Raw genomic sequence first — 288,358 nt, 5'->3', positions numbered from 1 at the left:
TCCAGAGGAGATTAAGTAGAAGGCATCAGTAAAAACCATCTGTAATCAAATTCTCTGCACAGTTTTTCTTTTAGTGCTTTTGATCTGAGATGAAGTCAGTGAGTGATGTGAAAGTTGCCTTAGCAGAGCATGAAACTTCCGAACTTCATGCATTTGGCACATGTTCAAATGGCTCTGTGTGGGGTCAGTTGTACTTTAACCTTGAGCTTTAGGCATGCTGCTAGAGAGTCCAAGCACTTTTATTTGTCCTCTTCTTTCCTTAGTTAATATATTCTGTCTTAAAAGTGAAAATACTTAACAGAATTGCTTCTTTTTTTCATTTTTTACACAAGTCAGATGTTAAATGTCATGATCCATATTACTTTTTTTTTTAGCCACTTCCAAATTCAAGCTTATATGTTAAACCATTTCATTTTGGGAGCTGGCCAAAATTAGCTGAGGAGTTTCTTATCTAGCCTAGTCATTCTGCAAGCATTCCCTTAAACCTCTCCTTTAGTCCAGAGAAATGAACTGGTAAAGTCTTGCTGTGTCTCAACTCTGCCTGCCCAGCATCTTGGCAAACTATGAATTTAATAGAAATGTGCTCTTGCATTAAATATTTTGGCAGTGATCCTATGTTGGTGTTGCTCAATGCAACAGAGAGCAAGCAAATATATCACAGTATTACTTTCATGTCAGTTAAAGCAATAAGTATGTATTATTTGTGGTTATTCCATGCTATGGGGCATAGCTGAATATGATTTTCTGTAGCTGTGTTGTTTATCTGTACTGTGCAATCTGTGCAACTTCCAAAAATAAAAAAAAGGTTTTATGATTGGTATCGTGTGGCAGTTTCCCTGAGTCTAAAAGAAAACTTACTAAATGTCAACATGTTTAGATGTTGCCCTAAAGTAACTCCTTAGTGCTCTCAAATGTTGCCAGTGTGTCCATTTGACAGAATGGAGTTCTGTCTCTTTAGCCACAAAATAACTGCTGAGGAGGAGACCTCACTTGACTTGGTTATTTTGCTTTCTTTCGTTGCCCCCAGTTGATTAAATGATTTGGATTTTTTTCTGCTTGGCACACTATTTAAGTCAGATCGGTGTACAGTTGGATTCATACTTTGCTACATGTTTTCTCGTGCCATGCTAAAAAAAGTTAGCTTTTTTTTTTTCATCCACCTGCAAAAGCTCTTTAAAATGCAGGCAGGCAGATTGTGAAGGCTGGATTCTGTATTTCGTCTCTTCCATCCATCAGTTTGTTTAGCCTCTGCGATGTGATCATTGGCAAACAATGCACAGCCTAGTACAAACCATAAATTTGTCAACGCCACACCAACAGAGAATTCCTTGCTCAAATTTTATACAATGTAATTTTTCCCCCAAGACAAGCTGCATATTTGATAAGCTTAGGCAAATGTGTATTTCAACAGTATTGGCATTGCAGTGCTGTAAATATTTCAATGCAATTTATACTTGGGATGCTTAGATAAAGGTAATATTCAGTACACTGCAGAGTAAAGCTCCAGTATAAAAACGTTATGCTTGAAAGAAAAAGGAAGGACCTTTATTTTAGGGTGAAAGGGCAAAACTGTTACATGTTCATTAGTTTTCTATGCTGTAATTTGCTAATATTGGAGCCCGAGTGTTTCACAACGGGAATAGCTGGGGTGGGACGGTTGTGAGAGCCTTCAGGGAGGCATGAGACCATGTTTGGGACCTCTTCAGCACCATGTTTGCACAAGTAGGAGCACAGCTTCTGAGGGCACCCACATGCCCATGGAACCTTAGGGCCACTGGGAGCTGTCTCTCCTGCTGGCTCCCTAGGGCTGGTGGGCAGGAGCTCTGGGAGGGCAGGTGGTTTGTGGCAAGGCCAGCAATCCTCAATAGGGCCAGTTTGACTTTGTTTTCTGGACTGGTGCCAGGAGATTGCTTTGAGTGGTTGTGCACTGAGTGATGGAATTACCCTTTGGTTTTCTGCCCTCGGCAATAGGGCAACATAAAAGCAGCTGCATCACAAATTAATTTCTATAGGGGAATATTTTTATTTAGCATTGTGTTCTTTGTCTCATTTTCTTTTCTTTTCTTTTTTTTTTAAATTGAAAAAAATAACTGTTACTTTTGGAATGTGCAATGTTGTAGGTTAAGAAGGATGCTGCTCTGGGAAAGGAAGTTGACTGTTGCAGTTTTGTAGTTAAAGTAACTTGTTCCACTGTGTTCTTAGAAAATTATGACATGTTGCAAAATGGAGTTGCCTTAAAGATGCTTTTTAAATGTATCATTTACTGTGTTGAAAATATCTGTGATGTTGAAATTGATTAAAAAGTGACTTTTAATATTAGTTTTCTTTTGCATGGGATTTGAGTATATGCTGATAAATCTCGTGTAAGATTTTTATCAGTAAATGAGCTGCACTTTTTTTACTTGTCATCTTATAGTAGAAGACTCAGTTTTCTAAATGAATGGGGATTTTTCCTAGCCCTGTGCTGCTTACATTTTTAAATCCTCTTGACAAGCAGAGCAACTGTTGTGCTCCTTGTGCATATGTATAATTAAGAGGCTGATTATATTGCCTCCTAATCTAGATTATCATCCTGAAGAAAAAATATTCCTTTTGCAAAGGGAATAGTGAAAGGCAGAGGTGGAACATAATACCAGCATGGAGGAATAGCATTACCAATTAATAACACTATCAGGAGAAGGCGTCTTGTGTTACTTATCAAAAGACCCTTTTTTAAGTTGCACGATTTGTAAAACTCAGCCAATTTTTCCTTGCTTGCACTTGACAGGCACTGTGAGAATCCTGAAAATACATATTTGCTTAAGTGTGAAGTAGGCAACATTTTTACTGAGTTTTGAACTCTGTTTCCCGTTTGTAGGAAACTTTTTTAAATTATGTTTTTACAGCTTTAAGCCATTTTAGTGAGTAAATCATAGCATTATTAAATACACTAACTTACCAGTTTGTTCACTGTTTTTTACTAAGCTTTTGGAAAATTGATACTGAGATAACCAGCTATAGTTGTGATGTCAGATGATATTGCTGGCTCTGTGGCAGACTGTCTGGTTCTGTATCATTTAGAAGATCACTGTAGAGAACTTTGCATGTGTAATAGAGTTTATGCTCTCTGTATTCCTGTGGAGATTTGCTTACAGTTAAGTAATGAATGGGGAAAAACTAGTAGTCTTTAATGCAATCCATACTGTAGTGGCTATGCTGGGTAGGACTGAGAACATGAACTTCTAAAGCAGAACGAATATTCTTTGTAGTCTTCCTGTTATATTTCTAGTAAATTGCTGAACAACATAGCTTAATATTGGACCCCAAAATGCTTCGTTCACTTTTGTTGATAACAAAACTCTCCGACTACAAGATATGTTCTTTGCATTTTGGGCCTCACTGATAAATAGGAAATATGACAGTTCCAATATGAAATGTAGTACAACAGTATTCCAGAAACTTTCTGTACCAAAAAAGTTCTAAAATAGGAATTCAAAAGGGTATGTACTAAAAAGATAGTACTTTCAGAAAGTTAATTCACATTTTGAAATAGTCTTGAAATATAAATAATAGCTATAGTAGATAACTGATAAAGGAGGGAGGAGAAAGGGATTTCTATTTGTAATGAGAAAACTATGAATAGAAGGCAAAAACTTGTGGTTTGGATAACCACATGGAAAATGCAGTGAAGTTTTATCTGTAAACTTAAACTGGATGATACCCAGACAAGGAAAAACCTCTATGACTGATAACAGTTATGGATCTGTTGTAGCTCTAAAATCCTGTATGCAGCCAACCAGTCTCTCCAAGTAACTAACAAATATTTTAAAGTAAGAAAATTCCTGCATATTCTGTACAGAAACATAAGCCAGTGGCTTAGAAAATGAAGGAAGAGGTACTGTCTAGTAAATAACCATGCTTGCTTTAACTGGTAATGTTGAGAGATCTTCATGAAATTGTTTTACTTAGAGTTATTTCACATAGCTCAGAAAATATGTGAATGCAGCAGGAGTCCCTGCAGCTTTCCCCAAATAATGAAATGGGAATTTTAGGTCTTTTATTGCAGAGTTATCTAACTTCCTGCACTTCAGTTTTACTCAAGCTCTGGAAACTCCCTAATGTAAAATGCTGTGGCTCTTCCCTCTCTTGAGTGGCTCAGGAGTATCAACCTCAGCCCACATTGGCTCAATACCATGGCTGTCAATATCTTGTTGTGTGGTACAGACCCAGACCAACTTAAATAGACTATTGCTAACCCATCTCTGCCTTTCTGTATCTCAGAGAGGACGTATGTGTTGTTCTCCACAGTTCACTAAATTAAGAGTGTTGTTCAGCTTAGTGGGAGGAAGGTGAAGGGTTTGGAATGTACTCCCAAAAGGCACATCTGCACCTCTACTGGAAAGAAAAATCCAAGAACACCAGTGCAACTTTCCTCCAAATTTATGTAGCTACATGTCTTTCTGGTGTACCTGTGTAGTGCTTTTCTCTCACCAAGGTGTATGTGAAGGTACGGACCCTTATTTCTGAGAGACTAGATAAACATAAACAGGAGGAACTAAGCCATCTGAACTCAGTCTTCTCATTGTCCTTATCTGTTCTTGAGGTAGAGAAACAAAGAACAACACAGGAAGTATAGGAATAGCTGTCTAATAAAAAAAACCCAGTGGATTTGTACTGACTTGCTTAGGAAAAGGCTTGCAATGCGTTCTCAATTTCAGCAGTCCTTAACTTTGATATTTAGTAATAATACAGTCTTTTAATATTAAAAACAAACAAACAAAAGCAAAATCTGCAAGTCCACATTTAAGTGTACCATTTCTTTTAAAGGAGTTATACTTATCAGTAAAAATAGCAAGGTTTCTCTTCAAGAGCTAAGATCAGGCACATACTTCAAAAAATCATTAACTGGTCTTCAGGTCCATAGCTAAACAAAACTCTAGAGGTTTACAAATTGGTCATTGCAGTGTCTGATGTTTAGCTCCTAGAAGTCCATATGCAGTTTATGGTAATTAAGTGCTTGAAATAGGTAATCCAGAAACTTCCCTGTTAAGAAAGGAGCTACTTAAAGGAGTATCCCAACATGAACATCTGTGCAGAGAAACAGTCCAAATTCTCCCAGATTCATTCAAAGAGGAGAGGCAGGACTGCAGTAGCAAAGCAAATTTACAAACCACAAGCTTAGGGTAAACTGCTATTTCTTCCCTCCTCACCCCTTTCATTTTTTCTTCTTTTTTCTGAGTTGAGAGATTGCTAATTATTCTCCTCTAAAGTGAGACCAAACTAGGCAGCACCAGAAGTGGTGCTTGCTCATTTTTGTGTTCTATCCAAATGTTGGAGTGCATGTCCAGTAAACAAGAGATGTTTCTTGCTCTGCTTGGGGGTGGTTTGACCTCCTGTCTATGGCTGGAATACTGCTCTAACCACCAGGCTGTATGCTGGGACATGCAGTGCTCCTTAACCACTGTGTGGAAGCAATCCCAGACTGGTAGGGCTGGGGTGAGAGTACAAAGGGAATGTGACTTTTTTAACACACACACGTGCACACACTGGGTTTTTTCCTTTCTCTTTTGCAGATGATGATTAGAGTGCTTCTTGGAGAACAGGTGAATGGGCAGTCTTAGGTACAGATTTCAACTTCCCAGCATTTATGTTTATAATGAAGAGCGTAAAGTGTGCTAATACTTGTGGAAGCAGAGAGAGAAACCCGCAATTACTCTGCTCTATGAATATGCTGCATCTGTCAGATGTTTGGCTCAAAAATATGTTTTCCAAAACCCCTTCCTGATAAGTTGAGATTAATATGTTGTTCTGTGCCATTACCATTTAAAGGATGGAAGATACTCCCATCACCAGGTGCAACCCAGTCCTCAGCCATAACTACTGAGACACAGAACCACTCAGCAAGGTACCACTCTCCTCAGTTATTTTTTTCCGCATCTCAAAGTATACCCACTTATTCTTTGAGCAAGTATGATTGAGGAATCCCAGGAAGGATTTATTGGTGGGCAAAAATGCATTAATGCTGCCAAACTCTGAGGCTGTTTTGAGAAACAACCTATTACTTCTATACTAAAAGAAGGCAGCAAACTTCTTTGGAAAGATTGCACAACCTGAAATAAGCTTGAGCTATTGATTTTTAGCTTCAGCAGGGAAACATTAGAAGACTAACTGGATGATGGATTTATGTGAAAATGCAAGACATTCCCTAAGTTTCTGCAAGAGGCATGGTTCTGCCCTCCAGTCGGCTGTGTACCAGTGAAGTGTAAGCCTGCATGGTTGGTGATCCAGAATAAAGGCAGGTATGAGGCAAAGGTGCAGGCATCTTCAGGAACCAAAGTACTGTTAGAATTACATGTCTCCAGATGTAGTTTTTATTTAAAAAAAAATTTTCATCTTAATGCGATGCTGATCATAGTCTGAGATGCATAACAGAATCTTCACCAGATACTAGTTTCCTAAATCACAAAATGTTGAATTATCCTATTGAAGGCTGGTCAACCTCTGTCCCCAAAACAAATGATGCAGAAACATGTCACCTATTTAATTTGGAAAGCAGAAGGCTTTCCAGTTGCTGCTTTAGTCAAACTTTCAACTTTCTTTTACTATGATAAATAAAATGTTTATAAAAGGTTTTCCTACAATTTAGAGTATAAAAATTACTGAATTTGGAGTAATTTGAATGCAGTGTGAACAAAATTTTTTTAGTGTGCAACTGTTGTTGCATGCTATGTAATATAATATGTGATTTAAATATTTGATTATTATTCAGAAGAGTAGATTCTTTCTCTGCTGTTTTTAGTGATGCTTTTCTTGAACTCAGCATGTAGCTAAGTAGTATAATACTTTGTGACCTAATGATATTTGCAGGATGAGTTTAATATTTGCTTTGAAATTTCAACTCCTAAGTCAGTGCGTACAAAAATAATCCTCCTTTGTGATTCAGTCTCAGCCTATGTGCATAGCTCTTGTCTAGGGAACCCTTTATTTTTCACCATATGAAGAATCAGGGCTCTGCTCAGAATATGCTTTTGGGGGAAAGGCAGGTTGTGGTGACAGGCTTGAGAAGGAAAGGCAAGTTTTGAATGCAAATACTGCTGACACTGGGCAGGCTCTCCAAAAGGCCATGTTGCTTTTCTCTGAAGATGGTCATAAGACTGTGCCTGCGGGAAATTGCCAGGACTATCAAACAGTGGGTTAAAATACTGCTTTACTCCCAACTCTTGCATGCTTCAGTGTTATGCTTTAAAGATGTATCTTCTCTCAAAGGAAAACAGCTGTTTCATGGCATTCATAAATAATACAGACAGTATCTTGTGGGTTCCACAAAATATTCAGTTTCCTGAACTGTGTTACAGACTAATTTCAGGACGTCAGTCTTTAATGGTCTGTCAGTTATCAAGATGTGCAAGTTCAGAATCTCCTGTGCAATGTGGTATTTGGAACAACCTCCTGCCAACACTGACATCCTAAACTGGTGTGCTCAGACATGAATTTTTCATTAGTGTGGTTGCATGCTGCTGGAATCCATGCTCCTGAGAAGCGTCTGTGTGTGCCGGCATAGGCAGCAGTGGGAGACAATAAGCCGTGTGTATGATGACATGCACATGTGCACATACAGTGGTACCACCACCGGTGTCGGAAAATAGAAGTGTAATTATGAATTTTCTCCTGTGTTGCAAGAATTATTGTACAAACATTCTTACCCAAGATTCCACTCATACTTGAGCGGGTGCTACACAGGGAAGTTATGAATTGTGCTGCGTGAACAGGATGTGTCTTTTAATAAGATCATCTGCACAGATGACAGATACTTTTGCCAAACAGAAATACAGATGTTTGTCAAACTGAGTAGTTTTGTCATAATTAAATGCACCTTTTTAATCAGGAAATGCAGATAATTGTGTGTGTAATGTTTTGATATGTCTTTAAAACTATCTTTTTTAAGTCATTGGAGTAATCTGCCTGCTCCTAGAGCTAATTAGGTCAGCAACAAGTGTAATACAATAAAGCTTTGGAAAAAGAGCTGCAAATGAAAGCCAATTTGGGAAGTGTCCATTTAGAGTAGTAAGTGTACTCTCTTGTGACACAACACAATTTACTGCTAAATCCATGCAGCTTTTTGAAGCTTCTACTTGTGTGAATTTACATTATTTTAATCCATGGTGATTTTAGTGCATTATTATTTGCTAACTCACAGCACAATCCTATAATTTCTTAAGAAAAAAAAAAACTTTTGTCATTGACCCAGTATAATTATCTTATTAGTTCATTATCTCTCATTAATTCTAGGACAACTTATACCTCTAAAATAGAGAAAAAGTGGCAAGATACTCACAGAGGCACTGAAAATCCTTGCATATCTAATTCCCGAGGTAAATTTTTCACGAGGAAGGAATTTCTTCTAATGTTCTGTGATATCAAGCGATGGAGTTGTAAGGAATGGTATATAGAATAAGCTACACAAAATGAAGAACCTGAAATTATGAACAGCTAGGTCTGTTTAGAAAAAAAGGAAAATGTCTCTTTTTAAGAAAGTTTTGGGTTTGTGGGGGTTTTTGCAATGTTTGAGTTTTTGTTAGGTTGGTTTTTTTCCCTTGTGTTGGTTTTCTGGTTTGTTTTTGTGGGTTTTTTTGTTAGATCTGAAATATATGTCAACTGAGTACTGATGGTTAGGGAAAAAATGGCAGGGATACCATAATGTGATTGATGCCTGGAGTGTAAATTGCTGTACATTAATCTCACTCCACAGAACTGAATTTTACTTTTTTCAAGTTCCTGACTCATAACAGGCTTAAGATTTTGGTGCTCAACTCGAGCTTCATGAATGTTTCATGTCCTGCTCAGCTGAGTATGTGCCCTAGGAAGGCAGATGGGTACTATTTCATCTTGTCAATAAAAACACTGGTAGTTTCTTTATTGACATGCTTTTTTATTACTGGAGCATCATGAGAGATTTATGTTAATTGTATTAGTAGTCTACCTCTGATGTCTGACTGTACCAGGCAGCTTAGGGTACTGCAAGCTGACAAAGTGGACCAGATTGGGTAGAAACTGCCATGGAGTCCTTTGCAACTTGCTTTTTGAACTTTGTTTGATAATTTTAGAAGCAATTGCATTGTAGTTCCTGCCTTAGAAAAAATAGATTCAATGCTTTATTTAGTGTTTGCTTCTTCATATTTTAATGTTTGAGTTATGGGTGAAAGTGGAGCGGGGAAAACCTTCTTCCTTTACAGAGAGTAATAAACAAGAACAGAGGAGAAACTAAGGGCAAGGTTACCCAGACCTTTTTTGTTTCTGTAATAATGTGCCTTTTTGTTTTCTTGAGGATCATCCCACTTGTTTCCGAGTTTTTATTGCTTTAAGAATGAAGAATTGAAATCGCATACAGAGTGCACAGCAGAAACATGGGTTTCCTGGAGTGGGAACAGATATTTGTCTATTCAGTTTGAAGTACTACATAATTATAGTAAATGTGGTTGTATAGATTATATAAAGCTGAATTAAGACAGCTTTAGGTTTTGTTGCCTATTTTACCACTGGGGTGGGGGAGGAAGGAATAAATGTGTCTTCTTGTTTGAATTTGGCTTTAAATTATTGAATTGTTGAGAATGGTTGCAAAGGAAGACTTCAGTCTGTAATTTGGGTGCTGTGTGAACCTTAATATCAATTTTGAACAGAGAGCAAAAGTTAATGTAAAGAACAAACTCTGTCGTTAAGGTTTAAAACCCTCAAATTTTAGGATGAGCCTGACCCTTCTTCTGAAAGGTTTTATTTATTTTCTTTGCAGAGGAGTGGGTGAGGGAATCAACAAATAAGACATGTTTTAAAATTCAGCACCTTGGTGAAACTTTTTTTCTTTAAAGTTGAATAATACTGCAAGGGGTGGGAAATCTTGCTGAAAAAATTACTATCATTTATGAGAGCAGGTCGTTCTCTTCTTATTAATGTTTGTCTGCTACATATTTGTTTAGCTGTGTAATATTACATTCTCTTCAATCCACTGTGTAGCAGTGGGTTCCTAAGTACTTCTGCAGTAACTATTAAAAATTACTTTTATTTTTGTTATAAAATCAAGTTTCAGGAGTTGGTAAGAGTATTCTTACAAGAATTGTTGGGGAATATTATACTTTCTCACTGTCTGAAAAATGAACATTTATGCTATGACAAAAATGGAAGGCTCCAAACAGCAGGCGTGACTATAACTAAATAATGGTATGAGTTAGTCAAGATAAGCATTCTGTGAAAAATGGGCTGTTCAAGAGGAAATATTTAAAATGAAAACATAACACTCTTTGTAAAATTCCTGTGGCTTTTTGCAGACCCATCACGGTGCTTTTTGAAACTAATAGGCAATGAAGCAGTTTTTTCTGTTGCTGGATCTTAATCAGTGCTACCTGTGTCTAAGAGTATTGCTCTTTTTTTTTTTTTTTTTTGAAACCTCAGCAATTTGTAGACATAGGCATAGGTTCAACTTAAATTTCATGTAGAAGGTCACATTTAGACTGAATATATGATAGACTGAATGAAATAGGTGAAATCTATTTTCAGTGAGTGTTCTGTTTCCACCTACCAGGTCTTTCAATGTCTTTCTTTGCAGCATGTCGAAGTTCTTCACAAACAAACTGTAAGTTGATGAAACCAGTCTTTTCCTTTGTCATTAATGTGCGACCCTACCCACGTGACCATACGGGCACATTCAGTTTTTTTTCTTTGATTTGTCAGAAACTCCTACCCTTTCCCTAATTATGCAGTGGTTTTACAGGCTGTTGGATTGCATTCAGTATGTTATTGTCAAGGGCACATTGGCAAGCTGTGACATTATTTTCCTGAGATGGACAGGAAGGCAGAAAGATAAACCAGCATTGTTGAAAGCGTATGATAGTTGCAAAGTAAAAACCTTGAACCTTACGATCGTAAAGATTACTTTGTCAGGTTGTATTTTTCCTCTTGAAAGTCTGTTCACGTTATCAGTTGGAATAGATAAAATACAAGTTGTTTCTAGGCATAACCTCTATTTAACCATTCTTATCATTGTTCATAATAGCTGAAAGTACAAAAATGTAGACCTATAAAAATGCTTAATGGTAACTGCACAGATTGCATACTCAAACAGCCTGTATATATAATCATCCATAAGTAAACTTGGACAAGTAAATATGTATAATCCAACCCTTTCAAACTTCTCTGGTGGGAGGCTTGTTAGAATAAGTAAACTGCATATAGAGAAAAAATTCTCTTTTGGCCTTCTGGCCATTTCTTTTCATAGCACTATTATGTGCTCCATTCTTGTACAGATTATTTTGTCATTTTGAAAAAAAAAAAAAAGGAAGATATGTTTAAGAACAGTGTAAGATATCTGTGACCTGAAATGGGTTCCTCTGGGTTGGATGCCTTTAGTTTCTGTAAAATGCAAACCCAAACTCATGACTGAAAGTAAACAGGAATTATTTCTTGGTAATTTTTGAATAAGTAGTATACAGCTTGTCTGAATTCTAAACAGCAGAAGGGAGGTGTCTAAATGTTGATCAAATACTAGGGAAAAAAAGCTATGCTTTGCAAGTGTTATGTTGGTGTGAGGGAGGAGTAGGACTGGAGTTCTTCAGGTTCAGGATCAGCACCACCAACAGGCTTCTGCCACTGCCCCTGCTTCCAGTATCTCTATCTTTTCCACCCTTGTCTTAGCCTTATTCTTAATCCTAGTAAGCTGGGTCTGTTTGGCTTTGCTCTGGCCTTGCCAGCTTAGGGTTGTCAGGACTGTAACAGCTAGGCAGCTTCCCTGGTGAACTTGTGCTTTCCTGCAGGGGCTCTTGTATAGAAAGATCTCCAAAGATTGTACATGTTTAGTTGCTTTGTGGAGATGTAATATATGTAGGTGTGCTGCTGTGGGTTATGTGCAAATATTATTTAGAAGCTGTAAAATGTATCTAGCAAAGCTTAGGCACTAATGGCAAAAAACCCAGCCAAGTTCTTGACACTCAGCAGCCGCATCTTTTTTATTTTTTGATACATTATTTTACATACTCTATTATTTTACATACTCTATGCTTTCAAAGCATCAAGGGTTTTTTGGGTTTTGGAGGGTTTTTTAAGGATTTTTAAAATTTATTTATCTCTAGTAGAAGTGTTCACCAGTGATGAAAAGTTTCCAACTTCTGTTGCTGAAACAATGGAGTCACTTTGAAAAAAACCTTTAAAAATAAACATCTGTTGTTCAGTTTTTAAAACCTACAAATCTACATGAGGTCTCTCTTCCTGATACTTTTCATCTGGAAATTGTTATCATTAGTTTCTTGGGGAAAAGCTTCATTAAATTTTTAACTTTCGAATACTTTAATTGGTCTTCAATGTGCAGAGCTCATAACAACCCTGTGATTTAAAGAATCAGATATAATAACAGTATCCTCTTTAGAAATAGTAACTGATGATTTATAATTGGAAAGATTTTCTCACAGGCTTATAGTAGGTATTGTTTTGAATGTAGGTTGAAATAAAGTATTCATCAGTTTGTGTGAATTTTTAAAAAGGGAAATGGTGGATGTTTTACCATAACTTCTTAAACACTTCTGGTTTGAGGACCTCTGAAGTTGTGTTTCAGCCTGGAGTCAATTTTTACAGCTGTAATAAATCCCTCTCAAAAATTGCCTGTTCCAAGGGAAGTGACAGCACACCCTTAATCAAAACAGTGGTGTGGACATCATTACAAAAATTGAATAAATACTTAAAGAACTGTACCAACGGTTATCTTTTCAAAATATGAAGCTTTCTTTAAAACAAAGAAACAATAAAGAAAGAAAAGGATTTCTGGGCAAATATGCAAATGTTTAAATGCACCAAATAAAGAGCAATTAGAAAGGGCTGTGATAACCTGTGTCCTGTTACTGAACTCTACCCTTTAAAAAAATGTTTCCATTTTGATTTTTAAGAATCACTCGTTGACAGAAGGCAGGGCTCCTGCCAGCTCGAGATCTGTGCAACACAATGGTGGACACTTCAAAAGAACAGCCAGACCAGGGAGATTTCTCAGCCTGTTCAGTGGTTCTGTGACAGTGACCATGAGCCATTGCCCTTGGGTAGGGAAGAAAGAAACTACCCTTAGGGAAATACATTGCTCTGGACTAAACATTCCTAAAATTTGATGCTGTTTGCTGTAATGTTTAAGGATAATTTTGGGAATAACAAGTATGGGCAATGGCTGGTGGGGTGTGAAATTATGATATAAATGCAAAAGGGAAGTTCTGACTTCCATGCTAACTTAGAGTGTCACCAAATGCAGCAGACACCTATCTGCATGATCAAAGTGCAGCAACTGCCAAGTTAATAGTATTGGATAGTATTGCACAGGCCCAGATTTTGCAAGTTGGTAGCACATCATTAAGCTTTCTTTGCTTTATACGGTGTTCCTTAAAGCTCATGTTGGGTGGTTAATGCTGGTTATCTAACCTGCAGTCTATGGAGAGATGTGGTTTGGGTTTACAGGTACCCTCCAGTAATGTGAAGGTTTTTGTGGAATTCCTTGCTTTGCTGCAGACATTCTGCATTTGTTTGGGCCTTGTTCCCACATATGCTTCTGAGCCCATCTATAAAAGGGGGCCGGAGTTTGTTCCCTGCCAGGTGTCCTTCCAACAATCTCTTTCAATGTCCAAGTATTAAATCAGAGTGGGAGAGAAAAGATGTGTCGGAACATAAAATCAAGTGCATTAGCCTTGCCCAGCTTCTAGTGTATGCATGCCTGTGAGTGATGCCTTACATACACACATCCATTGTCTTTGGACCAGTTTGGTCCTGTTGGAGTTTGTACCCCTGTTTTATTCTGCCTCAGTTTGAGCCATGAGTCTTGCTGGTGAATGCAGCCCTCACCACTGCAGCCCTCCAGAATGTATAGCTGGAGTTAAGTCAGTTCTGTTACTTTTCTATTGATTGCTCAAAGTTACACAAATGCCAGGCTTGAACTACAGAGGTTTTTCTGCTTTATTTAACTCTGTGCAAATCAAAATAATTAACATTTCCTACATTTTATTTGTTCTGAACATCTCATACAAAGATTGTTAGGTTTTTGGAAAAAAGTCTGTATTAGATGCTCATAAGACAAACAACCACAGAATAATTTCTTGGCTGTACAAGAAGTGAATTATGATAAAATAGTTTATCACAGCTGATAGCAGAGTGCTGATAAATGGCACTGTTTTTTTCTGTGTTTGTCTCTGGGTTTGGGTTTCCATCCCGTCTCCCACCCTGTCGAAAGAGAGCATGGACAAGAAACTGTCCTCTTTGTAAACAAAACTAGATCACTCGTGTGACACAGCATTTCCCCAACCTGTCTCCTGCTTGTTTATACAGGTGTCTATAGAGGAATGTGGGTATTTTAAGTAAAGCGTCAGACCTGATAAACACAGAAGTGAAGGGGTCATGTTCTAGAATTGGTGCTCCCCATCAACACCACAGCAATGCAAAGCTGCAGATATAGGCCGTTATTTTCCCCTTTTTGTTTATTACCAACAGTGGGAATACAGACTTGTGTCCTTTGAATGTGTTTGTGTGTTTAGCTGTTAGGCTTTTTCTCCATGGCTCGGCTCTTCTCCCATTTCAAGGCTCTCTCCTTTTTACAGGAAGAATTTCACATACCAGATTTACATGTGTGTTGTTTTTTCCATTTTTTTTTTTTTAAATCCTATTACCTACATCTTGAATCAGTGTTTCTTCCTGTTTTGTGGATATATTTTATAAGCAAAAATAAATTTGGGAAGATGTGACAATTAATACAGTTGTGATGGCAAAGTCTGCAGTCACTATCCTCCCTGAAGCACAGATCCCAAAGTTTGCTTTTGTCCTTGGCTATAGAGAGGTCAACAGGGACAGCAGGGTGAGAGTTGGAGACTCTAAGCAGATGCTTTTCGTCAACAAACATCCTTTTCATCTCCTTTTGAAAACACTTTTTTTGGTAGCATACCAACATCACTGCTAAGGATAGGAAGTCATCATGTTTACTCTTGTTAATTTAGCATAGTAAGAGCGGTATGATTTTTTAGTACATAACAAAAACATGGTTCGAGGGCGTTTCCAGAACTCTTACTCATCCAAGATAGGCAATGTAACATGTCTTTTGAAGGCTTCTGTCTGTGATTTATAAGAAAATCAGGTGTTGATTTTTTTTTTTTCTTCTATGTGTCTTTTTTTTCCTACTATTGCTATAAAAATCTTGAGATGTGTGTGCTACAGGCATTCAGTTCCTGCAAGTACTCCAGACTGAGCAGAAGGGTTGTTGAGGATTACGTCCTGTCGTATCTGCCAGCTGACAGTGACTGAGGTAGATCTCTTGGTGTTGACCGTTCTTGAAAGATTTTATTTTAAAACCTCCCTTTGCATTTTCAAGGCTTTATTTTCAGCTATTGACTTGGTTTTTCTGGACAACTGAAATTCGAAAAGAAATGGATGCTAGATAGATAAGAAATACAGACTTCAGTCTTAAAAGTTGGGCTTAAATCCTGAACACAGCATAGCATAGCTGACTGAAGATGGTAAGTAAAATACATTCGAGGTTGAGATGTGAAAAATAGTGACATTGTCAAGTATAGTCACTAGTTCTAAAATATTTTATGTTTTTTGGTTGGTATTTACACTTCTAGTTAAGGACTGATGAGATAGAAAGCTACTAAATGGGTAAATAAATAAAGACAAATATTAAAACTAGTAAACAGAAGGAGAGAGAACCTGGAGAATTGCACTGTCCAAGTTTACACAAAGAGTTAGTATGGCAATATTTTTTTTAAGAGGTCTTTTCCTCATGGTTTTTTCTGGCTGTGTTTCTTTGTATGTGTGCAAAGCCTAATGCTTTTAGTTGTTATGACTAAAGGAAGGACTCCTAGTGTAACAGAAGAAATCGTATTTTTCCTGCCTAACTTTCCCATTTCCACTTTAAAGTGCACTGTCAAGTGGAATCATATTTGGGGATCTAAGTATGAAAGGTTCATGTTTAAATTATTCAGCTTGGGAAGACTTCTACTGTGTAGTTTTTATTCTCCCTAGCTGCAGGTGATCTGAAGACCAGGCATTAAAACCACTTCTAGTTTTCATGAGGATGGCTTCAGCTTTGTGTTTGGGTTTTGATTTTTTAAAATACTTTTTTGAGAATTTTTTGATCAATGTTGTTTTGGACAGCTGGAGTCTCTTTGGAAAGCTTGCACTTTGTGGAATGTGTAGTTTCCCTGCTGAAATTAAAACTCAGAGGGGGTAACTGAATACTCCCTGCCATCAGTGGATTGCCAGCCTGAAGAAAAAACAAACATACTCACTGAGAACAATGAACATTCCTTGAAACTCTAGGAGACAGATTTTTACCCCCCCCCTCCTTTTTTTTTTTTTTATACAGACAAGAAAAAGACCCTGTTGTGGTGTTTTGGGCCCAGGTGGCAGAGCCCAGGAGCTTCTCACCCTTGTCGTTATGTTTGGGTGCCTTCCTTGCTTGGGGCATAAAGGCTGCAAGTGGTTGACATTTATATTTGGAGTTTAAAGTGTGTCCTCCTACAAGATCCTTTCCCTCTCTGCCCCCCACCTCCCCCACGACCTTCTCCCTACAATTTAACTGATTTAACTCTGACTTTCATTAATGTTTTTTGCACTGCTTTGCTAGCCTACTGGGCTTCAGACATGTGAGTCCCAGGCTGTTCTCTGGTTTTGCTCTTCTTGACTCCAGGGTCCCTTCATATGGCAGACACTCTGTACTTGACATGTCTGAACTGAAATCTTTCCTTACATATAAGCAATTTCCACTGCTACTCCCTTGTTTTTAACTTTACTGAAGATTTGCAGAGATAACTTGGTATTCTGGTAAATTCTTGGTGTTCAGAGGATACGTGAACAGGTCAGAGGACAGGTCATAGCTTGAAAACTAGATGTATGGGGATGTAGAAACTTGCTCTGTCTTTAATTATCTGTGGGTTTTTTAAGATAAGTTCTGAAAGTAAAGTTGCTTGATTAGTATTAATAATGAGTGTTTTAGAATGGGATATAAGACTAAGCATTTTTCATGGCATTCTTTTTGGCTTAGATTTACAGGCCTGAAGATTTTTAAGAACATCTATCATAAAATTACATGAAGAGAGCTTTTATGTGCCTGCACTGAGATTGAGTGCTGTATGAGATCATCCTAAAGTACTTTCATCAAGAGATATTGCTTTTTTTATTAGCTTATTTAAATTATATTTTTGTGGCTGGACTGTTCCTAAAACCTGTACTGTGAGCTTCAGAATTCATGAAGTTAGGGTTCCTGTGGATTTATCTCATTGCTGATTAACTTTGGTGCCTCAGAAGATGGCAGTTCTTTATGAAGCTTTCTGCAGTTGGGGTGATTACCAGGAATTACCCTTTGTAGGTTTGCTGGCATTTAATAATGGGAGACTTGGAGATACTGTAGTCAATGCAAAATATAATGGAGACACAAATGAAAGTCTTTGCTTTGAAGACAAAGTGTCAAATGTACAAGAAGATGTACATATGGATTATGAGCAAGTGAGGGAGGAATAAAATTAAATGCATAGATCATGAGGCCAAGCAACTCAGAAACCAGAGACTGCATTGACAGCAGAGGAGATGGGAAGAAACTGAGAAAGCCAAGGGACTGAATTGCAAGTGTTCGACACTTACAGTCCACCACTAAACCATGTCCATAAGTGCCACTTCTTTTAAAGGGATGGTCCCCCCCACATCCAATGAAGGATAGAGATTCTCCTTAGCCCGCCTTTGGTTGCTAATGTATTTATGGAAATATTTCTTTATTGCCTTTTGCAGCAGTAGCCAGATTAATTTCTAGTTGGACTTTGGGCCTTCTAATTTGCTCCCTGCAAAACCTCACAACATTCTTGTAATCCTGGTTTTAAATCTACTCAAACTGTTGGTACTTGTTAATCTGTCTGTTCAAGCTTTTGAGATTTGATTTAAATTTTGAAAATGGATAACTTCTTGCAATGTGGGGGTTTTTAACTTCATTGGGGTGGGAATTGCAAAAGCCTAAATCTTTAATTTATCTTGTATGTGTTTTATCCCATGTTATGAACGGTTGTGTAAAAATTCAGTGCATGCAAGAGATGCCTGTGGCAGCAAAATAATCTTGCAGTGAATTTCCCTTACTATCGCTGTTTTTCAGCAGTGTGACATCGTGTCTTTCTTGGATCTCAGACCATCATCTCTTCTTCTAGTCAGGCCTGTTAAATAGCTTTATGGATTTTAAATTCTCAGATGTTTTCCTAAATGCTTATGTTCCTGATGAAAATACCTTTGTTTTCCTGACCAGCTTGTTAAGCAGTATTTTGAGGTTTCATTGCATTGCCAGATTTTTGGAGTTGGCTGTGTGGTAAATGTTATTGACTATGTGGTTAATATTATTGACTGTCTTCTCTAGAGAACCAGATTTTAAAATGCCTGCCCAAAACTCTATTTGCACGTATGATTACATGTTCAGTATTGAACAGAGGTCAAGATCACAGATACTTTTCACAGGATGGGTGAGGTTGGAAGGGACCACAGTGGGTCATCTGGTCCAACGTCTCTGGTCAAGCAGGGTCATCCCAGAGCACATTGCACAGGATTGTGTCCAGACAGTTCTTGAATATCTCCAATGAATGGATACTCCACAACCTCTCTGGGCAATCTGTTCAGTGCTCAGTTGCACACACAGCAAAGTTCTTTGTTGTATTCCCAAATTTCCCTCAAGCTTTCTAGTTTTCTCAGAAGGTTTTCGCTCTTTTATTTCTTTCCTATCCTAATTGTCTCTGTATCATTACTATTTCTTTGCAGTGTTTTTTAATGTACCTTCTTAATTACACTAAGCACTTTAAACTGTATTAATTTTTGTTGAAGCCAGTATTGACAACTCATTATCTTAAAGGTGGCACTGTGCAACCTCAATAATTCTACCATTTGATACACTCTTTTTTTTCCAGATAGAAGATGGGAGCAAGGCTGCAGCTGTGGACAAGTTACTAGCTGGGGATGAAATTGTTGGCATCAATGATGTGAGCCTCTCTGGCTTCCGACAAGAAGCAATCTGTCTGGTGAAAGGTTCACACAAGACGCTGAAGCTTGTAGTAAAAAGGTAAGTTTGTGTCCTTCAGCTGGAAAACCAAATGTGCTTCAGGCTATAAGCTACTCGGCAACTACATTTGCCAAGATTTGGCAAGTTAATGGCTTTCATCCAGTGTTAATAATGTACATACTATGTGGTGTTACCTCCTGCTTAAACACAGACCCTTTATAGAAGAAGAGGCAGCCTACTGATCAGAGCAAAAACCGAGACAATGTGTTCTGTGAATACTGTTGTGATGTGATGAGTCAGGACACTGTTCCTTTCTGTCCTCCTGAAGTGCAGTGCTCAGAGCAGGCTGTCAGCCTTGCTTCCCTGCCTTTGGTGTGTGGACATGGGCAATGCTCTTCAGTGCATGTGCTGTGCAGGCCAGTTGTGCTGTGAGGAGCAGGTTACATGGGGAGCTTTTGGAAAAGCATTTTCCCACTCTGTGAGAATATTTGAGGTCTCAAGCACTTCTTGAGTGGTTTGCGTAAAGAGTACTTTCAGTTAGTTCTTAGTGAAGGGGAAAAAGTGAAACAGTTTATCAAAACAGAACACATTTTTGGTATGGAAATTTTTTGTTTTGTAATTTTGACTTGTGATTTTTAAGTTCACGCTATTTTTACTGAGTTAAAAATAATTTTCATAAAAATATTTTTGACAGAAATGAGCTGATATTAAAGTAAGTCTTGTAATTCCTGAAAAGAATTCAAACTAGGAAATCTGAAGAACAAGATATTTCTCAATAATTTCCTACTCTGATGAATCAGAGTAATTTTCTAATTAATTACTTTTATCAAATTATACCAGCCAGTCTTTTGTGTAAGAATTTTGGGTGTCTGTTAGAATAAAAAAAAAATTTGACACAGCACAGAAAATGCTGAGAGTTTGGATTTGGTAGGTATGATGATCCAGTCCATGAAGATAATGACTGTTTGAGGCTGTCTTAAATTTCATTTCTTTTGAAATGGAATGATAGGTAAGAGAGGTACAAAAGCATGCTTTTCACCTTTGGTTTTAGAAGGTGTTTTTGATAGAAGGAATTATGGGAACCTGAATCTCTTTCACAGCTGATAGTTTATATCCTCAACAATAGGTAATTCCGGAAGCTCCCACCAAATTTTCATAGCGCTGAAGTTAAAAAATGCAAAATAAAATATATTCACAACTAGCATAAATCATTCAGCAGTTCCAACTTGCACTGGCTATTCCAGTAAAAGCACTTTTGTTAGCAGAGGTTACATCAGCTGTTTCTGTCACAGAAAGGGAGAAATTCAGGGTTTAGAAGTTTTATAGACATTGAAGAATCTACCAAGACAGCAACTCTTAATTACTAGGAAAAGCTAGTAATAGAAAGATTCCTCCAGAATAGAAAGATTCCCTCTCTCTTGGTGCTTTTCAGTTTTATGATAGTAATCTGCTGAGAATCTGTGAATTCTGATCTATCTTTGCAAATGGCAGAAAGTTTGTTGCAGAAATACCCTCATACGAGACTATGTCATTCTCATTCACTTGTACTTCACTTCATGTATATGATTTTGGAGAACTTTTATACAGATAATCAAGCACTGATTTGTTCCTGGGGATTTGTAGCCATTCTCTGCAGGCAGCAGAGCCCCATTGCTATGCGTGCCTGTGTGCAGTTTGGTGCAAAACTGATGGGTTTTCATCAGTCCTTTATTACCCCTCCCCTTTTTCCTTCCCTAGCACATGTGCAATGGGCAAAAGCAACCTAGCTGTTGTAGCCAAGAGTCTGAAACAGTGCTGTTGTTAGGGAAAACATTTTTGTCTTAAATTCATGAAGGCTTCCATAGCTCCCAAAAGAGGCAAGAGCCTTTTAGGTCATTGACAAGCCTGCATAATATTAGATAAAATTTCATAAAACTTACTGAATGAAATTAGCTAGGGCTTTTGTCTGTGGTTTTTCAACTTTACTCTTTCTCTTGGAAAGTTGCCTTAGGACATCAGTCCTTTGACGGTCAGAAACCTTTTAACATCCAGTCTCGTTTTGTTCTCGGCCAGCTTGTTCTCAGGCACTGCTGTTGCCGTGCTGAAATAGTGTTTCTTTTCCTGTTGGAAGTTCAAATGATGCAAGTTTTTATAAAAACCTTGTTGCATGCTTTCTTTCAGAAGTTATGGTTTGAACAACAGTATTAGTTTTGTTTTGTTTGCCCTAAATGTTAGGCTGAATTTTTATGAGTGCTTTAAACAGTCCTGTCTTTAAGTAAACCAGTTGTTTAGTCTTTGTGTGAGCACTCCTGCAGGTCTGAATTGAATTGGATCAGGGAACTGATCTGACTACAAAATTACTTGAGTAAGTAGGTTTTCAGCTGGATAGGACCACCACTTTTCAGAGGCAGTCTGCCCTTAAATCAATTGCAGCATCTTGAAATAGCTGCCTTGGCATTTTTAGACTATTTCAATCTTCTTCAGATCCACCCTTCCTGTTCCCTGGGGAGACTGGGGATAGTCCCAGAATTCCCTTTCATTGAGTTACATGTAAGATGAAGTATTGATCTACAAGTCATCTCTTTGTCTTCTTGCCCTGCGTCCTTTGTTTAGCACTGTGATGCTTCTCTGTAGCATTGATTTAACATTCCCTGTGGGTGTCAGTGCCTCAGTGTCTGAGGCACAAAATAGGCAGAAGGTTTGAAGTTCAACCCAATTCTTATGGCTATGGCAATCTTTGTTTTAATCATGTTTGTTCTTGCTATCTGTGAGAGTTAGCTTGGGTAGCCAAGATCTAGATTCTATGTTTTTCCCCAGAGTTGCTTGTAATATCTATTTCTAGACTGATCCAGAAGTGAAAAGCAAACTTTTAAAATGCTATCATGATATGAAAAAAATCACTTGTTAACAAAATTCTTTTGAAAAATAGAGAATTTCCTTGCAGTTAATGCCAGTATAATTAATCCAGAAAAATCATGTTTTACTCATTACTGCTGAGAAGCATGTCCATGTGACATTTCTCCATACGCATCACTTCCTCAGTGCAGTAGTGCCACAGCCTGATCATGTATTGATCTAATTATTTCTGTACCTGGAAAGCAGTAGGGCATGCTATTGCCACTTTAGAGGTCTAATGTACCTACAGTAAAGACCAAGGGAAAAAGTTTTAGTGAGAGTAATGTGTTTCATTCACAATTAACTTGTGTATGTGACAGAAGTTTCTCAAGGGGCTTGTGTTGTTCTGCAGTGGTAGCTGCCTTCCACAACATTATTTTTACCTGCTATTTTTAAAGAATCCGATGCTTAACTTGCATAGGGAAAATAATACTGTTTCTAAATAAAAGCACCTGCAGTACCAAATACTCAGCATGAATGTGTTGGCTATCAGCATACATACTTGGTCATATTTTTTGGAAACATTGCACAGTTGTGGTCTAAACCAAAGCAGGACTGTGCAAGTGGTTCAACAACAAACATGATGTTTGAGTAGCTTATGTATATTGAACAAGTGCAGTGTACTTTTAGTTTTGGACTAAAAGGGGACTCAGGAGGCTTCATTTTGTTTTCTCAAATGGGTATGTGGAAATAACACATCTTAATTGCATGCTAGTTCTTCTGTGTAATACTGAGTAATTTCTTGAGTAGATTCCTTTACTAGACAAATGGAAAGGAAACTGTGCTTAGGGCATTTCTTACAGGACTTGCATGTGATTTCTTTTGTTTGCAAAACATATGTGCATATCTATATGTATGTAAAATTGCTCTGAGTGTTGATACTGAATGTTGATATTGAGGTGGTTGCCATATTCTGTGTAATTTAATTATTTTGCATGTACTTCTAACTTAAATTCCCTTGTACTTATTAAATACCATCCTCATTCCTTTGCACATGCTAGACATAAGTGTATACCACAAATCCATAATGAGAATAATTTTTCACTATGCATTCATGAGACATATTAAACTGTTAAAAATTGGCACATAGGTGATGCTTTTGTGTGTGGTTTATTAATGTTACAGGGAGACTGGGATTATATGACCTTCAGGAGCCCACTAAGTTCTGTGGGTTGTCCTGTTGGCTGCTTGAGTTGATTGTTAACAACAGTGGAAACAGGTGAGCAAGGGAGGGAGTAGCCATGGACTTCTTTTCCTTAGAGTCTGCTAGTGATGGGAACCTGGACTTTCAGTTTAGCTTGAGCGACTCTGCAGGTACTGCCAATGCCTGAGAACCAGCTTTGGAGTTCTGGAGTTTGGTCACATTGTCCATACTGTCAGCACATGAGGAGGCTTGTTGTCTTTTTTCTTTTCTATGGTAACATAAGGGCACAAAAACCAAATGCTAAAGTGCAAGCTCTTTTTGCAATGCTGAGGAAGTCCCTTGTTAAAGGAGAGGAAAAGAGAGCAAGAGCAAACACTTTTGCCATCGGAAACGTAGTCTGAATACGGACATTACTGTGCAAAATCCTAACAAGGGAGGTGACTATCATGATACATGAACTATGAACACCTAGACATGGCAAGTTAGGGTTATCTTTATTTGCATGGCACTCCATGAAAGCATCAACTGTTTAACCGAAGCACAGCAGAAGGAATTTTTAATGAATGTCCCGGGGGCTCCGAGGTTGTACAGTACTGTCTCAGACACCTGAGACCTGAGCAGAAATCCAGGAATAAAAATCTTGACAGTCATTTACAACATTCAGATAGGAGATCACTGAAATTTTGTTACATTCTGAGCAGAAACATGCTGAACACCACCAGTGACCTTTCTGTAAGGGGTTTTATGTAACTTAGCGAGGAGATCTAGTCTTACGTATTTATGACCTGTGGAGCAACTAGCTGTGTACTTTGTGGCTGCCTGTGGGAATACTCTGTGAAACTTGACAATATCATTTTGTGAGGTTGCTTGGGAAGTTGAGGAATTTTTTTTTTTCTGTACAACTACAAGATACAGATGGGGGAGTGTGAATTCTGTCTCTTACCTGTGTTTGGCCATGATACTTCTTAGAAGTTTCATGCTTCTAGTATCAAAATGATACACGAAACAAGTATACATGTAGTTTTGAAGATTTTAAACAAGTATTATTTTTGTCCATGGTTATGGTTAAGTATTACTCAATAAACCAAATGCATATGTGGAAAACCACTGTTGAGTAGGAGTAAAATCTATTTTGTCATTCAATTTGATTTCCTTGCTTCTGGAACCAGGGTTTGTTATGGCAAAACAAATAGCAGTAGTTTCTGTCTTGTTGCTCAGTAGCCATAATTTTTGTTTTTTGAAGATTGACCTTGGCCTTAACTGACCAAGAACAGATTTATTTTTCTTTTTAATGCCTATATTTTCAGCCAGACTTTGGAAATATGTAGGAAATTGCAGCAGGGTTTTCCAGAGCTGTATCTGCATACATGTACCATTGCTGTAAGAAGTGGGCAGGTGTGATAGCCCCTCGCTACCCACATGTCTTGGAACTGACATGGATGTGGAACGGCATGTGCCATTGCAGATCTTTGGGAGTGGGTATTTGTAACAAATGCACTCAGCTTTCAAGTTCAAGCCATGAACATTTCTGTGTGACTGCAGTTGGTGGAAGGGCTGGGCCGTTTTAAATTCCTGGTTTGCAAATTCCCTTGAAAAGGGGGGTAGTCCATTGCTGTGGGCCCACTCTTTTGCTCTAAGCAGGATGGCCAGTTTTAAGCATGTACCAGGAAGGATGTCCTACCAGCCCCTGCTCCCAGCAGATCTGGTGTTGGAGACACGAGCAGGTCATGTGTCAGGATATGTGACAGGGCATGACCAGGGTAGGGCATCTTTTGTTTTCCTTTGCTGCTGCCAGTGAGCTACCATGGCTCACAGTGGGGTGGTAGGAACCGTGTAAGCACAAACATGACATGTCACGCAAACTACACGGCACCTACAGGCCCAGCTCAGGAGAACCTTGGGGTGGTGGTCTTGTGTTTTTAGGAGTGCCTAGCAATCCTAGCAGGATCTTTCTGTGAAGGAGTGCTTAATGGAGCATCTGCCAAATAAGCCACTATGTACATATATGCTCAATGGGTATCCATAGAAAAGGCCAGCTAGTGTGGAGGTTCACTTGTGCTTGGGATGCCCCCCACCTTCTGCACGAGAAAATCCAGGGCTGGCCGGGCCTCTACTGTGCTCCTCAGCTGTGTGATCCTCTCTACTGATGGAAGGAATGGACATGACAAAAGGGGGATCACACACTTTTACCTTATATTTTCAGCAAATTATACCTTAGAAAAGCCCTGATGGGGGACCATTTTCCCTGGTTGCCTTACTGTTGCCACAGTCACTTAATCCAACGTGTTACCAGAGTGAATCCACATTCCCTTTGCTGTAATCCTAGCATACCACCCAGGTGTTTGGATGTTTCCTATGCCAGCTGTTTTTTGGTAGGATATACATCTAAAAGGAACTTCTATTTCTTAATTTGCTACCCATCTCGCCTGTTTCTTAGTTGCATTAACATGATTTGATTGATGCTATTGGTGCCATACTAATGGACGCTTGAGGTGAACATAAGCTTTATTTCCTGCAGTTGGTGGTGTATTGTCCCTGGTTTCAAGGAGTAAACTGTTGCATAGTTTTGAATGTTTGTCTTATACAGCTGTCAGGACTCTCAAATACGTATGTTGTGGCTAACATGTTTTCATCTTGTGGCAATTTTTGTAATTTATTTTTTTTACAAATCTAAAAAATCTGCCCTGTAAAACTTGAATGACAGAAAGCCAAAATACAGCAGATGTCACAATATTTTACCAAGTCAACTCTGTTAGGGCAATGTTTGGGCTACTAGAAAGGACATAGATGTTTCCTTGTAAGTAAAAGGAATCCTCTATAATTTGAATATGCTTATTCAGAAGGTTACTTGTGGCAGTGCTATTCAATTTTGTAATGTAATTACCAAAATTGGGCAATGTTGCTTTTTTGGGGAATGGAATATCCATCAGACGGTAACAACCTGTGAGTCATGACCGGGTTTTAAATTGTTTTGGTTTTTTTTCAATCCTGCATGCACTTGTCAAAATGGTTAATTTGAGCATGAGTAGTCTCATCCAACTTAGTAAGAGCTCTCACATGACTGAAGATAAAAAAGTATACAAGTGCTTGCAGGATTTAACCATAGCTTTTTACCTGGTGGTACATTGGATTTATTCTTAAGACTGCTTTCCACTTGTGAATTTCATTGTAGATGTTAGAAAATGTAATTTGTAGTGCCTTGGGTGAGAGGGGGAAACAAGTAAACCTTCTAAAATTTGGGGATCTGCAGACTTATTTCACATAGTACTTTCACATGCGTTTTTTAATGTGTGATAATACTGTAGATTGCAGATTCCTGACTGAAACAGAATTGTAAACCCATCCATCAACTACCAAATTAATAATCGTTTTATGTCAGAAATCTTCTTTGCATTTGGAAGGAATGCTTCTGTATATGTTGTATACATTTTTAAGTAATTGTTTGAGATTGCTTTTAAGCACTTAACAGTGTTGGTTTTTTAAACACTAGTCACGAAGTTTGACATGCACATTTCAGGAGAGAAGTAATAATAGTCCTGTTTCAATGTGTTACAGTTTTCTCCTTGTGTTACTTTTATTTTACGTTACATATTTCACCTCCTGAAGATTAAATGATGAGATTGAGAACTTGGCACTTCTTAGATGTTTCAGTATCAACTATCTATCATATTGAGTGTTGAGATTTTATGCTCAACATGCTGAAGTAACTGCATGTAACTCCTTCCAATTTGAAAAGATTATAAAAGTTTTTTAAAAAACTTCTGAATCCAACCCTTAACTCCAGAAATATGACCACTTCAAAGAAGGGCAGGAATGCAAGTGTGTTGCAGCTTTAGTTACTGAATAACTGAAGAAATTTGCATCTTATCTGTTACACAAGAAACCCATGGTATTTTATGGTCATTGCTACTGAATCTGCATAATACTGGATCACCTGGCAAAACAAAGTCTGGCACAGAGACACAGCTACCACACTGCTGAGTTATACAGCCCTTATGCTTTTAGTCCAGCTTCATGCTGAGCACAGAGGAAGGACAAAATGACAAAAGCCGAAGTTTGGGGAAATTTCTGCTGGGTTGCAATTGAAACCAGAGTCAGTTCTTTGATCTGCCTCACAGAGCAGCCTTGCCAGCAGGTGGGCAGCTGAACCAGGGGTGGCATCTGAAGAAAGCACTCTGGGGGGTGGCAGTGTCTTCAAAATCTGGCCTGGCATAGGACATGTCAGAACAAAATAGCTTTCTCAAATAAAACTTCAGTTGTCTCAGCTCATGGCATAGTTTTTTGTGGAGGCTCAGTAATTTGCATCCTGTGGCTATGGTGTTTTAACCAGGAATGAGATGAACTAAGGCTGGGCTGTCTCCTGAAATGCCCTGGGACTGGAGGAGTTCTCTTTCTCCACTCCTGTTTTTGGGTCACCTTGGACGTGGTTAGGTAAATCACAGCTGAAATCAGTGTGGGAAAACACCACACCTGTGTAGAAAGACTGGTATTTGGAATGTGGTTTCTGAGGGAGCTCAGCTCCTCTGGGAGTGCTATTGAACGGTAAGCTCGGTGCTCATTACGGTAAGTGGCTGGGAGGCAAAACATACCCATTGTTTCTGGCCACAGGCAACAGAAGGGTTTCCATGGCCTTGTGCCCCGAGGACATGGCAGGTTCCTTCTTGCTGAAGGCAGTGTGTTGGGCTAGCATAGGCAGCTCCGTGCTACTCTGCTTGCTAATTCCATCCCTGGCAAAGGAGGTGGTGGGGAGCATGTCTGAAGGCTGCCCTGCTTCCTGTTCCTCACTCCTGGTCCTTTGCCTCAGTTATGGTAAGACAGCCTAAAATCCCCTGTGTATTTTGACTCCAGCTGCTGCTGTGAGCATTAGCACTATCAGAGGCTGTATTCTTCTTCAGTGTTACTGGTGAATAAAGCCTTTTTTTTTTTTCGTATTTACCTTAAACGTTAATTTCTTTAGTGCTTTAGATGGCATGATAATTTCAAAGGTATTTGAAAGTAAACCCTCCTAGAACCACAATTTATAGCTGTTTTTCAATGTGTGAAGCATTTTAGATGTTTCCTAACGATAAGTACTCATTAAAAAGGGGGTTATTATCCTTTAGAGGAATTCTGATAAATTGTGGCAAAAGCTGAGGTAAGAGGATGACATCAGGAGTTTAATGTTATCTGGCCATCGAACGGTATCAGAATGTGCACAAAATAAGGATGAGGGAAAAGTATTTATGTAGCTTATATAATATACCATAAATCCCAAGAGCAGCACTTTTATCTCAGACATCCAGATGTGCCTATCTAGTTCCCCAAGGCAGAGCAAGGAAAAATGGTTCCAGAATATGAAAGCTTTATCATGGTAGTCTATTGTGAATTTAGCAGACAGGAAGATTGATGTTATACCTCATACGACTTAATACCTCTTTGTTGACAGTGCATATCTTATTTATAAATGAAATTGCTGTTCCCTCCTGCTCAAGCCTGTACAGTTGGCCTGAGGTACAAGGAAAACCAGAGCAAACTGTGATGGTGAAATCCTGATTTGTTCAAGTTAATGACTGAACTCTTTAAGGGCACTAAGGCTTGATAATTTATTTACATTTATTTGTTTTCATGGGCAGAACCAGAGCATTTGGCAGATCTCTTCAGTTTCTTTTCATGTGAAATGCAACTTACTATGGCATAGTATAGGAAAGGAGCTACCCTGCTGTGCTGTGACAAGTTAATACTCCTTCCAGCATGACTTCTTTTAAAAGAGGTGCTGTTGACTGTAGTGTGACATTGCTGTTTGCTCCATTTTTCAGACACAGGTGTGGCTGGCAAATGGGAGGTCAGGCCAGCTGGTTACCCAAGGCATGGGAGGAGAAAGCAAAAAGCAATACTATAGGCTTTATAGGTCTTACCATGGTTGACAGCAAGGCAAAAGGGGATTGTGTAGACCTTTGTGTGAATTTTGGCGCATAAAAATAGTCATTTAAGGTAGGATATGCTGCTTTCCTAAAATTTTAGGGATTTGTACAGATACCTGTATCACAGAATTCTGTCAGTAACTTGTCCGTCAAAATACTGGTTCAATTTGCCATTCTAGGAATATCTGAATATTAATAGGTTGCTTTTATTACTTCCTTTCTATCTTTTAGAGCCTGTCTGTCCCCTTAGAAGTACATGAGTTAAGCACATGTTCGTATTTTTATTTTATTGTTTTCAAGTTCTAGGTCATTTCTTTTCTAGGAATACTTTTTGGAAACCATTTCCTTTTATGATAAGGTACTAGAAGCTGAAAATGCAAAAACAGGAACTCCTTCTGTTTTGTATGGAAAATGCTGCAGTTCCATTTGCTACTTCCAGAAAAATAGGCTGACTTGGTTGTTACTATTTGTTGGCACTTTTCTTGACAAGATAAGTAGGAAGGGAGTACAAGGTATTGAGATACTTGGTGCATGGAGATCATAAACAGCAAAGCCACAAACACAGTTTTGTTGTTTTAGCTCATTGCCTTGAGTTTTAGTCAGTTATAAACATTCAGAAAAATATGGTGGTATCAGAAAACTTGTTAACTTCAAGTGTCTCAGTTGAAGTGAATCATTTTAAAGGTGCATAAAATCCAAAAACTGCTGAGTAACCTCCCCTTGAAAACAAAGAGAAAGAGCAATAAATGTATCTCAAATTCCACCTTCAAAAATGGAGACACCCATAATATATCCTGACTTGTGAAGATCACAGCTGTAGCAATTAAATGCCTGAGGACTCCTTTTAAATGTGCAAATAAGACCACCTGACCACAACATGGGTTTTTTTATTATTCTGTATAGTTTCAGGTCTGAATTTTCCCTGTGACTGTATCCTTTGCTGGTAGCGCTCTCTTGTGGCTGTTATTTTCATTAAACTACTTAAGGGATTTCAAAATTATGTGTATCATTTCAAGAGTTCTACCTTAGGACACACACAGTCTCTTTTGCATAAGCATTACTAAATTAAATGTGGTAATACATATTTTAATAATGCAGGAAGGTCAATCTAGGCAAAAACATGCCAAGTGTGCTTCCCAGAAGATCTCAAAGGGGCAGGTGTATTGAGAGTTCAGGTTTCTTAATGCTTTTCTTGGTGTATTTTTGTCTAAAAGCCATATGCCTGTGGACAGACAGGTGAGAGGATTAGAGGGGAATGAAGTCTTCTTTGGCAGCAGAGTCAGGTGGAGGAGAGACAGGGATGGGCATCTTCATTAACAGGCTTGATCACAGATGCTGCTCCTCCTGTGGCGCCACTGTCAGTGATGGGCAAGTTACCTCCCACAACTTTGGTTATTAAAATTAATGAAAAAAAAGGATCTGGGAAACCTTTCTGTGTGAAAGTGACACGTGTGTTCCTGCTGAAAGCTTGAAAGCTTTTCATCCTGAATTGATGTTTTCTCATTTTAGAGATGGGAGAGGTGAAAGGGTTAATTCTTGACCTATTCTGTTTTTTAATTACAAAGATCTTAACTGATGTTTTATTTTTCAGTAAGGAGGTAAAGCCTAGAAGCTCAGATTATGATGTGCAGAGGTTTCCTTTGAACTAGGGACATAGGAGTTTCATCTTTTAAGAGCAGAACAGTTATTAATGAGCAGTGGTTTGGTACTACATAGGCTTAATACCAGTGGGATTATGTATCCAGTGCCATAGCTTTATAAGCATGTCTGCATTAATACCAAGTGACATTGGATGTAGGCTCCTTTTCCTTCTATACTGTAATCCAACAGCAACTAGAGTAATGATTCCAGGTTGTTTACTTAGTTGTACTGTCTTGGATAGAGGTGCATTTACACCTGAGATAAGGCCTTGAGTGAAAGGGGTTTTCACCCTCAAGACACTTGACTGATAATCTCTATTCTTCTATAAGCTGAAATCTTGTGTATGGCATTTGTCTGATCACCCACCTTCACTCATATGTAACACAGGCACTGTAATAATCCTAGTTCTTTCAGGGATATTTTTGAAATTGTAACTGGTCTTTTAGAAAAGCTTTCATAGCAATTATGTAACTGTTTATAGCCATTTTCTAGCAAATGTAGTGCTGTGCCCAGCAGTCCCTGTTGAAGGTAAGATGAGCTGGCTTTGTCTGTTTCCTGTTCTGGCTGCAGTCTAGCAGGATAGTTCATCAGTATATGATTGCAGATTAACAAAGAAAAAAAGCTTTTTGAAAGCTAATTAAAAATCCTGTCAGTCAACTATATTTTGAGGTTCAGGTCTTCCCTTTCTTTAAAATTAAGGAGATACTTAGTTTTCCTTCTCTTTTACCACTGTATCAATGTAATTCTAGTAGTTTTTTAGACTGTAGATTCAATAGTATTCACTGTATGCAATTTAGTCTTCTGTTATGTAGAGCGAAGATGGACTTGCTACTGGAATTCAGGGAAAAAGTTATTTTTTCCCCATTTGAATTTTACTTCTCTGTTTTGCCAATAAGTCACCAAGTGTAGAATAATATTTGTCAGCTTGACTTTGAATCCTCATTCACACAGCAATAACTCCGTGGCTTTTAGATGCTTTCAGAAACAATGTTAGAATAGTGAGCCAGCAGATCAAAGTCTGCCTTTCTCTGGACAGAGTGTCCACTTTATCATTCGTGCATATGCGTTAATGTTAATAAGCAAGGAATCATGCTAGCTTACCTTATTCTAGACTACTTCCAAAAAACCCTCATTACATTAACTTTGACATCTGTAAGTAATCAATACTTGCCTTTATATGAAGTGCACTTGTTTTTTAATAGAATGTTGTGGTCTGGCTAATAAAGATTAAGCCAGACACGAACAAGTTCACACAGTTGAGCTATTGGACTTTTTTGTAATTTTGTAATTCTGTCCTATGCTGTTTTAACTAGGTTTCTTATTAAAATCCAAATGTGCCCGTATGAAATAAGACCACTACTTGCCCTTTTGCCAACCTCCTCCTCCTTCCCAAAGTTTGAAGATTTCTGTAAATCCATGGCACTTCCAGATTTTCCTTTACTATAAGCGTATCCTTCTTTGACCTGTGAAAAGCTGTTCATTTTACGTATGCAGGATGTGGGTCAGTCACTTGGTGAGGGTGCTGCAGTGCAGTCAGTGTGATGTCTTATAGAAGAGAACCAATAAAAACATATAGTCATTGTGTGTTTAGTGTGATGGGTCAGTGAACCTGAGGATCTTGGCACATAGGCCAGTACGTAAGAAGGTTTATTTCTATCCTGCTGGGCCAATCCTTAAGGGTTACAGCATAACTAATCTTTTTTTGTTTTCTCCCAGAGAAACTCTGTACAGCCTGTTACTTTATCCTTTACATCCTCAGGTATGATGGTGGTCAGCAACCATGGCAAGCTTACATGTGTAAATCTGGCCAGTGTGGCTATGGAATAAAGCTTATTTTTTCAGGAGAGTTTTAAAATAAATTGTCCTTTGAAAGAATTTCCCAGAATTTGTTAACATCAGTCTCCCTGAAGGTTGTACTTGCCCCTTTTTCTATAGGTGATGATTTCCAATGCCTCTCTGAGAACTGAGCTTGCTTATTTCTAGGGATATTGCAGACTGCCTCTCTTTTAGGGGAAGTGCTGCTCCCTGAGAAGACTAGCTGGTTAGTTTTCTTATACAGGAAAAACGTCTCCAATACTATTGATGGCCCATCAGCTCTTAAGAGGCTTGGATTATTCTGGAGATTTTCTTTTAGCTTTGTCATCTCATATGTGGCATTAACTTCTTCACAATGCGTTTCCCCGGGCCCATCTATTCACCCACGTATTTGGCTAGAAGATTGGAAAAGGAAAGGATAGAACAGATTAAAAAAAAAAAAGCCAAAACACACACACACAAAACAAACAAAACCAAACAACCTAAACCAAAAACCAAATAAAACAAAAAAAGAGGAAAAAAAGCCACCAAAAAATCAGCTTCAGTGGCACAATTTCAATGCATTTTCCATGTGCCATGTCAAACACCACTTCAAATGAAAAGTAAAAATCCCTCTCCCTCCTCCTCCTTCAGGGACTGTCCTCTGTTTCAGTTTTTGGGCTTTGCTCAGCTTTTCCGCACCGAGCACCCAGGCAGTGTTCACTGGAGCGGGTCGGCGGAGTCGCTGGTATGACTAATCTAAACTGCTATGGCCTCGCAGTGGGCAGCGGTAACAAGGCTCCTTTGTGAGTCTAATTATATCCCCTAAGCTGGCGACTGCAGATTAGCACAGGAGGACAGTCGGTCGCCGAGAGCTGTCGAATCCCATGTTCTGTTCTGCCGGCATCACCTGCTTTTGCCGGGAGCAGAGCCCAGGACAGTGCCACCCACACCCCACGCGTGCTGGAGCCCTATCGCCTCTCTCTTGGACCTGTCCCGCTCCATGACATGGGACTTGCCCGCCGGCTGGGAGCCATGCCAGGTCCCTGAGGAAGGGGTCCGGGGAGGAGGCACTGCCCAGCACGGTGCCTGGGTAGGTACCTTGCGCTGTGCCAGAGTGGGGAGGCTCCTACCAGGCTGGCCGGGACGTAGGACGCTGGCACCTCCTGAGCTCTGGCAGCAGCTCACCCCTTCGTTCCATTGTCGGAATAAGCAAGTGTTCATGGTGCCTTTCTCTTGGCTTTTTTGTCTTTTTTAACTTCTTGGAGTAGGGGGATAAAGAAAAAGCTGTGCATTTTTGTCTCAAATGCATCTGATTAAAATTTCATTATAAGATTGTTGAAGTGGAGTCAGCAGGTGTGGATGAGGGGAGGCAACTGAAACGTTGCTTTTTTTGTTGTTTGCTTTCAAATTTGCCTCCCATTTCTCACGCAGACCTGGCTTTGTATTGCTGAGCAAAACCCCTCATCTCCCAGCCAGGCTGTGTGCTGGGGTGGTTTGCTACTTTCTAAAAGGTCTGCAACTATTCTTCTCAGGCCAGTCTCTTCATCCCAGAGTGTATCCTCAGGACAGATGGAGTAGCAGAGTCACTGTTAGTGAAATTTAGTGTCAAGGCCTAAGGGTTTTTAAGTCTTGAGCTTTTATTGGTGTGAAAAGAAAAATTCAGTGGAAAAAGTTTCCCAGGCTGTGAGTTGTTTGCTGACATGCGCAGAACTTACTCAAGGGTGAAAGGGGATTTTTACGGAATAGTGATAGAGGAAATGAGTATGCTGATAAATGTGTGAGACCAAGATTGTTTGTTCCTCCCAGTAAATCTAAAGAAGGGATCGTGGGATTTCTCCTTGGGAAGGAGAGGAATATGAAGTATTGAGCAAAACTTGGGGGGGGAAATAATAATCTTTTAAATACACTTGTCCTACGCAGTTTGGGGAAGGGGGAGAGGGTGTTAAATGATAAATTTGGCAGAGTAGGATTTTTTTTCCTCATTGCCAGGCAGTCGCAGCTTCCTGCTTTTCAAGAACATATGCTGTGAAGGTGGGGTGCTTGAGCAGCGTGGGCTCAGGATGTGTTTCTGTCTCAGTCTTCTTAGTGGTGACCAGACAGGCCAGCCAACTCCATTAGAGAAATCCTTAATCTAGTAAGGTTAGTGGAGCTTCTCACACTGAAGGGCTGCTCAGATAGAATCTACCCATTGTGTTTGTTGGGAAGGATCCAAGATCAACTTCTGCAGGTTACTATTAGTTTATAATAATGTATAATAATACATAGCAGAGCACTGGCACATAAAACTCATCACTGAACTTTGAGTAAAGATATAAAATATTACACTTCCATTAATTACTTGGAATTCATAAGAGGTATTCAGTATGTCTCTTTCAGTGACTTTTTTTTTAATATATGAAGATAACTTTTCTATTTTTTAAGGCTGTTTAAACTTCCCTGTTGGGAACTCGGTACCACCCTAAAGGGAGTGTTGCAACCCAGTTTTGTTTTCCATCTGAAGACAACTAAATGTAGTACATATAATCCAAACAGCCTGTTAGAGCCATATTCACTGCTCCAAGTTTAATAATAGTGATGTAGGCACAACTTGCATGTGAATGTAGTAGTAGTATTTGGCTTATGCGGGAAGAATGCATGAATTAATTCAGTTATTAAACTACTTCATCATTTCAGAGGGGTGCTGATAGTTCCTGCAGCTTTTTACCACACAAGCTTTAGCAGCAGGAATAACTATTTATGAATATTAGCTAAAGCATTTTTTCCTGTATTTTCTCATTCTGATCTGGGCTCAGAAAATCATTTAGGTTTTTTTTTTTTCTTAATTTTGTTTTTGCCAGACTGACTCTCTTGTAAAACTTATTCTTGGAGATAATTGAGGTGACTAAAGATTGAGATCTGAAGGGATGGTGTGAGCTAGACTGGAAGAGGAATGGTCTATTGAAGATTTGTGGTGTTGTTGCTGCGAAGTAATTCTGTTGTCAGTCTTGTTTGGAAAATAGCTTTTATTTTGCTGTGAAATGACTGAACCCAGCTTTCAAGTCTAGTGATGCTAAATTGGGTGCATATCTTGGCACATTCAGTTTCTGTAAAATAAGCCTAAAAACCTGAAAGAACATTATTCCTAAACAAAATCAGCACTGCTCCGGGAAAACCAGAAATCAGAGTTGTCTGGTCATTTTTAAACTTTCAGCTCTAAGTGGTTTTAAGTGTTTTAAAACCACTGCCATATATCTGCTCATAATAAGGATTTGTACTTGTTCCCAGGGAATCCAAATCAAGGAAAACAGCACCATTGGAGTTAATGGGTTAAGTAGGGTTGGGTTTTTTTGATCATCATAAATTTACTGAAGACATGAGTGTGTTTGCGTGGTGGCAGGTCTGGAGTGAGTTCTTCACATGGACCAGGAGCTCAGACTGGCAACTGTGTGAGTTACTGCCTCAGGGCCTAAACCTCCGGGAGTGGCACAGGGGACAGCCACTTGTCTGCATCCACCACTGGTTTCTCTGAGGCAGAGGATAAAGTGGCTGTCAGTGTGAATCTTTTGCAGAGGTATCTCTGGTTTGATATCCTCGTGTTCATTGCATTTCCTTTGTGTGAACTCTCAGTCATAGTTTGTGTCTGCAGTTCTGGAAGGGTCTCACATTTTTGAGAGGAGTGGAGAAATTAAGCCCCCCATTTTCAGGACTCTGACATACCCCTCTGTTTCTGTGTGTGTGATGGAGGAAGGGAGGTTTGGGCAGGAGTGGAGATGGGGGCAGATCTCTGTGTCCGGTAGGTACAGTACTGTGTGCAGAGTAAAGGGACACGGCACAGCTTGTCCCTTTGCAGTGAGAACAGTGTCATTGTTTCTGGATCCCAGATACCTCTAAAACAGACAATGCAGGGGAAGAAAGGTTGTTTTTACCCAGTCGTGCTTCTGTGACATTGGCTGGATCTTAGTCTTGCTTAATCAGTGTGTAGCACTGTCTTGTAGCAAGGAGGATTGAAGTTGTGGTCCAGCTCTGTTTCTCACAGAAGATGAAGCAGGACATAGAACCAGCCTCAAGAGAGGAGCCAGCTTCTTTCTTTAGTCTCACTGCAGCCCCCATCTCCCTTCTAGGAATGGAGAGCAGTGTTCTTGCTTTTCTCAGGGTCAGGCTCCTACCCACAGGCTGGTAGGAGCTCTCAGTGACAGCATTATACCTGCCCATGCAGATTGCCTCTACTTCAGTTAAGAGTCACCAAAATGTTAGAGAGATTGGGCCTGAATTAATACAGGCATAGGAGGAGAGGAGCTCATGCTCTAAGTTATTTCAGGAAAATATCTGCCCTTTGCCAACGGAGAAATTGTAGATGGATACATAATTGTTTCAAATTGTACTACTGCTTGTTGTAATGCTGTTATAGCTGCAGTCATCAGTTGGAGATTAAGAGGGGAATATAACTTGGAACTGAACAATTAACTTCACCTGAAGCTTGAGCTGCCTCTGGGAGGTAAGGAGGGAGAGGTTACCACAGATGATTGTGCAACTCTAACCACTTTACGCCTTGGGCTTCCAACACGTTAAGGCAGCTGAGATTTCCTGCCCAGATTATGAGCTCTGTAATGTGCCAAACTCTAATGTCTGTTTTAATCTGAAAATAGCTGTTATGACAATAAAAATCCTTTTTAAAAACAGTGCCATACATCACAGAGTGATTTACAGTTGCATAGCTATCTCCAATCTGGTAGAAGCAGTATAAATTTTTACGTGCACTTGTATATACAATCCAGACGGGGCTCCTTGGAAGAGGAGGTTTTCTTTTTTTTCTTTTTTTTTTTTTTTTTAATGGAGTAGTTTTTCCTTTCAAATCTGTTGTCCTTCTGAGACCAAGATGCCTCAAGAGAAAGTTTCTAAATAAAAAGCTTATTCAGTTCTTTATTAATGTGGAAAATATTGTAATTTTTTTACAGTATTGCACTCATCTTTTGTCTCGGTTATAGCTAAGCTGGAATACAAGGCTCCTGGATGCTATGTGATGTGACCAGTATTTGGAAGATGACTTGAGAATTCCAAATGTTGAGAGAATAGGCTGAAAAGCAGTATTTGAGTACTTAACAAGTGCAAGCTCTTAAATAGATGAGGAAAAAGACTTCATGTGGGCCTGTTGAGTTGGTTCTGCTTCTTACTCTGGTATTTTTTTCTGACTAAAAAGGACCATATTTTTCATAATGGAAACCTGCAGTATTGATCTAAATACTTTATTTTATTATATTTCTGCATTGCATCTGATTTAGCCATTCCTTTTTGTGCACCATTTTACCACATAATGTATCACCAAGGTTGTACTGTCCTCTGTGTTTCTATGCCACCACTACAAGCATGGTCTCAACAGAGGTTTAGAAAAGGCCTTTGGGTAGGGAAGTCTGAATTGGGTCACAAGTTTGTCATTCTGTATGAATTCCCTTACTGGTCCTGTTGGTATTTTCAGTATTCCTTCTCTTAGGTCTTGTGAACCCAAGTAATTTCTGCTGCTGTATTGGGGGGAGAGTTGTGATATGACACTTGAAAAGGTTTCAGAAAGTGGGAAAGTCAGGATTCAGTGTTCCTCTGACGTAGAACTACTTGGAGGGCTGAGTTAGAATTCTGATGCATAAATTCAAGAAACAGGAAACTGAGTTGTCCCTGGTAGGGGACTGTTGGTCTTGTAATGTCAGGACATCCATAAGTCCTTTTTAGTGTGGTGGTGATCTCAATATTGCAGCTTCAGAGTGGACAAGGGGGGATAATAATCATTCCCTGAAAAAAAAAAACAGAAGCTGAGTCCAGTTTGCACAGTTTTAGATTGAGAATAAGATGTTTTATTATTAGGATTTGGTTGTAATGCATAGTGTTTAACACAGTTTCTGTGTTTCAGAACTTGGATAAGTAATTCCCATCTTAAGGAAAGACAGGGTTTAATTGTTATGCATGGAAATTTATGGTTATGGTATTGTGAACTCAGATGCTGAGAGCAAGATTTTTACAGAGCTCAAGATACTGCTTTTATGGTCTACAGGCTGGGGAAAGCTCAGTTGTTAGCATAGGATGCATCAGGAATAAATTGGTGTTGGGTGGGCTGGAGCAGATGGAGCTGAGAGAATTGGAGATTTCTTTTTGAGATGAGTATTTTATTTGGTGATCTTGTCTATATACTTCTGAAATGTCCTGTGGACTGTAATGGAACAAGAGGTAAATCTTTGTCTTCCTCTGTTTTCTTCATTCATGTTGAAGATCAGTTAACAAATTCACGCTTAGTGTGGGGTTATATTTTTTTAGGCATGATTATTCTTAGCTTGTAGATACTGTGGGCAGTTTGCATGTAGACTGTGTAGGTTTTAGAAGTGATCTAAACCATTAAATAATCCTTACCAGCCATTGATAGAGCTCTTGAATTTAGTATAATTAACCAGCCCCAAACACATATTCAGTGTTTTTCTAGAGGTTTTATCTTGATTATTAAGTGACTGCAGCACTATCTTCTGTCACTGCAGCTTTCCTTTCAACACTGCAGCTGATCCTCAAAAAGCCTGTCTGCCTGCCAGCGTAAAGACACAGGTGGGGAAAGACAGTATAGGAAGGAACCAGCCCACAAATGGAATGTGAGCTTGCCATGTTCTTGGAGAGGGGAAGGTGGGAATAGCCAAGCTCAAACAAATACGGAAAGGGGGCCAAAGGGAGGAAAGGATGCAAAGATGGGGGCAGTGATGGTGCTCCAGTGGGAATCGTGCTGGTGACTCTGTGCAGGGAGGTGGTTGAGCTGAGCAAAAAACTGCTAAGGATTCCTTAATTAAGACACAATACTCTTCAGGTATAATGTATTTTCAATACATTTGAACCTGAAAGGATAATAGTTTACTGTTTGATAAGTTAGGGGGATTCACAAAGTTGATAAGGAACCCAATTTTCTTTTTTTTTTTTTCTGCTCCTCAAAATGATTTTAAATCAGTGTCATCAAAATCTAAAACTTTGAAGAGTTGAGCATGTTGGACTGGTCATAGATTTGTCTTAGGACAACAAGGCCAGTAATAACTTTTTTCCTTTACCTGCAAAGTTTATTCTTTAATTTCTATATGTGGGGTTTTGTGTTCCTTGAGACTACTGACTGTTCTCTCTCTCAGCTTTTCAAGTTCTGCAGTTTGTGTGTCTGTGCATGTTATATGCACAATATTGAATGTCTCCATTTTTTACCTGTGGCTGATCCAGCTGTCTCTGGACAAGGGGATGTATGCAGTGGAGCTCAGCTATCTGAGGTCAGAGAAGAGTTTATTCATATATCAGGCTAATTAGTTTTCATCATTGGTTCATCCCATGTGACATACAGTGAAGTATGTCACAGGGGATTTTTCCAAAAGAACATTCACTAAAGTGCAAGGAGATGTGGTTCTGACAAAGAGATGGGCTGCGTGCTGATGTTAGTGGTGAGAAGTGGAGCCTTCCAACAAAAACTCTGGTATGACTCAATTATTGCCAGTAGTAATTTGAATTAGTATATGTCAGCCCTTCTGTACTTCTTTTGGAAAACAGTGCACAGTTGGCAAACTAACAGTAATGTTGCTGTTGATTTCTGCTGTTAAATGCTTCACCTTTAAATTCACTTTTCCAGGCTTTTAGCTGGCGTACTAGTTTTTTTTTTTTAAATCTCATATAAGCCACATTTGATCAGTTGCAATGTGAAAGCATTTCCATTTAATCTTCAGCAGATACCAAATATAAAAACCTTGAACAAATTTTCTTCTGAAAGAAAGTTTCATTCAGGCATTTTTTGTATTCATAGAGCGATCCTGAAAGAAAGAAGGAGATGGTGTGTGTTGTTTTTATAAAGCTCACCATAGAGCTGCAAAGTTAAAAGGTATTGCCTTAAAGTACTTGTTATGTTTACCAGTAGTTTTTTGGGTTTATTGCTCACCATGTACAGGCATTTTACGCATCTTAAGTTTAATTTGTAAAATATAAAATGAGGATGTGATATCTCTACACAGTTAACTTAAAATTTCAAGTCCTATTGTTTCTGCCTCAGCCAGGAAGGCCCTGGGTTTTGGCTTTTGAGAGGGGTTTAGGCTGTCACTGTATGTACTGTCCTTCTCTGAAAGGATGTTTAAGGCTCTCCTGGATAAACAGTCTGAATGGTGGCACAGAGTGTACTTTAGAAAAAGCATTTAAATTGCTGCTGTCTAGCCAGAGAACAGTAGGAAGTTGGGGCATCTAAGGCTGAATCTGAGCGAAAGGCAGTAGGACAATCTTACAGAAAGGGAACCAAGTGGCTCAGGCTGTGATGTTCTAAAAAGCAGCAGGGAGGTGAACTGTAAAGTGGACTATGGGTCAGGTTTTAGCAGGGCTTTGGTATATTGGAAGACTAAAAAAACAGTAGTTGGAGTGCAAAACCTGGACAGAGAAATTGTGGGAGTATTTTGAATTTAAAAAAAACCTAAAAAGTCACTTTGCATGTATGTATATATCTATGCATATATCTATAGAGGGATATGTGTGTGTGTGTGCACATGCATGTGTGTGTATATATATAAAACTTCTGTGAATCATTTCTATTGGATATGAGTGACAGTGAAGGTTTACTTCAGAATATATTGTGGGAGTTTTTTTAATTTGGGTGAATCCTTTAATAGACAATTGTTGCATGAAAATTTTCAGGGGGACTTTCTGTGTTTTTGTTCCTTCTTATATTCTTTTACACATATATACCACCCTCCTTCCTTTATTTTTAAATAAACAAAGAAGAAATAAAGTAGGAGATTGACCGTGTTCAGAAAAAGTATTCAACCTCAAGTTTTGGGTGGTTTGTCCTCTCTTGGTTTGCTGTTACATCCAGAGATATAGATATACCTGTATGTCAGGAGGCAGGACAACACTGAAAATGGCAAGGGGAAAGGAGCAGGGAATTGTATTGCCCTTAACCTCAAGCTTTTTTATGGAATTGATAACAACTCTTTAGCCTAAATTAGGATAATTCTTGTATTACTGAGAATGACACAAGAAACTGTTCACATTTCTTATGTAGTTTTGCTCCTGGACCTTAATCTTTTGCCAGATTTCAGATGCTTCGTTCCTGTATTACCCTGACAGGTAGATCTACCAGTGGTGACTAACATAGCATGGAGTAATTTGAATTCTATGAATGTAGTTGTCTGAGAGAACACCTAATGTCTTTATGTAGGGTGATGACTCCTTTAGTACTCTATAGATGACTCTATAGAAAGGAATGTTGTTTGTCTGTTTAAAGGGAGGATAAGAAGCAAGAGGGAAGACATTCCGACCAAATGACAATTTTTTCTTCTTTCTAGAGAAATCATGAGCTCCCAAGTTAGGCAGCTGGGTGAGATTTTCACAATCTGCAGTGAAAAATACATAGAACAATTTTTGGAAGGAAAAACAGTGACATCGTCAACTTCTTATTATTTGAGACCCCTGTAGGTAACTGCAGCTTCATGGTGGTTTTCAGCCTCCTTTTTTTTCCCTGTCAACGATTCAGAAGACTAAAAAAATCCAAATAATGTTTTTAATAAATCAAATAAGTCATTTAGTAGTTTATTCATAGTGGCCTTTTGTATATGCAGTTAATTGCATTCTATGTTGGTATTCTAGTGTATTTTGTTCCATAGAGCACAAGATTGGTGAACTGCGAAATAAAAAAAAAAACACCAAAAAACCCAAAAACCAACAAAAAAATATATGGATTGGAAGGGCTTTTTTTCCCACAGCACATACAGATTTATTGAAAAAAATTGTTAATGAGGTGTTGGTATGTCTGGCCTAGTGTTACTGTAAAGGAGGGGAGGTGAGAAAGCTGAGAACTATGAAGCTGTTTGGGATTTATAAGCAGACAAACAAGGGCATCTGTGCTGTCACTACAAATTCTTGGCATTTTCTCTATGTGGACTAAGAAACTATATGAGTGGCTTGCTGAGTTCATCCCAAGGACTGAAACCCTCCTTACTGACTTGCTTGACTGGCATGGGGTCACACTGTTTGTAACTGGTCATATGTTTCTGTAGGACAAACAAATGGTTTGGTTTATTTGGCTGTGAAACAATCTAAGGGCACCTTGTGAGCTGTACCTCTCAGTATGTGCAGTGCCTGAGAGTGTTTCTTACTTGAGAATGCCAACTGAATTGTGCATTTGACCTTTAAGCTTGTGCAGGTTTCCATTTTATCTCAGGGCTGCAGCCCTTCAGTGCATTTCCTTAGCCTTGCATCCTTGGCATGTCTTGTAGCCAGTTACACGGGGACTGGGACAAATTTCTAGTTATGGACAAGGTTTGAAATGACTGTCAGTAGTTTGGACATCCTGCTGCAACTGTGAAAAAGTGAACTTGGGCTACTTTAAAAACAAAGTGCTGGAGAGAGGCTTTGCTGCGCTGCTGAAAAGTCTTGAGTTGCATTGTGGTGAATGAAAGGAGAATAGTTTTATTTTGAAAGCTGCTGTTCAGTGTCAATGCGTTGACTGGTTCCCAAATTCTGGTGTTTGCCGGGTGTTCTTTGAAACACGTGGACTATACTGTGAAACAGCAGTCTGCAGCTTTCTGTAGAAATTAAAGTGACTGAAAACTGAATGTATTTTTTTAAAAGAATCTTTAATATAAATAATTGCTACAAGAGTTTTAACTCAGATAATTAGGGCTGACAGTGTGTAACAGGAAGAGTAAAAAAGAATAGATGCTTCTACAGACTCAGCTCAATTGTAGACTCAGCTCATTTCTGATTGAAACCACTGACTGATTTTTTTTTAATTAGAAAATTGGGATGTTTTGCCTAAACCCAGGTTTTATTATGGTGAGACCACGCCTTGACTACTGCATTCAGCTCTGGCATCTCTAGTACAGGAAGACAGTAATCACAGTAGTGACAGCAGTAAGCGGCAGTTCGGGAGCAGGGGCAGACCCCGAGCGGCGGTGCCGGCCGGCAGGGGGAGCGGGGGGGCTGCGGGGCCGCTCCCGCCGCCTGCCCGGGCAGCGCCGCGCGGGATTTGGGATGGGGCACCCCCGGAGGGCAGCGCCGCAAGAGCGTTGGGATGCGACACCCTCGGAGGGCAGCGCGTGAAGAGTGAGGGGCTTTGGGCGAAGGCGAAACGGATTTCCTTTTCCCCCGCCTCTCCCTCCCCGGACGAACTCAGCCATTTTGAAGAATTGTACAGATTTAATGTGAAAAGTGATCATAGGGATCGGTAAATTTGGGGCAGCATAAGGACAAGAAATAACAGAAGATAGCCTTTAGAAAGGAATGACAAGCCAGTTTTTTGATTCAGAACTGCGACACATGCAGCCCCTGTCGTGTGAGGCTGCCCCTGCTTGCAGTGAAAGGTGCAGCCTCAGGCTTGTGTGTGAGCCAGCAGTCAGCCCTTTGCTGATTCAGCAGGGGACTGGAATGAAACGTTAACAGACAAATTACATATTAGGAAGAAATTCTTTACCGTAAGGGTAGTGAGGCACTGCAACAGGTTGCACGGTTGTGCATGCCTCATCCTTGGGAGTGTTCAAAGCCAGGGTGGATGGGGTTTTGAGAAACCTGACTAATGGAAGGTGCCCCTTCCCGTGGCAGGGGGTTTGGAACTGAGTGATCTTTAAGTTCCCTTCCAACCCAAACCATTGTATGTTTCTATGAAATAAATTCTAGCAATTGCTTTCCACCTGGATGCAGGTCCCTGGAAATGCCTGTCACCTTTTTGCTTTGGTTATTCCCAGTGCAAAAGCCTGTATGACAGGGTTACAACGGAGGAGCTGTTTGGTAGATAACAATGAAACAAATTCTGTTGTTGGAGGTGGTGCTGGGGAAATAAATGCCTATGTTGCTGTATCTGCTAGCCTTTTATCTTTTTTCCTTTGTAATGTATCTTCTTCAATACTTATCAACATTTTCCTTCCAGCAGCTTCTGTAAAAGCACTAGTAGAAAGACACTTTCAGTGAAATGCTTTTAATAATGCTTCCATTAATGCCAGAGGTTTTCTGGGTTGTAGGTTCAGATGATCTCATTCTGTCACTCAGAATTAGTACAGAGGTATTACATTAGAATATAAATGCTCAGCTTCCAGCTTCTTTAGTTGCCTGCAAAATATTCCTGTTTTGAATCTTTTAATCTTTTCTTTCTAGTCCTTCTACCCATTTTGCTAAGTTTTAGAATCAATATTTGTGCTGCACTTCACTTTTTTTTTACGAAAAAAATTGTTTCTTGCAGTGCAGGACATAGTAATTGTAGTTAAATGTTGAGAATCTATCAGAAAGCATTTTTGAGTATACACAGTAAATTGATTTTTATTCATGTGAACTTCACAACAAAAGCCGGTGTCTGCGTGATTCCACCTTCTAGGTATCCCACTGTTCAGACTATTATGTCAAAAAAACCCCAAACCTCTCAAAAATATCTGTGTGTGCACAAATACAAAACATTAAACAGAACTTGTAAATTTATGTCCACTTGACTTGTCTTATGTCACAACTCAGTCCAGTCTGTTCCTCCCCTTGCTTGGCTGTTCAGGAAAATGAAAGTGGTGGTGGATATTGTGGCACAGAAAATGCCATCTGAAAATGATATTCATGTAGCAAGGAACTATCTTATGAAGATCTTGAGAAGTTCCATGAGGTACAGTACAGACTTTACATGTGCATCCCTTCTCTTTCTTCCCAGTGATTGGATTCCTCCTACCATTTGCCAAGCCCAAACTGTTGCAGAAGCCCTCTTCCCAACCCTGTTTTCCTTATGCTCCAAATGCTGCTTATATTGTGCTAGTTTTCCAGTCTTGTGTTTCCTTGGTAGTGCATCATAAAGAGTAATTGTCTCATAATAGATAAACCTTTTTAGCTGAATTGATGCCTAAGATGTCTGTTGAATTTGCTCAATAGGTATTTGTAGTTTGCTGAGTTGGTGTCAGCACCTTAGAAATTAGCGGTGTGGGGGGAAAAACATTCAATGTTCTGTGCAGCTGAACAGTGGAATGATTTGTTTTCCATACCTGCACACAGGCTCGTAGAACACAAGGACCTTCTGGAGCCCATCATCGCATGGCTGAGCATAATCTCTTGCATTTGTTTGCACTAAGAGTACTGGGGCTTCTCTCCTCTCTGAATAACATGTCCTATCAAGAATGGACAACGTGGTGATGCTCTGCTTCACTGTTTTCTCTTTTGTCATGCTGTGAAGAGTAGGCTTTTGTTTATGGAAACAATTACTTCTTTTTTTAGTGACAGTGAAATTACAGTTTCCCTGTAGAATTATTATTCTCCTTTTGTAATGCTGCATGCAAAGCTTGGAAAGGCAATTCATCATTAATTTCTTCAGATCTTCATGAATGTACTGTGAAAAGCCATGTTCTCAAATTTGACCTGTTTTGAAGATATTGGGTTTACAAGGAGCTTTAGTTTTGGTCTCTAAATCCAGTGGCTGTCTGATAACCCAAATTTATAAAAAGGGGGAATGAGTTAAAAAAAATAGAACTATGTTTAAAGTTCAAATCGAAAATAGGGAACACTTTCTCAGTGTAGCAAATTACTTCTGTGACTCAGACAAATGACTTAACCTTGAAGTAATAAATTTTGTGAATACATAAGTGCATTAAAAAAATCTCAAGAACTAAGGTCCTATAAGCCTTTATTTCAGACTCTGACTTGGAAGGATGGGATTTGTCAAACCTTATACCTCATCTAAATTTTAAATTACACTTCCTCCAGGATGAGCCAAGGAGAAGAGCAGGATGAATTACCTTCAAAGAAGTTCCTGCTTCATTCCCAGGTGAATGACAGGGTCCAGACAAATGGCCTGTACTTGGCATCTGCTCACTAAAACAGAAGTAGCTGGATTCCACCAGGAGGCCTATTTAACCTTGGGGGGGGAAAGAATGCACTTATTTCATGAGTACTGAGAGGTGTTACAAAGAGCAAGTCCTTGGAAGGAAGTGCAAGCTGTTGTTACTAATTCCTGAGTAGAAGGAAGGGGTAGAGGAGTATGGAGCATGGAACAGTTTTGCAGAACAGTTTTTAAGGTGCAAAGCTCTAACAACTTACTGTTGTACTTCTTAGAAGGGATCTCTTCAGTTAAGTGACCGTGTATGCTTGGAGATGATATCCAAGTAAATGTTTGTGGAACTTACATGATTTGCTGAACTGTTTTTGAGATGTATTCTTTAAAAAAACAAATCCAGAAAACCCCAAACCAAACAAAACCCCCCTGCATATCTGGGGTACGAAACATTTCAAGAGCTGAAGCAGAACTTGGCTGGAGTTAAAATGATTAGTTATATCACTATTACTAACTTGTATGAAACAATGTAGATGGCTTTAATCCTTCCTGTCATTAACTCTTTTCTTCCCAGCTTTTCCCATATACACCTACCTACAGTAAAACCTTACCAAAACCCTACTGTTGTCAAGTTGTAAACAAGTCCTAAGTCTCAGTATTAGCTTTAACTATTAAAGCTCTGGATATGTGTCAAGTACTTTAAAATTTATTTATCTGTCTCTGTACTTTGTGAAAAACACCCGCCCACCCCACCCCTAATAAAAAAAAAAAAATTAAAAGCAAACAAACCAAAAAAAAGGGAATAAAAAAAGCTCACCAAAGAAATTACCTAAGCACAGTCCTTGGAGAGTATTGGCATTTCAGTGCATCTCAAGCATTTTAAATAAATGGCGATGTCTTTTCAAACTGGCATGCATGCAGAAAGTTTTGCTGTTGTTTAAAGTCATTATGCTTCTGTCCTATCTGTGAAATCTTTTACTACCAGCCTGGTAGATTTTTTGCTGCATATCACCTTATTGAACTGTTTGCATTAGACTAGTACACTCTACCTCTCTTGTTTTCAGGAGAAATGACCTAGCCTGCAGGCCACACTCCTGGCACGCAACCAAATTTACGGAAAGTCAGCCTGAGACAGCCACGTCACACCTTTCCTCGTCTAATGCCTGCGCCACCTGGCACTCCCACTATCATGCAAGGTGAGTCTCTGCCTAAAGTAACACACATTAAGCTCTAACAATGACACAGTAGTAATGTTTGTCATGTCGTTGAGTGGGTTTTTTTTTAAAAACAACAAATGCAGAATTGTTGTATTGTAGTTCTTTAGTATTGCCTGTGCTTTTAGTGCTTAAAGGGGGAGTTGGGAAGTTTGATGTATGGATGAGTGGATTTCAGAATCAGTATGTGTTACGTGCATATGATTGAAAGGTAAGAAATTATCTTTAAGGGCAATCAAAACGTTCTGTTTCTTGTTCTGCATTTCCTTTCAGTGTCTACTGGTAAAATCCTAAGGCAAAGAAACTATCAAAATAACATTCATAAAGTGAAAGAGGAAAGGGAGAAGAAATTGATAAATACTGTTTCAGACAATTAAAAGGGCTTTTTCTAAAGGGATGGTGTGGAATCTTTTATTGTTGGACTTTAAGATATTATTGGTTTTATTAGTTAAACTGTCTTTCTGTAATCTGATCTTCCCTACACCTGCGATCTTGCTTGTGTAGACAGGTAATAAGACCAATGATTTTCAGTCCCTGTTTAAAGCACCTTAATATTTGTTAGGTCTCATTCAACACTAAGGGAGAAAGGCTAGCACCCATGCAGTTTGAGCTGTGAAACTGTAAACCTTTAGGTCATGTCTGTTTGTTCCTGGTTACAGGTTCTTGTTTATTTCCTGCTCATAGATGACATTCTTTAGCATTTCACAAGGATTTTTTTGGTTGTTGGTTGTGGGGGGGGGGGGGGGGGGGGGGGGGGGTTTTTGGGGGGGGGGGGGGGAGGTGTTGTGGGGTTTTTATTTGGTTGGTTTTTTGTTGGGGTTTTTTTTGTTACTTTTTCCTTCTCGGTTACCACTGCGGCATAGTTACATCGAGCATTACAGAAAATGAGTCTGGTTTACAATCCCAGTTTGGGAAGTAGACTTCTGTTTTCTGTGTTGACTGCTGTACATTCTCCATCATTACTTCTTGATGCTAATTTATTGTGGTGGTCAAAATAAAAGAACATTATTTACATTTTTAGGGTTGTTTTTACATTGTTTCCTTTGGAAGCTTCTTACTATTTTTAAAATCACTTACTGTCTGCCCCTGAAAAAAGTATCAATGTTAACATTAGGCAGAAATGTTTTTAAATGTTTTTTCTAATACTTTATTAGCAGAAGTTTTAGCAAATCCTCGATTATAGTTGCTGCTGGCTTACACTGATTTAAAGTTTGTATTTAAATATCATGTAGATGGGTTGATTTAGATTTATAGATTTGAAGACAGTAGAAGTCCTTTTACATAGAAACAAAATTCAGAAACTTCTAAAAACTTCTGTTGTGTTCCTCATTGCAATGCTATAGCTATAGCTACTATTAATGAGTCTTCTAACTGAGCTGTAAATCAGTATATTCTTCCTGCTCTTCCTGGTGGTTGTCCTTGTGAAAGTAAAATACTACAAGACACGTGTCTCAAGGTGTGATTTGATAGGAGCCAGGTGTGCCCCAGTACTTGGAAAAGAAAAAAAAGATTGGTTCAAGGCCAGTTTGAAATAAGGTTTGGTCAGGAAATTGTGTGTGTAAAAGAAGAGAGGGGGGTAGGAATAGAGCAATCCTCTCCCCTCACATATCAGAAATAGCAGCAATTGCTGGTAGATATGAATATTAATAAAAAGGGCAAATTCTTTCTCATTTTTTCTCAGATGCTGACCAAAGATTTAGTGGCTTTAGCACAGTATAATAGCAGGGTTCCCAGGTCACTGCTATCCTGAACCCCTTGGCTGCCTGTGCTGCCCACTTGAAAGGCGATGTATTTGGGAGATTTGTCAGCCCTGGTGTCTGTTGTCCAAGAAAATTTCAGTGGCAGAGCTGGTTTCAGACTGCGGCTGCTTGAGGGGGGCCCAGCATTCCTAGAGTGGCAGCCCAAGGAATTGGGTATTTTGAGGATCAGACTTGCAGAGGCGGGGTGGTTTGGGCTTGCTGATCTGCAGAAAGAGGTGAGCAGCATCAGGGATTCCCCATTTTCAAAGTACAATTCACAAAACAGAGAAGCACAGAGCTGATCAGGAGGCACAGCAATCAGTAGCTGAAAGCATCAGTATGCAAGGAGATAATGGAAATAGCCTGAGGAGGGAATATTTCTAAGCAAGCATCCCACCCCTGGGCTGTTTCTGGAAGTTCGTGTCCTTCCTTGAGCTAAGCATCTGAGACTGGTATTCACAGCCTAAAATCTCCTCTGAATGTACCTGCCTGCATTTTCTCAGTGAGTGTGAAAATTCACTAAATCACTTGTAAAACATGGAGAGTTCATTTAGGGGGAGAGATGCTTTCGCTCTCTTCCAAGCTGGATATACCTGGATTTTTTGTGTTGATGGAGTGGGGCACAGCTGGCCAAAACAGCCCCCTGAAGTTTGTCCTCACTATCTAGCTAGATGTGAGGTTTAAGTAGGCAATTTGATTTGGTTTGGGTTTGAGGTTTTTTTTGTTGTTGATTGGTTGGTTTTGGTGGTTTGGATTTTTTTGGCAGCCTGATGAATTTGAACCTTGGAGAAGGTGTGTGAAGTTAGAGGAAGACAGACAAACCAGAGGAGCCTGTATATAGGAGAGAGGGTAGTTCTGGAGCCCAGCTCTCCACATCCAGCATTATATGTGGGGGGTTTTTATCATGTGACTTTAATTCAAAAACTGTAAGCTATCTTGGGAGCACTAGGCTAGGTCTAAGTGCCTCTCATGCAAGGCTAGAGAGATAAAACTTGTAACGCTTTTGGTGTCTTCATTTCCCTCTGTGAAGGTCATACCTTAATGACAGGGACACAGACTAAACTAAGACTAAACAGGCCTATCCTAAACTAAGGCCAAGTGCATTTTTCTGGAAGGTGTGTCTATGAACTCTCATAAGTTGTTGAAAGTTTAAACCCTGCATTTTCTTCCAGTAGGATATACTATAATAGAGGACCCTACAGGCTTTGTTTTTTCGGTGCCCTTGGCTGTGCAGTTGCAGCCAACAACCTATTTTACTTCGTTCTTGCCTTACTGGTGTGGCTGTGAGGCAAGTATGCTTTGAGAAGGTTTTGGGGCAGTTGGGGTCAGGTACATCTGATTTGTTAATCCCATGCAGTTGAATGTGGTCTAATTTACTGAGATGTTGTTATTGCTGTAAGGACCCAGAAGCAGAAACTCATGCCCTGGGTTGGGAGGGATGCTTATTGGCCAAAGTGGCCAAGGATGGTGTTTGTAGATTATTTCTGGATTTCACTTGCCAAACTTCGACCAGCAGTGTGAATCCACAATGCTCTTGTGAATCCACTCTAAAAAAGCTGTTGAGAGAAGGGTATCCTGGGATACCAGGCTCAGGCAGAGAATTGGCTTTTTGACTTCCATGTCAGGATTCATAGGAGGATTGCCCTGCAGGAGGACATGCTTTGCAGTAACATGCCATCAGAAATCCGCCTGTCCTTCCTTTAAAGTATTTGTTGCATCTGCTGGATTTCCATTAGGCATTTTCTAGCAGGGCTTTGACCTATTATGCTGATGATCTCTGCTGCACATGTGATACCAGCAGATTTACATGAGACCCGTAATTTGTAAATTGAGTCTTTCCTGCACAAGTGTTATCTTTATTTTAATCAATGCCAAGTACCTGGTTGTATTTTATGATCCTAAGGGTCTTTTTCAACTTTAACAGTTCTATAATCTCCTTAGTGCTGAAGAAGGTGGAAAAATATCAACAATTCTTAGTAATATCTGGCTTGCATTATTCATTGGCAAAGGAAATCCTAGTAATGACCAAGATACTTTTTGCATGAAATACTGTATCAACCTAAGATGACATTTAAGACCTTTTCAGGGATTCAGCTAGATGTTTTAAATGCTGAAAATAAATTAAGGAAAAAACAAAAAACCCTGCAAGAGGAGGCCAATGCTAGTGTATTTTGTTAATAAAATGCTTTTAGAATATAAGCATAAAGTATATCTTCTCTTATTTCATATATATTGGGTTTGACCACATTATATTAAAAAAAAATTTAAAAGGCTGTAGTAATAGAGGGGGAAAGCAATTCTCCTGTTAGTACTGAATTCCAAAGAACTGTTGAGTTGACCTTTGCAATATTTTTGACAGAAGAAAATATCTATATAACTCTGTATTTTTTATGTGGACTAATCTAATTTCATTGCTAGCTTTCACAGACTTCTTTACTGCACAGAATTTGATGGATGCTTCATGTAATTATAGCTGTAGGGAAGTAGAATAATTCTGGGAATTTTGACCAAGGGGCTTTGCATGCAAGGGCGAGAATTTGAATTTGGTACATAAAAGCAGGAGGAGCTGCCACTGAAGTTCAAACAGGGAGATGTGATGAGAATAATTGGGAAGACGGTTGTCTCAGCATCAATGTGTTGGGTTGATGGGAGATGGATGCTGTGAGAGAGAAAAGAAATGAAAGAAAATGGAAAACTTGTTGGGTAGGAAAGTATGAGAAGCAGCAAGATTTTGGAATAGTGTCCTTGGTAAAAGACCCAGAGAAAATACAGTGTCAAAGATGATGTTTCTATAGATGAAAGAGTAGCAGGGAGAAACTGGTGGCAGTAAGGGTTCTTGAAGGAAGGTCAGAAGTATAAGGTTGGCCATGCAGAGTTTATGTTGCTCTAGCATCTTCTCCTGAAGTTTTCCTGTCGGTGTTGTGGAACTGGGTGGAATTGAATGACATTGTTGTAAGGGTGTCCACCTGAGACTGGTTTGAAACCACACTGATAAGGTGCATGTGCAGGCTCACAACTGGAGTGGTGCTGGTTGAGACAAATGTATTTAGTGAACCTCTGCTTAAAAGTTAGAATGTCAAATGAACAGGCAGATTTGGATTTAACTTTATGGGAATAACTTTTTAACAAGGGAATAACTTTATGGGCTGAAGACATTTAGAGTGACATTTACAGAGATGAAGAGGGAAGTACATTAATAGCTGGAAGAATTGGGGTGACTGGAAAATAAGCTGGAAAATAAGTTGGTGTTTGTCCTGGGAAAGAGGGAGCTAATGGAGCTCAAACTATACTTTTTAAAAGCAAAGTCAGCAAAATCAACATGTTGCAGAGGGAGAGGGAAACCTTCAAGAAGATAAATGCATATTACTTACTAGTGAACTTACATAGGGAAGTTGAGTTAGTTACTAAGGTTTCAAGCACTGAATCAGTGACAGAGTATAAAGTTGAAGCCCTGACTTTTTGTTCAAACTTTCAGTTTTATTAGATTGTTTATCCTTAACTCCTGTGCAGATGGATCGTAACCAATGTTATTAAAATAGGTGACTATATATTTGTGACATTTTTTGACTGGTTTATTTACTTTGATGCTTTTTTTCATTTCCTACAGTAGTTGTTCTTCTCATGACCTGTCAAACTCGTGGGATCAGTCAAGTCTATATCGCACTTCTGACCAATTCAGCTCTTTGGGAAGTATGGACAGCTGGGACCACACTCCACAAGTAGCCCAGTATGGAAGACTTTCTTCTGCAAGGTCTAATAGTAGCATTGATCATCTAGGGAGCCAGAGTAAGCGGGATTCAGCCTATGGGTCTTTCTCCACGAGTTCTAGCACCCCTGACCACACTCTGTCCAATGCAGACACTTCTTCGACAGAGAACATGCTATACAAAGTGGGCCACTGGGAGACTGCTAAGCATGGAAGCAAGTCTGGCCAGTTTTTGAATGACAGCAGTGGAATAGAGGACAAACCTGGGTATTTGCCAGCTCCCATTCAATATGAGAACAACAAAAGTCCTAGAATAGAGGAACACCCAGATAGCAAGCTCACTAGCTCTGGAAGATCCAGTTTTGGACCTGTCTGGTATGTTCCTGATAAGAAGAAGTCTTCATCTCCTCCTCCCCCACCCCCACCTCTTCGTAGTGACAGCTTTGCTGCTATCAAAGGCCATGAGAAAGCCCATGGCCCTATGTACTCAGAGGGTGCCAGCACGCAGCACTTTACAGCCCTGAACCGATCTCAGCCCAGGAATGACTGGAGCTTGGAAACTGTGGAGCAGCAGCGGCGGCTCTCCAGAGCATGTGACAGGAGGATCAGCAGCTCAAATTATAAGTCTGATCTTAGTTCAGAACATACTTTTTCTTCAACTGGTGAAAGGTACAGTAGTAATGCAGGACCTGTGAACAGACTGCAGTCATCCTTGTCCAGCACCGACGTTCGGTTTGCACAGCCTGCTTACACTTACCACCACCAGCACCAGTACAGCGATGAGAGCACTTTTTATCACAGTGCGAGAATCTTAGCTGCACCTAAAGATCAGCAACATTATCTGTCCTACAGTGGCATTCAGGAGTTATCTACAGATCATTTTCATGGCTACAGTCCAAACCAAGCCAGCCTGCTCAACACTGCCTCTTTGAACAGTGCTGCTGAACAGAAGGTGGACAACACTGGACAGAGTCGATATTATTGTGTGACGGCAAAACATCCTGCTCAGGGAAGCTCAAAGCCAGTACAACTCAAGGATGACAGTTGGAAACCTGCAGTGGGAACTGATGTATCGCTTGGACCTCATGAAAATCCTGCAGTTATCACAATGGCCCAAACCCCAAAATACTATCTACCTCAACAATCTATTGAATCTTCACTGAAAAGGTGTGAGAACAGTAGTCATTACCCAATGGACAGAGAGCGGGATGTAATAGAAGAAGCTAAAAAACCCAATCATACTGAAAAGTCTGGACAAAAGAAAAACTGTGAGAGCAGCTTTGAGGAAAGTGAAACTAGGCCTGGTCAGCAGGAGTATGTAAAGAGTTGTGTCCTTACCACTGAAAACAGATCTGCTCAGAAAGATTTTAGGTGGGGTAAAGATGAGAGTAGCAAGATTTCTCCTCAGAAGACCCCAATGTTGCACTCTTTAGCTCAGGAAGGGAAAAAGCAGGCTGACAACAACCCAGAAGTGGTAACAGAACGACAGGCTCCATTTGACACTCACTTGTCTAAACAGGCACGAAGGAGTGATCGTTTTGCGACAACCCTGAGAAATGAGATCCAAATGAGAAGAGCAAAGCTGCAGAAAAGTAGAAGTACTGCCACGTTAGTAGGGTCATCTGAAGCGGAGGAGTGCAATGAGACCTGGAAACCAGATTCAGCAGGGAATGTCACCACCTCCCCAGACACAAACTTTACCAGCACCTACAAAGATCACCTTAAGGAAGCTCAGGCCAGGGTTCTGAGGGCGACATCCTTCAAACGTCGGGACTTGGAGCCCAGCCCTGCTGAATATCTCCCCCGGTCACCTGAGCGGAAAACTGGTAGTCACAACTCTTCGTTATTGGCTTTGGTTTCTGAAGATGTGTCTGGATTCTTTGAGGCTACACAAGCTAAACCGAACCCTTCAGGGAGTGGCACTCATCATGTTTCTCGCATTGGAGCCAGGAAGAGGTTCACAACAGAGCAAAAGCTGAAGTCTTACTCTGAACCAGAGAAGATGAATGAGGTGGGGATGTCAGAGGATGAGTGCCATGCTCATTGTCGTCCAGATATACCAGAAGAAGCCCTGGGCTCATTTGCAGACAGGTGGAAATTTTTTGAAGAAACAAGTAAACCTGCATTTAGAAAATCATCACAGAAACTTGTTCCCCATGGTCTAGCAGAGGGACAGCCTGAGAGGAAAACTCGTGGTGGACAAGAGGGAGAGGAGTTGTGGTATGAGAGAAGGGGTTGGGTGGCCTCTGCTGGACTTGAAACTGCTCATGCTTCAAAAGATAGTATTCACCACAGCAGCAGCAATAAGGCTGCTGATAGGATTGTGAAATCTGCACAGCCACAGCGCCTGGGAACCTTTGCCGAGTATGAGGCATCATGGAAGGAGCAGCGGAAGCCAATAGAACCAAGGAACTCAGGAAGGTACCATTCAGCTGATAACATCCTTGATGCAGGCCATGAGCAACATGGGAAATCCCAATACACCCATGAGAGGTCTAGATCATCCCCTTCCACTGATTTCTACAAACAGGTACAAGTGTCTTTTGCATTATCCTTTAAATTGCCTAAGGCGGTGGGGGACAGGAGAGGAGTAGAGGGGGGAAGAGAATTTTTATGAAAATTTCCAGTTTAGGAATACAATGTAATAAGGGGTTTGCCTTTGGTCAGTAAAGGAATAAATTTTATGGGTAGCTCTCATAAGTAAAATGAGGAAGATCAAATATTTTACTGCACAAGAGCAATTGGATCAAGTAATTTCTTGTATGTTGTAGCCAGAAGGAAGAAAACAATGTGGTTGATTCGATAATATCCTTTTTTTTACAGTAGAGATGTAGGAGGATCAAAGCAATCTTCACCCATAGTTATTTTTTCGTTGGTGTAGTTGACTTCCCCATTTTAAGGTTTTCAGTTCTCTGAAACTATGAAGAAAAATGTTGCAAAGGGAAATAATATGTACTTTTGTCCAATTTTGTTAATGGTCTAATAGTTTCCATGGATTTCCTCTTCTAAATTTGCTTGCTGCAAAAGCTACATAGGATAAAACGTCTGTCTAATAAAGTTTAGAGATTATAAATATGCCTGTTAATGGTAAAGCTACACTACAGCAACAAATGAAACTTCTTAGTGTTTTGTTTTATGTCAGTTTGCTTGATTTAAGATGTATACATTTATTCCTTAGAGAGTTGCCAAATGTCTGTTCAACTTGCAAGTAAATATTAAGTTAATTTTTAACTGAGCAGGCCAGGGAATGGTTGGCAGGTGGCACTGCAAGTAAACAGAGAAACCAAGTTTCTTTAGTTCTCTGTTAAAAGATGTTGTTCAAGCTGCTACAAGATTGTCTGATACCTCTAAGGAGTCAGAGTGTGTTCGACTTGTGTTGAACTTTGCCTTATGCAAGAAAAGACTAGAAGCAATGCAGTCATGTATATTATTTTTTCCTCATTTTTTTCCCTGTTGCTAAAAACATTTCATGCATACACACATCACCTGTGTGTGCGTGTAGACATGGAGTAGAATGAGAATATCTTAAGAAGAAACAAAAATGTTGATCTCTAAAAGTTGTGAGCTGTCTTTCTGTAAGTTTTTTGTGTCTTTAAGTTTTGCAAAAGTTATTTTTGAACTCTATGTGCAGACTTAATTATGCAGATAATTTATTAGGGTAGAGATTCCAACCACTGAAAATATTCACCTGGAAGTTATTTTGAAAATTAAATTCACTAAATTATTAAATAATTGCCTACCCAGCAGAAAAATCATATCATCTATTCCTTGTATGCATTTCTGGTTTATTAGTCAGTGCCTTTAAGTTCAGTATAGGCCTCCTGGGGCAAAAAGCAGACACCTGTTTAGGCACCTGGAAAATATGGTGGTAAGTGCATTGAAGATACTTACAACAGACTGAAGTAAATAAAGATGTTGTTTTGCATATATGATTCAGATTATTCCATTGCTAATGCGCAGTTAAATTTCCTGTAGGTTCAGTGTTTGTAATGCAAAGCTATGCTTTGGGTGGGGTTGTTTGAAGATAGTGAGATAATAACATTCTGGAACAGCAATGTTGTGTGTTTTACTGAGAAACTAAAGTACATGCGCGGGGATCCAAAAGCTGGTGCGTACTTGCATCTTCTAAAATGTGAGCAGCTCTTCTGTAACTTCTTTCCCTCTTTGTTTTTATTTTTTTGTCTTTGCCAAATGGAAGTTGCAAAAATTTATATAAATGTTCAGCTCTTCTGTAGATCAGCAGAGCAGTAACCTGAGCACAGCCAGGTTGGGAGTGCTGTGCAAGAGGTCACAGAGCATACTGAACTGCTTAAAACCAAACAAGCTTCAAACATGCTGTGCTGTTGACTTCATGTATATTCAAACAGAGCAAACCCACAAATAAGAGGTTCCATAATCATAGATTTTTCAAGAGTCTGAAACACGATGACTTGGTCTCTTACTTGTACTATAAACCACTTCTAGGAAGTTTCAGTTGAACTAAGGAGGCAAGCAGAGGATTTAAAGGAAGATGGGGAGTGTATTTTCTCTAAAGTCAACAAACTGGATGAAAGGAACTGCACTGTAAGGTGAGTATTTCTTAATTTCTGTCTTTAAAATATGTATTTTTGACAACTCTGATCTGATCTTTTCCTGGCCCAAACTGGAAGTTTTGCTGTGATGATTTCAGAGTTTCTGCAATGCCTTTTCCCCTTGTTTCACTCCTTCTCCCCACATACTTCAATGTGCATGATAGAATTAATGTTGGGACCAAATTTCTGGGGACTGTAGTGTGAGCTTGAAGAAATTGTCGAGTGCTGAGCATATTACAGTTTGTTCAGAGGTAGATGATTCTTGTGTGCATGAAAGAATAGTTGCAGGTTTTGTGGGGAATGGCTTGAGGTTTCCTAAAAGAATTTTCCTGTATTATCCTTGGCAAAGACAGCATGGTACTGTAACACAGTAGTGCTGTAAGCTGGACTTTTCTTGTGCCTTTACAAAATACAGTACATGAATAGAAGCCGCTAAAATTTGTTTTCCCATTTGATCGGCTCCAATTTTCTCTGTTACTTTGTCTTTAATTAAAACTGTACAGTGTTTTCAGACCCTTTTCAAATGTGGGAGCTGTATGTACAATGTAGTTAAAATCCTTTAAATGACTACCATATAGGGGGTTGCCCCCCTCCTGGCCCTTTGTGGTGTAAGCAGTGATTTCAGCAATCGCTGATGCTGCGGCTGCTGGAGTGGCGTGTGGCAGCTGAGCTGAGGTTGTGCACACACTGCTGTCACCAGCTCTGACAGCTCCGAGTTTTGTAACAGAAAGAACACAAGTATAGGAAAAAGAACTTCTGTGGGCTTTCCTTGGTTCTGGAAGTGGCATTAATCTCTCAAGGGGAGAGGAAATTATGAACTGTAGCAAACACAAACTGTAATCGTGACTGTAAAATCTTGTAAAAAAATTAGTATTTATTTGTGGGTTTATACGATTGAATTTTGCATTGCTTGTGGCTCAGACGAAGAGACCATCTGCTAGTTTTTCTAATTTTTTTGTAGCCCTTTGTACTTCCCATAGTGATTTCAAAATGAATAGCCCAGGAGGGTGTGAATGTGTGCGCACGCGTGTGGAGGGCGATGGGCTGGAGGGAGGGGGAGGTGGCAGCACAACCAGCCGGGAGCAGACAAGCTGCTGTAGGCAGGCAGCATCTCTTGACAAGTAAAATGATTTCCCTCCGCCGGTGCTGAAGCCGAGTCACAAAAGCATGCGAATAATACTCCTACGCCAGCATTTTAGCAGTGTTTGTGCAGCACAATTTTTGCTTTATGATCACAGAATCCATGAAAATCACATGACTGGGCACCAGGTGCAACAACTTTTTTTTTTTTAAATTGTATTTTGACATACAGTTTCAGATGTAGTATTTGGCCATTTTACCGCAGTAGAGGAGGTTTTGTAAAATGGTCTCTCTCACAGTCTTTCCCTCAACACTGATATGCAGAGGGTTGTTATGCCTTCTGTCTTCAAAAAGCCAAGAAAATAGAATCCCTCATTTGGGCATTTAATTCCCGTGTTGTGAACTACCACCGTGTGATGATAAATGGCTACCCTATAGGAAAGAATATACATTTCCATGTGTTCCTTTTTTAACAAGGCATTCTTGTGCTCAGAAGGAACCAGACTCAGGATGACGTGAATTGATTTTATGATTTTTGAGCTGCCCTAAAGGCATTTAGTTTTCTATTTTTAGAAGCTAGCAATCTGCAAATGGCTAGAAAATCTATCTAATTCATGGTATATTCTAGAACTTGAATAGTAACCAAGCCTAAGGTCTTCTCTGTAGTCATATTTAATATTTTCCTTTAAAGTCTGGGTTTGGAATAAATTGCTGGCAGCTGTTACTTTGTACTACTGAGGCCTGTGTGCTATGGTTGCCCTTGTACTACCAAAACCAGTGTGACCACGCTGGACATGGGAGCGACCCTTCAGCATTTGTGGGGGTTAGATGTGCAGGGGTTGAGTTGATGAAGATTATTTATGAACCTCCCTCATCTTTGAGCTCTGTTTTTCCTCTCTGAGGTTATTGAGTGCTTTCCAATGGATTCAGGTTGTTTCATCTCCCTTTTTAGAAGAGCTGCAACATGTTCTTCTGAACTACAGTATTTAATAGTTTAGGGTATTATTTTTATAGGAAGAAGAAGTACTGGTCCATTGCAGCCATTATCATCTCCCATGCAAAAACCAAAACACTCTTGTTATGAACTTGCAGGGATACCACCAGTCATCTAACATGAGATGAGTATTTTTATACTGAGGTTTGATGTGACTCTCTGTATGTTCTTAACTTTAGGATGGCTTAAAAGCATTATACTATTCTGCTGATCTGTAAAACAAAAATTAGTGCTTTTTTACTTTTAATGATGCTACTCTTTCTATTTCAAATTAGTTAGAAAAGCTTACCTTTTTACAGATGTAAAGTCTGTGCTTCTTTAAACATGTCTCTCTTTCTGCATTTGTAAAATGACTTTTACTGGTTACAGAAGTCTTCACAATTTCTTAACTGACACAGACATTCAAAAGGAAAAGACGAAAATGTGTGCTCTGACCAGTAGCCTCTGGCTTCCAGCAGTATGACATGCACATGTAAAAGTCATTCTGCATCAAAAGAATCGTGCTTTATGATCTAATTCTTAAGATTGCCATCTATGAGTAGAGATGTTTACAGTAGTTGATTTTGTTTAGCTTCTAAGAACATTTGACTTCTACCTCTATTAATTTGTCCCTGTGATGTCTGTTAAAGTTACATAATTTCAAAAAGTGAAAAAGGATATATAAGATCACAGGTCACAGAAAGTATTTCAGCATTTAATAGGTGTCAAGTCCAAGAGCGTGTGCATGTCAAATGTAGGACCATGGCATGACTCAACTCTAATTAAACACTGCAAAATGTTTCTTTCAGTTCTTTCATACCTTAGTAGTTACTCCTTTTCGAGTTGAGTTCTTGAAGGCAGAGGAACAGCCTTTACCCTACAAAACCAAAACAAAATAAATTCTTAATGCCTAAGTTGACCTAAATGCCCAAGTGTAATATTCTAGGAAAATGACAAGCCAGAAACAGGAGCCTATGGAGAGATTCCCAAGTTCTTTATTAGGCTCTTCATAAGGAAACTGAATTTTCAAGACCTGGTGAATATCTAGGCTTCCTGCTTACCAGGTGGTGCAGCAGCAAATTATTGTGAAAGGAAGAAAGAGGACCTTCAGCAACGCAGCAGCATGAATGATCTTATGTCTTCTGAATCGAGCCAAATGGAAAAGAATTTACAAATGGCTAATAGTCCATTTATGTTGTATTTATATATATCATGCATATATGGATGTTTGTGTGTATGTATATACACCCACATAAAATATACATGCATGTTTTGATAGTTATTTCTCTTAGTTTTTTCTCGTTTGTTACCATTGTAGGGGTCAGGGCTACATATCTATGAGGACTAATTAGCAGTGGGGAAAAACTGCCCAACAATCCACAATACACACTTGGACAAATTAGTTTCTCATGTTTACAATGATAGATGGTGTAAAATAGACATTTGAAAATAAATTAGAGATTGGAAATATTCTTAGGAACTACACAGTTTTTCATAACTCCAGTAGCTTTAAATTCTGTATTTTGGTTGTTTTTTTTTGTTTTTTCCACTGTAGTGTCAAATTAATATAGTACCAATGTACAGTGTTAGTATCAGCTTAACTGGGAACTTAGCTACTGAAATGCAAGACTTGAAGGGTTGGGGGTTTTATATGTAGCAAAAAGGCCATTTGCTTAAATAGTTAATCAGAACTCTGCTTGCAGGCATTCTGTTACACAGCTATTTTAAACTTGTCTTCTTTATTTAGAATTATAGAATCCTAGAATGGTTCAGGTTGAAAGGGACCTTAGAGATTATCTAGTTCCAACCCTCCTGACATGGGCAGGGGACCTTCCACTAGTCCAGGGTACTCAGAGCCCCATCCAACCTGGTCTTTGACACCTGCAACCTCTCTGGATAACCTGTTCCAGTGTCTCACTACTCTCACAGTACAGAATTTCTTTCTAATTTCTAATCTAAACCTGCCCTCCTTCAGCTTAAGGCCATACCCCCTTGTCCTATCTCTACATAGCCTTGTGAAAAGTCTCTCTCCAGTGTTCTTGTAGCCCCCTTTACGTAGCAAAAGGCTACTGTAAGGTCCTCCTGAGCCTTCTCTTTTCCAGGCTGAACAGTCCCAGCTCTCTGAGCCTGTCCTCAATGGAAAGGTGTTCCAGCCCTCTGATGAACTTAGTGGCCCTCCTCTGGACTCATTCCAACGGGTCCATGTCTTTCTTCTGTTGAGGACCCTGGAGCCGGATGCAGAAATCAAGATAGATTTTCACAAAAGCAGAGTAGATGGGAAGAATCCCCTCCCTTACCCTGCTGGCCACGCTGCTGGTGATGCAGCCCAGGGCACGTTTGGCTTCCTGGGCTGGGAGTGCACATTGCAGAACCATTATTGAGCTTTTCATCCACAAACACCCCCAAGTCTTTCTCTCCAGGGCTAGTCTTGATCCATTCTCAACTTGTACTTGTGCTTGGGATTGCCCTGACTCAGGTGCATGACCTGGCACTTGGCCTTGTTGAACTTCATGAGGTTACTTTACTCATTTATGTCATTTACTTTATATACATTGTTACAGTCAAATTGAGAAGTTCTTCTGGAATGAACATTGCTAGGCAAGTATGTCTCAGTCATTGCAGGACTTAACAAAGACATTGCCAGAACTATGTAAGGAAAATGTTTTCACCCTCTTCCCTTTTCCTCATGAGGAAGAAATAGTATGATCTTGTGCAACTGCTTCTTTAGAAATCAGTGAAAAAATTACTTTGGCAAACATTTCATGCATTTGTTAACGACCTTCAATATTTTATGTTGCAAAAAAAGTCTAAATTCTCTACACTTCACCTACAACTGATGTAATTTTTCACATTAATTCTTCTAGAGCAAATAAATATCAGCTTGTTAAGTATGAAATGACCTAACAAGTACTATTTTGTAGAAAATAAATTATAAAAATGCATAATTTTTTTTAGCTAATGTGCAGTGTACTGTCACTTTCTATGTTCATTTTATTCAAGAGCTTTTAAAGTGATGTGTTCTCTTTTAAATCAGTTTTAGTAAAATAAGGACTATTTAAATGTTTAAGTGCTCTTGTTTGAGGAAGGTTAGTTATTGAGTTAAAGGGAGAAGAAAACATGCTTTTTGTGTAGCCAGAACATACCAGTTTGATTGAAGTAATGCTTCAGATATCTGAATTGCTAACAGTAATGAATTTGCATGTGAAAATGTCTTCTTGCATAAAGTTGGAAATAAAAAAAAAATTAAAAATCATAGTTTTCCCTTTCCAGTAAGTTGTGTGCAGCTATTTGTTGTCATCTGAAGGAAGTGCAGAAGAGCCAATGTCGATGCTCACAGACTCTTAGCTATTAATAAAGGCTTCAAGTATGTGAGCTCCTGAAGCCCTTTTTGTTTACATTAGAATCAGAGAGTGGCTTGGGTCAGAAGGGACCTTAAAGACCAATGTAGTTCCAACTCCCCTGCCATGGACAAGAATATCTTCCACTAGATCTTCCACTTCCAAAGGCCTATCCAACCTGATCTTGACACTTCTGGGGATGGGGCATCAACAGCTTCTCTGGGCAATCTGTACCTGTACCTCACCACCCTCACAGTAAAAAATTTCTTCCTAAAATCTATTCTAAATCTCTCCTTTCTCAGTTTAAAGCCATTACTCCTTGTCCTATGACTACACACCCTTGTAAAAAGTCCCTCTCCACGTTTGTTGTAGGCCCCCTTTAGGTACTGGAAGGCTGCAATAAGGTCTCCATGAGCCTTCTCTTCTCCAGGCTGAACAATCCCAACTCTCTCATCCTGTCTTCATAGGAGAGGTGTTCCTGGCCCTCCTCTGGATGTGTTCCAGCAGGTCCAACATTTCTTTATTATGAGATAAGGATTATTAAGGCATCTTTCAGACCAGTTTTTTTTCCAGTTATGTCATTGTATGTGTCATCTGGCAATGATGCAATACAATCTGGGCTATTACAAAGTTTCTATTCTGAAAATGGGAAAATACTACTGTGGCCCTTCCTATGCATACAGAGGAGAGAGAGTCTAACAGCATCTGTTCATATATGAGAAGTACCCTGTCAGCTTTCATCTTCCTTAGATTTCTGTGAGTACTTGTAAATAGTTCAAGTTTCATTACCATGAACCACTATGTCTTTCCAGTTTTAGCTCAATGTGACTGACTAATAACAGATAGTTAAATAAATATCATGCTTTGAGACAGTGTAACATTGAATCACTGGTACATGATGGAAGTTGGTGGATGTTGATGCTTAAGAACACAGGCCAAAGGTCTGCCTAGGCAGGTTTTCTTTTTGTGACTGAACCAGAAGGAGATGCTTGGGGAACATAAAACCATAAAACCAGGGCAAAGGAGGAGCCATACTGCTGGGTGTCTTGTCCAGCCTCTGTTAGTCTGTCCATCTTTCAGCTTTAGGGGCGTTGGTTGCTTTTGGTTTTTTTTACTGCTGTGAAGTACAGGGATATGTTCATAGAACAGTTGGTGAAATTCAGCTTTTCCTTCCTGCATAGCAGTAATTTCACTTATACAGCATTGTATCTGTGGGTGAAGTACAGGAAAAGCTGTCCTATGTGTTACTTTGCATTTATTAAATCTGAATTTCATCTGTTGTTTTATGGCCTATTTGTTCAATGATAGGAACTCTTAGTTTTGTGTCTTTTATTACTCAGAATAATTTTCTCATAGCAGCAACTCTTTCCACCTTGTTTTTCACCCCTTTTGTAAATTGTCTGGATCTAACCAGTTCTGTGAATGATGTGATGAGGCATATGAGGACTTTATCTCACGACAGTGAAATTTTTAAAAATCTCTGATGAGGAAAAATTTTAATTTTCTTTTATAGAATCATCTAAAAATCTGAAGTCTCTGTCATCTAGATCACTGTTATCCATATGTGTAGTGACTCTAAGATTATTAATGCATCCAAGACACAACTTTTCTGCCCAAATTATTCTTTGTCATTTTTATGCGCTAGTTAGTGCAGCTGCTGAATCTCTTTATAAAATTTCTACTTCTTTCCTTAATTTAGATGTTAAGCTTATGGTTCTGAAGTTCTGCAGATTCATAATGAATATTTTTATTCTTGCTTTCTTTCATTCTGTCTCTTCAGCACCCTCACACCTTCCCTCCCCAAACATTGCAGGTGTCACTTTACTCAAGCAGTTGCCCAAGTATCAGTTGTGCATCACAGCTACTATTTCAGCAATTTCATATGGAAGTTTCGGGTAATTATCATATAGTCCAGGTAACTCATGGCTACCCACTTTCAGTGGTGTGCAGCATCTGAGAATGATTCCTGCATAGGCCATTCTTTGCTCATGGAGGTGTGAAGGGGAGTCCATGTCCATTTTTTGCTGTGGCCTTATTTGCTTTGTATTGTTACAACTGTACTTTTGTCCCTATAGTCTGTTTGAAACAGATACCTGTGTTTGAAACACTGGGTTTTTTCTTTTTCTTTTTTTTTGTTCTAACACCCTTGAGAATTTGTACATCAGCTTTTTCTTTCTTTTTTTTTTCTTAAGCTTTTTTTATCTTATTTTGTTTATATATCTGGTTTGCTAGATTAGTTTGATTAGGTGTGGATTTTCCTCATTTGGGTAGGACTTTAGTTCATTGGTGGATGTCCTTTTAATTGCTATTTAATTCAACCTTTGGAGGGAACAGCGAGTGGGAAAGAAAAGAGTGGTCGGGTGTTTTGGTAAGTGTTACACATTTTCTCTGAATTTCATATATTGTATCTTCCGTTGCATGTTATCTCTTAACATTATACCATCTGGCTTGTTCTTTTTAAAAATATTCATCTCATGTATGTAAATGCCCTTTTCAAAATTAAATACCACAGTGTGGATGCTTGATCTTTCAAGAACGATTTATCTAAATACATATAGCCACTGGCACAGGGTAGTTCTCCAAGTAGCAAAGTTTTGGACCAGATTCTTCTCATGCCTCAGGGTCAAGGCAGAAGTCACATGATATATTGTCGCACTTGAAGTCTTTTTCTTCCTCTTGTTGTCCATTTTAAAACTTTCAGGCTGCTTGAGCTGAGAGATGTGTGGTTCTTCAAAGCATCACAAATGCATTATTTCAGGATTTGGGGTTGGTTGCGGCTAAATGAGAGTGTTAAAACTTGCAGGCTCCTGCCATTGCCTCCCCATTCCTCAGTCTCCTGGCAGCACTCATCCCAGAGGCTGTCAGGTGTTCGTCCTGCAGGTTGGTGTGATGCTCCACTCTGGCTCACCAGCAGCTGCTGGATCTCATTAAATGGGTGCTGGACTGCCTCCAAAGCCTGTGCTTGGTTTACAGTAGCTGCAGTAATGCAGCCCTGTTTCTCCCCCATCCAATTTGTTCATTCTCTGCACCCTTGAAAATATGGATTCTCCGTCTACTTTTGTTAGCTGAGTTTTGAATACCCATTTCTAAACTTGAAGGTGGCCACCCCACCTCATAGATCCCCTTTTTTCTACTTCCAGCTTCCTATTACGGAGTAAAGTTACTTTTGCTTAATTGCTTCTGGCACATCTGTTCTCCACTGTGCATGCAGTGACAGCTGGGGGTATATGAGGCCATCATGGGCTGATAAAAGGAAGTGTTGGAGAGTAGTTTCTTCTTATAGAAAGTTTCTTCCCCTGCCCCTAAATGTGTTTCCAAGAATGAGAAGCTGGAAGAAGTCCTAAACATGATTCTGAAGCTACTGAAATTGGGAGTGAGTGAAAGGAACAGCACACAAAAAAGTTTGTGGAGAGAGAAACAGAGTAGTTCATTTTTGTGTTCTGGTTTGATTTTACTGCTTTTCCTGTAAAGAAGATTAGAATGAAAACCATCTAAAGACGTACATTTTTGTTGCATTGCTTGAAAGCCAGCTATATTCTTATGGCCCTGTTAATGATTACAGTTGAGTAGGGAGATAAGACATAATGTAAGATATAGTCTCCTGTAGTTAGTCATACAAGCATCATGTGCTGATGTATTGTAGATTTTATTTTCCCTTATTTGATGAAAGGCATCACTGGAAATAGGTGACTGATTTGTCTCCTCAGTGGAGCAGTCTGTATGTTTCTGACATATGGAGTGGCTTTATGGTGTTCTGGTACTAAAAGCTAGCCTGTGAAATGTTCACTTTCTGCTGTAAGCCCTTAGGCAGCATGGTTATGATTTGCTGTCACGCAGGAGGCTGTTTATGCCAGTAAATTTGAGTGAAGTTTTGTGCTAAAAAGTAATGTGACAGCTATAACTTCCATTTCTCTTCATAGGCCAACCAGACTTGCTACAGTCTCTTAACCAGTTGTGTTGTATTGTGTAAACGGGTGTGTTTTCTTTAAGTCATTCTCTCTCTCTCTTGAAATCAAATAGGCAGCTTTGGGAGGCAGAAAAATTTTAAAGGAGATTATTAACTGCTCTGTTATTTTGCATGCAGTTTAAATAACATTTTCCTCTTAAAGTGGTCATCTTTAAAATGATCTTTTAATACATATTAAAGCCTCATCCACAGCTTCTCTGTTAAGTCTTTAGTGTGTTCTTGCAGAAAAAATGAGAGGATCTTGAGCTTTGCTCTGATGAAGGCCACGATGCTTTTGGTTTCTAAAGATGGAGTGTGGGGGTGGCAATTTGCTCATGGAGCATGAAAGCATTTAGTTCTTTCCCTGCAGAATCTCCTGCAAGAGAGAACGCCTGTACACACAACACATGCAAAAAAATTGAAGCTGGAGGGCTGTTGATGAAGACTCTTCTAAAATTAAAGACTTGGTTATTTGAACATTGTTCAGAAAAGAGCCTAGTAACACACTGAGCTTTTAAAATCATTGTAAATATTTAAAACTTGCAGAGCTATAACTGCGGAAATGCGGATCATGATTTTCACAAATGAGAAGAAAAACACTTAAAAATAAAAGACTTTTAAATTTTATGGTGGGTTTTTTTTTTTTAATAACCAAATCCAGGAGTGGGGGTGGGGGAAAGGAAAAGCTTTGAAGTCTCTGAGATCTTTTCCCTGAGGTCAGAAGTTTCTGGTGATGTAACATACAATACAGACTAAGCCTTCACTTATCAAGGTTAAAGTTGACGGAGCTTGTATGAACTTGTCAATCATAGGAAGCAGGCAAAAACAAGCCAGCTGTTGTGAGGCATGGCTTTGAAAATCCTCTGTGTTACAGTAAATGAGACGCAGAGGTTGAGACAGATTCAGTTCTGCGAGGCTTTCAGACTGGCTGGCACGTTTGCAAGGATGCAAAGCTCACAAATCCAGTGAATATGGGTAAAAAGCTGTAAATCCTGGTAAGATTGTCTTGTCTTTAGTGTTAAAGCGTGAGAGAAGTGTGTGTCTTATTTACCTTTTTTGGTCAGCTCTGAACAGAAATTAGCAATATTAATTCATACAGTATTTCTTTTGTTCTTCAGGTCTTTGAGCACAGGCTGCATCTTCTGTCCCTATCAGCAGAAGCTACAGTAGCAAATTAGAAACGATGCAATGCGTGGTACAAGATTTTATTTTGCCTAGTGTAATCGACTGCTCTGTTTGCTGATGGGTTGGGAGAATAGGGGGAAAAAACGTGAGTTAAAACCAGCTAAGATGCTCTGTGTGCATATGCTCGCACACACGCGCTGTTTTTAGCAGCTTTTGTTTTCACAGTTGGCATCATGCACACTGGAATTAGAAGGCAGTGCCTTTCGAAAATACTTGTTTTCTGGACTGAGGGCTGCAGTGCTGTTGTTGTGGCTCAGGGTGCCAGGCTCGGGGTTCCTCTCGGCTAGGGGTGGTGCGAGAGCTTTTCATCTTGTTATTTTCCTGGCAAGCCTGTTACTGTGAGTGCAGGCTTGCACGAAGACCTTTTCCACAGCAGCAGGAGCTATTAGCTGGGAGTGTAAGAGAATTGGATGTGACTATTGGAAGCAAGCGGTGAGTGTGGCTCTGAGTGAAAAGATGTCTACTGAAATGTGTGCATATGCATGCTAATTAATTTAAATAACTGGTTTAGGATTTTTTTTCCTTTAGAGATGAGCTGTGTTCATTTTGTGCTTGCCTGAGAAACCCAGGTGACCTAGCTGTTATTCACAGTGTTTCATTTTATAGCTTTTCTTCTGTTACCTAATTTTTGTTCAGCTGCAAGCAGCTGTTTTCAGTAGCAATAGCAACAAGAAATAGCAACAACATATGAGGAAAAAAAATAGATGAAAAAGAATCAAAGGAATGACGACTGGAATGTAGGGGGTTTTTTAGTAAATTGATAAAACAATCATTCTTCTTTAACCTTTTTTTAATGTGACTGTGATTTCCTTGTTAGCAGTGTTGGAAAGTATTGTCTTTTGTCTCTGCAATGGTTGCCATTTGTGTAATATGATGGCTCTCGTTATACTGTTGGGATATTCTGATGATTGAATTCAGTGTGTAAGTACAGAACACATTAACTGGTTGACTCAAGTGAGTAGAAGTCATTTTAATTCCATGCAGGTAATCCCCTGTGTGCTAGGACAGGCATGCAATAGATAATTTTTATGGCTGTATTCCTACTTGCTTTATCTTTTATCATTTATTTTTGATGTGCAACAGAATGGAGGAGGAGCTTTTGTGTTCTGAACTAAGGAAAGGAAAACATCCCTCCCTCTGCCCTTTCCCGCAAGATTCTTTCCTTCTGCATAAAGGCCCCTGTGCTGGTCTAAGAAATTTAATTTTAATTGGATTTGATTTTTATTGTAGGTCCATGCCTTTTGCTGTTACCCATGACTGACTGGCCTACATCTATCCATCAACATAACTTTGTTTAGGTAGTGCAGAATTAGAGTGGGTCTGTTGAATTTATTTCTGATTTTCATGGGGAGAGGGGTAACATTTTTAGAGTGAAAGAATGAGAGATGAAAACATTGCCATGTGTATGTTGCCATGCAGGCAGGAGAGGAGAGAAATTCTGGTGGGATTGAGGGACTGGCAAGCAGCGTCTGTTATCATATTTCACTCTGTGATAAAGCCAGGTGATAATGCAGGGGTTGTTAAGCTAGAGTGACACTTTGCTTTATCACATTGGGTGCAACAACTAAGCTGTATTTAGTGTAACTGACTAAACAGATAGCTGCCATTGAGGCAGATAATGTTAACAGGCATTCACAGACAGAACTGAAAAACCAAGACTCGCATCATGATAAACGTGTTGTGGTGTAACAGTGATGTGCCATGGCATATACTTTGTGAAATATCTTGCTGGTTTTGTACCTTCAGTTGTCTTCTGAAGTATATCAGGCCTTCTTTCTTTCTTTCTTTCTTTCTTTCTTTCTTTCTTTCTTGAGAGAGAGAGAGAGAGAGAGAGAGAGAGAGAAAGCATTCTCTCATCATTCAGCATTCATTATTGGTTTCATCTTAGCACATGCTTTGGGTTTAGGACCATTTGCTTCAGTAGTGCGTCTCAAATGGTAGTTGCCATCATCTGTCTCTTCAGACCAAGGCAGTGAACAGCTCTACTTCTTTGTAGTGGCTTATGTGCTGTGCATGACTGTTAGGGTACAGCCATCATGGTCATTAAATTACCTGGTTTATAGAGGGTCCTTTATTCTTTGCATTTGTCTTTGAAGATTTCTAACTAGTTTCATAGCCCAAGTTATCATTTAGAATCTTTGGAATATGCTTCATGTGTCACTACCTGATGAGTAGTGTGTGCTGTACTGGCTCAGTAGTGATAGTAGATAGAGTGTTCATCAGAAAAATGAACCACTGGTAATATAATTACCCCAGTATTGGGTTTCTTCATTGTGGTGGTGTGCTGTCAGTGTCTCCTTGGCATTGCAACTTTGAAGCCAATTTAAGGGCTTCAAAACCTTTGGGGTCCTGGAGCCTCTAAAAGAAAAAGACATGTGGGACTCAGATGAGGATTGAGATACCTAATAAAAGTGAGATGTCTACATGCAAGTGAAGTGCTGACTCAAGTTATAATCCGTAGAGAACTTGAGTGTGATTCTAAGTTGGCTAAACAGTTGGCTAAACACAGGTGTCTAGTGAGACCTCAGATAGCCCAGCATATCCATCCCACTTGGCTTCCAGCTGCCACCTCTTAGGGGAACTGATGCCTTTGAATCTTTAAAGTTTCTGAAATCATAGGAAAACCTATGTTGTTGTTTCAAGCAGACCTATACTGTTTAGAAGAAACTACCCATTTTTGCAGACCATTGCAGAAGTGCTTTTGGATCCCACTGTGCCAAGTGCCAGGCAAATACACAATGAAAACATAGTTTAAGCACATAAAGTTTATAGCTGAAAAAGTAACATATTGGCAAGGGTTGTGCTTATGAACAGGATTTTGTCATATGCAAAGACAGTATTTCACAATTGCTTTAAACCATATAATTATCTGTTTCAAGCCAGGTCAGGTCCTTGATCCAGTTTTATATGGGGCTGTACAGTTGTACTGCTAGTACAATGGAGAGAGTGGGAAGACAAAACTCAAAATGGCCTAACAAGGAGACAGCCTCTTCTGGCAAAATACCTGCATGAGGTCACTCTAAAGGGACTGCAAAACTTTGGCCTTGATTTTGAGGGCGTTTTTGTTATTGTATGGTGAGGACTTTTATGGAGGAGTCATACTCAGGTATGAAGATGAAGGCCTTTTTCCAATGTAGCTTGTAGTTCTTGAGAAGGAATTTAAGTTAAATGAGAAACAGCCACTCCATTTACTCTCTTTTGCCAGTGAGTTAGTGCAGGACACATTGTTGCTTACATAACTGTACTTATGTTTTATGGTGAAACTTTTGCACAGGGGTCAGGTCTTTAACAAATGATACATTTTTCAAATGTTGGCTAATGCATTTTTGCAAAGCTTATCTAGTCTACTATTTTGAAGTTGGAGTGTCTTGTGGCACTGTTTGGATTGGCCTGAAGCATTGTCAAGAAATTGTAAATCAGACAGATAAGAATCAGACACATATAGTTGATTGAAGTCACTTTCATTTATTGAGGTATGACATTCAATCAAATCATTCTACCGCTGTCTAGATTTAGTCAAATCCTGAGTATGGGGCAAATGAAGGAAGTGGTTTGGGGTTGTTTTTTATGGCAACCAAAAATGTTATTCTTCTGATAGGCATCTATACATAATGATTCATTTTTGTAATTGCTCATTGACTCCACTCGCAGGCTCCTCTTAACGTGTGTGTGTATATGTACATATATATAGTTTAACTTTCATGTAAAAGCTTACATTACTGTTACCTGTCTCTGGTTTGTTAGAATAACCTGTTGTGTTATTGCTTGGGAGCCTGGGGGTGTACAGACTGGGGATGAGACTTTGGAGGGTTTTTTCCCCAGCTTAGTGTTTTTTTGGCCTTTACATTGCGATCTTGAGCGTGTATGCCCCAGGCTAATGGAGCCAGAAGGAAACAGAGAGATGTACTTGTCCGTTTAGATAGGAGATACTTAGTGCCAGTATGGAGATGCACATTCCCACCCCCATGGCAGTAAGTGGTGTTGTGCTGGGTGACTGTGGCCATTGTGTGAAACGTGTGAGCTACAGAGCAGAGCTCTTCCCATGCTTACCTGGCCCATGAGTGCAGAACCTCTTGTCTCTCCACACAGACCCCCTCTAAGAATGCTGAGCCCTTTTCTAAATGAGAGATTCTCAAAAATGTGGAGGACTGGTTTGTGTAATGAAGCAATGCCTTCTTTTCAGTTAAAAGCATACGTTGGTTTTCTGCCCTCCACCATTTAGATATGGAGGCTCCTATAGCTAAATACCAAAAGCAGATGCAGTAAAAAAGGTTCATGTTAGACTCCTGTACTAGACTCACCCTTAGTGAATATCACTTTGTATCAACAAAGACTCTTGATTACACTTCCTTTGCAGTCCAGGCTGAGCGGTGTAAGTTGTTTGACTGTCAAAGCTGTAATGTCGTGGTGTGCCAGGGCTGGAGAATGTGGTGTGAGCTTTCCCAGTTCTGTTGCTTCACAAAGGCTCTTGCATTTGGGAAATTGTGGCATTGTGTTATGGGGATGGGGGAGATTTGGGTTTGAAGATGACTAAGAGTTTAATGTTTTTGATGTTGACTGGTTTGTTATCTAGAATGAAAATAGTAATTAAGTCAATTGTCATATTTTCAGATTACTTAAAACTGTTCTGTCTCTCTCACTTTGTGATGCTTGGTTACAAATGATAAATTCCTTTCAGTGGTATGTTATCCTTGCATAATCCTTTGAGCCTCATTTCCAAACCAGCTGTATTCTGGGCACATTATTACATGATGCACCAACAGATGTAAAGCAGCTTAGTGGACTTCTTGATATTGATAATAATGTAACACCTTTACAGGTTCTTGCCACTGTGTTCTCCTGGGGCTTGAAGCTTGTTTTCTTTTCCTCCTTTCTGGACAGTAAGCTTGAATCTCTCCAAAATAATGTGATAAGCATGTTTTGCATGAGGACCCACTCACAGTGTTGAATGTAGCTACCACTTTTCCTCAGACCTGTTATCTGTGGCACTGCAAAACTTTTGATTAATTTTGTGGAAGCTATATGAAGACACGTGTGTAATCTCTGAATTGTATCTCCATGTTTGCAAATGCGGCATCTCTGAATTTCTCTCTGCTGTAATTCTTTATTTCCTTTTGCTCAGTTTTGGAAGGTGACAGGACTACTGAAGCATTCATTGCTTCTGAGCCAGGGTAATATTATATATATATTTATGTATATATATATGTATGTACCAATATATTGGTTACATGTTTTGGATATGCAGATGTGTCAGATCAGTGATGTACTCTGTTCTGTTTGCTTCCACCAGCACTCCCACTCCCAATCTGCATGCAAAATTCATAGTATACTTTGCAAATTGGCTGAGGTAATGCATGTGATTGATGTCTTTGAGACATTTCATGCCATGCCCTTGATTCTTCTGTGCACCTGAGTGCATCTGTTACCCTGTCTTATGTTATGGCTTATGGATGTGAAGATGAATAGGGAGACCTGAAGAATTTTTGCATGGGTTAACTAGAAGAAGATTGTGCTCTTCGTGGGTTATGTTGACAATGAAAAATGCTGGTTATAACACAATATTTCATACTTTAGGTCTGCAATCTTCATCTAGTAAATATTTCCATTAAAATTAGTGGAGCTATTTACAGGCCTGGTTCTGTTTACATTGAACTCACTAGGGGAGACCAGCTGAGTCTTTTAATGCCACACAACCAAATCTGAATAGCATTGTCTTTATGGTCATTTATATAATTTTTTACTGCACAAAACTGTCCTTCATCTAGTGTTAAAATAGGATTCAGTAAATACTGTTTTGTAAAACAGAATTGACTCTGAATTTGTGAGATGACTTGAAATTGTCTGAACCAACTTCTATTTCTTTCCCAATTTGTCTTTATCTGGTGAGCACAAATGTATTACCTGTTTTGTGGCAGAGTACAAGCTTGGAGCTGCAAAAGCCTATTTCCTGACTAGAGAAGTAGAGTGTAAAATTAGAATAAACCCAAAAGTATTTTTAAGATAAGGCCTTTTTGGCTATTGTTTGTCATTTGTGCTGACAGGGTAAAAGAGGTTCAAGTTTAAAATAAGGAAAATACTCTCTTTTCTAAATTTCCTTTTCTGCCTTAGTTTCAGGAGATACTCATTTTCCATTTTCCAGTTTTTTAGCTTTAGCAAACATTTTGTTTGCACTTGTTTCATTTTTCAGCAGTTATAAAAAAATTCAACCTCCATATTCATAATTAAAGTTCATGATATTCAATTCACATTTAAAAATTACACTGGAGTAATTAATTTTGCACTTAGGTAAGAAACTTGTTTTCCACGCTTTGTTACTGACTCCGGAGCAAAAAGAGAATTAAATTTTAGTATTAGGATTTCTCTTCTGGAGACAGCTTTATTTTCTACCAGCATTTGGAGATTTGACTGTGCCACAGGAGGTGTGCTGTGCATTTGGCTAAGCCATGCACACTGCAGCACCTCAGTTTACCTGGAGGTTGTGTCGCGTCCTGTGGTGCTCCATACCCTAATTTAGCCTGACATTATGTTTAGACTCATCACATTAGATTAGGTACACTGTGTGTTCCCATACATGAGAGGATGTTTTTGTGCTGTACAATTACCATAGATTGGAGGAATTGGTGTTAAATGTTGGATGTGATCTCGATGTTCGAGCTTCCTGGGTTGGAGTGGTGGCCTTGCTCCGAAGGAAGTAAATCAGCAGCATACTAACAATGTGTTCTTTTCTCTAGGCAAGCTGACACTGGGGCCCTAAGGGAAAACTCACAAGAGAAGAGGGATCAGCTGGACCAGAATTTAGGCCACAAGTGGAAGGCATCTGTCAGACCTTTGCATGTGCAAGAACCTGCAGTTCTGCCTCATGAGAGTCGGGGCAGGTCTGGGACATTGCCCAGTGATTACCGATACTCTCAGGAAAACGTGAGCGAGAAGAGCAAAGATCATAGCCTGCCTCATCTCACCTGCTCTGAGCCACAGACCTTGAACGAGAACCACTCCTATCTGTCCCGGGGCAAAGGAGAGGAAAACCATAGGATAGAGCCGTTGCTGCTGAGCAAGAAGCGTGGACCTGCTCCTCAGAGGCCACCACCACCTAAAATAGATAAATACAGGCGACCAGATAATTCTGCACCATCGCTTGGCACCTCTTCTGAATCTCTGCTGGCAGCAGTCAGTCAGCCCTTTCTGTCCTCATCCCCCAGCTCTGCTGAAGTCTTTGCCAGTCACTCCTCTCTCTCTCAGAGTCCTGCAGCTTTCAATGGAAAACTGAAAAGTGCTAACCCACAGCAACTCCAGCAAGTGTCATCCACAGAGAATGTTTGTCAGCACTTAGAAGAAAAAACTAACCTTAGGTCTGAGTCTTCCAAGTATCGATATCTTCAAAATCCTGGCATGGAGTCATCAAGGTCCCCTTCTCCCCAGTTTGCACCACAGAAGCTCACTGATAAACCTCCTGTGTCTGTACAGGATGACAACCCAACCAGGTACTAGATGTAACTCCTTTATTGTTTTATTAACACTTTTTGGCCAGTTAGACCTCATTAATGGTTGTCTGTTCATTTTCTGTACACATCCTTCAAGTTCATTGTGTGAGCCATTGCAGCATGTCCTAAAGAGACCAAAGACTTGTGTGAAATTGCATTTGATGCCATTTATGTCCTTCAGCTGGTTCATGGTTTCTTTGGTTGACTGCTGCTGCTCAGTTGTTACAGCTGATAGAAAATGCAAGGGGGGGTGGATTCTAAAGGATTTTCCACTGTAAGTCCAGGCAAAATCAGAAGATTACCTGTTATCATTTCCCCTACCCGAGTCTGTATATAAATATGAATCCGTGTAGGGACAAAGCAGATGTGGGAAGGGAAGCTGGATCCTTTGGGTGAACATCTGTTTTGAAAACACACACAGTAACATACACTGCCAAATCATGACTGTTTTTATGTTACTTTTACAATGAAATGTGGTACTCTGGGTAGTCTGTGAAGGAGTCTGCAGCATTTTGTGTTGACATGGACTGAAGACTCAGCGCAAGATAAACTCAGAATTAGACAAACCAACTGAAATTAATTGGTTGCTGTGTCTGTCATATGCTGCTAACATCATGAAAGGTTATTCTCCCGCAAGATAACAAACTCTTCCAGGAAGCTAAGGAATCTTGGTTTTAAATTTTTCAGCACTATAATTCATGGTTAAAGAATGAAAACAAAGCCTCTGAGCTGAATTCATGCAGAGGTTGCTTCTCTGAGAAAAAGTAGTTGGTGTAGCTTTTCTCTAATCTATTGTAAATGGTTGAACAGAGTCAATCATACTGTTTTCCAACGTGCCTTATGACATAGAAGACATGAATCACTTTTTTTTTTTCCTAAGCAGGCCTTGATGTTTTTCCTTTTATGATTAGAGGAAAAAATGAGGTTTCATCCTGTTGCATTTTTAACATGAAGTAATACTATAATTTATAATGAAAAGTGCAACATGTCATGTGAACCCTAGCATTCATGTGCTAAGGTAGCTAACAGTAATAACTTCCTTAAGGTATTGCTTTGACTTCCTTAATGTATTGCTTTATGAATAGCTACTAAGGATGCATAGAAAGCTAATTGTATTTATCCTTCCTTTTTGCTAAGCTTTAATGTTGAAATGAGCACTGAGGTATACCTAATTGTATGCCCATATCTAAATGATAATATACTTACCCTGCAAATCTTCTGGTAACATTTAAAATTCTTAAGCCCAGACAGCTCTTGTCTCCATACAGTGTATTGTCCTCAGTTCATAATTACATTACTCACTAAAACAGGTTTGGCCAAAAAGGACAGGCATGGGAGCCAAACCTGTGAACTTTCTATAAGGTATTTATTTCATATGTTTAAAATATGTTAAGTAGATTTACCTTAATGTGCAGTTAATCTGATTGGGCTTATTATTTCTGTTGTCTCCTTGCATATGAGCTTTTGGACATGCTAGTTTGCATGCTGTGGACAGCTAATGTTTGATGTCATCAGCATGGAGCTGGGTACTCTTCTTTAAGAAAGGTGTCTTGTTTATCAGTGGGCCTAAGTGGGTGAGTGTGCAGGGTTTCCTGCAGCATTTTAGGTAGAACAGTGTGGTGCAGGGAAATAGTGGCAGTGTGCAGAACCCAGCTATTGCCAAAGACAACTGTTTAGCAATAACAAAGATGAAAAGAGTGCATCAGGATGTGTGTTTCAATAGATTTCCAGTAAACCTACGCTCAGGTCAAGGAGTGACTGTGTTTGTGGTTGGGTTGAAGCTTTGGAATCTCCACAAGTGGAGTTGCTGCAAGTCAGAATTTCGTGCTACCTTTTCACAAATGGAAAACCTTCAGAAATCAGGAGGATAGTGGTTGCAGAAACAGAATTTTTGAAGCACCTGGTGTTGAACTGTCTTTGCTCTTACTGAAATCAGTAAGAGCAAACTGAAATCAGTTGATTTGATGATGACTTAAGTATCTGGAAAATCCTTTGACTAGGCTGAGAGGAATGCACTCAGAGTCTCAGAACAGATGCCGGGCATTTTAGGTGAAGAATTGCAGTCAGCTCACTTCTCTTCCAGTTGCCCCGCACACATTTATGCACTCATCTTGTATTTCCCCCAAATTCCAAAGTGTGTTCCTCTTCACAGTCTGGTGGAGTTGAAAAGGTGTGGGCTTTATTTAAAAACAAGAAAAAGAAAGGGCTGGGGTGGTGTCAGGCCACTGCCTGGCTCTGCTGCAGTCAGGAGAGCCCACGTCTGCAGCCAGGGAGCTGGGACTGATCAGTGGTCACGGGTGCAAGCTCTTTAAAATGACAGTCACCTTGAATGAAAACAACTTAACTGAAATGGAAATGGAGAGGTTCAGCATGAGCTGAACAACCTGCCCCAAATTTGGATTAGTATGCCAAAGCATGTCTGCAAAGCACTTGTGAAAAGTAAATACCTACTGGGAGGCTGCACGTTCATTCAGAGGCAAATATACCTTTAAAATACAAGATACAACTTCTTAAAAATATGAAGTCTAACAGATTCTGCTGTTACCAACAATCAAAAAGTATAAGCTTACTTTTAAGGAAAGTGACACACCCACACTTAGAGGAAAAGAGCTGTAGTATGTCTTGGTCACTTATCTGAAAGGCAGCAAACTACTCAACCAGATGAAACCAGATATTTTAGCTAGTAGGCAATGTTCCTTTACTTGCTGTAAAGCTTCCAAACCCACATTATGACAATAATTTTAAACTTTCTGCAAACTCAGAACCACTAAACTAGACTTCAGTTTCGTATATGATTTACGTACAGTACAGATGCTTCTGTAATGTTATTTAACATGTTACTGTCCAATTTAAAAATTTGAGTTATCCTCCTCTTTAAATAATTTTCCTTAGTGAATGGCTAAGATGGCCCTTTGTGCTACGCTCTACAGAATTTTTGCTATAAGCTTCCCTTAAAAGGAGTATCCAGAATTGTGTGTTATCCTCTTCAGTGACTGGTTTTTCTTCTTTAAGTGGAAAACCAGGACACTACAGTGGGTTCTATTTATTCAACTTCTATATCATGTGTAATGTTATAAATACAGATTTTTTTTTTAATCACATAATTAAGTTTTGAATGATTTCCAGGTTTTCCATGTGTGATTATTTGTTATTCTTGTAGCTCAGCAAAGGCCTAGCCTGCGGGATGCTTCCATCTGGTCTGTTGTCTCTTCCCTTGGAAGCACTGAGAATTGATGTGAGGGCACAAACTCCCCAGGAAGCTAAGCTTCCTGTCAGGCCAAAAGCCGAGGCCGCTGTTGGATGTGTGTGAGTCAGTGAGGTTGAACTCGAGGTGTGTTTTCCTCTATACGTGTGGCAGCAAAGGGGAAAAGGCAGCAGCACAGTCTGAAATCTGGGGCCTGGATGCTGAGATTGGACCCTCACATTCATGGAAACAAACATAAGTCCCAAGCAGTCTTGCACAATACTCATGATACAGGACTTAAGTCTTAGGACTGCTTACAAATGAACTTATAATACTATTTAAATGCGTGAACAGAAAACATGTAGACTTAGAGTTAGACACAGGGCAAGGCATATTCCATTACCTTGGTCTCTTAGCTATCTTTTTTTTTGTATTTGGGCTTCCCCTCTGATTTGGAGATATGAATTGAGATGTAAGGTTCTTCCATTTCTAAAGATGAATTTTATTTATTTTCCAGAATTGAAAGGGTTATAGACAACAATACTACGGTGAAAATGGTTCCCATCAAAATAGTTCATTCTGAGAGCAGCGCAGAGAAGGAGAGTCGGCAGAGTCTTGTCAGTACTATGGAGCCTCCTGCTTTACCCAGTGGTTTGGAAAAGGACCAGATTAAAACACTCAGCACTTCTGAGCAGTCCTATTCACGATTCTGTGCTTACACCAGGCAAGGTGTAGAACCAGAGCCAGAAGCCAGAACCAAACCAGCTGACCCTCAACCAGCTGAAGAACCTGGGAGCAACTTGAAGGACAGCAATGCTGCCACACAAGCAGCCAGCTATGTAAAGGCCAAAGAAAAGAGCTTCGAAGACTGGAAGTCGGAAGAACTTGCCAGAGAGATTGTGGGAAGAGATAAATCTCTAGCAGACATATTAGATCCTAACATGAAAATCAAAACAACAATGGATCTGATGGTTGGTATATTCCCTAAAGATGAACATCTCCTAGAAGAAGCTCAGCAACGCAGGAAGCTCCTGCCAAAAGTTCCTTCTCCAAAAATTTCAGAAGAGAAGTGAGTATTACTTTATGTAAGCCAGTGTGTCCTTGTAAGCTTCTGTCCAAAGTGTACCAGTATTCCTGTGGGACTGAAGGTGAGGGTCTTCCTACTGTTGAGGTTTGGGTCTTTTATAAGGCTTTTTTGTCAGAATGTTAGTTAAGCATTATCTACTAACAATACCATTAATGACGGAAACAGAACAGTGTTGTACAATATGAAAAATTTCCCAAGACCTGGTTGAAAACCGTTTTTTGACAACTTAAGGAATAATTAACTTTTCCCGTTTCATAGTGATTAGATATTGTACCAAGGTCATCCAGTCTAGTGTCTAGATAGAGAATATTCAAGCCTTTTTTATGTGATGGAAATTTACAAAGACAGGTTGAAGCAGGCATGAGGCATTTCCTGGAATTGAATGAGGTCAAAGTAAGAAAAGAATTAAATTCTGTTCATGTTGATGTTCTGTGGTTTTCGTTTTCTTGATACAAGTTTTCTGATAAGTTATAGCCTTCTAGAGAAGTCAGTGTGTGATTCCGTAATCAAAAAGTTAAATACTTAACACTGTAGTGTCCCACATTTGGCTGTCTTGAAAGGATACTCTCTATGACACTGGAGGTCTTCACAGGACTTTGTAAAATGTAACTTTACGTTTTGTTTCCAGATGAGATATCAATCCATTTCACCTCTTGTAGTGGTGAAAGGTCTTCTGTACAACTTCAGTTTTAGCTTTTACTGGTCACATACTGAGTTAATACAAATTTTCTTTACAGACAGCATTTATTTATCCTGTTTGCATAGGTAATGGCTTTCTGTTGAGCCCCCTGCTTCCTCGGTGAAATGATTGCTCTAAAAGATTGTCCTTTCTTTTCATTGATTAGTGTGTCAAGGCAGTTAATGAAAGTTTTGACTTTTTCCCAGGAAAGAGGAGCAGAGCGCACCGTCTGCTATCTCCCTGACAACCAATTCTACTTACTACAGCACATCTGCACCAAAGGCAGAACTGCTGATTAAAATGAAGGACATGCAGGAGCAGCAGCAACAGCAGCAGAGTGAGGATGATTCTGAAGATGAGCTGGATCATGACTTGTCAGAGAAGAAGGTAAAAAACATTTCTAAAAGCGTAATGAGAGGCTCTGAGTTTTGTGCATTTCATTAGCTGTGAATTTGTTAGGTTAAGCACCCCTCAATAAAAGGCCTTTTAGATGTACAGGATGACTTAAAAAAATCAGCCTTTTTTTTTTTTTAAGTTTTTGGAGGTGAATTAAATGTCCAGCTGTGAATTCAGGAACTGGAGATTAGGTACTTCTTGCAATTGCATGCAGGTTTTGGAAAGTCTCAAGGGAAGATGTTTTGGGGAGGTTATTTTCAAATATCATTTTCCATTTGAGGTGGTTCTGCATTTCTTACACTTACTAGGTACAAAGAAACACCAGTATGTATTCCACTGTAGCTGATGGTGGTTTTAATTGTTCCATACTTTTGAAATTTAAGTCAAGATTAGGCTTGTCTCAAGAGAGAAGGAACATACACACACACCTTCTTCCCCCCCCCCATTTATTTCCATGAGCAGCAAACCACTTGGCCCTCCATTTCTCCTACTTCCCAAATTAATAACCATTGTGGGAGATAGCTAATCAGCTTGGTGGATTCAGTGGAACTTACTCGTCACAAAGGAGGCAGCCTTCTCCACTCTTGTTCTTCCCCATCCTTTGGTGTTTTATTTCTGATAGAAGGTCATCATAATCCCCATGATATTAAAATGATGATCTGACATTTCTGTGGTTTGAGGAAGTGGTGTCCTATGTTAAAATCATTGCACTCATCTCAATAGCGATTTTACACAAAATATTTTAGTCATACATCCCAGTACGGATAAGCTGGAGGAAATGGTCTGTTTGATCAAGTAAAGTAGTGTAGTTTAACTCTGTTTACCTAAGCCGGTAATGCAGTGGTGTGCAGACCTTTTCTGTTGAAGTCAGCTCTCTGCTGAATAATCAGCTGCCAGGGTGTACTTGATAATCCAGTCCCAAAGACACATCTTTTAATTATTACGAATATACTTAGTTGCTAAGAATGAGAGATTTTGTAGAAGATTCACATCTCTGGTTCAGTGCAGGAGTGGCTGCCACCATATTCGAGGGGGCTGTTGTGTTTTCTGTTAGCTCTCTGTTTTATTTTAACCTCCCTCTGCCGCCTCTGCATCGCACAGTTCAATACACCATGTACTGCCAGGGGCATGGTATGTCTGCAGCAGCAGACCTTCCCTTACCCTCCTGCCCCACAGCAATTGAATCCAACAGCTGTACTATTTAGACAAATTAAGGATTTCTCTTCATTTTAAGTATAATTTGGTTTTATCTGGTGCCACACATGATGGTCACATTCATCATTTTTGCTAGAATTAGTTTCATTCTCATTAATTGTAGGAGAGAGGGAAAACTGAACCTTTCTTGTTTGCCCAACAAACTAAATACTAAAACTTTTATAAGCAAAGGTACCATTTATTGGTTTTGGTTTCTTAACAGGAAAATCACGTTCACCCTTTTCATACTCCTCCATCCATCCCCTCAGCTTCAGTTACACAACACTAACCATAAGAGAGAAAAATTTTCTTGAAGAGCTTTTAGCAGAACTCTCCCATCTTCTCTGAGTACACATGTTGTTGTAGCCACACACACTGCTGCTTACTTCTCTCCCTGCTCCTCCACATGCGGTAGGATGGAGCACTCAGTTCAGTGGGCTTTCATCATGGATCTTGTCAGAAAACATATAAAACTCAGAGTAAGTGGGTCAAGGCATTTTTATAAAACAGAATATATAGCTTGGCCCAGCTTCGTGTATTTGGCAACAGTTTAACAAGGGATCGTTAAGGACTTGAACACTTTTATGACTTTAGTTATTTTAGAGGGGGCGTACACCCAGAACCTGTTATTTGATTCCTAGAAACTGGGCGGTTCTGTTATGAGATATCTTAATTGCAGTCCACTGTGGAATGATTGCAGTATTTGTCATTTTCTGCTTTGCAAACCAGAAATGTGTGGTACTTCTTTTTTTACTTTTGAAAGAAGTATAGGAGTTTCATATAGAGTTGTTAATTCTTTTAGTTTTATTTTGGGGTCGATCCCTGTATTCCCAGCTAGCAGGAATGGAATGTGTGTGTCTCATGTATTGAGTTTAATATAGTTTTGCCACAATTATAAAATACTGATCAGATGTTGAAGATGCTGCAAGAGTGGTTTTTGTAGCAAGGAAAATCCATGTGTGACTGAGTAGGAAGTTTCCCCTTTGCCTTTAGGAAAGTTTTGACAGTTTCTGAAGAGTATAAAAATAATTGAAGAGTATCAAGTTTTTCCTGGTTTTAGGCCTGAATTCCTTAGGAATGGGGTGGTGACCTGAGAGCAGAGGATAATTTACATAAAGCATGCCAAGCAGTGAACCACCTGAGCAACACCGCTGAGCTACTTTCTGTGTTGCTAGTCAGATCAGCAAGAATTACTGGGGAAAAAATAGGTTTTATTATTTTCTCGTGTACTGGTACAGAAGTCACAGCTATAAATTATTCATCTGCCAGTTTCAAGATGCAGATTGAAGCTCTTCTGGCTCAATAGATGTTAAACACAATACAGGTTTTCTGCTGGCTAGCGAAAGCAGAATGAGCACACAGTTGCTGCATGCAGGGGGTGTTTCATCTGGGTAGGAAGCAATCAGTGATCATAAGCCAATTCTTAATAGATATGACAGTCTTAGTATTTATGGCCTTCTCACCTGCAAAATCAGTCCCTTAGAGGCTGGCTTCAGCTGCTTGGGGACATCTAAACAGGATGTTACTGGGAAAATGGCTTCTTTCTGTTTTTTGAAAGATAGAAGCTGAGAGAGCTGATCTGGACTGTCAGACCAGATCAGTAAACATGGAGCAGCACACATACGGCCTTTTTTCATTAGAGAAAGTTGCAGCACAGCTGCAGAAGTGAAAAACTTGAGATAATAACATAGGGTACAATGGTATCCTGTTGTGTTTCAAATGGTGAAACAGCAGCACAGTGCATGTCATCGGAGGGAAATGAGAGCATAGCACTGTGACCTACATAATCCAAATCAAACTGCATTTGCATTGAGGGAAGGGGGGGGAAAATCAAATCCTGCAGATTAATCAGTCAGTAAAGCAGGCATCTGTAGAACTGCTTACTACCTTAATCTTTTGGGCACCCGGACTAACAGATAGCCCAAATCCCGATTAACCTGGACTGAGTACATTAAATCAAAAAGGAGAAAACCAATGTGGATAATCCATGGGTTGAATTTCTACTTTTAAAAAGGCTGCTGAATTTTCAGGGTGTAGTTGCTTTCTGTTAAGATGGCAGACTGTTTTGGTTTGGTTTTTTTGTTCCCAAAATAAATTGGCAATGACTGTTCAGTGGCAGCTGCTATCAGTATGTTTCTCAGTAATCACGAAGGCTTGTAATCAGATTTGCATATAGAAAGCAGAGTTCCTAAAGAATGCCATGAGTAATTTAAAAAGAAAAAAAAAAAGGCAATGGGTACTGTGAAATAATGACCATTTTAAAGGATGTAATTTCCATTCAGAAATTGCACTGAGGTGTATTTTTAGAGAATGCTTTGGGAATTTTTCTTACCTGAAATTAGCTGAATACCAAATAAGCATCTACATTTAAATGAACGAGGCATTTTTAGGATATGATTCATCTCATGTTAGGGTAGACAACTAGCTGAACTGACTTCCACCCCTTGTGCACAAGTGAGAGCTAGTGGGTGACTCAGGAACAGGACCTCTTGCCCAAATGCAGGGAAGTAACTGGGCAGCACAGGCTGACCACAGATTCACCTGAGGGAGAAGATTTGCATTCTTTGTCTGATTCTGCCTGTGATGCACCTGACATGTTTTTTCTAAGGCAGTGCATGTGCTTCTCAGGCAGTGGGGGATTATAGTACAGAAGCCCCCCAGACTGCAAGTGAGGTGGTATATCCACTTGGCATGGGACAGTGGCAGCCAGAGACTCTTGTTTGGTCCTTTGGAAGAGTGACTTTGCACAGGGCTGCTTTGTACAATACAATGGCTTTTGTTCCTGTTCTGTGCCATAGGGATTATGATCTTCCCGCAGAAATGTTGTACGGCACTGTTATCACTAAGATTTTCTTGGAGTGGAAGGGTTGCTATTGGAGGAACACTAATATTATGCAAAAAGGAAGAAAAAGCTAGACAGTGCCCTAGTTTTAACTGTATCATGTGGAAAATACAGGATTGTTTTTCTGGTGCTGTGTATGTTCCTAAGTGCAGTTCTTCAGCAAGGTGTTATGGACCTGATATTTAGAGAGAAAAGGATGTGCTGTACTTTATGCTGTTCCATAGCAGGCTTTGAAGCTGTTCAAAGAAGCAGGAATGCTTGTTGATGAGGTGGAATTCCTTCATCTTTTACCACCAAGGTAATTTGCTTTAATACAGGTCTCAAGCTAAGCATTGTACAGCTATGTCCTGAACCTTTGAATCCAGATGTATAGACCTTAGACATATACTTAGATATGTATTTATTTGTAACACACTCATTGTCAAAGCCTCATGGGAATTTAAAATGTATTGAAGTGCTAGCTGACATGACTTTCAGAAGTAGGGAAAAATGCAGTAGTGCTAATAAGTTCTTATCTGCTTTATTTTCCACAGCAAGAACTTATTGACAGCATTAGTAGGAAGCTGCAGGTGCTGAGAGAAGCACGGGAGACGCTTCTGGAAGACATCCAAGCAAATAATATCCTGGGGGAGGAGGTAGAGGCCATTGTGAAAGAGGTTTGCAAACCAAATGAGTTTGACAAATTCAAGATGTTTATTGGCGACCTTGACAAAGTGGTCAACCTCCTGCTGTCACTGTCCGGTCGTCTGGCCCGGGTGGAAAATGCCCTTAATAACCTGGATGACAACACTGCTCCGGAAGAACGGGTGAGAAAGGCCAACAATAACATCACTGCATTTACTGAAGCTGGAGTGGGGGCTTTTGTTTGGTTTTGTTTATCTGCATTACAGAGCTCAAGAGGAGGGATAACGAGTGGGTAAATCTCATCAGGCCATTTGTTTTAGATTTCTTAAAACTTTTCTCTTTGCCTTGGTTTTCTTGGAATACTAAAACTACAAGCGGCTTGCTAAGAAAAAGTGGGTTAGGGGTGCACCATACTGGAAAATAGACTTCTTGGCAGAAGTTTAAAGAAAGAGGGGGTCTAATGATAAGAGCTTAGAAAGGAGGAAAACAAAAATATTCTAACAATTCAAGATGGGAAAAGGAGTGTTGCAGAAAGCTTACAGGCTTCTTTATACTCAACGATCGTGATACAAATCTATAAGGTAGTTACAAAGAATATGTTTCTCAGCTACTACAGCTTCCTCCACAATGCTGCCTAGCAAGGAACAAGAGCAAGGGACAAGTCTTTAAAAAAATGGTGGGAGGGCTGCAGAGGGGAGGCATTGCAAAAAGAATTTTTTACTAGAAAACATGTTTTACACAAGCAGAATGGCCTGGTAGTGATGTGGAGGAATCCCAGAGATGTAAAAATTTCAGGAGAAGGAACATTCAAGGTGCTCTTACCTCCTGGATCTCACCTCTGCTTGCAGCAATTTATCTTCAAATCCCATCAGGCTTTAGCTGGGAAGGAGATAGCTGACAACGGGCAGATACCCACCAAAGGAGAGATGTAGATATGTGTGAAACTTAGGCTAAAATAAATAGAGAGGGTGGAGGGTGTTTGTGTGTCAAGTGATTTTAACTTCTACGGTTTAATGAATGTGAAGTAGGATTTTTGGCTTGTAGCTGTGGACTGAAATGCCAACAGTCCACCTAAGTGTTGTAACAGAATTTTTTCCACGGGCTGTGGCTTCACGGTGTGTTTGTTCAGCCTGCTCCACTGTTTCACCCATAAGAACCAGTAAGGGCTGGGACTAATCTGAAGCTGTACTTTTGCTGTTTGGCCCTAACATACTTGTTTAGTGGCGGTTCAGCCCCCTCTCTGACTGAGGCAAAGGGAAGGTATTTGACAGCTTATTAAAGGGCAGATCAAAGTTTCTGGCACTTAAAGAAATTTAATCCCTCATTAGATGTTTTTTTTAAATGTGGTTGCAGTTGCCTAATGGGGAAAGAGCTACCAGATGATATGTGCATATAGGAAACACACTTTGAGAGCTGTGATAAAAATAGCTTACTGGCTAGGTCTGGAAAAGGAAGATGGTGAGGAGGTGGTGTAGTAAGGACAGTCAGAAATCGTTTGCGTGCTCTGCTGTCTAATTTATACTGGCAGAAGTCCAAATCCCTAACGTATTTTAATCCCCATTCATCTTCTCATCCACTGACAGCGAAGTCTTGCCATAGTAGCATCAGAAACCCATCAGAAATCATCAGGAGAGGTCCATCCAGAGATTGATTGAGACTAGCCCTGGAAAGAAAGACTTGGGGTGTTTGTGGATGACTCAGCAATGTGCACTTGCAGCTCAGAGAGCCAAATATGCCCTGGGCTGCATCACTGGCAGGGTGAGGGAAGGGATTCTGCTCTTGTGAGACCCCACCTGGAGTGCTGCATCCAGCTCTGGGGCCCACAGCACAAGAAAGACATGAACCATGTCTATGGAACATGTCCAGAGGAGGCCATTAAGTTGATCAGAGGGCTGGAGCACCTCTCCTATGAAGACAGACAGAGAACTGGGGCTGTTCAGTCCAAAGAAGAAAATACCAGGGAAATCTTAGAGCAGCCTTCCAGTACCTAAGGGAAGCTTACAAGAGGGCTGGAGAGGGACTTTTTGCAAGGTCATGTAGTGATAGGACAAGGGGGGATGGCCTTAAGTTGAAGGAGGGCAGGTTTAGATTAGATATTAGGAAGAAATTCTTTACTGAGGGTGGTGAGACACTGGAACAGGTTGCCCGGAAAGGTTGTAGACTCCCTATCCCTGGAAATGTTCAAGAGCAGGTTGGATGAGGCTTTGAGCCAACCTGGTTTAGTGAAAGGTATTCCTGCCTATGGCAGGGAGGTTGGAACTAGATGATCTTTAAGGTCACTTCCAACCCATACCATTCTATGGTTCTGTGAAATATATCTAGAAGAGTTGGTCAGAGATGCTTCTCAGATGGATCAAGTCCTGGGGTATTTTGACTATAAATCCACTGCTTGTAGAGTTACATGTGCATTTCCTTGAATTTAGACTGGTGCTTGTGGCTTTTTTGGTTGTCCTTTAGTATCTTGTAGGTCAAATGATAATATTTGGTGAACCACTAATGTTCAGAATGAATGAATGAACCACCATACAAACAAAACAGCACTGATTTTTTTTTTTAAGGCTGATGTTGTCTAATAAACATTGCTCTGATAGCTTTCCACTTTCTAGAAATCAGCAGCAGCTTAGCAGATTTTCTGAACAGAACCAGTCAAATAATCACTGCTGAATTAATTTCTGACCACTAGATGCTCTGTCATAGGTTTTTTTTGCCACAGGAAACAGCATCAGGTACTTCAAGTTTAGCTCCTGGAAGGGACTTCATCTGAAAGAGTTACCAGCCCCCTCCCTTCCACACAGTGAGGCCAGTGTCTTCTCATTACTTGTCCTGTGTGTTGAGAACACTGAAGCACTGAACCAGCAGTGAATCCACAGAAGTGATCGGGTGCTTAGACCCCCAAGACTTGCAGGACCAGGGACAAGTACCAAGGATAGTAGTTTAGGAACTGGATGCTGGGAAGTCAGATACATGGAGGGAGTTCACCTTTGTATGGCTGTGGTTCAAAACAGCAAACGGCTCTTGAGAAAGATTCTCAATAGAAAGAGTGAAAGATTGTTCTATCAGAGGAGCTTCAGATAGCCTGTGTTGGCTGGGGCTTCAGAGCAGCGCTAACTGCTTCTGCACTCCGCTTGGCTTTAGTTGGTTGAAGATGATCAGATAAAACCATCTGACATCATTTGCTCCATTAGCCTGGGTGAGCCATTTACCCATTGCTCAGAGAACCTCCTCAAGAATGGTGACTTGAGCCTGTTACAGTGTGTTTCACTTTACCCTTCAAAACAGATTTTCTGGTGTCAGTCGTCTTTGACGGAGGTAAAAACAAATTCAAGAGGTATCTCATCTGCTTTCTTCCTTTCTGCATCCCACTTTTTCCTTAGGTTTTTCCTAAACCTCCACAAGGGCAGAGGTACTAAGATGTTATGAAAAGTTCATAACATAAGTAGTGTTTGCTTTTCTTAAACTTATCAGGTTATTTGTGTTCATCTGAAAGTCACATCATAGACTTGGTAGAAGAAACCATGCAACTTAAATCTCAGGAACTGTTATGAAGGACTAAACATCTGACTGTTCTTGTGTACATTGACAATGATAACAAGTGACTTGAAAAACAGAGCTGTTTCATCACAGGGTTATGTAGGTAACTGTACAACTGAGGTACCAGCTGGTTGATATGAGCCCTCTTGTGTTCATCAAACTCTGTCTAGTTTTCTCGCTGCTGCTCAGTGTACACACAAGCAAGGCTGCCCGGAGAGCAGTGTAGCCACACTCCCTGGGCCTGTCTGCTAGTTGCACTGGTGAATTTAGGAGAACTGTAGTTCCATGTCTTTCCAGCAGATAGTTCTGATTGCAACTTGCAGTGGGATTTTTTTTCCCTGGCATAAGCTCAAAGGGAGATTAAACTTTGTTTTTTCTAATAGTGTGTGATTTCTGTGACTTGTCTTCCTTAGCTGTCTTGAATCCTGAGTTAATCTAAGTTATGTATTTTATGTACATTGAGAGCACAAATCTGAAAACATTTCACTCTTGAGCTTTGGACTATCTATAGAAAAAGAGGCAGCACAGGATATGTGTGCAGCTCTGGCAGGTGGGTTTATTAGAGCTCAGTGGTCTGTATCCCCCTTTGTCTTGTAATTGCATCTTAAAAGACTCTGTATAGTCTGCAAAACCACTTCTCAGTAAATCCTTCAGGCTTATTAAGCTGCATATGTGATTTAACAGAAAGTGCAAATGAATAAAATGGACGCGTTTGTTTGAACAGACTGAGGTTTATTTGAAGACAGCTTCTCAAAGAAAATTCATCTCTGGAGCAAAGCTAACAGTTATGGATTGGTGCCTCTTAGGGGCACTTTTTAATTAAGTTCACAAGTCTGCACAGGAATTCTTGTAGGCCAGCCATGCTCTGTCACTGGAAAAAGGCAATCACTTCTAGGCAGACATCTGAAATAGGTCGGATTAATGATGCTCCTGTTTCTTTCCATACACTGCTAAAGGAGTGTAGCCGAATGATTCAAATGGGACTCAGACAGGTCGATGGTGTAAACAGGGCGAGAGGAACCTCAGCCTCCTTGCTCATATTTGTGAATGGAATGGACAGCACAGCTGCTGTCCTCTGCTGTCCTCTTTCCTTGTGTGTTTCTCCATTCAATCTCCCTTTTTCCTATTTTGTCTCTTGTGAAGCCACAAAGCAGAAAGTTTGCAGCCCTTTTCGGAGAATGCCTTTTTTTTTTCTTTCTTTTTTACTTCCTTTCTGTTCTCTTGCCTCAGCTTGCTTTCTTGCTCATGTCTGAAGACCACACGACTTCACGTCTCATAGGGACGGCGTGTGGATGCAGCAGAATGGCTAAATACAGTGTCAGAAGCTGTGGAAGAACAAATTGCTCCATTAATTGGTCTGTTTCTGGGTTCTGTAACTGCAGCTGTCAGTGCTGTGTATTGAAGATGTAAGATGTTGCTGAGTGAAGTCTTAATTTGAAGAACTGTTTTTCAAAGGCAACTATTTTATACAGCTATTTTGAACTATTAAATAGTAAAGCAGTCTTTGAAGTAATTGCTGTTGAGGCCAATAGAAATTAATGGTGCATCTTTCATTGATTTACTACATTTTTTTCTGTTTGTTAATGCGTTTTATTAGAATAAACTTTAAGGATCACTCCTTTTCTACCTTTCTAAATATTCAGGAAAGTCTTTGTCTTTGCAGATAAAACAGACTTGAGACTTAAATACTGAAGCTGTTGTCTCAGCCTAGTGAACCCAGTGAATTTCTAACTGTTTTTCTTTTCTCCTAAGCGGACATTGGTAGATAAGCAAAAGCTGCTGACCCAGCAACATGAAGATGCAAAGGAGCTGAAGGAAAACCTGGATCGTCGAGAGCGCATTGTCTTTGACATTTTGGCAAACTACTTGAGTGAGGAGAACTTAGCAGACTATGAGCACTTTGTGAAAATGAAGTCGGCCCTGATCATTGAGCAGCGGGAGCTTGAGGACAAGATCAAGCTGGGGGAAGAACAGCTGAAGTGTCTGACCGACAGCCTCCAACCCGAGCGGCTCAAATAAGGGGACTGGTTTGACCAACCATGTGAAAAATGGGAAAGAAGGAAGGAAGGGGATGGGTTCCAAGTATACAAATGAGTATCTTGGCTTGCCTGAGTGTCTGGTAGAGAAACAAGTGCACAAGAGAAAAATAGCTCTCACAACAGCAATAATGCTCTTTCATTTTTTTTGGAATGATATATTTAATTTTTTAAGACACATTTTTATTGCTGGACTCTACAGCTGTTTCTCATTGCTTAACTTGCAGAAAGCTCCACCGAAAAGGACAGACTCTTAACCTTTCTGCTCAGTACATTTGAAGTCTGTGGCAGCTGTGCATGCAAACAGTGATTTTTAGAATAGGCTGTATACTTTATGTTCAGATGCTGCACAGACTGCTGGGAAACCCAACAACAATTCATGAATGCACACAAATTTAGAAGCTCTACATTTAGTGAGTTTTTATTTTTTTTTAAGACACATTAAATAGGGGAAGCGTGTATCTTATAGCTAATATATTCAGATTGCTGAAATCCAGTGTCACTCTGATCCTGTGGCATCAGACACTTTTTTGTAATGTTGTATATAGGATGGCACTTTCCCCTTGCAGAAAATAACTTTAAGATCAGTTTCAGTTAAACGCTTTTTAAACCAGCTTGCAAATCACCTAATGACTACCTTGCTGAAGATTTTTTTTTTAATTATTTTGCAAGACATATTTGTACACCCTTTTAATGCAGTGCAAGTGATTTTCTTTACCAAGTTGTACTTGATTTAAGAAACAGGCTGGAAGTACTGTGCTGATTTTGTTCAAAACATTTTTCATCTAAATTATTTAGAAGGCTTGTTTGCTCTTTTTTGTGCTTTTTATGCATGTTTTTATTATTCTTCCCCCAAACCCATAACCCTTCATGAAAATAAATGTGGGTTAAGGACACTGCTTCTATTTTTCTTCTGATTGCTCAACATTGTGATGGTTTTATACAGACAGTTAAGTTATATTGAAGTTAACCTACATAATGCTGATCATTCCTCTTTCTCAGACTACCGAATGCAATATAAACACTTCTGCCTTGTAAATACAGTGGGTTACTTGGAGCAACTCTGCTTTGTAACTGTGAACAGAAGTGGGGCTGTTTGTTTGCTTTTTCCATTGCACAGCGATAAAGGAGAGGATGCTAGTTCACAGTATCAGATTACTGCTTGTGTTCTCATAATACTGCCATTGACTTATAACAGATGATTTCCAGTGGCTCCAAAAAGAGGTGCTAACTCATGATTTAGTGCAGTAATAGGTTATGCTGACTTGCTTAGATGCCTACAGAGAAATTCTGTAGTGTCTAAATGTCACATTCTGTGTTAAGATAAAGTTTTGCAGACAAAGTCTTGGGTGACTTTGTGTATATGCCATTTACTTTGTAGTAAGGAAAACATTTATCTCTCCTCAGACAAATGGGTTCCCCAACAAGCCATTTTCAAGGCTGATGTGAATGCCAGTCTGTAGCTAAGCTGGTTGAAAATACAAGTAGTCAGCTGTTGAAAAGAGAGAAGAGACTTCTTTAGCATTCACAAGAGTTTTTCTGTCCTTCTTACCTAAATTCTCTCTTCTGTGGGGAGAGAACTGGAGCGGTGCTGATCAATGACTTCCTGGGGAACTGGGGAGCAAAAAATCCCCTGGAACCAGTTCCTTTACAGAGAGGTGCAAACATTGAAAGGACTGTTGCCCCCTGCCCTCACCTTATAGTGCACTACTTTGTATAACCTGGACCAAATCTTTAATTAAATGATGTTGATGTGTATCAGTTGGGGTCAAATGGAGCTACCATTTTACAAGACCTACAGCTGACCTTAGTTTCTCCCTCTTGTTCAGAAATGTAGTCTTCTGACATCTCACAGTTATATGCTGCTATGTTCCTAGGACAAGTGATCCCTTTGTCCTTAAACTTGTCCCTTAACCATAACAGACCCAAAACTAAACATAAATTATGCTTGTCTTTTAGCTTGGAGAAAAGTGTGCATTGTTTTATCTGTGGCATTTTAAAAATTTTACATATTGTGGTTACTCTGAAATGTGTATGTGAAATGTGAATAATAATATAATTGCAATGTGTTTGTATACAGTACTTTGAGTTAGATCTCTGATAAAAGGTAGCAATATTGTGAAAGCTATATCTATTATCCTTTTCACAGAACAGTTGTGTAGACACCATTTCCTTTCCTTTTTTAAAACTCTTGAAAATCTCACCCTGGGAAACCTGAAGGTGGTTGCCTCCCAATGTTATATGTAAATCTGTAAATAGCTATACTGTTGCTTTTTGGAAAAATCTGGTGCTAATGTTTTGCCTTTGGCATCCTGGGGATGGCCGTTTCTTCATCCTTTGTTCTTCTCAATTCTAGATCTCTTTGTATAGTGAAAAATTTCCACAATGCTTCTTCAACTGTTTGGATCCTGCAGCCCAGAGTGAAAATGTACAGTTTTCCTGCCTGACACTTAACACGTATCTACTGACAAATGGTATTGCTTGACTTTGAGAAAATAAACTGTATATTTCAATGTAGAGTTAGTCTTTGTGTACAGTTTTAATGTCAAAAGCTACTGCTTTGCTTGGCAGTGTTGGCCATCTCATAGTGCCTGTCAACAGTGCTTTGAGCTTTTAAATGCCAGGCCAGTTATCTCCTGGTCTGAAGCAGCTTGCTGTCTTTTCACAGCCTTTTTCACATGCTGAGTAATCGATCATTCTCAAGGTCCCTGTGTAAGTACCAGAAATGTGTTCATGTCTATTTAGTATTTTAGGTGTGTGAATAGGAGATGGCAGAAAGGAAAATGTGTTATGAAGTAGATAAATCAATCTTTCACCACTTATAGAGTATATACCAGGGAAGCAGCTTAGACTTTTCCACTTCGGCAGTTACACTGTTTCAGCTTTATCCCGTATTTAGAATTATCTCAGTGGTGCTCAAGATTTTTTGCAAGAACAGATCACTGTGAAGTGTCCAACTCTTAACAGACTTCCACAGAAACTGTTTAATTTCAATTTAATGGGGATTCTCAGATTACCTGCATAATCTTCTGCCTTATTGGAAAACACTGCCAAGTGTGCCCAGATTCTTAGTGGAGGTGACCACAGGTCACAGGATCATAGCTTATAAATCATCCTGGAAATTGTCCTTTTTTTTTTTTTTTGTAATTGTAATTTTCTGTGAAGGTCTTTATCAAAGAAACTATCTGAGAAAAGGAACTTAGGGAAGGAAAAATTCTTTATATCTGTAGGATTTTTCTAAACTTCCTTTTCACCCCTTTCTTTTCCCTTTCTCTTTGTACACAGACCCACCTGTTAGTGCCTGTTGTCATGAGCAATAGGTATAATCCAGGATGGCAGCTCTAGGGGAATATCAGTCTAGTTTTTGTGTACTATTTCAATTTAAAAAAATTGCTTGTCTTTTAACTGAAATTAGGCTCTTTATTTTCTGTTGTGGGGTGTTTGAGACCCTCAGATTTCAAGAGTCACCATTTAATGGTGTTCTTTCCTAATCAAGCTCTAATGATTAATTTTTGTGTACTTAATTGTCTCAGTTTTTACAGCTGAAGTAACCTATTGACAATTCAGTAGCTCTAGCAAGGCCTTATGATACACAGTAGAATAGCAACTCCTATGTTAGCGTCCAGTCATTTATTGCAGAAGTTCAGAGGTTTATTCTAATTAAGGGCTTTGTCGTTTTCGAGAAATTTTTGGACTATAAATTGGTTTTTCTACATACTGGGGTGGAACATGCTCACAGAGTAAATGTTATAAAAATTAATAATTACATCTTTGAATTACTGCATTATATATTGTTAGTTGTCAGCAGTGGTAAATTGGCCATCACATTTTCTTACCACAGTTCCAGTCTGCAGCTTAACTAATTACAATGATCCACAAACTGTAAGATGGGTCACCCATGTGGATTAACAATTCACCCCTGAAATCTTTGGATTCATTCTTCCTACCTGTTGTTTTGATAATGTTTCTATGAATAAAGTCTTCAATTTGAAGTAGGTTAATTTAATACTTTTCAGAGGAAAAATTGAATTTAAATAAATTCAGTGCAGTTCAATAGCAGAAGGTAATTCTCACTCAGACTACATAGCACACCTGCAAGTGTCTTTTCAAGATGGGCTACGTTAAAGACCTTTTTCTTGGTTGTAACCACGTCATCCAATGGGCAGTTGTCTATCTTAGGCTGAGTTTTATTTTAGTCACAGCAGTTGACCCTTTCCTGAGAACAAGGCTAGTGAAATGCCTTTTTTTTTTTTCTCCTATGTTAAAAATCCTCACAATGGCTTCATTTTTAGATGCTTTGATATCTCTGTCTTGGAGGCAGTCTACTAAATTTGCCAGAGGGAGATGGCCTTGTGACTAGGCTGTGCCTTTTGCTACTGCCAGCCATGTCAGTTTTAATTGAGTCTGTTGATATAAGTCAAATTCTCCCTTCCTCTTAATTCTCCTTGATTCAACAAACTGCTCACTGGAGAAGTTAACAAGAGACTTACACACTGTCAGTACCTGTTGCTCGCTGCTGCTTTTGACTGCCTTGTGTGGTGCTGGCCAATGCCATGGATGGAATACCAAGAGTATCTGGACTCCTAATGCAGTAGTTGCTGGCACCTTTTCTGGGGTGAAGCAGAATGAGGAATTACGTGTATCTTCTGCTCACTAGGTGTTATTTCTTAACCTAAAATAAAATAGTACCAGTGGAGAACATCCAGATTCCCACTGCATGTCCTCTTTTATTGGAACACTTTAATTTGCTGTTTGTGGTTGCCTGTCTAAACACAGGAGAGATTTTAATTAAAGCAAATGGATTTGTGACTGTGAAGCTGAAGATGTACAAGGTGATGAAAGATAAAGAAACAATAATCATACTTACTTTCAGTAACATAAAATCTCCAGGAAAATGGCATCTCAATGAAGCCTGCATGCTACATGCACCAGATGAGAACAGTCAGGAATTTTAGATCTGTATTCATACATTTTAATGGGATTAGTGAAAGAAAGGCTTTTCTTCTGTGCATACCAAGTTGCAACTGCGTTAACTAAACTCTATTCATTCCAAGCAATTTCTGTAAGAGGAGCCAGTATTGGCTCTGGGAAAGGTGTGGTCTCAGACATTACCAAGAGTTGTTAGTTTGCTGATGTCCTTGTGAAAGCATCATTTGCTGGGCACCTGATGGAGAGGATGTTCTGTAAACTGGGTAATGAGCGTCTAGTCACAAGAATTATACTGAAATGCTGTTTCGGCAGAGCTGTAAAGTCCAAAAGCCTGAGAGGAATTAACAAAATCTTCCAATGAAGATTGTTTCAAGCCTTTAGTTTCAACATCTGTTTCAATTCCCAGCTGTCTGCTCTTCATAGTGTTGTTACTGATAAATTAGGCTTGTGTCTTTTCTAACGGCCTCAGAGAAATGTAAATACAATGAGCAGTAGCAGGCTAAATAATAAGCAATGGAAAATAAGATTGTTTATCTCAGTATCTAAATATGAAAAGCATGAGTCCTGTGAGTGCTATTCATAGCCGCTCCCAGGAGTTACAGTTTCAGCAGCTTTTTCACGCAGGTATGGTTCCTCCAGAGATAAAAAGGGAAATCAAGCTGTGATGATGGAAGTGGCCAACACTGACTGGAAAGGGGTGGAGGAGTCATTCTTTTTATTAATGAGGTGATACAGATCGAAGGGAAGTGAAAACTGAGAAAACCTGGAAGGATTAGTGCCCTGAAGGAAGTAAAACTATACCAGTGGTAAAGTGCTTTAGAACTGTGAATTTCCTGTTTTTCTTTCTCCCTGTACGTGATACAGCAGAGCCATACTGTCTCCATATGCTAGGGCAGGCTTTTTTAATTACTGTAGTGTGAAAAAACCTTAAAGCATCTTTGAAAATCAAAGTTACAGGGAACAACTTGGAATTTTGGAATCTCAGATCTCACTATGTGCAGAGTCTATTATACTGTTCTGTGCATTCAGTTCTGTGCCTCTTTCTTGGCTCAGGAGACACTGGCACAGCTCTCTGGCACTGACAGCATTAAGGAAGTTATCCTTTGAGGAAGTCATCCTTTCTCTATGGTCCACCTAAATTCACTAAATAGCCCAGCTAGCTAGGCATGCCGAGATGCTTTAGTCACACAGGCTGGGAGATGAGGGTGTTTTCCATCTTGTAGAGCACACTGCACATTTACTGAGTGAGTGACCAGGCCTATTCTCTGGGATTTTGCTTCCCTAATTGCCACCTCTTCAGAGCTCAGTTCAATACCAGGCGTCAGGTTGAGGGCAGAGCAATACCCAATTCCTCTTTAAGCTGGATCATCATGTGCTGCCAGGAAAGCATGATTTAGACAGCAAGAAGCAAAGCAGATCTAAATATTCAGCCTTGCCATCTGGGTATCAATAGTGAGTGAAGGATCTTGGGTTTCTGTTCCCAGGACCTTCTTGCATAGTTCATGGTAGGCAATCAGTGAATTAGAAAACAGAAATAGTCCATGGAGAAGGGTGACCAGAATGTGCCCCAGTGCCTTACCAGATCATAGAAAGGCATAGGTTGGAAGGGACCTTAAAGATCATCTAGTTCCAACTCCCTGCCATGGGTAGGGACACCTTTCACTACACCAGTTTGCTCAGAGCCCCATCCAACCTGGCCTTGAATATTTCCAGGGATGGAGGCATTGACAGCTTGTCTGGGCAACCTGTGCCAGTACCTCACCACCCTCATGGTAGAGAATTTCTTATTAATACCTAATCTAAACCCACACCCTTTCAGTTTAAAGCCATTCCCCTTTGTTCTGTCACTGTATGACCTTGTTAAGAATTCCCTCTCCAACTCTCTTGTAGGCCCCCTTTAGATACTGGAAGGCTGCGATAAGGTCTCCCTGGAGCCTTCTCTTCTCCAGGCTGAACATTCCCACCTCTCAATCTTTCATAATAGGAGAGCAGCTCCAACTCTCTGATCATCTTTCTGACCCTCCTCTGGACCCACTTTAACAGGTCCACATCCTTCCTGTGCTGGGGACCCCAGAGCTGGACACAGCACTCCAGGCAAAATCACCTCCCTGCCCTGCTGGCCACGCTGCTTTTCATACAGCCCAGAGATTCATTTGGTTTTCTGAGCTGCAAGCCCACACTTTTGGCTCATGTCCAGCTTTTCAACCATCTCCAGATGCAGGATATAATATCAAGCTCTGAATTCAAGCCTAAAGTGCTGTATAATTGCAGCATAAGTGCCAAAGGTTGTTGATACCACTGCAGATGCCCCTTTGTCCTGTTTTGTTTTGCAGTCTGAGGTGCCTGGGTTCAGACACATATCAGTTTTGAAGTCCAACTCCTCAGCATGCGTGGGCTGCTAGATCTGGATTGCAGTTTAGGGATATAGCTAATGGCCTAAATTAGGAGCCTAATTGGCCTTGATTCTCTTGATAACCAAGCTAGGGAGGGTTGCTGAAAGAACTTGATTCAACCCAAATATCTCTCCTCTTCTTGGCAGATAAAGCTAATTTAGGCATTGAAATCAGAAGTGGGATTAATCTGTGCCTTGGGGCGCTAATTTAGCATAAAAACCAAGGTGGTGTGGTGTGCAGCATTAATTGCAGGTTTATTTGTCAACTGCTTGCACGTACTGAATCTTTTTGGTTTTAATACAGAAGATATGTCTCTGGGATTTAAGACATAGGGATTTTTACAAGACTGTTCAGCTACCCTGTTCTCCAAACCCTGTGTGTTTGTATACAATTATAGTTTGAGAATTAAAAAAAAAAAGCTTTTCTTCCTATTTTTACTGCAATATGGAAAAAAGAACTATGTGAGTAAACTTTGTTATCTCACTAGTTTTGCAAAGGTGGAGTTACATAGACCAGTGTTTCTGTGCGATGGGCAGTTCCAACACACCAACAAGAGATGATTACAAGAGAAACCCAGTGATAATGGTCACTGTTTGCCACATATATGGCAAACAATGAAGAGGAAAGTTGTATAGAGCAAAATTGGTAGTCTGGGTGTGTTCAAACAAATAATCATTTCATATGGTGACATGCAAAGCAATTAATCAAAAGCAAGTGGTAGAGATCACATGGCCAGGGGGGTGACATATAGACCAGAAAAGAGTGATTCTCAAAAACTGTGTGGGGTCACAGTGAATGAACAGCTCACATGAGCTCTAAGCTCTAGAAAAAAGGCTGAAACAGTGGAATATGGGGAAAGTAGTAATTTGTGATGCAGTATTACTGAAAACTTCATAAACTTTCTAAAATATTGTGTCTAATCCCACTATCCGTGTCCAATGCAAAGGTGTTGAAAAACTGGAAAATGAGAGAAGAGACTCATGTAAATTATTAGAGAGTAGAGAGAGTATCTCATACCAACACAACCCAAGAGTACTCACTGATCAAAACTGGGATTTAAAAGTTGCTGTGTTTGTGCTACTGAGCATCATATACGACATGAGACTTGGTTAAAGCAGAGAAAACCCTCTCAAGAACCAGCGAGTACAAGACAGATACATGAAAACAGAAATTAGGTGAAAATGTTTAAGGGTGTGGGGAGTGCAGTGCTGTTGTCATGAACAGCAGGGAAAGTGCAGTGTGAAGGTTGGCCATAAAGTCTCTGGAAATCAGGAAGCTGGGAATGAAAATTTTATGGTCACCATAAATCCACCTTTTGTGTTTGCTGTTCTTACATTACACAGTCAGATACCAAGGTGTGACTACTTCAGTAAATATTTAGATTGCCTACAGTTTTATAACTGGGGTCTTAAAAGAGCAGAAGTAGTTATAACATGTGGCTGACAGGTCAGGAAAATAGATGGGAATTTGCAAGCCCTTGGCTTGCAAATGGGGCTTGAGCACTTCAGGCAGCATGTCTCAAACTATTTTTTTTCTTCCATTACAGACCCTCTCCACACATGTACCTATAGGAATTACCATAAACTCTTCCCCTTATACCAGTTTGATTAGTTACCAAGTTTGCTTTTGTTTTTTCTCATGTGTTCTGAGATTGTATACGAGCGAGTCTCCTACCAGTGCTCCTGTACTGACCAATTTAGCTGTCCTTAAAAACATTCCTCTGTTCATCAGCTCTTCCAGGTGCTTGTCCTGACTTTTTGAAACTGTCCCCTGCATGTACTGGAGCCAGCATCATTGGAGAACTGATGGCCTTTCATCTCCTTTGCCTTGTAATTTGTAAGCTGGCTATGGAGGGCTTTGAGGGAAAGTTTGACACTCCTTTCCCCCGATGCCCAGGTAAATGACAGACCAGCACAAGGATGAAAAGTAGAGCTGTCTTCCTTTTGAGTTGGAGTTGCTGCAATAAAACACTTTTGAAAAGCAGCTGTTCTTTACATATTTAAGGCATTTGCCCTGTCTGGAGCTCTTTATGAAACTACATCCTGCTCTCCACTGGCACCCAACTTGTGCCAGTAAGGTTGTTCATAAGAAATCTGTTTTACTTTCTGCGGTATCCTATTTTATCTGTGTTCTGGGTCACCAGAACATTTCTATTTATTTCCTTCTGCAATAATCTAAATAGAGTACTGGTCAGATGAAAGATCACAGTGGCTGTTCAGGTAAGACGATAGCCAGAAATTGGGGCAAAGGTACAGAAACCCTTTTAGGATGTCAGTAAAGATCCTGAAGGTTTTCTAGCTGAGATCCTGGCCATGGTCAGCTAGTGAGCAACTGGTGATTCACATGTTTCTCCTAAAGTAGTACTTGAATAGTGTCCCATCATTTGTGCAGGGAGTTAATTTGTAAAGCTGTTAAACCTTCATGGTATGTTACCAGCTAAAGGTTTCTATTGATCTCTTACTTTCGTTTCCTTTAATGGAAATTCATAGCTATTTGATTTTCTTGTTACTTCTAACAGCTGATAAGAACAAGCTGCTAAAGCAGCTCTAATGAAGTGAAAAAAGGCCTGGTGGTGTAGCACTGCAGCTCCTTCACAGCGCAGAAGCACTGCCAAGGCAGAGTGAAACCCGAGTGTGACAAGTTGATAACATCCTCCCATCAGGTGGTCTTTTCCATTGGCTCTGAAATGTCAAGTCTGAGGGAAATGTCTTTGTTAAGCTTTGAATGACCTACTTTTGGGTATCTGGGAATAACCAGGAGCCTACCCAAACCACAAGAGTGCATCTAATTTTAGCAGCCCTTCATTTCATGCATGCAAGCTTTTGTTCTGCATCTCCAGGAAAAAAACATTGGTTTCTTGCTGAGCCAGAGACAAATCTTATTGGTTTTAAATCAGCCCCTTGTCGAGTCGCGATCACAGTAAAATCGCCCCTCTTAAAATTCTTGAGTCTGTAATAGTCATCTCAATTTTGCTTCAAAAACTAATAATGAGCCCATTCTAAAGGATCTACAGTTGCTGGTCTCTGATGAAAATGTCTAAACAACCTATGCTGGAGATAGTCTGGGCAGCTGTGTTTTGTATGTTCCCACTTCTCCCTTGTTTTTAATTGACCAACAGTAAAAGGGTCAGCTTCTTTGTCGGAAGTTTCTGAGAGTCTTCTAGATCAGTTATAAGGCAATCCAGGGAAAGTTAAGGACAAAAAAAAGAGATATTACTGTGTCAGCAAGGTCTCTGAGGACACTACTAGTGGTGTAGATGGTGGACAAAAGCTCTCTGACATAGTTTGGACAGAAGAAGCACTAAAAAATATTTGGCCATTGATAGGGATATTAGTGCTGCACAAGATTGTTTGAAAGGAAGCAAGTCCAGATGCAGGTGAAGCACAGGCTCCCTAGCTCACAATTCCTAAATTGGACATTGAACAATCTGTCTTACTAGGATCTCTCTTACTAGGAGGGACAACATATAATCTCCCTCTTATAATGTCAGAGTCCACTGTAGTGTTAGGCTAAAACACGTTTAGATCTCACCCACACTGGACAGAAAAAAATACAAGTGGAACTAAGACAGAGGATAGTAGAGACAGAGCATTGTGAATGTTTATTTGGGACTTCACAAAACAGAAGAGAAATCAAAGCCACCAAAATACAATGACATAATCACAACAAAACTGTTACCATGTTCTCTGGAGCCAGAGAACTTCCCAGTCAATGGGATTAACCATAAAAACAAGCAGTACCTGCTGGCAGCTATAAACAGGGTCAGTGTAGTTTGGGATTGAGTTAAGTATCTGATAATGTGTAGTGTTTCCCTGTGGAGCCCCTTGTGGTTTGCAGTAGGTGCCTCTCTTCAGGGGCAAGCCTTGGACAGCCTGGCTACTGCACATCCCAGCCTTAGCCAGACTTGACAGGATAGACAGTGGTAATCACTCTAAAAGCAAAAGTCAAGCTGTCAAACAATTGAGCCCTTTGCCATGCCGTGACAAGAGCACCACTGCCTCGGGGTCATGTTTAGGAACACAGGAAGGAACCTCCAGTTGCTCATTCATCTCATCACCTCTGGCCACCTCCATCTGCAAAGCAACATAGAGCCAATCCATGTGGAGGGCTCCCAACCCCCTCTCCTGGAGGCTTTCTTCCCCCTTCCTCAGGCACTTGCTGTGAAGTGCAGGGGGGTTTAACCCTTTCAAAAGCCCATCTTGCTTTTGGGGGGTTGTTATTGCAACAGCTATGGAGTTTGTCTATTCAGCTGTCCCCTGGGCTATTTATGGGATTTGCCTCAACAGTGGGGCAACAATTGGCATGAGGTTATTGTGCAATCTCTGAAAACACACCCTCATTGTTTAAGTTTTGCTTTTTGATGTCATTTAACATACTGTTTGCAATGTATTTGTGATCCATGTTTGAAGAGGCATGGGCAAAACAGGAAGAAGGTCTACTGCTGCTGGGCCATGAAGCACTTAATGATGTCAGTTGTGTTGAGTTGGTAGAGTTGTCTCATCTCTGAATTTCACAGGTTTTAAAGGACAACTTGGTTTGGCTGTAAAGGTATACAGTTAGGAAAGGTGTTTACGTAAATATTTTTCTGAGGCTCAAGCTGTGGTTTTAGAGGCCCACACTTAGGTTCAATGTTGGATTTGGACAGATATTGGTCTGATAATCCACTGAGGTCAAGCAGTGAGTGACCAAGAGTGAGGAGGCAACAATTCTAATCCCCAGTTCACAGATCACAGACTGGCAAGCTGCATGCAGCGAGGCTGCTGTGCTTTCTGGAAGAAGTAACCTTTGTCTTGAAAAAAAAAAGCGAGAAAATACTTGTACCTGAGCCTCTGAGCTATTTACAGGCTCTGTCTGCTGCTACTCGTTGGGCAATGCATCTTCCACAACCTCTTGATTTCAGGTTGTTTTTTTCAGCATGGCAAATAAAAGGAAAAATAACTTGAAACAAATATTTCCTGTTCTGTGGTATTGAACAATGAAATTGTAAACCACAGAAGGGACCATGCTTGATCTAAACGCCTTTGAAGTCAGCAGAGCTCTTTCCACTGATTTCAATGCACTTTGGGCCAAGGCCACAGGAGGAAGAAAGCAAATGTTTTCTGCTTGAAAAAAAGTTTTAACCACTGGCATTCAAAGAGCAATAAAGTCTGATGTGTAAAATGTGCTCCTTTGAATAAAGTAGTCAGAAACTTAGTTAATTTCCATCTACTTCCTAATTTGTCACTTACAGTAAAAATGAATGTGTTTATCATAATCATACACTGAGAAGAAAAAGCACTTAATGCTGTCATTCACTTCCTATCTTGCTTCCATTCCATTCTGTGCATATCGTATTTCTCACTAATGTGATTGTGCTTATGCTGCTGGTTATGTTATCACAGATTAAGCACTGTAGATTTCCAATTCAATTAAACTTCACTGCACTGAGGGTGGTTGACAAATATATTGAAGTCATTATTTTCCTGTACAGTTTAATCTCTAAAACATCACAGTGGGTTTGGTTTTGTTGTGTCGGTTTTTGCAGGTTTTTTCGCGACTGAGGAGGAATACATCAGAGATAGAGAAAGAACTGTTGTTCTGGGAGTAGTGTAGGGGATGCCACTCCTATCACAGAGTTAGCAAAGTAGGCTGCATGCAGCAGCTTCACGTGTAAAATCAGCAGTAGTTTTGCCTGCGTATTTTGTTTCACATAGTTATTAAATGCAAGGAAAGGAGTCTATCTGCTAGCTGCCTACTGCCCAAGGATGCTGTCCTTCTGAATCAGCAGGCTCATCAGCATGTCAAAAGGCCATACTCAGTCTAGCAGCTGACAGCAGCCCATCGGGTGGATGGCCCATGGGTGTGTCGCATCTCAGGCTTTTTGTCATGCAACAGCAAAGCCTGAGCAGCTGAGTTTGCCTGTGCAACAAACCAACCCCATCCAGCTGTGACCAGCCAGAGGGAAGATCCCAGACTGGAGAGCTGCATTAGATGACAAGATTCTGTTGCCGTGGCCAGGCTGCATTACCCGCACATGAAACCAGTGAGTCAGTATTGGCTGGAAGACAGAGCAGGAGAGGATTAAAGGTGATGCAGAAAAGCGAAGGACATGAACTAATGACATTTTTCAGCCTTCTTTAGTGGTGGCAATGACCAGCCATGTCACATGTTACAGGTGAGAAGAATTTTTCGATGAGGCTTCCCATTTCAGGATATTTCTATGAAATAAACTTACCTATCTTTTAACACCAGGCTTTGAAATGTCCTCCTGCTGTAGGACCAGTGCATCGTTTGGACTTTAGCAGAGTTTAGAATAGGGTTCAAAGAGGAGAAATCAGAATGGAGTTAAGAACATTCTTCCAATTTGCAAGAACCATTGTTTACATTCATGGGAAAACCATGAAGCAAGGCAAACATAATTTTTAAAAATGTGTGTTGTTAAGCATCTGAGATAGCAAACACAGTACTGTTTGTACTAAAGTATGGGTGCTGCCAACCACAGTCCATCAAGAGACCAGTTCAGCTTGAATTTACTCCTTGAAAGCCCTCCTCCTTCGCCCCTATATTTCTTCCCACTGCAGAGCTGCATAAATACAAGAAGAAAAATCTAACAAAGAAGAAAGGATTATGAAATCACTTCGTTCTCTTTCAGATGAGAATTACGCGTCCTTCGGGCTGTCAGGCAGGGGCATCGTGGTCTCAAGCTGGAAAATCATGTAATCAAAAAGGCAGATTTTCTGAATGGGCATCTTACAGGAAACTGAATTTTCCATGGGAGTTATCTATATGTTTTGGTAAGTGTTTTAAAGCAATTAGAATAAATGGCACACGGTAAAGCTTTCATATTTTTATAATATGTTAATGATTAACTTACTTCCTACATCTTTGTTGACTTAGTGGGAGAGTGACAAGGAACTGTGAGGTACCTATTTGGTAGCGTAACAAGTCGGACAATTTGCACGGGCATTTTTTTCCACTTCCCTTCTGGAACTTGCTTCATCCAGCTGATACTGCTTCACAGCCTTAGGCAACTCAGACTCACAGAAGTAAGTCCTCTTTTTTGTTTTAATATGACTTATTTTATGAAGTGCTGATAGAGAACAGATGGGGAGAGATTTAAATATTTGTTTGTTTCCTATAAAGAATGCTTTCCCAACTGGGAATTGAAGGATTAAGTTTTCAAGCATTAAATCATAGGGATATTGCTAAGAAGAGACCTTTGAAATTACTATGCTGTTGGGGCTTTTTTAAAACTCCCTTTCTGCTGCAAGACTTACATTGAACAAAGGATTTGGTTAGTAAACCATGTACAGTATAGTCCAATAAAGCTACATCTAGGCTATAAAACTTTACAAAAGTAGGATTTGAATGTTAATTTCAAAATGCACGCGGTGCCTAAGAATATCTAAAGCAAGAATATTTGCTTAAAACATGAAATAAGTGGAAATTAATGAATTCCTGCTTACATTGGCTGAGAAAAACAATTTTGTGCATATTTTATATAGGAAGAGTTTGTCGTGAACTTTCTCTTTAAGGTGGTTACAAGTTGCAGTGGAATTCCTAAAGCAAAACTTTCTTTCAACAGGCAGATGGGTTGCAGAGAGGGAGACTCAGACTTCCCTCGTCTATTGGAACATTTCTTAGTGTATTTTATCTTAGCTTTGCTATCATTTACTAAGAAACAAGGATTACCTCCTATCCTTTTGGAAAGCCCTCCTTTCAACCACCCACCCACTGTCTGTGGAGGAAATCTCATGAACAGGTTGCTGTGTGCAGGTTGTGTGCTCTCCCGTTCCCGCCTGGGCAGTAGCTCCTTCCACGCATTCGGCTCTGGCGATGCTTGTTTCCCCTGACCTGGTGCCAGTGCAGCATGTCCAGGCTAACCCTCCAGGTGCCCAGAAATTCTTAATTTCTCCTGCAGGCTCCAAGAAGCATTAGTTCCCGTTCTTTTAGGTAGAAGGTGTCGCCTTTGGTGACATCTTCCCAAGCCCCGAGGCTGTATTCAGTGCCCTCATCTTCCCTGTCGTGTGTGAGCTCTCTGGGACCTGGGTATGGTTGCCTTAGTTACACTACCTACCCCTCAGAGCTCTTTTCTCTGTGCCAGACACACAAAGTAAGCAAGCTTTTGGGAGCTCTCTGCTTTCTGAAGCCTACTGAAAGGGTGCCATCTCAACACAGCCAGGGTATCAGCCTTGGTTTTCAGGGGCTGTCATTTTTGGAATATCCCTAAACTGTTCTACTTCAGTTCTAAATGGAGCTTCCTTCAAAACAGAGGCAAAACAACCTGTAGAAATTCTGATAATATGGGGTGATCTGGGTCCTTGGTCAAACCCACTGCCATCTCACTGCCTACAAACCTGCAACGTTTCCTTGGGTAACGAGAGCTTAATGTGGGCTCAAGCACAGAAAAGTGAATTAGGGCTTGAAAAAACAGTGAAGAATATATAGAAATTATTGATTTCTCTTCATCCTACCATCAAAGCAGATCAAATTATTTTCCTGAAGTAAGCAAAGAACTTTTACACAGCTAATTTCAGTGTATTTATACTTGGTGGAACAGAAATAAAGATTGCTTTGGTTTGCTTGTTTTGAAACATGATGATGAGTAAGTGGAAGGAGCAGAGTTCATAACACTGGATAGTGACATTTGGAGGAAGGGGGTACATAAGGCATGTTATATCTGGAAATTACTTTTCCAGTAATTGCTAGCCCTATTAGTTTATCTTTTCTAATTGAAAATAAGTGTGTTAGAGACAGCTGGAACCTAAACATGAGATATCAGGGAGACTGTGTTCAAGGAATGGGCCATAAATGCAGCTAACTTTATTTCTAGGAAACTAGGAACAAAACAATTGCCACACTGAGTATTTGTTCAAATGTCTTTTGAAGAAACTAGAAATAGACAGTTTTAGCAGCCAATGCTGGCAACTCTTGTGGCCAGGACCACAGCAAGTAAACAGCCTTAGACATAAAGCCACATTTCAACCAGAGCTGTGCTGCAACAGGGATGTTAGAAGACTAAAAAATATTTATGATGTTCTCTTCTAGACACATCCAAACGTAAGGGTCTAGGGCATTAGTACAGGCTCTTTGAGTATCATGTCAAGGATCATGCAATTTGTGTAAGACTTCCACAAATCCATACGACAAGCCCTGGCTCCATCTCACACTTCCCTGCAGCCTCTTTCAATATCTGAGATCTTATGCTCAAGGTGTTAATGACTGACCCATCCAGCTCTGCCTGGTGCCTCAGGTTCCAGATGGGGGCAGATACTGCAGAGGAGATACTGCTGCTGAGGAATGTTATTACCCAGCACATACCAACCTCTAAAGGACCTCTGCTAAACAGCAAACTCCCTCCATGCCGCTGAAAGCTGGAGCCATCTGGCTCTTAAAGTATCATAGGAACTGATTCATTTAAAGACAAGTCTTGTGGGTGATTGCATGGTTGGGAGCACTCTCTTATGCTATCCTATAAGTTGGACATCTGTCCCTGGCACAGGCCCTCATTCCCCTCTGAGGGAGTCTGAGACCCAGCAATGTCATAGGCCAAATAATATTTAAATGCACAAATTAAGAGAATATGCTAGGGTTTTTCCCCCCTGCATTTGCCTGCAGGGAACAGGTTGCCCAGAGAAATTGTGGACTCCCCATCCCTGGAAATGTTCGAGGCCATGTTGGATGGGTCTTTGAGCAAGAGGTTTCCCTGCCCATAGCAGGGTGTTGGACCAAGATGATCTTTAAGGTCCCTTCCAACCCAAACCATACTATGATTCTATCTGGCTTTTATTCAAGTCCCTACCTGAAATACATCTGTGAAGGAAAGCCCTTCCAAATGAAGGAAATGAAAGATGTACTAAGAGAGAAAATGACTATCAGATGAAAAGCCTGTAGAAGCAGCTCTCTTTTTTTTAGCTCTTGTCTCTAGACTTTCGTAAGACTGACCCCAGAAGCTGCTGGAATGTTTATTGGATTGGACTGAGTTGATTTTAAGTGAAAATGTGGATGAAATCATGGGACACTGAGAGATGGCACTATAGCCACCTCTCAAAACATTTTTTATTTCTTTGGGTGAAAAGGGTTTTCAGTCATGCTTTTCTTTCACTGACAGAGACACCACGCAGACCTAGCTTGTTCCTCTTGGCGAGATTGCCTTTGTAGGCTGACTCCATCCCATGAAGTGGCTTGTGTGCAGACTTGGAATGCTGAAATCTACAGCTTTGAGTGAGCTGCTGAATCAAGAACCACATGGCAGTGACACCAACCGATTACTCAGAGGACCTCCTGTAGCTGATTGAATGAGTTCATTTGCCTTACAACTTTTCGTATAGTGATACTGTTGCATCATGGTATTATTCAGACCACATAGGTAATCTTACCACACAAATTAAATTAATTCAGAATATTTATAGAATTACTAAAGCATGAAACCAGACAACAGATTATGCTGTCTGGGTTAACACAGCCCTGCCATATGATTTTTATTTTTTTTTTGGTGGGTGACAAGTTGGTGGCAGATCAAATTCTTCCCTTCCAAAGGGGATGCCTCTGTCTTTGCAATTTACAGGAATGGCACTGCTGGTGTTTTAGCCAAGTTCAACACCTGCATCACCCACCTCCTGTGGATGAAAATTTGCACAGTGTCACCCCCAAGGTGTGACCTTTTTCAGGGTCCAGCTGAGACAAAAAGCTTGTCCATGTCTTCGAAGGGACCTTACAAAGCCCTGACTCAGGTGCTGCTGTTCACCCCAGCCTTGCCAAGGGCCCTCTTGCTCTTCTTGCTCCCACCTCCCTTTCTCCCTTCTTCTCACCCTCCCTTCCTTCCTCCTTCCCTCCCTTCCTCCTTCCCTCCCTTCTTGAGGTCTCAGCAAGGGAGCCTCTGGGATGGGTGAAATCCTGGAGGGAGACGCCCTCTGCAGGTCGCTCACGGTTTTCCTTGGCATCTGCAAGCAAAATGTCTTTTTTTGGAAATACTTGACACAGTAGTCCTGAAAAATCAACGTATCTTGCTACACCTGGGGGAAAATGAGTTTCCCTGATCCTCGTTGCTAAAGGTTTTCTTTAAAAACAATGCTTCTGGCACTGTTCTCTTTTGATGATATCAGCAAAACCTATGGTGTGTTTATTAATATTCATAGTGATAGACACTGTAATCAGGAACTGATTTGCTTTAATTTTGACATGTTTTCATATGGCAAGAAAAATCCTGTAACTATTTTACCTTGATATTTTGTTCCTTATTTTCTTGCTGAATCTTAATATCAGGAGGTAGTAAATATAGGCTTCTGTTTCATATTCTAAAACAGGCAAATGTGAGAACTATAACTCAATTTCATCATCGATCTCAAAAGTATTTCTTTTGAACCTTGTTCTTTCTCTAAGTCAGTGATACCAGGTTAGATCAAATAAGCTCCGGTGGGCAGGGTGTGGAGAAATGAGCCAAAATGAATCATACAATTTTTTGTGTGTCTAGACATTTGATAATTCACCTAAAGCCCATCTTTGTCAGCTGGTTGTTCTCCAATGTTTTCAGAACTTTTGTATAAACCTTGAATTCTTTCATCTTGTGTGTTTGCTTGTTCTGTGGGGGTTTTTCGTGAATCTCAAAAGAAAAAGTACTTTTCCTATTTTTTAATTTTATAGTTCAACTCTGAAGACAATTCTAAGTGTCTTAGCATGTGAAGATTTGATAGGGGGCTCAGAATCACAGATACAATCTCAATTCTGTGAGCAGGCAGGTGGGTACATTCAATCAATGAAGTTACACACTAATAACATACTCTGAAAAGCTTTCAATGACAGGGATTCACCTGCTGACCTATATTTTATGACCTTGATACCAGCAAGTTGTTTAAATGAATATTTATGATGTACACGAGAAGTATTACAGACATATAGGCTCTGCACAAAGTGGTGTTTTCATATGGTTCAGGTTTAGCTACTGTGGGCTCAGCTGATTCCAACAGAAGCAGAAGGGAGTCAGCGTGGGACTCCCTTGCTCGTACTCATTTCTGTCTCCTACCTTCCCATCACTGGACATGAACAGAAAAGATGCTGTTTTGATGTAGAACTGGGACAGAAAGAAAACCATTCACAATATCCTGTGGGGTTACTGTGCTCTGTGTCTGGTAACAACAGTTAATTAGAAAGGGGGGTTTATAATCACTTTGTAAATAACACAGCAAATATAGAAAGTATTTATAAACTGGTTTTGGTTTAAGTAGATAAAAGTACAGAAGACTCTTCCAGAGCAATTTCCTCCATGCCAGAGAGGATTAAATGTACACTTGCAATAATGGAAATTAATATGTCCCACAGGAAATCAGTCCTATTGGAGATACACAGGTGAGCTGGGAGGCCAAAGCGATAACATTGCAGATGTTGCTGTGTTTGGCTGGCATCAAAAATCACTCTGTCCCATCCTCTTATTGCTGGCATCAGCTTCAGGACTGAAGTAAGTATGTAATGAGCACTGGTGTAAGAAGATGGACAGTGTTTGCCTAAGGCCATATTGTTATGAAGATATTTTTTATTTAAGATTTCCACAGATGGATTTTTGCAACTAGATTGTATCATCTAATGAATCTGTTTAGTTTAAGATCAGTAAATAGAAAAGTTGCTGCTTTAGTAACAAAACATTGTTGCAGATTGTGATGGGGGGAAACAGTTTTTCCCCCGAAGTTATAAAATGGTAAAACCCCAGGGGGTGGTGACCCTTGCAGTTTTACCCAATGAGCACTTCTGCAAAATATAAACATATCACAAGTAGACCGGAAGAGAAGGTAGATGTAGGGGTTGTTGAAGAGGTAGCCATGTTGTAGAGCCACGAGGAAGGGGCTCGGAGCCCCTTGGGGCCTCTGGCCCCCCCTGCCAGCCCCGACTGGGGTCTGCAGGGACTTGGAACAGTGTTAGACAGGGCTAAGTACCTATAGCTAGAAAGCTGAAGGAGTTTTCTCCACCTTGAGTGGGCAGCAGGAGCAGCAGCAGAGACAGCAGTGAACAGAGACTATGGCTGAAAGCCAACAGATAAGAACTGAACTGGAAGAGCAGCAAACAGCATGCAGCCAAGGAAGACACAGAGTTGTCGGAAGAGAAAGAGAGCCAGCAGGAGAGAGAGCAGACCTAAGCTCTACAGACAGAGTTTTTGGGGTAAGAACTGAACCAAAAGACCCCAAACTCCTTGGAGACCCCTCCTAGAAAAGAGGAGGATGATGGACTCTTACTTGAAAGAGTCGTGGAGTGCTACAGCACTGCAGAGAGGAGCTGAAAAGCTCAGGCGTCCTGGAAAGCTGGGCCGGGATGGAGAAAGAATGCCGACCTTGGCCCCCCGTCGCCGCTGCTGCTGAGCTAAGCTAGCAGCCTGAGATCAGAGCCCAAGAGCTCTGTAGGGAACTTGAATCCCCTGAAGATAAGGACCGTCACGAAGACCCCTGCACTTCATGATATGACCATGGTGAAGTGAGTTTTGTCCCTGTTACGCAGCCCACGGAAGAGAAGACCCTCTCTTGGAGATGATGGGCTGAGGGGCTTGGATACCCCCTCGTGTGTATTGGCAGAGATCCAGCTACAGCTGCTGCATGAGAGAACCTGCTACCCTAGAGAATGCTGCTCTGAGAGTAGAAAGGATCTTTCCTTCTTCCCTCCTGGACTTTTATTTGGAGGGGAAAAGAGATTTGATTCATTGTAAATACTTACGTCATGGTAGAGATAATTAAGATTGTATATAATCTATTGTAGTATTTATTTTGTACAGTCATTGTAATGTATTCCCTTTCCCCCATTCTGAGTCTCATGTGATGTCTGGAAAATCCATCTCACATTGGGTTGAAATATGGGAGGGGGTTTGGACTAAGGAATTGGATTTTGGGACTCTCAAACCATGACACAGATCTATCTTATTATTAGACTTGAGTTGGTACAATATTTCTTCAGTCTTGAATGAAATAGCAGCAGAAAAGGTATTTTAAATATAGAGATTCCTAGAACCTTTCAGATCTACATTATAAGTTCAAGGTCACATCTTCTCTGATCACAGATCATTCATATAATTATCCAGACGTTTGTGCAAAAGATGCAGGGAATTAACAGGTTTGGGTTTTTTTAAATAGAATAAAAGCCTAATTCACATTCGGAATGTACAGTCAGCAAACAAAGCTTAAATCCTTTGCCAGACTAAATAAATAAAATATTTTCCACCACAGTCTTTGGATGATTCGAGCTGGGAAAGCTGGGCAGATTATGAACTAGTGGGATTTGCAAAGGTGAAACACTAAAGAAATCTTGGCCAAAATTTGAGGGTGGGAAAGCAATGGCGGCACATCCAGGCTCCAGCCCCTGCACAGAGCATTATATTTCTGTTTAATTCAAGTGTTTCTGCTAATTCATGGTTAAATAATCTAAAAATGGTCAAAGTTCAATGCTCATTATTAGACTTTGTGGTCTAGATTTGCTCATGCCTCTGAACTGTGGTGTTTTCTGTCTAACACCAGTCCCAGCAACTCTTGGCAAGGGCAACACAAAAGCTGAAGTCTGTTCAGTTTGGGCTGCTGCACCAAAACCACAGCTGCCAGGAGAGAAGAGCATAGATTCTGCAGCTGTTTTGTAGGATCTCTTGCAACAACCAGGGACCTGAGGATTTTGTCTGATTTAGTTTAACTCTAGGGCTCCTGATTATATGTAACATGTATAAGGATCTTTGAGCATAATGGTTAATTAACAAAGAAGAAAATAACTTGGAAAAAGACATGAGTTTTCTTTTTGTGAATCTAAAAAGGAGATTATAAGGGGAGCTAATCAGAGACTCTTTCTGCTCCATGGGATATGATGACATATACAGAATTAAAACAAATATGTTATTTGTCCATGGAAATTAAATTTCAACAGTTCATTACAGTTGGGGAAAGATGACTACCATCCTCCCTCCACACACACATTGTCTCCTGATCGTTCTTTTTCACTGACAGGTTCACCTATTCACCCAAATAATAATCGCCTTTGTAATTTTATTTTTTTCTTTTCAGTGCCTCTCTCTCTTCACATGGCAACAGAGCAGTGTCTGCAACAGAGCAGAAGACCTCCAGAGGATGAGCTCCCTGGTCAATGCCTCACACCTCCAGCTCACTGCCTTCGTTCTGGGTACGGTAGGCTGGATCTTGTGCACCATTTCAATGGGAATGGTGGAATGGAGAGTGTGGCACGTGGACAACACCAGCATCATCTCCTCTGGCATTGCCTGGGTGGGGATTTGGAAAGTCTGCTTCATCAGTTACCTTCACGTCTCACCTGGCTATAGAGAACAGTTCTGCCATAAATTCAGTGGCTATGAGTCCTTCGTCCCCCATGAAATTTATGCTGCTCAGGGTCTCCTGTTGATTGCCATGTTCGTGGGCTTGCTGGGACTGGCTGCTACAATATTTGCTCTGAGAAATGTGTATATGGGAATCACTCACAAGACTCTTATTACCCCTTTCTTCCTGGTGGGTGGCTTCTTCTACATATTTGCTGGTCTGTGTGTCCTGATTCCTGTGAGCTGGAATTTCTATTCTGTAACGCACAACAGGAGCATTGCTTTTCCTCCTTCTTATTACATGCCCTCCAGTCCAGTGGCTCAGGAAGCTGGTCCTGCAATTCCTGTTGGGATTGTGGCTGTCATTCTCCTGCTGCTAAGTGGGACTTTTTCTCTCTCATACAGATTTCCAGGGACCACAAATACTATAACAAAATCCTGACAGGACAAATCCCCCGTGCTATTTCAGAACAAGAACATAGTCAAGAGATAAGGACAGCAGGATGAGTGGTTGTATAGTTAAGGAACTGCAGAATTTAATTTTATTCTATAGTAGCTATTTTCTTATATGAACCAATTGAGTTACCATCTTAATGGTCACATATGACCAGAGGTTCGTTTTGAGATAACTGCTGTTGAGCAGCAACTGTGATTAAATTTTGCCAGTTCACCCCTTTTGTATGTACAAACACTACTGATTAATTTATTTTTTTGTTTGTGTAAACTATTAACCATGCTTAAGGAGCTGGCTCTGAATGAAATGTCTTGTTAGAAAAATGTGAAATAACATATATTAAATGTGAATTTGTTTGTACTAAGGTCTTTTTGTCCATTATTTAATTACAGCTGTAGTAAAGTATGTTTTGTGACAAGTCAAGACTTTTAAAACCAATAATATGAGTGTCATCATGGTTATGTCAAATGACTCTTCCCTGAATTGTCTAACAAATGTCTTGCCAGTTTCTCCTCTTCCTCTAGGGCACATAAAGGGCTGTGTCTTTATTGCTTCTGTTTTTCTTTCAAGCTGTTTGCATTTTATGTTGCAACATGTTTGCCTGTGGGGAAGGTGCGCTCTTAGTTCCTAACTTAGGCAGAGCCAAAAAGTCTGCAAGTGTTTGCTTCTTCATCAGACACTTCACTGAATCCAAAGGTATTGCAAAAGACAGAAACAACTTGTACAAGTTATTACAAAACTGATGTCAAAACCAGGAATATTCAGTGCAACTTTCAGGGTATGATTCATCTGATGTAGACATCTATATCTGAACCGGTCACTTCAGGCTCCGTTTCTAATCAATGTAGAGACAAAGCCTTTTTTCAAGATGTAGATGCCTCGACTGGTTGGGAGATGACACGCTCCCTAAAAACCTGTTTCTCTTAGCCCACTATAATGGTTGTAATAACCAGGGTTGCTAACTCTGGCACATACAACGAAACTTCACCTAAGCAAAAAAAAACAAAAAACAAAAAAAAGAGAAATGTCCCAAATGCTGCAATAAGAACAAATTAAAAAAAAAAAATTCAGAGATTGGGATGAATGAGCAAACAGGGTTGACAAACTGATGATCTCTTGAAAGAGGTCCTCAAAAAGTTATTACACTTTTAAAGAAATGTAAGAGGGATCTAAGTAATTTAGTTTTACTCTTTTAATTGTCCTGCATTTTTTAAAATACTCATGGATTCAGAGAAAGAAAATTTAACAAAAATATGTTCTTGTACATTGCAAGACAAGGTAAAATGCCAGCAACCTGGATCGTCTTGCTGGTGGTTGTTGCTACCCCAACTTGTCCTAGCAGTTTAATTTTTCCTACACATCTTCCACGTGGTCTTGACTTTTCTGAACTGTCTGACTATGTGGAAACTCCACAGCACCTTCATTTTCTCTCCAGTCTCTTCTGAAACAGCAGCTTATCTCATCATTGGTAATTTTTTCATTGCTGCAAGAATTTATCTTTTGGCTGTTTACAATGCTGTAGAGCACTTTCAAGTGGTGTTTCAATGAATGCAGTTTAATAGCTTGTTTATTATATATTGTTTCCAGTTTGATTTCTAATGTACAGCCTTTATGATGTTGGTAGGTTTTGGTTTTAAAGGTGCAAATCAATAGAACTGTTATCTCTTCCCCCAGGGCCTATGATAATATTAGATTATATCATATTGTGGTTGTAAGAAAAAAAGAGACCTATCTATGTGTTTGTGCCAGCATTTCCCCACACTGGTAAACTACCAATATTCCCTGTCAAGGAATTAGAACTTTAACAGAAAATTACCAATTCTTCAACTCTGGTTGAGTTAATGTATGCACAGAAATATCCACAACCCCAACTGTATTTCTTAGCTCTATTCACTAAACTATTGGATTCAATTTACATATATTCTTCTTGACTAAGAAAAAAAAAGGAAGGAACATCATCATATAGATGCCAAGTTTCTGTGTTACTGCCACTGCTATTTCCACTGGAGATTATGTTCACCTCTCCTGATGTGTGGATATGGAACACTGGTAGTATGTCAAACACAGGCTAGATAGTGAGGAAATTCCTCAGCTAAACACTGGAATACATTACCTAAGGAGACATGTGGGTTTTAAAATAAAGTTTTGTCAAAAAACATTTAGGCAAATAGTACATGAAGACTGTAGGTGTGAGAGAGTCCATCTCAGGACAGAGCGGTGATCTAGATGGGACCCTTGGCATCCTTTCCCAGTCTATTGATAGTCACATGGTTCTTATATGATAAAACATAACCTATGGTCAAATACTACTGTGTATTAAGGCTCCCAGTCCTTCCCTAAAGAAAAGATAGGAAAAAAAAATCTTACAGAATCACAGAACATTTATGTTGGAAAAGACTTCTAAGATCATCAAGTCCAGTCTGACTGATGATCACTTTGTCAATTAGACCATGGCACTAAGTGCTACATCCAGTTGTTTCTTGAACGCCTCCAAGGATGGTGACTCCCTGGGCAGTCCATTCCAATGCCTGACAACCCTTTCAGTGAAGAAATTCCTCCTGATGTCCAGCCTGAACCTCCCCTGGTGCAGTTTGAGGCCATTTCCTCTTGTCCTATCACTAGTTGCCTGGGAGAGGAGACTGGACCCCCACCTGGCTACAACCTCCTTTCAAGTAGTTGTAGAGAGAGAGTAAGGTCATACATGAGCCTCCTTTTCTCCAGGCTAATCTTAGATTAGAACAAGGGAGAGGTGAAACTTCCACTGGTTGAAAGGGATCGAGCCTGTCTGACCTTGATCCCTCAGGGCTGTGTGATTCATTAAAATTTACTGAATGTTTGTGTTCATTATGATTCTGATATTGGAGGAGTAAAGCCCATGTGATTTTACTTCACCAGCAAGGAGATAGGTTCTCTGTGCATATTTTCATGACATTTATTTTAGAATTTGAGAAGCTAAATTACCTTTCAGTAGTTCAATTTGTTACCATGTCAGTTGTGCTTGTATAGGTAATTTTAGGGTTATCTGTAAAATCAGGCAGCTGAAGTGATCTTGGTTTAAAACTCAAAAATGCAAAACTATTTTGGAAGGCTATTTTTAACCTAGATTGCTTTAGGGAACTACCTTAAAACCTGGCCCCACAATCATTTGTAGCAGCACAGTTGAGGACAGGCAGCAAGCTGTAATGCAGACAGGAGTGAGTGGTCAGGGCTTTGAGGTACAGAGATAAGGGGCAAAAACCTCTTAAGCAAATTTCACCACTGAAGAGATCATATCGCGAAGCTCGTCTCCAGCTTCCGTGCAGACTGGGACCTGCTGCCTCCCCAGTGACAGCACCGCTTGCCTTGTGGGCTCCACCCTGTCTAGGAATGTCTCCACGCTGGCCTCAGTCTACACATAAGCCAGTCTCACTTTATTTTTTCTGAGTTGACAATAAACAAGTACCTTGTGATTCACTACATGTCTGAATTCACTGCTGGGCAAACGATGGGAATACCAAGACTCTTTGAGTTCTGCTGGGTACCTAGGTGTAATGATAAGGCCTCATCTTTGACCTCCATGACATACTCCTCGGCATTAATCTACCACAGGATGCATTTTGTTAACCTTATTTTCATGTACCCTCTACCTCACCTGTCCATTCATGGCCACAGACCAAAAAAATGTATGAATACGTGTTCAGTATTCCTTTAGGATGGATGTGCAAATAGAAAATGGAGCTGAACAGTGCCTAACAATAAAACAGCCCCACAACACAAAGCCTGCTGAGACTTTCCCCAGAGGAATATGCAATTCGGACCAATGTAATTTGTGTTCAGGCAAAGGAAGAGGGATGAACTGGAGACAAAGTACTGCAGAACAGGTCATCAAATTAGTCAGGTTAAGTCAGTAATCAAAATCTTTATTTGAGTCAGCAGTTTAACATGAAGACAGTCTTAATTGCCGATTTAGCTGATTAAAAGCAATGCTAGGCTCAGAAAGAAATGTCTTTCTTGTCACGTGGCTTATGGTATATTACAGTGATGAGAAGGAGGGTGTTTTTCAGGGATATTTTTAGACCTTGGACCATTTTCCCCTTAGAATGGAAAAAGCGAAATGTCACAGCCAATTTCCTGCACTTTAGGCCATTAAATACTTTAGGACAAAGAGTTTTTGCTTAAAAAAATGTTAGTCTGGCTGGCATAGTGTTTAATGGCAAATTGTTTTCTTAAAATAGGAAACCAATGTACATGAAATTAAAGATTCCCAGAAGAAACATGTTCTCTGTGAAAAGTATACCTTTTTCAAAACTGAAGAGGGATTCCTTTCTTTCTTGCCAACTTCATATTGTCAAATCCAGTATCGGCTCACAAAAACGTATTTTTCAACCAACTTATTTCCCTTTCTACTGCTCAAATAATTTACTCTGTTTCCCTTGCTTGAGAGAGTTAAATAATTAGCATGGTGCTTTGGAGTATGCTGGCTTTCAATTATTGTGTCAAACCCAACTGTATGCCAAACAAGAAAATGTAAGTGAATTTCATCTCAGAATTATAAAGCAAATAAATACTGACTCAAGGAATGGAGTACAGCACACACTGTTAACATCCAGTTCACAGTGTGTCACATCAACTCCTTTTTCTTGGGTTATGTGTGGGAAAGACTGTGAGGTTAATTCCCAGAATACTATTTTGAAGAAGCATATACATTCTGAATGTCTGACATTCTGATACAGAAGGCAACACTGCAAAACAGCAGGGAGGGGGCCCACCATGCCCACATCTAACCACACCAACTTTGTCAGAGTCCTCCTTGATGACAACGACTCAGGTGGGAACTACATTCTTTTGCAGCACCGCAGACATCAGGGACCCCACTGACTGAGAGCCGGCAGCAGCCGTGTGTGCTGAACCCCACCCTGCTGCCCAGGCCAATAAAATAATTTGTTGTACTTTCTTCCACCCCAGACTATCCATCCTGGCTGCATTTGCCTATGGCATGGCTGTGGCAGTTCTCAGAAGTGTCTGGACTGTGGCCTGTTTGGTACCATCTTCAGCTGTTCAGTATCAGGTATGCTGGGCTGGGTGTCACCTCCTGTGCAGCACCGAGCACAGCTTACCAAGGACACCTCCATCATCTCCTCTAGCACTGCTCAGGTGGGAACTGGGAAACTTGAGTGGTCACTGAATAAAGGTCTGTCACGGAATCAGGCTCAGTGAAGATATTACTCCTGAAAACCTTGGTTGTTCAGAAGCTTTCACTGGCTGCTATGATCCTGGGTGCACTAGAAGAAACCTACCAGCTTTCCTCCAAGAAATAGTTATAAGGGCTGTACTCAAAATCCGCATATCAGCTTTTTCCTAGCTGGGGGCATGTGGAAAATGATCACTGGCCCATGTGTGTTAATCCCTGTGAGCTGCAGTTTCTGTTCTGCAGTGTGAGCCACAGTGTCTCATTTCCCCCTCTCCCCACGCCAGCCTGGGGCACAGGAAGCTACTGCTGCCACTCCTACCGGCATCCCTCATCCTGCCCCTCGTGAGTGGGACCCTTTCTTTTTAACATAAACATGTCATTGTGCTGGATGCCAAAGCTCCTTCTGATAAAACGGGCTTCAGATGCCTGTGAGAAATGTGAGGCAGGGCTACAGCATAAACATAGCAAACCAGTGACCTCATCTGCTCAAGGAGCTCTCTGGGTTCAACTGTGACTCTTCGATGACATTCATCCTTTGCTGTCTCAATTCAGGAGAATAGCAATAAACTATGTGACAAATTATTTTCTCCGAAATAATTATTTTTTATTTGCTAACTTTGAAACGCTGCTATGTCTCATCCAGGTATCTGAGTTCACTGCAGTGCTGCTTATGAGTATTATTTCTAAAGTGATCTTCCGCATAGGTTGGATTTTTGTTTTTCAGAGCTTTTTTAATAACATTGCTTTCGAACTGACCTGCCTTAGTTTGCACAGAGATCATGGCCTGCATTACACACAATATTTGCTGCAGTTAAGTGTAGCTTTAAATGTTTTCACCTATGCTAGGAATAAAATGGGATCGTTGAAGTAACTATACTTTTTAATGTAAGGGTTTCAAACTAACTAGTATGATATCCCTCTGGCAGGAAGGCACTCAGACATGCCAGTTCATCCTATCTTTCTATGAGCACAGACCATGAAAGCATACCCCATGAACCTATCAATGTGATTAGTTGCAAGAGCGTTAATACCTTATCTTGTTTCTGCTGTTTCTCAGAAATGTTTGTATCCACCAGGACATCTCTCTATAAATAGCTTCATTTCCAGTGATAACGCAGGAATTCTGAGACTTACATTTTGCAGCTGTACATAGTAAATGTTGCTTGGTGTGCTAATTGTCCAGAATTCCCAAATGGTCCTGGTGATGTTCAAAGAGGATACTGACATTCACCAAAGTTGGTGGCACCTTCACTGCTTCCAGGGTCCTTCCAGCTGCCATGCTCAGTCCAGACCTCAGAAGCTGCTGTCAGGTGCTGCTCTTCGTTTTGGAAAGCTGGTCGTCAATCCATTCGAAGAAAGAATTGGCACCACCCGTACTCTGTGCCAGGAGGAGTTTGGGCCACAAATTTCACAAGCTTTGACACAAACATTTAAACAGCAGCCACATAAAGATTGTTATTAAAAGCTTGCTTCTGAAAAAAAAGCATTTCTTACTTTTCAGAGGCCCAGTAATGCTTCAGAAAATCTGTTCCATTACTGAAACTTCACATGTGTTGCAGCAAATATAAAGTACTCTGGAGTAGATATAACCAAAACTAACCTGAGAGTGAAAAGATAATTCAGGCTTTTAGACTGAAAAGTAAGTCTTACAGGAGTCTGATTGTGGAAGTCAAAAGGAATTTATGAAAGTACTCAGCAACTTACAGGATTGCTCTTTAACTTTATTCTGAAAAGGCTAAGCTTTGATGTGCAATGTAACTAACTGCCTGTTGACATGCTGTCAAAACTTCTTAGTTTGCACTACAGAAAAACTAGGCAGTTTGAAGAAAACTATCAGAAGTCCACAGAAACTGAATTACCTTTATTTGCAAATCATGTTGTTTCTGAAAAATCTGTCAAGGAGCTCCAATTCTTTTTAAATGATCCTTCTTGTAATGTCCACTACGATGTCTTAAGAAATATAAGGTTTTTTCTTGTCTAAACAACCAGTGCACACTGGAGATCAAGAGTGAGACAGAAGAACACACAAGTAGATGAGCAATGAAGGACAAACCACAGGAGGTATAGTAGAAAAGCAGCACTGAACGGAAGAACCATAAAAAAAAAATTCATGAGGGGTAAAGAAGAAGAAACCTGAATGAGTCACTGAGGACAAAACTGTGAGAGAGGCAGGAAAATGCAAATGAAGAAGAGAAAAGCAGAAAGGGAAATTGAGAAGAAGGTGATTCAATAAAGACAGGGAAGATTAGAGGTTAAAATCTGTTTGGAGTTGCAGAAAATACAGTTTTTGCCTGTGCAGAATTCAACCTAAAATGATCTTCTACTTATAAAATGAGAATGGATATTTTTATTTTTGAGATTCAGATTCAGAGGGAAGACTTTTAAAAAGAGTAAGTTACACAGAGAGAGGATTTAGCTGGCCTATGATTTCATGGTTGACAGAGTGCCTAGTACCCAAATCTGGAGAGCTTGGGGCAGGTACATCTGACAGTGAAGAATGCAAACAACTGCAGAGTTATATAACACATATAAAATACATTTTGTAGTACACATAAGACTTGGCAGTTCCTGTCTTCATACCAATATATATCTGCCTAAGCCTTTCTCAGGAATTAACATTGGGAGTTATAGGGATTTGTAAGTTAATGGCAAACATTTTATTTTAGATTACCAGCACCATCACCCTGAGAAAGTGTATCCATGTATTCCCAACTAATAGCTTTCTCTGGCCATTCACTGCAGTCTGATGAATTATGCTGCAATAGGAAAATTTAACCCCAAAGCCAGTTTAATCTTTTGTTTACATAAAATCTTAAAAATCTTGTTCAGTTACTGGAAAGCCAGCAGAGGAAGTCCACATGAACACAGCCTTTTACAAATGCTCTCTCTGATGAATTCAGTGCTGGTGAGTAAACAAAAAAAGCAAAAATTCCCAATGAAAAAGAGCACTGTTTCTGCTTCATTTTGTCTTTTAAAGCAGGAACAGTGTAGAACAGAGTGAATAGACCGGATAGGAGGAGCTTCTGCTTTCAAGCTTTCACAAATCACAAACTTTTTTATATCAATCCACTTTGGCAGATTGGTGTTTGTGACCAAAGTCTGGACTAGGAACCGCAAAAATGCTGTTACCCAGCTGCTGTGGTAAGTGATTTAATCTCTGTGCAATGCTAGACACACAACTGTTGGGAGATCCATTCATGTCTGTGTAACACTCAGAGGATTGTTCGCATTGCTCAGACAACACCTGGATGGCTGAGCCAAGGGTCGGTGATTTAATATCATTAAAAGTGAGTAGTAAGCAAGCAGCTACAGAGACCAGCTTGGTGTTAGGGCAGTCTGCCTTTTTGCCAAATCATCACTGGGAAAAAAATTGTCATCTGACATCATGAAATGAAACCAATTAACATTAGTTGGGAAATTGGGTCTTGTCCTAAAATAGATAAACATAAAGATTAAATATGCTTAAAAACTCTACTAACCTTACTTCAGCCTGCTTGGAGTAACCACCTGACAAAGGAATTATGGAAAACCCCCCCAACCTGTAACTTATGATGTCTGGCTAGTTATTTGAATCCTCTTTTCCAATCACTTGTGAAATAATATTGTGAAATAATATTCTTATATTGCATGAATTTTTTTCCTGGTTTTTTTTATAGTATAGGTCTTTCTGATGGGCTAAATTGTACTTCTTCAGCCTGAAAGGCTGGAAGGTTGCTATTGAGAGAAATAACTGGGGACTTTGGCAGAAGGAAATTGTAAAATCTAAAAAGGACATGATCTTGACTGAGAAACATTCTATTCTCATGGAAGGCATGAAAGAAAATTTCCTTTGTAAGAAGGACTTTAGCAAAATTGTTAAAAAAAAAGAAGATTCCTCTCCAAATAATTTGGTCAAGTGTTTTAGACCACAGATGCAATTGCAGGACTGTTGACTTGCAATGGACATCCACGACATGTTTCCTCAAGGGAAATCATCATAAAATAGTTTGTGTTGGAAGGGACCTTTAAAGGTTGTCTAGTCAACCCCCGTGCAGTGAGCAGGGACATCTTCAACTAGATCAGGTCCAACCTGCCCTTGAATGCTCCCAGGGATGTGGCATCTGCCACTTGTCTGGGCAACCTGTTCCGGTGTTTCATCATCCTCATTGTAAAAATCTTCTTCCTTATCTGTAATCTAAATTGATCCTCTTTTAGTTTAAAGCCATTACCTATTGCAACAGGCCTATTGCAACAGGCCCTGATAAATCTACCTCTTTTAACAATTTCCATGTTGATCAAGTCAGTTTAAAATTTTCCAATTAAATATATCAATTTAAATCTTAGGGCAATATTTTGAGGATTTTTTTATAGATGCAACCCACTAGAGTAAAATGAGCAATAATTTGTCATTGCTAAGAGGTCCTGAAATTAATCCTTTGGCTCATCTGCTGGAGGCCGGGGCTGGGATGAGGAATGAGTTGGTGTTAATTTCAGGCAAAAGTCTGGATGGTCACATGGTGGACTCAGTGATCTTACAGGTCTTTTTCAACCTTAGTATTTGTATGATTTTATGTTAACATGCTCATGTGAAATTTAGAACCCCAGAAACCTTTTACAGCTTTTTTTACCCCAGCACGGTGTGGTAGTTTGGTCTAGGCCTTCCTTGGTGACCAGTTTGTAACCAAGGAAGGGCCCAGATTTACCCAGTATTCCCTACAATTTTTACGTAAGCCAGGCTATAAGAAGAAAGGAGGAGAGGCCTTCACTCTCTTTCCTTCCGGCGGCTTGGAGGTGCAGGTTCCCTGCTGTTGAGTCTGCTGTGTTGGGGAGCGAGGCCTGGTTGGGCCTTGCCGACCTTGGGAGACAGAGTTTGCCGGCGATCGTTCCAGAGCGACTCTCGGTTGTCCCAAGGAGAGTAGTAAGATATTTTTTTGCTAACTCTTAGTTGTTAGATATTGGGCTACTAATCGGGATATATATATATATTTTTTTTATTTTGGTTTTGTTCCTTTTCCCTTCCCCCTTCCCGTTCCCTTGTGAAATTGTATATATATTTCAATTGTATATACCTGTAACAAAAGTGTAAATATATATATATATATATTGCTTTAGCTCTCTCTCGCGTTTCGGGTTTTCTTGGTTGTTTTTCTCCCTCTTCTCCCTGAGGTTTGGGGGCGGGGGGGACTTCTTGTGGTAAGGTTTGGAGACTTGGCAGGGAGCCAGCTTCAAACCATATCACACGGTGATGAGAATAAAATGCAGTATTTTTTTTTCAATCAGATTTTAAAAGAAAACCTACCTTCAAACCCCATGCACAGAGCAATATACCACAGGGGACACCCTATTTCTCTGATCCTTCTGCTTCTGTATGATTTTGATCATACAGAAAAGAGCTTGGCTGCACAGTTGGGGGCCACAGAACCTGACTTGTTGCTCAAGATAAGGAGCAGGTCACTCTCTTTTAAAAGAAATGTGCTCCTATGATAGAAAATGGTGATTGACAGCCTTGTAGGCATTTTGTAATGGCTCTCATTGCACATTCTGAGAGACTGAATCCACTTGATGAGAGTCAAATGTGCTCTGCCTGCAGCTGCTGGGTTTTAGGGTATTCCAGGGGTGTGGATGGATCATGTTTCTAGAGCCTAATGGGGCTGTAGCTATTGTAGTTACTTACCTGTTCAGGAAAGTCTTGGCCTCTTGATGCAGAATTTCAAGAATCATTAAACCTTAGCAGGATACAACATAGACTTCAGATCTCCCCAGAACTCAAGCCTTTCCTTCTGTAAATTCATACTGATCCCAAGCACTGGGTTTTTCAGTGAATGCTTAGTTTTCTGCATGGCCAATATTGCACCCAACAGAGATGTGACAACAGCTGATCACCTTCAGGTTAACAATTTCTTGTCCATAATTTTAATATTGCTTAATTGGAACTACTTTCCAGATATTAGGGTGGGGTTTGTATATAGCATTATGCTTCCTATAGCAGGGAAATTGTGGTATACTAGATCACTACTTTCAGCTCATCTGTGGGCATTTTATGGTTCAGACTCTGGAAATCCTACATTATTTCGAAGAAATTGTCTAAAAGCTTTTGTCATTTGTGATATAATCCTCCTGTCTCCACAGGAATTACTGTCCACCAAGACTGCCTTATGCTAGCTGCTGCCAGAGAGATAGCAACCATATGGTTGGCCCACTTTACTCTGTGGGGTATCTCCAACGAAAAGTTCCAAAAATATCTCATTTTATCTAGTGGGAGGAATCTTAACCACCTTTCCTATCAACACTTATTTAATGCCAGAAATCTCAAGTTCAATTTGTAATTAAAAACCAAGGCATTTCTTTTTCTCCTGAATTCAAATGCTCCTCCAGCCCAGAAGGGGGGTTCCTTCTCAGGAAGCTGGGGATGCTGTTTCTGTTGATTTCACTTTTGCTGTTATGCCATTCTGAAATGGGGCTTAATAATCCTTGGCAAATATTGCTTTAGGGTATATCCTACCAATAAAAATAAAATAGTCTAAATTTGGGCTTTTGTAAACAACAACAATAAAAAAGTTCTTTTTGTTAACTCAGAACAAACTTGTCCTCCCTGTGTTATCTGTTGGTTCATGGGGCTCTAAGAAATAGTTGCTCTGGGATTTTTTGTGTGAAATATCTTGCATTTTTAAAAAAAGTTTGCAAAAAAACTGAGACCAACCTCTCACATATTGCTGATGTATGTCTTGCATGGCAAAATTGTATGTATGTAAGGGCTGTCGTGGACCTTGCAGCAATTCATACAGAAAATCTTTATCTTTAGTTTGGCTAGCCAGTTTCAAACTGCATCTTTGAAACAGAAGTTTCATAATATCTCTAGAAATAGAATCATAAAATGAAGGGTATCTGTGGCTGGTAGAAGATGGAATGGCACCTCATGTTTTGTCATTTTAGCCTCTTATCTATTTCTTTCTTTAAAGTTCTTTACATTACATTCTAAGTATATCGACAGTGTGGGTAAGCAAATTCTGTCACGTGTAACACAGGTGTTGCACCTGTTTAATTGGGAAGAGAAACCAGCTTTGGGTGTCCTCTAGTGAATTCCAATCTGATAACTGCGGGCATGTACCAACACTAAAATATGGAATGCTTTTACATCATTAAAGTTAATGGACGTGGATATTTTACATTTTAGACTCAGCATCCCATTAAAATGTCTTTGAAAATACTATATTATTCTTGACTGACGAAACTATAAGCTATAGCGATGTGATGAATTCTTTAGTTCTACAGCTGATATTTGCTTTCAGCTGTTGCCTTCTCTGTCAAGTTGTTCCTTCATTAAATTTATAAGGGTCTTAAAAAGTGAAAGAAAGGTAGGTGTTTGTTTTCCTGATGGTATTTGGTTCATGTGCAGACTCTCTACCTCCTAATGCCCCCCACTTTGGGAAGCAAAACTTGATGCATAGATTTGTTGTGGCCATGTCAAATATTTGCAGGTTTTTAGGTTAATTGTGATTTCCATGGTTTAACTAATGTACATGTCCACAGCCACAACTTTGTGTTTATATTCACCTTTTAGACTGTATGAGGATTAGAAAAAAAATAAATATCTTTGTCTGTCTGGAAAGGGGGATGTCCTAGACTGGTTTTGTGCATTGCCACTAAGACTCTGTGGTTTCTTTGGGGCTGCCCCAATGGCATGGGCAAGGGAGCTGCAGAAGAGGGTACAAGGAACCTTAGGTAGTATAGTTGTGAGCCCATTGTACCTGCCCTATTTCTTTTTGCAGCTAAGTCACGATCTTGGTGTTCACCTAAAGGAAAGAGGTAGGTTTAATATGCAATTTTTTTGCCTTTAACTGAACTTGGAAGTGGCAGGAGAGGTATGCACCTGCCAACAATTCACTAAGAAAAGCAGGTGGGAGTTCAGCAGGTGGGCACCAGGATTTGTGAGAAATTACCCTGACATATCCAGAACAAGGTAAACTTCATTGTCAATGTGAAGGTCAGTGTAAAGTTACATATGTCACATATGACTAGCACCATTGTTTTGTATTGCAGAAAGTTTTGGTAAGTGTGAACTTGCTTAATTTTTTGAGTAAGCTAAATCAGAAGGGTCACTCTAAATATGCACCAGATGATACACCCAGTGTTTTCAGAGAGCCAGCAGGTATCACAAAGTGTTTAGGGCTGTTAGGTCTTTAAAAGGTATTCCTCCTCATGGACAGCCATGGAAAGTGTCATGATCTCATAATCATCTCTCACTCACATTACCTGAATACAGGGCACTTGGAGTTTGGCTTTGTAACCACAGCTTTGCCTGCACTGACCAGCCATGCTGGTAGACATGGAGGGTTGCAGTTCTCCACAGGGCAGAGCACACTTCAGTGCTCCTGTGTGGCCCATCAGCACCTCATTCATGAACTGTGTTGCTGTGACTCCAACTGATGGCCAGTGGTCTCAGCTGTGCACTTCTGCATCTTAAAGTTTTGCACCTACTCCTAGTTATCTCACTTCCCAGGGATAATGTGGTCCCTACATACTCTGTTAGGAAGCAGTCACGGTGACAAAGCTTTCCCAAAAGCCATTGTGTGGGCCTTCCTCCTCAGGTGAAAGGACTCCCAGGAGGGTCAGTTCATGCAGGATGCCCCTGTAGGGCTTGCTGGGAGCTGATGGTGGCAATAAACTCACAGTCCTTTCCGTACGGCACTTCTGTTTTGAGCAACAACCAGACTCGGGTCGCAAACAGGTATGAACAAGCCAAAGTAGAACAGGGCAGGAGAATCAGCAGGACCAGAATTCCCGGTGCAAAGGCCATACGCCAGCCGCGCTGGCAGGAGCAGTGGTCCAGCCACATCACTGAGGGGAGACAGGGGCTGCAGGGGCATCTGCAGTGGGAAAGCAAATCTTTAAATAGCTTCAAACCATATGTAACGTTAGTAATCGGGATGTTCAGTCCGGGAAAAACAGATATGTCTGGGAGAAAAGCCTACGGAAAGGGTGCACTGTGAAAGTCGGGGCTCTGGGGGTCCGCAGCACCCTCCGCTTCAACCGAGCCTCCAACCGAGCGCTGTGGCTCGCTAAGGCGGGCTTGGCGCTCCATCGCCGCAGAGCGCTCCGGCGGAGGCACAGGGCTTCTCGGCGCCTCCCTCCCCCCAGAATAAACGGGACACTGGAAGCTGGGGGCCCGGCGGGAGAGCCGATCCCGCCCGTCCCACACGCCCGATGGGGCGGCCGGCAGGGGGCGCCGGGGAAGGCCGGGCCCGTCCCGCGCCCGCCCGCCGCGTTCCCGGCGGATCGTCCTCCCTGGGGAGAGGGACGGGCCCTGGGCCGCCCCTGCCCGTATCCGCCGCAGGCGTTCGACGGAAGCACCAGGGAGGACAAAGCAATGCCTCCATGGGGATATTTCCCCCTGCTTAGGCCCGACAGACCAGTACGGCCCGTATGGGATGGAAAAAAAGCTCTTTCCTCGGGGCCGGCTGGGGATGACAGGAGGAGGTTGGCCGAGGTGGGTTTACGGATCTGTGCCCCCGGGCAGAGCTGTCTCCTGCAGAGGGTCAGAGCTTCAGCTGTTCTCCTCGGGAGGCTGCCGCTCCCACTGCCCACAGACACTCGGGAAGACCAGAGCACTTGTCTGGACAGAGGACTCTTTAAAGTATTTATTGTCCCACCACCACCACACACCCATGAGGAGACATGGATGTGCAGCATGTGAGCGTGTGTCACTGGGGGTGTCCAGGAGAGACTTTCCGAAATCATAGAATGGTTTGGGTTGGAAGGGACCTTGAAGATCATCTAGTTCCAAGCCCCATGCCATGGGCAGGGACATCTTTCATTATACTAGGTTACTCAGAGCTCCATCTAAACTTACCTTGAACACTTCCAGGAATGGGGAATCCTCAGTTTCTCTGGACAACCTGTTCAGTGCCTCACCACCCTCACAGTAAAGAATTTCTTCCTAATATTTAATCTAAACCTACTGTCTTTCAGTTTGAAACCATTGCCCGTTGTCCTGTCACTACATGCCCTTGTAAATAGACTCCCTCTTTCTCATAGGCTCCCTTCAGGTACTGGAAGACCCCAAAGCCTTCTCTTCGACAGACTTAACACTCCCAATTCTCTCAGCCTTTCTTCATAGGAGAGGTGTTGCATCCCTCTAATCAACTTGGTGACCCTCCTCTGAACTCGTTCCAACAGGCTGTTGTCCTTCCTGCGCTGCATATCTCAGAAGATGAGTGACCAAGGTACTGGAAAACTGGTTTTACCCCTACATCCCTTCAGCCCTTTTTCTCAAAGTTCCAGTACTTTAAATAATACTCTACTTTTTTTTTTTTTCATTCTTTGTGTTGTTTCATTGCATTTTTACAGCTCATTGTGCAAGGCATATTAGTTGTATTCATTTGATAAAATTTTTTACCCCAAAATAATACATAGTTTAACAAACTTCAGCTGTATTTTTTTTTTCTTTGAATACAATGACATTGTTTACTATGAATATTCACAAAGTGTTTCTTTGTGAAGTTAGAATTTGCAGGAAGCAGTATAAAGATGCCCCTGTTTCCTTAATATTTTTTTTCTGACATATCAATACATTTTGTCCTATTCCACTGACTGTTAAGTTCTAGCATTTCTAGAAAATCGATTTCAGAAATTCATCTGACTCCATTTTTATAGGACTGAGGCCATGTAGCTGTTGAACCACGCAGTACTGGCAGGCTACATGAGCTGGGGCCTTCTGAGGTGCTTGCTCTGCTCCCACACTGCTACTCTGTGTGATAAAAAGATGTTTGTGTCACTTGAAAAAGCTGTGTTCCCATACTGCAAGAGATGGTACTGCTGTGTGTGTATCACAGGGCAGAATTAAACTTACATATAACCTTTCCAAGGTTTTACTTTATTACACTGAGAATGAAGCTTAGTGGCATGGTTCTAACACAGGAACAGCACTGTACCCTAATGCTGTTTTAGTTCTTCTGAAAACTGCATTTGAATATGGCAACATGATAGACCACTTTGTTTACTGCAGCCTGGGCTGGGACAGCCACTTGCATGATAATTTATTGATGTAGCTACAATGGATATGCTTATTTTACAGCAATTCTCTTTTTTTTAAAGACTAAACTATAATATTGGCAAAAACAATCATGATTATTGTGAAGGACTTTTTTCTTTTTCAGTTTTTATGTCAGAAAGACACTCTTTGTCTTCTGAAGACCTCAGTTCCCTACTGCCAGAGAGGTTTTTCTCCTTTCTCTCTTTAATTTTCCTAGTGCTTGACATTGTTTAGTAATCTCCCTTCCATGGCACTGTCACATCTCTGACAGTTCAGGAGAGCAACATTACAAAAACAGTGTCCTGAGAAACCCTCTGTGTATCACATGCCAGACTTTTATGAATGTTTCGGGTTGTTCACATTTTAATCTGGCTGATGAAGTTAATCTGGAGGAAGGCCTGGACAGAGATGGTTGGAATCAGTTTCAAGGCAAACCATCAAATGACATCTCTTATGCCACTAAAAAGAAACCAATTTGAGGAGCCTTCTGGTAAAGACTTCCTTTCTCTGGAGAATTTATAGAAAGAAAAAAAATAAACTGATCTTTTTATTTAAAAATAACTCTCATAGACACAACTAAAAGCAGCCTTGACTAGGTAGGAAACACCTGATTTTTAATATCCTCTCTAATTTTAAATCTATCATTAAGGTATGTGGCTAGCAGAGTATGAAATCCACTTTAAACTGTATGATAAACATTCAGAAGGATTTATATAATTAGATATTACAGAACTAAGATAACATGATGGAGCAGAAATCTTACAGCTCTCGCAGACAGCTGATAAGTTGCCCTTTGCTCTACCATTTAAACACATGCTACCTGAGCTGGTGTCATTCCACATCAATTTAAGGAAGCTGGGAATGGAGGTTAGCTGTACAGTACACTGTACTCAAACACTTTGGGCTGGGATTTTTCAGAGAATTCATGGGTGATTGACCCTCAACAGCTTTTGACCAAAAGCTTTCCTTTTTCTTGGACTGCAAGTCAGTATTGGACACTTAAATATGTAAGTCCTTTTCCACTCCAGCTTTCAGGTTTTTATCTAAATGAAGAAACCAAAATTCAACTGGAGTGGAAAAGAGAAACTCCTCAGCAGGTAACATTGATAGGTAATACTTAAGACAGAAGGTGAAAACTAGCTATGCAAGACTTATTCTGCCCCCAAAACAAATGGCACTACACCTAATTTAACTGCCATGACTGCTCTCATTTGGATCAGCATTACCCATAAATCAACTTTCTAATAAAGATCTACAAAGCTGTAAAAAATTGCAGCCCTGTGCAGCAAGAGGGAGTGTTTGCATACACATAGGTACATGTTGTGCCCTGACTTGTAGCATAAACATTTTTTCTGGCTGAAAATTTTCATGCTTGGTCTGGGTTCCAAAATAGATGGAGGTGGAAAGAAGAAACTTAAAGTAACATAAATTCTGGGAAAAGATTTTAGATCTATACATAGGCAGCTTTCAGTAAATATAATTATATGAAAGATGACAAAACATGTAATATGAAAGACAGAATTAAAACAACAAACATAACTATGAAAGAGGTAGAACTTATATTCTTTGCTCATAGTTTTCAAATCGGTTGGTTACCAAAATGCATATGCTCTGTGAATAGGCAAGTAAAGTTCCTATTGAACAATTTGTAGGACTGTGACTGGTACTGGAAACACATTCAAAATATTTTCTTGCACTCTCACAATAAATATTAGTAATTAAATTGGTTTACTTTTAAGTGGCATGTAGATGCCAATTAATGATAATAATTAAGTATCTGTTTGGCTATTTAGCTTTTATAAAGATTTTAGAATGTTTCCTTGTAATTCAAGCTTTGGAATCCAATCCAATTTCCAATACTTTGGAAAGATAGCTAGTTCCTCTTTTGGTTACTATGCTGGCTTTTAAGCTGCAGTACCAGGAGCAGCCAAACTGGAGGCTGTGGTTTGTGAATCATACCTCTATCTCTGCCTCCAGCATCGCTTGAATAGGAATATGGAAAATCTGTTTCCCTCCAAACTGGAGGTGCCTGTTGAATATAATGTGGTGTGCTGCCTCGATTTTCATGTCAATGAAATATTCTTCCCTCTAGAAATGCGTTCATGTTCTGTGCATGTTTTGTGGAAAGATTAGGAATACTTTTCACCTTCTCCTCATGGAAGGTATTTATGGAAATGTTTCTCAAAACCAGTTGGAGGTGAACACGTGAGGCAGGAGGAATTTCATTATGTCTTTTCAGGCCTCTGCTTCGGGTCTCTCAGAGCTGGAATCTCTATTCTTTTGTAAACAATGGAAGTATCTCCTTTCCTCCTCCTTTCCGCCTGCCCTCCATCCCAGTCAGGCAGGAAATCAGGTTTGCTCCTCCTCTAAGGACCCTGTATGGATCTGTGTGGCCTTCACATGGGATCTCTCTCCGATAATCAGCCAAGTCTTCTGTTGAGATAAATCCCGTGGTTGCAGCACCTGAGCTATTGATCAGTGGGGCACACTCAGTGCCAGCAGCTAATTGCAGGAAGTACGTTGGGCTGTGATCCTGTGTGGATAAGTAATATTTGAGTTAGCTGAGAACAAATAAAACTGATGGTTGGAAGTCACAAAAAGAAAACTTGTTTTTGCTAACTGGCTAACATTTGCAGGGATTTGGCAGTGTGATTGCCAGCTGCTACAGCTTGTGATTGAGGTCACCTTCTCTTTGTATATAAACATTAGTCATTTACTAAAGAATGTAAAAAACAGGTGTTCAGTGTTCACTGGTAATCTGTTCTTTTAAAGGGATGCTGTAAGATAGCACCTGACATAGAACAATTCCTTGTATGCCTGTTGCTATTAACATAGACACACTTGTACTGTTACTTAAGCAGTGCCATTGGTATGCATGGTACATAAAAGATAAACAAAATGACAGATGCTTAAGCCAGATGAAATTACAATTAAACTAATGACAGACAAAAATAAAGGAAGTGTGGCAGGAAAATGTGAAAGAACATAGAAATCACTGCAAGCTATGCTCCCTAAAGTGTTTTTTTTTAGTTTTAAAGAGGCAGTTCTGCATTTTATGGCCAGTATAGAAACTGAAGATTGAAGCTGCAAACGGTTATCTCTATGGATTTTGCAATGCAGGAATGCTTTTCACATATGATGAGAGACGATATTAAAGATGAAGAAATCTGCATGAAAAAACCCACAGTGATTTGTGGAAAAAGGAAATTAAGCTGTCTCCTGAAAGTATGCCCTCCAGAGCAATTTTAAACTTAACCTTCCTATCAGCTTTCAAACTTCACCTTCTTATCATCTGTATAATGTAGCAAGACTTCTATGCTGTGGCCCTGTCTACACTCAAATCTGCATGTTTAGGTTGACCTGCCAGCAACAGATTTCGTTAGATCATTTCAACTTATGGATACACAAGTCCATAATTAAATTAGGAAAGCATTTAAATAAAATACATCTAAATGAGAATGTATTAATAAAAGGTATCCATTCATTTACAGTAGGCTTTAAATTTCTCTCAATGGCTTACACAAGGACATTTACATTCAGCTGCTTTGGCAGAGCAGACTTACTGGATGAAAGTCAGGCCTCCCTGCTTTCAATGCACAGACCCACGTACCCACTGAGAATGAGATTCACCATCCAGCGCTGTCCCACAGCTTGCTGCTCCTGCTCTCACACCCCCAAAGGTGCTGCCCAGTTCTTGGTTCTCCACCTCAGCAGCGGGGCCCAGGGCAAAGGGAAGTTCGGGGGGGCAGCAGAGAGTGTTGCCTTTCTGCACGGTGTGGGTAGTGGGCTCTAGCTGGAGGGTGCTTCCTTCAGTGTGGCATCTCTGGAGCTGGAGCTGAGCCTGTTGGTCGGGATATAACAGCTGTGTCAAGGAGTGATTAGTTCAAGTCACATATTCACATGATGTGAAACACAGACGTTTCAAGTATGTTGACTATACCCTAACAACAGACTGTCCTTTGTCATGTTAATTGCCGTGGGATGTGATTTATGTTGCCATTGAAAAACACACTACAGCTCTAAACTGAAGACACTGGATTTTTATTCTCCCAGGTATAAGGGGAATGATAAAAAGCAGAATGAAGAAACTGTGGCTGCTAATTATGCTAATTAAGGGCTAGTATTTAAGAATGGCGGGATCCTGTTCTGCTGAAGAAGGAGCTTGAAAAGTCAAGAAAGACATGTATAAGGAAAGTGTGATACAGTATTAGCCAGTGTTAGACACAGCCAGCACACTATCAATCCAACTGCAGTCTGACTTTGTGCAGATATCATCAAATTGTGTTTCGAGGATTAGTGGGATAGCTTTGAAGGTATTCCTGCAGAACTCCTCCTCTTCAAGACAAATTACACTGGGATGATAGACATTCAGAAAATATTGATCCAAATAAAAAGTAATCTCAATATTCATTCAGGTATTGTGGTATTCACAACTATATCTTTTTAAACATAGGAGACAGACAACTACTTAAAAGTGGCAAACTTTTAAGAAGGTTGATTTCTTCCAAAAGAGTGTGAAAGACTCAGCTGTGGGTGAGGAATCAAGCAGCACCCTAGCAGAGCTAAAACATTTTTCTGCGCTTCTGACAGCATCATTTTCTTTTTGTCACAAATTGTCGTAGCCTTCCAGCCAAAATTACTGAAATTTTTTCCATTGTGCATGAAGCATTTTTACACATTAATTTCATCTATTCTTAGCAAGATGTTCTTTGGTGTGAATTCTATCTATTGTTAGAAAGTGTTTTTGAGAAAATATGATTCTAATCTTGTGACTTTTTGCCTTGATATCAAGAGAGTTACTGCCAAATATGCAGTCATATCTTTTGTTAATAAAACCAAGTTACAGGATCTATTAATAGAGTGGTAATAAATAATGGTGTTGTTAGGGGGCAGGATTATATGTCATTTTATTTCTAGTAAAATGATACTCCCAAAGGGTAACGATATTAGGAAAATTAGCTGCTAGTTCGTATACAGACTGTCTTGCAGAAAAAAAAATGCATTGGAATAACCACTGTGGAAAGGAAAATGTCACAGTCAAAAGAAAAATTCTACTATTTCAGCCCTAAAGCATACCACTGACATATGCTTCAAGGGAAATATTTGGTAAAGTGTGGTCCTATGACTTTGTCATAATGTTGACAGCCACAGCAAAGAACGGAACCACAGTCAGGAATCTCTCAATGAAAAAGAGAACAACAACTGAAGTGGTCACTGCTCATTTTCTACATTTTCCTTATTCTCACAGCAGAACAGAGGACATCCTAAACACGCTGACCAAAACTTCAGCAGAGTTAGTGGTTACAGAAAAGTGCATACTAATAATGTATGTCAGCTGGATGGCACCAGGAAGGTCCAATGGACCATCACAGCATTCATGCACACGATTATCACATTCTGAATAGCATTGTAAATTAATGCTTTATTTTTTTGCTTTCTGTTTCCTTTTTCCCCTCTTGTGCGACCTCTCTATTGTTCTATCTGATCTGATAATGAAATTAAACTAGTATAATCTATAATTTTCAATTCAAGCATAGGTTAAAATTACGTTTCACCAGACTTGGGGCACATCCCACATACTGTTTCTTTTGGGTTTTTTATGGTTTGGTTTGGTTTGGGTTTTGTGTTGATTTAATTCCATGAAACATTTAATGGTCTACAGATTCTTTTTCTCCCAATCATGTCAGTTATTGGCAAAAGTGGCTTCTGAGGCTTACAAACCAAGGAATCATTTAATAGGCAGGTCACCTCTTTAGGACAGCCAGGCCTGCAAGCTGGGCATGACAGCCTTCCTTCCATCTTTCAGTTGGATGTCTGCAGGATATTGGCAACTGCTAAAAGGATAAAACAGCAGTCCCTCAACTTTCCCCCATGGAAATTTCCCTCTGGCAATCCCAGTGTCAGAGCTTCTGAAGGAAATACAGCCCTTAGACCTGCAGAGTCTTTTGGCAGTGGCACTGGTCAGTGCCATGCTGGTCATCCAGGGAGGTCTCTTAAGCTGCACGCTCAGTGTCATTTTAAATCTTTCAACTTTGGTTTTAATTGCATTTTTCACTTCTGTGTCCCAAAAGCTGGAAGTGTTCAGTGAACGAGGCAACACACTGCTCAAAGAGAAAGTCTGGTGATTAAATCAGCTGCCTCCCGTCCTTGAGAACTGGGTTGCAGCCTTGCCTTTGCCACAAAATTCTTCATTCTTTGTGATGATAGACAGTCATTTATAACAGATAAAACCAAAAGCTAGTATCTTCATTATCTGCTTAGGCAATTCACAGTGTGTAACTCAGATATAAAAATCCAGAGCTTCCAAAGAAAGAGTAGAATCGATAGAGAGGAAAATACATTGGCTTTGCTGGAGGAGCACAGAAAAGTTCTTTCTGCTTGGAGCCAGACCAGATCTGTAGAGTTATATTTGCTTGACACAAGGAGTAACTCAGCATGGATCTCTGCAGCATCAAACTGTTCTGAGGGTACTGATCTTGACATAAGGATTTTCCTGTGCTAATGAGGCATTGGATCAAGTAATGAATAAAAAAATAGATTTTTAACCTTGTGCCAGATTGTTGTGTTTAGTGACAGAAGCTCACTGCTGGATACTGATCTTAATTCAATATCGTGAGGTCAGCAGATGCTTTTCCTTAGGCTGTATTATTGCTATACCAAGTATAGCAACATGGTTCTTACAATACTAGACATTACAGAAACTTGTGGATTTTCCTATAGTAAAGGTAAAATAAATGAAAAGAGCCTTTATTTTACAAGTTTGCTTTCAAATGGCTGAGAAATCTTAGATTTTAAAGCTAATTACAGGTTTTTAAACACTGTAAAAAAATTAAGCAGATCATTTAAACTTTCTTTAATATTATATGTGATACAATGAGAATATTAATCCACCTATATTTAAAATGTAATCTCTGGGGGTCAGTTTAAATATAAACATTACTGTAAATTTGACAAGAACTTGAGGATATCTGAACTTTAAAGGCTCTCACATTACAGTGAAGTCTTCTGCCTAGGTAATTTGTCTAGGTAATTTTGGTGAGACAATGTTCACCAGGGGATGATGTAGGGCAAAAATTACAAAGCACAATCATCCAACTAATTTTGTTTATTTTTATTTTGCTGTTTTTAACCTTTGGGTGAAGATTGGACTTGATGATCTTGGAGGTCTTTTCCAACTATAATGATTCTATGAAATTAAAAAGATTAGAAGTTCTTTGCAAATATGCTACATCTAGCAATGATCTGTTACACCGCTATAAAATATTTACTTGATTTCTGCAAGTGCCGTTGGCTTAAAAGAACAGTATCCTTCCAAATGGGTTGGCAGTGCTGTCCAGAATAAATTAAGGACAAAACAAAAATCCCCCAAAACTATAAAAAAAAAAAAAGAGAGAAAAAAGATAAAAGGGGGAAACTAATCCCTGAACAAAATATTGACGACTGCTATAAAAGAGGAACTATTCTAGTTATGAATGTAATACTTGCATAACATTAATACAGTAGTAATATGGTTCTGTTTCTCTGATCTGGGCATACCGAGGAATTCTGTAAGAAATTCTGCTTTTTGAAACTAGTAGCATTTGTAGATTCTGATATTGAGCACTTCTATGCACATCCACTGCACATGAAAAATGGACTGAAGGCCAAAAGAAACCATTACATTGCATTTTTGCCTTAATTTCAGAAAGAACAATGGGGACTATTATCCAATCCTGTTTTCTGATTTGTTGGTCAGCCATCATGGGGGGCAGTGGTCACTTCAGTCCAATTTGCGTGAAATAAAGTTGAGATTTCTTCCTCCATAAGGCTGGGAATATCACAAAACCTACATCACAGCAAAGATGGATGGAGGATATGATGCATCTGCATGGAGAAGACAGAAAATAATGACAATTTCCTCTAGCACAACAGATAGGAGGCATCAACTGCTAATAGCACAAAGGTTCAAAAGATAATACTTCTCCAAGGGTATAGATAAAGATCTTTGCCATTTATATTGGGGATGCTAAAACAGTTTGATGAATTCAATAAATAAAATCCCTTGGGAGATGTTGCATACAGGAATAATGCCTCTGAGCAAGAACATCCTGAGCTGGAATGCACTGAAGATTGGAAGACGGTTCTTGAAAAATGTCACTATATGTCTGATTTGTCCTTACACTCCTCGGGGCAGCAGGTAGCGGTCACTGCTAGAAATACAGTTCTGATCTGGAAGGACTTTGGTTTGACTCGTGTTTCAGAGGTATTATATAGGTATATAAGTGTTTCCAGTATCCAAATCACAACATGCATTGTGCCAGTGTTACTCTCGTCTTACTGAACTGCAATGTATACTTACTGAATCACATGAGAATTGGTGTTTTTCTTTTAGATGGGAAAGAAAAAAAAAGGGTGTTGAGAGGGTTGTTTTGTGTTGTTTCTCTCCCTAAGAGTATGCAATACCACTGACAATACATCTTTGGATGAAAATGAAAAATGAACTGTAATAATGTGCTTATGTAAAACCAAATTGGACATATTCTGCATGGCAAACATGTTGTGTTGGAATAAATATCTCTCTGGTGATGTCAGTGTGAGAACAAGCACTACAGTGTTGTTGAAATAATTGGGAGTCACTGAGCGAATGTGCTGGGGAATCCTGCAGAGAGCCTATATATGGTAATTTATCTAGAACATTCTCTATTTCTGTTTTATAAAAGCTTTATGCAGAACAGTGAATACGTTTACCATCTTTCAAACTGGCACAAGACACAAACCAGTCTTAGGCCTTCCCCTGAGCACCGTGCCCAAGTGAGAGGCAGCACCAGCAACAGGGAAGGGGCCTTCTCACCATGGGGTGGCACAGCACAACACTGGCTCTAAGGTCAGGAGGCAAAAATCCATCTCCTGTTGGGGCTGAAATGCAGTGGGCTGTGGTCACTGTGTATATAAAAACATGCTGGTATGAGAGGTCTCTTTGTAAAATCTAACAGGACGAATAACCTTCCTGTACTTTAAGTAGAAAGTGAAATGAAATTCTGGAAGATAATTTTTTTCCTCTTAATTTAATCTAACTAACAGTTGAAAAAAAATCATGCTAACTTCAACAAATTTTTGTAGAGAAGTTGCCTTTCAGCAACTTATTATGGTCATAAAAGTAAGACAAAATTGTTATTGCAGTCACTGAAGTTAGTATAATATGGGGTAAATACAGTACAATAAGCCTAAAACTATAATCTCAGTCAGTTGAAATATATTTTTGTATGCTGGAGTTCACAGTTGTCTCTAACATCTCCACAGGTTCTCCCTAGCACCCAAAAGCCTTTGGGTCCTTTAGGGCAGCTCTTCCACTATCCCATTTTATTTTCGGCACATGACAAGTCTGAGCTCAGACTTAATCTGTTTCTTCATATTATTTTTCAAATAAAAATTAATAGCAGCATGAATAACGAAGCAAAATGAATAATAATGTGCCAGTATACAATCAAATTGGAAAAGGTTTGAACTGTAAAGTGTTCCAGGTCCTCTGTGGCCAATTGCAAAGACCTGGATGGAGGAGGAAAAAACAATTGCATTCTGTCAGGAGAAGCTGTTAAATTCCTGTGAGTGAATGTAGTCCTGACTTAATTACCACTTCCAAGAGCCTATTTATAGTTGTCTGGGAAAGCACTTAAGTGAAATAGGCTTAAATTTGCAAATAGAATAAGTGGGTGAGTATTTACTGTGAAGACAAAGATGAGAGAGAGGTGACTGTGGAGTAACTACTCCCTAGCCTCTCAAGCCCTGCCATGGGATGTTAGAGCAGGAGTTTTATATTGACTGAACTAGCTTGCCAACTCATCAGATCTCTACAGAGAATTTAAAAAATCTAAAATTTTAAATGTTGTGCAATTTATGCACAGTACATCATGATGAGCTTCCGACTTGAAAGTTGGCTGGGACAGAATGTACCACAGGAAGGTACATGAAAAATTTCTTGTGTCTCTGTGAGAAAAAAAAACAAACAACTTTTCATAGCTATAAGCATCTGAAATGTTTTAATAGATAAAATGCTGAATCTGGGCATTTAAATGGTTGGCAAGATGAGGTGTAGCATGAAGAATGGGATTTGTCCAGGGGAACATGGTCAGTGGGATTTCCTGAGTAAGTGCACTTATGCTGTTTGAAGCAAATACTACTCACAGCTGATAAATAAGTCAAGTGAAATGTTACGTTAGGAATGACAAAAAGAAATTCACATTGCCTTTATCCCAGGCCTTTCAGAGACAAATGAATAGGTGCCATGAAATAGAGGATTAGAAGGGGATATGCAAGCTGAACGCTAGCAGGCTGCATGCTTAGGGAATTGATCTATATTTAAATCTATTGCTATAGTTATTTAATATCTGTACATTTCATATTTTTTCTGTTTGCAGCTAACACAGTATTATTAAGCTGTGAAGCCTAGATGAGTATCATATCTTTCTGTTTCTACATAATTAGGTTTATTTAAAATTTTCTGTTCAGTAATTCCTCCTATATATGGTGTATTAAATCAATGTCATAAATGAAGAATTTTGGCACACCACAGAATTTCAAATATGCATTATAAGAGCATATTATATACATATTTCAGTGGTTTATGGGCATAATGATAGGAGAAAAAATAGCCATGTATACATTTCATTGCGGTGAGTATCTAAGCATTTGAATTGCATTCATTCAAAGGCAAACCACAGCCTCAATGCTTGAACTAAAAATACTGTAAGAGACTATTTTCTTAATGTGCTCAAATGTACTGTCCTCTTTGTCATCTACCTCATGTGTCATCTATGCATACTATGCACTATCGCAGTGCAACTCTTTGTTATTTCCCTACCAGGAAGTGAAGCACCAGACAATAGCTTGTTATTATTTATTTCCTCAGCTGGATGTGAACTACTGACCCAAAGACTGTAACTACAGACCTTCCATGCTCCATTTAATTAGAAGTACTATTAAGAGAAAAAGCGGGGGGAAAAATATTAATGATTACAAAGGGCTTGTAGGATTACTTCTTTTCTCAGATGACTTGTTGATGCAGACTAAATGCCTCCTGATAAAACACTCTTGTTTGTGAAATCCTTCCATTATACTTCATGTTAGATTCAGACATCCTCTGCGTTTTTTTTCCCACTGATTTGGGATTTTCAGACTACTTTCTATGTCGAATTACCCTGCCTCAAGAAACGTGTCTTATCAGACCTGCTCAACGTGTAGAGGGAAAAATTTGCTTCCTTAACATGTACACACACAGAGCTCCCTATTCTGTATCCCATCAGGAAAGCCCTCAGGGATTTTACATTTCTGCTTTACTTTCTGACACCCTTTACACCTAGAGCTGAGCCAGAGAATGATCATCAACAGACCCTCTATTCCTGGAGCCCTACTCTTGGCTGCTGACAGCAAGCAAGAGTTGAGGGTTTGCTACTTTTTATGTCCTCTGAAGTGGATCGATGACTGCTGATCATCTTTCCTACAACATCTGTCACCTACTATACCATCCCTGAACCCCTACGTAATCCATGGGGATTGGTGCTTGTCCAGTTCCCCTACTGTCTCAGTCGCTACTCCTGTGGAAGGGACAGTGTCCCACTTGGTTTCATGCACCCAAGTAGCAGATCCCTACTTTGCCCAGCTGCCCTCTGAAAGAACTCAGATGCCACACCAGCTTGAGGCTGCAAAAGCAGGGCCACCAGTAAGGTTTCCACTATGCTGGGGGATGCTTAAATCTCTGTATGGCAGCCCAAGGAGAGCCTCCCCCTGAGACAGATTTCTCAGCAGTGAAGCCGTTCAAACAGCTACTAGATTGTCACATGCAATATGTATATTTATTTGCTTTGGAAAGATGTGCCTTACAATTTATTTTTCTGTGTATATATGTTCATGTGTAGGTGTGTACCTATCTCTATGTCCTCCTATCTCTAATTTATCTTTGCATTTATATTTATCTTTTTGCATACACGTGTATGTGTAGCAAACAGAAAAGATTGAAAGGGACAGAGCTAATAAGAAATTATGTCCCAGTCTCTCATGATTTTATTCTGTTGGATATGGGAAAAGCAGCAAGCCCCAGCTTGCAGGATGAGTGTGATAGATAGCCATTGGGACAATGATGATGAAGAAGCCTTTGCTCTGCTGTTCCAGAAGACATCTATGATCTCAGAGAAGTGACAATTTTTACTTAGTTATCAAAACAGTAAAAAGGTCCCCCACAGGTTGGAAAATCTGGGAAATGGGAGCTAAATTGCAAATAAGTGCTCACAATTAGAAGATGGGGAGGGAGTTGTTATTATACACAATGAGATATCAGTTCTGACTGACTGCCATTTTCCAGCAGTTGTGAGAAAAAAAGTGGAGTGCCAAAATGAGGTTGGGATTTTTATGCAGAATTAAGGGCTTTTCCTGTGGACAGTAGGAAAGTTGGAACTTGTTATCTACAACTTACAGTGGGAAATGTTATCTACATTTTCTATGGAAAATGTTGTGATATCAATTATGGACCTGGCTATAAGAGCATGTTTAACAGAGAAGATATGTAGAACCTGTGATTATAAACACTGAAGATGGCAAGGAAGGGCACATGAAGAAAAGTTGCTTATGTAAGTTTGAATTAATGGGCATAGGTGTGCCTGAGGAATGAGTGAATGTGTGAGCAATGTTTGTGGGTGGAAAAAAATGGAAGGAAAGGAAAACGGGTGTGGAATGAAGGTGTGTGAAATACATGAGCATTCAGATGTGTATTATGCATATCTGGAGAAGATATAGGCGAGACAAGGGACAGGTGTAAACCTTTGTAGATATAGCTTTACATATAACGTGATTTATTGCCATTTGTGCAGACTGATTATAATATGCACTGCAAGCATTTAATTTCCTGTGGCAGACTTTTATCTATTTTAAGTCAAGATCTTCTGTGTTATTACCTGTTTCATACTATGCAGGTCATCTTTGTTTGGCAGAGTGGTTTCTTTCTGCAACCCAAACAAGAGATATGCTGTGGTGCACCAGGTTCTCTGTCCCTTTTTTGCTTTTACGCTCTGGAAGTACGACAGACATTGAAGAGAAAGGAAAATAAAAGGGAGGGAGCTGCAATGCAGGCCTGGGAGGGTTTCATTGCAGGGTAAGGATGGCACAAAATGCATTGCAAATTAGTACTTTGGCATGAAAACTACAGTGACCTTTTCAGGTTCTTCTCTTCTTGCCTTTTAACGTTACTCAGAAAGAATCCCTGGCTCCTGAATGCTTTGTTCATTTCCTCACAAGGAATGGGCAGAAGGATGAGGTAACATCCGAGGAAGGGTACTGTTCTGGCCTGGAAAATAATTGAGAGTTCCTGCCTGGCATCTCGGCATGAATGCACTGCAGACAAAGGGAGTTTCTATTCTTGTGAGGCAAGTGCTAGCCCTATCATTTCCTACTGGTTCCTGTAGGCAGCTCTGTGCACAGTTGGCTGGACTCTTGGAATCAGGTTTTTCAACACCTTTATTCATGTGCATTTAAGAAGCTTCAGCTCCTAGCTGAAGCTAATGATTTTTCTAGATACGGACAGCCTAAAAGTTAGATCTGAAGTCTAGGAACATTTTACATCTAAGGTTTTTTAGGACATGTTCTCACAATTAGCCTACAAACTTTGCCCAGGCAGAATCTTGTTCAAGATTTTAGGAAGAGGCAACCTGTCAATGGCAGAAGCAGCTACAATGCACCTGAAAATCTTGCACCTCTCCTTTATGCAGTAGCATATGCATCCTCAACTGCTTTTATAATGAATGCATGAAATCCAGGACACACTGGACATCCAGCTCATGTTTTACATGGAACATGTGCATCATAACTCTGCCTGAGAAACCACAACCCAGCCAAGTCCTTTTCTGGCTCTAACCTGGAGCAATTTGCCAAAGTTAAGACAAGAATTTAGTTGAAGGGCTATGAGCTGAACGAAATGTTCCACACTCAATCCTGCCATTTCCCCTCTTGCTTACTGCTGTCTTGAGCTCCCTGCCCCCTTTTTGCTGCCTCCACGGTCAGTCCCACATCGTTTCTGCAACCTCCATCTACAGGTTCTTCACTGAAGCTTGATCGTCTTTTGGGACTCCAGGGACTGATGAGGAAGAACCAGCCCATGTTGGAGGGCAGTGCTGCACATGTCCTCAGCAGGGCTAATTAGTTTTGGTTGATTATTATAGCAACCTGGCTTTACTGCTTCCAGGTATTATGAACTAACCTAGTGCCTTGGTGTGATGCTGAGCTGTGCAGCCATTGCGCTAAGGTAATTTAGGGAAGGTAATTTTTGAAACAAAAAAAATCCGATTTCCCAAAATGTTAATATAGGCCATTTGAGAATGCTTGTGTCTGCTAAACAAAATCTCTGAAAATCTGGGAGATATACTTAAAATAATAGAAACTGCAACCACCAAAAAATAGAGTTTGTACTGTGCCTTAACTTTCCCCTCTTTGAAATAGTCCTTAAAAATCATATGTAACACACAAACAGCACCTTGCTCCTAGAGATAGTGCTGAACTCTTGGGACCACATAAAACAGCCTGACAGTGTTTGCTGAAGCAAACTCTCTGTTAAGATGAGCTGATCCAAACATAAGCTGCTATGATTTGGATGATCGGATCTACAACCTCGCATTTGCTAAATTTTACACCTTTACAACATTTTTAATCTACTACACCTTTGCCCTCAGAGCTTCCTACACCACTTTGCTTTCATCACTAAACCCATCTATTACTCTCATATCACCTCTCACTGCTGACAGTAGCCCTGGTAAGAAGACTACAGTTTGCTACCACTGAAATAACCTACAAAACATAGGCAGAAAGTCATATCTGTTCTATTATCTATACTGCTTCTCTCATGCATGGCTGTTGGATAACCACTGGTTTAGGGGGGGGTGGCAGAGAAAAGCCCAAGAAGTCAAAAGTCCTCTAATTTCCTGTGCTTATAACCACAATGCAGCAATTAATGTTCATAGAGATGTAACTTAAAACGGTGAATGCAAGTGGAACATAATTGGAATTGCAATATAATCCCTGGCAGGGTATTGCCAGTTTCAGGGGGCTGAGTTCAGATTGTTTGAGAATATATTGTTAACTCCTTTCCTGCAGTATCTTAACTCTTTATGTCCAGATTTTCAAAGGTTTAGCTGAAGGCAGCATCCTGCACAAGCATGGAATACCACAGGCCAACTTTTAACCCTGTTTTAACTAAGTTTTGTGGAATTTAGTTCTAGATGGTAGCTGGAACCCTGCTCTGCGGTCTCCAGCAGGCTCAGGTCAAATCACACTCAGCTGCTTTCTGCTCTACAGCATGGGGTTAAGGGACCAAGTTGAGATGTCAAGCAAGCAAGATGTACAATTTTCCATTCTCCTTTATCAGAGCATGGATACAGCATGATCTCTGTGACTCGTGTGGTCTCCAGCACCTCTGCTCCATCACCTTTTGAGGCTCTGCAGCAGACCCCCATACCTTCCCCGTGTCCCTGTGCACATCCAGATTGCTCAGCACCTCCGAGGCTTTTCAGGCGGGCATTGGGGGATGCATGACCCAGCGAGGGCCAGCCATGGCTCCCCTTTTCCTTCATCCCCCCACGGGGCCGTGGCACAGGCACAGGCCCCGAGGCAGGACAGGACGGGCCCCGACGGGGCCTCAGTCTCCTTCCCCCGGCCCGGGCGGAAGGCTGCCGCCCTCTCTCAGCGCCGATGTGCCTGGGTCTGGGCCCGGCTTCCGCGGGGCGCGGCCCCGGGCTCGGCCCCGCTGCTTCCCCCGTGCCCCGGGGAGCGGGCCGGGGCGGGAGGGCTCCGCGGCCCCGGCGTGGGAACGGCCGGGCGGGGCGGAGGGAGGGAAAGATGGCCGGGGCAGGCCGGGCGGGAGCGGCGGCGGGGCGCTGCTGAGCGGCGGGGCGGGGGGCACTCGGCCGGAATCGGGGGCTGGGAGCCGCGGCGGCGCGGGGCAGGTCCCGGCGGGGTTAGGAAGCGCGGCGGGGCTGGTCCCGGCTTGGGCGGAGCTGGCGCGGGGGAGGATGAGGCTCGGCGCGGCGCAGCCGGAGCCGCCCGAGTCCCGCTCCCTGCGGGGCCGCCTGTTTAGTGCTGGAGGAGGAAGAGGAGAAGGAGGCGGCGGGCGGCCGCGGCCCGGGCGGGACTGGAGCTGCCCCGGCGGCGGGCGGGCAGCGGGTTTCGGCCGGAGCGGGGCGGCCCGGCCGGCGGCCCCGGCAGCGGAGCGGCCATGCCGTGGCTGAGCGGCGGGCGGCGGCGGCGGCAAGCAGCAGGCGGCGGGACAGGGCGGGGGGCCGGCGGCGGGCGGGCAGCGCGGCCGAGAGAGCTCCGAGCTGCCGCTGCCCGCTGGCTGGGAGGAGGCGAGGGACTTCGACGGGCGAGTCTTCTACATCGACCACAACACCCGGCAGACCTCGTGGATCGACCCCCGAGACAGGTATGAGGGAGATCCCGGGGGGAGGAGGGATCGAGCCCAGTTCACCTCGCTGGGCGCCGGCGCCGGGCCCGTCGGCGACATTTTCCTTCCCCCGTCCGCCGGGAGGGTGTGGGCGGCGGGGCCGCCGGTGCCGCTGCCGGCGGGGCGCTCCGAGGCTTCGCCCTGCGGGCGGGACGGCGGCCCGGGGTGGGGGCTTTGCCACACTGGCCCTCCCCGGCCCATCGTGGAGGGACCCGAGGGGCAGAGCCCCTACCACTGCTGCTGACGGGTTTGCCGCCCGCCTTAATGTTAAATTAGATATAGAAAAAACCCAACCAAACAAAAAAACCCTTGAGGCTTCCCTTCCTGCGGTGGGTGCTCTGACCAAGCGCAGTCTCAGTGCGGGGGGAGATGGGGAAGCAGGAGCAGTGACACCGCCCGTATTTGTACTCGCCGCGTACCGGAGCAGCCCCGCTGTAACCGAGCGGCTTGGCCATCCTGATTTATTAGCCGGGCTGAACTAATTGGCAGCAGCAGGCTGGAGGCATGCTGGAGTAATTTGGTAGATTACCTCCTCATAAAAGATAACGCTGCGTGGAGGTAAGCAAACCGGGAAATTCCTGCACTTAATTTGACAAATACGCGGTCTGCTGCAAATTAGCAGCAAAAATCTGCTGCTGCGTGGTGTTCGGGGCAGCGTCTGCACGGCCCGGCGGTGCTGGGGACACCGAGTTAGGCCTTTTCTTCTCGTTTAGGGTGAATAAATACGGGCAGGTCTTATGGCTCCTAGCAGAATTGCGTTATAAGCAGTATTTAAGCGTCGTGGCTGAAATCTGGTGGAAGCGTGGGCTCTCTGTTGCGGGTACTGCCCGGTGAAAGCGACCTCGCTTCAAAGCGTTCGCTTAAAAATTTCCACGCGGAGTTAGTGAACACAAGTGTCAGTATTCTAGGTGTCTGCGAAATAAGAAACATATGTCTCTGTGTATACTTTTCTATATTAAACAATGTTTTTATAGTAAGTGAAAGTTGGACAAGGACAGTTTGAACCTCAGCCAGAGCTACCTTGCCAGAAGTATGCCTGGAATGTTAAGCAGGCCACAGAAACATTTAAGCAGAGTCTGGTTTAAAGACTGTAGTAATTTGCGAGATTCCTGTCGTCTTGCACGACGATACATAACTGTTTAAATGGCCTAAATGTTTACCTACCCGATCAAGATCTTTTGTCTCATTATTTGGACGTACTTATGCATGCACATATTTTTTTTGCTGAGGTATTAAATCTTTGTTTGTGTGCTTTATATAGCACATTTTTCTACATTAAAATGCACATACACGTTGTTAGCTTACTTTTAAAACTGTGTTGTAAAGGTAACTGATGACACCACTATGTGTCTGTTGCTTCTCTGCATGTCATCCTTACCATTAAATTTCAGAGAGTATGAGGTTTTGTCTTCTAGAATATCTTCCATACAGGCAGTAACAGAAAAGATTTAGCCATTTACTACAGTGTTAAAATTGAGTTACTGTTCGACTTAAATAGTGTTACTAAAATTAGGACGCCATGTTTTGAAGAAATCATTGGAATGCCATATGTTGCTTGAAATTTGGTCTAAATATTTCACACCAAGGTTTAAACTTAGACTTATTTTTCACATTGGGTAAGAACAGGCTGTAGAGCAGAGATTGAGAGATTTACATTGGGGCAGATAGAAAAGACATGATGTTTTCATGAGTGTGTTATCATGTTATCTGTTCTGCAGTACAGAATTCAAGGAGCTAGTTCTGTGACTGCAGAGTTAATCTCTGGTTGGGAATAGGCTACTGTTGTTTTAGTGAGATTCCTGGGTTCTGGATAGTGGAAAGTGACCAGTCTTTTTGGGTTTCATTGAGGCTATTCAGATTCCCGTGGGCAGCAGCAAAGTAGGAAAGGATCAGGTTAGTTGTTTTCTGCCAAGGTTTGTGAAAGATAGGTAAGAGTAGCAGTGAAACGGTACTGAAGCTGTATTTTTGCAAAAAATGGTTAGGTGGAGGGCAGAATAACCTGCTTATAGCATATGTACCTCAGCGTTATGAGTTTGGCATGGAGTGACAAGAGTTCAGCCCCCCATTTCTGTGTTCAAGTGGTTTTGTTTCTATCCAGGAGGAATTGGACTAAGAAGTGAGACCTCGGGCCCTGCTGCACTTGATCAAGGGCTCTGAGAATCAGCACCTCCAAGCTTTCCTATGGGCAGTAGTCTCTAAGCATCCCCACAGGCTCCTCTTTCCATGTAGCTGGCATTCAGTAGTTTGTTTTTCTTTTCAGCATTCCCCCTGAGATTCCTCAGCCTTTTGTGTAGTTTGGTTAGTGAATTTGATTTGAAGTAATTATTTGATTAAAAATCCCCCCACAAAACAACACAAAAATCCCTTCTTTCCCCCACCCCCAGTGTTTTCCCATTGAAGCCAAGAAGACAAAGAAATGCTAATTGGAGAAGTTGAGGTGAGAAATGTGCTTTATAAAGGATTTTGGAGTTTGGGAAAGAGATGATGATGAGGCCAAGGGAGGCCAATCAAAATAATAAGAAGTAAGAAGGGATAAAGGAGTTGGAAATGGGTACCTTATGGTTTTCTGTAAGAAAACAGAGGTAGAAGAGTGATAAAGTGAGCAGATTTGAGAAGGATCTTTAGTATCAAATCAGTGGTTAGGTTCGGGAAGATACTGTGTTGCTCTGTGTGGATTGTATGTAATGAATAGATTGGGGACAGTTGTCTGGCAGATCCTGTAGGTCTTGGATAGGAGCCCTTCAGTGCATGTTTTCATCTTGTGGTAGTAGTTGTCTTTTATCTTAATAGATTGTAAGTTTTTTAAGGCAGCGAACTGCCTTTTTATCTTGTGTTTGCACAGTACTTGCTACATTGAGATTCCGGTCAATAACTGGAGATTGTAAATGACACTGACTATGTTTGTGGTTGATATTGATGATCCTTGTGGCACCAAGGATCTTATTACTCTTGCTGTTTGTTACAAGACTCTGTTTTCAAGTGATTAGAGCTTAGCCAAAATTCTTGGAGTGTGGCAGAAGCTTTCCAAGCTGGTGAGTCTTGCTAGATTTGCTCTGTGGAGAAACTTCAGCTAAAATACAGTGTTGTTTTATTGGAACAAGTCTAGGGGAGAGGGAGTGTTTCCTTCAACTTCTTAATGAGACTTGTCTTGTTTTTTTAAAGATTTAAATCATGTTGTTTTGGAGTGAGGATTTTAGACTTCTAAGGTGTAGAAGTGTTTTTGCATAGAGAAATCATCTATTTGGACCAGTTTGGGAGCAATTAAAAAATCACTATGGGCTGGGTAAAGACCTAGGTTGTAGCAGATGCATTTGCAGAAACTTCCTCCAAGCTGGACTACTGGTATGGTAATTGGAGCTTTTCTGTCCTGTGTCCTCATTAGCATCTTAATTCTGAGGCCTAAAAGCTGAATAATTTGAGCACGGGAGAAAAAGCTTGGCCTTGTTGAACAGTGGGTTGGAACAAGGAGTATAGGATGAAATGGGATTGGCCCTGGAATTTGACAGAAGAAGGGGGAAATTTTGGTAGGTTTTGTAAGCAAAGTAATCAGGAGCTGGGGGTAGGGAGAAGGAGGATGGCACCTGAAGCCTGGGAAGAAAAAAGTAGGGGAACTGGACTGCAAACCAGTAGGGCAGGGAAAAACAGGTAAGGAAGAACCGGTCTGGTGAAGGTTCAGGGTGTGAGGGTGTCAGCTCTTTTCTTGGCTGTACAGGGAACCCTGAGGGAAAAGAAGGAACGCTGAGTTTGGCTGAGGAATCTTCAGAGTGATAAAATATGCATAAGGGGCAGCATGCGAAGTCTAGGTGAAGAAGGAAAGATGGTTGGAAAGTAAAGTATAAGAACTATATGTGAGATATGAGAATGGAGGTCAAGAAGTGAAAGATGTGCTGGACAAGGAGATTGTTGAAAAGTCAGAATGGTAAAGATTGGAAATAAGCAGGAAAGGCTAATGGGCTTGAAACAAGGAATCAGCTTGGGAAAGTCACTAGAGGTAGATATCTGTTATTAGGGATGCAGAGTAGAAATGTCAAGTGAGTAATGGGCAGAAAAGTCCGGAAGTGCCAGCTGCTTTTTGCTGGACTATTTCAGGACTCCTTATTCTCATAATTTATTTGATTTTAGCAAATATCTGTATTAACCGATTTGCAACTTTTCCTGTTGAGTAGGACAAAGACAGTCCATTACTACTGTTGTTTGCTCTGTTATAGCAAATGGCAAACAAGGTGTTCAAGTGCATGTGCTGGTGTGATGCTGTGTAATATGATTTCTCTTTCCCCACTTTGGCTTTTTAAAGGAGTAAGAAATTGCAAGCTGGAAGCTTGAATAAAGAGCATATTTATGTCAGATATTGAAATCTAGAAAATTCCACACTTAGTCACTTAACTACTGCTTGTTTTGTATTAAGAGAGTATTTTTAGGGAGACACTATATTCTCATATATTTTCTTGCCTTATTTGATGCATGGAGAGGAGCAATTCTGAGGGCAGCTGGTAGAACTGTGAAGTGATGAGAATTGCTTCTGAATTTTTTTGCCCAAATTGGGAAATGGGCCTCTCTCTAGTGAGGCAAAGGATCTTTTGACATGCCACCACGGGATAAGGTTAGAAAATCAGTGTCCTCTTTGTCAAGGTATGGTAGTTTGGCCTAGGCCTTCCTTGGTGACCAGTTTGTAACCAAGGAAGGGCCCAGATTTACCCAGTATTCCCTACGATTTTTACATAAGCCAGGCTATAAGAAGAAAGGAGGAGAGGCCTTCACTCTCTTTCCTTCTGGCGACTTGGAGGTGCAGGTTCCCTGCTGTTGAGTCTGCCGTGCTGGGGAGCGAGGCCTGGTCGGGCCTTGCCGACCTTGGGAGATCGTTCCAGAGCGACTCTCGGTTGTCCCAAGGAGAGTAGTGAGATATTTCTTTGCTAACTCTTTTAGTTGTTAGATTTGGCTACTAATCGGGATACATATATATTTTATTTTGGTTTTGTTCCTTTTCCCTTCCCCCTTCCCTTTCCCTTGTGAAATTGTATATATTTCAATTGTATATAACTGTAACATAAGTGTAAATATATTTATATATATTTATATATATCACTTTAGCTGTCTCTCTCTCGTTTTGGGTTTTCTTCTTTGTTTTTTTTTCTCCCTCTTCTTCCTGAGGTTTTGGGGGCGGGGGGGGACTTCTTGTGGTAAGGTTTGGAGACTTGGCAGGGAGCCAGCTTCAAACCATATCACAAGGCAAGAGAATATCTCCTGGAGGGTTGGAATTTATCTGTCCAGTTCCCAGTACTTGGCAATCCAAAGACAATCAGAAGAAGCATTAATTTTTTTCTTCACAAATAGCATTTTTCTGGGCTTGCCTTAAGCCCCCACACTGAGTTGAAATTAGTGACATTCATTATTAGAATTCAAATACTTCTATTCCAAAGTATCCGAAAGATGAAGGCAACAGTGTAGTAAGTACTACTGCCGTTTTTGAAAGTTTTCTTAAAGTTTGTGTATGCTTTCAGACCTTTTTTGTCTACTTTCTATTTGTTGTATTTTGATTATCAACTCTGTCAACTCATAGTTTTGTTTTGAGCTAATGACATTTGTGGAATGGGAAGAAAACAAAGCAACTGTTGATCATTATTTTAATCTTCCCTCTGAAAATGTTATGATGACTAGACAGATTTAAATCACATGCTGTATTTGATTATGATGCAGGTTTTTAATGTAAAACATAAAATGTAACCTACAGGGTACAGAGATGTACTTTTGGAAGTGATGCTTTGAAAATGTTTGAAGGGGAGCACAACTGTTGAAATACTAATTTGATTGTGATTTTGTAAATTGGCTTTCCAGGCTGTTAGTACCAGACTTGCAAGAGATGAAGAAGCTTGCAAAGGGAAAAAAAATTGCTGAATGAGTATAGATCTGAAAAATATGCTCTCCCATGAGAGCAAAAGAGCTGGATTTATTCAGTTGAAGAGGTGTTTAAGAAGTGGTTTGAGTACTGTTCATAAAAAAGAGATGGTACCTGAGACTTCAGAACTCTTCTTTAGTAGATTTATAATAGTATCTGATAGTCAGAAGTTGAAACCAGAAATATAATATGGCTTTAATAGTAAGAGATATTAAATGTCAGAGTAGTTTTTCCACTCCTTTAGCTTTCTAGATGAAATTACCTAATTCAATTTTTCCCCCAATTTAAGTTGGCTATCACTTGCAGTCCCGTTGTTTGCGACCATCAATTTTTAATGCCTCCATTGCATGATATATCATTTGACCTGTATATAATATATATATGTAGCTAAGTATATCTTATAAAGATTGGCAGAGCAGCCAATTAGAAAGTGGAGAGCTGCTCTGTTTGGTTGTTTCTCTTGAGGCACCCAGGAAGGAATCCTATTTATCCTCATCACTTGAGGCATCTGGGTCACTGCAGTTATACCACTTCATTACCTCAAGTTTGCAGTAAATACGCTGGACTTGATAGAATTTATATTAAAAGCATTGCATATAAAGTAATACTTGAGATCCAGATGTTTTGAATTTTCTGTGCAAATGTCAAGCCTGGATGCAGCCACAGCGTGGATGGGAAAGCTGTGCAGCTGTGCGACTGCTCTCCTGGCATGTGACTGGGAATACATGCTGCAGCATATGGTGTTGGGAAAGGGCTGCAGTGCCCCGAGCCTCTCTGAGCAATCTGCACATATTTGTACTTCAGTTCTTGTTCAGAATAATTCAGTAATATTTTTAAAGGCGTGCTGTAGCTGACATTTTGTTTTGAAAGCTTCATATACATATGTGCCATGATAAATCTACTTCTCTGCCTTTCATGGGGGAGATGCACTCATTTTTTTTTCATCCTGTCCAGTAGGTCTTCAGACAGATATTTAAATTTATATTATGAGTGAACCCCATGAAAATGTTCATGATTAAAAATGAATGAAGATGCAAGTGTCCTAGAGTTAATGTTAGTTGGTATTAGGTATGATTTTGATTGGTAGATTCTGATTACATGTAAGTGTTAATCAACTGATTCATGGTGAATACTTCTAAATTACTACTTTCCCTCCCCTCCCCTCTTGAGCTCACCTCTCTGATTTAAATGTTTTAAAAAAGTAACTTTTAATTTCTTATGTTTCTTGGGAAAAAACAATGCCTGTATGAAGTGAGCATTTGTGTTTTCTTGTAATTCAGCATTGCTATAAATGAGTGCTACATTTCCAGTCATTGGGCATTAAAAATGGTTTTAATAGTTTTTTAGTGTCTTGGAAAGTAGAGGTGGGAAGCATCCACTGTTTCTTCCTAAGGGTGAAAGGTTTTCCTTATAGTACAATAATAGTGATTTATGGTTTATGTAATTGGTTTTTTCTAGTTAAAATACATATCCTTTGAAAATCTGGCTTATGTAGCACAAAACTGCAAGACCTAATGCATGTGTGCTAAAGCATCAAAACATCTATTGAGCCACTGAAACCTGATTAACAAAAAACCACTGTTAAGAAGCTTAACATTTTGTTAAAGGTGAAGGGTTTTTTGTTTGTGTGTGTGCATGTAGTTTTTACCTCTTAATGGAATTGTTTGCAGCAGTTAGATACAGAATGAAGACACCTGCCCTATTGTATTTGTGTGCATGCTAGAAAGGACTAACTGAGCACTCGTGATTTCAGTGTGGAGCAGCACGATGGCACATGTTATGAAGGGTTTCTTGAAGGGTTCTGTGACATGGTACTGGCTCTCACATATGCATTGGATCTTGCAAACTGAGAAACTGTGATCTGCTAGATCTTGTCAGTGCTTGATATTTATTGTCATTAAACAGCACCAGGCATTGTTCAAATTGGGTATTTGCATTATCATGTCTTCTGAAGGGTATGGGGAGGGAAGTGTCTGCTTTTTAGGATCTACAGTCTGTACATGTGAGAATGCAAGATTTGAAATGTCACAAGGCTAGGGCTGGGATTTAAGTTCTATTATCCGGACCAAAAATTCCTATTTAGGCTTGGATTCTGGTGATAAGTTTAGTTTGAGAGATAAGTTTCATGGTTTTAGCAAATGTAAATATAGTGACAACACTGTATAAACATAAGAACAAATGACTTGTAGGCAATAAAAAAAATTAGAAACTTATCTATAGCAAAGTCCTGTTAACAAGCTTCTTAGAGGTGCCTGTTAAATGTAATGTTGGCTTATAATTTTGTGTTGTTTGCTGGAAGGTAGAGCTTTGTAAAGTTGTATGTGAGGCCAAACAGAAGTATTTTGTTGATATTTTGTGGAAGCAAAGTAAAATTAATACTTTTTCTGCCTACAGTTAAAAATAGAACTTCCTGAATATCTTATCTGCTGCAGATGTGACAGTTCACATTCACCAGCAAAGCCAGCCAGTATTGCAGCTTTTAAGTAATCTTCAGCTTGTTTCTGAAAGAAGTGAGCTAAAGAAAACATGCTCTAGGTACTTTTCCTACCTTCCCTCTCTGCCGGCTGTGGCAAGGCAGTGAGCACGCTCAGCAAGGTTTGGCAATACAGCACTCCTGAGCTAATAGTTCTCTGCTGCCAAAACCAGCAGTGTCCTCCCTGCCAGCCACATAGTCTCACCCCTCTTGCACTGGTACCATTGCTTATCTGACCCTACAGTAAGAAAAATTAGGAAATTCCCCAACCCTATGCAGTATTTGTATCTTTTTCTGGGGGGAAGGGTAGTTTTCATCTGGTTTGGTTCCCTAAGCTGACTTAACCTTCAGGGCAGATGGGTATTTAAGTGGTTTATGTCAATTAAGTTTGATTCAATAAGGAATTGGATTAGGCAAAAGTGATGAGTCAATTTAAAACCTTCTTTGAGTAAATCCTCTTTGTGAATAGCAGTTTTTGACTACTGATTTTTAAAATACTCCCATAGTAAAACAACACATTTCTAAACACGCTTCAAGTTATGTTTAAAAAGGAAGGATTCACTTTTCAGGTGTAAGATGGATATTTAAAGTCAACAGAAGAAAAATAGGTGTCAGAGTCAGTTTTTCAGTCGAGTAGCAGCACTGAAGTGGCTATTAAGAGATGAGAGAGCTACAGAACGGATTTGGGGACTGAGCTTGTGATATCATTACCAACTTGGAAACATTCCTGAAAGATTTGATGAAGTCAGTGGTGAGTCTTGCCTTTGCTGGCAGGGAGTAAAGTTGATGTGTGAGGGAATTAGATCTAGGACCAGATGGGTGTCTGGGGAGGATATCAGCAGTGTGGTACCTTGGTGTGTGTGTGAAAGGGAAGTGACTGTAAGGTCAGCTAGATGTGGGGAGGATCTTGGTAGTGGAGCACCTCCAAGGAAGATCTCAGTTGGGTGTCCAGTGTAGGGCGTGACTGGAGAAGGATGGAGCATGAAAAGGCATGTCAAGGTAATAACAAAAACCACTGAACAGATATTGGGGTGACTTGCAAGGTGGTTTTGTCACCAGTGTTTGGAGCTAGAACTCATTAAAGGATCACTACAGTGCATCTGGGCAGTTTTTTAAGGGAGCTGAACGGGTTCAAGTGGAAATTGCCAGGTCACAGAGGAGAAGGTTGTAATATTTGAATTAAATGAACAAGTTTTTTGTCTCTGCTTATGGAGAGGAACGGGGACTCCAGTGTAGTTTTTTGCCTTGACACCAACCCCAAGCCTATTTGGGGATATAAATCTCTCAGTTCTTAACTAGTCATTAATAGCAAGGTAATGGGGGTATAGGCTTTGCTCTGCTGTGCTACAGGGGTCTTGATCTCTTCTTGATTCTGTTCCAGATAGGAAAATTAATTTGGATTTAACACAGTGAGAGTGTACAAGACATGATCTGTCACTTTTTAATTGCCTATTGAATCGTTTGAGTCAACCATTTAATACAGCCACCCTCCCAGCAAGGCTTCCTCTAGATATATGTTGTATGATCAAATAAGATGGAATATTTCTCAGTTTGTTTCTCAGCCTTTTTGTGGGTGTTGGCTGGAGTAGGAAAGGATCATATGTCCAGTGATGAGCTTGGTGGTCTCTCCGTGGTTTGCAGGATGGAGGCAGTTCTGTGCTGTACTGTTAGCTCTTTGGCTGAAGGAGCTGATTGCCATCAAGGGCTGAATTAGTACATATCAAAACCTAAAGCAACTAGGTTTTTTATTTTTGTTTTCAATGACTTTTTTATTTCAGTATATTTAATTGGCAGCGGGACAAAAATAAAGTACAGTGATATCAACACCCTTGAACCAAAACAGAATCAAAGACTATCTTTCATAGAGTTCTGAAAGAGTTATTTTTCAAGATTAAATAATCTATGGAGAATCTTGTTGAAACTATTTTGATTTATATTGTACTTAGGGTGAAGCTCTTTCGCACACAGAGTGCTTAGGATTCTTTATGGCAAAATGCAAAATTTGATATCAAAGCTGAAAATGCATAATATTACAAAATAGATTTATTTACTGTTGGATTGCAGTTTAAACAGCTAAAAATAAGACTTTTAAAAAAACTTAATGCATAATGCTTTCTTAGAAAGAGTGACCTATCCATGTTTGGGAAGGCAGCTGAAGTACTGCATAATTATCTAATTCAATAACATAAACAAATTGTGACACACTTCTCAAAGGTGGATACTGTCCAAAGTTACTTGACTTGAACAGCAATTCCATGAGTGCTTAAAAGAGAATTACAGAATAAAAAGTAAACTACCTTTTTTTTTTCCTTTCTTTTTGCAGTGTAGGGATAGTTAGTAGATGGAGAAGTGCATGTGTTTGGAAATTACTGTTTAAACCCTTGTGTGTTTTCTGCTTCCCCCAGGTTACATCTTTTGGATAAGACTAAGACTTACAGTATTAAAGATATGAAAAGGCATGTAGGTAAAAATCCCTGAACCCCAAACTTCAGAATAAGTTAACCACAAAACCCAAGAAAAATTGATTTTATGACTATGATGGCTTTTGGATCATAGGCCAGTTTTAGTAGCATCTAAGTGGTCTCTAACACTGTAATTGATGGTTGGTGCAAGTTAACTTGATGATCATCTGTTATGAGGTAGAGAAAGCATAATTGACTTCTCCTTTTTATAATAAAAAAAATAAATTAATTGGAAATGCATATGAATGGAAGTGCAATAGGTAATTTGTCAAAATTCAGTTAAAGAACATGGATATTCATATTGCCTATTTGTGTGCTTGTTTTCAACTGTATGCAGTGTACTGATTGACAAAAAAAGTGTACAGTACTTTGTGTTGGTTCGAGTTGTCTTATCTTTTGCCTCAATACACCTACACCTGTGAGCTTCCAGTGTCTTCATTTGATAATGCTTCAGATGATGAATTTTTCTTTTAGAAGTACTTGAAAATCCATTGTATCCTACTTCTTAATTACAGTTGGATTTTGATGCTTCTGTCTTTCCTGTATGGTGGAAGATGTCATTTTAACTAAATCTCTGTTTCACAAAGGTTTTAAAAAAATCATTTTCCCCAAATGGAAAGAAAAAGCATTTTAATTAGAAATGGTGAGATATTTTTGGATCAACTGCATTTTGCTTCTGGACTGGTTAGCCGTAATTTTGTGTTGGTTCTAGGGGAACTTTGGGAGTAAATGTCATCATAAAGAGGAATATTTGTTGTGAAAACTTCTTGATTTCACACAGTTCTCAACCCTTGGAAACTGCAACTTCATGCATGGTCCAATATTTTAATGTACTTGTTTATAGCCAGGACTTCAGAAAGAGGTGACCCTCCAGTTACCTGCGTTACTACAAAGTAGCTACAATGTATATGGGAGTTCAAGAAATAAGTGATTTCTTAAGTGGTTTGCCCTAGTCAAGGGGAGCACAGAGATGGAATGAGAGATCCTTGGGCTTGTATTCATTCTTGCTTACATGCTCTTTGTGTTTAATAATTCTTTGAGTATTGGGTCTCCTGTACTACTTCAGGTAAACAACTCCTTGATTTCTCATAACACCCTGTAATATACTGAATTTCAGAAGCATTTTCTTTGATCTTAGTGAGTGGCTAGTTTCAGCTAAGTTCCTTGGAACTGATCTGCTGTGTGAAGCATGATTACTATTCTTGAAGTGTGTTAGTTCATGTCTTCTATTCAGGAAGATGATCATGTTGTTGAGGGAAAAAAGTAAGTGTTGAACCCTGCATATTGTGTTAAGCAGAGTTAAAGTGGTAGGTTGGTATTTTTTGTGTTCTGTATGGGTTGATTGGATTTTTTTTTTTAATGGGATTTCCCAAGAAATCCCTTTAACTTTTGGTTTTAAGCAAATCTTTCCCTTTAGCCTATTTTTTGGAGTAAAATGTCAAGATATCTATGATCAGGCCGACTCTTGGATTCTGATGGATTGATGGTGCAATGAAGAGACTGTATTTCCAGTTCCAGGAATTATTTTTCTTACTGTAAAATAAACTGCTTTGCAAATTCCTAGTTGTCTTTTTTAGTGGTTTTGTGTATGCACTTCTATGAAGTTTTGGTGAAGTGTTACAAATTTCTTCAATTAAACATGATAGAAGGCTTTTGGAGCAAAGAGCCCTTTTAGTCCACGAGCAAGTGTCCAAACACAAATGTGTAGGAAGGAGTATGTGAATGTTCTGTCATTTAATTGCCTGAAATTTCAGGCAACTTAAAATCTACAATATTTGTTTACAGCTGTAGTCTCAATGTTACTGTTAGTAAACATTATTCTGATTTTGCATCTGGAAGGCTGGAGTTGAGAAATGTTTGTGGGAAGTGATCTGTGGAAAATTTGCGGTGGGTTTTTGTTGTTTTGTTTTGTTTTGTTTTTTTTTAGAAAAGGCATAGTAGTGTTTCTTGTCATTGGCTGTGAATGTCACTCAGAACCTCCTTACTCCTGGTACTGAGTTCTTAGGGATTCGAGGGTGTTTTATGGAATTATCAACTTTCTTAATTCTTAATAAATTTTCAGAAACAGCTTGTGCGAATTTTGGCACAAATTTTTATATCCCAACTTTTTCCTCTCTAGGAGTGTCATATGTCTATAAAAAAAAAGTCATGTGTTTCCCAGAAGGACATCTAAAAAAAAATTGTTTGAATGTTTCACTGAGCTTAGATGTAAACCTGTTTTGAAGCTAAGCCAGGTTGTAGGGTGTCTTTCTATGACTTAATAAAAGGCAAAGCAGCAGGTGATTAATGTGGAGGAAGATATATATGAATATCTTTTTAAAACCAATGTTCATAAAATTTGTCGCAGTATTCTGGAAATAGGCTAAATAAAACTCCAGTGATTATGGAAAGTATTCCATTTGTGCAAACTTCTCCCACTGAAATATCAAATGACTCATATGTAGAATGAATTCTCGTGTACCAGAGTATCCTGTTAGGGAAATTACTCCTGGGAGTAATCTTGGAGATCTGTCCGTGCCTGTTCAGGGCTTCTGTTTGGTTACAGATGATGTAGCTGATCTTGTTCTCTGGACATCTGCCTGCTAGGAGTGAGATGTGTCCTCTGTTCCGTCTCTTAATATCTGCCAAAAAGCCCTAAGGCAATAACATCCTTTCATTACTATTGATGGGACCTGATTTGGATCCTTGAGTTAAAGACTTTCTCCCTATGTCTGTTTTCTGATTTGTACAAATATTTTTGGCTATTACCTGTTTCTTCTGGAAATAGTATCTTCAAGGGAATATTGATTTTTTTTTTTCCCTCTAACGCCTGACATGTAAGGGGTTCAGAATTTTTAAAGAGTTTTGTTATTTTAAAATACAGCTGCATCATTTTATCATTAAAACATACTGTAATAAATTGCTGGAATATCTCCTTTGAGGTAATTATGTTTGGTATGTGAACATCTGGAGTTTTTGAAGTTGTGCACATATGACTGTTTGCCCACATGGTTCTTAAGCTATTTGTTTTATTCTTTCTGAAGTGAGTTGATAAAGAAAATAATGTTCATTTTTTACCTTAATCACAATCGTGAGTTTCTATTCTTAACATTTAGAATCTGTGGAACATTTATAAAAGGCTTTCATGTCCTCTTTAAAATATAAATAACCCTGTGTCCAAAACACTGGTTCTGCTAGGAACACCCCAAAACTATGGATAGTGTCCTGATTATGGAAATTTTCTTCCCACTCTCCAGTCCATGAATAGCGTTCTTTAAAATGCAAGTCTTTTGAGATCATATGTTCATTTTTCTGTCTTAGGCCTTTTTATGTGTGTGCTCAGAAGCTTATTTTGAAGTGGATGAAGATTTTCATGCTAATACCTGTATCCAGATATTTTTAGTTTTCTTGTAAAGAAAAAAAAATTCCTGAGATGTTATAGAGATGAACAGGCTCTTAATGTAGTGTTAGTACATGATGTTAAAAGTGAATTAGTTCCCCTTTACTCTGCTTTCTTTCTCAAATTAGGAATACATTTTTTTCCTCCCCATTAGCGAAGGTGGTCAGTTGCCCAGACTTTTACAAGAATGATTTTGAAATAGTTGTGAGAGCACTTTATTTAAAGAATTTTTGAACATTTTAAGGTACTACACCTAGTAGAATTTAAAATATATGAATTTTGTTGGCGTTTGAGGTGTTTAAATGTTTGGGGGTTTGTTGTTTTTTAGGAGAGGGAAATCTGTGTTATGAATAAAGTGCTAATACAGGATATTTTCCTCGACTTCACGTTTTGCTCATTTTATATACTCTGTGTATGCTAGGCAGGCACACTTTTAAAATGTTGGGATTTTTTTTCATGGCAAAAATAGCTTGCAGCTTATTGAAAAACAAGGCAGACCTGTGCTTCAAAATCCAAATGAAACTGCTGCTTGGATGAGGCTCTAAAGAGGGCATTTATATGTTGTGGAATGAATGGCATGTCTGCGCTAACTCCCGCTGGCCGGATATTTCCAAGGTATCAGACAGAGCTGTATATACTGCACTCTTCCCCCTTTGGATCCAAAGATTTCTCCCTTGGCAAGGTCTGAAGGACCCCTGGCCTCGGTGGGGAGGATGAGATGGGGACTGAGGGCTCGTGGGGGGAAGGAAAAATGAGCTAGGTGACTGTATTTGTGCATTTGACTCTTTTATATATATATATTTAATTTTCCACCCAGACTGCCCTTCTTGTACTTCGTGAGCTTGCGTTGTTTTTCTAATCATTGTTCTTTGAACAGTGTAGTTAGGAATTTCCTGTTCACGTTTTACTACAATGGTTTGTTTAAAATGATAGACCGCAGTCTTTCCTGACTTAAAACTAGATTAGCCTTGAATGTCGAAAAGAAGTCAGACAAATAAAGAGGATAGGCTGTATTTGCTTATGTCATGGAGAGAGGCCTTTTAACCACGGGCTCAGTTGTATCAAATACCACAAGTCATGTTTCTTAAATATTTATTAAAACAAATAAACACAGTTATTGTATGAACTGGCACATCTCCAGATTTCTGTTTCTGATTCTCATGGGTGGGTCGCTTTTAATCAGGAGAAATATATTTAGTCAAGACTGCCAGTATCTACTGAATTACTGAATCCAGCCTTACCTCAGTTCTGCCCTCTCCCCTGCTTTGTTACATTTTTAAAATGCAACAAAATAAACCTCAGCAAAGTTGAAGTTTTAAAATATCAAGCAACAAATTATCAGGAAATGCATTGGGAATGAATCTGCTTTTTCTTGGTACATCTGGTGCCTGTGGTAAGGAAAGTTTAGTATAGTCTTTGTATATATCGCGATATGTTTGCTTTCAAAGTTTTGGGGAAAAAAAATCTCCCAAGCCCAGCAGTGTTGGATGTACAAGGAATTGCAGCATCCTTATTATACAGTTTATGTTTAATTAGGGCAGGTTCCTTGTATAACACTGCTAATCTATGTAAATAGTGCACATCTATATTGATGGAACAGTACAGGTAATAAGGCTATTGATTTTTATCTGGAAAGAGATAAAATTTCAGTGTTAAAAGTAATATATGACCTCCACTTTGGGTTTTTATTTTACAGAAAAAATACGATATCATAATTTATCTTATGGTGGGGCACAAAAGTTTTATTCAGTTTTGGAGGGATGGTGTATTGACCTGCCTGAGTTGGCTACTGAAGTTATTACTCACAAGTATCAAAACTCATCAATATATACTTTTATACAATACTCGAGTATTTTTAATGCAAGAATGTCTGTGAACATGTGCATGTGAAATTCTGTTAAACCTGCTAAATTAATTTTCAAGCTGGGAGATGTCAGATTTGTAAGGTTGTGGAGTCTCTAGCTGATATGACACACAGGCATGTCATTACAAGGGTGTTGCCAGTTAAAATACTCAGCTGTTATGGTATTTCCAGCTTAGCATCTAACTTTGTTCCACCCAGCAAATAGTCACATAAATAGGACTAGCTGTGGATTTTTAAAGGAAATATTTAATGTATTTTTAAAGAAAATAACATTTGGAAGGGAAAATATTTGGGTAGCTTGTCTAGGGTAGGGGAGGGAGATGCCTTGCAGGGTACAGAGTTTGATGTGCTGAAGAAGCTCTCAGTAGATGTTATGTGGAAAGTGTTATCATTTATAGAAATCAGGTATTTCTGTCAGTAGCAGAACTAATGAAGCCTGGTTACCTGTGGGTTTGGGTCTTACAGCTGTTTGACTTCGGTGTCTGGGAAGGTGAAAGTTCTGCTGGATGTCTTTTGCCTTGTGTTTGGGGTATTTGCATTCACTTGTTCCTGAACAGATTTTCTAATACTGAGTAGATGTGAACATGCATCTCTCACTTTCTGTGAGGCCTCCTACTTTCATAAACTTTCACAGGTAATGGAATTATCTAGGGGGTTTCCCTAAAGTTTAAAGCTCATCAATAGAACAAAACCCAAATAGACTTAGGTATATTAATTAATATTGTTACTAATAAAAATCACATATCCATATTTTTATGGGAAATGGGACTATGAGCCCTTGGTTTTTTGCATTTTTTTTTAGTGCCTCTGTTATCTGCTAGCTTCTAGTAGCCAGTTTTGTTTGAACAAGAAGCCAGTTCCTAAAAATCCAGTGGTGCTTTTGCCTACTACATGATAGAGATACATTTTGAGATTAATGTGCCAGATGCTGTGGTACAGGCTTGGACTACAGTTGTTCTGTAGTGTGTGTGCAATGGATGCAGTATTCGCCCACAAATGAAACAAAGCATTGGATGGGTGAGTTGCCTGTGCTTTTTAGGTTTGGTTTTCTGTAAGCATGAACAAAAAATAGAATCTTGACCAGAGATCCAGAGTCCCACAGAAGGTTTATCAGTGAGATACCTGCTGTTAGTGCACCTCCTAGAGCTGTTAGCAGTCAGTTTTTGTTCTTAAGTCTCAGAGATATGTTGTGTGAAATACTGTCAGGGGCAGTGGGTGCCATTGGTTTCACTGTCAGCAAAAATCGTTCACTTTGGTCTTGACCTTCGCTAAGCACAGATTTTTCTACCTGGAAAAACTCAGTAAGTTTGGATGTGAATAAACAGGGCCCCCGATCTTCTGTAGGAATGCCTTTCGGGTAGCAGCACGGGTGAGTAGTTTATTCCACTAGATGAAGTAAGTGAGGTGAATAAGGTGAGTAAGCAATTTCATTATGAAATGCTCTCAGTTGTGTCTAAATGCTATGTTGCAAATTCGGCTCATGCTTTGAGCTGGTCGTGAGCCAGGTGGCTGTGGTTAATTCATCACTGAACCTGAGCTGACAAGCCCTGTGTAGGGTAGGTTATATTAGATGGAGCACCGTGCCACACCGAAGTAGCTGGAAGCTGTACTCACAGGAGCCAGGGCAAAGCAGCTTTGAGTCTGCTGGAAACATCCTGTTTAGACAAATCTAGAAGTGTTTGTGTGGGGTAAATAATTTATGAATTTACAGTAACTTTAATGTAACTTTCTTTACAGAGATCAGTTAATGTTCTTTTTGTGTGAGTTGCAGGCACTGGTTATTTCTCTTAGGGTTGTATTTATAAATTATGCATAAAACCTCTATTATCATAGGATGTATCACCAGTGTTAGTTACATAGATTGACAGTGTTTTTACCTGTTGGTTTGCAGTAGTACAGCATTTTCTGTACAGTACAGTTATCTTAAGCAACGATCTTTGAAATAAAGCCATGACTTCAGGAAGATTTCCATATAATCCCATCACAATAGCTGCTTGGAAGGCTAAGTTGAATCTTCCCACTCCTGCAGGCTGAAAGGAGCTGGGGGACCCTGGTGACACAGCTTGGTGACGTTGGCATGGTGTTCACAGACACGCTGCTGGAGCTGGCCATGCTTGTATTGGAACAGGCTGCCCTCAGCTCTGGAGGGCTTAGGTTGCTCCCAGTGCTGTGAGAAGGCATTCGTGTGCTTCCAGGAAAGAAAAATGGAGACAGTACTAAGAAAGCATTTTTGTCATTGTTTGGATAGCTGTATGTTGTGTACAGTCAAAATTTACACTTATGAAAGCTTGTAATTGGCAGTAAGGGAACAGAGTAATCTGTGCCATTAATATGTTTGTGCATGGGAAAGCGCTTGCCTGATCTGGAAGGTGTGTTTGAGAATGCTTTTGTAGTTCCCTTGTTTTGGAAATTGAAGATCAAAGGAATGTAGGTTCAAAACAATGGAACAATGTGCAGGGCTTAATTGTAAAAAATACATGAGGGTGAGCTGTTTTACTGAGGGCAAGGTGAGTTCATTTTCACAGCTATTTTTAAAGGAAGCAAGAATAAAAATAAAATTAATGTTGGATCTTTGAAGACAATGATTTCTTATTTCTTCTCAACATTGAAGTTTGATGGATGGTAAAAGTTGCCAGAAGAATTTGTCCATGCTTACAATATCTTTAATCCCTGTTAAATTAAACCATTTGTTGGACAAGCTACTATTAAAAATGGCATTTGTGTACTTTGTTTTCCTTTGTAAAATTGATAGAGTCCATAAACATTTTTGTTTACTTTTATACTGTTCTTAGATCATGTAAATTGTTACATTGTTTTGACTCAGCTGTCAATAAATTGTATGTTACCCTTCTAAATGTTCTGGATTTATATTATGGCAACAGCGATGATCCCATCCCCTGCTTCTGTCAGCACTCATTTTCTACAAAGAAGGAAAGTGCCCCTTTTATGTGTTTACTGGAATTTTGAGAAATACAGATTATTCAATCAGTAGAAATGTGTTTGCATCCATGGGTGTCTGCCCTTAGCATTGCTGTAGTGCTGCCTCAGAAAGCAGTGTGATTCAGAGATGTCTTGGTTAGTTGATATACTGCCTTGCATATTGCTCTATTTAGAGAGCTTAGGCTTTGGTTTTTGGGGGGTGGGTGGGATCGATATTCTTCCCCAAATCAGCATTCCACTTGAAACTTAACTGGTGTCTTTAAATCAGTGTATTTATTACTGCTTCTTTGTTGAGAAGAGTTAGGGAAAAGTAATCGTCACCATAAAACTAACTTTTGCAGGAATTGGAAGCGTTAAGTCATTGTAAGATGCATTGCTCAGTATATGGCCAGAGGGAAGGAGGGTCTAGACCAGCCATATCTGTAAAATCCAGGCTTCCATTAAAAGGTAGCCCAGCAACAGAGCTTAACTGAGTGTGCAGTGAGGTTCCGTGGCTTAGAAGGCTATTTTGAAAAGCAATTAAAGATAATCAGATAAACTGAAAAGCAGTGCTGCTGAATGGTCATTAAAACACCTCATTAATTGGATGGGGGAGGAACAGATTTAATGCAATATGATAATAATTTATTTAATTGGAGGTATCTTCATTGTATTCTAATTAGAAATCGAGGGCAAAATTGTCAAGGAAGTTAATTTCTCAATGACGTTAAAAATTTAGGATTAGACTTTCAACTATGATGAAGAGTAGGGAAGAGATGGACTGAAGACCTCTGGTCTTCTCATAGCTTCCATCTTTAGTAAGTCCTTGTTGTTACACTGCGGCAGCATGAAATCAGAAAACCAAATCCTGTGATTAAGAATCCTGTGGATTTCATGCTGAGAAGAGCAGAGAGGCTATGTATGTGAGCATCTGGGTTCACTTATAGGGAAGTAAGACCTGCAGAAGGAAGCTGGATGAAGGGTGGCGGCAGCAGACTGGCTTTCCTGGCAGCAGTGGTCTAAGAAATGGTGAGAAAATCTCTTCAAATTAGTTGTTCAGTTGTGGCATAAGTACAGGATGGGGGAGGTAAGAGGGGAGAGCTCTTGTTTGTTTTTCCACAGCTATCTGGAGAGGCTTTCTTCTTGCTTAATAGATAATAGTAAAAGGTTTTTAGAAAATGATACATGAAATTGTGTGGAGCAGAGTATGTAAAGAGTCATTACCACATTTTTCTGGGATTTTCCTGTCATGCTTGTACTCTGTCCTGCCTTCCTGTGCGCCATAGTTTCCCTTTCAGTTCCCTTGGGTTTCCTAATAGCCTTTGAGTTGCTGGTGGTAAGTTTTGAAGTTCTGCTCTCTTAAACAGACTTAAGTCACAAAGTTTTCAGCACATTAGGCATTTACTGTCTGGAATAGCAGTCACAGTTCAGTTTGCATCATGTGCTCCTTTTACTGGATTTCCTGAAGTATTGCTCATCAGCCCAGCTAAGCAAGCAGGCTTACAACACTTGTGAAAACTGTGGGGATTTTTCTCTTTTAAGCTACTCAGAGATTGAATCAGTAGATCTTTTAGTTATTGGAAATACCTGGTATTGTTGGGAAAAGTTTACCACCTGTCTAAAATTTTCCTGAAGAGCTTCTAAGTCCAGGAGACAGTTCTGCCTACCATCCTCACTTCAGAGACTGAGGAGGGCCCATTGATGGCTAGGTCTTGGATATAAGTAGTTTTGAAGAAAGTAGATGCATTGGAGTTAAAGAAACTAAAACTTTAGATGCTTCCTCTGCTAGCAACACAGAAGGCTGTGAAATGCAGGGAACATCTCTGACAAGATTTTGCATAATTTCTGTGGGCAGGTAATTTTCTTAATATATCAGATATAAAGTCCACTTCTCTTCTGAATTCATCTGTCCAACCTGCTTGTTACTCAGTGTCAGACAGGCCTTGTGGGAATGCAAATGTTTTTCTACCTTGAATTTCCTGCAGTTCATTTAGTCTGCATTTCTAATGTCTTTATGGGTTTTGATGATGCATGAGAGTGAGTGCTCTCTGCATTAAAGATAAACCTATATGAGAAAAAGAAGAGAAGCTGAGATTTTAATTGCAGTTACTATGGAACAATAGCTTTTAGTGGGCATATAGTTGAGGATATGACTCAAAACACAGTGGCTCTCTCCCTTTGCATTCTTTTCTTTTAATGGTTGTTTGGTCAATCAATCATTACACGTGCATGAGTAGTTAATTTCCTTCATGAAATCTAGTTATTTCCTATGCAGCTCCCAGAGTGTGTTGGTTGGGTGTGTGGTGGTTTTGTTTTGGTTTGTGGTTTTTTTTCTTTTTTTTACAGTCTTAACAGATAAAGGGATTAATTAGTTGGTTTCCCAACATGCTGTCCATGTCCATTTCCTATGTTGTTATGTGTGCTTTTGTGAGCACTTAAGGAAGTGTTCATATTGGACATTATTCCTAGGGGCAACAGTACCATTGCCTAGCAGTGAATATTCAAAGGTACTTTTGAGGTTTTAGGTTTTCATTTGCTATGTACTTGAGTTTCTCAGAAACTTTTAAAATAGGCTTTATTCTTCCCCCAAACTTTAGAAGGCTCTTTAAGATATGGATCCTGGTGCCTCAATGTTCTCTTCCTAACTGAGATGCTTTTGTCATGCATCTGTATGTTTTTTTCATGTTTATTAACATTGCATAGCCAAACTTAGACCAGATGTTGTATTTAAAATGCCAGAATTCAGGTCTGCATTGTCATTATCTTGAAACTGTCTTTATGTGGCTGTTCTGATTTTATTTGGGTGGGTTTTTTTTTTTGTTCTTCTTTCCCCCTAACCCCAGAGTTAGGCTTAGCATATCAGTAGTATACTGCAAGTTGGATTAATAGCTTGTTACGAATAGTAGGAGGTCTTGCTCACCACCCACCTCTTCTATATTGCCTTTTTTTCTCATCTGATAGCAAAATAAACTGATTTAGTTCAGTAACCCTTCCCCCCCCCATTGCTTCTTTCCTCCTTCCCCATTCCTTTTTTGTAGTTCTGGTGAGTTGAAGCATACCCACTGCTACTTTACTGTATGATTAGATGAGTGTCAGAAGCGTGTCAGGTGAGTGCTATGAAGTGATGGGATTGTGCAGTTCAGAGCAGCAGAGAGGGACACATTGGAAGGCAGCAGGGATCTCTCCAGTTTGATGGTACCAAGCTGTTAATCCAGCTTTCTAACAAAACTACAGGTGGGATTTATGGTGTAGTTGGGGTGGAGAGCACAGGGGAGGCTAGAGCCATGTTCAGTCTCAGAGCTGAGGGGTGTAGAGGGTAGTCTTTCCTTTCCATATCAGCTGGTTAGACTGTGGCCAGTTCACACCACTGCTGACCAGTCCCTTTGCTCCAGCTCTCCTGTTAGTCCATCTCCCTATGCTTATCCTCCTTCTCTGTCTATGCCTCCCTGGATCATTCATTGTTTTCTGATTGCCACCTTCTCTTCTTCCAGCACCTGGTTCCCATGCTCTCCATCCTTGTGTGTCACCATGTACCCGCTTCCTTCTTTTCCTGGTGTTCAGAAGCTAACAGGGTTCAGATGCTTTCTCCTTCAGACTGGAAGGAGAAACTGACTTCCTAGTCTCTTTTCCTGGAAGGAGTAGGGTTGTACTGGAATTATTTTTCTGGAGCTGCTTCTTGCTGGAGCAATCCTTTTGGATGTCCTGGAACACTGGGGTTGGGTGGCTGTGTAGCCAGGAGAGGTCCTGAGAAGCTGGCACATGTTCAGTGGAGATTAAATCTCCAAAGACCGGGGCTTCCGACTTCACAGAGTTATGTTGAGCATTGTGCAACAATATTGCCCTCTTCCACTCTCTTGTACCTTCACCAAACTTGAATGATTTTCTTTGGGGACAGTAGGATGCCTAAAAAATTCAGGTCCTGTGGTTAGCAGTGCTGAGATTATCTAGACTATTGTAAAACTTGAAGCGGGGGGTGGGGAGGGACAGAACAGCATTTTTCCTGTGCTTCATCATTTCAAATGGCAGAACTGTTTTAATTGAAGGTCTCACAAGAGATTGGAAGGAGTAACACCCTCAGGAGGGAGAACTTCAGGCAGGGTGACTTCACTCTAGCAGAATAAAAAGCAATCAAAAAATGAGGGAATGCCTAACGAAGCATACCAGACTTTCTAATGAATGGACGGCACTGCACTGTAGTCATGTGTAGGTGGTACAACGTCATACTACATCAGAGTTTAGATATGTGCTGCTTTTTGTATGTTGATATGCAGTGCTTCCAGATAAAGAGTTCAGATGCTTATTCTGCAACATACATATTTTCAATATAAACAGACATATGGTCTAGGTTGCCCATGAGATGTTGGGCTGGATGCAAGAAGTGTCAGCTACAGTTTTGTAGCTTGTATTATGCAGGAGGTCAATTAGAGGATAACAGTGACCTTCTGACCTTAAAATATGGACCTGGACAGCTGGGGCTGCTCTGTGCTGCCATGGTGGAAGTTAGAGGCTTCCTTTGGCTCTGACTTCCTCAAAGGCTCAGGGCTAGGAGAGAGGGAGCTGAAGCTGTATTTCTATGGCTCTTAAGCTCTCCTTCCTAGTACTGGGGCTGCTTTTGGATGTGGGGAATTGAACACTGTGCACTGAAAATATCTGTGTTTACTAACTGCAAAGGAATGCATAAATATAGAAAAATATGCCAGTACAGCTTACTCCCAAAATATGTTACTATGTGGTGCAAGGGGCCTTTGGGTGAGCAATATCCAGAGGGAAACTTCAGAAGAGAAACCTACAACTTCTAGAGAGAGTTGTCATTTAGAAGTGATAATAATAACACAAACCACAGAAGTCAGTTTCCTGAGTTGCTGTAAATGTGTGTTTTTAACACTCCTTTTCTAACACAAATGTAGGAAGCTGGCAAAGTAGCTAATTTCAGTGCTCTAGAAAAGCCTAAAGTGAAATAATCTAAGGAAACGGAAGCCCCTATTTTTAACCTTCTCTGTCATGGGAGGTTGGGGAGAAAGAAGAGGAGGCCATCTACTGTTGAAGTCTCTTTGGTATGTTACTATAAATTTAATCTGATTTTCACTGCTGTGGTACTTGATGTTCAGTTATGTTCAGATTAAGGTCACCATAGGTTTGATAGCACAGTGTGTATTCTAGAATTGTGCTTAATCTCCTGTTGTCTGGTTTTTAATTTCTGATTTTTTGGTATATATGAAATTTTATACTGTAAAATAACCCTCAACATTGCTTGTATTGTCTCACTCTGATTTATTTTCTTATAACAAAAATTAATTTTTCTGATAATTCTAAGTACTTTTTTATGTTGGATTTGAGCAGGTTCTCTTAGGATTTTTTTCCATACTGCATTATTATAGTTCATTAAATTACATTATCTGTCTGGATTTCTCTGGATTTTTTCACAAAGTATTTTATATTCTTATATATAAGCAAATTCATGACAGTGAAGTTATGAGTAATTCCTTGTGTTACTTACTTGGAAGTACTTTATTGGTCCAGCTCGAAGCTTAAATATGATATATTGCACAACTACTGGCAACCATAGAAGTAACAGCATCAAGCTTCATAACTTTAACCTCTTAAAAATTTCAGATGAACATAAATCTGTAAAACTGTCTGTCTTTGGGATATAGTTCTAAATTACAAATATTGGGTGGAGAGAATACTGCATTAGTTTGCAAGGTCAGCATTAAGGAGGACTATAGGAAGCAAGTGTGTTTGGGGAATGATAATAATAGTAGGATACTTAAATATTGGGAAAAAAGAGGCTGGACTAAGTTTCCCTAAAAGCTTGAAAATTACTGTCAGACAAGGATGTTGACCTGGAGTGTGGAAGCAGTTGTAAGAGTTTAAGTGCATGTTTTAAAGAATATTCTCCACAACACCTATATTAACATTATATTAATATAGTTGGCTGTTTGTACAGAAGGGGAATGATATGAGGAAAGCAGTGCCATGGAAAGGGACCTGGGGGTCCTGTTTGACAGCAAGTTGAATATGAGTCAGCAGTGCCCTGGCAGCCAGGAGGGCCAACCGAGTCCTGGAGGGCATCAGGCAAAGCATCACCAGCCGGTCGAGGGAGGGGATTGTCCTGCTCTGCTCTGCACTGGGACAGCCTCACCTGAATATTGTGTGCAGGTTTGGGCACCACAATATAAGAAAGGTATTAAGCTGTTAGAGAGTGTCCAAAGGAGGGCAAGGAAGATGGTGAAGGGCCTTGAGGGGAAGCCATATGAGGAGCAGCTAAAGGCACTTGTGTTCAGCCTGGGGAAAAGGAGGCTGAACAGTCTACTCGTCACAGTCTACAACTTCCTTGTGAGGGGAAGAGGAGGGGCAGGCACTGATCTCTTCTCTGTGGTGACCAGTGACCTGAGGGAATGGCCTGAAGTTGTGTGAGGGGAGGTTCAGAACCTTTAGAAAAAGGAGGATGGTTGGGTAGTGGAACAGGCTCCCCAGGGAAGTGGTCACAGCACCAAGCCTGACAGAGCTCAGGAAGCATTTGGATGATACTCTTGGGCAACATGGTGTGACTCTTGGGGATAGTCCTGTGGAGGGCCAGGAGTTGGACTGGATGTTCCTTGTGGGTCCCTTAACAACTCGGCATAATCTATGCTTCTGTGTGATTCTGTGATTATGTATTTGTAGATAACATGAACTTCTGTTTGTGACTGGTAGATTGAGAATACTGAGAATCAAAAGTTTAGAAATTATATAAATTAGCATGTCAGCTGTGGAAAAGAAAATATATAAAGGCTGCAAATCATTGCAGAACCAATGCTTTTTCCCTTAGGTAGTTATTTGGCTTAAAGACATTATTTTACTTTGCAGGGGGTTTCTTGCTCCATTGGTATAAAAGCAGCAAAGATTTCAGGGAGATAAAATTTCTTTTGTTAGCTCTCCTGATGTGTTTGGAAAATTAGACACATTTTAAGCATGGTTTTCTTTAATGGGTTTATTTTTAGAACACTTTTAATACCTTGTAGGTAACCATTACCTGTTTTTGTAATACCATTTAAAATATGGAGCTTCACAATGAATGGGTAGATGGAGGATGTCTATACATGTGTGCTAATGTATACAATAGTCACTAATGGCTTGTCCATCACCAGTTCTAGGCAGCTGAAACATGCATCCATATGTGCTTGACTAAGGGTCTGTTACTCCTGGAAGAGTGGAAAAACCTTAAATAATGAGGTGACTACCATAGATCACTGCTTGCAAGAAATGGACTCTGAAACCAAAAGCATCAAAGATCCTGTCAACATATTTCCACTTCAGTTGCTTAGTGCTAAGTCAAGCTTAGTAACTCTTCAGGCAAGTGATTGAAACGGTGCCCTTGGATCCTGTGTGTGTGTGACATTAGTTGCACTCTTTCACTCCTGTGTATCCTATTGCTTTATTAATGCAGTTCAGAAACTTTAAAAGAAGCAGTCTGGAAAGCCTTCCTTACAGATCTGCAGCATAGTTTGGGCAGGGAGCTGCTGGAGTGCAGTGTAATGCCCCCTGGTTGCAGGTTTCCCTCCATGTCCTTGGGCACCCACTCCACTGAGGGGGGCTTGGAGCCACAGCTGAGGCCTTTTACAAGGCAAAATTTCTCTCTCTATGGGCAGAGTCAGTGTGTGATAGCACAGTAGCCTGTTAGAAGACATTACATAGAAATGGTACAAGAATCCATAAAACTTCTAGGAATGTGATACTTGAATGTGTTTGAGAAGTGCCATATGTGGTACTTTTAGAAAAAATACAAGATGAGTATAACACTATTTTAAAGTGGGTTGGAAGAGGAGAAGGAGCAAAGCTGTTCTGAAAGGTCAAATGAGAAACTCTTGTCTTGAATTTTTAGTATTAGCTGACAGTGTAGACTTTTCTGGGTGTGAGGCCTATATTTACTGTTGTACCTCACAATTTGTTTTGAATAGGATGTATGTGAAGTCATGGTATGCATATTCTTTTGGCACTTATCTACACATCACTTTGTTCCAAGGCTTGAAAAGAATAGTCTCTTGAATATATATTTTTCCAACCATTGTTTTATACTCAGTCCAGTTGCATTTACTTTTTCCTCCCATTGTTTGTCACTTTTTGCTTCATTTCTCTAGAAATGGTTTCTGGTAACTTTTAATGTGAATTTTCTCTTTTACTAATATCACTGAATGATACTTATCAGTGAAAATAGTTTCAGGAAATTAATTTCAGTGAAATTTAATTTATTGCAAGTATAGTAAGTTTTTGGAGGATTGGGGCTTAAAATATTTTAAAACATCAGATTAATTAATTTTTCACCGATAGTAGTGCTGGGCTTGTTTGTGCACATAGACATAACAGATGTCTGTTTCTGATCTCATTAAACTGCAGTTTACCTCTAGGGGAACACGAGCTGTAGCCTGTTCTAAAACATTGTTTCTCTCAAACTACAGATATAAAAAATCCCTTTAGCATCATGTTTGTTGGCAAGTTTTATAGAATGATGGACCTTCTTAGTGTATGAGGAGGATTTTCTTCTGTTAATAGGCAATTGTGGACTGCAGCAGGATGTAATTGCATGTATACCTCAAGATTCTGGTGCTAACCTCTGTGCATCTTCAACTACTTGCCTTTCTATTTGACCCAAAGATTACCAGTTAATGTAAGATTCTCTGTTTTGCTGACTGAGACTTTTCTAAAGTGGTTTGAAGTGTTCATAAAAGTGTTTCACAATGCTTTCTCTATTGAAGAATGTTTAAGTTAAACTGTCAGTTGACACTTGAATGGTATTTGGACAAATCAGTTAATCGTATGTGTGGACAAATCAATTGCGTGTGTGTATATATATATATGTGTGCACACACACACATATGTATGTATATTTAATTATTTCCAATCTGGCTAACTGGTAAAGAAGAATGATGAATTTAAGGGAGGGGAACGCCTTCAGCAGTGCAGAGGTAACCGTACATTACCAGTGGCTGTTCAAATGTTGTACAAAAACCTCTTCTGTAATCACATAGACTTCAAAATGTCAAAGAAATGGTTAGTCAGACTTAAGGATAACAAGGTAGTCAGTTAATTCTGGCGTAATGTTTCTGGATGTAGGACATATGAGGTTAGCGAGAGAACATAGTAGATGGGCAGACAGTTTTGAAGAACTTTACCCTTTTGCTTCTGTACTGCTGTAGTGAGCAGTGATAGCCCACACATCTTAATAAACTAGAAATGAAAGAGGCAATGTAATAGTTAGGATGTGCTAGTCTCTTTTGATATAAACTTTAAGTGATCCTGCAAGAGTCCTCAGGAAGTATTCCACTGCATGGTAGTGTCTTGCACCATGTAAGACCATTTTAGTTACTTCTTACTGAGATGTAAAGCTTCTTTTGATGCCTCCTATTCTTCTAACACATGGAACTTCATGGACTTGAATTTGGACTTTTATGTCACATTTTTGTTCCTCCTTGTCTGCTGAGGACCTCCCTTTTCCTGTCTGCTGCATTTCCTTTCTGCTTTGAATTCCTCCCATTAGTTCATGTGCAAAGGGCTTATTATTAAGAACTTGCTGGTAGGCTCTTGCAGGTGCACTTTTTCACCCTTGCTCAGATGACTTCCATAAGCAAAGTGCAGGTGTTTCCTCCTCATCTGATAGTTGCATATGGAAGTTGTGACCAACAGTCAGAAGTGAACAATTTTGTGTGTGTGTGTATATATGCATATGCTTATGCACAAGCATATGTACAGTCTCTTTGGGGATGATACTGTGTAGGGCCATGAGTTGGACTCGATGATCCTTGTGGGTCCCTTCCAACTCAGCATAGTCTATGATTCTGTGCTTACTTGCCTGCTCTAAAGCTGTGCTGTGCCTGGACAGGTGTAGTGGCATCTTTGGCTTCTTACGTAGGTGGAAGAATTCAGCTTCCTTCTCAAATTTTGAAATTCTCTGTTAAATTTTCTTCCTGTTGTAGTTTAGGCTTTTGATTCTTATCCATTTGGTTTTAGTTTTTTATTTTTTAAGGCTCTCCTGTTATGCAAGTCTTCGAGAAAATCTTGTAAATATTTAGAGATTTTGAGTAGCAAAGGGAGCTTTATTAGGATTGGCAAAAGAAGAGTCATAAATGTTTTGCGTGTTATGGTTTCTAGCTAAGAGCATATTCAATATGAAGGTGCAATTTGAAATCAGTTGGGTGTAACTGTAGTCTCCTAATTTCTCCTCAACTGTCTTATCTGTCACGTATCCCTGCTGTCCTGTTGTGGCTTATTCCCAGCTGCCATATGTAATTTTGTCTGTTTTCTACTTTAGATGTCAAGTTGCCTGCTGTCCAGGGTGCCTTTCTTCAGCAAGTCCCTCCAGCAATTGTGTCTGGCCTATTGCTAATCTTAGCTTTTGGCTAGTGGCTTTGTACAGTGGCCTGTCACTTCGGGCTATCTGTGCACACACAAACTATGTTTTAAAGTGTTCATGGAGAGTCTTACTTAACCTCTCTGCCCCATTTTTAATTGTTTATCTTCTCTTAAAAAATAATAAATTGCAAAAACAAATTCAGTTTTCTTAAAAGCACTGACTTATAACCCGACTGTGATTTTTGAAGGGGAATTTGGGTTGTGTACATAAAATGTGGGTATATTTTCAGCAAGAATTTCCTATAATATTTGTGTTCTGAATTTGGATATGGACCATAGCTGCTGTTAAGAAATGGATAGCTGCTTGGAAGACTTGTCTGCTTGTGTGGAACTGTTTCAGCAGTTCCTGAGCAACCAGACAAGTTATGCGAGAGCTGCAGTTGACCATAGCATTTTATTTTATGTTTCAACACACTAAGCCAATATTTCTTAGTTGTTTTGTTTTTGGGGAGTATGATAAAGGATAAAAACAAAAGTATATTATTTATCTGTTTTTGCTTGTTAGTAAATATTTATTGTTTCTAGAGTAGCGATAGGTAAGGGGATACATTTCTTAGAGGTGTTTGTAGGCAATACCGAGTGCTTTTACTTCTTCCAAGTCAACAAATTGGATAGGTTCTCTCTTACTTGTACATGTGGCTTCACATACATTTTACATCACAAAATCTAATTGTTTGGAGTTTAAATTAAAAAAAAAGGTTTAATAGTGATCAGACATTTTTCTCACATTTGAAGATGTTGATTCATTACTATACAAATGGCTGCCTAATTCCATCCTGTGGCTTCTGTTTTGCATGATGATGTGTGCTGTGCTGGCTTATGTTATTGTCAAAATAATTGAAGCAAATAAACTGATTGGACACTATTAGCACTCCTTCATCTACTTATTTGCAGTTCTTGAAAAAAAGAAATAATGAAAACAGCTGCAAAATACAGTGTGGTCTTAAAAAGACAGAATTTTAAGTGACCTTTAGAAGAGCTTGTGCTGTTATTTCCTTGCTGTAGGGTATGTTTTTTTTTCCAAGGGAAATGCCTCCCAGTGATGACTCTGAATACAAGTTACCTTTTTAAGTCCTTTTGTCCTGAGCATAGCATCTCATTTGTGTAAGTTTCTGTCCAACCATCTGTATTGTGGATTTATTTTAATGAGGGATTGAGTAGACACTCAGTAAGTTAAGAATTTGAGGTTAAATTATGCAGTAAAATGAAGATACATATGTGTAATTTGGATTAAGAAGCAGGTTATAAGGAATTTTTACCTTGGAAAGATGCATATAGTTTGATGACCTTTGTTGTACTTTTGACTAAGCACTTAGTATGTCATTTGCCAAAATCCAGTCCATTTTTGTGACTTGGCTGCTTGTGGAGAGCTGAATCTGTGATGGAGGACAAACAGGGAGGAAAACCATGGTGTACTCCAGAGTGCTGTAACAGGGGATCTGGATTTCATGGTGGCACTTGCTGCAAACAACCTGAGCCTGACTGGCATGTGCTGCCTCAAGGTGAGGCTGCAGGGTCTGAATGGTGTGTGCCTGTTTCTGAATTGTGGAGGAAGCTCCTGCTCAGCAGCCAGGCAGCAGCGAGTGCCTGACAGGTCCCTCCCTGCCCGGTGGGGTGGGAGGCAGGGGCTGTTGAGGAGGGGAGTGCTCCTTCCAGGGGAGCCTGCTTGGAGGAGTCTGCTGGGGAGCCATGGCTCAGCTGGGTTGGTCTGCCCAGACCCGAGCTATGGTGGTGGAGGAGGATGTCTATGAAGTGCCTCCAGGACAGCAGTGTGACTTCTGAAAACAAAATAATAATAAGCCCCCCATTCTTCCCTTTGGTGTAAACAACTCTTCTTGCTGGTGTCTATGAAACAACAAAAAAATCATCTTCCATTACTGCTCAATTCAGGATAATTAAATTTTATAACAGTGGCTGTAGCTTAACTTCATGTTTGAAAGGAGGTAAGAAAAAAAATGTCTGCCTGAAAGCTTCAAAGTGTGTGCACATTTTCTCATTTTGCCTTCTCTCTTACCTTTTGACACTTCAGTAGTATACTCAGTGTAATACTTTCCTTGGATAAACTGTTGCTAGATTTATCAGATTGCTAATTCTTTTCTAGTTGTTCTGTTATTTTTTTTTAAATTGCTTGGTATTCTTCAGAGCTGTAATGTGAATTAATACAGTTTCCGAGTTTATAGTCTACATTTCGCAGGCAAAATCTTCTATCCCATTAGATGGCAATTCAGACTGAGACCAGATTTAAGACATTGTTACTCCTAGTTTTCTGTTGAGGAGTATCAAATTTTATTAGACATTGTCTGCTTCTTCTGTTGGATCTGACTAAAATGAGAAACAAAAATAAAAGCATTGTCGTCAGCTGCTGTACTTGCATCCTTCCCTCTGTCACCCCTATAGATGGTGGCTTTTCTTCAGAACTTTGTGGTTCTTTTTCATAATTAGCCCTCATGGTTAGTGCTTTCCTCTTAATCCAGGCCCACTTTGTAAAATAGGGTGGCCCTGGATGTAATTTAGGTATCTAGGCATTTTCTGAGAGATGGCAGCTAGTTTGCAACAGTGTTTCTACTTTGGAAACACCTTTTCGATTTCCTGTTCAAGATCTTGGAAAAACAGGCTCTGTTTGTCTTAATTTAGTTCCTCCCAGGGGAAGTTTTACTCAATTAGGCTTAGGGATTTCAGGCAGCAAGGGCCCTCTGATGTGGCATCAGGGCCATGGGAAGACTGAGAATCTTATCTAATATTTTCTGAAGCCTTGTGTATTTAGTGGTCTGGTTCTGGTTTTGAGTGTCTATGAGAATGAAGTTGCTGCCCTGCTCTATCCATCAGACTGTGTTTTGGAGATTTGAAGTGTGCTTTTTCTTTGAACTCAGGAGTGTTCCTTTAAAGGTTAGGGTTTTCTGTGTTTTTCTGAGGGGGTTGAAATTAGATCCTCTTAACAAAGTATCTAAAGCTGAGAGTACTTTTGCAGTAATTTATCCAAAATAGTATTTAGCCATTGTCTTTTACTTTCTTTTCTTCTTCCCACCCAGTCCCTGCCATGAACTGATGCATTCAAGAAATACTTGTTGCTGCTGCACATTCAGAAAGCTGTAGTACTGTATTCTGGAATCCTTCTGCATATGGTAGTGGCTAAAGATATGAAAATGTATGCAAAGAGGAGGAAAAACATCTCTTAGTTTAGTCACATGTTTGGTTTTATTTTGCAGTTTAATTTCTGTATTCTAACTGTTTAGCCTGGTAATTGATGCAGAGAAAATGTTGTTAAAACTTGGGGTTTTAGATGTGTCTGTTTTACTGCATACAAATACCGGACTTATACTTCTATTTAACAAAAACATGTAATTTGGGCAGACTTAGAAGTGACAGATCCAAGGTGCTTGACGTTGCTCAAAGATTTTTGTGTCTTGGGTAGATATGAAGGATTTGTGTTATGGAAACTTTCTTACGTGATTCTGTGTTTGCTTCTGAAGGGTTTCAAGGTCACCAAAGGTTAGGTGTCTAAGGACTGAAGAGCATCATTACTTTTGGAAAGGATAAACCTTTTGAGTTGATGAAGAACCAGGAAGTCAGTTAATTTGAAGTTATGGTTGGTTCTTTGATCTATCCAGAATTGGCCCCCATGGACAACTGTCACTCGTCCCTGCCCTGTAGCTTCAGTGGCCACAACCAGTTAATGTTGTAAACTGATCCCAGAGAATTTCTGAGTCTTCAACTGAAAGTTCAGAACCTTCTTATTAGTGTGTACCAGTTGTGGGTAGAACAGGAGATGATTAAGGGGGAATGCCTTAGCTATTGTTTACTACTATGATCACAGAGAAATGACTTAGTTGTTCTTTACTGCTAGCTGTTATTCTTTACTACTATACTGTGAATAGCACAGATCTGGGCAGCCCTGTTTTTTGTTTAATTAAAGATGGCAGTATTTTTGTTCTGTCTTTGTCTTTATAATACTTTGAAAAGTTTTTTGTCTTTCATACTTTGAAATGTTTTAACAGATGTACTTGTACCTTGTACAATTCTTTATATAGAAGCAAAAAAGATCTGATCTATTTTATAGTGCTTAAGCTAATTAAGAACAAATCCAGAGGGTAAAGCAGTATTTCCAGAAGATACTTAATTTCAGCAGTCTACTGCTGTCATTTGTGGCTGACCTCCAATATACATATCTGCATCTGTTCCATTTTGTCTTTGTTGTTCTGAAAACTCTTAGTTTCCCTAACTTTAAAAAACTAATCTTGTACTCAGAGTTGTGCTGCTTAAACCAGAAAGGTATTTTTTCAGTTCTTAGTTAAAGTACAAAACACAGGGAGAAACTTCCAGTTCTTAGTTTAATATTTTGACCTGGGTTAATTGAATGAAGGTTCAGCTACATGGGTATAAATGTGACTGAACTGAGAATCAATGCGACGTTATGCTTTGTCAGGAATCCAACTTTGAGCAACTTTTGATTATAGTTTAAAATGAGCAACATCAACTTAATGATGGCCTGAATATCTGGAAGATAGCTTTTTATGTGTAAGGATGTTTTTCTTAAAATTTTTCCTTCAAAACCATTAATTAAACTGTTCACACATGCTTTATATCATTGGAATGAAAACCAGTTAGACCAGATGCATTGGTTTTCTTCAGTCTCCCTTTTCCCAAAAGCGAACATTGTCCTTGTCCTGGAAGTCTGAGCCCTGGTGTGATCACGGAGAGCATTGAATTAAAGTTCTTGTTGTGTGAAAGGTTAGAGTATCATGTGCAGGTTTTATTTATGAATAAAGGGTTGAGGGTATGTTTGTATAACAGGCAAGCAAATCTCATAACTCATTCCAAAGAAAATCTTGTCTATAGTGCAGTAATTTAGGAGCCAATGTCTAGACTACTTTGAGAAATTGTAAACATGATGTCTTCAGAATAAGACCATGGGAGTTTAAGAAAAAATGCCACATGTTGTATTTTTAATATTTGACTGAATTCCAGGGAGATCAGAAGTATTTTGGCAATATTTGGTCTGCCTGACTGCTAGATGAATTACTGAGAGAGTGCATATGTCAGTTCACAGTAACATTTTCTTTCTTGAATGCAGCAGCTTTGGATTTGTTTGATTACGTGATGTGAACTACGTATTTGGCGGTAACAGAAAACTTTTACTTTAAAAAGTGGCGCACAAGTTTGTGTACAAGTTTGTGTACAAGTTTGTGTACAAGGTTGTGTACAAGGTTGTGTACAAGGTTGTGTACAAGTTTGTGTACATCTTCGTCTTACTGAATGTTTATACATGTTGGAGAATCCACAGAATGTGATCTTTGTACTGTTGTGCAAAGCTGTTCAAACATTACATTGAAACTAGTGAGGACACTTTTATTATTTTACTACAGTTAATTTTGAGCACTGTAAGAATACTTATGTAATGTACTACTAGTTTTAGGAGGCAGGTAAACACAGTTTTTCTGTTTGCTGTGTGCAAAGTTTTGTGCTTTTGTTAGTGGTTGAATAGTGTGCTTACTGCACCATTGGAATAGCTGGAATGTAGCTTCCATGGTATTTCCATCATTTGAAGGCTTTATCACTGAATTGGGTTGGTTTTGTTTTGGGGAAGGAATTCTAAGTTCAAAGACAGACATGTTTTAATTCAAAGTTACTGTTTTATATCAGTGTTATCAGACGAAGTGCAAATACCTGTCCCTCTCTATTCCGCAACATATTTGTAAGCACAGTTCAAGTCTGGTGTCAGTAAACCTGAGTTGGGTATTATACCATACTGCTGGAATTATGAATAACAGTGTTATGTCATAGGTTGTGCTAAACTGTCCTGAAATTAATGAATGTATTTAAGGTTTGCAAAGTTATCATTCTAGATGTTAGAAATGCCTCAACAAATACGTGAGGAAGACGTTGGATCTGTATCCCATGTATCATTGAAATTACTGTACAAGTAAAGGAAAACATTATCTTAGGGGTTAAGTAAAGATTAAAATGATTTTGGAAATAGGCATGATTAGACTGAATGCAAAGGCTTTTTTATTTGGATTATTTGTTCTTCCTAGTTTTTTATATACCTTGATGTTCTAGAGCAGTGTCGATTTAAAGTCTTTCTGTAGAATTTGGAATCCAATATTTTAAACATTCCTGTCAACACTGACATGCTGTTTTGGTTTTCTGTTATCCACTGGTCTAGGAAGAGTTTACCTATCCAGAGATGTGACATTTTAAGCTGCTAGATAGCAATGCTGTTACATATTAATTACTACTTCTACTCTAATTGCTTCAGAATTCTTCAGACATTTGTTTGTCTCTTCTTTTTGAGGGAAAGGAAGTAATTTGGATGTGTCTGGACCACAAGAATATAATTAGTAGTTGAAAATATGTAAACAAAAAGTGGAAATCTGTTATATAGTGCTGTCTTAACTTTTATGTTATTTTTTCAGGACAAGCAATTGTCCTGCTTTTTCACCTTACAGAAGTTAAAACCTATAAAGGTTCTAGTAGTTTTAGCAGGGGTGAACTCCAGCTTCACAATTGTGTTCTTTGCGGTATGGGAGAAAAACTGGCAGGACTGCATGCCATTGTAATTAAATTGTTATACATGGAAACTTGAGGGGAGAAGCTAGTTTTACCTGTTTGGGGAGTATCTGTCAGCATATTTAAATGAAATTTTATTTTGAAACTGTATGATTGTAATTATCAGCACATTCCTAAGCAGCATAACTAGTTCGTAATCAAATGGTGGAGGTATCTTCAAAACATATAATAACATTCATTGCATTGTAAACTCTGCACCTTTTATATTTATTCGTGTTATTTTTGTTTTTACAGGATTACAAAGCCATTGACATTTGCTGACTGTGTCGGTGATGAGCTTCCTTTAGGATGGGAAACTGTTTACGATCAACAGATTGGAGTTTATTATATGGACCACATAAATCGTGAGTAGATGCATGATTATTTTGAGGAATACTAGCAAGCTGATGTTAACTCATGGCACTAACTTTGTTTCCAATACCATTTATGCACCTCATGCTACAGTGAGAAAATACGTGCAAGTAATTTCTTGCAGAATCTGTTTTCTCATCTTTCACATGGGGCACAATGCTTCTTCCATTTCTAAAGAATTTTACAAACTATGATTGGGTTATAGTGTATAAAACTTCTGTTTTGCTGTGTCATACTGTGAAGTATCAATAATTTTGTTGTTGCTTTTTGTCATATGTCAGTTACAAAGATTTTTCCTGTTTTTCAGTCACCCGTAGTTCACTCTTCTGTATTGAAAAGCAAAATGTATTCTGAGAGAAATGTGCTCATTTTTAATCAGAAGCGTCATGAAATACAGTAATCTCATCCTCGCTTAAGCAGTGCTTGTTTTGTGCTTTAATGCAGTACAAAGTGCTATAAAAAAGACAACAGATGTCCCTTTTGGAAACTAACTTCTAACATTTTCCCTTTTGGGCTGTTGCTGAGCTTTGTATCACCACTGTCTGGCATGTTTGCCAGTTCTACTTTTAAGAAAATGTCTTATCTTTATAGCTTTGTACTACTGCTGCTGTTTCTGTTGTGCTGCTATCATTAAGCTTCTTATCACTAGTGAGTGAATGCCTTCAATATTGTCGGAATTGGCAGTTGGTGAGGAGTGAGTAAAGAAGCAAGTATTTATATGGGCTATCACAGCAGTAGTAAATAGTATAATCTACAAAACCCACTTCAATACTATCTACTTGAAATCTAGTCAACTAAAAAATAAAAGTGTAGAAATAGTTTTGGGCTTCCAGCCATTATTGGAATGACTTGTCTGTTGTGGTTTCACATTCACTTATTTTAAAAAGCCCAAACAACATAATAATAAATGTTTCCATGGTATTTTTTGACCCACACAGGTACTTATTTGTTGTGAAATTTAACAAAGATCACTAATTAAATTACAAACTTTAAAGAACTGTTAATACACTAATCACAAGGATAGATAACCAAGACAATTCAAAGACAATAAATACAGATTGTTGGGTAATTCTTACAATAACTGTACTTAAAAGAAGCAGTAGTTTAAGAGTTGCTGTCATGGTAACTTTAGTAATGTTGAAGTTTAGTAAAAAGTGAGGATTGCATTGGAGTAAAGTCATGGAGTGCACTTGCACCAATGTATGTAAATGTGTGTGAATGCACATATTTTAAAAAAAAGAAAAAGAGAGTATTGGCAACTCTTTTTTTTTTTTAATTGTAAAAGGTTTTAGGAGAACATGAATCCCTGTAGAACATGAATGCTTATTGGCATCTTTTATAGCAATAACAATCACTGTCATATGCAAAAGAAATCACTCCCTTTTGCTTTTCAGATTTGTTATTACTAACTTTACCACAGACATGAAGTTTGAACTTACAGAAAAGATATTAATCACTGTAGGCATGTCAGATCTGGCTTGCCTTTTTTTCTGTGCAATTGAGAGCAAAAATTGTAGAAAAGAGTCTTTGCAGAGAGAAACTGAGTTCCCAAATGCTCAATGGGTAGACGCAGAAAGAAAAGATTAATATTAATGGGTCTCAGAAAGTAAAGCTAATCATATTAGGCATGAAACAAAATTGATGTATGAACAGAGGGATAGAAACTTCATAGGGCCAGTACTGAACTGAGTAAAAGGAATCATTCAGCAATTAACAAGGTTGCAAAATTAGTCTCTTTCCTGATAACTAATTACTTGCAGCCCACAGATATTATCCTAAATGGTGATTCAAACGTCACAGCAAAATGGGTTTGTCACCCTTAGGCTAATACAGTGCTTGCATATACCAGTAAGAATTATATTAAGAGGGAAGACAGACTCAATATTATAGCTGGATAATCATTATTCAAAACTAATAGGATACTCGATCCAGTTTTTAAACTGTGGACAACAAAGGGAGCAATCAAAAGACTACATTAACTTCCTTTGTAGAAGTGAGAACTAATGAGTGCATCATGAGATTGTGTCAGGCAAGTGGCAGAGATAGTGTAGGAGCTAAAGAAATGTTTTTCTGAAATGAGTATGTCTAAAACACTTGGAATGGCAGCTTCACGTGAAAACATTTAGGCTGCCTTTTGTGTCTGACTGGGTTCAATGCTTTACAGAGCATTGGAGTTCTGTGTTAATTGACAAAACAGTTTAGAAGTGCTTTGGTTCCAAGAAATACTGTGAGAAAGTGCAAGGGATAATTCAGAGTCTTTCTACAGTTATGCTTACCAGGGACCTCTCATGCTTTGTGCACTCTCACAAGCTTTTTGCCCTTGCACCTTCTAAAAGAAAACAGCAATACATCTGATTTTTCTAAGCCTCTTGCGATGTTTGTTTACCCAGGAAGCAAGGAAAAGATTTCTAGGCAATAGCTTTCCATTTATATTGAAAAAAAACAGGAACAGAGGAATCTTCTGTAAATCTCAATGGTGCTTCCAATCCTGATCTCCATCTTGTTCTGTAAATTCAGTACTTTGTTGACACCCTTACTAAGCTGCTCTTGGCTTTTGTCCAACCATTGCTTAAAAACCTTGGCGGCTGCCAGCCACAGAATTCCTTTCCCTCCTCCTCAGAATCTTGGAAGCCTTTGAAGTCTCCTTTAAGCACTTGAACATTCCCTAGTGAGGGAGTAATATATTCTCTGCATTTGTCTGGGGCTGTTCTTGAGTTACTATAGTGTTTTGGGTTTTTTAATTGGTTATAAAGAAATGAAGGAAGTTAATTTTATCATAACAGTGTAACTTTAATGTTGTTGTTATGTGGCAAACTTATTTAGAAATCCAGGGCAAAGTTTCATAAAACAGAAGAAAACGTCACTACTGTACTAAAGAAGTTTTCTGTCTCAGAAGAATGCTACCAGGTTTTCAGAAGGCTTCTGAAATAATTCTATAAGAGGTGCAGTGCCCTGAAGTAAAGGATAAATAATAATCTCAGTAAACAACCAAGGCCAAGATGTTATGTGATAGAACATAACATCCTGGCCTTAACTGTTTACTGAGGTTAGGACTAATAATTTCCTATTCAAAAAGAAACGCTTACTAGGATCCAGCTTCTCTGTCTTATAAAGATTTATTAATTTCCATAAGGGATTAGCAGTTTTAGGAATATTAAATTTGCACAGATTTCAGGAGTACTTATGGACAGGTGAGATAGCACTGCAAATTGACATGCCGTCAGTGAAGGACGGGCAGCCATCTGAACTCTGTTTTCTTCTGCTTGCCCTCCATGTAGAGAAGGATTTATGGTAACTGAACAAGTCGGAGCACATCCTGTCCTTGGCTGCAGAGATAGTTTGGGGTCATGGGAGCCAGAAGGTGCTGCTGGGAATCAAGGATCCCAGGGATGTGGGAAGAAGTTCCAGAACGATGGGGAAAATCTTTATACTGTTTCAATGTGAGGAGTTGCAGGGAGAGAAGGGGGACAACTGTTAAGAGAAAAAATTATTTAGGGAAATAATCTGCAAATCTGTTGGAAGTACTGCTCTTTGAGCTTTCTGGTTTTGTTTATACACTTTTCACATGGCTCTCAAATGGTAGAGTTGCTAACATGACCCGACACCAGTGGAATTCTTAATTTGTTGGACTCAGTCTTTTATAGTTTTGTATTTCATCACTGACACCAGTCTACTGAATTATGTACTCATGATTAATGCAAAACATAACTGACTTTCATCTCTCATCAGAAACCAAATTTGGAAGAAACTGCTAGGTGCTTACCTCCTCACTGTGCTGCAGGTTCTGCCATTACTTTGAAAACTGGCATTGTGTCTGCATCAACTTCTTACTGGTAGAGCTTCAATCACCAGAAATTAACCTTACACTTAAAGATGAGACTTTACATGGACATCCTCATGTAAAACATTTTTTGTTAGTTCACAAAAAGAAAACAAATGAACCAATAATTTTTTAGGATTTTAGTGCATGTGTCCTCCTCAAATGCCTTTGCAGCTGCAAAGAGATTGTTTTGCAGTAACTTTGAAAATCAATATATGTATGGGAAAGATTTTGTGGTGGAAACTTTGATTTGTGTTTGAATATAAACTGTTCTAAACCCTGGAAAGTGAAAACATGAGACTGCTGTTTCTTAAAACAAAAATAGAAGCGATTTAAATGCTTTATGGATTCGAGATTAAAATGCTGACTTTTCTGTTGAATTACCTTATTCTTTTTAAGTATGCAGAGACAGTCTCTGACCTTTCAGGATGTTGCACTTGCAAACTTATATGTAGTATGATAAGGTAGTTCCAGCTCTCTGTAGAGTTATGGGTTAAGCATTGGGATACCTTTCACTGTCCTTTATGGTTCTGGGCTTTTTGTAGTTCTCAAAATTTTCAAGCTGGCTGTGGGGGGAGGTTAGAGCCAAAATACTGTTTTCTTTGCGTTTGCACTAGTTGGTAAAGAAAAGAATCAAATTTAAATGCCTTTTATGTTTGAAAAGGCTTTTCCCGTTCTTTCACTCTGCATCCTTTCTTCTTCTCATCCTGGCTGGAGCAATTTTATGCACTGTAGTGTTAGGTATGTTAGTTCAGAACGGACACGAACAAAATAATTTGTACTTTGTAGCATAAAGTATCTTACAAATTTTTTTTAAATGCTTTTAATTTTTTCTCCTTAGAGCTCACACAAATTGAGGACCCAAGGGAGCAATGGAGAAGGGAGCAAGAACGCATGCTGAAGGAATATTTAATAGTTGCCCAGGAGGCACTCAATGCCAAGAAAGAGATTTACCAAATAAAGCAGCAGCGTTTTGAACTAGCCCAAGAAGAATATCAACAATTGCACAAAATGTGTGAGGATGACAGCCGTTCTTATGCCAGCTGTGAGTTTATAGTTTTTTCTTGATTTTACTCACCTGCCTCTCACAAGATGTGTTGTAAGAAATGTTGTGAAGTATTTCTGTCACTGGATTCTTCTCTGAATGAAGATTCTGACTACAGAAGTGAGGTGCTATCCTTTCACTCTGCTATTTCAGGCCTTTCATTTCCTGTTAGTTCTATTAGAATACAGATTTAACATTTAACAGGGAAAAATATTAACACTAAACTGGGATGTAACACTAAACAGGGATATATCCCAGCTAGCATCTCTACCCATCTTGGAACCAGCTGTAGTGATGCTCTCTGCAAGGCAGTGAAGGCAAGACTGAATGTTGCTAGACCAGCCACCCACTTGCACTCCTAAACTCACAGATTGTTCTACCCTCCAACTGGGTGGAAGCCATCAACTTAGGGGAAAGCTTCTGTAGATCCATGGTCTGTTTAGCAACTTTATAAGGTGTTAGGGGCAAACCATTGTGGTCAAGGGCACCTCTGGCCACAAAGTAGGAAGCAATATTTCCTTAATGCACCCATTCTTGAATGTTAGCCTGTGATGTTATTGGTGGTGTAGGTCGTAGAGCTTTGATTTCCTGCCCTTTTCATTTTTCTGAATTCTAAAGATGTTGCACTGCTGTCACAGCTGTTGGCTGGTGCAATAGGAAAAGGTGTCTTTGCCAGAGAGCCAAACATTCGAGTTCAAAGAAGTGTGTCAAGTGGATATACCCAACAACCACGTGGAAATGTGGGGGAGTTTTACTGCACTGGTGGCTTTTCAGTGGCTGCTGTGTGTGCTGACATTGTTTAACTGCGGGTTTGATGTTCAGTGACAAGTACTTGGTAAGAATGGAAAACTCTGCTTTAGCCTTTTCTGAAAACATTCAAGAAACCTGACTGTGGAGGGGAACTTAGAGCAGGCATGTGGATAGAAGTATTTAGCTACTGATCCACTGGTATTTATTAATCCAAGGTAATTCATATGTATGCCAAAATCCTGTGTTTTTAGGGCTGAAGTATCCCACATGGATTGGACCAAGTATTCTGTTACTGTTGAACTGGGATTCTCATCTATTTGTTTAGTTTTAAGTACGTGTGTTCTGTGATTTAGTTGTGACATAACTGAACAGTTGTGACTAGTTTTATTTCTCCCTGTTATGTTCAATCTTAAGAAGTATTAACATTTTTTTCTTACTAAGAAAGAAATCTTTAAAAAGAAATTATTGTTTAAAGTGTGTTTACCTACTGTTTAAAGACTTGGAATAGGATAAAATAGTGTCGTCAGTATTTTTTGAGATTATAAAATCAAAATAGACATTTATTGCAATACCTTTCTAGGAGCTTGGGCTTTTTGTTTTTAAAACATTTGCAATAGTTCTGTGGAATATTTTGTTGAATTACTTCAGGTGAATATACAGAAAGAAACTTCTCTGGAAGATGAAAATATACTAGAAAAATATAACCTGTTTTTCATATTTTTGAAGCTCTTGGAAAAACAAGTTGCTTGAAGCAACAACAAAATATGGCTTAAAACAACAAAATTGGAGGTTATCTGTAACAAATGGAAATGCTATGTCAATTGACTTATGTTTCTCAATCTTCTGATAGCTTTGGGTTTTTTAGGTATATCTGGAATTGATAATGAGACTCTGTAAGAGCATTTAAATAAAATCTTCCACTTGTTTCGAGGTGAAAAAATATTTAAATTTTCTATAGATGTGTTAATATATTTTATATTGGTTTAAGGTCATATACATCTGTTTTGAGAAAATGGGGCAGGCCGATTTAGCCAGATTATTTTTTTTAAATTTCCTCTTGGGGATTAATTGTGCTGTCAACTCAAGATTCCCAGAGGCTTCTTCTCCACTTGTTTTTCCTAATTTGACTCCTCCACTCCACTGTGGGATACTTGCTTCTCCATTTATTGTGCAGAAATAGTAGGCTTCTAATTTGAGTGCAATTACATGACCGAAGTTGGGTGCTTATATTGCGAATATCCTTGCCTCCACTACTACTTGCTTCAGGTTGTTGCATTGAAAGAACTAAAACTTCACAAAGTGTTTTCCTCCACTTTGCTTGTGGGTGCTGCCATGGACTCAGTGTCGCACGCTCGTGAGTGGGAGGTGTTGTGAGCTCAGTGGCTGCGGATTGGCAGGGAGGTGCCCATGCAGCAGTTTTGTGACTCAGTTGTGATCAGCACTGTTTAAAAAAAAAAAAATCCATAGAAAATCCTGGATTTAGAGAATTAGTCCAGGCATGACTACTCATTTTGGCAAGTTCCTGCACGCTCGACATGACCTTGGTGTTGCAGTATTCTTTCGAGAGTCGAAAGGTTCACTGCAGCGCAGACACGGATATGGGTTTCAAAGCAACAGCCTTCGGCTCTGCAAAAGGATGGAAGGTCTGACAGCACAACCCCATCCACTCACATACCAGGCATTTTTCAGTGGGCCAGTGCTGCCTTGAGTGGCTCACTCTATAAATCATGGTTGCTCTTGCCCAGCCTCCTCTAGGACCTTTACTTCATCTGTCTAGGCTTTAGCTTGTAATGGCACAGCTTGAAATCATTGCCTGACTCCAGATACACTGTGTGGAGAGCTCACTTGCCAGAGTTTGATCTGTATGTTGGTTCTCTACACTGTTGCTTTAGGAGGCAGCTTTTCTTCCTAGCTGATGTGATTTTGTTCTGACAATTGGGATTTTTTTTATATCTTTAGTCCCTATCATACTGTTAATTCAATATACCTAGGAAGGAGCTAGCAATTGTTAATATTACACAAATTCCTTGCATCAGTAAATGCTACCATCCAGTCATAAAAGCTAGTTGCTTTTAGGAATATGCAGTGCTGCTATATGCAATTATTGTTGTTCAGGACAAAAAAGTTTCAGGTGGGCCAAATGGAAATCTTCAGTTGTACTTTAGCACAGAGGATTATTTTAAAGCCTAATGACTTGTAACTCAAAGAATTTAATGCAACTGTTTATTAAAATAGTGCCACATCTTAACAAGTGTATTAAAGAAGAGTGTTGGAAAAAAAAAAATAAAATGCTGTTTTCTATCTGTTTAGCATTCTCTGGATTTTCAACTAATACCAAGTATGACCCATATCAGATTAAAGCAGAAATAGCCAGCCGTCGTGACAGAGTGAGTAATGTTTTTTTAATTTTTTAATTTTGTAAAAATATTAATTATGCATGGGGAAGGGAGGGAGACTGAAAGTTGAATGCATTTTTAGAAATATGATATTAAAAAACTGCTTTTTTATTAGAGCCTGTTGTTCTTGTAAAAGGACTCTACATTAACTGCATTTCAGTGACTTGCAAAGTAATGCTTTTTCCATGTTACAAGTGTAAACATTTTTGTCACAGATGTCAGAGGCAAGCTCAGCCAGGCTTCCAGAAATTGCTTTCTCTGTGCGACAGCCACAAGTAGTAAATACTCTGCAGCGAAATTCTTTCATTATTAAATGGAGTTCAATCCCACTCTCTTCATACCATTTACCCATTTTCAGTGAGGTTACACTGAACTCTAGATTTAGCCACTTATTTGGAAATCTCTTTACAATTCAGTAGACCTGTTGGCCAAATAGAATTTTTTAGCTGATTTGGCCAGAGCTCCTTTTTGAGGAGGGGAAGTTCAAGTATTCTGACAGTGGTAAGCAGTTCGGTAATAAAAATGTTCCATACTTATATATTTTAAAAAAAAATGGAATTGTGGTTTTGGTACCATGTTTGCTGAAGGCAAAATAGTTGACTTCTTGAATTTCTCTCATGATGCTTTAGCATAGAGATAAATATTGCACATTGGCTTCAAGCAAATTGATCTAACAGTCATAAGCAATTATAAAAAGCAGTTTATAGTACTAAGCTCTAGAACCTATTTAAAAACTGTACCTTTCTTTTTCTTTGGGGATAAAATGGTTTTTAGCATGCCAGGCGCTCAGCTCACAAAATAAATAAAAAAATACTTCTCTTCACAGGATAGTGTTCCATTTTTGTTGGAGTGACCACTTTTCACATGAATGCCTCTGAAAATAAATCCCATTCACCACCCTCCAAAGGCATTTATTCTATCTGTATATACTTACTACATGCTGACTAGTGTTTACTTGTTTTACATATTCTAAATATCAGCATATTCTAAACAAGAAAATAAACCTTATTTCTTATTTATTTAAAGAAAATAAACAGGGTCTTCACTTATATGACTATTTGCCTCTGTTCCTGCATCTTAAAACAAAATGACCTAATGAGTGAATGGGATAATATGTTCAACCAAATGTGTGCATAGCCATTGAATTATTGCAGGAAATAGAATGAAATATGCACTATAAAATGTTTGTGTACGTGATGTTAAGTGGTGCATTTTTTCATTTTACTTTTGGTGAGCTTGTGAGTGTTTAAAAGAGTTCGTGAGGGTATAGGAGTGTTTTAGAGGCTGGTACCATGAGTTTTGAGGAAAGGGCAAGAACAAATGGGGAAGGGGAGGGCTACACAGGATGGTGGGACTCTGACAGTCCTGGATACCCTAGATGCTGTGAAGCCCCTCACACAGGCCAGTTCTGCTGCCAGTAATTTTGTTTTCCCAGATGGAAAAATTATCAACATTGAATGTTCAGGCTTTTTTAAAGTTGACTAAAGAGTTGAAGACAGTTGAGATGTGTCTCTACTATGAAGGGAGAAGAAAAGTTCTATGGATTGAAACATGCTGTTAACATAACCTACTGGAGATAGAAACACGATAGAATAGATGAAGCAATTGATACTTTAAAAACTGAATGTCGTGACTGCTGTTTGATTGGATCTTATGATATTTGAGAAAGTCCTCTGTTATTTCAATGCAGATTTTAAAGCAAAAAAAGGAAGAAAACTTATCACTTTTTTGAAGTAACTTAAAATTTTATATTTAAACCCAATTATTTTTTTATGGAAGTTTCTGTTGCATATTCTTACTTTTAAGTTATTTTGTTATATTCAGCTTTCTCGGCTAAAACGGGAGTTGGCACAGATGAAGCAGGAGCTACAATATAAAGAAAAAGGAGTGGAAACACTGCAAGAGTAAGTTAAGAGTTTGAGGGAGGATTATTTTAATGTATTTATTATTATTATTATTATATTATTTATATTTATTATTATTATTATTATTATTATTATTATTATTATTATTATCTGATGGTTTTTTTTAATTTGTCTTGGAATTAATTTCTTAGAACTGTGTTGCCAAAAAGAAAAAGTTAAATGCTTTGCTTCAGACTTTCTACTGTGATAATGATGCAGGGTGAGAGCAATGTGAAATGGTGGAAGAAATGTTGGACAAAATTGGTTGGAGTGGTGATTTTATGGATTCCCATGCAAGAACAGTTTTACAGGCCCTGTTCTTTAACTCTTCCTGAAGATATTGTCAAAGTGGAATTGGATTTTTAAAATATTTTCCAAATGTTTTCTGGAAATATCTACTGCCTGGAGCACAGCCCAGAGCACCATACTGTGGAGTAGTTTTCCTGTAGCAGTGCCAAGGCTTTCTGGCTGGGCACAGTACTTCTCCTTGGGGGGAAAACTGTACACCACAACACTGCTGCTTCCTTTTACCTGGTGGTCAGGCCATCTCATTCTACACAGTATAGCTGACTCGTGCTTGTACTGTAAATCTGGTGGTCTGTGGGACCTGGGATTTTGTTGCATGTGTGCAAAATGACTGCAAGTAAACGTGACTCCTTGTCTTCTCCTAGCAAGGAAAGGAAACTCTGCCAATATGCCACTACTCCCAGGGCTATTAGGCAGCCCGTGCTCTGTTTCCTGTGTGTTCAATGGTGTCAAAGGTTGTGAAATGGTGTGGTGACACTCTCCCTGCCACTCTTCCAGCAGGACATCAGATGAGAACTGAGTGACTTCCATCTGTGTGCTGCTTAGTCACCTACACATGTAGCACATACGCAGGATTCCTGCTGGGATAGGGTGAGAGGTTGCCAGGCCATAGAGAAGATGGCAGGTAAACACAGGTTGTTGTGACTTGCAGATCTGTTCAGCGAGGCCAGGGGCTAGACCAAGAGCTTGAACAGCACTTGGATTTGCCTTGGATATGTGGCTGTGCCTTTAGAAATCTTGGCCTTTTTTCCAGCATGCATATGAACGAACTGCCTAATGCAGGAGCTTCCTGCAAATGTTGGAACTGTTGCATGTCTAATGCATTTTACAGCATAAGTACAGTATCTGCAGAAACATTTTGAAGCTTTGGATTTATTGCATTGGTGCTAAAAAGCATGGGCTCACACTTTCACTTCAGGAATTCTAACAAAGTTCCAGGGATCCTGGAGCAGTTAAACTGCTTATTTTCTAGCTTTGATTTTGATTGGTACTACATTAACAAAACAATATAAAGGGAGATATTCAGATTTTACTTTTAAAGAAGAGGGAGTAGCCCATGCACTTCATATTTTTGGTGTCTTTGTTTTTTGTTTGTTTGTTTGTTTTGTTTTTGGTTTTTTTTTGTTTGCTTGTATTTTTAAATCAGCTTATGAGGCTCCTTTGTTTTATAAAGCATTTAAAAAGTTTCAGAGAAGAAAACTTGTTCAACCAAAATTCTTCATTGGCAGATATAATGTAATAATTTTCAGGCATAACTATGTTTTTATTGAAGCATTTATAGGTAGTTAGGGGAATTGTTAATGTGTGATATTAACTGAAAATTAGTAAAATAAAGCACTCAGAAATATTTGCTGTTTCGATATACTAAGTAATATTTTATGTATGATCAATGTCTCAGTATGGTGACCTAGATATGTAAGCAATAACAGAACAAATGCAGTTTTGTCTTAAGATTCTTACTCGTATTTTCTTTGAGTAAGAATTACCTTGCCTTTTCTGCTTTCTTTATTTGTTTTCCTTCTTCTGGTTTTTGGGTTATTTTAAGGGTATAGGTTCAATTGTTTTATAAAAGGACTAACCACTTGACTAGGATGATGAAAGTATTTGAAGGCCATTTGAAACTCAAGATTGTTTTAATTAGTATAATTCATTTAAGGTAGTCCAGCAAAGTAGTGCAACTTTTTGAGAAGTAAAGTCTGCAAATGATTAAGAATACAAATGTTAATCTTGGATATAGCCCAAGTCAAGTTGCCCATGCTACAGGATGGGGTTATAGGAGAGACATTCAAGAGAGGAATTATTTTAAAGTATATCTGATTCATCAGTGGGTCTCTCTAATCATGTAGTGTACAAGTTCAAGCATGACAACTTGGTGCTTCAGTGCTGCCATTGCTGCTGTTGGTACAGTCACAGTCTGTTCCATCCGTGCACTGGGTGGCACTTGTCATTGCTTGCTGAAGCTGGGGAGAACCTTTTGCCTGTGTGTTGTCTGGAATTGCAGTGAATTTCTCTCAGTGTTTGTGCCTTGCTGAGCTCTGCTCTCTGCAGTAACTCCTTTGCTTGTGAAAGAGACTTGTGGTTTTGTTTTTGGTTTGTGTTTTTAAGTAATTTCTTTATTATCCTTTCTGGTGAGATATGTGCTTTCTTTTGAGTATTTTGCTTCTAGTAGGAAGTGAGCCAATTTGGAGAGTACTTGCAGTGAGAACTGAAGAGAGAAGTTTCTCTCCTTGTGTCATGGTTAGGCTTCGCGAATGAAGATTTGGGAAGGCTCTGTCCACATTTGCTACAGGCACACTGGTGGCTTATGAGGCCAATACGTGACAGACATGTCCGATTGCAAAAGGCAGAGCAGAAGGACTCCTTAGATGGTGTATTCTGCAAGACACGGTTCTTTCTGCATTACCTTTTCTCCTCGAGAGTGATCCTGCGTGTGTTCTTAAAGGAAACAGCTGCGTTATAGATGGTGTGTCTCCAGGCCTCCCGATTGGAGGCCAGAGTAGACCAGTTATGGTGATCAATATGGCCAAGGCTGAGATGTTGTTTCAGGGAGTCCTTGTATCTTTTCTTTGGGGCTCCTCTCATGTGGCAGCCGGTGGCAAGTTCACCATAAAGCAGGATCTTACGGAGGTGGTGGTCCAACCTGGAGACGTGCCCTGCCCAAAGCAGCTGTGTTCTCAGTAACATGGCCTCAATACTTGTGACTGCTTCTCCTTGTGTAGTCAGTAGGCAAATCAAGCTAAAAGCCTAGCTCTGCTCTAGTTTTTCCCTGGGTGATCTCTCCTCTAGCTCTTGTATTTGTCGGGAGAGAAGGGTCAAGTACCAAGGCTGAAGTAATTTAGTTTTCGCATATCCTCAAAGTAAGTATACGGTCCAAAAACATATTGATTGCTCCTTCTTAAAAACAATAATGCTGATTTCTGCCTCTCCCTCCCCTTTTTTTAAAGGTTATTGCATCTCAGACATTTCCCACTTTCGTTTTGTTTCCTAAATTTTTGGTCTGTGTAATTCTTCTTCCTTTTTGTACTAGGTCAAATCTTCAAGTAATGGCCAGACTGCAAATGGCATGCATCCTGTTCAGGTTTTTTAAAACCATGTTCATCACTTTATTTCAAGTATAAGCCAAGAACAATACTGGGAACTGTCACACTTAGGGCTTAACATCTGGCTGAATGTTTGCTTTGAAAGTCTTACCAGAATGGCATTATGAGCGGTATTGGAACCTGCTACCATGTGACTCCCTGTGCAACCTTTCCTGGGTATAGTTCTCAGAGAAGAGACAACTTTTATGGTGATGGTGGTTAGGTTGCTCAGTATTTCCATCAGTTTATGTTGCTCTCTAAGTCAAATGCCTTTGTTAAATACAAATCTCTTGCACTGACATTTTCCATGTACAGTGTCTGCCTTGGACTGTGTTTTGTTTTCTGTTCTTTTTAATTTTAATAAAATGGCTTAGCCATCTTTGAAGAGAACAGAAAGAAAACAAACCCACAAAACGACTAGAGAGAAGTGGGGTTTTGTGGGGGGAGACAGGATTGAAGGTTTTTTTGATACCTTTACAACTTCAATACAACCAAAATTTCAGTCTTTGTAGTGCTGCTTTTATCAGGGCTGTACTTTCTACAGTTTCATCTATATTTGGCAATGTTGTGATAAACCTTTGGACATCAAAGTTTGTGTTTGTCCACTGGAGACTTTCTAGAGCTCACTGTTTAAAGCCTGCAGAGATCCCCTCCCTGCAGGAAGGTGTTCCTCGGCCTTTGCCAGTGCCTTTACCCCAAGGTGTGTCTCATCCTGTCACAGTCCAGAGTTACAGGGTTAAATATGAGCCTTTTCTGGAACAAATTCCTTCCTCTGGCCTGACAGCAGTTCCTCCTCCCCTGTGTTTTCAGTGACCCTTCTGCTCCCCGGCAGGAATTTTGGAGGAAGAAGGCATTTAGCAACAAAGGAAATGAAAACTTGGCCAGTTGGCCATGAGAGCTGAACGCTGTGAGAAGTTGGGAGTGACAGGGAATTAGGACTGGCTAAGCAATTTGTAGCTACAGGCTAATTTAGAGGATAGGAGACCTGACAAAAGCTTTAGAATCAGATTTTAACTCAAATACAGACCTGTGCTTTGGTGAGGATGGGGGGAGTCTTGTGTATTTGAGAGCACATGGAGGAAAATAGAAGAACACACAATCTGCCCTGTACGGCTGAAACATATTAATAGTCTGTGTCTCCTAGAAATATCTTCCTCAGAAAACATACAGTTTTGTGTGTTAGTTGAACATTTTTTCTGTTCATACAAAGGTCTGATCTATATTTGTATCATGCTATTTTCCATTAATAAAATGGAAGACTCCTGTTAACTCCATGCCTTTCAAAAATAGATCTTTATAAAAAACAGAAAAAAATTAACAGACAATAAATAACAAGTAATTTTGTAAGCTACTTAAGTCAGTTTGGGTTGACAGCAATACTGATTTAAACCTAAATACTTTGGCAGTATTTCTGATTCTTTCCTTAAACAAATTTTGATTCATAAGGTGGGCTCCAAAGTGATGTCTAGGAACACGAATATCTGGGTTACTGGACAAAAATCTGGTTGAAATGAAATAATTTCCTTTTCCTGAAATGCCACCTTGGTCCTAGCAAACAGTATAATGAGGCATTTTCGTGTCCAATGTTTGGATGGAATCTACATTCTTAACATTACAGTCACCTTCAGATAAAAACATGCTGTCTTTTCCATGTGACTTTTAGTGAATTGGATTAGTTGTTTTACCATGGTTTTATATTTTCAGGACTTTAACTAAAAATTAGTGAAGATTAAAAGGAAAACAAAACCAACCAAACAAAAACTCCAACCCTAATCCACATGAAATTTAAGTCCTTTCTTGTTCTTGAACCAATAATCATAAAAGTTTATATATTTTCTTATGTAACATGGCAAAAATTGTGTTTAAGTTGAAATCTTCACATTCAGACTTATTTTGTGTTGTCTCTGAAAGCAGGAACTATCAGAAAAAAAGCAAACAAACCAAAACCGTAGAAACCCAACCTGTGGTTTTTCCTAAGTATTGTGAGCTGCACAATAAAACCACAGGATTTTCATTCAAGCCTTTTTATTTTTCATTTTAATATTTTAATTTTAAAGCAAGTAATTTGATGCAAGTGGAATTTCACTGATTGTATTTAACTGACAGAACATGCTGAGTGTTGCTGATACTCTTAGCTTAATATAATACCTATCTTAAAACTTTTAGTTGTTCTCGATATTTTAAATAGTTTGGATATTCTTGTCCTATATGTATAGCATACCCTCTCCTACTACATCTTTTTGAAAACTGGTGCCCTTTGTAGTGACCAGTGTATGTTTTTACCTTTAATTCTGTTAACCAGATACACCTTTTCCTGAAGATGTTTGTTCTGAGCATTGGCTTAAGCACCATTACACATAACTCCTTTTTTCTACATGCACACTTTGTATGCTACATTAACAGGAAAATTGAGTTTTTAATATTTTAACTGGAACTTAACATGATTTTCTCTTAATTGCTGTGGACAACCTGTAAAACCTGTTAAAACCCTATGGCCATTTGTTGTAAATCCAGGACTGAATGATTATTCTTTTAAGTTCAGTGGAATCTCTGGTCTTGTTCTTTATCTATAAATCAAAGCAAATTATCAAGATGGTACACTGGATTATGCTTCTGCATCCTGATATGTTATCCTTTACTGTTGAGAATTGCTGGAAAAAAGGTTGAAAACTCAGCCAGTAGATGTTCCACTTGAGAGTTTTTTATGTCAAGATGGAAACATTAGTAGTACTTCAATCTTATGTCATGATTAGTGCTCTTGTTCTTTGCTGAGTTTACATTTAAAATCTTCTGGGATGGTCCCGTGTCATGATTTTAAGTGCAGGATGATGATGTCTTATAGAAAAGATACTCAAAGATCCCTAAAGAGCAGGAAAGCATTTGCAATAAAATTTTAGGAATTAAAATTTTCATCCTGAGAAAATGAATAGCTTTTGTTAGAAACTTCTAAAGCAAGATCAGATAAAAGTCCTGGAAGAGATATTGCAATGTGTAGTGCTGCATGGAAAACGTGACAGCTAGACTGCTACCTTATCTTTTGAGTTACCACCACGTAGGTTAGTTTTAGGTTGATTTTACTTTTGTTGCTTGAAATAGGCCACTGACATTGCCCGTAGAAAGCTCTGTATTAGGACATTAAACCGAGGAGATTTGTTGGTTCTGAAGAACCTTGGTAGATAATTGCTTTGCTTTGTGTTTAGAGTGGACTTGGCACTGAGTGCTATGTTAGTTCTGAGCAGAGTATAATTTTATTTCTGGAAATGAAGTGGTACATGAGTAAGCAAGCGATCTTAAGAAGTCTATGTGCTTTCTAATTATGTGAAAATTCCTGAATTTGTCTTAATCTTTTGAACAGGATTGATCGTAAGATGTCAAATGCTCATACAAATTATAGACTGGATGAAGCACAAGCTATAATGAGTGAACTTCGAACCATAAAGAAAGCTATATGCACAGGTGAAAAAGAAAGGCAGGACCTTATGCAGGTAAAAAATATGCTACTAAACAGATGGCTGCTATATAGTAATTACCTACTGCTATTTTCTTGTTAGGGATTGCATTGGGTTTACCAGGTTTAAATAATGAAGTAGGGTGCCCTAAACTGATTTTTCTGTTTGATAATTACCAATATCAAGCAGCTCAAAAAAGGTAAGTAGTCATTTTCTTTAGTGTGAACTCATAGTTTTGTACACATTTTGCATTTTTGTCTTAGATAATGTAGTTACCTAAGTTACATTTAGGTCAATGTCTTTATTGAATATAGCTTTCCATTGTTGCTATGTCTAAGGCTGCCATGGAGTAATTATGCTGCATTAAAAAAAAAAATCTTTGTTTTGCAGTATTTGTTTTTCATTTTGTTTAATGTCTCTTTGTATTACCTATAATGAAGTAAGATTGAGAATTCACGTGTGAAAATGTTTACCATGTCAACCATGTTTTTCCAAGTATTTCACAAAACTGGATCTCTATGTTACTATGTCACTTTTTGCCCCAAACTCTGAAGTACCCACATCAAAGCACATGTTAATTTAAAATGTTCTCACAAAACCCTGAAGAGTATGATTAAATACAGTGTATACAGAAACCATAACGAAACCTTTAAATTATTTTATGAATCAGAGCATGAGGATTGAGGGGAGATACATGCCTGAGTAGTGGTCTAACTTTTGAATGGATTCTGCATCCTGCTTTGAGCTTTCAGTTGTATGTCTGTGTTATTAATGTGATAGGGACTTGATCAAAGGAAAACGAGCCTCTACCACCACAGGGACTTCAATATAGACTTGCTAAAATGTGCTGCAGATACAGAGAGGTGATAAGAGCAATTCTCTTCATGCAGTCTTCAAACATCTGTATGGAAAAAAGACATCTTTGTTATCTAAAGTTTTGGCACTATACTAAATTAATATTGGTATTCAAACATTTTCTTTCAATTTTCTCTGCAGTAGTTTTTTGATTTTTTTTTTCTTTTTTTTTAATTGTTAAATGATATGGGTAGCTTATAATCTACATATAATGAATTTCCATAGTTATACAATTATTCAGTCTCCAAAGCATTACACAAAGGTCATTTGATGGACCACAAATCCTTGTTCAAGTAGACATAACGCTTAAGTTACTATGAAAAGTTTCTGCTTTGGCAGCTTTTAACATATTTGATATTTTGGGTTGGCTAAGTTTTAAAGTGATTCTCAGCCTGCCACATGCCTGGCTAGCAAGAAATTATTAGAAAGGCAGTTCTTCATGGATATGGTAACACACATTTTAGGAAATGAACTGGTAATATAAAGACTTAAGTGTGAGATCTTGGAGCAACTAAACTACTGGCCTTGTTTTCAGTCCCCCAATACATTTTTCCCCTCTCTTTTCCTAACATTTTCGGCCCTCAGTGGCAGTAAATTCAGCTGTAAACATTGAGATGCTGAAAATCATATATGTTAAACCAACTTGCAATTTCTTTAAATAAAGTGTTGAGCGAGTTAGAAGTCTGGGATCAAGCTTAGCATCAAGGATTGGGCAATACTCGCAGAACCAGAATGTAGAGGTTGCACAAGACAGAAGCAAAAATTTAAAGTGTTTAATCCTTCTTCGTGTGTCTACATGAAATACAGGAAATATGAGTCTAGGAAGTATCATTTTTTTAATGAATCTGTTGTGACAGCATCCGATAACAGACATATAGTCCAGGACAATCTAGAAAATAGCTTCCCACAGGAGTGTAGCATGCAAAACAGTTCTCCATGTTTTGTTGCAATGGTAATAAGGAATTAAATGCCATAGTTTACAGTTGTCGAAGTTGTGTATTTCTGCCAACTTCTGCAAAAATCTCCAGCTCTCTGCCTGATACTTTTTTAATTTTGACCAAAACATTACTTTTGTTGTCACCATACTTACCTGTGCTTTTGCTTTTTATAATTACTTGAAGATTATTGTTCTGGATTTATTTAGCTTTGTCTAACAAGTGCAAGTCTATTTTAAGTATCTTCCTAATGAGTTCAGAATTTGATTTTTAATTTCCTATCAATATTGAAATTGTTTTGTCCTTGAAAATGCTACATTTTAAAGCTACTGGTAAAACAAACTTTGTTATAAAATCTTTTTTGCTTTGAAATTTGTTAATAGAGGAGTTTGAAGTATTGTGTAAAAAGATGGGGATTTATTTCAGAGAAAGGAAGTAGACAGGGGCCAGTGTAAACAACAGAACTAAACATAGTAGAAGAAGTGACTCAGTCTTGTGTAGGTGCTTGGAAAATTGTAGCTGCTGTAGAAATATGATAATTGGATTTAGTTGTGTGGGAGAAAAGGTTGACAAGGAAAGGAGAGGGTGGTCAGATTTAAACCGAATACTGTGGTTACAAATAAAGCCAAATATGCAGTGTCAGTGCTCCAAAACAGTGGGTGAACTTTTTATATAAGATTGAATAATAAAGGTGTATGGTTAGGTTCCTGGAAGCAGTTTGTTTGTCTCTCCTCCCCAGTCTATTTCATACTTTTTTTTCTGTCCCAGTGTGCATGTGCTTTTAAAATATCATCCTTCATCCTTGGGAAGCACAGGAATTTGCTTTTATTTTTTTTTCATTTCTTTTTATTACCAGTGAGATTGGCTAAATAGGTTAGATAGGAACTGCGCTGAAATTGTGCGGAGAGCTCCCAAATCAATTGGCAACAGACAATGATGAAATGACAGTGCTTATTTGTCTCTTTTTGGGTAAGTCTGGGCTGCTGTACTTAGAACTTCATATTAACAGTAGGCTCTCTGGTAGTTTCTGCGGGATTGCAATAAACAATTCTTAAATTCTAGATGAAAGATGGATGCCTCCATATAGCTGGGGAGGAAATTACTCCGAGCAGTTTATGTAAATTGTTTCTATTTAAAAGTAGTCTAATTTGGATTGTAATTTTCCACATTAGGATTGGCTGTGTATTCACTCATCCAGCTATAAGGACTCAAGGCATTTACGCTTGCCCTAGGGCACAGTCACCTGTGAACATAGATGTAAGTTAATGTGATGCTACTTGGTGATTGCCACCTGTCAAATGCTTTGTAGTTTGTAAGTAGCGACCAGGGTTCAGCAGCTGTGCCCAGACAGAAAGCCTGACCAGCAGCCAAGTAGCCCTTCATTAACTGCCAGAGAGAATGCTGGAGGGTGTCCGGAGCATACCAGGAGTGTATAAAGCAGCTGAAATACAGGCAAAAATTTAGATTTAAATTCTGGCATCTGGATCTGTGGTGTTGCACATACCTGTAACATAATGTGTGCTAGCCAAAGAGGGCAAATGGGACATAATTTATTTGGGAGAAGCTTCAGGCTTTCTGAAACCTGAGTTTTTGTTCATGTGACTGGCCATGCTTTACTGGGAAGAGGCTGTGATCTGAAATTATTATTTCCATGTTACAAACCCACTAGGGTTCCCTCTTGATCCTCCGTACAACAGGAGACTTGACTGGATGATTTCCAGTGAATTTTGAAGAAGAAATTTAGACAAGAGTCTGCAGTTTTCTTAAAGTAAAAGACGCTTCTTTTTTCCATGCTGTGGAGCAGTTTCTTTCAGAGCAAGTCTTGGAGGATAAAGGGACACAAGCTAGGGACTTCTTGGTGGTGTAACTTCAAATTGAATTTTGCTGTCTCAAAAATGAGAAGAAAATATTTTGTTCTTCATATTGAGATGGCTCAGTTCAATTGGAAGGTGGCAGAAGAGCTGGCTTTTCTGGAGGACCCAAGACAAGTAAGGTTTCTGGAGGCAAGTGGTGGTAGCCTTGTCCCACTGCCGGCATATCTGGCATTGCTCTACACTGTCCTCCATCCCTACCAATGCTGAGCATGAAATCCCAGCCCCACTCAGACCCTGTAGTAAGAGCAGAGAGAGACTGAGGAGGGAGCAGCACCTGGTCTCTGACATGTAGTGTGTACCCATGTCCCTCCTTGCCTTTCCTTTCTCCACCTGAGGGGGTGTCAGGGAGGAACACAGGCCCCCCCACATTCTTCTAGCCAGGAACCTGCTTGTTCATTCATCCTGTACCACACTTGGTGTTTTCCCTCTTTTTCATTTCCTGTGGAGGCTGGCCTGAGGGAGAGACTGGTATATGAGAGTGAATGGATGGACTATGTATGATGGAAATGGAGGCCACCAGAAGAAGCTGCTTTTTCTGGCCAGTTTCAGGCCTGCTGCAGTTCCATCCTATGAGAGGCTTCCTAGGCTCTGAAACCAGATACCTAGGATGGCCATCTTCAGGGTGGCCTTGCTGTTCCTATCAACAGCAAACAGTTCTTGTTACACAGGTTCATTTCTGGACTCCATTAGTTGAATTTGTTGTAAGAAAAAGCAGCATTGCTGTGTTATCCTTTTTAAATTGCTCTTTGAGAAATCTCCTGATAGTTGGATATGGACAGTAACCTGGGCTTGTTGCAAATCACCAGTGGTCACTGAGATTCCTAAGGGCCAGCCTTTTCTCAATGCAGTGCTTCAGATTTGTTTCTGATTCTGTAGTTCAGACACTGGACTAAGCAGTTTTAGAGATTTTTTTTTTTAAAAAATCTGTATTTTTAGAACCAGATTGTTTGATTATGATGTGATTTATAAATTACTACAGCTCCTCAAATTTCTGATATTTTTTTCCACATTAGATTGTCCTTCATCTTCTGGTGAGAGGACAGAATTTATTTATTTATTTATTTTAGTATTTGTTTGATGTTTTTTGCTTACGGTCTTTGTCATAAATGACAGCCTGCACAGTGATTTTTGTTACTAATACTACATTATCTGTAATTTTTGAAAAAGAGAGAATGCACAATGAGAAAATAAAAGCAATGTTAACAATTTTATCTTTTTTTTTAGGAGTTTTTAAGAGCCTGTCAACCAAGCTTATATTGTCAGAAAAGTTATTTTTATGATTTTGTGTGATTCTGTTGTGTTCTCCTTTGCCCTTAAAGACTGCTTGAGTCTGCTTTACCCTGACAGTTTGTGTCATTGTCTAGACATTTCAGCGATGTGCCTTGCTTAACCCAAAGTGTAAAATATCTCTTAACTATGTGAACCTTGGGTAAGAGAGCACAAGGGTGAAATCAGCTGTCATAAAAGTACAATCAATACAAGGTATTCATCAAGTTGGGTGTGATAACAGTAGTGGCTAAGGAATGTAACCTGTGCAGAAGATGGCAAAAGGGCAGGTGAACCACATTTGTCTTCCCTATCAGCTAATGTGAAGTTGAGAGCTGCTAGATTTAAAGAACTTCAAGCCATACAGAAGATAAAACATTCGTAGATCTGAAACAAATAATTTAAAATCTGTTTACTGTTACATGCATCTTTAAAAGGGGAGGTTTATTTCAAAGCAAAGCTTGTGCAAGTTAGTAACACTGCGATGAATTTTACTTTCTGTAAATAGTTACTCTGTAGGCAAGCTACCAGTCATATTTCTTAAATACAATTTTCCTAATTTGTTTTGTTATTAAAAAGTATTATAAAATATTTTTTCTAATTTAAAAAAAATCTCTTCTCCTGTAGAGTCTGGCCAAGTTAACAGATGGATTCAGGAATAGCTGTTGTATTACAGATTCTCTGCAGGATCTGCAGCACAATTCTAGTTCGCTCAGTGACTCCTGTTTACCTCAACAACACTGTGATGCTTGTTCTCAGACTGACATCACTGGAGAGGTATGTGTTCCTGTGTGAAACATTTGCTGTAGGAAAATAGCTGGTTTTGAACTATAGTGATACATTGTTATTTCCTGTTTTAATTGAAGAGGTGCTGGCTGGAGCAGAACGAAAAGTACCAAGCAATATTGGTGTTGAGGGAATTGCATTTGCTTATTGTTTCCAGAGTGTTTGAGCTGTGGGCTTGGTGGTTCTGCTGCTTGAACATGGCACAGGGATGTAGGGACATTGTTCACAGGTCAGTGACAGGTAAAATCAACTCCTGGACTCAGCCAGCCCAGCAAAGTACGTCTCATGTTACTACTTTGGTAATAAAGCATTTGCTTCTGTGGATGATTGATACCAAAGTAAGAAGACAACCTGTTTGTAGTTTGTTAGTACTGCAGTCTGGATGTTATCCACATATGGTTAGAAATCATCTCAATTATTGGCTCTTATCATCCCATCTGTCCTGTATTGTCTTTGTTCACTGATGACTCATTGTCAAGTTGGATGTCTCCAGAGGGTCCCTACAAAAGAGGAAATCTTGTGTTTTTAAGAAGATACACTTCTCAAGAATCTAAGAAAACTTAGCTAATGCTAGGCTGTCTTTGAGTGTTAGGTAGATAGTGTCTTTGGGATGACGTTTTTCAGATAGGTGGTGAATGGGATTATTGAATTCTGAAAGGAATTACCAAAAGGAACATAGCAGCATTTTCACATTCCAGTACACATTAAATGCTGTCCAAGACAAGTACAGTCTGAAAATTGTGTTTATCAGGTATAGGTTTTTTGTAAGGAAAATAAAATTACATATTTATGTTGATTTTTCCCTGAATTACTGGTAGTAAGATGTGAGTAGAAAAAAGGTGGATTTTTTACCCGTGTTGTGGTGCAGAGAGCAAAACCACCAGCTGGATGAGAATTCCAGGGATGCAGCAATGCACTTGCATAGGGACTTAAGTTTTAACTTTTAGACCATACACAAACTTCTGAGTAGGGAACTGCTAATGCCTTAAGAATAAAATTACTGTAGAAATGGAACTGTATACAGTAGGAGTTGTAACGTAAATACACACTATAACTGCTTCAAGGATTAGGTAATTTTTTTGTACTATTATTTAAAATGTACTAATGCTGTAAGTGTTGGGTAACACATCACAGTACAGGGAATGTAATGTGAATTGCTTCTAATTAAGCTATCCACAAAATAGCTGTATCAAATAGTACAATATTTCACTTTTTGTGTTTTAGGCTTGGATAGATTTGAAAAGCTTTGGCTATTCATCAATGGTTCACTTTACTAACTCTTGATTTCCAGGATCATAATTTATTGAAAGGGCTCTTTTATCTTCTGTATTTTTAGCAATAAACTAGTTTTGTATTTCTAAAGCATAAAATTGATTTTTATTATGTTATTACTTAAAGCATGGAGGGTTTTTTAGTGAGTCCAGTAAGTGAAACTAATTTATCCCTTCATGGTGAGTGTTTTTTAATTCTGATTTTTCCTCTCTTTTTTTCCCCTCTCCTCGCTCTTCAACTCTACAAGTTTGGGTTTGATGACAAAACAAGACTTGTAGACAAAGTAAGACTGAACTGGCAATATGAAGAGGCCAAGAAAAGGTAATTAAAGATAAATTTATTGGGTTTTACATTTACTCATGTGATTAAAATTTTCAAAGTAGAACTGGAACCGACCTTCCTGCTGAAACATCGTTGGAAAGACTAATTTGTTCAGCATTGAGTAGTTCGCAGATAATAAAATTTTAGGTAAACATAAGAGTTTTTCATAAGATTATTATATTGTTTGCAGAGATAAAGCTAAATGTCAGCCCTATGCTACACTTGTATAAACACAAAATTGTGGTAGTTCAGTTAAACTGTTCTACATTTTTTCACCCTCCTTCTCAAACCTCAGTATAAACAGTTTTTAAATTTACACTTACCAGCCTCGTCTGTCAGTATATCCAGAGCTTTGCATACCTGTGTTCTAAGTTCAGTGTACTGAAGTCGTGAACCCATTGTGAAGAAAGAATGCAGAACCTCACGTGAGACAAATGAAGATGTTCAGAGCTGAACAAAAGGGTACATAAAAATAAATGCCGAGATTCAAAAAAATCGATAAAAGTGAAAAAATGATTAATTGAAATAGATTAATTATTCACTAAGTCATTCAATCTGGTTGCTTATTATAAGAATTTCTCTTGTGGAGGTCAGTCACGCAGTGTTTTTCCATGAGTTTCTAGAAGTAGTCTTTTCTTATTTAGTACTGTTTTAAAAGTACAATCTACTTGTATGGTTTAGTGGAATCTCGTTGAACCTCATTGTTTTCAAACTGTTTGCCACATATTCAGGACAATGGTGTGGGTATAGATGATGACTCAAAGATGGTATTTAATGCACTTATGATTTTTGTAATTTGTGCTGATAGAACATTCTGACTGACATATTGACTGACACTTAAAAGATTCTGTATAGTTAACTTCGAAAACCTTAGTTTTAAATTTTTATCAAGTTAGAACTTTTTTTCTTTTCGATGTTGTCTATTTTTCCACTTTTTTACATCTCTCAGAACAAGGGTTAAAAAAAGAAGTTCAATGCTTTTGCCTCTTTTTTTTCATATCATGGTGACTTTTTCTTTAGGGGAATATGTAATGCTGTCGTGTCTTGGCAGGAATTGGAAGCTTTATAGACAGTTTACCATTTCGTTGTTCTTGGAAAATTTATCCACATTTGAACACAGTACAGGCTTCAAAAAATTAAACGGGTGAAAGCATGTTAGATAAACATAGCTAAATCTTCAGGATTTGTACCTTGAATGAAAGTCTGCATTGTAAATACTGTATGTGAATACTGGTGACGATTACCTAACAGAGGTTGAATAACTGGGGAAAAAAGAACAAACCAAAAACGTGTCAGTGTCCTATTTTGTCACAGGCTTAACACTTAGCACTTACTAGTCCAGTGGTAGTTTAGGGACTCATTGCTGAAAGAAGAACGATAGAATTTAGTTTTACACTGTTTAGTTTAACAGAGCCATTGATGCTGTGAAGATTGTATTAAAATGTTTTAATTCACTTTTCTGACATATCTTTTTGGTGTGTTTTTCAAAACAATTATCTTCTTCTGTGTTATTGCAGGGAAAAGATGGAGTGGTGTTTTTTTGGAGGGGGCAGAGAGGTGTTGGGGTTTTTTGGGTTAATTTTTTTTTAGTAGCAAAGCATTTCTCAGCTGGAAATGCTGAACATTTGTTTCTGCATGGAATGCAGTATTTCTGAACATCAGAAGTGAGCTGGGGTTTAGTCTTAATTAAGTGTAGAAAATCTGGGTAACTAACCTTCCAACTATAGAATGGTAATTGCAGTAAGAGTAGTTTCACTGTCCCGGGATAGGAGCTCTGACAGTGTTCTGTTATTTACCAAAAGCATGTTAGTTGCTTTAAAATAGTAGCCTTATTCTGCACAGTGTGTTGTACGGAAGTAATCAGCTTTCAGCTTTTGAGTGGAACTGCACAAAGCTCATTGCCCCTACCAGTTATCTCTGTGGTTGCATTCTTCATTTATCATGCATTCCTTCCCCTTAGCTTGCTGGCATTTCTGTAGAGCTTTTGTCTCTACTAAATATCTTTGTGTTCGTTCTCCCTTGGCTGGTGAAATAACTACTGTTACTGCGCAGTGTGGGTGACGGAATGTGCTGTGATGGATTAAAATCTACAAAGTAGAAAATTAAAATGCTACAGTATGTCACAACTGTAAGGCAGTATTTATGACTACTTGCTTGTCAAGTGGGGTGTGGAAACGTATAGCAAATAAGTATAATAGACAAACTTTTAATGGGAGACCTTTAAAATGCACTGTTGGAGAAAAGCATGTCTTTTACTTTAAAGGAAAGCAGGCAAAAAGCCCTGCAAACTGAGGGACAGTGTTGTGTTTAGTCACTCTTGTGCATCTAGCCAGATAAAAGCAGAATATATGCCATATGTAGTAAGAAGTCTTTAAAAATAAAAATATGTTCTCTGTATATGGAGTCTATGCAAGGAAATGCACTGTTAGGATTTCTGAATGAACTATCTTGAGGAATTCAGGAGATGAGACCCAGTGATAGCAGAAAAGTTGGCTTGCACTCATGAAATATCTCTCTTCCCTCATAAAAGATAATTTCATTTTAATTCCTACTTCAAAAATCTCTCCAACTACTGAGTGGTTTGGCCTTTGAATAAATTAAGACATTCACATAGGTTCCCCCCCCCCTTCAGTTTCCCACTGGAAAGGAAGGAAGGATGATTTGCAATTTAATTTTTCCCATGAGTATTTCAGATGTTTTATGCTGTGGGTTCTGGCATCTCCAGCACACTGGGGAAGAGATCCTCTCCCCTGTTTCTGGTCCAGGCTCTGGGAGGAGGTGTGTAAGTTCTACTTTTTAACTCACCAATCATGCTGAAGAGAGGCTCAATCACTTTTCTTCTGCTCTGTACTCTTCTTCTCTGTGCCGCTCTCCCCTCCCCCATTATTTCTAAATAAACTGTACCTTATTTCCATGAAATTTCTTCTCTCAGATCTGTCACTGTGGCCCTCCAGAGAAGCAGGAGGGAGGGAGGACGGTCTTTTTGAACAGACAGCCCCAAGCTGCCTGGATAAATACTGTTTTTAGTTTCAGTTGCTATTTCAGTGAGACCACCTCTCATGAAAGCATTTGCACACTGGAAAGTGTAGCCCTCGAGCACTTTTCTGAATAGACTGTTTCATAGAAAGAGAAATTAAAAGTAAATTGTTTTTCTTTGATAACTCTTAAGTTGTGCAGTTCAGTATAATGACTACATGAAGTATATTAGCAAATAATCATGAAATGTCATTGCTGCAGTGCCACATGTCCTTGAATTGTATTAATTGGTAGATGAAAAATGATCCCTCCAATAAGAAGCACCAAAAGCTTTAACTGTGATTTTTTTTTATTTTACTTTTTAATAGTCCAGTCTGGTGGTAGCTTACTTTAATGAACTAATACATCCAGGCATCTTCAACCAGCTTACCTAATTTGGGTGAAAAAGCAGTAGTTTGTTTGTGTCTTCTGTAAATTTGAATTCAAAGATGTTACTTTTTATTTCATTTTATAGAAGCATACACTGGCTGTCAAGAGATTTATTTTAGCCTTCTAAAAACCTTTTCCTCAGCTATGCTTAATATTTCTACATTCTCTTTAAGAATGTTTCTTCTTTCTGTTCAGTACAGTTTGTTGCATACTTGTTGTCTCTTTTCAAAAATTAAATTCCAACTGGGCTTTTAAAAACACTAACACAATCAGAAATGTGTCAGTGCGGTTTGAACTTGTACTGACAAAATATGTGTTAGTTGGATATTGGTAGCAACATTCCAGTACTTATACAATAGCACAGTCAAGTATTTTCCTGTTAAACTTCATCTTGTGTAGGCGGGATTCAAGGCAACTAGCCTAATACCTAGTGAAATTCAGTAATTTGTATGCTTTATTCCACTAAACTAATCTAAAAATCTGATTTAAGCATGAAGTAACCCGTTCGATATCATAAATACATGGCCCAGCCAAACCTTAATCTCCCAGTGTCAATTTTTAAACATAAACCAGTTTCTTTGGATCATAAAAGGAGCTGAGACATGCTTTTGAACTGTCTTTAAAGTTTTCATCGTACCACTTCACCTGTGAATTGGGGAAAAATACTGATTCCTCTCCATTGGTTTTTAGTAGGCTTTTGCAATTTTCCTTAATTTCAGTACCGAGTTTTATCTGCAAAATGCCAGTGGACTCTAAAGGTTTCATGAGTTTCTTTAAGCTAATTTAAGAGCTCGTTGTTATTGAATGAATCAGGCTGCCAGGAAGGCTGGATATTCTACAGAGCGTACTCGTGTTGTCCGCCAAAGCCACAGTGGCACATACTTGCAGGAACAGCCAAAGTAGACACAGTGGAGAAATTTTGTGAGCGTTTGGCTGAGTTCCCCAGCTTCTTGTTCTTTCCATGTCTTTTTTCCTCTTTCTTTAGCCTTCCCCTCTTTGGATATAAATCATAATCCATGCTGAAGTGGGTCAGTAGATGCCAGAAATTACCAAATTCTTATACCCTTCATTATGTGTCTTCAGTCCCACAGCCACCTCCTCTGGGTGTTGTGTGTCGGAGAAGTTCCCTGTTACCTGAAGTATCAGAGAACTGGATCCAATTATAAGCCTAAAGAAAAGAGTTAAGCAGGGCTGATTTATGTGATCTTAGCCACTGTTCTCCTTCAAATCATAACTGTGGAATTTTTTCATTATTTTATCCCCACCGGTCTTCCCATTCCACAGGTAACAAAGGCCTCAGCTCTAGAGTGGTGTGGTATGTCACCCAGAAGTGTAGGCATTTAAATGTAGGGGGATATTTTTTGTTTGGTTGGTTGATTTTTTTCTCCTTGGAAAATTCAAACGAAGTAAGTTTGAAGAACTTGTTTAGGCTAGAAAGACCAGAGCTTGTAGATTAGGAAGTGCCAACTGTATGATACTCATAATTTGTCCTTTTTATGAGCATGAGTTAGTATCTTTGAATTGATTCAGGGCATTTCCCTCCCCAAGACGCTTGTCTTATTCAAAATCTGAGTAATAGTCTAATTGTACTTGTAAATCACTCATCTCACAAAAAGTGATTTTTACTCACTTCTCATATTTAATAAATATCCTCAAGCTCTTGAGCTCAGCAGTATAATTTAGTTAGAGCTGGATTCAGATAGCAGTCTTGAAAGTGAGGTTCTAGACACTAATGAAATCTTTAAGGTTCCCCAGATATTTTCAATGACAGAAGGGTTGCCTCTTTTGTCTGGGGGGAGCATTATAGATCTGTAATGATTCAGACATGTTATTAAATTTAATTAAATTCTATCTAATTAAATTTTGGAAATAAATGCTTTTCTACCCCCATGATGTGTTTTGTGTAGTAAACTACTGACTGTACTGATCTTCACCCTCATACTCTGTCTACATTATCTTGGGTGAGGCATCGTTATAGCTACCTTGTATGGCCTTTTCAGGGCAAGTGTGCTGTTTCAAAGCACTGTTTACTTAAGATCATCAGGTTAAACCTTTGTCATCCCATCTGTACCCCTCCTGCTTAACCAGAAACTGTTATGTTCATCTCTATTCAAAATTTTTAAATACTGAAATAAGCAGCAAGTTGGTCTGCCTACCTAGGAAACCAGTCATTTGATACCACCTACTCCAGTGTGGAATGCTAGCTCCTCAGCACTTGTTATGCAAGGATGGGAATGGGCAAAATGCCTGGAATGTTGATGGCTCAAAATTAACTGTTTTTTCCCCAGGAGTATGTTAAATTGCTGTATCAGTAGGGACCTCAGTATCTGGCATTAGGCCAGATAAAAGCATTCTTTTACAGTGACTGTTCTTAAAAAGTAGTATCTTAAAAACACTCAGTAGGAAGGAAAATGTGTTTGAAAAACAGAGGCTTCATAATGAATCCTAAATATTTTTTTCCTTAAATTGCAATCTGTGTGAAGTCATTGATCTATTTAAGTGGATATTTAATGTAGGTTAATATATGCACTAAGTTTGAAAATGGAAACCAGCCACTGTTTTGTAACAAACCAGCGGTGAGAATGGCTGGTGTAGTATGGTCATAAAATCTGGCCTAGATGAGCATAGTGAAATGGTTTATTTATGTATTTGTTGTGATTGGGAAGAAAAGCCTGTGTTCAAGAAGACAGATTGTAACTGTGGAACACGCATAAGAGGATATTTTATTAAGGTTTAGCAGAACTGAACATGACTCCTCAGATATTTTTCTTAGTTTTGAGTGAGTGAGAGCATAAAAGCCTTAAGGATGTTTTCTAGCCAAGGAGATAAATTCTGAAAAGTTTGCCACTAGTAGCTTTTTGGAACAACTTACCGTACAGAGAGAGTCCTCAGTGGAAAGCAAGCAACAAAATTGCCTCAAAACTTCAGTTCATTTGCAGGAAATACAGGCTACAGAAAACTGGCTTTTTGGTGCTTCAAGATTCCTGCATTATGAAGTGTTTTGTGACTGCTTTTTCTTTGTTTAAAGGGAGAACTCTAGAAACAAGAAGAGCTAACTGAAATGCTAAGTGTCGAGGGAATCAAAGTAAACACCTAATCAGATTTTGGAACTCTTCAGTGATACAAACCCTTGTCCACAGCAGTACTTTTCCCCCTTCAATAGCAGTATAATTAAGTTATTGTATGACAACTTCCTACTTTCAAAGCATCACCATAACAGAAATTGAGGGGAAAAAACAAACTTTAGGCTGGAATGTCATACACAAAGGGAGTTATGTGCTCTCAGCAAGCTCAAGAGTCTAAATTAAAACCTCTTGTATTCAGTGAGGGTGGTGTTTTACTCTACAGATGAGTGGCTTCACTGGTTCAGTAGTGCTGAAAGGGGTGATCCCACCTTCCCCTCTTCCCTGATCATACTTCTCTCTTCCTGGTTGCTTTCATTCGTGTTCATTTGCCCCTATGGTCAACTTCTTAACCAGCTCACCCCGCAATGGAAAAATAGCTAGCAAACAATTGTGAGTGTTAAAATGGAGAGGGTCAGTCCTTCAGCTGTCTTGTAAAACAACCCAGAGACTTCACTAGGTGAATCTCACGTTCTTTTGTCCACAAGCTGCGTAAAAGCTTATCAACATGGTCACTCAAATAGTCAGGGCTCATCTGATTCATACTTGCTTGCCAAGCTGTGATAACTTAATTGTACCTGAATTCTGTGATTCTGTTGAAAGGACCTTGAGTCCTTTCATTTGGCACTGAACACTTGAAAATCAAGCTGTAAATGCCTTCAGGAGTGTTTGCTGAATCTTTAACAGCATAGCGGCCCAGGCAGGGGAGAAGAGGCATCCTGACTCTGCTTGTTCTTCCTGGCCCTGACATTTGGTCACTGGGGCGAGGTGTTCTTCAGGAAGCTGCATCTGGAATTCAGGCACAATAGCTGAAGCATGAAATATGTAGACTGCATGTATTGATTCACAATGGTGCTTTCAGTAGATATTGGCAGGAAGTTGGTTATTAATGCAAGGAGAAGGAAATGGTATTGAAGGGCTTGATAAAATACTCTGCTTTAGACTAAGATATAACATAAAACACAATTTCTTTACTTACTGTAAATGAAATCTAAGGGGGGATCACAGTAAAATTCATATTCCTATATGAATGCAGTCATTGCAAAATGACTTATATTGATACTTTATTTCCCTTCCCCAGATAATTAGATGGCCAGATAATTTCCACATGTCAGTATGAAATAAACATTGCATGAGCTTTTATTTTCAGATGGGGGAAACCTTGCCTTTGTCTTGTTTATGCCTTTCCTTTTATTGTGAATCACATTTTAGCACACTGTGGATCTTCTGTTTGCATGTTATGTGCTTTTACCTTGCTTTGTTTATTATTAACTTTTCTTTCTTACCAAGTAATTTTGAAAAAAGATTACTTAAACTAACCAAAAAGAGTGAACCATATCCTACTTTTATGGTTGCCTTAAATGTGCCTTTATTTATTTAGCTAGTTAGCTGAAGGGTGGTAATCTTTTATGGTGCACTGAATTTTATTTGAATGCTACCATTTCAAAGTGAAGATGAAACTTAGATGTAAACTGCATAAATATTGTACAGTTCTCGAGTTTCAAATGTCCAAAAATCAGAAAGCTAGATTTTCTCTTATTTGCTTTTTATTTTAACTGTAACATTCTGAAGTGTCTAAATTGTCATTGTAAGACAAACATAAATACCTATCAATAAGTGTTCTCCTTCTTATGCTTATATACCTTTCAGTTCTGCCAAAAGAAACATTTGTGAAATGTGTAGCTTTACCCTTTTTTGTAATATTGATAGAAGTTCTACATTTGTTTTTAAAAGAACATTTTCTTAAAATGTCGACTGTGGAAGTATTCTTACAACTGTTGTTTCATGTAATAGTTCAGCATCTTGATTTATAGGAAATTACTTTTGACTATAAAGAATACTACGGGAAAAACATTATGTTAGCTTATTTAATTGCTTGATTTTATGATGGATTCGTATAAAGCCACCTGTATTTTGTAACCAGTAAATCTTTTTTCCAGACCTGTATTTCTGTTTTACTGACAGCTTATTTATTCTTAAAGTTTTGTTGTTAGTTAAAACAACCTAATTTTTTCAACCAGTCCTCTATTAGGTGAGACATGAATGTCTGGACCTGTTACCACTAGTTATACATCTCACCTTCAGCCCCTTCAACTTCTTCCTGCACTTTTGAAATCCCAGTTTGAGATCTTATCATAGAAGAATGAGGAATGAAAGGAGATTCAACTTCATCAGCTCTATAGGCAGCAAACTTGAGCTGTAAAATATCGATTTATTACAAAATGAGAAAGCTCTGAAATCAGATAGCATCCACGTGATAGATAGATGCACTGTAGTTCTTATACAGCCACAGACTTAGGAACGCTTGCAGTTGTTTTAAAAATGCACAAAACAACAAAAAACCCCCCTCAAACTAACCAAACAAAACCCCCCAAAAATCCACCTCAAAACCCAGAAACAAATAATCCTTCCAAACTCGTCCAGATTTTCTTGTTCTGAAATTTAGAAGAAAAAAGGCACAGGAGTCAACAGGCTTCACCTTTTGATAATTTTCTTCTTACTTGTCTTTGTCTCTTCTCAATTTTGAAATGTATTTATCCTCTTTTAAAGAGTTTCGAATATACAACAGCAGCTGGCCTTGCTAGATAATGAATCTTGGCCAGGAATGGCTGAAGCGGACAGGGACCGTCTTCAGCTCATCAAAGAGAAAGAGGCTCTTCTTCAGGAGCTGCAGCTCATCAGTCAGCAGAGACGATCCCCAGAAGACATTGCACGATTGGAAGATGAAAAAAGACGCTTGGAGGATGAAATTCAACGGGCTCGAGCAACGTCTGCTCATGGGGCCACTGAAAGGTTTGGGAACTTAAATAATTTTCTTATCTATTGTAAGATCCATATTGGTAGTTTCAAAAGGAAGAGTAGGGAATTTCCTTAAGTTTAAGGGGAAAAAAATAGTTACTACAGTAGTTTGGTTTCAGAAGAGTCTGCTCCTGACTGCCACTATTTAATTCTGTCTTGAAGTTTTCTGGAGTTGCAGTGAGGTTGACTAGTTAGTTTTCCTTTCATTTGCATAAAGAGTGAACAGGAAGACAAGATCAGAATAGAGTCTGAAAACATGCTTGGAAAAAGTGATACTGTCTGATAATAGAGACCTGAATAACAATTCTTCTATAGTGAAAGATTTTTTCTGTTATTTGCAGTAGAGTACTATTCATCTCCAAAAACAACAGAACAAAGATCCTTTGCTATATGTAGTTTCTGGCTTATAACAGGAAGGTTAAATGATGACCTTTTGGCTGCCTTTTATATACATTTCCTTTTCATTTGCAATCTTAGCAGTGAGAGCACATCCCAACTCAGATATCGAGAGAACATAGTAAACAGAGTCATTCTTAAAACTTAAATATCAAGTTATATGTAAAATAAACAATCCAAAAACATATTAATGGAAACACTGTGTTTATTTTGAAGTTGCCCAGTTTTTCCTGTAGCCAAAGAAACGGACAAAACCTCTTAACCTCTTTTTACTGTAGACTGCTTCTAGTGAAAGCAAGAAACTACTTGTTCTTACTTCTCTTGAACAGTGGTAAAACCTCATGTTTGACCCTTCAGGAAAACCTGCATGAACCAGGTTTAATGTGATCTGTGCAAAGGTTAATATTTACACAATTAAGACACTTTAAAAATATTGGAAAGTGCCTTCCATATACAGATTCTGACAACTTCAGTTCTTTTGAACAGGCTTACTTCAGACAGTAAATTCAGGCAATAAATAGAAAATTCACAACCAGCCTGCAGGTCAGTGTAATATATTTTGCAGTTTTTGCTGTATCGTTACATTGGCTTTTCAGCTTAAGCTGACAGAAAAGGGAGTTCATTTTACACTGCAGTGCAGTAAGTTTTATTTGTTGGTTTTGGGCTCTCATGTTAGGTAGTTCATACTATATTGGCAAGAAGGCCAAGCTATTTTTCCATGTAGTTCATGCTGTGGAAACCAGCGTTCCAGTGTGGTACTTGATGTTTCAAATGCTAGCAAAAAGTTGAGTAGAAGTTAGAATAATATTGATGGACACTCTATTTTTGTATAACTAATTGGAGGAAAGGTTAACTATTATTAACCCTAATTGATTTGTTTTTTTTGTTTTAGACTGAGGAATAACCAAAAACCTTCCTAGTTTTGCTTTTCTATTACCACTTTCTTCTAATCGTGAAATACAGAGGATTTTCTTTTTTAAATTATTACCAGTTCTGTTCTATTACTGAGTATTTAAGACACAGAATTATGGACAGATGAAAACAAACTTAAAATCAGTATGACAGAGGTGGGAAGGGGTTTTTTTTGTGTTTGTTTGTTGTTTTTTTTTTTTAAATTGTTGTAGTGTTGGTTTTTGTAAAATTGGCTGATAGCCGTAGTTGGAGGCATTTCTTCCCTTTTAACACAGGTACCTACCTTGCAACATTGATCATTGTGGAGTGTAGGTTCCTGAGTTTATTTTTTAAAGTAGATAGTGTGAATATCCCTGCTTTCCCCTGTAAGCTTTTGAGTCAATTAAGTTTCTTGCATCCATTCGTCTTTTTCTTTTGGTTCCTGCATGCAGTGCCTGTATCATGTAAGTTTGTGTAGCTGAGCTGCAACCTTCCTTGGGCCACTGGGTCGACCTGGTCTGGGTTCCACAGCAGCAGGAGAAAAGCGTCAGCATTGCACGGCGTGGGTGTGCAGCCCCTGCCCTGCGGTTGCAATGGAGGGAGCCTTCCCAGGGGGCTGTGGTGGTGCTGGAGTGTAGCGCTGCAGCCCCTTGCCAGCATAGGAACTGATGAAGTTGGAGGCCAAAGAGGTTGAGAGATTTATGTTTCTAGTGCTAACAGAGACATACTTTTTTTCATATCTTAAGCATCCAAAGTTTATTGAAACTAATGCTGCTGTTTTATCCAGGAGAACCCTCTTTTTGCTGATTTTTTTTCCAATTTTTTTTTTAATCCTGCACTTCAACATGTTGAGTTCAACAGCCATCTTTGCAGCTGAAGACGGTCTGAGGCACTCAGATAAGTTTGATCTGCTTTATCCAAGCTGTCTGTCAGAATCCAAATTTCTAGCCAACTTTTAAATGCAGGGCTGGAGCAGTAGCTTCCTGGACACAAAAATCTACAGCACAAAGCAGAATACTACCCTGATTTTAGCTTGAAATTCAGTGACTAGGCTTGGAAAAACAAAACACCAAGAATATAATTCTTGATCCAGAAAAAGAATAAATCAATAGATAAAATCTATCATTTGGAGTTCTAATAATCTCAAAACGCAGAATTTAGGATACCTTATAGGTGTGTGAGATTGACAGCATTAAAAGTACATTCTGTTTGTGTTATGGAGTAGTACTGAGTAATTCAGCTGCTTGTTTTTAGAACGGACAAAAAATTTGCAGCATGAGATTTTTGTCATAACGTAGTATTCAAAATGCTGTATCACCTGCTTAAATATGATGATATATAAATGCACCTAAACCACCTAGAATAAGAGTGTAAGTTTGACTTTTATGGTTACATTCAACAAAAAACCTCCAAAAATTTTCTTTTTATCTTTGAAATTTTATACTAATTAGCTTGCATAATAGGGCTATTTGGAATTTTTTTTTTCCTGAGAAGCTGGAAAGTCATAGTATTTTACTGGCAGAATCAGGTTGATGCAAGAGAAAAAAATGTAGTCTCATGTTTTTACCTAGGACTTTGTATGACTTTACTAATTGCTGTAATGTATTTTCAGCTTCATAATTCTTACATTGTGCCTCAATTACTTTTCTTGTCTGGGATTTTGGCTGGAGTTCTTGTGTTCTTGCTGGAATTATCATCGCTGCATATGAGCAGCATAAATTAAAATTTTTCATTTAAGTTCTTTTTTACATTCCAAACTGCAATGCAATGAAATTTTTCCATAATTGGAAAGCTCCTAGCACTTCTTGAACACTACTTTGATGAAGAAAATAGTAATATGTATCTGTTTAATTATAGGATACTGTTACAGGAAAAGAGAAATTGTTTGCTTATGCAACTAGAAGAAGCTACACGTTTAACTTCATATTTACACTCCCAGTTAAAAAGGTAAGTTATGTAAAACCAGCAAGTTTTGAAGTTTAACTGCAGCAGAGAAAAATATTAATAATGTATGAAGTTTACTTTTTTATTCTCCTGTGTATGTGTGCCAAGTAAATTAACTTTTTACTACATTTATACAGTTTGGTCTATGGAATGTGGTGATTCGAATGGAGTTTTATAAATAGTTTTAGTGATGGCTCTTTGAGCTACATTATTAAGCGCATCTGTGAATTTTGTATTTTATCTGGGAATTTTATATGTTATCTCCTTTTCAGAAAATAAGTCCTTACAACCTGTTGTAATATTGTTACAGTTTTACTAATAAGAACTTAACATTCTTTTAAGTTCTGTGAGTTTTTAATATTCTGATACCTTCTCTAAAGGAGGGGTTTTTGATCCCTGGTGAGATGACAAAATTTTGCCATTTAAATACGAGAATGTGCTAAGACCCACACAGAAGCCCAGAATGTTTTGCATATTCACACTCACAGCTGCCTCTTAGATGCAACTCTTGGGGATTCCTCAGCTCAACACCACACCAACATCAAAAGCTCAGTTCCTGCTGTGTCTCACTTCATCTCTCTTTGTCACTTATATTTTTCTCTCCCTTAACTGTGAGTGGTAAGAGGAACTGGAATAGGATTCAGCCTAAACTCTTTTTTTATTTTGCACTGGAAAAACCTGTAAGAGTGAAGCTTACACAGCAGTTTGACTTTGCAAATCCCTTTGCACTTCTTTTCTGTGGATTGTTTATGACCAATCATTAATGTAAATTTAAACTGGATCATGGTAATGTATCCTTCCTGGCTTTACATTGAGTCTGCTGATCCAAAGCCTGCTCTGACCTCTTTTCTGCCAAATTACAGCTGCTTACATGTTGGAGGAAAGAGTAGGCTCGTCCTGTTGGACTGTTTGTCTTCAGGCACTTGGCCTTGATTTGGTTGTCACATGTGCTGTTTCAGTCTTGATTGTGCTTGAGACCAGGGCAGGAGACACAAGCCTAGACATTAAAATGCCAAATCATCTCTCTGTGTCACCATACTGAATACATGTAAAATTGCTTGTGTGATCTGGATTGATGTTTTCATGTCTGCATTGATGTTTCTGATTATATTTGAAAGGGCCTTTTTTGTTTTCTCTTTTTTTGCCTACCGTAGTCTGTCAGCTAGCACCCTCACAATGTCCTCTGGCAGCAGCAGGGGATCCCTGGCCTCCAGTCGAGGATCCTTGGCCTCCAGCAGAGGCTCCCTCAGCTCAGTCAGCTTTACGGACATCTATGGCCTTCCACAGTACGACAAATCTGACAGCGTTACAGACTACGGGCAACACTTGCGCTTTGACATAATTCCCTTTGAATCCCTCACAAAGGATGTGCCATATGTCGATCCCATTGGACACTCGAATTTCAATAAGCAGCGGAGGTCTCTGGACACCCCGCAGTCCCTGGCATCCCTGTCATCACGGTCCTCCTTGTCATCATTGTCCCCTCCAAGCTCGCCTCTGGACACCCCATTTCTCTCTGCGTCTCGAGACTCTCCGTTGGCTCAGATGTCAGAAGGTTTTGAGGAGATGGCAGGCATAGGAGCCCTGGAAATGCTCAGGGCTCAGACCACAGCATTGGGTGACGATGATGCACAGGGAACGAGCTCTTCTCAGACGTCCACTTACCCTCTGGATAGTGAAGGGCTACGAGAAATGGGACCACACCTGACTGCTGTCCAAACTGGTGGAGGTGAGTTTATGGACATTAGTATTTTATCACATTATCATAGAAAATGTCACACAGACCTAAGCATACCAGCACAGTAGAGATTGTCCCTCAGTTTTACTAATATTACTAAATACTACTATAGACCAAAATACTGCTTATTTTACTGCCATCAGTTAAAAATTACATAGTAGCCGTTAACTGTTAAAAAAGCCTGACCAAAAAACAGGAAAAAAAAAACCAAACCCAAACTTTAGGTTTAGAGTGAAGAAGTGAAAGAGTAGAGAAATGCCTGTGAATAGATCTCAAAACAGTGGTGCATTGGGTGGAAGAAAGGGAATGGAATATAGACTTTCTTTGGAGTGTAGCATATCAAGGAATTGGTAAGAATTAGTAAGGTATTAGTAAGAAAAAGCATGGGTTACTTACTTCTGATGCCCCTAGTTGTGCCCATGTTGCCAATTCTGATAATGTAAACACAAACACAGGGGAGATAGGAAAGAATCAAAAAACACCCCCTAAAAAAAACCCCAAACACAAAACATGAGGTGATTCTGCTGACAGTGCTTGCTGGCCGACTGACTCCATGCTGAATTTGTACATACCCCAGACCAGGTTCTCTTGTTCAAGTTCTGTGAGAGGAGCAGAACCTACAGTGGCATGGCTGTCAGGAGTGCATGATGCACTCATGAGCAGAGTGCTTCATCAGCAAACCAGCATCTTTTGTAGGGGCTGCGTGAGAAGTACTGGCTTGGCTGGTTGTCTCCAAGTACTTGTGCTCTGTGATGGCAGAGGAGTGATGTGTGCAGTTACCACAACACACATACTGTGGAGTTTTCGTTTCCTTCTTGACTGTGAAGTTCATGGACTTGCTTTAGCTTGCATTGGCAGAAGCTTCTGAGGCACTGCAGTTGAGAAACATAAATTAGAGAGATCAAAAGAGGAAACAGAAAACATTCTAAAAAATGAAACAAAATTAAAAACCTGAGCATACAAGCACATGACAAATTTATTTTCCTGTTTTAACCAATCAAATTAAGAACTGCTGTTAATATGAGAGTATTCCTTCATGATAACATTTTTGTGTTGGCTTGCTTGTTTTTCTAATAAAATCAAACCAGTAGAGAAATGCTTTTTAATATTAAAGGTTTGATTCCCATCCCATTTCTATCTACAGAATTCTGTGTTAGCAGTAGTGTAAAATGTTGCATTTGGGACTTAGGACATCAGGAATAATATGAAATATAACCAGAGAATGTATCATCTTATCCTGCCAAAATCTTATTTTGTCAAGTGATAATTTGAAGGAACATTGGCAGTATCTACAGAAAAACTTTCAGGTTTTTATTTTTATAAAGAAAACATTGCTACTGTGCTAAAAAGCCTCTATTGTTCAGTGTTTGAGTCTAGACTTACCTACTTTCCTTGGTGCAGCTAGCATTGCCAGAAGATACTGCTGCAGAATTTACTTCTACTAGTTGTAAACATTTCTAGTGCCCATATTGTAGCTTTCAGACCAAAATAAATAGAATTCCAGAGACCAGCATGTAAGCTTGTGCTTAAAGTAGTGCCATGAAGAGGCTTCCTGAGGCTTTCTTTAAACCTCAAATCAGACCACAGCATGTCTTCATCCATTGTGGTAAGTGAAAATATCCAAGTAGTTCGTTTATAGCTCGTACGTGTTTCCTAGAAGTGAAGCCTGGTGTGAGGGCCTAGGGAGCAATATAGGATGAGGGTCAAGTTCCTGCTTTGATTTTCCCTTTCTTCTTTCTCTGTTATGTTTCCACACATTTCACATTTCTCTGAAAACCTCTGTGCTACCTGCTGTCAGTGCTGTGGTGTCCAGCTCCTAGTCTGGGGTTACAACTTTTCTCTATGTACAACAGGCTATTTTGTGCTGCTTTTTGAGGAAGATTGTATGGTTCAAAAGTAACCAGGCTGCCTTCTTTTGAGACATTTTTTTTTTTTTTTTAGTATTTGCATTTGAAAATGATTGATTTAGAAACTTTGTTTAACCTTTCTGATTTTTGACTACTTTTTGCTTCACACTCCATAGCTGGTGGTTTGCAATTGTAACACAGTTGTTTGCAAGTAGCAGTTGAAAGTTTTGAAATTATTTTGGTTTTGTACTCTTTTATTGGAAGAATTTGATGGAGCATCCAGTTCTTATATTACAGTTTGGGAACCCCCAGATGTTGGGGGGGTTTTGAGTTTCAGTGAGGTCCTAGGCAGTGTGCCCTGCTGCTGCCACCCAGTGGTCTGGTAGCATAAAGCGACGCTGTAAAACCAGTAAGTCTTCGTTCCAACAAATCTTTTGCCTCTTCCTTCACTGGTTTTCGGGGCTGGAAGGATTAACACTGAATATACTGCATGTACTTTGCACTGACACAGCATTTGAGCAAGTTCAAGGGGTTTTTCAGGAACTGCAGTTTTGATGTTTAGTTGCTGATCTGCTGTTTTATTGTTCTACATCTGTCACAGGGACACATTGTGAAATATGCTATCATATGTGAGTGGAGGAAATATGCTTGAAAAGTTAAATCCATCATATTTATAAAGCTGGGAGTGGGAGGAAACGTGTTAATAAAATAGTGGGGTTTCATATCTTCACTATCTCTAATCTATACTAAAATAATCTTTCATGTGCTAATTTCTTTTAGTGCCTAAATAATCTCTTGTTTGCAAAATACCGTCATAGGTCTAAAAGGTGATTTATCACTGTATGCTTTTCATTTTGTCTTGTTTCTCATGCGGCAAAACAGAAAAATTCACTGTAAGTGAACCTGAAATTTCTTATTGTGCTGTTTTTGCCTGTAATTCCCAGTGTGTTTTTCTGTGTGAAGTGCTAGTTGTTTTGTTTTGGTTAGTGGTTGGTTATTTTTTAGTTGTTGGTGGTTGTTTGTTTTTTTTTTGAGTTGCATGAGAAGAAACAGGAGATTTTGCTACATTTGGTTTTGTTTGATATTGTGCTGTATCTGTTTAATCATTCTGGCATACTTAATTTTTTTGCGATGTCAACTAAACAATACATTCACAGCTGTAGTTAAATTCCTGGGAGAAGTGGTCTCTGATGTTCAGCTTTATTGTATCATAGTAATGCCTGACAGCATCTTGGTAGGTAAGGTCAGTTTGTATCTGATTAGTTTTTAGGAGGGTGTTTTACTGACATGCAGTATTTGTAGTCTCCTATGCTTGTGAAACATGCTTTAGATTTATTTATGTATTTTTTAGCTAATAGCTAATTAAAATTTGGGCACCCAGAGTTTGCTTTTTCAACTAATCACATTGAGAATGTTCTTTTATTCAGGGCTGTCTTATATTTATCAAGCTTTGGCACCCAGTAGGTCTGGAAAATCATATACATTCTTCACTGATTTTGTTATTTAAATAAGAAAATTAAAGGTGATTATCTGTCTTAGAAACTTAATTTTTAAACAATTCAGCATTGCAAGGTCTGTAACCTATGCTAAACTTTTTCTGTTTAAACCAAAATCTGATGTCTTTTTCATCTTGACCAATTTTTCCTGCTGATTTTTCCCCCTCTAATCAAGGGCATATTTGGTGCATCTCTCCCAAATTTGCTGGGATTATCCAGAAATTATTGATTTTTCATTTCGTTGTATTGGTGCTTGAAACCAACTTTTTCTTCCAGACAAATTGGGAACATGAACTTCCAAAGGAGAGAGTCCACAAGGTCCTTTGTCCAGTACCTGTATACAAAGTGTTCACATAAGTGGTGAGACAAGGGCTTATTTACAAAAAGAAGTCATCCTACTGTAACTTGTTGATATTAGTACAGAAATTATAGAAGCACTTTCATGAAAAAGTTGTGCACTTTTGTTCAGCATCTTTCTAGTGACATAAAATTATTGGGAAACTTTGATATGTTTTTCTATAGATGTCTCTACAGAGTGCTGGTTTTGATTCTGCATAAGTACCAGTGACAGAACTGAGGTAGGCTCACCAAATCAAAAGTTTTTTAACAAAAAAAAAAAAGAAAAAAACCAACCAAACTAACCAACCAACCAAAAAACCCTCCCAGAAAAACACAAACAACCAAAACAACCCACAAACCCATAACTTTAGTTCAAGTGATATAGAGGAGAGTGTGGTTCAAATAGTTTCCTTGCTTTCTGTGTGGTTGCTTGAACTTGGCTCTCATTTGTGGTGAGCATGCCATGAGCAGCACTGCACAATGTATGAAGTACAATAAGGGTAGGATGCTGTACCTAGAGATGGGGTGGAATGGTGGTTCTTTCTCCAGGCACAGAGACAAGTGCAGAGTGGGCTGCTCCTAGCCAGCAGATAAGTTTCTTGCATAGCTGATGATGACTAAATCCTTCATTGAATGTGGAGAGGTCCATAGGACTATTTATGAATCCAAAGGACAGAGAACTTGCTCTGCTGATATACAGGAATTTTAGCTCCAAACAAGACTGTGATTTTTGTAACACCTTTGGGTATTTGATGCTGTTAGTGGCCTGATAACAGAAATGTACCTTGGGCTAGCACAGAACTGCTGGGCTTGGGTGCACCCTGTCTGCCAGTCCCACAGTGACCTCAGCCAGAGCCTTCTGTTGATCACAGTGGCATGGTTGTTAATCTGTAAGACTTCTGTTGAGCTCCCGAGCCTGATGTCCTGTCCTGGTGGTGCTTGGGTGGGAGGTGAGATGGGTACCAAGCAGGAGGGTGGCTCACCACACCTCAACTGGGTTCTGCAGGCAGAGCTCAGGTCGTGGGTTGGTGTTCAGCTGAAGGAAACTCACTGGTAGGTATCAGAAATAGATTTTGATGCCTTAAGATAATGTGTAACAGAGGTACTCAGGAAGTTGTTACTTTCAGTAAGACATGCTTCATCCTTGGTTGGGGGCAGTAAGCTGTGAATGTCAGCTGGTGCTTGTCTCCCACGCAATATGCTCTGTGCTGCTGTCACTCTGCTGGAACTGTGAATGCTTCCATGCTGTCTTAAGTTTCTTAAGCATGAACAGAAGCAAATAAAATGCTTTCCCCACTTTTGAAGTGGCATCTCTTTTCCATTGCTTTCCCGCTTTGAGGATAGTTCACTGAACCTTAAGTAGTTCTTCACTGCACAGTGAAGAAACTGCACTTCGCAAGTCTGTTTAATGGTTCTCGCTAGTACTCAGAAGAAAACAACCTTAAGTTAGGAGCTATCATTGAAGTTTTGAAACCTTTCCTATCCAGTTCTTGATCATGTCTGCTTGTGCATGTACTTTAAAGGACTGGTAGCTGCTATACCTACTTGCCTGTGCAAAACCTGATGTATAACATAATTTTTGTTGGTACATTTACAATGAGAAAATGCTGCTATTTATGGTGTTGCTGGTGATTCAGGGAAGGGTGGAAGAGGGGTTTGAATATTGCTTCCTCCTTCCCCCAGTCAAAGTTATTCACCAAGAATTTGAAAAAACAGTGGTCTGAGTGAGTTGGAAAGCACTGGTTCTTTTTGATAATGCCTCTCGGACTGTAAATAAAGCTGCTATTATGTGATGTTATAAACAGTATGCTTTGAGATTTTGTATTAGGAAACAAATGAGAACAAAACCTCACATTGTTTTATCAGATAACTTTTTAAAAGAATTAGTCTCTGTGTTTTCAACCTATTGTATATTCAGTAGGTAAATCTGAAAAGTTTAGGATATCATGTGTACGTATGTTGAATTAATGTAAGTCTTCCTTTACGAAGGGATTATTCTATGAGAAAAACATTTAGTAACAATGCAATTGGTTTATACTTAGTCTTGTCAGAGAGCAATTGCCCACAAACTTCCTTCCTTAATTCTCCCACAGAAAATCTCCGGTCAATTGTATTCTAGATTTTTAATTTAAAGTTAGATGAAAAATCAGTGAACTGTTTGTGCTTTTTTGTTGCTAGTTTTGATACAATACATGTTTCTTGTTTGATTTTAAGAAATTGCCTTGAGCTGATGTTGTTTTCACTTTTTTCTCCGTGACAGCTGTAACTCTGCGAGGAGACAGTGGGAGAAGATCGGAGAGGAGAGCCAGGCGAGTTTCAGCATGTCTCTCAGATCATTCACTGGCTAGTGACAGTGGCGTGTTTGAAGCTTTAAGCAAAAGGTCAGGTGTATAAATGCATAGTAAGCTGGAAATATTCCTTTTCTACCACATGATCCAAAAGAGTTAGTTGTGAATTTCTGAATAGGCTTTCAACATTCGTAGTTCTTTGTAACATAGAAATACTAGATTGCAAGTTTTAAAGGAGAGAAGCTTTTTACATGCAGTCCCATGGTCATCTTCACAACATTTTAACACCGTATCATTCTCCCTTGAAAAACAGTTTTCTCAGGTTATTAGTTGTAAATCAGTAATTTTACTTCAACCATCTATAACAAAATAAACTTATACAGAGTGAGACTTAAAATTCTGAGTAGCACGTGATAAAAGTATAACTGAGAGGAAGAAATATACAAACTACTAAAAATCTAAAAATGTGTAGGTTGACCAAGTGATTGAAGGATGCATAAGGCATGTTACTTAATACAATTGTTTTAACACACTAAACAGTAACTGGGAAGAAGATAAGGTTTGGAGGATGCTAAAGAGAAATGGAAGACGAATAGATATTAAAATAACATAAATGTCTTGAAAAAGTAATTCTAAAACTTCAGTTTTTACAACTGTAAATTACTACTGCTATGTGTTTTTAAATAGATGTCTCAGTTCCTTCTACATTACCAGTCCTTCCTATATTACCAAACAATTGCTTGTATCCACAAATCACAAAATAAATGTTAGTTTCATTATGTTTTAACAGCTTAGGTCACCATGTAGTTTACAGTACTGTCTATTCCCACAGGAATGAAGATCTGGAAGAGCCTGTTTATGGTGATGCTGCCAGTAATGAAGAACCACAAATACATGTTGGATTTCTGTGAGTAGTTACTCCTCTTTCTCGCTGTCAACTCTGCAGAAATTGCTAACTACTTTCCTTGGGTTTGTTAAATTTTTAATGAACTGAACTTCAGTGGGTATTTTTAAGAAGTTTCTGAACTGACAGCTGACGTTTAGTGTGTGTACAGATTAGTTAGTCACATGCCACTTTGTGTTGGGGATATGCCTTAACCGCAGTTCATTCAGTTCATCCTTTCAATGCTGACTGCTGAAAGGGCCTTCACTACTTCTTTCAGTAGCATTTATTTTCATTGTTTCAGCCATTAGTATGAGTATGGGTATAGGGATATGTCTCTGTAAGCGAGATCTTTTTATGCCAGATAAAGGAGGATTACCTTAGAAAAGTCACAGGTAAAGAGACACAAATAGGAACACAGTTCCCAAATACGGCTTTGAAATCCTGTGCTTATGGCACACTGTTGTTGGGAGTGGGAATAACGTGCAAAAGGGTAAATTATTGCTGTGCAAGGCAGGATGTCATATCTTAGGCAGCCCTCCAGAGTTGTCTCTACCTCTTGGAAAATTAATTCCTAAGCTTGGAAGTTTTGTAAATCTCAAAACTGTTAGTGCCATTTCAAAATTCATGTAGATGTGAAACAGTAGAATTTTAAAATTTATTTTCAATAACCCATGAAAATAATGCAGACTGATTTGTCTAATGTAACCGATATGTTGTTACACATGTGCACACATGCACACACATATAAGCATGTGGTGTGACTGTTTAAGGAATGTAGTTTATAAAACCTGTTTGTTATCAAGAGGCATAGTGTAAGGCAACTTATTCTTTTGAAACTGAATAATGTTTAATTCTCTTAGTTCTATTAACTGTGTTACTGGAGCTAGTGTTATTAATACTGTTCTGTTACCAGAATGTGATATCTATAATTGCTTTTAATTGAAACTGATTTGTCTAAGAAATTCGTTTAACAACAAAATGTGCTTTTATATTCTTTAAATCTTTCTAGTCATCTCTATTTCTTAAGCAAAATATTGATGATTGGTGACTAACACAGGAAATTTATTTTCCAGGCATGACAGTGGAAGTGAATGTCTGTTAGTACATGTATTACAGCTGAAGAACTTTACGAGTCTGGTTGTTAAAGAAAACTGCAAAATGTAAGCATAAATTTCACCCAGAGTCTGATCTTTGCTTGTTTTGTGCCACAGTCATAAATACTGTAGATTTATTTGCTTTCATTCAAAATTAAGCTATTTCTGGAGAAGATAATATGTCTTAGTTTTCATGAGGAAAGGGTTAATTTTATGGACACAAAGTGTCCCTTTCATAGAACCTCTGTCACAATGGTCAAGTAACAAGCGTAGTCTTTAATGACCTATGTTCTTACATATTTATTATGCATGTTTATTACTCCAAGAGGTTTGCTGGACATTGTTGTCAAGGCAATCAGGCGTCTAAATGATCAGAAAGGCAGTTCTGTTCTCCATCCTTCTCAACCCTACCTGGGCTGGATTTAAGAAATTGCATTGCTGCAGGGTGAATCGATTGGTTTTATCAAAAAATAAGTTTCTTTTACCAAAAAAGCAGAAAAAACTTTTGGCCAGTTTAATGAACTCCTCCATGCAACTGTGCATTCATTGGATCAGGCGCTGGGCCAGCTGGGGAGAAGTTCACCTGCAGCAGCCAGTGAGCAGAGGAGCTGGATCTCTTAATTTTTACAGCACGTGAATCTGTTTAACTAACTGATGCTCCACACTCGAGTGCTGCAGTTCCACCATAATGAGCTCTTCCAATAGTCCTCTAACCATTTATTTGCCTGCCAGTGTCAGCCCCTCTCTGGTGGTGCCATAAGAGTTCATGCAGCTGTGCAGTGGAGTTGAGTGAGCCTCTCAGCTGGAGTGGATTTTTTAATCCTTGAGATTTTGTGGGAGTTTTTTGGTAGGTTTAGCCCAGATTAAGTTTTCTAATCTGGTTCACAACACAGTGCCATGAAACTGTTTGCTGGCATGGGGGAAGGAATAGGATGTTACAGGGGCTGGACAAGCAGTCAGGACTGGGAGAACATGGAAACAATTCTCTAAGTAGCTCTGCTGCCTTCTGTCAGATGAAAATGATTGTTGATTTTGGTTTTGGCTTGGAGTCTCAAATGGGATGGTATGAGATATTTAAATTAGTTTTTTAAGACTGCAGATGGATGCAATGACTGCAGATTTCTTTGCCATCCTTGCTGAATTTTTTAAGGAGGAAACAAAAGGTTAGTTCGTGGAAGGAAGAAATGGATTAGTGACACTTATGGGGTAATTCAATTGCCTAAATATAGGCATGTGTTTCCATATGAAATATCATAGTGTAGCACCCGGCCTCCAGCTGCTGCTGCTCAGAGGAGAGCTGTATGTAGCTCTCCCATAGCTCCTATGTCATAATTGCTAGCTCCTTGTAGATGCCTTGGATATCTCAGGGCAGCTCAAGTGCCACTTGGTGCCTCTGTTAAGCAGCAAGTTGAAAAAAAAAATAGTTTTAGTTAGAAAATATAGCATTTCTGGATTAGCTTTGCAGATCTTGTGTGTTAAGAATGCAAAGTAAATTTCTGTGATGATGAGATCCCAGAGCAGATTCTTAATGTAGGTGTTACACTAACATAACTTAATTTTGAGAAATGCAAAATAGATTTCTTTGTCTGAATTGTGCTATTTGTCTGTTTTGATGTTCTCAGTCATGTGAGAGTTTATTTGCCACCGCTTGAGTCAGGCACACCAACCACTTACTGCTCTAGAGCTTTGGAATTCCAAACTCCGTTAATATTTAATGAAGTGTTCCGAATCCCTGTGCATTCAAGTGTTTTGAAATTAAAATCACTGCAGCTGTATATCTGTTCAGTTGATCATCAGCAACAAGAAGAACTATTGGTAAGTGGTTCTGTTTCTTAAAAGCCATTGATATGGGAAACTAAAGTTACTTGAGGAATAATTTTTAAGATTATAAAGAGAAAGTGAAGTCTTTGTTTTTCCGTAAGAAGTTCTGATAGAATTGCATGTTAATGTGTCCATTTGTGTACATATGTAAGTATAGTTCTGTGAATAAAAAGGTGGGATTTTTAAAAAGTTGAAATATGTGTATTTTGGGGTTACATGAAGTCTTACTAAATTAGCAGAGGTTGAGAATTGGAGAGTTCTAAGCCATGTTAAAAGTAATCTGTTCTACTGTTTACTGTTACATTGCAGAGGCATGTTGAAAATTGATGTAAGGTTTACATTCATTGCTATGGGATTTAGTAGATAAGGAATTAATTTTTTATTTATTTAATGCATTTCTTAGAAGTGTCTGTTTTGTGGAAAGTTGAAAATCTCCTGTTGCTAAATTTTGGTGCAAGAAGGAATACACTGTGTAAAAAATTAAATTTCTCCTAAAAGACTTAATCTGACAACTTTTAGACTACAGTGTGCTCAAGACTTCCATTTCTGCATGGAACTGTAATGCCTGTGTGTGTCCTGGCTGTTTTGAAGTGAGTTGTCATTGCAGCAAGGGGTTTGAATGGGTTAGAGAAAAGAAGTTTTAAGCCTGTCAAAGAAGTTAAGTGGTACAGGCATCTCACTGGCATGCTGGGCTTTAGGTAAGAGGTGTTTATTTGAGCAAATCTAGTCAAGAGTGCATGTTTAATAGTCCACCTTTAAAACTAAGTAGCATCTTACATAAATAGAGGTCCGAACACTGACAGAAGTGGACCCAAGGTCTTGTCTGTAGTAGGACATTTTGTCATTTTTGCACTACAACATAATGAAAGAGAAAGCATCTCAAGAACAGGCTGGACATATTGGTGTAAAATGCTTTATACTGGTATAGCCTGTTCCTATGGCAAGCTAAATAGCTATTTAAGTGTAAAGTATCTTGGTACTGGCACAGGTACATCTAAGTTTAGGGTACTTTTATTCTAACTGCTGTTACTGAATTGCCAAAAAAAAGATAGGTCTTCATGTTATATTGGTAGGGATTTTTTCTTTTTCATAGTCTTAGTGTAGTTTTGTCAGAAATATCTTTGTTAACAGTAGCTAGTAATATACTTTAAGGTAAGTTAGCAATGCTACTCAAAAGGAGAGAAACAATGTCACAATTTCTTAAGGTAGATGCATTGAAGTATCCGTTTAAACATTATGATTATTACTCTCTTTAGCAAATTGAGCATTTTCTCAAACTGAGAAAACATTTGGGCTACCCAGAGAGGTGGTGGATTCACCATCCCTGGAGATTTTTAAATGCAGATTGGACGTGGCACTGAGTGCCATGATCTAGTAAATGGACTGGATTTGGACCAAGGGTTGGACTCGATGATCTCAAAGGTCTTTTCCAACCCAATCAATTCTATGATTCTATGATTTCCTATCTCTCTTTGGAACTGCTGTGATGGTCTCTGTCAACAAGGCCTTTGTCTTTCAAGGTCTCTTCCACTGAGATTACCGTTTATCCCATCTATTTAGTAATGCATAAAGTTCTCAAATTCTTGATGACTACTTTCTTTTCAATTAGATTATGCCAGTGTAATGTTTTCCTAAATGCAGAAGCCAGGCTGGAGTTTATCTTAAGTTATACAAGTATTTGAACATAACAGAGTTAAAAAAAAATAAATTCTGTCAAATAGTTCTAAACTTCACTTATAAAGAAATAAATATATTAAACTTGTGGGATGGTCTTTCCATTCCCTCAGCCTTTTACTCATATGCACTGCATGGCTTTGAAAGACCTTTTTCTGGGTTAAATTGGCTTATTTCTTCCCCGGTGGCCTCATCAATGTTGAGATAAGGGAATTGTTATTTTCCATGATTAGCATATGTAGTTCTTGACAAAACATTAAAGAAATGTGAATGCCTTTCTTACAATCACACAGCATTGCTGTTTCACTCTGAGTTTCTGATCTTTTACAGCCCTGAACAACTGATTATTCCCCATGTCTTAATTTATTTGAATTCTTCTTGAGTGAGACTTGTTTTGCATTTTGTGTTTTTATTTCAGAATGTTTGTCCCATTTTTAGTATTATTTTAAATTCTGATCCTTTTTTCATAAAGAGACACGCCTATCTGATGTCACAGAGAGATTCATAAATACTTCTACTCTCCTGCCATCCAAGTTGTTAACAAATGTGTCAGAGCAGGCACATGACAGACCTCTAGCAGACCCACCTGTGACAGACCTCTAGCAGACCCACCTTGGTTTCTTCATCCTTTCCTTCTTCATCCAAATCTTGAGGGAGAGGTGAAATATTAATTAATCCTTTCAGTACTGATAATTGTCAGTCGGATTTGATGGTGATTTTCTACTCAATTAGTGATTCACTTTGTAGTGACAGCTTCTTTGGCAGGTTTGCTTAGCTGCTTAATAAATGCACTGTGTAGGGCAGTATCAGATGTCTTAAGTATATGTTTTCTGCAATATTGATAGCAGGAAGACTTTTACTCTCTACTTCTAAAACCATGCTCAGAATGTCTTAAACATTTTCCAACTCTGATATAAAAATATCAGTATTTGGTACACATTTCTTTTATACGCTGCATCAGAGGAAATAGATAATTAGAAGACATCTCTATTTTATGTAGAAAAAAGAAAAGTCATCTCCCTAGCCACTGAGATGAAATTACTTCCTCAGTAACATGCTGTATCCCGGTATCACATTATTTTGTTAGTCTCAAAACCTTTTCTCCATTGTCCTTTATGCACCTGTTTAAACAGAGCCCCAGGGAACATTTGTCTTGGAAAAACAATACAATGTTTTTTGAATTATTGTTTTCTAATTAACTGTTTCTTTACCTGCTTAAAGTTGAATGCAGTTTCTGTGTACAATTCCTACTGCCTTTACTATTAGAATCATTGTATCCAGCTGGTTTATGAGAGATGAAAACCATCTTACAGGACTTTACAGTGATATAAATGAAAATATTCTTAGCATGTGGTCCACTAGCATGGAAATGAACAGGTTGTAGAGATAGCCAGATAAAACCAAAAGCAGTACTCAAAGGCTAACTGATATAAAATCATTGGTAGGTCCAGCTAGTGAACTGATTACAAAAATAATAAATAAAATAGGCAGCATAGATTTGCTTACAGCTGTTCTTAATTTAGGTGAACACCACTGAGAATTTCTTACATGTACACTCTCTGATGGAGTAGGGCTACTTCAAAGTTTGAAACACTTCTAGTGGGAAGCCTCCATTAAACCTCTTTTCACATGAATCTGGGAGATGTAAGGATGGCCTGCAAAGAGGAAAAATAGCTTTGTGGCTCATTTGACAATCTTATGATATAAATAGGCAGGAAAAGAATTAGTTTACACATTTTTTTTCCATTTAAAAGATGCCTTTGAGGACCAGAGAACAGAAGGGTATCAGAATATAGTTCTCTCCAAAACCCCACAAATTAAAGTAACATTGTTAAAGTTATCATAATTTAAGCAAATGTAGAAATCAAGTATGTAATTGAGAGGGTTTTAAAAATAAAATATTAATAGCTGTCAGGTTTCAAGCATATATACATCAGTCATACAATTTTAAGTTTTCAACTTTAAAAATTTAATATCTACTCCAATCCTTCCTGGTAGTAATAGTAAGCAAGAGACAAGAAATTCAGAATCTTAGACATCGTAACACAATGGAACAAAACTGTCTCTTTTAAAGAGAGACAGTATTTGGTGAAGTGGGGCTTTTACATTGTAAGTAAAACACGCTTGAAAGAAGGTGTCTATTCTGCAGAGAATGTTTATCTTATTTTGGTCAATGCTTTTTGTTTTTCATAGGGCATTGCTCAGATAAACCTGACGGATGCAGAGAGTTCTGGTGAGATGCAGCTTCACTGGTATACTGTTCAGATCTTCACTGGTTCAGAGCCCCAGAGAGCAAAGACCAAAAACCAGTGTGAAGACAGCATTCCTCAGTCTTCTGGAAATGTAACTACAGTTAAAACAGTATGGCTCTATAAGAGTGATTTGTTTATTTATTTGTCAAATAAGACCTTCAGTGTGGTTGTTTGTGGTCTTATCTCAGGTGCAGGTTTTTGAGGTGTTTAACTCTTATGGTTAGAGCTGGATTTCAGAAGAATAATTTAAAACTAGATCATGTCCAGACGGGTGCTTGAGATAGTACCCTATGTATGTTTGTATGGACATTTCCAGTCCAACTGTTAAAAATTTCTGCCTCTACACTTGAAGAACTTGTCAAAAAGGTTGTGCAATTTCCATCCTTGGAGATTTTTCAGCCCTTGACTGGGTTCTGGACAACCTGAGGTGGCTATGATGCCTTGCCTGCTTTGCACAGGACATCAGACTAGGTGACCTTCAGAGGTCTCTTCTGACTATCTTGCTGGATGATGTTCCACAGTGAGAGAAAGTCTGCCCAGTTTCTGTGACAGGTTGAACACCACGTACTTTTTGATCGTTAAGATTCAGGGCAGATTTTTTTTTTTGTTTGTGGTTTGGTTTGGGTTATTTGTTGTTGTGGTTTTTGGTTGTGTTTTTATTTGGTTTTGTTTAGGTTTTTTTGTTGTTTTTTTTTCTGAAGGAACAGTGGCTTTGTTTTTATTCTGTTTTCTCTAAATAATATGCATTAAGTATATTTTTTTTTTCGAACAGTTTTATTTGAAGTCTAATTTACCTTTCAGGATGCAGTGACAGCCCTATTAGCTAGGACCACTGCCCAGCTAGAAGCAGTTGAGAGAGAGCTGGCAGAAGAGAGAGTGAAGCTGGAGTACACAGAGGAAGAAATCTTGGAGATGGAAAGAAAGGAAGATCAGGCAGAAGCCATATCAGAAAGGTAAAAATGGTTGCTTTAATGCCTCGTGAAACAGTTAATAATTAATACCTCATCAAAGATATTTAAACTATGGGTATAGTTTGAAATAGAGAAGGAGTACAGTAGGTCCTTATTCTGAGATCTGCTCCCTGTTAGTGCTGCAAGTATAAAATTCTGGTTTGTCATGATGTGCAAACAGGAGAAAACCTTACTCGAATAGCTGGTTGAGTTTAGAGGACTTGGAATTTGGGGAGTGGGAAAACATTTTATTATACAGAAACTTTGCTAGGGAGGCAACTGTAATGGGTTTGTAATAGCCCTGTACTAATAAATAAAATTTTGTGGAGACATGGGAAAATATTAGGGTTGTGATTTCATCCCTAATAATACTCCTAGTTTGTTACATGAGTGGTGGTGTTCTTTTTGTTATGTTTTTTTTTAGTATTGTTAAAAAGACCAGAACATATGCTTAAAGAAAATTAGGGAAGGTGAATTTTTTTGCTATGAAATGTATTTACGTCTCTGTACCTGCAGAAATGCAAACAGGCTGTGTTCTACCTATGAAAATTCTGTATTTTTATTGGAGAAATAATACTTTTAATTGATAAACTGACTTGGATAATGAAATACATAAACGTGATGCATAATTGCATGAGTTTTTTTAATACCTGCAAAATTATTGTGATGTTCTGACTTTAGGAGTTGGCAAGCAGAATCTGTTGACAGTGGATGCAGTAATTGCACCCAGACTAGTCCTCCTTATCCAGAGCCATTTTGTGGGGATTCATTAGCTGGACACATGTTTGCGGCTCAAGCAGGCCAGTACAGTTCTGGAAAAATGCAGCCTCCACCACTAAAGGTAATGAGAGAAGACACTGCAGCACAGAAACTGCCAAATGCCTCACCCACACACTGTGTGTTACCTCTGCTCCCAGAGTTTGAGTCTGAATTGATCAGGAGAGAAAAGAATCAGAAATTACATTAACAACCCTGTATCAGCACTGCCTTCATTACAGCAGTGTTGCTATTGAGTTGTTAGCACTGCCCCTTTAGGGCTGGGTTTTTTTGTTTGCTTGCTAGTTATTTCTAAATAGAATTTGGTTTTTATATGAAGAGGCAAACTATTTTTACTGTGGCCTTTACATAATCTGTAAATATGCACCTGTATCAATTTCTGTGTTTACCTGAAATTGTAACAGAAAAGATCATGATCAGCTTCCAGTGCTCTTAGAAATAAGAATTTTGAAGGAATTGTGAAGAAGGAAGTGTAATGTTTTAAGACTTGCATTACTGTTTCAGTGTTACAATAATATGGAATAATTGTATTGAAACTGATGTATTTAAAATCTTTTTTATTCAAGATATGAGACACTAAAAATAATCCTGAACAAGCTGAAATCAGCACATTTTCATTGAAGTAGAGGAACATAAGCCATTTGTGCTGACTTTTAGGGAAGATCATACCTCCTTTTGAGGAGAGAGTTAACTAAAAGTTTGGAAACTTTGCTAGATAGCCCATGTTTTCTGTCTTTCTGAATATTTTAGTGTTCTTGTATAATTGTTTGAACAGTCTTTCAGTACCTTTTTTTCCCTTCCTTCTCTTCATTTAACTTCTTCTAGTTTTAAGGTGGCTATTTGCTTCAGTCACTGTTCTTATTGAAAAGTGACTCAGTTTTCTTCTGTTGAGGCTGGAGATCAGGTGGTAGCTTGGTTAATGCTTATTTGCCAGTCCTGAATGCAGTCCCTGTGCTCTGCAGCTATTATTCATGTTATAACTGCATCTCATAATTGTTACTGTTGCAGTAAAGGCTTCTGAAGGGTAATCTTAAAATTTTGAATGACCTCGTTTTAAAACTTTTTAAAAAATGAGGTAATTCATGCTCTGTTCTCAGTGCTCATTCAGATTTGAATCTGGCTAGCAGAGCAAATTGTTTACTTTTGATATTGTTGAAATGCCTGATTGTTTTGGCTACAAGAGAAAAAATAAAAAAATCTCCTTCATTGAAATTTAGGTGGATAAGGAAACTAACACCGAGGATCTGTTTCCTGAAGAAGTTGCTATTATTCCAAAAGAGAGAACCAGCCGCAGGCCACGGGGTTCTGCTTTTGTTCGAAGCAGCACCATTGTTCGTTCCCAGACCTTCTCCCCTGGAGCACGAAGTCAATATGTTTGCAGAGTGAGTAAGGCTTAAAAAGAAGGAGGGGGGGAGGGGCCTCCATGCAAATATAATATATGTTTTTGATAATTGCTTTTTAAGGCTGCGTTGCATTTATAAGAAACTTATGCTACTTTTTAGTAGTAATGAATAATCTTTCATTGAATTTAAACATAGCAGTGGGGAAGAGTTTCCCTTTTTAAGAGTTTAAACCTGGATGGATTTAATTTGCAATTTAAGAATCTATGATAAATTAGATATTAAGCTCTATCCCTTTGCAATCTCAGATGTTAGGCTAGGGTGATTGGCTTTACAGAGGTTCAGTGCTGTCTGATGAGGCATATAAACAGTTAGCTTAGAAGCCATGTTTAACTTTCACGTCTATAAAAATTTGGAAAAGGGCACTGAATGTTTAATCTTATGGTTATTGCATAAATATTCTTATGACTCTATTGCTGTCATGAGTATCAGCCATAGGGTGCCTGTTACAGCAGTGGAACGTAGGATTCCTGGGTGCACTAGGGCAAGTAATTGAAGATCAACTCACATTAGTTGATTGTTGTGTTCAGTGGTGAAAGGCTTATAAGCAGTTGGCTGTGGTTTTGTAGATTGATATGTGGGTATTGGTTTTGCAACACTGATGGAATACACATAGCTTTGATCATACTCTTTCATAAGTTTCTGAGAGCTTGAGTTTGAAAATGCAGTAATGATTTTTAAATTTTGTGCTTTGTCCTAAACCAAGGAAATTCTGTTTTTTGTTCTTTCTTACATTGTGCACAGTGCACACAAACTCTCAAATTTTTCAATTTGATTTCTGAATTACGTATCTGTCTGTAATATAGAAAATGTGAGTAAAAGACCCTTGCACACCAGATAACAGATAGCACCAAAAGGAAAAGATCATTGAACACCATCACTTAACCTGCATTTACTTAAAATCAGATGGGAGGTAAAAGTGGGAGACTGTATTCTTTGTGTCCATGACAGTAAATGCTTTAGGATTAAATATTATCGCTTCTAAATCCCCCCTCCACGTTTTTTTAGGTTCTTTTGTCTTGGATATAGTAGAATGGTTGGTGGAGCTTATCTGTATAACACTGATGATTTTAAGTTTTCTTGAATTATTGTAACTATACCATATAAGCACTATTATATATACATTTTTATAAATAACTAAAACTGAAAAAAAATCAGTTGCTTAAAACAAGACAGTTTCAGTGTATTTAAAAAAATAAGTCTCAAAACCAAAAAAAGAAAAAGTAATACAGATTTCTTAATGAAGATGACCTTGTAAGCAACTTATTTTCACTGTCTTTTCTCCTCAGCTGTATCGCAGTGACAGTGACAGTTCAACCCTGCCAAGGAAGTCCCCTTTTGTCCGGAATACGTTGGAGAGGCGCACTCTACGGTATAAGCAGGTAATATACCTAGGAAGAGGATTTTTACTTTTCACTAGGTTACTAGAACACTGGTACTTATTACACTTAAGCTTTAGATGTCTGCAGGTGCATTCTGGTCCTTTTAGGAAGTGTAGAAAGCTTCTGCAATGTAACGAGAGGGGTGGGGCATGTTTTGTGTTTGTTTTGGGCTTTTTAAGCTAAAGGGTAGACCTGGAGAAGTTAAATACAGTTGTGAACAATTATTAAGGAGGGAAAAAAGTGTGGCAGACAAAAATCAGTTTAATGGGTACTGAATTTGTATTGATTTAGATGTAAAGTTTGATAAATCTTTACAATCTAGTTTATGATGCAGGGTGCGGGCCCAGAGAAGTGTATGTGAATATGGCAGTAAAACATTCATCTCCCCTCCCGTGCAACCTAACAAATTTGAGACCTAAGTATTCAGGAATTAATAGGTTAAGCTCTTCTTTTGCCCCTGTGCCACTCATCATGCTGTGGAACAAGTGGGCAGAGAAAGGCAGGAATCTTGCTCAGTACAGTATTTTCTGATGTCATGAGTTCATTATGAATTTTTCATATTACATCCCTTTTATTATCATCATAACATGGAATTTTAGTCCATAAACTTCAGTTAGTTAAATATTTATAAGTCAAAAGGAAACTGTAAAAGGAGGTAGTAGAAAAATTCAAAAGTAGACTGTCAAAGGAGGTAGTAGAAAGCATTAATTGAAAAAGTTTATGTATGATACAGAAAACCCCTACAGCTAACTAACCTTTCACTGGGGGATATAAATAATCTCCAAAACTTCATATGAAAAAGACTTTGTGTGTGAAATAAGTATAGAAAATGTATGGTCTATACAGCTAAAGCAAGACCAGTAAACCATATTGAGAGTAATAAATTGTGCATTTTATTTGAATCCTAATAACTCAGCAGTCCTGCAGATCATCTTTGGCTGAGCTTATGGCAAGGACATCCTTAGACCTGGAGCTGGATCTCCAGGCATCCAGAACTAGACAGAGACAGCTGAATGAGGAGATATGTGTTTTGAGAGAGTTGAGACAGCGTCTGGAAGATGCCCAGCTCAGAGGGCAGACAGATCTACCCCACTGGGTCCTTCGGGATGAGCGATTCCGAAACTTGTTGAAGGAAGCAGAAAGGCAGGTATGGTACCATGATATAAACACTCAATGTGTTCAGAAATTTCTGATTACAAAATGTCTTGATCGTGACAAGATGTCTATAGAGCTGTTTTTTACAGAAACAGTGAGTTTCTTCCCTTGAAGTTTGCACAATAAAAACTATTGCATTGATTGTTACCAAACTCTATTTATTTGAGGACAGGTTTTTAGAGAATGGCACGATTTGCCAGTGGCACTTTTGGTTTTGTTTTGGGTTTTATTTATTTATTGTTGTTGTTCATTTGTTTTGGTTTAGGTATTTGTTATTGGAACTTTAATAATTGTCTTTCTTTTGATCTTTGGAAGAAATTTTGCTTATTTGATTTTTTTTACAAGTATTTGGAATGTCCCTAAGTATGTGATTTTTTTTTTTTCCTGTTCTTGGAGAAAGAAGTTGTAGACAAAGGTGGGAAAACTGCACAACAAATAAGATTGTCATTGGATTATCTGAGACAAAGACTAAATTTATCGTAAGATCTTGTTTGACAGTTCTGTGTGCAGTAAATTTTGTTAATTTAATACATATCTGTCTGGAGAGCATTAAGAAATGAAGCACCTCAGTCTTTTGCATTTATAATTCTTAGATGATCTGCAATGTACTTGCATGGTTTCACTGTGGTGAGTGGGAAAAAAATCCATTATTTTAATGTGGGTATTCTTGTGTTTTATATATTTACATGTCCATTTTAAGCATTATGTTTCTTGTTTTCAGACCAGACAGACCAAATTTGAACATCACCAAGAGCAAGCAGCTGAAAAAATGCTAAAGAAAGCATCAAAAGAAATATACCAGTTGCGTGGGCAAAATCAGAAGGAGCCTATTCAGGTGCAGACTTTTAGGTAAGTGATAATGCATACTGAAATAGCATAGGAACAGTTAATTAGAGACATTAAAGCTTTCTGAAACATTTAGCTTAAATTCTGTGTGTCTTGTGATAGCCAGTCTTGTATCTGGATTTGCACAGAAGTTCCTTTTGAATTCTTTGTACTGCAAAGAGCCAAAGCTAAGGTAAAATTGCAGTGTTACAATTCTAATACACGTAAAATTAAAAAATTTAAAAAAGCTTCAAATGTAAACAAAGCTTAGATGATTCTTCCAACTTAGTCTAGTCGCTATTAAGTTCAAATGATTTGTCAGTTCTTCAATACAAGCCTATGCACATAGTCTGTTTAATGTAATACATATATGTCATTAGTAACACACTTTCCCTAAAAATTACCCAGTAATATTCCAGCTTTATCTCAAGAAGCCTTTTCTTTGGACTCTGTTTTCAGTGTTGCAATTTTTTTTGTTCTCCCTTCTTTTTGTAGACATTATTGCAAAATGTACAAGAGTGTATTTTGCTTGGCAGGACTTGTCCTGCGAAGCCTTTTTACAGTCAGCTATGACTGGTGTTCAGTGAGTTGTATAAAGCTTCCACCTAGATTTTAAAAAAATAGTGATTGTGTTCGACAGAATGCTGTCAAAAGTATATGGTGAGGTTTAGTATTTAAGTTTGCTGTACTCAAATAAACCACCAGTTCAGTACATAAGTAACAAATACTAACCACTAACCAGAGTAAAGAAATCATGTTCTTGCGAGGAGGAGGGGAAACGTAGTTTGATTTATTTCCTTTTTCTCTTGTTTTGATCACAGAGAGAAGATAGCTTTTTTTACAAGACCAAGGATTAACATACCTCCTCTGCCAGCTGATGATGTATGACCTGTTGCATTGTAAACATGAAGTATTTATCGCTTTTATTTTAATGAAGTTCCTAGATTAGCCAAGTTTCTTTAAAAAAAAAATTGTGCAAAAGCTAATATACACGTTTTGTAAAAAATAAAAAAAAGTAAAAAAAATTAAACATAAACAAAAACATATATATAAATATATATACATATATATTTTATAATAGCGACTGCAACAAGGCTTGGTTTTTCCTTGTTGTGAAACTGACATCTCTGAAGACAACTTATTTTATAAAAGATCGACTATCCTGTTAAGAGCGTGTACAGTTTTTATGCTGTTTTATTTGACTTAAAAGGCTGGAAGACAGAAACAAAGTGAGTTCAGGCAAATTCACTGTAGTGTAATTTATTTATAGTGCCTTTTTTCCTTGAAGGAAAATACCTACTTTAAGATGTATTTTAAGACTGAAATTTTGTTCCTCAGTATTTGTCATACAGTAGAATGGAATCATTGAGCTGGTTTTGTTTCTGATACCTGAAATGAAAATACTATGTTTCTAAAATTGTCACTTTTTTCAGCTTTATTATCTGTAGCTTATTATGTACATTGTATCCTTTAGCACTGTCTGTGTTATAGCAAAATATTATCACCTGCAGTGTGTTTAACACTGATTAGAAGTGATGTTAAACATTGCAGAATTCATTTGCATGTTCTTACTGTGCACTAATAGATTGTTTTCATTTCAGTTGTGTCTAAAGTATCTTTATATTCTTAACTAGATCCTCAGTATAAACGGGGGAAGGAAAAGGGTGACAAGTCTTTGCATTTTAATAAAAAGGGAGTTAAAAGAGCAGTGTGAGTGAGCTTTATGGAAAGACTGCTAATGGAATATTACAGTAATTTCTAGAGTTTTAAAGATTCTGATCTGATTCAGGAAAGCATGTGTGTTCTGACTTGGGGAAGCAGCTGCTTTAAGTAAGGGTGCTTAAACACATGTTCATCCTAAAGGATGTGCTTTGCGGTTACTGCATGCGAGTTCTGTTGAACAGTGAAACTTTCCACGAGGAAGTTGTATAATTCTGGAAGGTACAGCTCACTTGATTGCTAGCTGAACCAGCTAAAATCTGGTTAGAAATAATTTTACTTGTGATCATTCGTTTTAATGAAAGACTGTCACCCTAAATTCCCGAGAATGCCAGTTTTGTGTCCTTGCATCCTGCAAGTATGTAAAAATACTTCTTTACTAAGCTACTATAATAGAGTTTCTCATATTTTTCTAATTTTACATTACCTACAAAGAGAGGTGCCCAACACAAGACTGATATTGCAAATTGCTGGAATCTCCTAGAAGGAAGATAGTGTTGTCTTTTAATTAAATATCAGATTGGTTCCAGATTTTTATATGTCAGGAAATCCAAACAACAGTCAACACCTAAACAGACCTATCAGAATATTTTCAAATATTTTGTGAGTAAGTTCTCTTTGTGAATTTCTGTTACCTTGTTAAAGGTCAGGAAAACCTGGAAGTGTAATTGATTTACTTTTACTTATCCATGCTGAGGCAAAAAGTAATGGGAAAAAAAGATTGTAAACCTAAATCATTAATTAATGAGGTTGATTAACACAGACATTTAATCTTAAGGTAGTATTCCCTGTTTCCTAATATGGCCTATGATCATTACAGGCATCAAGTGTTGCGATCATATATATGTGAAATTAAAGTATATTTAGCATTTATCATGCTAAATCATTTATCATCCCGAAACCTGTTTTTGCCACTAAGTTTTGGTGGGTGTATATTTGGTTTCTTGGGCACAACTAGACGTATTCAGAAACTATGCAGATAAAAACCAAATCGTGTAAGAAATTTGCAGTGTTTGTGTAAGAGTCTAGGGACAGCAAGCTTTTCAGTGCTCATTACTTGAAAAGACCAGTTAGTCAGAATTTCGCTTCTCATTTTCAGCTGAGGCCGTCACATAGTAGCGTTTATCCAAATGTATCATGCAGTGACACCAGAAGTACTTGCTGTGCCCTAAGAACAGACAACACCATGTTCCTGGGAGGCTGGTCAGGTACTGGAAGGGGTTGCCCAGAGAGGCAGAGCACTCTGTCCCATAGGGTGGATGAAGACCTGAGTGGACATAGCCCGGAGGTGCCGGGTTGCATTAGGCCTGCTTTGAGCAGGGCTTGGGGTGGGGACCTTTTTTCTACAGTAAATTCTTCTGTGACTGTATAACAAAGGAGCAATGTCTGGTGGCCTCTCTGCCAGGGGGTTCAGTTGGTGTTTTTAAATTGTGACTGCTGTGAGATGTCATCAGTGTATCTTGTGGGTCTGTGATTCTGACTGCTGTAATGAGTTCTGTCTTGATGTGGTAATGAGCTATCATATTCAGTATTCATCTCTCTTGTTTTTGTCACAGTTCTGTATGATTGTGTCATTTTTGTATTATTTGAAAGTATTTCTTCTACAAAATAAAATAATTTGCCATAAACAGAAATAGAGTCTTGTTATATATCAGAGACATTTTTTGAATGTTTTATATTTGCTATGTTCCTGGTGCTTTCATTAAAAAATTGTATTTTGAATAATACTGTCATTTAAGTGAATGTAATGAATTTTCAAATAAAAACAAGAGAAGAAATCTGAGAAACTGGAGATCCTAGAGAGGTTATACTGAAGACCTGAAAGGGATGCAGAGTGTAAGGAATGGCAGGTATGTTCTTCCAAGAGCTTATCAATCATGATAAGAGGACAACTGTATCAGCAGCTCATAGTTGAATATTCCCAGAATTCTTGGGTAGCTCCACTTAAAACACATTGAATTGCCTTTTTTCATAGCAAAGATTTGTACTTTGTAGATTTGTATTGAAAACATGTTGACATTATTAGTTCTGTAATTATGACTAATTCCAAGGTGGAAACCACTCAAAAGAATACTGGGTAACTTTTTTAGGCAGGAGTTCATTGCTGCTTTCACGAAGGAAACATTAAACCTCCATAAGTACAGAAAGGCCATTTCTCAGTTTCCCTCTGCAACCCTAAGCTGCAAGAGCACAGGCAAAATCATGGACATGTCACAGGCATGGACATGTGACCCCTGTCTCCATCCAGTATTTGCAAGGCGCAAAGGGTATGACAGAGTTTAGGTTATTTTTAAACAGTCTGCTAGAAATAGTCATTTGGAATACCAACTGTCTCTGTCTCACTGCCATCAGGATCAACAACAAAAGCTATAATGGGTATGTCACTTTGGATTTTCTGTGATGAGAATGAAGTATTATTGGTATTTCTTGCTGCAGTTCTTGTAAGCACTTAAAGGTAAGTGCAGAATAAAAAGATTTATTTTTTATTTTTTAGGAATTAGATGAACTATGTATTTTGTTTTCAGTGGATGTAAAACTGAAGTTTGAATTTTAGGGAAGAGGACCCTTCACAGCTGGTTTTGACTCTAATCTCCTATATAACTATAGAGTTGCACATCTTTGAGAGGAAGAAGCATTCACAGAGAGACTTGAGAAACTGCAGGATAGCAAAAGCAAGAACTGTCTTTTCTAAAACATCATGTGAAGTGTATTTTCTTTATTCTGATATCACACAATTGACTGAGTACCACTGGAAGAAAATACAAGGAGTAAAGCTGATTTAGTTTTGGAATTTGTAAATGTCTGTTAAATCATTTGCTTGCACTTTGGAAAATCACCATATTCTTGGATTTAAAAGCTTTTTAGGAGCTAGTTCTGGTTTCTTCTGATTCTGAAAAATCCCTTAAAATTGAGCATACATTATCTAGGTTATAGAATTATATTTTCTATAGAAAATTAGGTATTCTGTCCCTTGTTTGCAGTTTGACCATCCAGCTAAAAATGTACTTTCAGTAGGAGACTTAATGAGTTCAGCTGTGGTAATAGACAAGGAAAAAACAGGAAATAAATTTAGGAAAGTCTGTCCAGAAAAAAAATCGGGAGATTGAGAGCTTTACGCTCTTTTGGTAAGTGCATAAAATTACTATTCTGTGTCTGGGGCACAGTGTTTCTGTTAAAGTGTGTGTCTTTGGCACAGAAGTTCCCAGGTGTAGATGTTTGACAAATGCTGCTTGCTGTTTTCCATATTTCCCTCTCATAAACCGATTAAAGAAAATTGCAGTTACATTATCAAGAAAATGATTTTCAAGTGCTCAGTGTTAAACTTCCTCCTCAGAATTCAGTTGGCCTATTAGTACTGATTTTAATGGGCACAAAGAACAGACACTGGTAGGAAGCTGGGATTTCTATCACTTTTCCACTTTTCACTGACATGGTTTTGAAGGCCTGGGGCTGTTACTGATCTATGAGTGGTAGAGGACTATGATCTGCAGTGCTGTATGTGAAGGGCATAATCAAATCTCTTCTCTAAAGGCATGCTCCTTGCTCCAGAAAGGTGTGGGAACTTCAGATGTAGCAAGCTAATTGTTCACATTTCACAATAAAATCCAGCATGTGGCTTTTGCTTTGGAAGTCCCAGTCAGAAATAAGGAGTACAGGAACTTTCTTCAGCTCACAGACAAAAGTTGGAAAGAGCCATGTGGCCATTCACAACAAAAAAGGTTTTGTACACCCAATATCAGCTGGCTTACTTTGCTGGCTGGGCTGCTTGCACGGCACATCCATAAATTACTGCTCAAACACACTGGGACAAAAAGGTCTTCCAGAACTGCATTCCTTCACCTTTGAAGTGAGTTGAAGTCACGTGTGGACCTTCAGTCACCCGTAGATATTTTCATGGGTCCCTGTGCAAGACCTCCCTCTACCTGGCTGTTGCATCTGCTTGGAAACACAAAGCATGAGCCTGGATACCCCTAAGGGTAAAACCAGTCTGTGCAATATTCCAATGCAGGTGAATGGCCTGGAATAGAACACACTGCACGTGTATAAACACGTACGTGGGCTTCACAAAACCAGTTACAACCTCTGTCTTGCAGAATATAATCCTAGTGACTTGTACAAAATTTGTGCAAATCAGAACTTTGTAGATTCTTATCTTGTAGAAATCAAATACATTGTTGAGTATGATAAAATTCTCGAACACCCCACTTACACCTCAAAAAAACCCCAAAACAACAAACCAACCAAAACCCACAAACCAAAAATACAGTTCTGAGATGTAATACTCTGTTAACTAAAACCTGATAGGCTAATTGTTGTGGGGAGGTTTTTTATATATTTTAGAATGTTGTAGCTTTTACATATTTGGGAAAACTTAAGCAGACATTTTGAAAATGAAAAGTAGACTGGCATATAGAAGAGGATCTTTCAAGCAATGACTGTTGCATTGAAGAAAAGGCAGAAGGCTGCAAGTGGAGGCATGAATGGATGGTGGGGAGAATGAAGAAGTGAAGGTGACAGGGATGAAACCTTTGAGAGAAATTTGCAAAGTATGAATATGATACAGAAGATGGAGGGAAGTCAGTCTGGATAAGCTTGATGTGGAGCGTAGGGAGAAGGAAAAATGCGAGAGATGGTGAAATTGTGGTTTGTCTCATTTCCAAGCTGCTGTGATTACATATTTCATAGAGCAGCAACCTGGGTGTTGCTGCAGAGTCAACAGGAATACTTGTTGGCTTGCACGTAGCATACTCACCATGCTTTTTCCTCGTGGAAACGTGAATGTTTTTGCTGTTGCAGAAAAAAAAATGCACAGAACAATTAGCTCGGGCTAGGGAGGGGAAAAAAGCAGCACACGTTCTAATGGTGACTGAATAGGTAGGGCAGGGTAAAGAGGCTTGCAGTTTAATCCTGCAGGATTGCAAGCTGGTCCGTCTGCCTCTGATCAGATATCCTATAGACGGAGGATGCAGTCACATGATTGTTACCGCTTCCTCCCCATGACATCACTGCTGTTGCAGCCATACCACCCCAGAAAGGATGCTATTAAAATCTTTGGGATTGGGCTAAATGATGTTGCATTGCAGGTAAGCAACATAATTCTTCGGAAAAATGATTTGCTGGTTGCTCTCGTGCTAGTGTCCTAGAGCTCCAGCTCTGTCGGGCAGAGTTTCTGCTGGAAAATAAAGCGGCACAGTTTCTCTGCGGGCAGAGCGTTTGCAGGTGCAGAGGCTGCCTGCTGGCTCTGTGCTGATCTCCCGGCTGACATCTCCAGTAGAAATGCTGCCAGATGGAGCTTTATAGCTGAAGAAGGCCCTTTGTTCCCTGTATTTTCTGATGGCTCCTTCGGGTGTCTGCAGAATTCTGTATTTACGTGAGCAGCCACCATTTAGTCGTGTAAAGAGAGAGCAGCAGTAGTGTTTTCTTCATTCCCTGCTTTTTTTTTTTTTCCTGGATGCCTAAAGGAAGTTGTTGGTTTTTTTACAAATAGATGTATCTAAGCTTATAAAGGAATGAGGATTAACTTGCTTGAGGGGCTAAGAAGTGTATTTGGGGAAAGAGGCTTTTCCTTTATTGTTAATTTTTGCTAATGTGGTTTCAGAGTACCTAGTTCGGCAGGTTTCCTGCATAATTTGCTGTACTGTAAGGTAGATTTTTCCTTGTTGTCCAATAGAAACATGAGAAATCCTTTCCCAAAAGGAACACAGGAGATGACAAGCAGATTTTTACTTCTTTGCAAAATGCCAGTCACCAAATGGCTGAAAAATCCATGCTACACTGTGGTTTTGGAATTTATATTTGTGGAAGCAAAGTCCAGGGTCTGTTTTCCTGGTGTGGATGTGTAATTGTGTGCTCTGTTCAAATACCTGAATATATATCTGCAAAGGAAAAAATGGTGACTCTTCTGTGTTTTTTTTTTCTGTATAGCTTTTTAAAAATATTTAAGGGGTTTAAAATTTTTAAACTTCTAAAAATTCATTCTAATGCAAATGTTACAATCTGAGAAACTAAGTTAATTTTTGAGCTTCTACCAGTCAGAAAAGAAAATTATAATTTTTTTTAACAATTCTGATAAATAATTCTGTGCCTTTGCCAGAGAACAGAGGATGACTCAGCCACAGCTTCACCAGGCAGAGAGTCAGGTGACTTTTCACTCCCAATCTGCAGGAAGTTTTCTTATTCTTCAAAATCCTGTTCTTTGTTCAAATAAATTTTTCCCACTATTGGAAAAATCTGAAAATTTGGCAGGCCTAGAATCTCTTTGTGCTCACCCGTACATTCAGGGGGGAGATTTTTGCTCTCCCATGCTGAAGTAGGTTGTACATCCTAGTGAAAGATGAATTCTGGTTTCCAGTGATCAGATATGCAGTAGTGTCAGGATCAGAAAATAAGGCAGGGCCAGGGGGAGAAAGTAGATAATGAATTATTGAAATGAAGTAGGAAAGGACAAGGGTTGTTCCAAACAGAAATGAAAACTGAATTTCAATTTTATATTTTCTCCAACCTCTCCTGGTTTTTCAAGATTGAGCCTCTAAAGCGATAGAAGTGCAAACCTGTTGCTGCATGGTTTGCATTGGTGCCTGTGCTGGGTTTCTCCTCGATTCCCTCTGGAGCCAAGGCTGGCTCAATTCCCTCCAGCACTGGCTGTGGGTGGAGCTGTGCTCTTGCTCACCAGGCACATTTGAGGCTTGGCTCTTTGCCTATGTGAACAGCACAGCAGGGCTGCCACCCTTGGGTCCTCCAAGTGTGATGGGTTTCCTCCTGCTCTAGATCATGTCTGAATGCCCTATGGAAATATGTTCCAGGCAGTGGTTCTCCTGATCTCCCAATTTGAGTCAGACATCCTTTGTGGAACAAGAGAAGGCACCAACCTTCTATGTATGCTGGGTCAACTGTAAGGACTTAAGTCCTTTCAGAATTACTTAGTATAAAAGGGTGACCCTGGAGACATCCCCAGCTGGAAGGTGCTGTCCCTGGCAGCACCAGGATGCTATGCTGGGGCTCCAACATGTGGCTGTGAGTGCTCAGCCCCTGTGCACATTGGGGCCTGCCTTGTAAAGATTGTACCTTTTTCAAAGGTAGTGGTGGTGGCTTTTAAGCAGGGCCCAGAGGAGAAGAAGGAGATGGGGAGCATTTGCCCTGAGGTTGAGTCCTTCCTATCTGCCTGGAGCAACTGGGCTCTCTGGAGTGCTGTAACCTCCAGGGCCTGGGAGCTGCTTCCTCATGAAGTTGTTGTTTGTTGGCCTGGAGGGGAAAGTGAGCAGGATCATGACTGTAGCCCAGTGCTAGTGCAGGGGGAAGGGAGGGCTCCTGACCTCCATCTCACCCATGGCTCAGGGCCATCTCATGTCTTAGTGGTCAGTGTTGTGTTGCAGGAGCCTCTCAGGTTTGAACAGCTCTTAGCTCAGCATGGTGCACAGTCCTCCAACAGCGGCGTAGTGCCTGTAGGTACCAGTCCTTTTCCAGTTTGCTTTTGCCATCACACTGCACCTTGCTGGGTACCCAGGAGGGGGTTGCGTGTTAATTTTTCCATTTAGTGAAATGGGATCAGGTTGTAGAGTAGGTGTCTAATTCATTTTTGTGTACGTATGTGCATACATACACACCAGATGTTGGGTTTTCTCAGCTTGCTTCATCTCTAGTCCAGCAGAACCAAAAAAAAATCACACACCATTGTTAATGCCGAAAGAGAACTCTGGCAGGATTACGGTAGGCTGTTATTCCTAAAACACTTCTTACATTTTGCTCTTAAGCATCACCTCAAGGAAAAGGTTTCCCCATCTTGCAGAAATGGGAGCTTCCTCTCAGCGGGATGAAGTAACTTGTCTGTAGCTGTGCAGCCCATCAGCATCAAACACAGCAGTGAAAAACAGTGCCCTGCAAACAGGAAAACATTACCCTCCATCTGTGTGTCAGTGACTCACTGCCTCCACTCAAATCATGAGAAGTGACATGTTAGAACAGTTTAATGGTTTTCTAATGCAGGTTTATCAGCTTTATTTCACACTGAAGGCTTAAAAAGGTTTTTAGTGAGAGGTGTGTTTAATGCCATTGAACACCCATTTAAGGAGAGAGCTGTTTAGGAGTAACTACACACCTGGGCATTTCCCTTCTGACTGCAACTCTATTCTTTCTGAGTGTATTTGCCTTTTTTACTCTTTTTTCCGCCATAGTCTTACAATTTTCTGAATGAAGAGGCAAAGAGCAGCACTGGAAACCCAAATCTGATGGTGCAAAGTTCAGCTGTGTGTGGCATGAGGAGGAAAACTGGGTAGCACCCATGACCCTACAGCTATGGCTTTAGAGCTCTGTGGCAGTAAAACCAGTTGGTTCAGAAGGGAAATTCCCCTCTTTTTGTGAGGCAGAGGACTTGAGGGAAACCAAGAATAGAAACCATACATGCTGCTACACTGTTAGCCTGATTTCCAGTCTGTCCTGTCTCCTGAATTTTAGTTTCTTGCCCCAGATGCTGAAGGCTTTCAGAGTTTTCCTAATCAAATCTTGTTTCCTTCAAGAACTAAGGATGTGGGGGGTTGATACAGCCTGCGGAGCTCATCTGCCCAAGCTGCTGGGTTGTTAGCAGAGGGGGGTCTTGTAATAGACATTTTTCAAATCAGTTTGAAAACTGCAGATGGATGTTCCAGAGTCAGCATTGCTTCCCTCCTGCTTTTTCCACAGCCCTAACATCTGCACTAACAAGTAAATTTATTGGAGGGACCTTTAAGACTCGCTGGAAAGAGAGATGTGAGTTTAACATTTTTTTAATATGTAGCCAACTTTGGCAAAAGTTCCACTTGAAGCTGGTAGGAAAGTGCTGGGATTTTTTTTCCCCTTCTCTTTCTGACATAACTCAGCAGCTGCACTAATTTTGCTCAGACTTTCCAAGAAAACTCAAATGGGGAGCAGGCACATGATATTCCATATCAGAAAGAATTGGTTTCTAAAAGGAGAGTCATCATGGGAAGGAGCAGGAAGCAGGATGCTGGGGTGAGGTTTGCCCCTCAGAGGAAGAGAATGCTTCTCAGTAGGAGAAAAGGAGTAGAGGGAATCAGGCTGTCATGGAAGGGTGGGGAAGCCCTGACAGTTGGTTATCAGCTCCTGAGGTGTACTGGTGCACTCCAAGTCCCCTCATGCCTCCCTTTGCCTGTGCTCCTGGACAGCACTGTTGTCTTCTCTGTGTTCACTCTGTAAGCTTGTGTCGTGGCTGAGGAGTGGCTGAAGGCTGTGATTTGTTCTGGAGGAGTCTTTTGGGCCTCAGTTTTCTACCATTTATCTCAAATGTTCCCTCCTACCTTCCCCTTCTCTCCCAGGTCCTCTCCCTTGTGATCTGGTGCCCTGTGTTTTTTGAGCTCTTCTGTGGCTTCATGATTTTTTCTGTAGAGGTTACGCAGGGTAAAGCTGCACATCAAAGATGTGACTGTGTTTGGCTTGCCCAGACTATCATAGCAGGAAACTGCCTAATATGTGGTGGTGGGGCCATACAGTAAAATGTTGCAATATTTTACAGTACTGTTTCCCATACTACAGCCTGCCTGTGCTAGTGTGGTGGGAGTCTGAGGGTTTGCAGGGCTATTTACTTGTATATGGAGGTGGTGAAATTAGTCCTTGAATTGTAGGAAAGGCATTTTAATACCCATTTTCCCCTCTGTATTTTCCCAATTTAACTATTTGTTGCTTTTTATGTGCCATATTATGCTTCCAAAAAAGTCTGTAAGTGGGTTCAGCGTTTTCTGATTATTTTCAGGAGTATGAACTAGATTTCTCTGATTCAAGATTTTAACATCTTTTTAAAACTCCATCATTAAGATACAAGGTCAACAGCTCAATTGGTTTGTTCAGTCTGAAGCTTCTAAGTTGAACAGTCTTAAATTGCCTGTAGATATTTTTTGTCCTGTAGAAAATTACTCATTTAACTTTCTGGGGATTCAGCCTACTTGCTTTGCTGAAGACATCTTCCTTGTAAAATCACCCAACAGCATCTTACTTCTTGTTTCATAACTGTTTATCTGCCTCCTATATCCTGTGCAATGTTGTGTTGATGTTTCTAGATCATCTTCTACATGGCAGGTGGTGGAAGGGGAATTACATCCACACCCCCTTGGCCTTCTTGTCTCCTGATCTTGGTCTCTGACCCCTCCCCAAAAGACATACACCCCTAATCATCTCTCTATACTTTTCATTCATGTCTTTCATTGTGACCCTGTTTATAATCTTACTTTCTGCTTCCTAAACTATCAGACCATTTTCTCTGGCTAGGTGGTAGTGAAGACTTGTGGTGTAACCATGCTCAGCTCTAGGAACTTTCTCCCTTAGCCTTATCCTTTTATGGCTCTTTCTGAACACTGACTCGTCCAACCCAAACTGTTCTATGATTCTCTGATTCAGCTCACTCTGCTGGCAGCACTGATATCCTACTCAGTTCAAGCCCTGGGTGGAGAGTGCTCTGTGTCTGTCTCTGTGACTAGGTCTAAATCCCTTGAGATGGGGGATGGATGGATGCTGGCAGAGCGCTCGTCTTTTGGGATGAGGTGCCTTTGCTTGACAGATCACATTGAGCAGTTAATGGCCATGAGACTGGGGCACCATGCTGGGGTGTTTTGAGAACTTGGTACTTGGAATAGTCAATACAAATATTAAAGGCACAGAGCGTGGCAAACCATCTGTCAGTATGAAGGCATCTTGTGATGATTGCCAGTAAAATTGCATTGTTCATTACTGAATACTACAGAAAATAAATCCCAAGGATTTTCACAGCCCCTGTACTCCTTCATTTGTGCAGTAGCTGCTGTCATGTCATGCCACATGAACACAGCTCATCCAACTATTCAGGTCAGTGGTGGGCTCAACTCTCATGACATGACCTTGAATCGCTTCAAAAGCTTTGTATCTGGAGTAGCATCTCTTCTGTTTCATCACTGTAGGTATATTGGTACTAGAGCACAGAAAAGCCCTGAGATGTGCCATATTCTCCTTTTGTGTGTTGGCTGACGCGTGACACATTTGGAAGAAATGGAGCAGGTGATGCTTTTGACGCCCTGAAAAAGTCACTCCAAATGTGAATTGAGGAACTTGCAACTGGCATTTATGCTTCTGCTTTCTTCTCCCAGCCTCTTGCCACGTTCACTTATTCCTTATGCTACAGCAGAATAGAGGTATGTTTTGCTGCCTGCATGCTGTCATGTTTCACATAGAACATCCCCACTGCCATCTTCAAGGAAAACAGCCTACAGATGAAAGCACACAGGTGGACATTCATCTGCTAGAAACATTTGAAGTGTTGAAGTAATTCAGTAATTGTGATCTGTTGAAAGTAACTTGAAACTTGTTGGAATTGCATTAAAAATCATACCGCCTGCCTCAGTGAATGTGTCCAATTAAAACAGAAAACAGGATGAGGAGAACATAGCATGGAACTAGCATGTCTAGGAGCAATAGGCCAGGGCCAAGACTTTTCCTTTGATGACTGTTCAGCTAGTTGTTTTCCATCAGTATACTTTTCTGCCCCTTTGAACCATGGGATGTTTTAGGCTGTTCTTGCCATGTCAAATACATTTCAGATCTGATCAGTCAGTCAGCATACTACCTAGAATGTCAGTTCACTGATAGAACTCTTCTAGCTGTGGCTTTTACATTTGCACATGCTGTAACAGTGCTCTAAAGCTGGGAGTTTGTCAGCATTTTCACTGTAAATGCAATTTATCGCTCTTGTATAAAACTTACCTCCAAGCTGCAGTGTATCATGCAGCTGATCCTAATCACATGATAAGTTTACTCACTGTGAGACTTGCAGAAAAAACGTGACCCTAATATAATAATACTACTACCTTTTGGTTCTTGAACAAGAAGTGAGTAAATGTAACAGAACAGACCTTGTGTCCATGCAGTACCTGCTGTGCTTGTTGGCATGTCCCGGTCCATCAGCAGCTCCCAGTGTTCACACCCTGGCTTCTCTAGGCTGTTTGCATGAATCTATTCTTGACTTTATTTATGTAGGAGGTTTCAGTGATTACTTAAAAATTATCTGGCTTTCTACAGTCATAAAGCTTCACAGGCTAATCTTTGGACTTGCTCTTTTGGCCCTTACTTCCAGCTGCTCTCATGCATTTGACATTTGTAGGGTATCAGTTCTTTCTTTCTGGCTTCAGAATACTGTGTGCCAGGCATGGCTAGTTGGGAGATCAGGGACTGACCATCAAGCTGATCTGGCCCAAGATTTCCAGAAGATATCTAGGGTTATGTGGTAGCCAGGAGAGCATCTATCAGGAGGCACAAGTGCCAGACTGGTACTGTGACCTCTCATGATTTGTGAATGGATCCCTGCCAGGACCTTGCTCCATCTACAGGATCACGGTAGTCTGGCATGGGTCTAAATCCAGGGAAATCTGTTAATCTGAACCCTCTGAGTTCTAGAGGTATGTAGTTCAGTCAGATTTCTTTGTTTTCTAGTTCAGTTTCTAGGAAGAACCTATTTGCAATTATTAAAGCAGAGTGTTGACGCAAATGTTCAGTTATAGATACACTAAACCAGTCAGTAAAAATGAGAGCTGGCTCTTAAGAGCTGAAGAGCTATTGTATTGTAGGGAATAAAATGACCAATGGAATTCAAAACTGATAAAGGCTAAGAGATCACAGAATGATGGGCTCCAAACTGGCTGTTGTTTCTCAGGGAGTCATGGCAGGCTGCTCAGTGAAAATGTTGGATGTCTGCCCTAGGAGAAGTTGGTGGGATGCCAGAAATTATTAGAAAAAGAATATGGGGACTAAGCAGGAAACATTAGCCCTTGCACAAATTGTGTTGCATCAGCATCTGAAAAAGTAGTGGGAAGGACAACAAGGACGTGTAAGACATGGAACAACAAAGGGGCAAAATGCATATGTCAGACAATTCCTCAGCAAGACTTAACACCTTTCAGTGTATATAAGCTCTGTCAGAGCATCCGAATCTCTTAGATGCTCAAGTGTGAGAAGATGCATTTGTTACTAATTCTGCATGTCATTATGTTGCAATGTTTTCTTTTCAATTGGTAGTGATCAGATGAAGATGTCTACCTCTGACATCTCTTTGTGATCAATAAACAGAAATTATCACTTCTCGGAAACAATCTGTCTCATTCTAGTATAAATAATTCACTTCCTCTCCTCAGCTATGAAAGCAGCCTAGATTTTAGTGTCCAGAGTGTATGCTGCAGTACACCTGGCTACAGTTCAAGCTTGGATGGGATTAATTGGCCCTTAATTTTTGTGTATTAAATATCTCTAACTAAGTTATTAAATTATTATCTGTAACTGGAGTAAGGCTCCAGTTCTGCTGGCAGAACTGAAAGCATCTCTGCAAGCTTGTCTAAGAGGGCAAGTTAGCTTATCCTGAAATAAACTTTGTAGATTTTTACAAATGCTGAAGTGAGAGAAATAAATGCAAAATAAAGAGAAAGAAAGGGATACTTATGGTGCTTAGTGCTAGGACATAAGATGGACACTCTGTAGTACTAAGTTCAAAAGTGCTGTAACTGTGGTTTTTTTACTAAAATTGGATTTTGCATAATCTGATATCACATCTTTGCTTTCAAAAGCATACTACCTGAAGTGAACTTTATGGCTGATAATCATCCAGTTCACTGCAACTTCCAGGTACTGATATGCTACCTAGAGTTCAAAGCTTATTTGTTTTCTTAGTCTTCCATGGCCCTGTGGTCTCTAGCACATTTTTTCTCTCCCTGGACGTGTTGTGTAGCACGTATTTTTGGGGTAGATTCAGGCTGAGATTGTAATTATCCTACATACTTGTGGTCTGGCCTGGTATTATCCATCACAATACTGTCATGTGCTGGGCACTGACAACATACTTAAAAAGCTATTTTTTATGTGATATAACTAACATGTTGGGTAATTTTCTTGTGGTATGAAGGAAAACTTGCCAATGCTTTCAATACCAGAGTTCCCAGAAGTTTGTTTATTTAGCGGGTTGGGGCTGCCTCGTGCAAGTGAGCAGTTCGAGCTGCATGTTCTTTACAGGTCCTTCTTCGCTGTATGGGAAGAATAAGGTGAATTAACTGGTCTGCAAAATATCACAGTGTTGCAAAATAATAGCACAGTCTACGAGGTTACTTGGAGATTACTTGATTTTCACGCTTTAAAGGGCTTCTTTAGTGTTACAATGGTGACCTGCTGGTTGCCTGTAATATAATGCTTTTTTTCAGCTGCATGTGCTCAGCACATTGTCTGTGTCATCCAAAATTTCTGCATGGTGAAGTGCAAAGAGCAGACACTCACAAAGCTGAATATTCACATTTATTACACTGTTAAATCCCCTCCAGGGCAAAAAATTAAATGGAGACATTTCAAGTAAAATAGTTGAAAATGGGGAGAGTGCGGGAAAAAAGGCAGCAAATAAAGGGAGCTGAATGAAGTATCATGGTGTATGGACAGTCAATTAAAAGCTTATCTGCCGTGTTTCTGCCTGTTCCAATTACAGAATTGGGAAATTTCCTCACAGATTCAAAGATCCAAATTCTTTACTTGTGACATCCCCATTCCTGTACTTGTTGGAGGAAAGTTGGTAGCAGCCATTGGTACCATACTGGCCTCATCAGTGACCAGCAGAAGTTATCTCATGTCCGTCAAGGAGCTACAGGCTCTGCAATTTGTTCTATACAACTTCTAAAGTCTGTATCTGTCCCCAGTTTTCTCATGCGTTTTCATGGGTTTTTTCCCTGGAATTCCATGATAACAGATGTTTTTAGGCATGCCATTTCAGATTACAAACCTTAGGTATTCTCTGGAAGATCCCATTTCTCAGGCACCTATTTTAGGATGGATAGGATTAACCACTCTAGAGCAACACTTTGTTAGAAGCACACGGCTGCATCCTTCAGCTGTCCCAGCCCAAGAGCCCCCTGCCCAGTTGCTGGTGCTCTCACAGGCCCAGAGTCTGTGCCCATGCTGGGGGACATGGCTGCCACTTTCTCTCGTGCAGGTTCAACTGGTAGCTGAGCCTGTATTCCAGAGGCAGACACACAGTTATTAGCACTTCAATTAGTATGAGTGGTGAGGTTTGTTTCTGGTCAAGGTCTTCACGTTTGCTTTGTCAGGTCTATGTCTCTGTATATTTTGATTCTGATTTCCCCCTTTTCCCTATAGTTTTCCAACTGGCAACAACCCTAACCAGACAACTTTGCTGGAATAGGTATTCTCGCACTCCCACATCCAGGTTTGGTTCTTACCACCTCCTCCCTTATCATTTGCATTTCTTTTGTGTCCCTGAATGTTCTTGTTCAGGCTTCCTCCTTTGCTCATTATGCTTATTGAATGCTTATTACTGAAATAGGTCCTTGGCCATATACCTTTAAAGGAGTAGGCGCTCTGCTGCCACACCCCCTTACACTTACCTTTCACTGTCTCTAGAAGCAGCCCAGGTGGTACCTACAGTCCAGACACCAAACTTTTAGATGGCTGAAGTTGTATGAATCTAACCCTCTGTGCCTAAACTATCCCATTTGACAAAGTCTCATGCTACTCCTCTCATCGGGAACGTTGTCAGCCTTTTCTGGAGCTTGTCATAGTAGCCACTACTTTGGGACTTGACTTTTAAAGGAGGTAACAGTCATTTTTGCATGAATTTATTGACATACTTGTTTTTCCTCTACATACAGATCCTAATATGGTCAATGCAGGCGACATGAATGGTTCGGGCAACCTAATGGATTTTTTGGATGAGCCTTTCCCTGATGTTGGAACTTATGAAGATTTCCATACCATCGACTGGCTGCGAGAGAAATCGCGTGACACTGACCGCCATCGAAAGGTAACGGTGTCAGGCTTTGTTGCATCACAGTCCCTGGTCACAGCCATCCTGGTAGTGAGGAAAACAAGCAGTTTTCCGAAGTTATTGCTTCCTGTCTTGTTGTATGACTTGAGGAGGAATTCTAAAAATATGGATGTGGGATGTCTTGAGTTTGTAAATATGAAAGGGCTGCTGCAACTTAATCAGCAGAGCAACTCTAAAAAATGATTGGGACATTGGGGAGTAGAGAAATTGTGTACACAGTCTGGGAGTTTAATTATTTTAAACATTGTACTCTAAAACTGTGTCAGCCTGAATCAGCAACATATCTATGTTTAATTTCAGATTACAAGCAAAAGTAAAGAATCCATATGGGAGTTCATCAAGAGTTTGCTGGACGCCTGGTCAGGATGGGTTGTAATGCTTCTCATAGGACTACTGGCAGGTACATATGTGTTAGTGCTACAGTTATGCCTGAACCATCCCATCCAAGTTGCTGCAGTGCTATCTCCTTCTGTTTTTACTTCGTTGTCTCTCCACTGATGCTTCAAGCTAAAAAGACAGCTTTGCATCCATGCAGTTGTGATCCCTAGTAAATATACCCACTTGCAAATCTCCCGCTGAGTGCTGACCTAGAAAAAATGTTGTTCACCAGTAGAGGGATTTTTTCTATTGCTTTTGCTTCACACTCAGTGGGCTACTTTGACTTTCTGAATCTTTGATTTACAGAAGTCAATTTTATTGGTAGGATTTTTTTTCTTGTCATCTCTTACTTTAATTTTGCAAGTAGAAAATATGATGTGGGGAAAATGGTGGTTGTGGACACTCAAAGGGAAGCTTTATAAATTGCTGTATCCACTGGGTTATCTTCTTTATATATGTGTGAGGCAAAATACAGTTTCAGACTCAGTTTCAGATCTGCTTCCAGGCCAGACAGACATTACATATTTAACAGCCTGCTCAAACTCACATGGCAAATTCATTAATTTCCTCAATTTCTCCTGTCTTCTCCTCAGTTAAGCACATCTTTCAGCTTGGAAAGCTGCACTTCTCTTACCAAGCTGAGACAGCTGCCGTTTTTTATGCTTTTTCAGTGAGGTCAGGGCGTTCTTGTGTCATGCTGCTTGGTAAAAGCATGATGTGAAGTTTCACAGTTTCCAAGGAGTGATGAGAATTTACTTCTCAGCATCTGTCAAATCAACATTTTTATTACAGTTGTTAGGAGCCTCAGAAGTACCAGTGAAGTACTCAAGAAAACACTGCTGAAATAACAAATTATGTTATTTTGTAGACATGTAATTGTTTCCACAAAATCTTTGGTGGGAGGGTGAGATGGGAAGAGAGTTTGATAGATTGTGTACTACCAGGGCTGCTGAACCTTGCCTGAAGGCCAGGGTTGGCCTTACCTGGGACGGAGAATTCTGCTTGCAAATAAGGTTAGAGCAAGCCCTTCAGGGCTCTAGTGACCTCAGTAATCCCCTGGCTCATATAGAGAATGTGGTATACATACACACATTCCCATTTTAGTAAAAATATCCCAGAAGGTTTGATTCAGTTCCAGTTTGCAATGAAACCTTATGCTGAAATCCTAAAGGTTGTCAAAAACCAGAGCTGCTGACCTCAGATAAGATCTAATGCTGATACCTCCAGCTTGGGAATAGAGGTTGAGGATAAGCTGCAGCTGAGTTCTGTTAGCTTCTGCAGCCTTTTCAATGACAAGTGTGCAGAGCAATAAGTTTTACCTCAAAGAGTCAAGCCAAATTAGTAATTTTTTACACTGGGACAAGGACTTGTGAATCACCCAGAGAACAAAAATTACCCATGACCTGTGCTGAGCCCTGCTGAGCCCTGCCATTGAAATGACACACATGCTCTGTGCCTTCAGCATTTCTGGGACAGGGCAAAGATGGAGAGTCATCACCTCAGCCTCAGCAAGGGGTCAACACCCCTTTGTTGAGTGTAGGGGGGAATAACTGATGAATGGATGAGGTTTCTTAGCCAGGTTTGGGGAGGGAGGAGGTGAGGTTGATGGTGCCGTCAAGAGGCACCTCATGTTGTTTTCCTTTCTACTTGAAGTATTGCTTGTGCTGCCTGCTCAGAGAGGAGAGCCTGCTATGAGGGTACCTATATGGTCAGCCAGGTTGCATGGACCAGCCTGGCTCCTCCACGGTTCCTCTTCTGCACAGGCAGAAGCTACTGCTGCTCCACGGAGAGCAGACTGGCTCAGCCACATGGACACTGGGTGAGCTCTTGGGCAGCTGGGTCCACGCATTACCAAAGGCAAGGAGAAATTGTGGCAAGGATTGGGAGAGGAAGAGGAAAGTAGCAGCAGCAGTACCCAGAGTATGAGGGTCCCGTGGAACATCCTGACCCTGCTGCCTCTGTGCTGGCAATGGAGAGCAACAAGATGGGACTCACGGAGAATGGGCTGGCAGGGGCCAAAGTTTCCAAATGCACTTGGGTGATTTACCCAGCCAGGAGTTTAAAGTGAGCTTAACTGCTCTACAAACCTAAATCCCACCAATTTTGTCAACTGTATCTTTCAGACTGTGCAATACCTCAAAGGCAACACCTCCACAGTCAACACAAGCCATTGAGGCCAATCAGAGAAATCCTTGTTCTCCAGTGTTCCTGCCATTGGGCTCTGTTGCTCTGTGCATGTATAGCTGCACTGAGCAAGTAAATCTTGGTTCTTCTCTGGAAAACATGTGTAGTATATGGCATATAGCTTTTTCCTCCTTCTGTGGATTACAAAGTATTTGGCAAAAGGGATTATATCAGCTGCATAATTAAGTCTTACAGGTGCTGAGGTTCCTGTGAGCTTTTTATATTATAAAATTGAATGTTTGGTCTTCATTATGTTTACTGACTTTATTGGGGAAAATAATGTCAAAAGCCTGTCTTCCTCTACACCTTCTGCTAGGTAGCATTAATATGCATTGCCTGGTTACGAGTAATGTAAACTTTGAAGATTGGGGTAACTACAGAGAATGCTAAAGATCCATCAAGAGATTCAAGAGGCACAGCATTTGGTGCTCATGTCCAAGGGATGAGGATTCTTTGTTTCCTGAAACTTTCAGAAAACTGGAGAAGAATTTAGAGCTTACTGCAAGACTCAGGAAGCTATGCAATCTGAAGTTACTAGCAACACAATGATTCATCATCATCTAAGAATATGGTTCCATAGAAACTTGGGAAAAACAGAAGAGAGTAATCAAGAGTAAGGGAGGGTCTTCATGAAAGAAAATAATTGGTACAGACATCATCACTCTGCTGTGCAGCCTTTCTTTTATGTGTGATCCTGTCTAGTATATCTGTATAGTTCTTCAGATTATTTCCATATAACAAAAAGTCTTCACTACTACCCTAGTGACCAATCCTTGCCAGTGTCCTTCTTAAGGGTATAAGAAGATATGCTTACATGCAAGGCTCTGTGAAGACTGGTGGTGTTTTTGTTCTTTGGAACTAAAACCAGGTTCCACTTGCCTGAATTATTTGAAATATATTTCTTCCCCCCCCCTTTTACAGAAATGAAAAGCAGAAAACTTTAGCTCCAGGTCAAATAAACCAGCTCTTGGACCCACCTGTGTGCCCCAGCTGCTAGAGGAAAGGGGATCAGCCCCCACTCCTGCTTCATGTAATTACATTCTTAGCAGGAGCCATGAAGCTAAAAGTTTTGGAAACATAAAACCAAATCAGTTTGCATTTTCCGGAGCTTCCCCCCCCTCCAGTGTTTTAGTCCCGCAGAAATGCACTGATAAATTATGTTCAAATCCATTACTGGTTTTCTGAAATTATATTAATGATTATTTATAAAGATAATATGAATTCTGCTTTCCACTGTATATGAGAGGGGTTTGGAAAACACTAAATGATTCTTCTATAAGTTGGTGATTTAATTCTTCCCAGAAAGTATGGGCATAGGACAGAACGCAGGTCTGTGTTCTGGCTGCTCCCAGCCTCCTGTTCCTGCTCTTCTTGCATTTGTGGGGACCCATCTGCTCTCAGGGAGCTGATACTGGGGCAAATTGTTATCACCGATGAGCAAATGCCCTAGAAAATTAGAATTTTTCTTTTTTTGTGTCTGGGCACAGCAAGTTTACCTGTGTCTGTGTCTGGTGTCCACCAGGTGTCACTGTAGCTCTGTGTAATTACTGGGGAAAGGCTGAAATAAGGGTTGGTTTGATACAGGGAGAATTTGAAGGATAATTTTATTCTGCATGTCCAGATTGCTAATGAATGTACACACACATGGAAAGCCCCATTCTGTTAAGTTCATAAGTCAAAATTCGGCATCCATCTTGTCTCTGTAATGAAATCATCCTTCTGAAAGGCTGCTGTGTTGGGACCAGAAATGCTGTATGAAAGCAAACCTATCCTTCTCCTCCACTACCCCTGAAATACACAGCATGGTTTGAGACCTGCAGCTTAGTGTGTGTATAGAGACCCCACATGAAGTCTTCCGTATCTCAGCCAGGTTGTGCACCTGCCTGGGACAGGCTGCAAGATCAGGCCTGACATTGGTTATGCCTCCCCTGTTTGGCCATCAGTCAGTATGAAAATGATAATGTTTAAAATAAAAGCTTATGAGAAAGCACTGAGGGTCAGACAAACTTGTTAATTCCCCCAGTTCTTTGGTAGATTTGTATTTATTGAATCATAGAATAGTTTGGGTTGGAAGGGGCCTTTAAAGGTCATCTAGTCCAACCCTACTGTAATGAGCAGGGAAATCTTTAACTAGATCAGGTTACTCAGAGCCTCATCCATCCTGATCTTGAATGTTTCCGGGGATGGGGTATCCACCTCTCTGGGCAACCTGTTCCAGTTTCACTACCCTCATTGTAAAAAACTTATTCCTCATATCTAGTTTAACCCAACCCTCTTTTAGCTTAAAACTATTACTCCTTGTCCTATTGCAACAGGCCCTGCTAAAAAGTCTGTCTCCATCTTTCTTATAAGCCCCCTTTAGGTACTGGAGGACTGCAGTAAGGTGTCCCCAAAGAATTTTACTTCCCCAAATCACTTCCCCACCCCTCCCGCTGATATTAAAATGAAAGATATTTTCCTTGCAACTTAATATTTTTTAATGCCAATATTTCTTTTTCTGCATTTCATTTCTCAGGCACATTAGCTGGAGTGATAGATTTAGCTGTGGATTGGATGACAGACCTGAAGGAGGGTGTCTGCCTGTCTGCCTTCTGGTACAGCCACGAGCAGTGCTGCTGGACGTCTAATGAAACTACATTCGATGACAGGGACAAATGTCCCCAGTGGCAGAAATGGTCTGAACTTCTTGTAAGCCAGTCTGAGGTACGAGACACCTGATTAGTTTGGGGTCACAGTAGGCCAGGCAATGCCCTTTTTTCATACTTGCTGATGTTCCCTCCAGAGAGTTTCTCTGAAAGAGAAAGTAATAAACTGAGCACGCTGCAAAAAAAGACATTTCCACAAGCAATCTGCTTAACTTGGGAAGAGATCCTATTGTTTCAGTGTAATGGAAAGTGGAAAACTGTGAGATTGTACTCTCTTTTTATCAGTATTAAACTAAAAGGGTTTCATCATACGCATAACATAATCACCAGGGGACCTGAGCTGCCCTTTTTTTTTTTTTCCCTTTCAAACATAATTTTATGGGACAAAAAAAGCTGAGCACTGACAAATACATTTAACAGGAAATTTTCAGGACTGCAGATGGATTTTTATGTATTCAGATGCTGTGAGTAGTAGAGAGAACTGCATAAGAACTGCTTGTTTATCCCTTGCAATCATTTTCTCTATCAGGCATCATGATATTTAGCTAGCACCAAAAGCTGGCGAAAGCGAAAGATTTGCAAGGGTAGAGGACAAGAAGGGAAGAAGCTGATCTGGACTGGCATGAAACTTATATTTTAAGGTTTTTTTCTTACATTTTTTTTATGGTAGTAATTTTAAGGACAGAAAATGCTGTTTCAAAGCAAAGCAGGTGAAAGTTTCATTTTGAAGACAATCGAAAGAAGCCTCTCTATATACCATTTAGCAGATGGCATGTTAAAAAAATACAAAAAAGGACATTTTCTTTTCAACCTAAGTTATTCAATGTATTTAATAAAATTGATCCCTTCACAAGTCAAATTTTTGACAAAGTCATTGTCTTAAATCCCTCTCGCCTCCTCATTTCTGCAGCTGACTTGAATCTGACAATAGCTGAATATGACATGGAGGTGGGAGAGGTTGTATGAGATCTTCTCCCAATGTGGATGTAGTCTGGTCTTGCAGTGTTTGAGGACACCTTCATTGCCTTACAAGTGTGTCACTCATGTTCCCTTCAGTGCTGCTTTAGGTTTATAGTACAAGTAGTGCTAGATGAGAGTCTGTGAATATGTGTAGCTTAATTTTCAAGTTTCCACTAACTAACCATAATGGAAATAGTGGGGTGCTCCCTATTCCTGAATATTCCCACCACATAATCAGAGGCAAAAATCTCTCAGCACAGTTGCTGATCACAGTGTCAAGTTTCCCTTTGCCAGAGGTTTGCTAGGTTCACCCTGGTTTTCATCAGCAGGTAGTTTGGGTGGTTGTATCTTTGTGACAGCGAAGAAATATTACTCTGGTATAAAGCTGCAGGACTGGGGACAATGCTGTAATTTAAGAGAACAAAAAAATGTGGGAAGGGAAAAAAGAGGAGGCTGTTACAATTGTTAGGGGATTTGGAAATCCTGTGCATGTTTTTGACATGCTGTTACTCTGGCTGAAATATATAAACAATGCATATCCTTGAGAAAATTTATTGCTTTCATATGCTATTTGAAAGCAGCAGTCACAACTGTTGTATGCCATTTCCTATAGGAGAGGTATCAGCAAGGTGGGCACTGTGAAACTTTACTCACTTTCTATTCAAATTGGGCTTCTCACCCCCTGGTGTACTGTCAAAGTAGGAAAAAAAGGTTCATCTTCGCTAAGTTTTGGGTTCTTTCTAAGAACAAATGAGCCTCTAAGATCTGTGGGTTCCTGGCTGCCATGGTCTGATGGATGCTGTAAATTTTAATATTATAGCTGTCTGTTACTATTACACTGAAATCCCAGGCAAAACCCAACAAAAATGTGAATATGGAAAGTAAAAATTCAGTTTCATAGAAAAAGGCTTACAAGTTTTGCATGATATGGTTCCTGTAGTAGTAGCGGACTCTAGCAGGTATCAAAATACACTGAACTTGACTGAGTTTCAGAATAATTTTACCTTTTTTTTTCTATGTTGTTTCACTTTGTGCCTGACATTTACATAACAACCCTATAAAACAGGAGTGTGCATTGGAGCACACTTTAGGCAAAAAGTATTTAGAACAGTTTCCCTGAAGGTACTCCAGTTAGACATGTCTTCTTTTTTATGCATGACTGTGATTCTTTCTCATCATAGCCAACTAAATTTGACATTTTGAGGACCGAGATTTAGATCAGTTCTTCCTTGTGGTTTTGCCAATTTATGGCTGTGATAAACCCTGTACATATGTTTTCACTGAGAATTGTGACATTTCCTATGGCATCTCTTGAAAAATGTTTCCATTCTAGTACTCCTATAAAATGAGCGCAAAGCAGAGGCTTGATACAAATTATTATGGAAAATACAATAGCACACTAGACACCTACCAGGCTATGTTTTCTTCCCTAAACACTGTTTTGTAGGTCAGTTATACTCTTCAGCCTTCTGGTTCTGGATGACTTCCAAAGAGGAGGGGAAGAGGGTTTTTCGATGTGAGAGAGTTTCAAAACCTCAAATTCACTGGCGGATCAAAAGCTTATCAGATGTCACTCAGTTCAGATCTCCGGCCAGTATCTGGTGATCTGGACCTTCCCTGTTCTGGAGATACAGTTTAGTCCCAACCCCAACTTCACTGGAGCTGAGGACTTCATTTCTGATGCCTGTCCGGGGTAGAGGAAAGGACCTTGTGTCTTCCATGGATCATAACACTGGACCCAGCAATGGACTGTATTCCCATCCCAGAGCTTCTGTATCTCCTGTCATGAAGCTGAGACCTGCAAGATGAGGAAACTCCTCTGTACCTGGAACCCCATTCTCAATTTTGCAGCCTTGAATCTGTCAGTCTTGAGGAGACACACTGCTGTAACACCAGTAGGAAGGAGTCTGAAAACTGTGAGATGCCCCATAGAGTCAGGGTAGAGCTGTGGGCCTCTGGAGAAAACATACATTGGATGGCATCCTGAGGCATTGGTTTCTTTCAGTATTCTGAATTTGTAAGGGTTATTTTCAATTGTGTTCCATTTGTATCTAAACTGGACTGACACCAGATCTGAAATATTTCTTGGTCTTGCAAACTAAAAGACAAAATTTTTCTCAGTTTCCCTACGTGCTTCATTACTATTGCTTCCAGGGTGAGTCTTTCAAGCCACTAGTGGGAAAGGTCATAGCTGGATCACCTCTCCTGGTGAGCTGTTTTGGTCTCGGATTGCAGTGTACATGCTTAAGACTTCTGCTGATTCAGGGCCTTAGTAATGGCACATAGTGGATAAGAAATGAGCCATTTGCTATACTGACTTACTGCTACTTCACTTCCCAAAGGTTTTCATATTATTAATCATTAGAAACTGCTGCAGTTGAACCTGAAGAATGCCAGATATCTGGAAAATGTAACAATGAAAGTTGTCCCAAGGGATAAGGTTGAACTGGCCATACAGACTCTTGTGGGGTCCTGCCACAGAGCTGTAGGTGTATATGTGATTGCAGTAACGAGCTGACATACTTTTCTTATGACTTCTGAGTTGTGAAAGAAGAAGAAGTAAAAAGAAACAACGTTAATTTGACTCCAGTGAATTTAGAAGCAAAATTACAGCTTTCGATCAACGTAGTAGGGCCAAATTTTTATCAAGGCGTTGGCCTTCTTTGGAGGTACTCCAGGCTCACACTGACAGGAGGATTTTGCCCTGAGGCAAGATATCCAGAGTTTTCTGTAGAGGAAGAGTAAATATTGTCATAGCTGCTTGTAATTGAAAGCACTAGGAGAAGACATTCACGAGGCTGTCTTCAGCTGTAGCAACAAAGATCCATGGTTACTACAGCTGGATGTCAATCACTGCAAGTGTGGGATCCATGACTGCTTAGTCTCAGGGCACCGGAGGATAACATTGTATTGCTCTTCTGCTGTTATCAGCAAAGCCAGCTGCCAACTTCAGCAAGCACAAGAGGACCTTAACAAATTGCACTTCTTTCAAATATACCCATAAGGACAAGGGCAGTGGTTTCCTTACTGTATTTTCATTTGGGCAGACCCAGAAAATTAAACTAGCAAACATCTATGCTGTTAAAGATTGATTCCTTGCAGGCTTGAAAACAGGGAGGCTTCTCAGCTCTAGGTTTTTTATGACTGGGAACAGGGCTCGGCCAGCTCTGTTAACTGAAGACACGATACAACTGATTAATGCCTGTTTTCCTGCTTGATTTATCGTAATGTTGATATCCAGGCTGCAGTCCTGCAGAGCAAAGACAGGGGCCTCGATGTTCTTGAGCAGCTGGAATTGCATCCGGTAGGAAGAGTTCACTTAGAGGTGAAGGATTCATACCAATTCATGACTGAGGTCCACATCGTTTTTTTGTTCTGTAGTGTCATGTTGCTAGAGGATATTGTTTGAAGGCTTAAGCTCCTTGTATCAATTTGATGCCTCTGACTAGATTATCTTTTGTCTGTGTAGGTAGGGTTTTTGAAATTATTCTAAAAAAATTATGCACGAGAAGAGGAAGAGGTATCCTAAGACAGATTTTTTAACAAAAGTTTCGACTTGACCGTTGGAGACAGGTAGAGAACCTGAAGGTCACTATTGACTGTGCTTTCACTATGGCACTGCACAGTCAACTGTTGTTAATGATCATTAGCATGTCCATTCTGTTAGAAAAGTAAAGCTATTCAGCTTGAAGACAGGCTTATTCCTGACTGGAATGCTTTTAAAATAGCGCAAAATTGACTGAGGTGTGTCTGAGGGGGTTCCGCCAAACTATGGTGTTTTCAAATTGTTTTCAACCCTATCATAGATAGCATCATATAGAAGGAAAGGATTTATTTATGGTTTTTTCCTTCCCATTTGTGAACTGAACTGGCTAATGATATACACACGTGTTTCATTTGAAAAGATTAGCATCTGCATGGAGAAATGACCTTTGAATACCAGCCCTCAGACAAAGATATATCAGGGTCACATCCCCTATCCTCCACCGTGGGATGAACACATCAGATTCCTTCATTAGGTGCCTTTTTATTACCAATTACTTTTACCCTTATGACATATTTGTTTGATGTTTTGGAACTTTTTGTAGGTTAGTTTAATTTTTTTTCTTGAACGATGCTCAACTTGCGGTGTTTGGGTCTCTTGCAAACAGACTGTATGGACTAGGTTAAGTATATATTAGTATGCTGCTTCTTTCCATGAGTAATAAAATTGTTAGAGTATATAAAGTTATTTGTCCTTCCTGAGGAAAAGCCACAGTTAACATGTAAATGAAAAGATCAGGCTCTGTGCCATCATGACCCCTATCAGAAGTGTGAGATTTACCAATCTGCATTTGTCTAACAATGTTTGTTACTGTTATTTTTCTAGGGTGCAAGTGCTTACATTCTAAACTATTTTCTGTACATTATGTGGGCTCTATGTTTTGCTTTCCTGGCAGTCTCTTTGGTCAGAGTGTTTGCTCCTTATGCCTGTGGCTCTGGAATCCCAGAGGTGAGTTTCTCTCTTTGTGCATGAATATCCAAGTACCAAACAAAACAAAAAAATGATGATTTACCACCTTTTCCCATTCCAGAGCTATACTATGAGATAGTATAGAAACAAGAAAATTCTCTTTCCATCTCATCTGACTTCATTCCTTTGTCTATGCTTTTATGGTGCTCATCTAAATTTTTCGTAGTATAAAGTATTTGAAGGTCACTGTGACAGGTTAATGCATATACTTGTTCATTGCCAGAGCTTGACATAAAAATCAACGTCTACAAGAGATACATACTCACTAGAAGATCATATAGAATTTTCCTTGAATGAAATTACTTGTGTCAGTTACAAAACCAGTTATTTTCTAGGCTAGGCTCTAAATAAAAGCAAAAAAAAAAAAAAAGAGGGAGGGCTACAAAATTAAGGTTTCCTGAGATGCCCATCATTTGGAATGCCTGAAAAGTGTTTGGTGCACATCTTTTGCAAATTGTGTCCCTGTACACAATGTCATCTACATTATGCCGGCATGACAGCATTATAGCAGCCAAAATATCTACTTGATTTTCAATATTCTACATATTGAGTCTCAGTCCATATTTAAGCTGTTAGAATGAAAAACCTTGTAATTCAATCAGCAGAGCTACTCAAAATCTTTGAAATCAGAACAGTCTTTTGTTAAAAGTGCTATGGAACCACTGGAAGTGTTATTTAGGAATGTGGCAGAGAAAATCAACAGCCCAAATTTTAGAAATCTTGGCATGCTTTTGTTCTTGATCTCTAAGAAAAGCGTCCAAACCTTTAAAAAGACCCTATCTCAAATAATTTGAAATATTTAAATAATTTCCATTTTCAAAGTAGTCATGTGTGTCTTTGTTACATGTTTGATATATCTGTGGTTTTAAAAACTTTTCATAGTTAACTGTAAAGCTAATTTCTGAGTGGTAAATCCCTCATGTGAGGTGATGCTCAGCTCCAGCCCATTTCCAGGCCTAGAGTCCAAACCCAAATCCTACCCTATGTGGCATGCACATGCCTTGTGCTCTATCCTAGCCAATCACGTGCAAAATTAAGAGAAAAAGCATCCAAATAAGATCTTTCGGACTTTATAATTTCATCACACTTTCATGCTTTTGTGGTGCAGCAATTCCAAATATTTAGAACTTTTTTAATGTGTTTTAACTGGAAAAAGCCTGTGATTGTTTATTTGCTTCTTTTCTTGCTTTGTTAAAGTTGAACCTAGTTTAACTCTGATCTTGTAAGCCAAGGAGATATATAAGAGTTTCATATTTCTATTGATCTCTGTGAGAGTCCTTACTGACTGTTATGGAGACCACCCATAACAGCAGTAAAAGTGTGGTCTGCTTAACCCCTGCTCAGATATTGCTGTGGGAAAGCTGCCCTACCTGTGGTTTCTTTCTCTCCATCACTGGCTTTTTTCAAGCAGTCTGCAACGTTTTAAACTCCACTGGAGTTTTAACTCCATTTGAAAGTTCAGAGTAGAAAAGGTTTCTTCATCTCTTCAACATGTTCTTCCTGCTTTCCAGATAAAAACCATCTTGAGTGGGTTCATTATTAGGGGCTACCTGGGAAAGTGGACACTTTTAATCAAAACAGTCACCTTGGTTCTGGTGGTATCTTCAGGCCTCAGCCTTGGGAAAGAGGGGCCGTTAGTCCACGTGGCCTGTTGCTGTGGAAACTTCTTCAGCAGCCTTTTCTCAAAGTACAGCAAGAATGAAGGAAAGAGAAGAGAGGTGAGGTTGGCTCACGTTATCTCTAATTTCCCTGTCTGATTACTCGGGGCTTCAAAGGACTCATGCCTTGCATGTAAACATTTGTTTTGTAGGTGCTTTCAGCTGCAGCTGCTGCAGGAGTTTCTGTTGCCTTTGGGGCTCCAATTGGAGGTGTGCTTTTCAGTCTGGAAGAGGTGAGACCTGGAAGTTCACTTGCTTCAATAAATATATTTTCATTTGACACCTTTTTCTAAGATTACTCTTTTTTATTCAAGTATTTATATGCTTATTTTTCTTCTAAAGCAAAAACAACCTTTGATTTCCAGTAATAAGAAATAACCAGATATTTTAGCCTAATTTGAGTAGCAGAGCAGTACTGGCTTTCTGGAAACAAATTAGATGATTCAATTTGAGAACGTGTCTCTGGGCTGAGGTTTCTCCAGCTTTCTGCTTGCTGACGCATGGGCCAAGCTGTCAAGCATCCATCTTATACTCTCTAGACAGCAATTCTGAATTTAGATTTATTGATTTTTAACCAGTTGCTGCTCCCTGTCTGAAATCTGAAAATGCCTTTTCTAATACCTTTGTGAACATATTCTGGTTGTGGTAGTGACTAGTGCTCCCAGTGAAGTAAAATGAAACAGGCGGGGATGGCAGTTAAAAGGAGCACCCTCTGTCACACTCAGTGAAATGTTTATGGTCTCTTCTTGGTTTTAGGTCAGCTATTACTTTCCTCTGAAAACCCTCTGGAGGTCATTTTTCGCTGCTCTTGTGGCTGCCTTCACACTGAGGTCCATTAATCCTTTTGGGAACAGCCGACTGGTCCTGTTCTACGTGGAGTACCACACCCCCTGGTACATGGCCGAGCTCTTCCCCTTCATCCTACTTGGCGTCTTTGGGGGCCTCTGGGGCACCCTCTTTATCCGATGCAACATCGCTTGGTGCAGGAGGCGAAAAACCACCAGACTTGGGAAATACCCAGTGCTGGAGGTCATAGTGATTACAGCCATCACTGCCATCATCGCCTACCCCAACCCCTACACGCGGAGGAGCACCAGTGAGCTGATCTCGGAGCTCTTCAATGACTGTGGGGCCCTGGAGTCCTCACAGCTCTGTGACTACATCAATGACCCCAACATGACCCGGCCAGTGGATGACATTCCTGACAGACCTGCCGGCCCTGGAGTCTACTCTGCCATGTGGCAGCTCGCCTTGGCTTTGGTGTTTAAAATTGTCATCACGATATTCACTTTTGGAATGAAGGTAAGTCGGGGACAAATGCAGAAGCTGCTGTGAGGACAAGGCACAGATGAGTTGCCATCGGCAGCCTTGGTCTGGCTGGCAGGGCTTGTGTGCCTCTGACCTACGCCCAGCACGTGGGTGCTGCTGAGATGCTGCTGGCTCACCTGCCTGCCAGCACCTTGCTCTGTGGGCTGCTGCTTTTCCACCTTCTAGTCATCTGTGCTTTTGTTAGGTGAAGAAGAAATCTGTATGGGATTTAAATCTGCTGTTGCCAATAAGCAAATTCAAGATGATTCCCACTGCAGCTGTTTTTTAGCTCTGTCATGGATATGGACTATTTACATTGTTGTTTGCCTAGGTAGATTAATGTCTTAATGTGCCTCAAGGTAGCTATTCTCAGGAAATTAATAATTTTAAATTGACTATTTTACACATTTAAAGCATCACAAAAATATAAAAGTATCTGAAAAGGTCTTATTTTTGAATCTTTTTAAGAACTGTAGCTTGGAAAAAAGAGGGGATGAGTAGGAGGACTAATATATGATTTGATTATTCTGGATTTGCAACTTTTTCTTTCAACAACTCCTCCTCCCCCTAAATGAATGATGAAAGGTTCAAGAACAATTTATCCAAGCTTTCAATATGTACTAAGATGTTTTTGGTGAGCTCTATATATCTGATTGCTAGAGCCCATAAAAAACCACACATCTGTCTGTCTACATCTCCCATTATCTGAGCACTTAGTTCTGGATCTGATGGTAGCAGATGATGGGAAGTTTTTCTGGATTCTACATTATATTTTATACTGTACTCAAAGCTAAAGTGTCTCATCTTTCTCTTGAACACTACACTTGAACTGAGGATCCATCTTTTAGCCCTTCACTCTGGAAACAGATTTATGGCTGGCAGCCAGTTATTATGCTTGTTCATTTAAAAACTTTGCTTCTTTATTTGACATGTGGTTCTTTATTTATCCAGTATATTTAAAATATGTTAAAAGCAGTTGACAGTTTCAACTATTTTGTAAAAAAACAGACAAAATAGCTTTACCCACTAAATCTGGAAGACTCAATCCAACTGTATTAGCAGAGTTAACACTATATGGTGTAGGATATAACATCGGCTGTTATCAGTCCTAATGCCTCTGGGCTATGCTGAAGTGGTTAGTTTTGTTCTCTAGAAAGCTCAAGGTATATTTTCAGACTTAAAAAGATATAACAAGCTTTCCTCTCTAAAAACAACAAAACACCATACAAGCCCGTGTCAAACATCTGAGTTGTCTTCTCCTCTGGGGAATAGATCTCCAACTTGCAGGTACATTGGACATCTAAGAGGAAACACACTTAGTCAAGGCAAAGTGAATTTTCATTTTCTTGTTTTTTTCCTTCTCATTTCAATACTGTATCTTAATGATTTGTAGCTTGTCTGTATAGCAGACAACAAAGTAATGATTCATAGAGCTTCTTGAAAAATATGTAGCAAACTGAGATGAAATTGCTGTATCTGAGCAGTCAACCTCTTTTCTCTGAATTTTTATTCTGCATTTGACATTTAATTTAAAATCTGGTCTGATTTAACCTGAAAATGTAGTAATAAAACCATAAAGTGCTCCATCTGATAGAGGGTGAAATCAAGATGTTATTTTCTTTTAAGCTCCTTCTTAAGCCTATGACAGAATCATGAGCAGTTCCTGACTTCCTGCTGAGAAAGCAATAAAGGCAAAGCCAGGAGCATCTTGACTTCAAAAACAAACTATTATTCAGAAACACCATTTATCTCCCAAATTCAGTGTGATGCAGCAGGTAGGATTCAAAATTAATTTAAAAAATGCATTAGCATTTTATAAAGCTATTAATATGCATGTAGCCACATAAACTCAGTCACTGCAGAAACCGATGTCAGACCGTGGAGATCAGCACTGTAGGCCACCATGAGGCTATGGCCTTCTGAGCCAGTATTTAATAAGGAAACTTGGTTTTCTTACTCATAATAAAAAATTGTTTGATACTAGTAATTTTATTCAGGGTGCTCATGTGTCTTTATTTCATTCCAGATCCCTTCAGGCCTTTTCATTCCTAGCATGGCTGTTGGAGCCATGGCTGGAAGGATGGTTGGGATTGGAGTAGAGCAGCTGGCATATCACCATCATGACTGGATCATCTTCAGGAACTGGTGCAGACCTGGGGCAGACTGTGTCACACCAGGACTTTATGCAATGGTCGGAGCTGCAGCTTGCTTGGGTATGAAAAAACATGTACACATGAAAAACACTGATGTTTGGTGACATACAAATTGTATTTGTGTCAGGTGCTATGCTGGCATTTCTGGATGTAACAGAGGCTGAAATCAAGATGTGATGGTCTAAAGAATGGGCAGCTGCCTCTAATGACCTCCAGTGATCTACCAGCTAGTCAGCAACAGAGAGACCTGCAGCCACCAATGGCTACTCCTTGTAATCCGTCAAAAAGCACGGACAAGGAAAATAAAAAACCTAAAGTTAGGCTGCAAGTTTCCACGTAGCAGTATTTTTGCTTGGTTTTTTCCTTTTGATGTAATTAAATTCACTGTAACTGGACTAAAACTATTTACTTGTTTAGACTGTGCTCTCTCTCAGTGCAGGGAAAACAATTCCTGGTTCTGATAAAATTTTAAGCTTAGAGAGGTAGAAATTCTGGGTCTTATTTTGGCTGTGTGTCGTGCTATGGTCAACCGAGCTGTATTTTGGTTTTTGTTTTGACCATAAACAATACCAGATTACACTCAATTAATAGGATTTATTGGATATAACAGCAACGATCTGTTAACTATTAAAGCAAGATCATTGAATAATACCTCACATATCAAATTTCTATCCATAGATGCAAGAGGAATGTTACAAGCATACCATCTGAACATTTTTTTGCCTGATCATATCTTTCCCTTCTGTACTTGTGTTGTCTGTCTCATTTAATTGTTGTTATTGATATTGTCATTAGCTGATGAAAAAGTAGTGGGGTGCATAACACATGATTAATGTGATTGGGTAGGTTTGAAATGAAAGATGTACTCAAGGAAGAGCTGGAAAATTTTCATATTTGGATGCTTATATTGGAAAAGCAGGATCATTTGTGTGATCAATTATAGAGGAAGGAAGGGTGGGATTTGCTTGAAAATTGAATGTCTGTAATGTAGACATAAACATCTGAGCTAGCTGTCTTGATACCCTTCACAGTTAAACCAGAAAAATGAGACACTGGAAAGATCAGTCTTATCTGGCAACACACATCTAAAACCAGGGCAAATGAAGAGATAAATTTGGCCTCAAAAGGACCCGTTTTTCTCCAGAAATTATATAGGAAATCTGGATCTTCCCTTTGGATGAGAACACCTACAGCAGTGTAGACACATTAAAATAGCTAGGATTAATCTTACTGTCAAAACAAGTAAAATGCTTCCACTTCTTGATAAATGATCTTAATGTTCATAATAGAATTAATACACAAAAATTTTGCTCTGATATTCCAGTTGATCAGCTAGTCTGCATACAATGATAGGATCTTAGAATATGCTGAGTTAGAAGGGACCAAGGAGTCCAATTCCTGGCCCTGCACAGGACACCCCAAGAGTCACACCATGTGCCTGAGAGTGTTGTCCAAATGCTTCTTGAACTCTGTCAGCCTTGGTGCTGCGACCACTGTCCTAGGGAGCCTGTTTCAGTGCCCAACCACCCTCTGGGTGAAAAATCTTTTCCTGATATCCAACCTGAATCTCCCCTGGTGCAGCTTCATGCCATTTCCTCTAGTCCTGTCACTGGTCACGAGAATGAAGAAATCAGTACCTGTTCCTCTGCTTCCCCACGTGAGGATGTTGAAGACCACAATGAGGTGTCCCTTCAGTCTCCTACAGGCTGAACAGACCAAGTGACTCAGCCACTCCCCTCCAGACCCTTCACCATCTTCATTGCCTCCTTTGGATGCTCTCTAATTGCTTAAAAGTCTTTTTTATATTGTTGTGCCCAAAACTTCACACAGTACTCAAGGTGAGGCCGCAGTAGTCTCTTCTTTTAAAAGGTCCAAATTAAGGTGCAATGATTTTAATAGTATGGTGAGACATACAGCAGAATGGTCACAGCTTGTACTTAAGCCCAAGACCTGTCTTGTCTAGAGTAAAAGATATGGAGTAAGTATTAAATGATCCTTACTCTGGTATCTGCTCTCAGCTTTTCAGAGCCAGAAGTTTAAGGCGTTCCTCAGATGAAAGTCATATCTGGATCACTGTGTTAAGTGATCAACAATCTAATTTTCCTCTATGCTGCTAGATGAACAGCATCTTTTTATGACCTGTTTCTGATTTCTCTCATCTAAAATGGTACTTCATTTTGAGGCCTAAAAATAGCAATTCATTACATTTACCTTTTGAACAGAGGCAAAGAAATGTTACCTAATAATTCAGGGATACATACACACTTGTCTACAGTTATGTGGGTATTTTTATCCTTTAATGTAAACTGATGGAGCAACGAGGTTGCTTATGAAATTAATACAGAAAGACTAGACTGAAAAATATAGTTACAACACTGTCTATGGCTGCATGCCTAGATGGCCTCAAACCAAGTTATACACAGTTCAAACTGTATTACTATAGTGATATCAAAAGCTAGATTTTAACTATAACATAGCTCTTGCAGTAGCCCTAAGCTATTATAACATAGGATTTTGTAACCGTGTTGTGCCCAAAGATAATGCTTAACTTTCTCTTCAGCATGAATCCTATAGATAGGCCAGTGTGAAAGCCACCTCTCTATGCTCCTACCTGCCTCAGCCATGGTACTTAACCTGATTCCTGGAGTCATTTTAGAGGGGTAATGGCAGGATTTAATTTTAGTTTCTCAAGTTTGAGATTATTTTTTTGGCATCCTTTCTGGTTTTCAAGCTCTGTCTTGGCATTCATTGTTTGCTTTTCAATGTTAGCATCTTTGGCATCAGCAAGTTCACTCAACCTTCTTGATGAAAATTGCAGTAGATGAAAAATATGTTTCTTCAGTGAAATAAGCCCAAAAATACTTCACAAAGTATAAGGACAAAGTACTCAGCATGAATAATTACATGCCTTTACAAGTGTAAGACTCAAAAATATAAATGAGTTGCTTAGTATGTATACCAGCACTGAGAGAAATTTGACTCTTTTCCTTGTTGGCAGGTGGTGTTACTCGAATGACGGTCTCTCTGGTGGTGATTATGTTTGAGCTAACAGGAGGCCTGGAGTACATTGTACCTCTTATGGCTGCAGCTGTCACAAGCAAGTGGGTGGCAGATGCCTTTGGAAAAGAAGGGATCTATGAAGCTCACATTCATCTGAATGGCTACCCATTTCTGGACGTGAAAGATGAATTCACCCACCGAACCCTGGCAACGGATGTGATGAGACCAAGACGTGGGGAAGCTCCTCTCTCTGTTCTGACACAGGACAGCATGACAGTGGAGGATGTTGAGACACTTATCAAAGAGACTGACTACAATGGCTTTCCAGTAGTGGTTTCAAAAGACTCGGAGAGGCTTATTGGATTTGCACAGAGACGAGAGCTGATTCTTGCAATAAGTGAGTAGAGTATCAGTGTGCAGAAGTTTGATTTTGAAAGGAGTTTTGATTTACTAGTTGCTAGGACCTGGAAGCTGTTCTATTGCTTCATACCACCTAGTAGAATTCTGTGGGCTTGACCTTTGTAGGTCCTGGTTCCTTATTGATTTAATTTTGCTGTCACTAAAACCAGTACAATACAATTCTGCTAGAGACAACAGAGAGAAACTCAACTCATATGGCCAGAATTTTTGTCAGAAGTAGATCAAAAGCCAGTGCAACGCTGAACTTCCTGCAGTCCCCATGGGCTGCTAGAAGAAGCTGGAGCAGTCATAAACTTTTGTCACCCTGTGATGAAATATAAATCCCTGTGCTTCTTTTTGTTGTACTGTCTCAGTTTTTCTCACATGTTTCCCTACAGGTGGAAACTTTTTCAGTGGAGGATGTTTGGTAAAAATTGCTGAGTTTTGTCTAGCATCCAGTGGATAGCTGGCTGGTTACCTGAGAGCCCACATCCAGGCCATCAAAGGCTTTGACCCAGCAGGCCTTTTCCTGGTTGGTCTGATGGCTAAGTAGGGATGATTGAAAAATAGGTGTATTGGATGAAAGCAAGTTTTCCCAGCTTTTCCATATCCCGGGCATCCAGAACTGCAGAGGTCTGCAAGGCTGCCATATCAACCCCACTGTCTACTCCCAATTTTGGCAGTCCTGTTGAGGCCCAGATGGGCAGGCAGGCAGGCAAGCTGCTGTCTGGACATGGTTGCCTTGTACTTTGCAGGGGAGTGGAAGATCTGGTATATCCAAATCTCCTTGACTTGGAATTATTCTTCTCTGCCTGGACTTGTTTCATCCCTCTGCTTCAGGCACCTTTAAAAAATTGTTGTCTCAGATGAAAATTCCCATATTTTTCAGATGAGAAAATTAATAAATGGAAAATTTGGGTTATTTTTGAAGGTAACTTTACAGCTCTCTTCTCACAAAGCTAAAATAAAATTTGAAATAACAGTGCTCTTTAAAGACATTTTTTTAATGCCTATTTATTTTCATGTCTGGGATGAAAAAAAGACTCAGTCTAAGTCTTTAGACCTAAAATTTATATTAATTTATTTAAGGACATTCAACTATTACTTGATTCCCCTCTTCTCATCTCACAGAATAAAGTCATCAATACTACATGCAGAAGAAGAAAAGAGATGACAGAGATTTCACAGAGATACTGTTTCAACCAAGAATCCTCAGCTTCTTTCTCAGGCCCAATTAATTGTGCATCAGCAGTATGCTGATTCCCTGGTGGTCCAAGGAATACTCTGGGGAAGTACTCCAATTCCTTCAAACATCTGAATTCTTGGATGATGGCAATAGCTACCGAGTCCTGCATCAAGAGCTATCTGCCTCATGATTTGCCCCTACATAATTTATTTGTTACTGAGCAGAGCACTGAGCATGCTCTAGAAATGCATCCAGTACCTGTAGAGTTAATGGCAATGCCATTTCCAATTGCTCAGAAGCATCCTCAGGAGGATTGCATCTTTCCACTGATCCTTGTTGAGTAGATAGGCAGGTCAGGTGGGCAGAGTCACCCTCTGGGAATAGGTGTCTACATTTTAGATGGCACCTACTTTACAGTCTTACAGAGGGGAGTATTTGACCCTGTAAAGCTTTTCTTAAATTTGGCCAGCTCCAGAGGCACTGTACAAAAGGCAGAGCCTTGGACAATAGCCAGGTGGCCTGTATAACATGCTTTTCCCAGCGTGGAGTTGAGAGAGCAACATATTTGATGTAGGCTGTGAAATGTGAACTCCTGAATATGAGAGGCTGTTTCACATTTGGGAGAACTAATTCACTCTCTAGCTGCGACAAGAACCTTCTGCATCGATTACTCTTTAAAACTAGACATCGTCATCCATTTGCTTTGCTCTTTCTGTTAATCTGTATTTGCTTTTCTTACCCACCGACTGCAAAAGTGATCCATTCTGTTTTACTTTACTCCTACTCCCCCGTCCAGTGAGACTGTGTACAAAATCCACCATTTTTCTGATGCCACTGAACTTACTCTGTAGTACTACATCGTTCAAATTTCTCCAGAGAGATGTTTGACATGGAAGAGTGAAATCATGGCTTTGGCTAATCACTGTTGTTCAGGGTCATTGCTGTCTTGGGAACAGCAATGTGGTAACTGAAGCGCTTGGCCTTATTTCTTTGGGTGCAGCTTTGGGAAGGAAATACCTTGCTGTCAAAGGTTTTTATCAAAGGTGGGAGTTACCTTCAGTTTGATTAATGTTACCTCTTGGCACAGATCATACATCAAAGAACTATGCAGGCATATTCACACTTGAAATTAGATGTATGAATCAAAGCAAGCCGAGACAAAGCTAGCATCATTTCTATAAATTGCAATAGGGCTTGTAATATGTAGGGTGAGAAGGTTGAAAATCATATACTGTGCTGATATTAGGTTTGAGCCAGCACTGCTCCAGTTCCAGAAATATTACAAGACAATGATTGTTAAACATAAAAAAAATTGCAGATGGAATATGTTGCAAACAATTACTGTCTACACATTACAAGTCACAGGAGCAGGTTTCTGCACTTTGATTGATGGCAATGAGCTCCAAGAATATATACATATGCTTTGAGTATGTCTGATTTGCTGTATCTCTTAAGAACAGAAGCAACCTGTGTTTATCAAAGATAGTAGTTCTAACTATTTACAAGAATTTATAAAAAAAAGGAAAAGGAGACAGGGTTAAACCCGCAGAGCCAAACATGTGATATGCTTATTCTGGGGAGAGAGAAGTTGTCTCTTGTTTGGATATCTGTCTCATATATTGTTTATACCCTATAGTGTTGAGTGGAAATGAGGTAAACGCTACAAAGAAAATAAACTACTTCCATGCTAAGAATTCTTCTTGGAGCATACTTTAAAGTAAAAGGCTTATACTGATGACGTAAACTCCAGATGCAGGGTGATGTTTGCTTTGTAGTTTGATCAAAGTATTAATGATACCTTTTGAACTTTTAAAAGTGGTCAAATATGTGCTATTGAGAAAAACGTATCAAACTCATTTATCCCTATATTTTGTTCCTCCCTTTACTATTTTCCTTTAAGTAGGATAGTATTTTTCATTTCTCTTTTAAAATCTATATATGCAAACTCTATTTAAGGAACTGAGAGTAAGCCTACAAAATTTATTCTGCATGCCAGAGAGGTGTGCTGGTCTAGAACAATACCACGCCGCCCCGAATCCCTGGGATGTGAGTTTGTAGTTCCCTAGCTTTGCATTCATAAATCCATTCACCATGTCCACATTTTCCCAACTCCACTGAGAAGTTTTTCTCCAAGCCAGCTGGGACCATACACAACAGCTGCTGACTCCACTCATTCAGGCATATAATAAAATTTCTTTTGCGATTCTCACAATGGAGGAAATTACATATGGTCATTTGAATTTGACAGAAATTGGATTAGTGATGTTTGTGAAGGCAGTGAACTGCATATTTATTTAGAAAAAGCATTATGCCAACCAAGGAATAGTAAGTGCCTGTGAAAATGTCACTTATATTTGCTTCAAGGGAGCAATGTCTCAGGGAAATTCAAGTTTACTCAGTAATCCCAGCTTCTGGGAATTAAATATGTTAAAGACAAAACCAAACTACTACCTTTGTGTTCCAAAGGAGGACTTTTTTTGTTTGTTTGTTATCAAGCCTAATTCACTGTCTACATTGATCTTTCTGCTGCACAGAGAATGCAAGACAGCGTCAGGATGGGGTGGTGAGCAACTCCATCGTGTACTTCACTGAGGACCCCCCAGAACTGCCACCCAACAGTCCCCATCCACTGAAACTGCGTCGTATTCTCAACCTGAGCCCTTTCACTGTCACCGACCACACACCAATGGAGACTGTGGTAGATATTTTCCGAAAACTTGGACTCCGGCAGTGTCTTGTCACTCGCAGTGGGTGAGTAGTTGCTGAGTCAAGCACACTTAGAGAATCTGAGGAGATTTTCTTCAGCATTAATAAAACCACCATTGTTGTTATTTAAAGGCAAGTATAGACGGTAGCTAATTAATCACCACCTCTGAGACAGTCAAGTGAATATTTTTATTTTTTCTTATTTTACGAAGAATAAGGGAACATCACCCAGAGTCTCTCCAAGGCAGCAGAAGAAGTCAGACTCAGAACCAAAATGGTGTTTGCTGGGTTTTATGTTTCATTCTGTTCTCCCAAATCCTTAGTGTATTTAGATAAAGTAAATATAAATACAAAATAAACTGTTCTGACTCCCACTATCACTCAGTTTTCAACAGAGGCAGATCTGGCGAGTAGTATTGTTTGGAAAGAATGTGTCTCTTTCTAGACATCCAGCTAGATTAGATGCTTGTGAAGAGTGTGATAAAGGTGTCCCTGGCGGAAAATTAATCTATTCAATTTTGTTTATGGGATAATGAAAAGGTGTATAAACCAAAGGCCCTCAAAAAAAAAACAGCTGAAGGAGGTGGGCAAACACGAAATTAGGAGAGTCAAAAGCTGCACCATGTGGAGTAGCAATAACATCCCATAGTTCCAATGGGATTTGAGATATTTGGGCATTGTGGCTCATCCCAGGATCCAGTAGTAAGAAGAAACTTTAGAACAGGATAACAAAGCCAGAACCATCGCTTTCAAATATGGAAGACTAAAATTTATTCTTCTGTCAAGATAACTTTTTGTTATGCAAAAATGTCATGTGTCAGTTGTTATTATCGATGCAGTGTCCTCAACATTAAGAAAATAAGAATCATTATTGGGATGCAGATTTAGGTCCTGATTTTAGGTGCCTGGATTTGGAAATTTTGACCTTGAGTTTTGGCACTTACATGAAATTAAAAGTGGAAAAACTATAACGATGACATCGTTTCAAAATTCAATGCCTAATGGTCTTCAAGGACTGGAAGTAAAAGCCCTTGAATACTGAGGGTTATGAAATTTTTGACTGTTGGGGCCAGACATCCCATAGGCCATGTCTTTCTTGATGGGTATAGTACATTTAGGTTCACATAAATGAGAAATTACCCTTTAAATTTGAAGGAATTATGCTGTTGGACAGCAAGAGCTTCAGAAATTCTGTGCTTTAGCTTACTTTGTGTATTACCAAGCACTGATGCCTTCATTTTGTGCTGTTGGTCCTCTGCAGCTTGAGCCTAAGGAAATTCATTATTTTGTTACACAGTGTTAGTTGTTGTAGCTCCTCATTCAGTCATGTTCCCAACAAAAAGAGGTAACAAGCCAAAGTATCTCACTTTATTATCATGGCCAGAGTAGTAGAAATACATGAGGTGAAAATACTTTTATAAAAAGATAATCACTGGGGAATGGATGAGATGGACAGTGCTATATGGAAGCACTCACAAAATGTCCCTGCAGCTGAACAGAAAAAAACCCTGGATGATAAATGAGATGATTGTTGACCTTTCCTTTCCTTTTCTCCTCTAGGAGGCTGCTGGGTATCATAACTAAAAAGGATGTATTAAGACATATGGCTCAAATGGCAAACCAGGACCCTGAATCTATCATGTTTAACTAGACTGGTAAAGGAAGAAGAAAGTAACCCCAAAGGAATCTCTTCTAGATTAACACAAAGGCTATGTTTGGTGTTTCATCTTGTTTAAAAAGAAAAAGGTAATGTGTATGAGGAATGGCCTGATATGCCTCTGACAGAGGGAGTGGATGCAGGACAGCACTTATTTAATGAGGAAGGCAGTTTAGAAGCTCTGAGCAGCTGCAGAGATCAAGCTGTGTTTCCTTAATGAGATTCCCAACAGCTCAGTTGGAGTGTTGGTGGGTATAAGTGATGTGGTGCTTAGAGACAAAGAGCCAGGAGCACCAGTGGGATGCTTCAAGTTCACAGTAACTCGTGAGGCAGGTGTGAAGGGTAGGAGACACTGTTTATGTACCAGCTGCCCAGGAGAGGTAAAGGTCTGTGTTCCAAGCTAGAGAGTGTATATTGAGTAATGTCAGTTGCTTTTGTTACTGAAATCATGGCTATTTATTTGCTACTGAATTATACCATTTTCATAAGGGAAAAAATTGTCATATTTTTAAAGGAAAGATTTTGTCATCTTCATTTATTTTGTAAATTTTAAGTGAATCAAGACTGGAGTTAAGTCTTCAGAAGGGAGTAAGAGTACACTTCAACTCACTTTAAAATGTAGTGTCCCTTGCTCCCTGCTTTAGTCCTTTGAATTTTATACCATTTAGCATTTGTCTCAATGAACTCCCCTTACTAGTATTAAAATGTGACTTATTTGTAAGGATTTTTTTTTCTCTATGCAATTTTGCATACAGGTACTATCAAAATTAGTGTAAAACATAGAAAGCCATGAAGGAATTTTCTAAAGCACTAAAAGGATGCTGATATGCATCTCTCATCAGTGTTAGTGACAAGAGATTGAATACCTCACCTGTCTCCTTGTGTACATCATCATTTTTCACAAACTGATGGAGTTCTGCATTGATTCTTGGTCCTCCATTTAGGTCCTTTTTGTCATTGCTCTTTCTTGGCACTTATTCTGTAACAGATCTACTCTTTATCCATCTGTCAGTCATAGGATTGTGGAATTCCTCTCTACAACACTATGGCTGGATAAGATCAGAGGGACTGAGAATGCAAATGATGATAACAAAGCTTTAAGTATTTATCTGTTTGCACCAAAAGCAAAATATTTAACAGACCCTGGTAGGGAACTCTAAGTCACTCAGGTAAAAATGCTAAATTTTCCTAAACGTTTGTTCTGGTCCTATGTGAGATACAGAGAGTCAGCCCTTTAGTCAATACTACTCTCAATAACAGAATACCAAATTGTACTCTCAGTTCACTGCCCAGCGTTTGCTTTATAGCTGTGAGCTTAAAGACTGGAGAAAGGTTGCATCCTAACTTGGATGCCCTGAATCCCTTTCAGATCTCCCAAGAGTCTGGTCCCTTCATTTAGGCATCTATGACCTCTTGTATTTTTGTTCAAATTCATATAGATAACTGGTTGTGTCCAGATGGTCTTCATGGACAGAGACGAGCCATGTCCTTTCATGCCAGAGCAACCTGTTGCTTACTCCAGACCAAACCCAGACTGTTGGTCTAACATGTAGGCAATGTACATGATTATTGTGTCCCTGAACTGAGACAACTAGTCAGGTGCACCCTGAGTTAGATGGCTGAAGTTACATTCACAAATTCCTCCTCTTATCTCCCATGACCCTGCTTCCTTCTGGCATGTGTCCCACTGCATTCACACGTAGTAAGGCCCAAATTGTTGAAGTAAAAGAAACGGAAGTAAAGGGATAATTTTAATCTGCTAAGTACTCCATTTAACAATAGTGTTTGCAACAGATTGACATAAATTTATATAGCTCTTGCCAAAGCCCATAAATATTTCAGTGTATACTTTTTGTTAACTGAACATCTGCAGTACAATGTATTATTAAAGGGATATTGTTAAAACTATATGAACTATAGAACTGAGCAAATCCTTCCTTCTGAAAATAGGAAATACAACATAATATGGTTATTTCTTATGTTTTTCCGTGAAGCTGTAAGCAGTCAAACTCATAAAAAACCAACCAAGTCAACAACAAAGCTCATAAACACTGGATTCCCTCATTTGAACAGAGATGCCATCATAAAATAAAATCAGTTCATTACCACAACTAGACCCAAGTGAGGCTTTGTACAAATGTCAGTTTCTACCCAAAACTTCTAGAATCTAAGGGATTTGGACTAAGCTGAATAGGCTGACTTTTGAGAGCGATCTTGTTCTTAGATTAAGACTGTAGAACTGTGTTCTACTTTCCGCATTTGTAGCTGTTGATGTTAATACACACATTTGATGAACACTTTCTCCATCTTCCTTTATGTTTATGTAGTGTATTCTCCCCATCTGAGCAATCCAAAATACTTTTGTTCATAAGCCAAGAGAAGTAAGTTGGTAAGTCAATTCAACTACTATTTGAAATCAAATTCAAGGCTTCAGGTAAAAGCAGAGGTCTAGAGTCTTCTCCGTTAGTGAAGGAAATTTCAGTCCCTGTAGCATTATAATGTAGTTCATGGAAGGCTACCTCTGAAGAGCATCCATAGTACTGAGGGCTATGTTTGCTAAGAATAACCAAGATGGTGTATCAACACTGAAAATCATTATAATTTTCTGAGAAAAAGACATGGAGTTGCCTAACTGAGATTAATCTGGCTATGAATATGAATTCACATGGGTATTGACTTAATTTATCAGCTTAAACTCAGTGGCTATGCATAAGCATAAACTTGTGTGGTTAATTCCCATTAATACTCAGAGGCCTGATTTACTAAAACTAAGAGTCACCCTTGTGATAGCTTGTCACCTTGTCTTAATAGGCTATTTAGGAGGAACCCTCAGGGCTTAAAAACAGGATCCAAAAAAATGGCATGGTGGTTTGTAAGAATCAACAACAGAAGGAATCGAGATTTATGCAGTTATTGTGGGTGCAGTTTGACCCTGGGACTATCACTCAAGTAAAAAGCAGGTAAATGAGTCTACAGCTCTCTTCTATCAAACGTTCATTTTTAGATGGAATGCTTTAAAATATCTAAGAGGTCAAGGGAAAAACCTTTAGATATGTAACTGCGTATTGCTGCTCCTTGTTCCAGTGTCTTTTCGAAATATGTTAAACCCCCTTAGAGCAGGGTCTGATATCTAGCTGTCCAGAAATGGCACAGTCATGGCTAACTTCATTTGCTTGGCATTATCATCAAGGCCGAGGCTGATGCCAGAATGACACGGAGGGCTTTGAAACTGGATAGACTTTGCTAATTAGAAAACTTCCTCCATGCTACAGTCTTCATTGCTCTTCACATGAGTGTCTGAAAGGAAAACACTCTTAATATAAATGAATAACAAGCTTTTCTCAAAAAATGCAGTTATGATATAATGATTTAATTTATTTCCCCATAACAAACCCATTATCAGTCACTGTTTTCCATCTGTATTCCTAAATATGTCTCAGAAATTACTGAATAGACTCCAAGAGGCATAGATCTCAGCCTTAACTACATATTTGAATTTGTAGAGCTCAAGATAGTCACATAGTGTGATCAATCTGAGTTACATAAGTACTTTAGTATATACTGCTCACTTCATGCAACCTCAGCTCAATCCTTGTGTTCAAGCAGTTGGCCTTCAAAAGTGTTGAACTAAACAAGAGAATGAAAACCTTTAAATGATGCAAGTTCAGTATTGTACCTTTGTTTTGCATGAACTGTGTTCAGTTACATTTAGCTTCTGGTGTGTACTTGAAGCAATCTGTACCAGAAAGTTTAATAATAAAGTACAGAACATGAAAGACATTAGACAGACACTTTGGCTGTCACAGTGATACTAATTATTAATTCTTATGCTTTGATGAAGCAGAAAAAGAATATTTAAGAAGTACCAGAAATTTGTGGATTCCGTGTTGGAATGACACTATAATTATGACTACAGTTTTGCTTTGGTTTTATTTGTTGGGTTTTTTTGTTTGTTTGTTGTTTTGGTTTTTTTTTTTTTTTAATTGTAGAAAACAGTGTGTATGTTGCACCTTATAAAAATGATGTTTGGACTCTATTTTTTAAATAAAACTGACAGTACTGGAAACATTTCTTGGTCATCTTATTAATTAGAGAAGTATTTCACTTAATGCTTCTGTATGATTTTGATGTTTCCTTTTCCACCTATAGGGATAACTCAAGCCTGATGAATGATTTAGGATATCCAATTCAATTATGGGTTAGGTAACATTAAGTAAGGAGTTAGTAAAGTTCATACAGTGGACTTCAAAGAATCAGCCTTGACAACTGGCTGTTCTATTTTCAGAAAAAAATGTTTTTTACTTCAGCTTCATAAATCCCTTAGATATCTAAAAAGAGAAGAAAAAAGAGTTATCTTACTAGGTTGTTCTGTTTACAATAATCATGAAACTTCTTTAAAACTACATGTTGCAAAGGCCCTATGGTTTCACTTCTGGATATATTTTTCAGTTGTGCTTTAATTCAGAGCTAAGATCAAAGACTTAGTGTGACAGGTTCAATCATACCCATTTAATTGGATGAAACATCCCCTAAATCTCTGTCAGAAGGTAAATTCTAGGTAGTGAGCTCCAGAAAAAACCCAAAGCACAGGAGGTGCCATCACCAGTCCTTTCCTTTTTTACAGTAGCCTCATGGTTAGAGA

The 288,358-nt window shown here is 39.4% G+C and overlaps 4 protein-coding genes across 8 annotated transcripts in view; all 4 read left to right on the top strand.

Annotated features, from left to right (window-relative positions):
* SHROOM2 (shroom family member 2) overlaps positions 1 to 93,429 on the top strand; it is a 122,811-nt gene extending 29,382 nt beyond the window's left edge. Inside the window, 9 exon segments of the mRNA XM_029964789.1 lie at positions 18,915 to 19,066; positions 47,171 to 47,302; positions 52,670 to 55,295; positions 57,230 to 57,333; positions 74,590 to 75,339; positions 79,041 to 79,592; positions 80,496 to 80,676; positions 85,255 to 85,527; positions 90,629 to 93,429. Of these exon segments, the coding sequence (XP_029820649.1) occupies positions 18,915 to 19,066; positions 47,171 to 47,302; positions 52,670 to 55,295; positions 57,230 to 57,333; positions 74,590 to 75,339; positions 79,041 to 79,592; positions 80,496 to 80,676; positions 85,255 to 85,527; positions 90,629 to 90,895 (5,037 nt within the window). The 3' untranslated portion in view covers positions 90,896 to 93,429.
* Positions 93,430 to 113,239: 19,810 nt separating this feature from the next.
* CLDN34 (claudin 34) lies at positions 113,240 to 114,251 on the top strand. Its single transcript, XM_018084030.2, has one exon. The coding sequence runs from the start codon at positions 113,297 to 113,299 to the stop codon at positions 113,939 to 113,941; it is 645 nt and encodes a 214-aa protein (XP_017939519.2). The 5' UTR covers positions 113,240 to 113,296; the 3' UTR covers positions 113,942 to 114,251.
* A 32,205-nt stretch (positions 114,252 to 146,456) lies between these two features.
* Positions 146,457 to 244,775, top strand: WWC3 (WWC family member 3). 4 transcript variants are annotated; one of them, XM_018084244.2, is made up of 23 exons: positions 146,457 to 146,569; positions 182,771 to 182,880; positions 187,549 to 187,752; positions 190,813 to 190,889; positions 192,723 to 192,802; positions 199,544 to 199,673; positions 205,195 to 205,344; positions 206,873 to 206,946; positions 216,024 to 216,266; positions 219,417 to 219,506; positions 220,658 to 221,232; positions 227,184 to 227,304; positions 228,044 to 228,118; positions 229,171 to 229,257; positions 230,814 to 231,006; positions 234,880 to 235,047; positions 235,740 to 235,891; positions 236,570 to 236,729; positions 237,883 to 238,047; positions 239,355 to 239,447; positions 240,367 to 240,594; positions 241,324 to 241,451; positions 242,249 to 244,775. In XM_018084244.2, the coding sequence occupies exons 2-23, from the start codon at positions 182,865 to 182,867 to the stop codon at positions 242,313 to 242,315; spliced, it is 3,276 nt and encodes a 1,091-aa protein (XP_017939733.1). In that variant the 5' UTR covers positions 146,457 to 146,569; positions 182,771 to 182,864; the 3' UTR covers positions 242,316 to 244,775. The 4 variants fall into 4 exon arrangements, with proteins under 4 accessions (XP_017939733.1, XP_017939734.1, XP_025752010.1 ...); XM_018084245.2 differs by having other exon boundaries at positions 146,462 to 146,569; positions 240,364 to 240,594; XM_025896225.2 differs by lacking the exon at positions 146,457 to 146,569 and having other exon boundaries at positions 182,773 to 182,880; positions 227,184 to 227,232; positions 240,364 to 240,594.
* A 703-nt stretch (positions 244,776 to 245,478) lies between these two features.
* On the top strand, positions 245,479 to 287,782 carry CLCN4 (chloride voltage-gated channel 4). Of its 2 annotated transcripts, none has more exons than XM_025896229.1 (12): positions 245,479 to 245,601; positions 258,794 to 258,945; positions 259,270 to 259,369; positions 264,047 to 264,234; positions 269,506 to 269,628; positions 271,161 to 271,367; positions 271,460 to 271,540; positions 272,064 to 272,609; positions 274,642 to 274,828; positions 277,767 to 278,165; positions 281,888 to 282,104; positions 283,620 to 287,782. In XM_025896229.1, the coding sequence occupies exons 2-12, from the start codon at positions 258,802 to 258,804 to the stop codon at positions 283,708 to 283,710; spliced, it is 2,283 nt and encodes a 760-aa protein (XP_025752014.1). In that variant the 5' UTR covers positions 245,479 to 245,601; positions 258,794 to 258,801; the 3' UTR covers positions 283,711 to 287,782. The 2 variants fall into 2 exon arrangements, with proteins under 2 accessions (XP_025752014.1, XP_008925057.1); XM_008926809.4 differs by lacking the exon at positions 245,479 to 245,601 and adding an exon at positions 248,133 to 248,230.
* Positions 287,783 to 288,358: the final 576 nt, after the last annotated feature.

The sequence above is a fragment of the Manacus vitellinus genome, unplaced genomic scaffold, assembly GCF_001715985.3.
Source record: "Manacus vitellinus isolate BGI_N305 unplaced genomic scaffold, ASM171598v3 scaffold_7_pilon, whole genome shotgun sequence".
NCBI classification, from domain to species: Eukaryota; Metazoa; Chordata; class Aves; order Passeriformes; family Pipridae; genus Manacus; species Manacus vitellinus.
The sequence above is the reverse complement of the archived record's forward strand: the minus strand, read 5'-3'. Positions and strand labels throughout refer to the sequence as shown.

Excerpts from the sequence above, each read along its gene's own strand:
- CLDN34 (XM_018084030.2), top strand. The coding sequence starts at position 113,297 with ATGAGCTCCCTGGTCAATGCCTCACACCTCCAGCTCACTGCCTTCGTT.
- WWC3 (XM_018084245.2), top strand. Across the intron at positions 235,048-235,739 it reads ATGTAACTACAGTTAAAACA|GATGCAGTGACAGCCCTATT; the intron begins GTATGGCTCTAT and ends TTTACCTTTCAG. Across the intron at positions 238,048-239,354 it reads GAAGTCAATATGTTTGCAGA|CTGTATCGCAGTGACAGTGA; the intron begins GTGAGTAAGGCT and ends TTTTCTCCTCAG.
- CLCN4 (XM_025896229.1), top strand. The coding sequence starts at position 258,802 with ATGGTCAATGCAGGCGACATGAATGGTTCGGGCAACCTAATGGATTTT. Across the intron at positions 269,629-271,160 it reads GTGGCTCTGGAATCCCAGAG|ATAAAAACCATCTTGAGTGG; the intron begins GTGAGTTTCTCT and ends CCTGCTTTCCAG. Across the intron at positions 282,105-283,619 it reads TGTCTTGTCACTCGCAGTGG|GAGGCTGCTGGGTATCATAA; the intron begins GTGAGTAGTTGC and ends TTTCTCCTCTAG.